The sequence below is a fragment of the Canis lupus genome, chromosome 1 (assembly GCF_003254725.2).
Source record: "Canis lupus dingo isolate Sandy chromosome 1, ASM325472v2, whole genome shotgun sequence".
NCBI lineage: Eukaryota > Metazoa > Chordata > Mammalia > Carnivora > Canidae > Canis > Canis lupus.
The window spans coordinates 9,042,446-9,330,803 of NC_064243.1; the positions used below are offsets into that span (position 1 = coordinate 9,042,446).

Genomic DNA, 288,358 nt, shown 5'->3' on the forward strand with positions numbered 1-288,358 from the left:
TTTAAAAGATAATCTATATTGTTATAGCCGTCATTATAACATCCAACATTCAAGAAGAAATCATGAAGTATTTGTATATTATCTTTCACGAAATGTTAGCCAAAGCCACCATACACCCATCTTTTCTTTTCTTTTTTTCTTTTCTTTTCTTTTCTTTCTTTTCTTTTCTTTTCTTTTCTTTCTTTTCTTTCTTTTTCTTTCTTTCTTTTCTTTTTCTTTCTTTTCTTTTCTTTTCTTTTTTTATCCAGTTTTAACAATATTTTGCTGTTATTATTCCTATCACAGGAAACTGTACAATTTATAAATGTAGTATCAACTAGAATATTTCCGTCTCAAATGGTTTAAAAAAAGCAAAGAAGTGTTATGTCAGTGACATAACATAGGGTTGCGTCTTCTCAGAGAAGCTATGCCCTGAGCAGAGGGGCAGGATCTCACTCTGAAGGCATTCACTGTGCCATCATTTAGGAAAACAACATCTCTGGATAGAGAATGTACAACCCAATGAAATGAGCCTCAGCTTGGGAAATTTGGAGGTGGGGGCCAATGTATCAGGAGGGGGCCAGGAGAGTGATGGGGGCCTGCAGACTTGGGCTCCCTTCTGTGCTTGCAGCATTATCACAACCTGGCTGCACATGAGAAGCGTTTCAGGTGAGGGTGAGTTAAAAAATATACCAGTGCAACAGGTCAGATGATTTGATGGTGTCTGAGTATCTCCTTTTCCTTTTTACTCCAGCATATTAATACACACTGTTACATTAGTTTCAAGTGTATAATATAGTGATTCAACAATTCTACACGTTTCTCAGTGTTCATCACAGTAAGTGAACTCTTAATCCCCTTCAGCTTTTTCACCCATCGCTTCCCTCTCTCCTCAGGTAACCATCAGTTTGTTCTCAGCAGTTAATGTTTCTTGGTTTGTCTCTTTTTTTCCTTTGTTCATTTGCTTTGCTTCTTACATTCTGCATATGAGCAAAAGCATATGGTATTTGTCTTTCTCTGATGACTTATTTCACTTAGTGTCATACTCTGTTGATCCATCCACATTGTTGCAAATGGCACAATTTCATTCTTTTATGGCTAAATAACACTCCATTGTATATATACATATATACGTAGACACACACACACATATATGTATATATATGCATATATACACCACATCTTTATCCATTCATCTATCGATAGACACTTGGGTTGCTTCCATAATTTGGGTATTATAACTAATTCTGCAATAAACATAGGGGTGTATATGTCTCTTCAAATTACTGTTTTCATTTTCTTTGGGTAAATAGCCAGTAGTGGAATTTCCGGATAATTCTACTTTTAATATTTGGAGGAACCTCTATACTGTTTTCCAGAGTGGCTGCACCAATTTGCATTCCCAGCAACAGTGCATGAAGATTTCTTTTTCTCCGGGTCCTCATCAACACTTGTTGTTTCTTGTGTTTTTGATTGTAGCCTTTCTGACAGGTGTGAGGTGGTATCTCATTGTGGTTTTGATTTGCATGTCCCTGATGATGAGTGGTGTTGAGCATCTTTTTGAGTATTTCTAATAAGCTGTCCAAGTAATTTATTTATTTATTTTTCTCTAAGCAATCTTAATATGAAGCTAGGATCAAGAACCAAAGGGTGGCATATAGTACTCTCAGAAGCTGTAGAAACAACTAGGTTGAGGGAACTTGGTAAAATGCTTGCCCACAGCAGGATTGGAGAACCACCATTGTGGGGAGCATCTATTGTTCCTGATTTTTCCATGCTTCTTGTCTGAGTACCTTAGTAGGCATTAGTGGTTTCTAACATGTGATCACCAGACCACCAGCAGCAGCAGGATTGCCTGGGAACTTGTTCCAAATGCAATACTTACTTAGGTCCCATCACAGAAATACTCAATTAGCAAATCTGGGGATGGGGACTGGTAATCTATGCTTTAACAAGCCTTCTGGGTGCTTCTGGCAGTTCATTAAAACTAAGAGAATCATTGGCATAAGTAAGGTGGTAATATAACTCGGCTAAGTGAAGTGGGATCAAGAGAATAATTTATGTCTTCAATACCTGACCAGGGCCTCATGCTGAGGACTGGCATGGGCTAGCATGTAGATGGCAGTGGGACTTAACGTAAGAGAACCATAGTGATAGTGAGCCAGGGGCAGACAGACAAGTCAACTGATCTACCTGCTTCCTGTCACATGGAAAGCTTTTCCTATTTGAAAAGCTGTGCATCCAGTATGTTTGGATGTTGCACTGTTGTTGATATCTCCCACCAGATCTGGTGTATGACGAAACACTGTGGAATGAGTCAGTAGAAATAGAAGGCTAAGTGTTGGAGGGAAGGAGGAGAGAGACGCAGAGAGGCAGACACTGGATCAGAGGTTAGAAGACTAATTTAAGTAAAATAGGCAGCTCAATTATTTCAATCCTAGGAGAGCTCCACAGTTGATAATGATGCTACTTATAGCAGTAAACATGGAAGAAACAAGCAATTGTGAAGGTAGCTCTGGGACAAACAGCAAGTTTTGTTGATGATGCCCAGAGATCCCTTGTCATAGTTGGTAAATTAAAAGCATTCCCTTGGGTTCCATATATTCATTACCATGAATCCATGCCTTGCAAATGCAGACAAATCCAGTCCCAGGATACCCTGTACTCTATGTTGGTGGCTACTCATGTGTGATATTATTTTCCAGGTGATATAAAGACAACAAGCTTAATGAGATTCTGTTACCAAGGTTGCCTCTAACTCCTTAATTTCTGGTTCATGGGAAGGCAACATGATTCCAATAACTATTTTCTTCACTCATTTTCTTTCACTTCAATGCAAACCTGTGTTTGAATACAGGTTCCTTTACTTATAGCCTTATTTAACCTCACAGGAGTTCAGTTTTCTCAGCTATAAAATGGGAATAACAACATACTATCATCTGAGGGCGTCTGGGTGGCTCAGTCCCTTAAGTGTCTGACTCTTGGCTTCTATTCTGGTCATGATTTCAAAGTCCTGAAATTGAGCTCTGAATTGGGCTCCAGGCTCAGTAGGGAGTCTGCTTGAGATTCTCTTTCTTCTTCTCTCTCTAAAATATATAAATAAATCTTTTAAAAAATACTGTCAGCAGATTTTATATGATGCCATGTTTGTGCTACACCCAGCACAAGGCATGAAACATACTATGTGCTCAATTAGTAGAAGCTGTTTTCTGTATATTATTTTAATATTCATCACTGCAGCCTGGTAAAACAATCACTGGTCCACCTATGTCAAGCAGGAACTGCAGCTAGCCATGTGACTCACCATAGAGTTTGTCTTTCCCATTCAGGCCCTCCAGAGAACAGAAAAACCCATGGGGGCATAGCCAGGTGGACTGGACTTTAGGCCTCCAGCGATCACTCATAAATGCAGACCACCCTCTTGCACTCACACGTACACAGAGTGGGATAACTTTGTTTCATTGGACTGATGCAAATTCAAATTTAAATGCTCCTCCTGGCCCTCAAGTGATTTTGAGTTTTGCTGTACATGGTTATGGAAGCTGCAAATATGACAATATCCTTGTGGCTTAACCAAACCCCTGTAATACTAACCCAAAGTAAGTTCAACAGCAAATCCTAAACTGGAGTAACCTGTGTCCCCAGTGAGATAACACAAACCCCAGATCAGTAATACTTGCATTATAGTGAAAACAAGGAGAGGTAGGGTTGCCAACACTTCTCACAGTCTCTGGATTAATGCTACTATTGGGGTGGAACATGCCATCAGAAAACAACGTTAAATAGTTTTCTGAAATAAGACCCACCACTCCCCTTTGGAGCTTACTCAGTAGGCTGAGTGAGGGGTCTGAGGTACATGCTGAGGTCAGTGGTGCTGGCTGTCCTCATCCTGCAGATTGGAATTCTGTTGTTAACACCACGAATCAACTGCTGTATGAAAACTGAGTGGATTTGGCCTCAGCCTTTATTAGAATATGAAATCCAAGTGGCAGAGTAGTAGCATGGTGGTGGTTCCCCACTGTTGTGTAAGAAATTGCAACAAAACTCGCTGTTTTATACAACACATACATTATCTTAGAATTCTGGAGGTCAGAAATCTGACATGGATCTCACTTAGCTGAAGCCAAGGTGTTAATAGAGCTGCATTGTTTTTTGTAGATTCTAGGGGAAATTTCTTTAATCATTGAGGGTGTTGCAGAAGTTAGTTCCTTGAGGTTGTGGGATGGAGGTCCCGGTTTCCTTATTGGTTGTCACCGAAGAGACTTTCTCAGCTTCTAGACACTGACTGCAATCCTCAGCCTGCTGTCCTGTGTATCCTCAGCCCATGGCCCCCTTCTTCCATCTTCAAAGATGGCAATGGTAGGTCAAGTCTCTCATATTCTACATCTCTCTGATGAACTCTCTTGTCTTACTCTTTCACATTTAAGGACCCTTGTGATGACATTGGCCCCATGCAGAAATTCCAGGATAATTCCCCCAATTAATGTCAGCTAATTACCAGTCTTAATTCCACATGCAAAGTTCCTTTGGCCATATAAAACAACACATTCCTGAATTCCAGAGGTAGAGTGTGGACATCTTTGGGGCCATTATTCCATCATCAGCATGCAGTTATACAAATGTAAACTTGGCTAAGAATATATAGGACCAAGGGATGAATTGTTGAAAGAGGCAGTTTACTATGACCCTGAATGTCCCTGCACCTCATTGCTGTATGCACTTCTAAAGTAGCTAGTCACATAGGTAGCTAAGTTGGTCAAGGTGACCACAACATGACTCCTTTACTGCTATTCAGTCTCTAGAAAAGGGCAGCTGGCTCAGTCCTCATGCTGCTGAGGGCATGTGGAGCCACCTCTGATCCATACATCACTCAGTGGAACTTGGAAACAAGGGAACTAGCCCTACCATGCTGGTACCTCTGCCCTTTGCTGTGTTGTAACACTCTTGACCTGATCCACTGGAATTTGGTTGTCTACTTGCCGCACATGTGGAGTACTGACAGATGAATCTGTTAATCATTTTAATGGATTGACTTGTGTCCCTAAAAAGATATGTCTAAGTCCTAACTGCAGGGACTATGAATGTGACCTTACTTGGAAATAGTCTTTAGAGATGTAATTAAGTTAAGGATTTCATGATGAGATCACCCTGGATTTAAGATGTGTTCTAAATGTGATGACTGATGCCCCTATAAGAAAAAGTTGGGAATATTTAAACTCACCTCCACAAATACTAAGAGAATCATGACTAGGGCTTCCACAGGAAAAGTTTCCTTTAGCACTAAATTTGCAACATAGTTTGACTTCACACTGTGTGTCTCTAGAAGAATAAAAGAACTTTGAGGGGAACACAGTTCTGTGTGTTGATTCTCTATGAGTCCCAGGATAATCAGTATGGTAACAAGGTGAATATTTTTTCTAGACACGAAAATGCTGCTTCTGAATTTCCAAATTTTTAATAATTAATTACTGAAATACACCTGGTAGAGTTTATGAAGAAGTCAATGTTTTTCAGCTCAGTATGGGTAAACACAGATGACAAAGCTATATTTATTTTTCTTAGGTGCTGCCATAAGGGGAACCAGCACATCTGCTTATAAGACTGTGGCCAATATAACAAAACTTTTCAATCCATCTTCTACTAGTGTGTATCTCTTCCAGATATTCACATATACTGAATAACCTAATCTCATTAGCACTTTATAAGTGTTGATAACTAATAGTTGGGGAAATTATTTAATATTATGACAGTTATAAGCAATAAAAATTATATCACAGAATATAACTCTTTAAATAGGAGATAAACCTACAAAATACATTAGGGAATAGTTTTCTCCAACATGGAAGTGAAAAAAAAAAAAAAAACATCTACTCACAGTTCACATGTGCAATTCACTGCACCTGTGTGTATAGATATGTTCACGCTATTCCCCTTTTATATTTATATATAATACATCCTTGATAGCTAAAAGCTGAATACCATTTGCCTATCCTAATAATGATTAGCAAACTTATTTGTTCTGTTTTTCCTTGAAATGAAGTTTATTTTTTTATTTAAACTAATTTTCCTTTAAAACCTGGCTTTTATTTTATTTTTAAAGATTTAACTTATTTATTCATATGAGACACACACACACACACACACACACACACACACAGAGAGAGGCAGAGACACAGGCAGAGGGAGAAGCAGGCTCCATGCAGGGAGCCTGATGTGGGACTTGATCCCGGGGCTCCAGGATCATGCCCTGGGCCAAAGGCAGCACTAAACTGCTGAGCCACCTGGGCTGCCCGAATATATTCACTATTATTACAATTGTTTTGATTTATCAGAAAACACATTTTTATTTATTGGAATTTACTGGAAACTCAGTTTCTTTAAAGGAGAAGAAAATTCACGGACACAAATAACTGAAAATCCCAGTGGTATCTTTTTCATTATTTTTATTTTAATTCCAGTATAGTTAACATACAGTGTTATATTTGTTTCAGGAGTACAAGATACTGATTCAACAATTCCATACAACACCCAGTGCTCATCACAAGTGCACTCCTTCATTCCCATCACCTGTTTCTCCCATCCCCCCACTCCCCTCCCCTCTGGTAACCATCATTTTGTTCTCTATAGTTAAGAATCTGTTTCTTGATTTGTCTCTCTTTTTTCCTTTGCTCTTTTATTTTGTTTCTTAAATTCTGCATATGAATGAGATCATATAGTATTTATCTTTCTCTAACTGGTTTATTTTCCTTACCATTATACTCTCCAGCTCCATCCACATTATTGGCAATGGCAAGATTTCATTCATTTTTATGGCTGAATAATATTATATATATGTGAATAATATTATATATATGTGTATACACACACACACCCCACATCTTCTTTATCCATTCATCAATCGATGGACCCTTGGGCTCCTCCCATAATCTGGCTATTGTATGAGACATCACCTCATAGCTGTCTGAATGGCTAACCACAAGAAACAAGTGTTAGTGAGGATGTGGAGAAAAAGGAACACTCATGCCCTGTTGCTGGGAATGCAAACTGGTTCAGCCACTGTGGAAAACAGTATGGAGATTCCCTAAAAGATTAAAAATAGAACCACCTTATGATGCAGAAATCTCACTCTGAATATCTACCCAAAGAATATAAACACACTAATAGAAAGGGATACATGCACTCCTATGTTTATAGCAGCATTATTTACAATTCCCTGGGTATCTTGATCCAGGCTATGTCTTAAGCCAGGGAAGCTCATTATGTCTCCTGGTCAGGTCCCTGTCTATGCCTAAGCTCTCTTCCCCATGCAGCTCCATGTGAAAGTATGATGCGTTTTTACTGCTCTAAATCTGTATATTCTCAGGTTTAACAGCAAGAAAGTGTGTCTCTTCAAAAAGTCTAAGCATCATTACATTTAATTGTCTCTGAGGTGGTTACTTGCCCATACTAGTATGGTACCCAGCAAACTTGATTTTGATTAGATAAACATGAATCACCCCACCTGAAGTTAGAGGTGATATTAACCTTAAGCAAAGGGTGTGGCCTGAAATTTGGGGGGTGGAGTTGATCCTAGAGGAAAAACAATGCATGTTAAGTAGAAGCCAGGTGAATAGATGTTATGGTTCTCTAAATAATGACCATCCACTAATAAGACAAAATTGATGTTGAATCTCCAAACACATTTACTTTTATGTTTTGCCAATAAAATAAATATTTAAGTATAGATTTTTTTTATCTTCTGGTCTCAGATGATCAGATCATTATCATAACAAAAAATTTAGGAACTTCCTAATTATCTTTATCATCTTGGATTTATCAATATTTGGCCTACCGCATTGTTATACTTTTCTCATGCATATGTAGCTCTGCATGTCTGTGTGTGTAATTAGGAGGGGGTGTTTTATATATATTACATATATATATATATATAATGGGTCTCTATGTAATATGTATTTTATATATATCTATCTATAGGGTCTATATGTAATATGTATTTTATATATCTATCTATATATATGAATTCTATACTGGGTAGATGGCAAATAAAATGGTGGGACATATTCTGATATAATAAGTGTCATCTTGTCCATTTTCTACCTGAAGATGAGATTTATTTTCAGATTGTATCCCAATAAAAATAACTATCTCTATGGTGAAGTGAACCTTGATTATAGTATACAATGTTTGGAATAAAAGTAGATAAAGGTACAGAGCAAAATGTAGCCTTTCTTAGGTAAATAAGTAGTCAAAACATGTTTAGCTGCAGATGCTAACAGAAAACTTCCAAAATAACAAGTCAGTACAGGCTTAATCATTAAAGAAACTAAACTATATCATTAGTGTACACCAAGAATAATCTGAATTGATGGATAAAGTCCCTAAACAACATAGAAGGTACTTTAATTTCAGTGCAAATACATTTGGACAGAGACAAACAACAGGATCTAAGGATAAAGCAACCAGGAAAGGTCATAACATGACAATTCCTTTAGCTACACAAGCTAAGTATAGCCACCAGATCCTTTGAGGGGAATACTTAAAAGTTAATTTAGGAGATCCCATGACTTCTTTTTCTGTACCTTCCCCACCACTTCTATAGCACATGGACTTTTGCTAGCACATCTCCTCCCTTTGCTCACCAGTGGTCTTCAGATCAGTCCTTGGAGCTCCATCACCAAGCCATGGACCTGAGAAGTAGTAGATATAGGTTTTAGAGCCTTAGAACTTCAGCTTTCTTCCAAATATCTCTCCCCAAGCCATTTCTCTCCTTGACTTCACATACTCAAGGATTTTGAAAATCAGTAGGCTTGGGGAACCTGAGGGCTCAGTGGTTGAACATTTGCCTTTAGCTCAGGTCGTGATCCTGGGGTCCTGGGGTTGAGTCTTGCATCAGGATCCCTGTGGGGAGCCTGCTTCTCCCTCTGCCTATGTCTCTGCCTCTCTGTGTCTCTTATGAATAATTAAAATCTTTAAAACAAAACAAAACAAAAATTCGTAGACTTCACTTGTTTTCCCCAAGCTTCAACCAAAGCAAATAAGCCCTTGCACTTATTCACTTGGTATGGAATGCTCTTATACGACACCTCTCCAGGTCATGACTTCCTTTCTTCTTTCTGACCAAAATCTGAATAGTCATTTCTCAGGGAGAAGCAATGCCATAAATCTTCTAATTTTCAGCATTTGACACAGTTGCCATTATAGACTGCTTCGTTGATGATTTGATTTGACTGTACTTTTCCTAAGGACAGCTGTTAAATTGTGTGTCTTGCCACCCTTATAACCCCTATCTACACTGTGTGTGTCTGAAATATAGATTGACTATCTCAACATTTGTTCCAGATTTCTTCTAGTTTTTCCTCTTGTATTGCTAAACATCTACATTTCTTTGAATCTCTTACAGCGGGAGCTCCAGATAGGCCTTAGAGGATGAAAAGAAATGTGCTCAAGCAAGGCCTGAAATTGGAGCTGATCTCAGAGTGGGAAGAGTGGCAGTAAGGGATCCCTGGGTGGCGCAGCGGTTTGGCGCCTGCCTTTGGCCCTGGGGCGCAATCCTGGAGACTCGGGATCGAATCCCACATCGGGCTCCCGGTGCATGGAGCCTGCTTCTCCCTCTGCCTTGTCTCTGCCTCTCTCTCTCTCTGTAACTATCATAAATAAATAAAAAAAATTTAAAAAAAAAAAAAAAAAAAGGAACTATAGAGTTGGCAGGCCCAGGCATAGGGTGTCTTCTATCCCCATCTTGTAGGTAAGGTAGAGTGATCATGGAGGCAAGGATGGAACTGTGTCACAGAAAGCTGTCCCTTCCTGATACCTTCTCCGAGGAACCCATTTAATTAGACCTGTTCTGCGGTGATCCAACAGGGGTCATTCCTATACATCAAGTGTGGAGTTTACTTCCAAGTCCTAAGTCATCGGATTCCTTGTATTACATACTTATGTTATTTATGTGTTTTTTGATACTTAAAACCAAACTCTGACTTCAGCAAATGTTTGTTGAATTAATCAACAAACACATTAAAGCATAAATGTTACCTGACTTTAAATGAATTTTTTAACATATAATAAATACCTTTCACCTTTTATAAAATTATGTCTTAATATTCTTCTTCTGATGGGATGAATTGTACCATTTGAACACTCATATTGCTTCATCACAGAAAACACTGAAAACCTTTTTATCTAGTTTTGAAAAAACAAAATGCTGATACTGCCTTTACAATCATTACAAATAAAAAAAACTGAAATAAACTTTTTCTTATAATGAATGACATGCTAATAAGCAAAAAGTGGATAAGACAAATCTAACATAAAGAATGAAAAAGGCATTCCTCATATGGTGCAAGTTAAGCTAATAAGCAGTGACTCATTCAAATATAAAATCAGAAAATATTAAAACCCAGAAAATTATCTGGAGGGTAGGACAGATTTGGGCTTTAAAATTTTGTGAATCTAAATTTTTTCTTTTTTTTTTCCTGTTTGTATACAGAGCCAAAGGACATAGTTCTAATTATGAAATGCTCATTAATGTGAGTAAAAAACATTCCAGCTACGTCCACCCAAATTGTGCCAAATAAACAGTTTCTTTGGGAGAAATTGAATTAATTCTATCTGGCTTAAGGTAGGATAATTAATTTTAACTGGCTTAAGGTAAAATTATTCTTGTAATACAGACTCAGCCAGCTAATTATTTCTCCATATGCTACACCTGCCTCACGTTGGCATAGCAGACCTCTCACATTTCCCTACTCTTTCCCCATGTTGTCAAGGACATGCCACCAAAATAACCATCAACTTGCCTCCAGCACAGAGAACCAGAGTTTCCAGCATTAGTGAAATAAACACTTGTGGTATTTATTTAAATTAACTATGAATTGAAAAAAAAGTTCTCAAAAGTAACTTGATATTATCATTAACAAAAAATATTTACCCTAATCACTAAAGTTACACACACACACACACACACTATTCAATAATGCAAAATCAGAAATAACCTAAAATCATTTAAAGGGGATTATAATATATTTTGAAAACACTGTGTGTTGACTTGTAGTTTTCCAAGTTTTAGTGGATATAAAAATCATTGTTTTTTTTTTTTTTGAGATTTTGGCTGAATCTATCAATATTTTATTTTTATTTATTGGCTGTTAAAATAATTTTTTAATTTTTATTCAAATTCCAGTTAACATACAGCATAATATTAGTTTCAAATGTACAATATGGTGATTCAACACTTCACTAGAACACCTGTCACTCATCACAAGTGCACTCCATAATCCCCATCCCCTATTTTACCCATCCCCTACAACCTCCCCTCTGTTAACCATCAGTTTGTTCCCTGTAGTTGAGTCTGTTTCTTGGTTTGCCTCTCTATATCCTTTTTTTCCCCTTTTGCTCATTTGTTTTGTTTCCTAAATTCCACATATAAGTGAAATCATATGGCATTTCTTTCCCTGACTGATTTATTCCACTTAGCATAATAGTCTCTAGCTCCTTCCATATCACTGCAAATGGCAAGATTTCATTTTTTATGCCTGAGTAATATTCTATTATATATATAATCATGATAAATATTATATATAAAATTATCATGTGTGTGTATATATATATATATACGTACACACTTATATATGTGTATATATATAGAGAGAAAAAACACATTTTCCTTATCCATTCATCAGTCTAATGGATACCTAGCTACTTTTTAAAAATATATACATTGCTACTTCCCAAGTTACATGTCTATTAACTTGGAATTTTCATTTTAGGAAAGCACCCTATTTGGTACAGTAGGACCATGATCCAACTTCAGGAAACATTGCTTTAAGAGGTAAGAACATCTAATCTATTTTTGAATTCCTTCTCTCTACCATGTGAATTCTACTGAACATACATGGAATAACAGAATGCTAGCAAAGGAACTGAACGTGAAATGTGAATGTGATTTGTAATTTAATTGACTTCCTATTCATGTTACACTAAAATAGGGCCACCTTCACACACACACACACACACACACACATACACATACACACACATACGTGGAACTATGAAAATTAAGTCAAAGTTGGTTAAAAAGCAAAGAGATGATTATTGTTAGTTACTGATGTATTGATGCTTCCTTTCCTCTGTTTTCCTAGAATTTAGAGAGAATTAGAAAGGCTGCCAAATGCTGTGGGGATTTAAATACCATTAAATTAAGCAAAATAAAATGATAGGGAAACAGAAAGTGATGGGCAGTAGCAGAGGAATATGAAATGAAAAATCTCTCAATTATGTCAACAACCGTATTAAATTTAACTGCATGAATTAAAAAGAAATAAATCCAGCAAGTGGAAAGAGTACGCTAAGCTGTATCAAGAGCCAACAGCTATTTTAGTGAAAATAAACTGAAACTCTAAAGAAACAGTACATTGTCCTCATGAACCCAAATTAGTGCTTTTATTTAAACCTAGTGGCTAAATTTTGGAAAACATAATAGGATAATGGCATTTTGGTGCTGGGAGAATCTCAGCTATTTATTCCAGACTCTTTTCTTAAAAATGAGGAAACTAAAGGACAAAGAGTATTATTTGGTCCGAAATATTGAGCACAGACCAGAATAGGAGTTTATTCTTTCATCCTCTAACTTCAGGCCCCATTTTCCTGTTACAGATGTGTTCGGTCACACATTTAGTGGTTACCACTTTCCCTGATTACTAATACAGATGCTCTTTGGAGTCTCTTTTGTAAAGGCACCAACCTATGGGTTTTTCCCTCATCTTATAATTTTATTTTTAATTTGAATTTTTGCTTTAGTCTTAAAGAAGTATTAAAACCATAGTGTTTTGTCATTTTAAGTAAGAAACTAAATATTATGTCTTTATCATTGCTTTAAATCAAGCTAATATAAATCAACCGATAACAGCTATGTGAACTGCCAATCATTTTGCAATAATATAGTGGATTATTAGTAGCATGCTAGACACATCAAACAGAAAATGATATAATTTCATATCTGAATGTCACAATTTATAATACAAAATTTCATGAAGTTTCTAAATCTGCAAAATATAAGTGACCTAAATGTCAAAATTTGCCTCTTGGTTTTAATTGGCTATCAGACAAAATATCATTGATCTGCTATACAGAAAAGAGATTTTGAAGGATATTATAAGCCTCCAACAGCCTTATAGACCTATTGCCCTCTAGCATAGAATTAATAGGAAAGTAGAAGAATTAAATATTTAATTAAATAATGAAATTTAAATAATGAAAATGGAACATAAATTCATTTATTTATATATCTAGCACATATTTATGAAGGTGTGCCAAACACTGTAGTAGTTGAGATTTACTATTCATAATTTTAATTTAATAAATTTAATTTTATTTAATAAGCTATGATTGCATTTGTGAAAAAGTGAAACCCCATCTCGTGATAATATATCCCTAGAAATAAGGATTCATATATACAAAATCTTACCTTCTCTCTGGTGGAGAATCACAAAACAGAAAAAATAAAATTCCTATTTTAGAGTTTATTTATAAAAAATCAACTCATTGTATGTATGTGCATGTACATTTGTGTGCATGCAAGCATATGTATATTTAAGGGTGAGTGAGGGCAGTCATATTATATTAGAGAAAGTGTCACCCTATTGTGTAGTATATTGATTTATTTCAATCCCACGGGAACTCTCAGTAGATACCTCTTTATGACATTCATAAACGGTACTTAAGAATCTATCTCTGGTAATTTCAGAAATTCTTGGGGAAAAGAACATTGTTCTGCTCAACCCATGCAATCCCATTCACTTTTGTTAAAATGTATACAAAATCAGGATGCATTTCTAATTTTCATGAAATAGCTAAATTATCAATTCATAATGACATCCACAGGTAGCTTAGTGTTTTGCCTCAAAGAAAAATGAATTATTTTCATTTTTATACACAAAATACATTTCACATATGAAAGGGTTAAAAATTTCCAGATATCCAAAATAATCACTATGTCAAAAATTAAAATTTCTGGTGTACCTTGGAAAGCAAAGCAACATAAGAATAGTTAAAAGAAAACTTGAAATGACCCTATCTAATTATGTTATTCTGTATTTAAATTATTACTATTTTATAACAGTATAAGAATAGGTATTATTTTTATTCTTAAATTATTCAAAAATGTTATGAGCAAAGAAGGTTTTGAAAGAGAAATAGTGAATGCAGAAAAGTTAATAAATCCATAGGTTTGCCTACTAAACATCTGAATGAAAATAAAATATTTCTAAGGGTAAAGTTACTAAACAAAATAAATGTGATGTCATTCCTATTCAAGGAATGGACACTATCAGAAAAGTAAATTCATTAGGAATTGACTTTGATGGCCTTTCCACTTTTAGATTAATTCATCATTTTCCTGAGACACATCAATTACCACTCTGTCACATTAACTTTCTGAAAATGACCAATTGTGTGACCTGAAGGAAGGAGTTCAGTTGCCAGAATGACTTAAGAAAACAAGCCTCCAAAAAACTTCATGAGAGGCATGTTGACTAGTTCATGGGGCTTTACCCAGTAGAACACTGACAGCTTTATCCAATAACTTTTCACTTGAAGAAGTCTTATTTGGAATGGAGAATACATACACTGCATAACAATAGAGTTAATTAAAGCTTTCTAAGTACAAAAATCTGTCACTTGATAAAGGAAATAAAGTAAATCATCATTGATAGGACAGGAATCATATCTAGGAAAATGGTTGGGAATTATGATTCTACTTTTCTCCATTACAGCAAAACAAGGACATATTGTGATAAATATTAGTTTATCTGTGTTTGTTCCCAGTTTATTTTGTTGTCTTCTCTATCATGGGCTCAAACTTCACTTTTCCCTTCCTTGTCCCTCATTTGTCTTCTTTTTTCCTCTCTTCTCTCCTCTTCTCTCTGTCCTCCTAAAAGTTCCTGGAAGTGAACAAAGGGAGGAAGGAAGGTGGAAGTAAAACCTCAGAAAGAGATCAGAATTCATGAAGTCCTTAAAGTTTTGTTTTCTTTTTCTTTTCACCACCCCTTTGTGAAGATGTCCTTTTCTTAATCACACAATTTACCAAGTTGTCTCAGAACTTCTTCTCCCTGTACCTCTCACAGGCATGGTCCCACCTCTCAAGTATTCTTACTGATTAGTAATTTTCTAACCTAGTAACTTTCTTAATTAAAAGTTCAGGTGCATGCTGCTGTATGTTTAATTGTAAAAGATTGATGCACACATAGCTTTAACATAGGACATAAAAGCAACAACAAGATGGAGATTCGTGTGATGCAATTATTCATGCTAAGGAGAATCTTTGTCCTTAAATTAATAGTGTACTTTACACTATTTTTTTAAGATTTAATTTTATTTTATTTATTTGAGAGAGAGAGAGAGAGAGTGTGTGTGTGTGTGTGTGTGTGTGTGTATGGGGAAGGGTTGTGAAACAGCAGGAGAATCAGACTCTGTAGGGAGCCTGGCACAGGGCTTGATCCCAGAACCCTGAGACAATGACCTGAGCAGAAGGCAGATGCTTAACTGACTGAGCCATCCAGGTGCCGCAATAGTGCCATTTAAAATGAAAATTTAAAAATTTATTCCCTATAATATGAAAGCCAAATATATGCAAAATATAGCACTATGTATTTCAAATATGTATGTGAAATTCTTCCCTTCCTGTATAAATAAGGATTTATTTTTAAAAAGTCATTGAACAATGAAAACATTAAAGTTCAAGAAATTAACACAATTTATTGATATGGAGATTTCTGTGAATAGCAGGCAATTCCGTGTCTGTCACAGATATTTGTTAAATGTGATTGGATATAAAGATAACACAGTAAGAGACTTTACACCTCTTTTAGAGACTGATAATTGAGTGGTTACTGTTTTGGCACTTCTATGTCAGCACCTATATATAAGTGTTACTCATATATAGAACTTATTTTCACATAAGTAAATGGTGCTTCTATATGGTAATTATATACCTATATACACAGAATACTCCTATATGATATTTATATGTGTAATTATATACATATAAATAGCTTTTATTTATTTATTTATTTATTTATTTATTTATTTATTTATTTATTTTTTAAATAGCTTTTATTTAAAAATATTAAAACTACAATTTGGCTTCATGTTATAATAAAATCTACAGTATTCTCTGGACTTAGGCATATTTTATTTGCAGCTTTGATTCATTTGGTGTTTGGGGACATTTGAATCTCAATCCCAGTGGGGGTCTCTGTGGAACGAAGGATTTTGACCTGTAGCTGCACTATGATAAGTAATTATTTTGGTTCAAGGGTAAGTCTGAATCCTAATGAAGAGCATTGGAATCACCAACACCTCTTCCTGGTCATCAAGATAATATATACTTAAGGGATAGTTTTCTGACTTATGAACACATCCACTGGTTTGGTCAGGCCTTCCAGAATCTTCTCAGTTTCCAACTTCTGTTTAGTTCTAAGCTGAAGAACTACACTTGTCCCAAAGAGACCAGGTGTGGCCCCTGTGCCCTGTTGACAGGACATGCCAATTGATGTATATGCCAGTTCCAAACAGTCCTCATTCAACCCTCATATTTCTTAACTGACATATTTTAAGTTATAATATTTTGATGTAACTAGATAGGAATCAAAATGAAATTGAATGAGTTATTCCATACATATTCTCATTCTATTTTATTAGCCTTATCATAATGTACTACTGATAATAATTTATGTGTTTATCTCCCCATATAGACTTTAAGCCCATTCTGGGCAGGGATAATGATTCATTAATCTTCACATCACCCAGCTTCTACCGCAGTAAGTGATACAGAGTGTAACAGAAAAACTTGTTCTGTTCCAGTGACTCAAATGCAAACAGGTATTTTGATGATCAAAACTTGTTTCATAATTGAAATAATTCTGTTCTCCCACAAGTAGAAATCTGTATAAAAACATCTCTACAGATTTATCAGTTGTATATGTTAGAATCAAATATACTATTATGGCTGGTTTCTGAATCCATATAATAGAAAATTAGGATTACTGACTATAATATTTCACTTTAGATATCTGTACTGACAAGTCACAGAACACCAATGCAATTGAATCTTGCATATGCAATTAATCCCTAGAATCACAAAGAATAAAGAAAAGTGATATGGAATTCAATTTTTTTTTTGGCCATTTAGCTTTTAGGACTCATATGAGTATGAACTACTTATATAATTTAAAAAATATGAGCTTATCAAACACACTTTTAATTCACTGTTAACAAGATAGAGTGAAATAATAGAATTGTGCACTAAGATATTATACATTATTTTTTAAAATATTTTATTTATTTATTCATGAGACACACACACACACAGAGAGAGAGAGAGAGAGAGAGAGGTAGAGACACAGGCAGAGGGAGCAGTAGATTCCATGCAAGGAGCTTGATCTGAACTCGATCCCGGGTCTCCAGGATCACACCCTGGACCGAAGGTGTTAAACCTGCTCATTAAACCGCTGAGCCACCCGGGCTGCCCACTATACATACTTTAATGGAAGAAATAGAAACAAGATGTAAATGTTTTTCAGCATGTTGACAATAAAACACACAAATTGCACCATTAAGAGATTATTTTTAAAATCTAAAAACTATTTATTTTTAAAAATCCCATCTATGCAGTAATTATGTCTATTGGCTTTAGGATAAAACAATTGCAATTTGAAGTTCTCAAAGTCAGATTCTGAATTTAATTCTAGTTTTAGTATTTGTTCTATAGGCTATAAAAGGTATTTGCAACATGAGGCATTGAAATGACTCAAAAATAATTTTTCTGAAAATTTTTCTGAAAAGAACCAGAGGAGTAAACTTCCACTGAATTGAATTGTTTATGCAGATACTATCGCTGCTGACAAATGCTTATTAGACAGTTGTTCAAACTAATCGAGAAATATACTTACTGAGAAATAAGATCAATTGCTTGAAAAATACTGAGACAAAACTATAAAAGGAAACAAAAACCACAAAGGTCCATCCCTTCACTTTTTTCTTCCTTTTGGAAAAGCTTGGAACTGTCAAGTTTGTCGTATTGTAACATTTTCATACAAAACTGGTTACACTCTGTTTTCATATTCATGAACAATGTTATTCTACCTCACAATGAGAAAGAGAGCAAGCTATCAGATGTTAAATAGAAAGGAAATGTTCAGATTTGGAGGTGGGTGGAAGTGAAGGCAGCATCTACTGAGCATCAGGGAAGCACGAATAGTGAGTGAGAACATTTGCTTCCAAGGAGCACCAGTACCTTGCTTTTCTCCTGCAGTTCAATTTGTGACGTCTTGAAATCAGGACCTTGAGAGTTTGAACTTAATCTAGTTTTCCTATCCAGGAGCTCTTCCATTTCTTTCACCTGGGCCTTTAGCCTTCTATTTTCTTTTTCCAGTCCTTGTTTTTCTGTTTCAAGCATTTCCCTCTTGTCCCACTCTGAGATATTTTCAGCCTGCAATCTCTCTAGCTAAACAAAGAAAACACAGAGAGGCAACATGTAGCATTGGTAATTGCTAAAAGGCAAGGCACCCTGCAAAACAAAAACAAAAACAAAAACAACCCACTATGGAAGGTTCACAGATACATACATTTATATAATTTTTAAAACGAAAACTGGATTTGTCTGAAAATTTGCAAACAACACAAAGGTCCTAAGACCAGGCCATGCCTTAGATAAACATACCTTTCCTCTTGGTTCATGAGACTATTTCTAAAACCATATAGCCCATATTTGTCAAATAAGTATGTCAAGTGAAAAACAATGGTACTCTGCCAACAATTTCCACTTAAATGATGAACATTTATCAATTGAGAAGGCACAAAATAATTTCTTGGGCAATTCTGGTTGCATGGATATACTTCATGTATTCATTCGCTGGTTTATGTATTTATTTACTATACCTTTCGAGTTCCACATATTATGTTAGTCACTGAGAACAAAGACAAGTGAATGTAACAGAATATTATACATTCCATAATTGGAATACCATAAAATATAGTCACACACACAGTGAGTGAGTGGTTAATTGGATTTCCAGGGAATAAAGGTTGGCCACCATGGCCAGCGGGCCAAATCTGACTCATCTATTTTAATAGATCCCATAATATTGGCGTTATTTTAATGGTTGAAAAAAAGAGAATACTCTTATAGATACATTAACATTATATAAAATTCAAATTTCAATGTCACAAATAAAGTTGTATTGGAATGCAGCTGCATTCATTTGTTTACATCTTGCTTATATGACTGTTCTTACACTAACAGTGACAGAGTTGAACTGCTGGGATAGAGACTGTTGGGATAGAGGCAGTATGACCAGCAAAGCCTCAATTACTATCTAGCCTCCTACAGACAAACTTTGTTTACCTCTACTTTCACCCCATGGTTCCTAACCAAGGTTACACATGAGATTCTCTTGGGGAGATGTTTATAATTACCAGTGACTAGAACCCACCTCTAGAAGTTTTGATTTAATGGATTTAGTTTAATTTTTATGTCCCCCTGGGTCAGTTTTTATTTCTAACATTTTTATATTTAGATTCTAAAGAGGCAATAGCAAATGGGTTTATATTATGCAGTTTTATTGTGTTTAAATGTTTGCTCATTATAGTGAGATTGAATTACATTGGTCTGTTATGATTATTTTTTCTTACTCAGGATATTGTAAGCAGAAATGATTAGTAGCTCTTTTAGCTCTAAATTCTAATCCTGAGCTCTGAATTCTAACCTTGACTTCACCATTGATTCGGTGGGTAAGCTCAGACTGGTAACTTCATCTCCCCAGTATGAACAATTTATTCTCCAATGTGACAGAGTTTGTGAAAAGTGAAGTTAATTAAATTGACAGGAAAACACTTTGCATAGCAATATTCTACTTAGAGAAGAAACACTGTGGTAATATAATTTGGGAAAAATAATTATATAGGTATTTCTCCGATATATTTAGGGCATACGTATATCCAAATGTCAAGGTAATTTTATGGCATAGATCTGTATGGTGAAGCCATTCTTTCCAGTAAATAAGCAAGTAGAACCTAGTCCTGTTTCTGTCACTTTCTCATTGGCTGATTCCGAACAAAATGTTTCCTCTTTCTGTTCCTGTTTTTAAATAAAATTGAGAACACCAGACCCACCAAATTTGTGGAATTATAGGGACCAAATAAAGTCAATTATTCAAAATGCCTTGCAAACTATGTAACATATTTAAAATATGAGACACGTTAAACAGTTAAGGATAAAAATTGGAAATTATCTATTTTTACATAGTTGTTTCAAATGGCCTGACTGCAAAGTGTTGATTAGTATTAGACCATTACAAAGTATTTTTCAATGACATTTTAAATTCTGAAAGAGAAATCAACTGAATCAAAAGCAACTTAAAATGTTAAGACTTAAAAAAAATGGAAAATATTAGATTTCAAAATATCTTTGGAAATGGATTTTGGCTAAAAAATTTCTAAAATCTGTTTTCTCATATACATGAAATTGTACCATTATTGTAGAAAATATTATGTTTCCAAACCAGAGAAGCTCTCGCTTCTAAAATGCAGGAAACAAAAATTACATTCTTGGAACTAGATCTTGTTTATCAATTAAATATAATAAACTAAGGTATGTTATTTTATTTTCAAAGATTTATTTTAGAGAGAGGGTGAGAGAGAGAGAGAGAGAGAGGGTGCATATGAGCAAGGGAGGAGGGGCAGGAGGAGAGAGAGAATCTCTGCTGAGCAAAGTGTCTGATGTGGGGCTTGCTCCTAGGACTCTCAGAGCATGACCTGAGTTGAAATCAAGTCAGACACTCAACTGACTGAGCCACCCAGGCACCTCAAAGTTCACATTTCAGATGATGTGGTTTAACATGTGGGGTATCTATTTGGGGATATGAGGTGAAAATAGTATTTCAAAATCCAATTACCAACATGTCATTTTTTTAATTATTAAGATTAATGCTTAAACATTTTGACTATCATCACATCACTTATCAGAATGAAAATAATAAAGCTATAACAAAAAGTCATTAACTTGGTGATAAAAAATTAATTTTAGGAAAATATATGTATTTCTGGCCAAGGACAAATATGCTATGTCAAGGCTTTGTAAAATTATAGGCATTTAAAAGAAATTGCTTAAGTCAATTTTATACCTGATAACAGATAACAGGTAGAACTAAGGTCTTAAATAAGTAACAGATAATTTTAATGAATAAACTCCAAATCTTTAAAAAAAATAATTTATAAAAAGTAATAATTATAACAGTTGTAACAGAAATCTTAAATAATGATGTCTTATTATTTTCTATTTGTAGTTTATTGACACAGCAATTATTTCATAAATTTATGTATACACGACACAGCAAAAAAGTAAAGGTTCTGTAGAAATTGGAACATCATAAATATAAAAGTTTTATTTCTTTTCTCATTTTATAAAATTTTTTATCAGGTTATTCTTTTCCAAGAATCATATGAAAATCTACTACATGAAAAGCCATTCAACTGAGGGGTATATGGGTGGCTCAGTCAGTAAGCGTCAGATTCTTGACTTCCACTCAGGTCATGATTTCAGGGTTGTGAAATCCATCAGGCTCACACTCAGTGGGAAATTTGATCAATATTCTCTCTCCCTCTGCCCCTCCCCCAGCTCATGTGTTCATGCTTTCTCTCTCCAAAATAAATAAATAAATCTTAAAAAAAAGAAAGGCATTCAACTGAATGCAAGTTAAAAATAAAATAAAAATCAGGTGCTACTTTAAGCTTCCAGAATTTATTGTAAGCAATTTTAATAGTAATATCAAATTGAAATGGAGTTCCATTAATTTGCTTTTAGTGATCAAGAGAAAATCCTAAAATGTTCTAATTCTAACTCTACTATACTATGAATTTTAACTAATAGTGGGTACTATTGTTAATTAAATTTCATGTAATATGGGAATTATTGAAAAAAAATGTTTTCTAAAATTTTTAATGTAAAAATATATTATCCTAAGAGTTCAGTAAAATATTTGTTGAGTTAATGATTTCTCATGTTATGCATATTAAATATTGTGAAAAATATGTAAACACCCAAATAACTATTCAGGTGTTTAACAAATATTATTACCTCTTACATAAGAAGCTTGGAATATTCTATTGACAAAATACAAATAAATATATAAGTATAGATTGGGCAGAGACTCATGAAGAATGAAACTCCCTGAGTGCGATGAGAAACATCTGCAATAAATTAAGCAATCAGAGGTTTCTTAGAGGAATAATATGTAAGCTGAAACCTGAAGTTTAAGAAGGAAGAAACAGAATCAAGGCAAGAATGTTCCAATAAAGGAAGCAGGAAATGGGTTTGAACATTATTAAGAGCCAAGAGTTCTATCATGAAATATTAGGTGTGGGATAGAGTACAATATGAAATCTAGACAAGCAGGCAGTGGTTCTTGAAAGTAAGTGTGAACCTAAGAATCATTTGAGTTGCTTGTGGAAAATGTAATATTGTGATTATTCCTAAAGATAGAATATGAGGCCATCTCTAAACATTTTAATCTACTCACCTGATGTTATTGCTGCTTGTTATTGAGAGAACATCAAAGATTCTAATCAGTATAATACTAGAATGCAAGTTTATGAAACCAGAGCTGTGCCATTTTGTTCATCGGCCTGGGACCTAACACATGCTATGGAAGTGATCTACAAATACTGTTGAAGGAAGAAGAAAGTGCACAATGGTAGTCTAGGAAACAGCCTTCCTATATTTCAATTAGACAAAAAGCAAAATTAAGAAAGCATCTTAGAAGGGCCAGTTATTTAGCTTACTATGCCTAACACCAGTAGGATTTCTCAGATTTACTCTTAACTCACTGATCTTGGCATAGCTCCACTGCATTTTGTGGCAGGTGAATGACCCTTTCAGTAAAATGACCTACAGTTGAATCCCAATTCCTTTATCCTGAAAGCCTCCATTTTTCATTTATAAAATATAGAAAATATTTCCTAGAGCCTAGTCTTATGAGGCAGAAATTATATTATTTGTATTTATTCTAAACTCAGTATTTCATGTGATGTTTGTTTTCTAAAGGAAAAAAAAACATATCAACAGCTGAATTAAATACTGACAGATGAAAATAGTATATTAATTTTTTATATTTTTATCAAGATGACAATCATTTGGTAAATGGACATTGTCAAGCCCCCCAACAAAACTTCCCCCCCAACAGAAAACCCCCAACAGAGTGTACTATGTGGCATTCTGCGGGTTAGTGAAGAGTCATCTAAAACCACAAGGTATTCCAATAATATATTTGCAAACATTCAGAATTTTCATTTTAGACAAGTCAGCCATAAAATCACATCACAAACTGAGATTTTGGAAGTAAGAGGTAAAAGGCAGGAAGCTTGCTATTTCCTAGCAGTATGAGATTATTACTCTTTTACTGAGGGTAATATATATTTCTGGTAAAGAGTTATATAGGTTATTTCTTATCCTTACAATAATCCTGTACATTTGTACTTGCTGCCGTGAAGAAAGTGGGGTCCTTAAGGGTAGAAGCAATTCTCAAGGTAGGCAAATAATCCAACCTATGGCTTACCTAAAGTTCCTCTCTGATTCCAATCCTGAGCTAATTATATCCACACCATGCTAACAGATACCTGCTAATATATGTATATCCCTTTGCAGTAGTACCCATCACATTCTGAGGGCATTGTACTATATATTTTCTTTTGATATATTTTGGAGTTTTGAATATTGTTCATCTTTCTCTAACAGCAAATTTACTCAAAAGAAAAGCAATTCTATTGACTCACAGTAAAAAGTTGATTCACATATTACTGGTGTCAACCCACCCCGGGGTCTTTTAACATTCTTTCTCTAAGTCTTAAAATCACAAATAAGACGGCACCTGGGTGGCTCAGTCGGCTAAGCATCTGCCTTTAGCTCAGGTCATGATCCCAGGGTCCTGGCATGGATCCCCACATTGGGCTCCCTGCTCAGCATGGAGTCTGCTTCTTCCTCTGCCCCTCACCCTGCTCTTGCTCTCTCTCTCTCTCTCTCTCTCTCAAATAAATAAATATTTTTTAAAAAATAACAAAAAAGAATTGGATAAACTCTTTCCTAAATTAAAGTCTACTTCTCACCTGTTCAGAGCTACATACAGCTCAGTGATAGCTCACACCATCTTTTACCAAAAGTCAAGAGAATAAATGATTTTAGTAATGGGCAATGTCACATGGATTTTCGTTACTTTAATTTTATTTTATTATTTTTTTAAGATTTTATTTATTTATTTATTCAGGAGAGACACAGAGAGAGAGACAGAGACATAGGCAGAGGGAGACACAGGTTCCATGTAGGGAGCTCAATGCAGGACTCGATCCCAGGACCCCGGGATCATGCCCTGACCCAAAGGCAAAAGCTGAACTGCTGAGCCATCTAGGCATCCCTTTAATTTCATTTCAAATCTATGAATAGTTTCTAAACATAAAGATCCCTAGAAATAATTTGAAATAAAACGTGTAACAAAGTTAAATAAAAGAAGAGGAATCCACATGCAAAAGAAATAATCTAGGCACAGACACTACACCCTTAAAAAATTAACTCAAAATGGATCACCAACCAGAATGTAAAACACAAAACTGTAAAACTTCATAGATGACATAAAATACAGGAGAAAATTTATTTATTTATTTTTTTTTAAAGTTTTTATTTATTTATGATAGTCACACACAGAGAGAGAGTGAGAGAGAGGCAGAGACACAGGCAGAGGGAGAAGCAGGCTCCATGCACCGGGAGCCCGACGTGGGATTCGATCCTAGGTCTCCAGGATCGCGCCCTGAGCCAAAGGCAGGCGCTAAACCGCTGCGCCACCCAGGGATCCCAACAGGAGAAAATTTAGATGATCATGGATTTGGTGATGGCTTTTTAGAAACATAACCAAAGGCATGATTCACGAAAGAAATAATTAGTAAAATAGACCATTAAAATTAAAAATTTCTGCTCTGTGAAAAACAATGTCAGGAGAATGGGAAGACAAGCCTAAGACTGAAAGAAAATATTTGCAAGAAACATATCTGATAAAGGACTGTTATCCAAAATACACAAAGAATTCTTTAAATTCAACAGTAGGAAACAAACAATGCATTTGAAAATGAGCCCAAGATCTATAGATAATAGATAATGAAAGCAATGGGATACCACTACACACCTATTAGAATGGTGAAAATCCAAATACTGACAACACCAAATGCTTGTGAGATTGTTGGAGCCACATGAACTCTCATGCATTCCTGGTGGGAATGTAAAAAATATGGTCACCTTGAAAGAGAGTTTGGCGGTTTGTTGCAAAATTAAACATGTTCTTATCATACTATCTAGTGATCATTATGCTCCTTGGTATTTAGTAAGAAAAGTTACAAACTTACATCCACATAAAAATCTGCACACACACACAAAAAAAACAAAATTAAAAACCCCAAACCTGCACTAGGATGTTCGCTGTGGCTTTATTCATAACTGCCAAAACTTGAGGCAACCAAGATGCCCTTTGGTAGCTGAAGGGATAAATTGAAGGGTGTCCAGACAATGGAATATTATAAAGCCCAAGAAAGAAAGGCACTATCAAGCCAAGAAAAGACATGAAGAAATCTTAATGCATATTACTACAAAGCCAATCTGAAAAGACTTCATCCTGTGTGATTCCAACGACAAGGCATTCTGGAAAAAAAAGCACCATAGAAAGACTGAAAAATATTAGTGTTTTTTAGAAGTTGCAGGAGGTAAAAGGACAGGTTGAAGATAGGGAAGAATAAGTAGGTAGAGGACGGAGGATTTTTATGGCAGTGAAAATACTGTATATGATACCATAATGATGGATACATTAAATATCTGTCCAAATCTTTATTATGTATAACACCAATACTGAACCTTAATGTCAACTACAGGCTTTGGGAGATAATTCTGTGTCAGTGTACGTTCATCAGTTGTTACACTGTGCTATTCTGTGAGAGATTTGATAATGGGGGGTGGCTACACATATGTGGAGTGGGAGATATAAATCTCTATACTTTAGATTTTGTGGTTACTAAAGCTTCTTCAAAAAATAAAGCGTAATAAAAATATTTTTTAAAAAGAGACTTTTTCATATTTTGGATATTCACTCTATATCAGATGTATGTTTTATAAATATTTCTTACTGATCTTTGGCTTGTGTTTCAATTATCTTAATAGTGTCTTTGTAGCAAAAGTTATAAATTTTAATAAAGTACAAATTAACAGTTCTTTTTCAAAAAAAAAAAAAAGAAAAAGGAACCCTCATACACAACTGAAGGGAATGCAAACTGGTGGAGACACTATGGAAAATAGTAAGGAGACTCCTCAAAAAATTAAAAATAGAATTATCATATCACCCAGTAATTCCACTAGTGGGTATTTACCCATGAGAAATTAAAACACTAATTTGAAAAGATAAAGCATCTCTACGTTTATTGGAGCATTATTTACAATAGCCAAGATATAAAAGCAACCCAAGTGCCCATCAATAGAGGAATTGATAAGGAGGTACATATACATATATATACACATATACAATGGAATATTAGCCACAAAAATGCATGAGATCTTCACATTTGCAACACCATGGATGGAGCTAGAGGGTCTCATGCTAAGTAAAATAAGTCATCCAAGAAAAGACAAATATCATACAATTTTACTAATTTGTGGAATTTAAGAAATAGAACAAATGAGTAACAAAAGAAAAAGAGACAAACAAAAAAAAATACAGACTCTTAAATATAGAGAACAAACTGATGGTTGCCATAGGGGAGGTTGGTGAGGGAAGAATGAAACAGATTAAGGGGATTAAGTATGTGCACTGTGATGAGCATCGAGTAATGTATAGAATACTTGATTTATTATATTGTACACCTGACCTTAATAAAACAATTTATGTTAGGTATACTTCAATTTTAAAAAAGGAGGCAAAAACACATGAATTAAAGACAATGCAAGTAAATTACAAAAGAACAATGCATCTATGTATAAATAAATCAATATATATTAGAATGACAAGAAAAATACTTTTATAAAGACTTTACTTATACTCTGGCAGAGAAAACTTAATAGGTTTCACAAGTAAAAATTGAGTATTTTGGATCCTTGTTTTTGCAAGAGCCAGGCAGTCTAAAAAGTCCTGACTAGTGTTACAAAATTTCACACGCAAATATCACTGAATCACTGAAAAATGATGTAGATGATGTAATAATTGTCTATGAATATCCTAGTAACTGTTAAGATTTAAAAATGTGAATGAACACACTGTTATGTTAAACATAGAAAATTGTTTTATGAGCATGTCCTTAGAACAGCCAGAGAAGAGCCATAGCTTAAAAACAAAGCAATGAAAAGATGCTTTTCTGCACCTCTCCTGCTGAGCTCTAATATGCTGCAGTGGATTTCTTATAAACTTGACCAGGCATGAACTTTACAGAAGCAGTACTTCTAGAACTTGAGAAGTGAAACACAATAGAGGGTTTAAATGTGGATCTTGTTCCAATAAGAATAGGAACCAGAGGTTTATATAAGATGTCTAATGGGACTTAATTTTGCCATGGATTTCCTACATCAACTGTGCTCTATCGTTAATAAAAGCTGTGTAAACACACAATCCATAGCAAGATCTGCATTAGGAAAATGAATACACTAGAAGAAAGATGAAATTAAGCAAGCTATGAAAGGTAGACCTTTTTTATTTTCAAAATCTCTGCTAAAAGTAAATTTAAAAGTAGACAAACAAGGACGCCTGGGTGGCTCAGTTGGTTAAGTGTCCAACTCTTGGTCTTGGCACAGGGCATGATCTTAGGGTCGTGAGACTGAGCCCTCCATCAGGCTCCATGCTCAGTTTGATATTTCCTCTCTCCCTCCCCCTCTGCCCCTCCATCCCTGCTTTTTTCCTCTCTCTCATTCTCTCTTAAAAAAAAAAAAAAAAAAAAAGACAAATTGACAAATCCTCTTGGCCCCAGAGTTGTCTTCTCAGAGATTTTGATAGTTCTCAGTATCATTTTACCTAGAAGGTGTCCTGATTAATTGCATGTACTCTGATAGTTCAGATAAAATAGAAAGTTAACTTTAATTATTAACACTGAGCTGTAAAGGAGGAAAAAGTGTTCATATAATTTACAGGAGAAAATCATAGAAAAGAACAATGATGTAAAAATGAAATAGTGTCAAGTATTTACAAGCATCCCCTAAATCACCACTTTACATCAAGAAGAACGTGGTATAACACGTTCATATTTTAAATATGCTTGCTGCTTTTTAATATCTGATTTTGGGGAAAACTTGACAAAGAGATACATTGATGGATTCTTTAAAAAAAAAACATAGTGAAGAATAAAAATTAGTTTGTCTTATTGATCAATCCAGAATAACACAATAATATTTTTACATTAAAATTAGATCATTCATTTAAAAGATTAATATTATAATGAGGCAAGTTAATCCCTTCCGTTCATCTTTAGTCTGAAGCCAGTACTTTGTACAGACTCCTCTATTCATTACTGGCACGTAGTGACAAATCTGTTGACAAATCAAATGTCCATTTGCGTATGGCTCTGATTCTGGTCTCCTATTTCTTTGGTCTACCAATCATTGCACAAACATTGCTCCATTTATTATATATACTATATATAACTTTTATGTATACAAATATAAATTTTTGCAATTAAATAAATACTTAATTGATATCAAGTAGTATCTCTAAACTTTCATGAATTATGTTTTATGGACTCTAAATAGATAATTATGTCATCTGTGATCATTATAATTTTGTATTTTTCCAATTCTTATAATTTTATTTATTTTGCTTCTTCTGTTGAACTGTTTGTCATCTGGAGTAGAATCTTAAAAAAGTGACAGCAGGGGTATGCCTGGGTGGCTCAGTGGGTTAAGCGTCAACTCTTGATTTTGGCTCAGGTCAAGATCTCAGGATCATGAGATTGAGCCCTGCATTGGCTCCGTGCTGGACGTGAAGCCTGCCTAAGATTCTCTTTCTCCCTCTCCCTATCCCTCTCCCTACCCAATCCTCCATGCACTTTTGAGCTCCCTCTCTCTCTCCCTAAAAGGAAATAAAAGTGATAGCATGTTTCTAATACTCCATCATTAAATAAAATATTTGCTCTAAAATTTTGCTACTCCATTAAGTTGTAAAAGTCCATTTTGATTCTACCATGCTAAGATGTTTTTCTGGAAAATCTTGAAATAAGTTGTAGCAACTATTTTTATGTAAATTTTGAGATAACCACATAATTAATTTTTTTCTTTTACTATGTGCTGATTTACATAATAAATGATCTAATAATATAATATACCTTTCTTTCCTGTGATAAATCATTTTTTTCACTGTAAGATTAAGACTACTTCAATTTGGTTAATATTTTTGCCACTACATCTATGTGTGAGAATGACTGTGATTTTCCTTTTTTATATTATCCATGTCTAGACGCAACATTAGCATTAAACTAATACAGTGGAGAAGTTTGGAAAATGTTTTTCTCTTTTTCTTCTCTGGAATATTGAAATTATTACTTTGCATGGTAGACCTTAACCACAGCATTTTGATACTGGAGTTTTATCACGGGTAGAGTTTTAATTTATTAATTTTTAGTTTACTTTATATAATGTTCTAAATCCATTCATGCTTTCTATTTCTACAAGAGTCATCCTGGATAAAGCTATATTTTTCTGGTCAATAATTTATTTCTTGTAAGATTTTTTTATTAGCATCATGCCTTCATAATATTTCCCTATCTTTGTGGAATTTCTGCTCTATCTAAAGCTGTGTCCCTTTTTTATTAGTAGTTTTTCCTAATTATAGTTCTTGGTTAATTTTACTTAAATTTCATTTCAGTTTCTTTCTTTCTTTCTTTCTTTCTTTCTTTCTTTCTTTCTTTCTTTCTTTCTTTCTTTCCTTTTTTTTAAGAATCAGCTTCTGGCTTTGTTGATGATCTCTATTATACTTTTTAAATATATTATTAATTACTAATACTATCTTTCCTTCTTTCTACACCTATTGTTATTTTTTCTGCTAGAATACTAGCTTGTTAATTTTTTGGTCATTGTTATTCTGTTATGCTGGGTATCCAACAAGCAGCTGTATAGTGTGATTAAAAAGGAAATAGTTTTATTAGGAAGAATGAGCATGAAAGAAAATGAGGAGGAGTCAGGAGAGGCAGGGGGCAGCTGGATGGCAAACAGGACTGACTTAGATTTAGGGGTGGAGAGAGGAAAGGAGAGAAGATTGAATGGAATCATCTTAGATGTCAGCGTGGTCCAAGGAGAGTTAGATGAGGCCATTCAGGAGCTCTTAAGTCAAAGTCACTAGTGAGGAGGTCCCATCTCCCAGAAGCAAGGAGGCCGCCCTCTGCTGAGAGTAGTCTGTGGGAAGCATGATCTTACTGCCTGGTTTTCAGAGTACAAGCAACTGGAGTTCTGGGTTAATTACGCTCCCTGTAATTGAGATCTGAGTGTCACCATCCCATGGTAGACATAACTGTTTCCTAATATAGTCATTGATATTATAACTATCCCTGAATTTTGCAGCATCCCTCAAGATTTCAGTGCTTTTATCTTTCAGTCTTATATTCCATTAAATTTCTTTCTTTGACCCATGAGTTACTTAGATGTCTGTTTTCCAATATCCAAATAAAGAAGTTTCTTAAAGTTATTTTCTGTAATCAATGCTATAATCAATGACCACCCATGGTCAAACAATAGCGCTTTTGGGGAATCACACAGTTTAGAACATGAACACAGACTAAATCCCTATCTCTCTACACAGCCTCCAAAAATCTACAATGAGAAAAAAAAAATCAGTCATTCTGCAAGTATAATTAAGAGACTACAAGAAAATCCTTTTTTTTTTTAAGATTTTATTTATTTAGTCATGAGAGACACAGGGAGGGTGGGGAGAGAGAGAGACAGAGACACAAGCAGAAGCAGGCTCCATGCAGGGAGCCCGATGTGGGACTTGATCCTAGGACTCCAGGATCATGCCCTGGGCCAAAGGCAGGCCAAACCACTGAGCCACCCAGGCGTCCCCAAGGAAATCTTAAAACTCCATTCAAGAGGATTATTATAGGTCATAGTATTTATGTGAGTTTGTAACAATTTTTGTATGTTGTAAGACAAAGCAAATAACTTTATATATTAGCATTATTAAAAAAGAAACAAAATTTTAAAAAGAAATAAGAAATTAAGAAAACAAGACATGCACTTTAGAAACTGATTTGGTAGTTTTCCAAAAAATAAGTTTTCCAACACTTTATTGGTATTATTTCCAAAAACCACCTACACTATGAATGAGCAATTCCACTCCTAGAGAAATAAATTCCACTCCCATGATTAATAAAAACAGCACCACAAAACATAAATAAATTAAAATATATTAAGAGTTGTATGCATTATAGTCAAAATCTGAAAGAAAGTAAGGGTTCAGCAACAGGAAAGGGATAAATAATTTTCAGACTATTAATACAAGGGAGTATTATTACCAAATAAAAGGGACAAACTATTGATACATGAAACACCACACATATGAAACAGAATATGATATGATGAGCAAAAGAAGGCTGGTACAATCAAGCATGTATATTTCTATTTATGTGAAGTTCTAGAATGGGAAAAATTTATGGTAGCTCTAAGCTAGGAAATTGGAAAGGGACATTAGTGAACTTGAGACCTTCTCAGGGTGATAGAAATATTCCATATCTTGCAGAGTGTGCTTTATAGAGATGCTTGCATATTCCATGATGCATTGATCAGTATCACTCAAAATCTTCTCTGTAAATTGTGTGTAAATTATACCTCAGCAGAAAAGGTCAGCAATAAATACTTAATGCTAAATTTAAATGAAAAATGTGAAATATGAATGTAAACGCGGTTTTCTATCTCTGTCTACTGAAAGGACACAGAAGCAATTATATTGCAAGGGAAATGACTATGTTCAGCACCCAAATCTTTCCAGTAAGATAAACCAGGGCTCTTTGAAAAATCCTTGATTCCAGTACTGGAGCTAGGAAAGTAAAAGATGAACCCAGAACATAATTGTGTCTGAAAACTGTTAACCACTCAGTGATTAATGGAAAAATATCATAAGAACACCAGTTTCAGCTTAAGAGGACTCCTAGTGGCTAAACCTGAGACAATATGAACATCAAAAACAAAGACAGTATTAATGTATAACTTGTTGAATAAAAATAAATTTGTAAGTCATTAATATAACCCAAAGAGAGAAAAACAAAGAGAAAATTTTTTTAAAAACTTTTTAAAAAATTTTTTGCAGAAAAATGCCAGCTAAAACATGTAGAGGGATAGTAGAATTAGAACGTTTGCAATTATGAATTATAATCATTATAACCATTGTAAATAAAGATCATCCATGGGTACCAAAATCATTAGATAAAAGTACCTAGAGAACAGGGTATTTTTAGGATATTAGAGAATTTTCTGAAAGATCATTTGCTAATTTCAAAGTGAGTATTATATTAGAGAAAGCTGGAAGTCCACACTCTAATCCAGCACTCATGTTCAGCATTGCTCAGAGTAGAACAACATGGCATCATGTTTTTCCATATGTGAATCATAAGAAATATATGTATAAAGTACATGCTATTCTTGCTAAAAAAAAACAAAAAACAAAAAAACAAAAAAAAAAAACACCTGTTTAACCTGACTGTAATGTAGCTTGTAACTTGGTGGTTCTCAACCAGGGTGGTTTTACTCAAAAGGTGACATTTAGCAAAGTCTGAAGACATTTTTGTTTGCTACGTCTGAAGAGGCACTACTGGCATTTGATAGAGAGAAGCCAGGGATACTGCTAAATGTCCTACAACACAAAGGAAAACACCCCACAGCATGTCAATAGTGGTAAGGTTGAGAAAAATCTTGCTCTACACCTACCTTCCTCTTTACAGGTAGTGCAGTACATAGAAGAATAACGAATACCATAATCAAAGAATTAGACAATCCCAGAATATGGCATATTCTCCCACAGGACTAATCTGATTTTTAAAAATAGTAATGTATGAAGAAATAATTGGAGAAGCACTTGTAGAATAAAAAGATGACTAAATAAGATAAGTCCTTATGCATTAATAAACTCAGTTGCATTAAGACAAGCAGAAAAGACATCCTTGGACAAATAGAGGGAATTTAAATATGAACCAGATATTGATTATATTATAATCATTTCGTAGGATGGATAATTGTGGTCATGTAGGAAAGTGCCCTTATTCTAAGGTGATACATGCTGAAGAATTTGAGAGAAGTATTATGATGAATACAACTTGTGTTCAAATAGTACACAAATGACAGAGATTAATCTTAAAAGAGAATTAATTTAGAAATTAACAATGAGATATATGATGATATCATTTATAAAAGTTTAAAGTGTACATTTTCCAAGAACATATATAAAGAATAGGTACATATTACAACAGTTGCCTATAGAGGGAATGGGTGTGGGAGGGGGATATACAGATAATAAAAAAATGAATGAATGAATGAATGAATCCAAAAAAGAGAGGGATTTTGCAGAGACCCATTGTGACAATGTGCCACGAACAAAGGCATATTGCACAAAAAAATTCTCTGCCTCTAAGTACAAAAATAGATCCAAACATCAAGATATAAATATTAGTGTATGAATGGGTGCCAAAACATAATTTAAAGAGCTAGTTATATTTTGTAAAAAGGAAACTGATAAATATGGTTGATACTGGTGAAGAAACTGAAAGGTAGAGAGGATAAAAATATATCTGTTTTCCTGAAAGACTCAGATAAAGACAGTTGTACTAATAGGGCCCTGAAACACAAACCTTCTAGATGTGATTCTGGTACTTGAATGGTGCAAGGACCCCATCGCTGGTGGTAGCAGGATACAAACTGTGAATCTCACCTGTGGACTAGGATAAAGTCGAGGGGAAGCACAGAGTTGAAGGGGAAGCATTGTATGTAGTCATTTAACAGTTAAATAATATAGAGGCAATGGTAATTATGTGGATTTTGAACTTGGCTAGATTTTATTAAATGACTTGGAAGCCATAAAGAAAATAACTGACAGGCTCAGGTCAGCCAACTTTCAAATCAGGGAATGTTATTAAAGCCAGAAGTTGTCCCTGACCGTGTTTAAGGAAGCTCTTATCTCCTGAATCCAGCAGTCAGACTGAGTGTCTCCAGGCCCAGGAATCAATCTTACATGGAAGAACTGCCCAGGACACAAAACACTTAGTCTTGGCAGTTCTCCTGTGCTAAATCAGGGCCCTGGGAGGGAAGCAGTGGGACCTTGGAACGTGGAAAGAGCTTATTTGAGTGGATGCACTTGAACACCTTGAAGCAATATCCCATCTCAGGGGGATTGCTGAAAGGAAAGCCTCAAAGACCATATTGATACAATAAATCTGCAGGCCCCTTAGAGACAGCAGTGAATGGTGATGATGGACAACTAAATGTAACAAGTGATAACCCAATCTCATATTCTCTTTCTGGATGTTGTATTTTTGCTGGACCTCAAATGACCTTGGTGTTCTTCAGAATATGTCATTGGTCCATTATATTGAACATATCATGCTAATTATATCTTGTGGACAAGAAGTGGGAAATACTCTGGGTGCTCTAGTAACTCACAGGTATGTCAGAGAGTAGGAAGTTCATCTACATAGATTAAGGACCCTACCACACCAATAAAATGTTTAGGGGCCTAGTTTTCTGGAGCATGCAGAATTATCACCTCTAAGGTAAGGGACAAGATACAGGGCTAAGAAAGAGGCAGAATGGGTGGCCTTGGAGCCTGGAAGGTATTGCACTTGGAAATAAGGTTATGACCCATTTAGGGGGTGATTTAAAGCACGGCATTTTTGAACGGGACCTAGAGCAAGAGAGGGAGCAGCAGTTCTAAGATGTTGTGCAGGCTCCCTTGCCATTCATTCCACCTGGCCCAGCAAATCCAATAGTATTAAAGTGTGTCATCAATAAGAATGTATTATGGAGACTTGACAGACCCCAAAAGAAGAGTCTTAGAACCAACCCTGAGGGTTCTCTAATAAGGCAATGCCATCTCCGGAAGTGAACTGCTTTTTATTTGAAAATAAAAATCATAAAACCAGTTCCTAGTAGAGAATGAGTCCTGTCCAGAAGCCAGTAAGTGACTATGCTTCTGGGGCTGCCCATCATGGTCTGGCTATCATCACACCCATTAGGCTATAAAATCAGGCAGCCTTAACAGCAACTCTTCCTATAATGGAAATAATCTATTGAGGATCAGGCCCAACAGATGCAGAGGACAACAGTAATTGACACAGACAGGTGGACCTCACCCTCAAGGTCCCTACGTGTATTACATGCATGTCTCTCTCTTAGCTCACACCTATGACTTTGGGGCAGTCTCTGTCAGTAAGCTAATGTAGAAGGACAAGAAATCAGCATGAGTAGGTCTTCTTGATAGGTTAGCATGAGATAAAAATGGAGCTACTTTACTACCTACTTACTCAGCAGTGGCCCTGAATGACAGTGATGAGAAAAATTCCTCCCAGTACTTGGAGAAATACACTTGTCATCAAGGTTGAATGGGAGTACAACTGACCAAAGGTAAAGATATCTACAACTGACTGGAAAGTGGTGAGTCATGTGGCCTCTGGGCCAGGGACCTTGAAAGACTAAAGACAGAGAGGTCTGTGCAAGAGGCACAGGGATGAATATATGGATGTGGACTTAAAAGTGTGATTTTTTTTGACTCCCATATCCTATCTGCCAGATTTTTGACCACAGAAGAGGCATTTTCCAACCAGGTGGGAAGAATGTTGGCATCCAGTCAACATAGGTCATTCTCAGTCCACCCCAGCCTGGTGCTTGAATAATGGGTGATAAATGGAGTTGTTGTAATATCAGGGTTCAAGATGACTCCTGAGTCTCAACAGAATGGGCTTCCTCTTAGCAGGGTGATCTAGTCATTCCTCTGCCAAATGTGTGATCTGTGAGCCTCAAAGAACAGCCACTTGGTGATACTATACTAGACCCCTTCTGTAAGGGGCAATGTACAGTTTTCACCTGAATTAAGAAGTACTTTAAGTTTGTCTTTTCTCTGGTCTCTGCAAGCACCATGATCTAAAGACTTACATGGAAAGTGGTTTACCAACATAGATTCCTGTCTCTGAAACATCACCTAAAAGCTTAGGTACATTTAACAGCAAAAGATATAAAAAATGGGTGTATTACCAAGGGATGCACCAGTCCTCAAATACCAAACACAAGTCAACAGCAAGCCTGAAAAGGTGAGAATGGTTTGTTAAATTACATCTATGTTTTCCAACTTGAGGGAGATACTCTATGAGGCAGGAGGACATCATCCCCTACTTGTAGAATATACAGTGGACTAATGGCCAGTGTATAAGGCTGTGTCCCAGTAGATTGAATATGTACGTCCAGAAACCAATGCATGAAAGTAGGATTGTTTTTCTCACCTTTATTCGTAGTGTGTCCCTGATATTCTCAATGTTTGCAGAATTGTATTTATTCTCTGGCAGGGATAGATTAAACATCTATGTAAAAAATGCTTTTCTACTGTGCACTATAAATATATTATGATTTTGAGATTTTTCAATGTTTTTAATCACTTGGGAATATTAAAAGTTTAAGAGTCTTAAGAAAATATTGTTTGAGTGTTGATAGCAACATTAGAGGTGCGCATGAGTTAGCTTTACATCTGTAGTTTAGGTTTTCTGTTTTAGAAGGGGAAAGATATTTCTCAAGTGTGAGTCAGTTAAAAAAAATCAATTACTCAAATATGTCAGTGAGCCAAAGCCCAACGCGAACATTTGTCCAAATTCAAAAACAAATGTCAATGGCTATGGATCGATTACATGAGAATCTTCAACTCACCTGACCTTTTTACTGAAAAATTCTTAGACATTTATGGTAGAGGAAAGATTTTCCCAACAGATTTGATAAAGGTCAAAGTATAGACTTGAGTATTATTTGAAATTTAGTTTCCAATAATTATTTTTGATCAGAATTCCAAATAACTTGTAAGGAAAATTTTAAATGGCTCTCATCTAGAATAAAGCAAATTCCTTTTGAATTTCTAAATGTATTTGCTTTTTTTTATCTCAGCTCCCACCTGACACTTCCACATCTCACCTCCGCGAAATAAAACAGAAGAAAGAAAGATCTTCCTCTCTTCAGGGATTAGTCAAAGTATCAAATTTATGGAGTTTTGAAAGACAATAGTTTCTAGTTAATTTGGATTAACTGATAAACCTTGGTGGAGGCCAGGATTTGATGCAGAAGAAGAAAAATTGTAGAACAAGTTCAGAAATTTTTAAAGATTCAGGAGCTAAAAACAAAACAGTGGTCAGAATTGTGGGATCACCTTACGAAAGTCAGTGATGGTCTAATGAATATTATTTCTCATTTTATTCTCTGTGCTATTGGGCATGAATTTCCAGTGTTTGATTAATAATCATTGTCTTGTTTGTTTACATTCTTACCCAAGTGGCTCAGATTCAAATTTTCTAGAGTGCAGCAATGCAAAGCCTGCTTTTGTATTGCACATAATCACTGCCTTTTTAAGGATGCTTGATGATTTTTTTTAAGATTGGTAGAATGATAATTATGGTTAAAATAATTTTTTAATATATTAAAAAATCAAGGGTTCCTATAATCATGTATCATTATTTAGCTAGTTTTGCTTGCTTTGTGTATTTATATTTGGTATTCTTTCATGGGAAATTTATGTTCCAAAAATATTTTTAAAAATAGGTTCAAAATAAGACGAAAAATATTTAAATATTAAGTTTACTTATGAAGGTAGGAGGTTTAATTCTAATTCTCCCATGTACTAACTGTGAAGCCTGGGGTACATTCCTTAAACTTTCTGAATCTTCTTTCTCATCTGTAAAAACAAAAACTATGTAAGTGCTTCTCTTATAGGGTCGATGTGTTGATGAAATGAAATCATATATGTAAAGGGATTATACAGTACATGGAACCTACAAAGCATTCATAAACATTAGCTGTAAATACCTAGTGACACTCAATCTGAAAGAAAACAGAAACATGTATTTTAATATGTGTATCTTCCATTAATTTTTAATATTTAAGACAAAAATGCAGAGATTAAGTGACTTTTCTTCTTCCTTTCTCCTTTGGTCTTTTCTAATCCTATCCATACTCATTTCCAGATGACATCCTCTACTTTTTATAAGACATACTTTCATTGATTGGTCTATAAAATACTTCATAAAGGGGTGTCTGGGTGGCTTAGTCGGTTAAGCCATCTGCTGTCATCTCAGGTCATGAGGTCAAGGTTCTGGGATGGAGCCTGGCATCTGGCTCCGTACTCAGCAAGGTGTCTGCTTCTCTCTCTGCCCCTCCCTCCCCCTGCTCATGCTTGCACGTGCTCTCTTTCTGAAATAAATAAATCAAATCTTTCAAAAACACTTTGTAAGAATAATTATCTTGATTTATCACTTGTTTAATTTATTTCTTTATTAGTACAATAATTATTATTGTGGTAATTACTAGAATGCCTAAAATCAGAGACTCAGATATGGACTTTGGAGAATTTTTCTTTTTCCAGGATACTTCAACCTTGCTGAAAACACACACAAAAAAGCCTCAGGCTGTAAGACTTATAATTCCAGAACAACTGCTTTGAACTTAAGCAGATTAGTACTGAAAATAAAAGCTAATATAATCGTGGGGATCCCTGGGTGGCTCAGCGGTTTAGTGCCTGCCTTCAGCCCAGGGCGTGATCCTGGAGTCCCACATCAAGTTCCCTGCATGGAGCCTGCTTCTCCCTCTGCCTGTGTCTCTGCCTCTCTCTCTCTCTCTCTCTCTCTCTCTCTCTCTCTCTGTGTCTCTCATGAATAAATAAATAAAATCTTAAAAAAAAGCTAATATAATCCGTTACGGTTAAAAATAATTATTCCAATAAAGGCCTACCTCAAGAAACAAGGTAAATCTCAAATAAATAGCCTAACTTTACACCTAAAGAAGCAGTAAAATAAAGAATAAACAAAACCCCAAATCAGCAGAAAAAGGGAAATAATAAAGATTAGAGCAGAAATAAATGACAGAGAAACTAAATCCCTCCTAAAACCCCAATAGAACAGATCAAACATATCAATAAAACCAAGAGCTGGTTCTTTGAAAAGATCAATAAAATTGATAAACCTCCAGCCAGACTCAAAGAAAGAAAGAAAGAAAGAAAGAAAGAAAGAAAGAAAGAAAGAAAGAAAGAAAAAAGAGAAAAGAGACAGAAAGAAGACCCAAACAAAATCAGAAATCAAAAAGGAGAAATAACAATCACACCACAGAAATACAAACAATGTAAGAGAATATCATGAAAAATGATATGGCAACAAATTGGACAACATAGAAAAAATAGATAAATTCTAAAAACATATAAACTACCAAAACTGAATCAGAAAGTAGAAAATTTGAATAAACCAATTATCAGCAATGAAATTGAATCAATAATCAAAGAACTTCCAATAAAGTTGAGGACCAGATAGATTCAAAGGTGAATTCTACCAAACAGTTGAAGAGGATTTAATACTTATTCTCAAAATTTTCCAAAAAATAAAGGGGAAAGAAAACTTCCAAATTCATTCTATGAGATGAGTGTTACCCTGATACCAAACCAGATAAAACACTACAAAAAAAGAGAACCACAAGCTAATATCTCTAATAAACATTGGTGCAAAAATCATCAACAAAACATTTGCAAACTGAACCTGAGAATACATCAAAAAAAAAAAAAAATCATTCACCACGATCAAGTGGGATTTATTCCTGGGACACAAAGATGGTTCAATGTTTGCAAATCAAATAATGTGATATATTACACCAATAAGAGAAAAGATAAAATTCATATGGTCATCTCAATAGGTGCAGAGAAAGCATTTGATAAAGTACAACATCCATTCTTGATTAAAAAAACCCTCAATAAAGTAGTTTAGAAGGAACATACTTCAACATAATAAAGGTCATATATGAAAAACCCAAAGCTAACATAATACTTATACTCAGTGAAAAATTTAGAGCTTTCCCCCTAATATCAAGATAAGACAAGGGTGTCCACTCTAACCACTTGTATTAAACTTAGTACAGGAAGTCCTAGCCACAGCAATCAGACAAGGAACAAAAGGTACCCAAATTGGTAAGGAAGAAGGAAAACTTTCATTATTTGCAGATGACATGACTCTATATATAGAACACCCTAAAGACTGTATCAAAAACCTACTAGAACTGACAAATGAATTCAGTAAATCTGCAGGATACAAAAACAAAACTGAAATCTTTTGCATACCTATATATCAATAATGAAGCAACAGAAAGAGAAATTAAGAAAGCAATCCCAGGGGCACCTGGGTAACACAGTCAGTTAAGTGTCTAACCCTTGACCTCAGCTCAGGTGTTGATCTCAGGGTCATGAGTTCAAGCCATGCACTGGACTCCACAGTGTGGAGCCTACTTAATAAAAATAAAAAATAAAAAAAAAAAGCAATCTCATTTACAATTGCACCAAAAATAATAAAATACCTAGGAATAAACTCAATCAAAGAGATGAAAGATTTGTACTCTAAAAACTATAAAACATGGGAATCCCTGGGTGGCTCAGTGGTTTGGCGCCTGCCTTCGGCCCCAGGTGTGATCCTAGAGACTCGGGATCGAGTCCCACGCCGGAATCCCTGCATGGGGCCTACTTCTCCCTCTGCCTGTGTCTCTGCCTCTCTCTCTCTCTCTGTGTGTTTCTCATGAATAAATAAATAAAATCTTAAAAAAAAATAAAAACTACAAAACAATGATGAAAGAAATTAAAGAAGACACAAACAAATAGAAAGATATTCCATTCAAGGATTGGAAGAACAAATATTGCTAAAATGTTCCCACTATCCAAAACAATCTACAGATTTAATGCAATCCCTATCAAAATACCAAAAGCATTCTTCACAGAACTGGAACAAATAATACTAAAATATGTGTGAAACCACAAAAGACCTGAAATAACCATAACAATTTTGAAAAATAAAAACTAAGCTGGAGATCAGTCTCACAATTCCAGATTTCAAGTTACACTACAGAGCCATACTAACCAAAATAATACAGGCTCTGGAACAAAAATAGATACATAGATGAATAGAACAAGACAGATAGCCCAGAAACAAACTCATGGTTATATGATCATTTAATCTTCAACAAAGCGGCATTGAGAATAATAATTGATCAGATGATGTGATGAAAATAAGCACGCTAATATGAGTTTGCCAAGTCCACTTATTGCCTCTATGGAAAGCAGTGAGCTGGATCTTGAAAGAAATGTGCAGAAATTATAGGCCAAAGGGCCAGGGAAGTCCCAAATATTTGTGAGTGCACCCAAAAGAGGACAAGACCTGGAGGGCATCAGAGTGGAAGCTGTAGTTAGATCATCAAGAAAACACGAGGTGACTGAGGTTGGCAGTTTTCATTAATGCAGTCTCTTCTCTTCCCACACACATGACAATCTTCAGTAGACTTTTTCTTTCTTCCTTTCTTTCTTTCTTTCTTTCTTTCTTTCTTTCTTTCTTTCTTTCTTTCTTTCTTTCTTTCTTTCCTCTTTCCTCTTTCTTTCTTTCCTTTCTTTCTTTCTTTTTTTCTTAGTAGACTGCTTTCTATCCAATAGAATACAGTAAGGAATTTATAGGAGAGAGAAAAAAATCTCAATTTGTAATTAAATCGTCAATCTAATTTAGCTAGAAACACCTGGCCACCAGGAAAAACTATTGTTGATGGGGTATCTGCACAAAGGAGTTTTAAATTCTTTAGCTCACCCTGCATAACTCTAAATTTTTTTTCGTAAAAATAACTATTATTCAAGGCACCCAATACTTCCTGGATAAATCATCATGGGCTTTCATCTGTTACTCAATTTTATATTTATCAGTTTTCTGTAAATGCAAGACAAGTGACAGTTTTGGTCTTGGATAATTGGACCATTTAGACTTATATTTGTCTAAATAACCAGAATGCATATCCATGTGTGACAGCTTAATTTTCAGTTTTCCCAGAATATTATTTTTCTCTAATGGCTTACTCATATAAAATATCTCTTTAGAGATTCTGTTTCCTGAGTTTTGTCAATATAAACCCCAAATGTGCCAGAACGCTTAAATCCATATCACTAACAGACTTCTAAATTAACTTGCTTGCAACCATCAATATCCTGTTTCAAAATTATGTAATTATTTCTGATATATTTATTAGAGTATTCTCAGTAACCTAACTCACTTTGCTACAATGTGTAAAGTCAGTCAGAGGTATGAAATACAAGAGATTTAAATCAATTTAGATTAACATCTATTGTGGCACTCTCAGAAAATTAAATTATGATGGCGCTGGATTTCTAATTATACAACTCCCTTCCAATCAAAGATAATACTATTTAACTCTGTCAGTAAATAAAATCCCAGGCATCTCTTCATTTAAAATTTATAACTAGCTCAACTCAGCATCATGCAGATCTGCTACATAGCTCCCATACAGTTGAAAACAGGCACTTAACTGTAATTTTTGATGAATCTTATGTCCCTCACTGAAGGCAGTTCTCTGAGGGCATGCCCATTTCGACATCACAGACTACTGAATTACTAGATCCTAGCACAGTAGGTGCCATACAATATACACAGAATTCAAATCTGAATTATAATTTAAGAAAACATTCTGAAAATGATATTTTTTTTTAACATAGACCAAAAACATTTTTCTGCCCTCTGTATTTTCTCGCACCTTAAAAAAAAAAATCTGGTGATGAATTGCTCCTATTGGACTATGCTAGTTACTCTTCTAGTGATCAAAATATTCTTTCAAATCAAGTAATTCCTGATATTTACTACTGTGAGAGAGGGAGAGGAGGAATTTTTGCTGCACTGTTAATCCAGCAATGTTTTAAAAAAACTTTAAAATATATTCCTCTACTCCAAAGCAATGGTCTAAATCTTCTATAGATCAGATCACCCTTTTTATCACACTATTTCTTGCTAATACTGCAGTCTTTCACTATTTCACCTGATACTCCCTTTTCCTGCGCTATTGGCTAGCTGTTGTTCATCTTGCGTATCTCATTCTGGACATCTTTTCTGGGTACCTACCCCAATCACTGCACTTCACCTACCAACATACAGAACACACCGTATTTAACTGTCTGGGTTTGTTGGTTCATTTCCCAACTGTGGCCATCACTATGTCCATCACTTTCTCAGACTCTTGGTGCTTAATCCCAGTGCCAAGCACACTGGAGATGGTTGGGAAATACTTGTTGGTAAATGAATAAGATAATGAATGAATGAGTATGTGAATTATTTATTTTCTTACCTTGTTTTGTTTCCTACTTTAGTATTACAGAGAAAACAGAAAGACTCTGCAGCATGTTCACATTGAGAACATTTTCCCTTTAAACCTCAATCAGGACAGCCTGGGTGGCAAAGCGGATTGGCGCCGCCTGCAGCCTGGGATGTGATCCTGGAGACCAGGGATCGAGTCCCACATCAGGCTCCCTACATGGAGCCTGCTTCTCCCTCTGCCTGCGTCTCTGCCTCTCTCTCTCTCTCTCTGTGTCTATAAATAAATAAATAAATAAATAAATAAATAAATAAATACCTCGATCAATAATTTAATGTCTGGGTATGAAAAATTATGGCACAAGATATTCATGTTTTATCTTGCATAAGCAAAATAAGGAGGCCTACTTATATAATCACTAGTTAAAGTTAACATGTTACCCATTTGGGCTTTTTTTTCTCAATTAGGAAGCAGTATTTTTAAAGTGAATAAATAAAGACATTCTAGAGGCACCTGGGTGGCTCAGTCTGTTAAGTATCCAACTCTTGGTTCTGGCTTAGGTCATAATCTCAGGGTCCCGAGATATGGCCTGCATGCGGCTCTGCACTCAGTGCAGAGTCTGCTTGACATTCTCTTTCTCCTTCTCCCTCTGCCTCTCCCCTGAAGTTCTCACACTCTCTCTCTCTCTCTCAAAATAAATAAATAAAATCTTAAAAAAAAAAAGACTTTCTAAAAAGGGAATGTGAAAAATAAATGAATATATTTGGTCCCTTCAATTTATATCATGCTGCATTCAATTAGGATTAGGAAGAAAAAGAAATTTTAAGAGCATTTTTTGGTACTATGTGGAAAGATGTTAGCCTTACTGAAGTATCAGAGACAATATGTGTCAATGGCAGAACAAAACTAGAGCTAGAAGAGCCTACTGTGGATAATTCACTGACATCAGAAAGGGAGATGTAAAATGAGGGGGCCTATTTCTTTAGGTTCTTTCCAGCTCAAGAATTCCATGGTCTTTGCTCATATACTCATCAAAGATCTGCCTAAACATCAATGTATGAGAAGATAGAAGCAAGAGTCTAGGTGAATCAGAAATGGGAAAAGATCTTCTACTTTCCTTGGAAGATCTCACCAGTCTAACTTTAGAGGCACATTATTCACATTAAAAGATGCATTGCCCTATCATTTATTGGAACCCTGCTTGACGTTGGGAACTGGCCAGTACACTTACTATCTTCGAATTTAAGAGTTCACAATGAAGAAGAGGTAGAACCTATGTACGCACATGGAAGTTACTAAATGAGATCTGGATGGCAAGGGAAAAAATATGTATTTACCAAATGCCTATTACCTGTAATGTACAGTTTTAGTACTTTACATATACAAATGAATTGATCCTTTATATAAGCTGTTATTTAAATGCTATTTTGCAGATAATCAAACAGACTCTATTAATAATTCCTAGAATGTTAGACAGCCTGGTATTGCCAGGATAAGAACTTTGATCCAGATTTCTTGCATACCAAAAATGGAATATATATATGTATACACACACACACATATATATGTATATAAAATCGACATATTAGAAATGTATATTTTTAGGAATGTATATTTTCAGAAGAGTATGTGGAAAAGGTCGAACTTAGTCATCCATATTGAAAGAGATTAGAATTTTTTAATTGAAGTGTGGAGATAGTTGTAGATACTTAAGCAGTTGTAAAAACTAATTAAAATAGATTCCATGGAGGGGAGGGGCACGATGGCGGAAGAGTAGGGTCCCCAAATCACCTGTCTCCACCAAATTACCTAGAAAACCTTCCAATCATCCTGGAAATCTATGAATTCAGCCTGAGAATTAAAGAGAGAACACCTGGAATGCAACAGTGAGAAGAGTTCGCGCATCTATCAAGGTAGGAAGACGGGGAAAAAGAAGTAAAGAAACAAAGGCCTCCAAGGGGGAGGGGCCCCGCGAGGAGCCGGGCTGAGGCCGGGGCGAGTGTCCCCAGGACAGGAGAGCCCCGTCCCGGAGACGCAGGAGCTGCACCGACCTTCCCGGGCGGAAAGAGGCTCGCAGGGAGGTGGAGCAGGACCCAGGAGGGCGGGGATGCCCTCGGGCTCCCGGGGACACTAACAGACACCTGCTGCCCCGGGAGAGTGCGTCGAGCTCCCTAAGGGCTGCAGCGCGCACGGCGGGACCGGAGCAGCTCGGGGGGCTCGGGGGCGGCTCCGCGGAGGGGGCTGCGGGGCGGGAGCAGCTCGGGGGGCTCGGGCAGAGGAAGAGGCTCCGTGCGGAGGGGCCTGCGCGGTTCCAGGAGCAGCTCGGAGGGGCTCGGGCGGCGGCTCCGCGGAGGGGGCTGCGCGGCCGGGAGCGCGAATCCACCAGCGCAGGCTCCGGAGCACAGGGCGCCGGGACACAGCCCAGGATCCGCCTCCCCCGGGACAGGCAGAGGCCGGGAGGGCCCAGGACAGCGAGGACGCTCCTGCCCGAGCTGAGCACATCAGCGGCCCCGCCCCGGAGCCTCCAGGCCCTGCAGACGGAGTTCCTGCCGGAGCTGAATCCAGGTTTCCAGAGCTGCCCCGCCACTGGGGCTGTTCCTCCTGCGGCCTCACGGGGTAAACAACCCCCACTGAGCCCTGCACCAGGCAGGGGGCACAGCAGCTCCCCCAAGTGCTAACACCTGAAAATCAGCACAACAGGCCCCTCCCCCAGAAGACCAGCTAGACATGACAAGTTCCAGGAGAAGCCAAGGGACTTAAAGAACACAGAATCAGAAGATACTCCCCCGTGGTTCTTTTTTTGTTTTGTTTTGTTTTGTTTTGTTTTGTTTTGCTTTTTGATTTGTTTCCTTCCCCCACCCCCTTTTTTTCTTTCTTTTTCTTTCTCTTTTTCTTCTTTTTTTTTTCCGTTTGTTTTCTTCCCTTTTTTTTCTCTTTCTCTTTTCCTTCCTTCTTTCTCTCCTCTCTTTTTCTCTTTTTCCCAATACAACTTGCTTTTGGCCACTCTGCACTGAGCAAAATGACTAGAAGGAAAACCTCACCTCAAAAGAAAGAATCAGAAACAGTCCTCTCTCCCACAGAGTTACAAAATCTGGATTACAATTCAATGTCAGAAAGCCAATTCAGAAGCACTATTATACAGCTACTGGTGGCTCTAGAAAAAAGTATAAAGGACTCAAGAGACTTCATGACTGCAGAATTTAGAGCTAATCAGGCAGAAATTAAAAATCAATTGAATGAGATGCAATCCAAACTAGAAGTCCTAACGACGAGGGTTAGCGAGATGGAAGAACGAGTGAGTGACATAGAAGACAAGTTGATAGCAAAGAGGGAAACTGAGGAAAAAAGAGACAAACAATTAAAAGACCATGAAGATAGATTAAGGGAAATAAACGACAGCCTGAGGAAGAAAAACCTACGTTTAATTGGGGTTCCCGAGGGCGCCGAAAGGGACAGAGGGCCAGAATATGTATTTGAACAAATTCTAGCTGAAAACTTTCCTAATCTGGGAAGGGAAACAGGCATTCAGATCCAGGAAATAGAGAGATCCCCCCCTAAAATCAATAAAAACCGTTCAACACCTCGACATTTAATTGTGAAGCTTGCAAATTCCAAAGATAAAGAGAAGATCCTTAAAGCAGCAAGAGACAAGAAATCCCTGACTTTTATGGGGAGGAGTATTAGGGTAACAGCAGACCTCTCCACAGAGACCTGGCAGGCCAGAAAGGGCTGGCAGGATATATTCAGGGTCCTAAATGAGAAGAACATGCAACCAAGAATACTTTATCCAGCAAGGCTCTCATTCAAAATTAAGGAGAGATAAAGAGCTTCCAAGACAGGCAGCAACTAAAAGAATATGTGACCTCCAAACCAGCTCTGCAAGAAATTTTAAGGGGGACTCTTAAAATTCCCCTTTAAGAAGAAGTTCAGTGGAACAGTCCACAAAAACAAGGACTGAATAGATATCATGATGACACTAAACTCATATCTCTCAATAGTAACTCTGAATGTGAACGGGCTTAATGACCCCATCAAAAGGCGCAGGGTTTCAGACTGGATAAAAAAGCAGGACCCATCTATTTGCTGTCTACAAGAGACTCATTTTAGACAGAAGGACACCTACAGCCTGAAAATAAAAGGTTGGAGAACCATTTACCATTCGAATGGTCCTCAAAAGAAAGCAGGGGTAGCCATCCTTATATCAGATAAACTAAAATTTACCCCGAAGACTGTAGTGAGAGATGAAGAGGGACACTATATCATACTTAGAGGATCTATTCAACAAGAGGACTTAACAATCCTCAATATATATGCCCCGAATATGGGAGCTGCCAAATATATCAATCAATTATTAACCAAAGTGAAGAAATACTTAGATAATAATACACTTATACTTGGTGACTTCAATCTAGCTCTTTCTATACTCGATAGGTCTTCTAAGCACAACATCTCCAAAGAAACGAGAGCTTTAAATGATACACTGGACCAGATGGATTTCACAGATATCTACAGAACTTTACATCCAAACTCAACTGAATACACATTCTTCTCAAGCGCACATGGAACTTTCTCCAGAATAGACCACATATTGGGTCACAAATCGGCTCTGAACCAATACCAAAAGATTGGGATCGTCCCCTGCATATTCTCAGACCATAATGCCTTGAAATTAGAACTAAATCACAACAAGAAGTTTGGAAGGACCTCAAACACGTGGAGGTTAAGGACCATCCTGCTAAAAGATAAAAGGGTCAACCAGGAAATTAAGGAAGAATTAAAAAGATTCATGGAAACTAATGAGAATGAAGATACAACCGTTCAAAATCTTTGGGATGTAGCAAAAGCAGTCCTAAGGGGGAAATACATCGCAATACAAGCATCCATTCAAAAACTGGAAAGAACTCAAATACAAAAGCTAACCTTACACATAAAGGAGCTAGAGAAAAAACAGCAAATAGATCCTACACCCAAGAGAAGAAGGGAGTTAATAAAGATTCGAGCAGAACTCAACGAAATCGAGACCAGAAGAACTGTGGAACAGATCAACAAAACCAGGAGTTGGTTCTTTGAAAGAATTAATAAGATAGATAAACCATTAGCCAGCCTTATTAAAAAGAAGAGAGAGAAGACTCAAATTAATAAAATCATGAATGAGAAAGGAGAGATCACTACCAACACCAAGGAAATACAAACGATTTTAAAAACATATTATGAACAGCTATACGCCAATAAATTAGGCAATCTAGAAGAAATGGACGCATTCCTGGAAAGCCACAAACTACCAAAACTGGAACAGGAAGAAATAGAAAACCTGAACAGGCCAATAACCAGGGAGGAAATTGAAGCAGTCATCAAAAACCTCCCAAGACACAAGAGTCCAGGGCCAGATGGCTTCCCAGGGGAATTTTATCAAACGTTTAAAGAAGAAACCATACCTATTCTCCTAAAGCTGTTTGGAAAGATAGAAAGAGATGGAGTACTTCCAAATTCGTTCTATGAGGCCAGCATCACCTTAATTCCAAAACCAGACAAAGACCCCACCAAAAAGGAGAATTACAGACCAATATCCCTGATGAACATGGATGCAAAAATTCTCAACAAGATACTGGCCAATAGGATCCAATAGTACATTAAAAAAATTATTCACCATGACCAGGTAGGATTTATCCCTGGGACACAAGGCTGGTTCAACACCCGTAAAACAATCAATGTGATTCATCATATCAGCAAGAGAAAAACCAAGAACCATATGATCCTCTCATTGGATGCAGAGAAAGCATTTGACAAAGTACAGCATCCATTCCTGATCAAAACTCTTCAGAGTGTAGGGATAGAGGGAACATTCCTCGACATCTTAAAAGCCATCTATGAAAAGCCCACAGCAAATATCATTCTCAATGGGGAAGCACTGGGAGCCTTTCCCCTAAGATCAGGAACAAGACAGGGATGTCCACTCTCACCACTGCTATTCAACATAGTACTGGAAGTCCTAGCCTCAGCAATCAGACAACAAAAAGACATTAAAGGCATTCAAATTGGCAAAGAAGAAGTCAAACTCTCCCTCTTCGCCGATGACATGATACTCTACATAGAAAACCCAAAAGTCTCCACCCCAAGATTGCTAGAACTCATACAGCAATTCGGTAGCGTGGCAGGATACAAAATCAATGCCCAGAAGTCAGTGGCATTTCTATACACTAACAATGAGACTGAAGAAAGAGAAATTAAGGAGTCAATCCCATTTACAATTGCACCCAAAAGCATAAGATACCTAGGAATAAACCTCACCAAAGATGTAAAGGATCTATACACTCAAAACTATAGAACACTTCTGAAAGAAATTGAGGAAGACACAAAGAGATGGAAAAATATTCCATGCTCATGGATTGGCAGAATTAATATTGTGAAAATGTCAATGTTACCCAGGGCAATATACACGTTTAATGCAATCCCTATCAAAATACCATGGACTTTCTTAGAGAGTTAGAACAAATTATTTTAAGATTTGTGTGGAATCAGAAAAGACCCCGAATAGCCAGGGGAATTTTAAAAAAGAAAACCATATCTGGGGGCATCACAATGCCAGATTTCAGGTTGTACTACAAAGCTGTGGTCATCAAGACAGTGTGGTACTGGCACAAAAACAGACACATAGATCAATGGAACAGAATAGAGAATCCAGAAGTGGACCCTGAACTTTATGGGCAACTAATATTCGATAAAGGAGGAAAGACTATCCATTGGAAGAAAGACAGTCTCTTCAATAAATGGTGCTGGGAAAATTGGACATCCACATGCAGAAGAATGAAACTAGACCACTCTCTTTCACCATACACAAAGATAAACTCAAAATGGATGAAAGATCTAAATGTGAGACAAGATTCCATCAAAATCCTAGAGGAGAACACAGGCAACACCCTTTTTGAACTCGGCCATAGTAACTTCTTGCAAGATACATCCACGAAGGCAAAAGAAACAAAAGCAAAAATGAACTATTGGGACTTCATCAAGATAAGAAGCTTTTGCACAGCAAAGGATACAGTCAACAAAACTCAAAGACAACCTACAGAATGGGAGAAGATATTTGCAAATGACATATCAGATAAAGGGCTAGTTTCCAAGATCTATAAAGAACTTATCAAACTCAACACCAAAGAAACAAACAATCCAATCATGAAATGGGCAAAAGACATGAACAAAAATCTCACAGAGGAAGACATAGACATGGCCAACATGCACATGAGAAAATGCTCTGCATCACTTGCCATCAGGGAAATACAAATCAAAACTACAATGAGATACCACCTCACACCAGTGAGAATGGGGCAAATTAACAAGGCAGGAAACAACAAATGTTGGAGAGGATGCGGAGAAAAGGGAACCCTCTTGCACTGTTGGTGGGAATGTGAACTGGTGCAGCCACTCTGGAAAACTGTGTGGAGGTTCCTCAAAGAGTTAAAAATAGACCTGCCCTATGACCCAGCAATTGCACTGTTGGGGATTTACCCCAAAGATACAAATGCAATGAAACGCCGGGACACCTGCACCCCGATGTTTATAGCAGCAATGGCCACGATAGCCAAACTGTGGAAGGAGCCTCGGTGTCCATCGAAAGATGAATGGATAAAGAAGATGTGGTTTATGTATACAATGGAATATTACTCAGCTATTAGAAATGACAAATACCCACCATTTGCTTCAACGTGGATGGAACTGGAGGGTATTATGCTGAGTGAAGTAAGCCAGTCGGAGAAGGACAAACATTATATGTTCTCATTCATTTGGGGAATATAAATAATAGTGAAAGGGAATATAAGGGAAGGGAGAAGAAATGTGTGGGAAATATCAGAAAGGGAGACAGAACGTAAAGACTGCTAACTCTGGGAAACGAACTAGGGGTGGTAGAAGGGGAGGAGGGCGGGGGGTGGGAGTGAATGGGTGACGGGCACTGGGGGTTATTCTGTATGTTAGTAAATTGAACACCAATAAAAAATAAATTAAAAAAATAAAATAAAATAAAATAAAATAGATTCCATGTGCCTTTTCCGCAATTTTCCCCAGTACTGTAATTTAGTAACTATATACCCAGATATCAACTATATAACCATATATAACTATATAACCAAATATCAACAATTATACAGTCGAAATATAAACCATTTCTATTAGAAGAATGCATTATGTTGCCATTTTATAGGCACATTTGTTCCATCTCATCACTCCTTAATCTCTGGCAACCACTAAGCTGCCCTTCATTTCTAAAATTTTGTTATTTCCATAATGTAATATAAATTGAATCATAGTTTATGTATTTAACAAGACTGGCATTTTTCACTTAACATACTTCTTTGGAAATTCATTCAGATTGTTACAAAGATTAAGAGTTAATTCCATTTTATTGCTGAGGAGTATTCCAAGGTATGAGTATAATGGCTTGTTTAGTTTTTTACCCATAGAAAGTCATCACCATAGTTTGCAAGTTTTGGCTTTGTCAAACAAAATTAAAGCTTCATGTGTAGCTCTTGAGTAAATATAAATTTTCATTTCTCTACAGAAATACTCAGGAATGCAACTGTTTGATGACATAGTAGTTGCTATTTGGAAATTTACCAAACTGTTTTCCAGCTTTATCATTTACATTGCCCCTAGCAATAGTGGGTGGTCCAGGAGCTCTGCAACCTCGCCAGCATTGCTATTGTCACTATTTCTTATTTTAGCCTTTCTGAAAGGTGGTGGTTATATCTCACTGTGGTTTTAATTTGCATTTCCCTAAAGGTTAATATGTTGAGCATTTTTTCATGTTCTTATTTGCTGGAGACAAATTCTTAGTTTTCCTTCACCTGAGAATGTCCTGAAGGATATTTACACTGAGTATATAGTATTTTGAGTTGACAGTTCTTTTAGAACTTGGATGATAGTGTACTACCTTCTTTTGGTTTCTGATGAGATATTCACTGTTTTTTGGGTTTTTTTTTTTTCTGTAGGTCAGATTCAATTTTCTTCTTGGTGCTGTGAAGATTATTTTTTCTTAATTTTCTGAAATTGACTCAAGTGTCTTGTTGTGGATATAGTTGAATTTAAGCCGTTTGGGGTTAACCATATTTATTAACTATAGATTTGAACTTTTTCCTAAATTTGGATATTTTTCACCCATTGTTTGAGTTCTATCAAGCCCCATACTATTTCTCCTCTTATATGGGCCTCCAAAGGCATATATGTGTTTGATCTTTTGTTACCACCCCACAGGTGGGACCTCAAACCACCTCAGCTGCTGTTAGCAAAGGCTCTATTTTTCTTTTCCAGGCTGCATAATGTCTAATGTTCTGTCTTCGAGATCACTGATTCTTTCCTCTGTCCCTTCCATTCATAATTTTAAAAATAGTTATTGTTTTTCAGTTCTAACTATTCCATTTGTTTCTTCTTTGTATTTTCTATTTCTCTGAGACTTTCTTTACTGAGAATTCCTATGGTTTTTCTTTGTTTCTAACACGTTCATAATTGCTCATTAAAGCACCTTTATGTTAGCCATTTTAAAATTCTTGCTGGTAATTAAAACAGCTCCACCATTTTGGTGTTAGTATCTACTGATTTTCTTCTTCCGTTCACTTTGAGATATTTTGTTCTTAATAGGAGTAATTTCCAACTCTAATCTGGATATTTTGAGTATTATGTAAAGAGACTCTAGATTTTATCTAAACATTATGTTTTAGATGGGTTCCTATTACACTATTCTGGAAGGTGAAAGAAGGAAGTAGCACTGCCTTGCTACTTCCAGGTGAATGGAGAAGTTCCATTTCTTCACTAGACCTCCTTGACACATGGTTGGAGGTACTCCTGTTAATTCTTTGTGAAGGTGAGAGTTCCAGGCACCCACCAGACCTCCCCAACTGCGAGAGGGTGGATGTGAAAGCATACGCTCCCTATGTTTTCCACTGGCACCACTGGGGTCTGCTGGCCTCATTACTATCTAACAGGAATACAAGTCCTGGCTTCAGCTCAACCCTCTCTGCCACCACTTCAGAAGGGAGGACTGAGGGGACACCTGGGTGGCTTAGTGGTTGAGCGTCTGCCTTTAGCTCAAGTCGTGATCCTGGGGTCCCTGTGGGGAACCTGCTTCTCCCACTGCCTATGTCTTTGCCTCTCTCTGTGTGTCTCTTATGAATAAATAAAATCTTAAAAAAAAGAGAGAAGACGAAGAAGAAGGGAGGACTGGGTACCTCTTTTGTAGTCTGGCAACGGTGGGAGTCCAGGCTCCCCATTCAATTTTGCTAACAGGGGTTGAGGTGGGACTACCTTATTTTTCTGTGGGTGAATTAGAATACTTATCTGAAAGTTTTCTGTCTTGAGAAGCTGACAGTTCCATAGTTGTTTGGCTACAGTAAGCACACTTTAGTTGCATTGTTTTATCTTTTTTAGAGAGAGAGAGAGAGAGCATGAGTGTGGAGGGGGAGGGGTGCAGAGGGAGAGAGAATCTTAAGCAGGCTTCACACCCAGTGCAGAGCCGGACACAGGCTTCCATCTCACCACCCTGAGATCATGACTTAAGCTGAAGTCAAGAGTCAGACACTTAACTGACTGAGCCACCCCGACACCCCTCCATTTTTGCTTTTATCTGTACTACTGGTGTTTCCAGGTTGCTGGCTTCTTTAGCTCCAGTTCTGGGATATACACAGCAAAAAGAAAATTCAGGAAATTCACTTCCATGTCATTTCTTAAGTTTTTTTTTTTAAGATTTTATTTATTTATTTTAGAGAAAGAGAGATAGCAAGTGGAGGAAGAGCAGGGGGAGAGGCAGAGAATCCCAAACAGACTTTATGTTGAGCACAGAGCCTAACGTGGGGCTCAACCTCATGATCTGTGAGATCATGACCTGAGCCAAAATCACAAGTCAAATGCTTAGGTGACTGAGCCACCCAGGCACCCCTCATTTCTTAAGTTCTAAGTTACATAGATGGTATGCCTCTTCTCTTCAACTTTGAGATACTTTTTGTTTAAGTACAATGTTCAGAGTTTTTAGTTGTACTTATTGGGCTAAATTGGGAAAAATATGTCTAATTCGTCTTTCTGAAGTGCAACAGAAATAGGATACATACATGTGGATAGATGGGAACAATCCACAAATAAGAAATAAAGTAAGGGATCAAAATTCCTAAAAGTTTGAAACTGAAAATGTTGGCAATATGTTTTTTAGAATAATAAAAGATAAACCAGTTATTTTCTCTCGAATGAATGTGTATCCCAAAAATGTTGGACTAAAAAAACTGTAAAAGGAGTTTTTCCTGATTATGAGCCTGCTTTCAAGTAACACCAGATTGTAGAAAGAAGTAATGATTTCTTGACTCAGAATGCCTGTTAATTTCCATTCTAAAAAAAAACTTTTCATTTCCAGTTTGAAGGGCCCTGATCTTAAATAAGGAGAACAGATGAAATGTATATGTTATACATATGCATATACTGAGAAATATCCATTTACCCAGCGACTTGGTGCTCAGAGAATTCACCTCATTACACATGGGCCAGAAGAGCCAATTATGTAAATACTCTGGGACCTTTTTGTCAGGGCTGCATTTCAGATTTCTTTAACCAAATTTCTACAATGAGAAGCTTACTTTTGAAAAAAAAAATAGGCAGATTTAAGAAATAGAACATACTGGTCAAGTGAAAACAATACTATTATCAAATTGGCAAGTATTAGTAACAGCTTAAAAATTGTCCATCATAAATGGGAATCATCAATGTTTAAAAATTGTGATGTCTGATATTAAAATACTGTTTTTTTCCAATTCAAACACTATTGTTTGAAAATCCATTGCATTTCTTCAGTAAACTCACAGGGTGATGGACAAGGTCAGCAGTGTCTAAGAATGACTGACTGTTGGCAACATTTGGCTTGTGGATTAAAACTCATTAGCTAGGGGGCCTTGGTAAGTGGCCTAACTTACCAACAATCTGAGTCTTGAGTGTGCACCTCCAGAAAACTGGAACTAAATGACAACATGGGTAAAAATTTATTTCGATAATGTTTGACGTTATTTTGTAATCGTGAGCAAGGTAAATTCTCTAAGGCTCTTTCCTTTAAAAGTAGACAAATATATATATATAGATAGATAGATAGATAGATAGATAGATAGATAGATAGATAGATAGATCATAGAACAAATAACATAATAAAATATGTTAACTATGCTGGAATTAAAATAAAAAACTTAATAAACATGAAAAAAAAATTAAAAAAAGAATATACAGATAAAGGTATTAAGATATTAAATGAAATCTTATGTGTCAATGGCCCAGCACTATAAATGTGACATATTTAAAGTTATCAGTAAGTGGTAGCTATTATAATAGACATTATATCAGTAAAGATGAGAAAACAGCTAGAATTCTATGTTTAGATAAGTAAAATACAAATTAAAATGACCTTTTTGTTTATCAGGGAAATATTACAAAAATAATATATACTGTTTACTGTTGGATATAGAATAATGAAATGAGAATGTTTATATATTGCAGATGAATGAGAATGTAAAATGATATAATTTTTCTTTCTTTTTTAAAAAATATTTTATTTATTTATTTATTTATTTATTTATTTATTTATTTATTTATGAGAGACATAGGGAGAGAGGCAGACATAGGCAGAGGGAGAAGCAGGCTCCCTGAGGGGAGCCCGATGCAGGATTTGATCCCAGGACCCCAGGATCATGACCTGAGCCAAAGGCAGGTGCCCAACCACTGAGCCACCCAGGTACCCCAATGATATAAATTTTTTAAAGGATAATTTGTTGGGATCCCTGGGTGGCTCAGCGGTTTGGCGCCTGCCTTTGGCCCAGGGCGCGATCCTGGAGACCAGGGATCGAATCCCACATCAGGCTCCCGGGGCATGGAGCCTGCTTCTCCCTCTGCCTATGTCTCTGCCTCTCTCTCTCTCTCTCTCTCTGTGACTATCATAAATAAATAAAAATTTTTAAAAAAAGGATAATTTGTCAATGTGTATAAAATATTTGAAAAAATAAACATTCTCTTAACCGAACCATACCATTTCTAGGAATTTACCCTAAGCCATTTTTAAATGTCCAAACATGTATGTGTACATACAAACTGCAATTTTGTTTATATATGTAAAAAACTTGATTTTTAAAAATAGTTTAATACTTTAATGGCACAATCACACAATGGCTTTTATGAAAACATATTACACAGTATGATATGATTTTAGAGACCTTAACATAGCCAGTGTAAAAAGTGAAATAATGCCAACAAAGGGTGGTTATCTGTCTTCTTTTCTAAGGAAAGAAAGTAGCTTTTATCCTAATTTAAAATTGAAATGAACACATGTATGCTCACATATATAACACACACATACATGCTCATTGTTTCTATTAAGAATCTGTCTCAATATTTGGTTTAATATTTAATTTTCTCTTGAACAAATCTGTCTTTCTGCAATTTAATTCAACTGAGTATACCAGTCAAGTGAACATAGTAAGACACAGCCAATTCATGTCTTTCATTTGCTTTCAGCTTTCAGTGCTCTATTAAGATAATATATCATAGTACTTGAATGTCTTGTGGAAAATTACTTTTAGGTGTTTAAAAGGTTTGTATCCTAATCTAAGAAACAGAGTTGAGCAGTATCGATATGAAACAGCTACACAAGACCACTTAATTAATAAGTGAGTCTCTGAACTTTTTACCGAATCAAACTAAAAAAGCTGTACATCAGAGATCCTATGTTGCTATGGTTCCCAGTGCATCTGAGAGTGATGATATAAGATCATGTACTTGGCTTTTGAGGAGAGTTATAATAAATAGCCAGATGTGCCTTTCTGTTTTTGTCTCTGTTAAGTAAGCTTTTATACATGTTGTGCAAAGCTTCATCTAAGATGTTCTCAGATCTCAGAGCCAAGAAAAAGTGGCGCCTCTCCTGATGGTTTGTTTGATTCCTTTTAGAAAACAGCCATCATAGAAACCAACAATTTTCCCATTTGACTTAACTGGTAGAAGAATTGTTTTCAACAGATCAGCCTTTCTCATCACAGATCTCTGCATATGCCTTTCCTCACCCCTCCACCCCTTTCCGTACGTGACTTGTGGTAGAGGTGGCAATGGCACTGATGCAATAAGGAAGAGCTCTATCTCTATCCTTAACAATTAGTGTAACTTCCCAAATTAAGGCATGCTGCCTCCGACAGGTTTTCCCTTGCAGTGTGTGACCTTTCCAAAAATCCTATGTGATGACTTTTATTATTCTTACTTCCATTATTTCAGTCTGTAAACTGAGACTTAGAGGCATAAGGACTTGATCAGAATAAAGTAATCAGTGATGGAGCTGCTTCTGGCTGCAAAAATCTATGACTTATGCATTTTCTACTGCACTACGTTCTTCTGATATAAAATATACTGTGGTGTGAGTTCAGTCTTTACAGACTTTTATAAAGAAGAAACCATCTAATACAAATCTCCTTCCTCCCAGCCTGTATTTCCTGAATTGTTCCTACACATTGGTATCCAAGACATTCTTCCAGAATTATGACACAAAATAAGTAATTTATGACTTTCCACTTTTAATGCACTATCATTATTTTCTATGTACTGCGAATAATTCAGTCCCCTATTTGCAAGAACAATAATTCCTCCTTTATTAACATGACAGAGAAAACAGAGATTACAATCTGTGAAAATTCTTTTGTTGGTGGTTTGCGGTAGAAGTGTTGAAAATAAATGTTCCCACCATTTTACTTGTTATACCTAAGAAATGAATTAACTAACAAAAGTGAGGTCACCCCACCTGTCTCTCACTGTTGCAAGCTGCCAACAGCCATGTTAATTCCACCAGAAACTACATGCAACACATTTTGTAAGTCATTGGTCCTGACAATAACTTAACACAGATCCAGCAGCTGACTGAACCTTGAATATGTATTTACTCACAGTTAGAATTGTATTGGCTATCGGGTGGTTTTTTTCATCAAATAATTTTTCTTTATAATAGTCAGATAATTCTGACCTAGTCATGAGTCAGTATCATCCTACAGCATTTTAAGTCATATATAAACTGATTATATTATTTTTGATATTTGGCAGCATCCTTCTTCATAAAGTAACCCACAATGCCTCAGCTATACTTCTTAAAATAGTATTTCATTTAACAATCTTCAAGTATGTTGTGGTATTGTGATCTTTATCCAATATCTTACCTCAGTTCTTAACTGGTAGATCAGTCTATCTTTGTTGTTTGGGGATTTTGATTCTTCTTTTATATCTCCTGATATTTCTTCCATTTCATTTTCATGTTGAATGGGAATAATGTTAAACTGAAAAGAGAGAGAGAGAGAGAGAAGTGAAAACTATAATCACATCATGCTCCAAAGGCTGGCTCCAGGATAATCCACATTAGTCTTTCATTTTGCTTTTAGTTTAGTTTTTTGTTTTCTATGTGGATTCTGAAAGGATTTACTGTTGCTGTGGTAATTAATGTAGTTAAACCATTTATTTCTTATATTTGAAAAATTCTAGGTTGTTTGAAAACAAATCAGCAAATCTCCATAAGCCCAAACTCATCAATTGAAAAAATTGAGCAAAACTTGGTTACCATACAGAGTCCTGGTAATTGACCAATTGGATTCTAAACAAATCCGATTATTTTATTTTTTAAAAGATTTATTATTTATTCATGAAAGACACAGAGGGGCAGACACATAGGCAGAGGGAGAACCAGACTCCCTGCAGAGAGCCTGATGCAGGACTTGATCCCAGGACCCCAGGATCATAGACACTCAACCACTGAGTCACCCAGGTGTCCCTAAACAAATCCAATTAATACTGATCTTACAGACTTGAATATTTGTAATACAGTACCCTGTGTAATTCTACTTAATAATGTGTATTTTCTATGAAGTCTAAAGTGTATGCAGATTATGACAAAGGCAAACTTGGGCAATAGGAAAAATACACCTATGCAATGCTGGAACTGGTAAAAATACATTTATAAATGACACCAATAAATTGTGATATGGAACTATAAGAAAACAAGATAAATAAACAGTGGCATATCCATTATTATATCTCCATAATAATGGAATATTGTTCAGCACTAAAACAAATCATGAAAAGACCTGGAGGAAACTTAAATATATGTTACTAAGTGAAAAAAGCCAATCTGAAAAGGCTGATCTGAAACGGCTGCTTATTGTATAATTCTAATTATGTGACATTCTGGAAAAGGCAAAACAATGGAGACAATATAAAGTCAATAGTTTTCAGGGTTGCAGGGAGGAAGGGATGAAAGGTGGAGCATAGAGATTTTTAGGGCAGCGAAACTATTTGGTATAATACTGGTGGATACATATCATTATACATTTGTCTAAACCCAGAGAATGTACAATACCAAGAGTACAATTTTAAGGTAAACTAGGGACTCCAGTGACAGCGATGTGTCAATGTAGGTTCATCATTTGTAACAAATGTACCAGTATGGTGGAGGACACCGACAATGGAGATGGGTGTGCTTAAGTGGAGGAGACAGGGAGCATATGGGAAATGTGTATCTTCCATTCAATTTTGCTGTGAACGTAAAACTGCTCTAAAAAATGGTCTATATAAAAAGAAATATAGAAACATGTGAAAAATCCTATACATGCACAGTAATTTTTCCCCCTAGCTGTCCTTATAGTCTTCAACAGAAACACAAAATTTGATAAACCTATAAAATGGGTAATACATACACATATAATATTTTGTTAACTTATATTTCCCCTAAAATATGTGGGTAAATAATTTCCAAATTTATATAATTTGTAAGTAAGCCCACAATAAATTAGAAAATAAAAACAAACATTATGCTACCTATTTAAAATTAGAAATTATTTGACTCAATATTATCATTGTTAATGGTACTATTAAGTATGTACTAGTCTCTAGGAACTGGACTTGCATGTATTTCCTTAGTTAAAGCTAGACTAGTCTTGTGTGTTAGGTATTACCATCTTTACCTTAAAGAAAAATAAGCCAGGACAGCCCGGGTGGCTCAGCAGGTTTAGTGCCACCTTTGGCCCAGGGTGTGATCCTGGAGACCCAGGATCGAGTCCCACTTCGGGTTCCCTGCATGGAGCCTGCTTCTTCTTCTGCCTGTGTCTCTGCCTCTCTGCCTCTGTCTCTCTCTCTCTCTCTCTCTCTCTCTTCTCTCTCTCTCCTCTCTGTGTATTCTCATGAATAAATAAATAAAATCTTTAAAAAATAAAATAAGCCATATTTTTACTAGCCTTAAGCAAATTTCCCGAATTCACAAAGCTAGTAACTTGAAGAAGCACATTTTAAGAATGTTCTTGCCAAATGCACTGAGTTCTTAATCATAAACCAGTAGCTACATCTATAATTATAAAGCTAAAAGCCATAGTATAGTTTACCGAAAGGCAAAAAGCTTATAGTCACATACTAGAAATGAACTACAATGGTGTTAGGGGGCTGATTTGCCAAGTAGAGAAGCTCCTTGTTCAGAGTTACCAACATGGAGAACACACCATGGAAGGCAAGTGTGGAATGGGACACAATGCCATGGAATTCAGTAAATGTCTGTCTATGCATGTTTCACCCTACTTTCATGCAAATAGACAAGAGTGGCCTTAATCACAGGGCTAAAATAAAATAAAAGTCACTTTGCTAAAGAAAATAATAAATTGCAACAGGTAAATCAAAGCATTTGGTTTTGGTTTGAATTCACCAGAGTAAAATCCAACTCATTCTGGTAATTGAATATCCTTTGTTTAACTTTCTGAAATCTTGACCAATAATTCCCAAGGAATTAAATCAATCAATAAGCTCTCTCGCTGTCAACAGAACTTCAATCAACATTACAACTCAAAGGAGAGAGGAGGCAGGAAAATAAATTTTCATGCATAACAGTATGGGAAATCCACACCAATTCCCTAAAATAATTCCATTTTCATTTTTCACTGACAGTTAAATATCAAGGATCTCTAGACATATGAATAAACCAAGAATATGAATAAAATAGCCAATATTTGAAAACACAATGGTGAAAAAGAAAGATAAATGGTATAATTTAAGATATGAAAGAAAATGTTATTAAAAATCTAATCACTATGTTTGGGAAAAATGAACATTGCACTCATAAATTAAGGACAGGACAATTTCAAAACTACAAAGAACAATAAAAGAAAAATTTAAAAATGTGTCTAATAATCCCTTCCTTTAGAAAAATGTACTAGGAAAGTTGGAAAATAGAGTCAGATGTTGAAATGTCTCAAAGCTCAACTCTTGGAACTGCTCACTTGATGCATGCACTCCTTTGGACAGCTGATGTGCACCCATAGCACTGCATACTAGTCAAAATTCTGACAGTCTCCCACTGTCTAGCTCAGTCCTGTAGGTCTCCTTTGAACTTCGGACCCACATGTTCCATTTCTACTTGTCACTTCTATAGGTACCCAAAACTTAACATGTTGCAAAGACAAATTAAGAACTCCTCTAAATCTGTTTCTCTGCCAGTCTTTGCCATTTCTGTAATTATCAACTCTATGCTTCCCTTTGATCAGGCCAAAGATATTGGATTTATTTTTAGCTTCTTTCTTTCTCTGACACATCATTTCCAAACTGAAATCAAAATAATTCAACTTTGGGATCCCTGGGTGGCGTAGCGGTTTAGCGCCTGCCTTTGGCCCAGGGCGCGATCCTGGAGACCCGGGATCGAGTCCCACGTCGGGCTCCTGGTGCATGGAGCCTGCTTCTCCCTCTGCCTGTGTCTCTGCCTCTCTCTCTCTCACTGTGTGCCTATCATAAGTAAATAAAAATTAAAAAAAAATAAAATCTTTAAAAAATAATAATAATAATAATTCAACTTTGCCTTTAAAATACGTAATAAATCTAACCCACTTGTCTACCGACACTACTACTGCCCTGATCACCACCAGGGTCTCTCCCAACAGTTATTTTAATAGCTGCCGCAATCTCTGTTCCTCCATGTAGTTCTGGAGCCCCTTTCCCAAAACAGCAATCAAACAAAGCATTTTAAAAGTAATTCAGATAATGTCACTCTACTGCTCAAATCTTTCCTGTGGCTTCCTAATCCATTCAGAGTATAAATCAAAGTCCTTATCATCTGCCGCGTCCTGGAACCCCTCAGTGTCCTTCTCCTACACCTGATTCTGTCAGTTACTCTTGCCTTCTCAAGGGCCCAACACTCCAGGCAGGAAACAGCAAAAGTAAAATAAAAACAGTAAGTGAAATATTGTACAGTGAAGGCTATTAAAACAATACAACAACAACAACAACAACAACAAAATAATACAACAGGAAAAAAATGATGGCTAGATTAATAAAACACCTATATTTCTCCCTATGAAAATTTGAGTTATTTTGATCATTTTAAAATTATATTTTAGACTCAAAATCACCTTAATTTTGCCACTTACCCTATTCAACTTCAGGTTCAGATTAATGGAGTTATAACTAAAATCTAATTAGCAGCTGAAAAGTTGAAAGCTGTGGATGTATAGATGTTAAAGATTATTCATTTAGCATAATTATGAACGTCATCCACAAGTGATATATCATATTACTTAAATCGAAAGTGACAGAAACAGAAGGTATCTGAGGAAGTGAATGAGTCAGCATTAGAAAGCATTTTCCAAGTTCAAGTCCTTTTATTTAATATTTATTTAAGTAAAATCTCTTATAAGACTTTTTCTGAAATTGCATCATAATATAATTCCAAAATTCCTCTTTAAAATTCCTCTTTTCATACTGCAGTATTTGCGAAAGGTTAAACCAGGCAACTTGTCATATCTCTGACTTCAGAAATACCTGCCATAATTTGCTTCTGGAAAATTAGCAACACTATATGCAAATATTTATTCCACTATATTTAAATTAGCATGGATTGTAAAGTCTTTTTGAAGATAATTCTGGAAAAAAATATTGTGTAACATAAATAAAAATATTTTATTACCTATTCAGATCAAATAGGAGAAGAAAATTTCATTTCAAAAAGGGCACAAAAGTATAATATAACACACCCTGTTATTTCAATTTCATCTCACATTTTCTCCTTCAAAATAATCTAAAACGATTAGGTAATTATTGCTTATCACAAAGATCAGGCCTTTGTGAAATACTGTGTTCAATATTTATGTCAATATTATTAATAATACAACATAATTCAATCTCCTCAAACATCAAACACACCATTTCTCCTCAACAATCTTCAAGCTTCATTCATGGAGAAGTAGAAAAGCTACACATAGGTAGGGTTCTCAACTTCTTGTTAACATCATCTACAAATTTACATGCATCTATACAAATCTTTTCTTCTTTCCTCTTGTTAAAGAATGTAAATATCCTTCCTAGAGTCAAAGACTAATCATTCCATTTGCAATCAGGATTTGGTACCTTTGAGGTACTTGGCAAACTCATTCTAAAAATTGTTCCTCTCTTGGATTTTCAAGATTTCCTGGTTTCTCCCTCATCAACATGTAATTGATTGATAGTTTCCCTTCAGGTTTGAGAACAGAGTATGAGAGATCAAGTGTAGAAGATCCTCTCCCTGTCTTTCTCTGTTTCTCTCTGCTCCTGCCTTCTTTTCCAGTTTTGTAGTTTCTATTCCAGCTCTTTGTTTCCTCTTACTTTCAAGTGCCTTGGAAGAGTTGCTGATGCTTATGTTTCCCCATGTTCCCCCCTCACTCATTCCTCCATGGCTTTTGCTACATCCATTCCCAATACTTTCCAACACACAATATTCAACCTTGTCCTTAATTTGAATCTTTGGCAGAATTTGATTATTGTTACCAATGCCTTTGTTCAAGCACTCTTTTCCTCTGGTTCATGGGAAGGATCCTTCCCAGCCATTCTGAATTACATGCAATTTCCTTTTCTCTGTCTGCCCTACGTGGTGCTAATCCTCCCAATGGTCTTTTGTTTCTTTCAATATACCAACACTGCAGGATCACATTTACTCCCATGGCTTCCATCACCATCTCACTGTTAGTTGTTCCCATTTCTTTCTTGCAGTCATACATCCAAAATCCCACAAACATTCCTACCTCAAACTCAATATATTCAGTATTGAATCCATTGTTGTTTCCTCTCAAGTTTCTCTTCCTCATGATATGCTTCCTTTGGTGGAAGACCACCCCATAGAGAAGGTCAGAAATCTGTAACTTCACCTTCTCTCTAACCTCCTAGCATCCCCAGGCATTTCCAACATTCATTGAATCACCAAGCATCACAATTTCTTTCACTTGCATTATTTCTCAACTCTTCACATACCCCAACCAAATTTAGGACACGTGATTATTTCTTTCTGGATTACCATGACAGACTCATAAAAGTTTCCCCATCACCTGGACCCTTGAAATCTCTCCTTCACACTGAAGGTTAAGTCTTTTTTTTTCCTATTGTAATCAAAACTGATGCTGGTCAACACACTGCAATGGCTCTTCCCATTACTTTCATGTTGATGCATACATTTATTTTATTTTTTTATAATAAATTTATTTTTATTGGTGTTCAATTTGCCAACATACAGAATAATACCCAGTGCTCATCCCGTCAAGTGTCCCCGCTCAATGCCCGTCACCCATTCACCCCCACCCCCCGCCCTCCTCCCTTTCCACCACCCCTAGTTCGTTTCCCAGAGTTAGGAGTCTTTATGTTCTGTCTCCCTTTCTGATATTTCCCACACATTTCTTCTCCCTTCCCTTATATTCCCTTTCACTATTATTTATATTCCCCAAATGAATGAGAACATACAATGTTTGTCCTTCTCTGATTGACTTATTTCACTCAGCATAATACCCTCCAGTTCCATCCACGTTGAAGCAAATGGTGGGTATTTGTTGTTTCTAATGGCTGAGTGATATTCCATTGTATACATAAACCACATCTTCCTTATCCATTCATCTTTCGATGGACATCGAGGCTGCTTCCACAGTTTGGCTATTGAGGCCATTGCTGCTAGAAACATCGGGGTGCAGGTGTCCTGGCATTTCATTGCATCTGTATCTTTGGGGTAAATCCCCGACAGTGCAATTGCTGGGTCGTAGGGCAGGTCTATTTTTAACTCTTTGAGGAACCTCCACACAGTTTTCCAGAGTGGCTGCACACATTTATAATTTGGCTCGTGGAATAAGTATTGAATATCAAATAATACAGTCTAAGACAAAGTGTTTATCAGTTAGGCAGGTTCTGGTGGCCATACTATATTCCTATAAGAGGTCAGGAAATTGAAGAGGAAATGTGTCCAAACAGGAGGTGACCCAAATGCAGTGGACCCAAGGATAACTAACAATGAAGTTAAGGTTCCAAGTAATATCTATTAGCTCTAAGTGCTTGGAGAAGCCTCCAAAATTTATCATAGCCGCAAAAATTTTAGCCAAAATTATTTAAAATAAACGTTGCTTAATTCCTTCCCTCCACCCTAACAAATGGTAATAAAGACACAAAATATGTTGAGCTACAATCAAAGGAAATTTTCTTGTATTTTTCAGGTCAAAATAAAAGTGCTAAATAACTAATCTTAGTGGTATTCAAACTGTTTTGCTCTCATGCTGGTGTATCCCTTACTTTTTTTTAAAGATTGATAGAGTATATTTATTTAAATTTAAAAAAACTTATATTTCTGCCAAATTTTAAATATTTTAAATAGTTGCATTAGGGAACCCTGGGTGGCTCAGTGGTTTAGCACCTGCCTTCAGCTTAGGGCGTGATCCTGGAGTTCCAGGATCCAGTCCCACATCAGGCTCCTGGCATGGAGCCTGCTTCTCCTCTGCCTGTGTCTCTGCCTCTCTTTCTCTCTCTCTCTCTCTGTCTTTCATGAATAAATAAATAAAATTTATTTTATTATAATAAAAATATATTTTTTAAAGATATAAAAAATCTTTATTTAAAGATAAATAATTTTTTTAAAAAATTAAAAAAATAGTTGCATTATATCTCAATGTTAACATCTGAAAACCACAGAAATATGGTACTATCACCTATTCAAAACATTGTATTTATTTTATTTCTTGAATTTTTATTTTTATTCCACCTTCCCCAGATCATCATACTGTAACATGCTTATATTTGAAAATGTTTTTACTCAATAAAAATACATACATAAAATATATATGTATATATTGTGACTATAAGGCTCCAAATGTTAAAAAGTTTCTTTGGATTGAATTATATCTGCAATTATTATGGGTACATGATTGCTTAAAAACAAGACAAGATAGCACATATTGTGATAAGTAATTATTAAATATAAACTAATCATTTACTGGAAATGCATCTCTTAATGAGACAGATAGATACATGTCTTCAATTAGTTTGTGTATCCATGGATGAAATTACTTATTGATAAAATGAAATAAATTATCATCAGTTTTCTGTATTCTTTTTTAAATGTAGGCACTGAGAAAGTTGATCACATGTTAATAGAAATGGAAGATGTTTTGTTATAGCAAAGGCATCGTTTTTGTTGTTTTTTAACATCTTTCTAAATAAGTGATGAAGCCACTTTTGATCTTATATACAAATTAATTTTTTATCATCTATAAACTGACCAATCCATTAGGTCCTATTCAAGTATTTTTATGAAAAAGTAAAGCATAAGCCATCTTTAACAACAAAGGTTTTGTGATCCATTGATTAGTTGGTTTCTCAACACCAATATTTCAAAATGTCTATAAGTTCGCATTTTCCCCACTCTGGCAAAATGTTCTAAAATAACACTTGGGTTGGGAGATAGTTGATTTTCATTTGAGAAGAGGATGGAAGATAATGTGGGAAAAGAGAACTCGCTTGAAAAGTACTTCTTTGGTGCAGTGGTGGTAGTTCTTTTAGGGTAGACAAATCTCTCCATGAAAACAAGCAGAGCAATGACAATAACAAAATCAAAAGCCTATGGAGGCCTACTGCAAAATCAGGTGACAAGTGTTCCTTACAAACTCTAAGATACAGGTGTGTTAAGACAATCTCAGCTTCAAGAGCTGCAGAAATCAGCATATGTTTGAGAAAATTAAATGGAAGCAACATGCCCTGAGAACAGGGGAACCCCAAATGACAGCACACATCCCTGAAAGTGTGTTTGGTCAATGTGAACCCAGCAGATGAAACTAAGGGAATTTTATACTTTCTAACTGGTAAGTGAGCATAAGAGGCCCACAGTGAAATCCAAAGAAGTGCAACAGTCTATATACTGTATACTCTCAAAAACAAAAGCAAAAACAGACAAAACTTCCTTTAAAATTATATCCTACAGGCACTAGGGTGGTTCAGTCAGTTAACTCTTGATTCAACTCTTGATTTTGGCTCAGGCCATGGTTTCAGGATCATAGGATCAAGCCCTATGTTGCATTCCATGCTCAGCGTGGATCCTGTTTGAGATTCTCCCTCTCCCTCTCTCTCTGCCCCTCCTGCTGTGTCTCTCTTGCTCATAAATAAATAAATAAATAAATAAATAAATAAATAAATAAATAAATAAAATCTTTAAAAAAACAACAACACACTGCATTAAAGTGGGAAATGCTGAGAATAGAATCCATATGAAAGGAACAAGACAATAAAGGCAGAGAGATCCAGATAAATCAGAGAACAGAGTCAGGGGTTTTGGAAAGGACCATTGCCATGGTTATGGCAATGAAAAATTAACAACCCAAAGGAAAATGAACAAAGGTTATGGCAGTACCACCCATTAAATAATGTATTCTTTTCTCAACAGTAGGAACTACTCATCTTATTATATCTTACACTCTCCTACTTAAACATAGCATTGGATTCTCTATTCTGTTCCACTGAACTACTTATGTTATCCTGTGTCAATACCGCATTGATTTGATCCAAAGACTTTCTCAGCACATTGTGATCAGTGGTTTTTTTCTGTATTTGTCTGAGCTCTTCTCAAGTATTATGCATTTACTCTTCACAATTATTCAGTTCAAAAAGTAAAAGGAAAAACCCACTGCGTTGGAAATTCTAAGTGGCACTGTAATAAATACATGAATTTGATGTGTTGCATGTTTCTATTTCAGAATCTCTAAAAAGGATACAAGTCCCATACTTGTTCAATGATTTCCTAGGTCATTTGCTGCTATTGAGAAGAGGAGTACTTGGATTTCCATTTCTGGGTGCTCATTTTCAAAACAGAAATGGATCACTTCTAGACTTATTTTTTTATCCAGTTACCTTGGCAATTTTTCCTATTGATTTTATATATACATACACACATACACATTTTTTAAAACTAGGGATTCTTAAGTTTTCTAGACATACAAACACTTCATTGTCTTATTACATTCAGTAGAACCTCTAAGACAATGATAAACAACTGTAAAAGCAGACATCATTGGAAAATTCTTAATTACAATTGAAACAGTTTTAGTGTTTCACCTTTTTAGGAAACATCTGTTATGGAGGTGTTTTTGTTAAATTGTAACATATAGCCTTTTTATGTTTAGGTAATTTGTTTTTATTCCTATTTTGCTTTTTTAGATTGTGTTATACTAGGAATGGAAAAAAAAAAAAACCTGCCGCAGGTTTATTTGTACAAATAGCACAGGAGGACACCAGGCCCATGCAGACAGAAGCCCAGGGGTCATACCAGCCCTTCCGTCCTCACACTGGCAGGCAGAAGCCTCTACACTGGAGCCTTTGTGGGGGCCTGGGCACCTTTGGGAGCCTGCGCTGCAGGAGTAGAAGCAGGAGTAGAAGCAGGAGCCAGAGTCAGAGCCGGGGTTGCAGCTGCAGCCTGGGCCTTGGTTTGAGCCTTGGCCTTGGCCTTTGGCCAGCAGAGCCTGAGACCTTTGGCAATGCGGGCACGAGCACATTTCCCGAGCTTGGGGTGAGCGATGTAGGCAAGTCGATTGAGCTTGCAGCTGCCGCCCTTTGGGATCTTGGGCTTAACCTCCTTGGGCTTGACAAGGGCCTTGATAGCCTCAGCACGCGCAGTCATGGCCTTGGCATTGTTGGCCTGCATCTTCTTCAGGCCCTGGTCCACTCTTATATATTATAAGTAAAAAAATATCCTAAGGGCAACTTGGTGGCTCAGTCAGTTAAGCGTCTGGTTTTGGCTGAGATCATAATCCCCAGGTCTTGGGATAAAGCCCCAAGCAAGCCTCTGTGCAGTGGGAGGCCTGCCTCTCCTTCTCCCAGAGGGAGCTTACTGCTCCCTGTGCCTATATTCTCTCCCTCTGTCAAACAGATAAAGTCTTTTTTTTAAAAAAAGGTACAAAAGCCCTAAATCTACATAAGAATGACTAACACAAAAGGATCGTAGTTGAATCATGTGGAATGCTATTATAAGGACAAAAGAATGAAGAACAGAGTAATGTTCTTACAGACAATGAAAATATGCTATAGATGAGAACATTTTAGAAATACATGCCCATGAGAGAAAAAGAAAACAAGAGTCATTTTTTTCACTGACCTAAACAAAAATAATAAAATTATATATAATACGAAAGAGCAACAAAACCAAGAATTAGAAAAACTCAGAAATATCATAGTACTAGGAAAGAATTAGAAATAAAAGAAAAAGCATTTCAGAATAAACTACAAGGAACATAAAAACAAGTAAATTCAATAGGTAATGTCTTAAGTGATAAGGTGAAAAGAAATAATATGCTAAAACTCCAAAAATATTCAAGATAAAATACTAAAAAGGATATCAGAAACTGTGACAGAGCAGAGTGACAAGGATTTAACATATTTATAAGTTTTCCATTTCTTTCCACAAAAATGACCTTAAATAGTGACCATCACTGCAGCAATGTATTCATCCATGCACAGATTGTGGTCTTAAGATATTTCCTCTTATGAGAATTTAGGACTCTTTGAAGACAAGTCATACCATTTAGTATATATCTTGTCATACCATAGAGTAAGGAAACTATAAAAGATTACTAGGATTGCATCAAATGTTCTAAGTTGCCAATATTAAAAAGATTTTCCTCTCTAAATATAGTAGCTTTGAATATCATTTAAGGATGATTAAGTATAGTTATTATAAAAAACAGCAATAAGTTTAAATTCATGAATTTATATAATGCTTTAAAAAACTAATTTGATTAATACTTGGGAATGCTAGTAATCCAACTCATTATTTTGTAAATTGGTAAGGAAAGGGAAAATAATCTATCTTGTATCCCAACTATGTCTAAATGAGCAAATATTGTATAAGAGGAAGTTTTTAAAACATATATATTATTTTTTGAATATTTAAGTAATCTCCACACCCCATGTGGGGCTTGAACTCACAACCCCACGATCAAGAGTTGCATACTCTACCAACTGAGCCAGCCAGATGCCCCAGAGAGGAAGTTCTATTTAAATGTTCCAAATGATAACTTAAGCAGAAATAATATAATTAGAAATCACAATTCTGCAACTCCTAATTAATGCAATGAGCATCAGTCTATCAGCACTACAAAGAAGCACATACAATATGCTTTCTAATGGAAGAACACATTATCTAGGAGAGAGTCTTGAAACTGAGTCAAGTCGTACCTCTTGATCCAACTAACAGTTAATAGGAAATTTAGAAGATGAAGTAATATATTAAGCATTAAATATATAAATGCAATCTATAATATCCAGAATAGAACCCTAAAGGATAAATAACCTGTTTTTAGAAAAAATAAACAAACTATAATAAGGAAAAAAGGGAAAAAGTTGCCTAAAGGAAAAAAACCTACATATTAAAATGAACTTAGAAAAAGCATTTAATTAAAATGCCTACACTTTATTTGATTTTTTATTCAAATAAGTAAACTATGAAAATAAAAGATATTTATTAGAAAACTAGAAATTTGAATACCAAATATTTGATATTAGCAAATTATTGGGAATCTTTTAGGTTTCAAAATAGTATTGCTATTTTTAACAAAAGTCCTTATGTTTTGAGATACATACAGAAACAGGTCCAGATATAATAATACAAAGTTATAATGTGGATGGATGGTATGGGTAAAAATGACTGGCCAAAGACAATCATTATTAAATATAGATGATGGAAAAATTAGATTCATGATAGTATTATATCTGCTTTTGCATATAGTTGAGATTTTCTATAGTAAAAAGCTTAAATATAACAGACTCCCTGCCTGTAAATCTATCTCTTATCCATGTAGATGAGCATACTTGGAAAGTCGCCCAACTCTGGCTTATCTTAAAGTATAGAATCTATTAATCTACAGGCTTTGTTCTGTTAGTAATTCAGTTCCAGAAACTTTATAAAGACACTTACTGTTCAGGGCTGTTACAGTAAGTTTATACACACCCACGTCAGGTCTAGAGCCGCAGGGGGCTCCAACTCTTTTACAAGCATTTCATCACAGCACCTGCTTGGGGGCCAGCAGGCGCAACCGGGCTGTCCCCATACAGGTCCTCACATCACAATAATGCTTTATTAAAAGGAAGATTAATATGCAGCTTGGGGGGGGGATTTTTACAAGTATGAAAAGGATATTAAAGTTTCAGATAGAAACCATTTATTAGCAGCACCTGGGTGGCTCAGTCAGTTAAGCATCTGCCTTCGGCTCAGGTCATGATCTCAGAGTCTTGGGAATTGAGCTCCAAATTGGGCTATCTGCCCAGTGAGGAGTCTGCTTCTCCCTTTTGCTCTCCCTCTGTGCTCTCCTTTTCCCTCTCTCTCTCTTAAATAAATAAATAAAACCTTAAAAAATAATAATAATAAATAAATAAATAAATAAATAAATAAATAAAATCTTTAAAAAAAAAGAAACCATGTAATTTACATGTTATAGGAGGTGATGTTTTTCTTCTATATGTGGTTGTGGGGGTGCAGATGGAAACAAATGGTAGTCTATTCAAGAGTTAAATGTCCTAAGATTATAAATCAAGAGTATGAAAAATAACACATCTCTGTTGTGCCTATTGGAAAGTACCAACAATCTATAATACTTTCTGGCTCTTCCAAATGCATAAAATGCAAGCCCAGTACTTGCTTCAATAATCCAAGGTTATACTTTTTATTGATAGCTGACTTCTGTCCACAGAGCCACTCAAAGGCCAGGGGAAAGCCAGTTAGAATCCCAAAGAATAATTTATTATTCTTAACAGATTTATCCACAAGGTTATAAAAGAGTATCAAAGTGGTCAATAGAGGATTAATCATGATTTGCAGAGAATGTTCATCTAAGAAATTTAATTTGTATTTCATCAAGAAGTTAACTAGTATATATTTTAGATAAAACATCGATTAAGAGAATACAATGAGGTGCAGTTGTTTGTGTGGATATTTGTCAACAGATGTTTCTACAAACGTGTTTTACCAATAGAAAGAAGTTATTTTGTATAATGATCGATGAACAGAGAAATCAATAACTTTCCTTTATTCCATGTTGAATCTAGAACTAGTGCTTTTTTCCCTCTTAACTTTTGATTTATCCATTTCTAACAATCTCAGGTGTTAAATCATGACAATGACAACAAAAATTGTATTTCTTAGTCACAGACTCCCAATAAACTTTCTAGCATTTTTATAAAAGAGTACAGCAGAGTGATCCAAAGCATACTAGGAAAACATCAGGAAGGATGTGTTCTAGATATGATTCTGCTAAAGCTCTTCTCTCACCTTGGACAATCAGACCTTTAGGCCTCAAATTACTCTGCTTAGTAGGATAAGCTAGATTTTATTTTACATAAATTTTCAGCATGAATATTATGTGAATGTGAGAGACTGAAATTACATATCTCTTGATAAATTAACAAAAGGAGGAATGGTTAACAGCTTGGAAATTATGTAAAAAATAAAATGTTATCTAAAAGAAGGTAATGACTCATATTTTTTAATCTAAAAAGGAATAAAATATATTTAATACAAAGAGTATTATTTTAAAACAAGTTATCATGACTAACCAAAACATTCACAAAATATATGAAAAACATGTTCTAAATAAAAACTAACTGCTTTTTTTTCAAATGGCATATGTAAGGGAAACAGGATGGAAAGCCATATTTCTAATATATGGTCAAAACAATAGTGACTGTGGATAGGATGGAGTAATAGAAGCCAAATCTGCCAACCGGAAACCATGAAAATAGCAAGAAAAATAGAGCAAACAACTGTTGTAAAAATCCTGATTATCAGGCAATTCCTGAGAAATGGAAAACTAAGAAAAATAGCCCTAAACTGTTATTTACTGCTTGGAGTGAATTTTCACTTCATAGAATATGAAGGAAAAGCAAGGTGGTCTCCCTGAGTTGAGGTGAAGCTGAGAATGAAGTAGGCTGAGGTGGTCAAGAGTTCCAGAAATTCCTGAGCAGAGGGAGAACCCTAGAGCTCTACAGAGCGCTCACCAGGGTGGTGACCAGAGCATAATTTTGAGGAAATTTACTCCTAAAAGGATTAAAAGAAACAATCCCTATGACTGAAATAAGGCCAGTAATAGTAATTCCTATTCCCATCTGACAGAGAAAAACCTCACAATTCACAGTGCATTAGGTGAAGAAATCAGAATGGTTTTGCCTCTGGATTCAGTAGAAAAAATAACTGTAGACTAAAAGCTGCTGTGGTCTCGCCTAACCAGGCTTAAAAGCTTCAAGACAAAAAAAAAAAAAAAAAAATCTCTCCAAGTAATGGAACCAGGTCACAGAACAAAGCTTAAGAATATTTATTTAATTTTTTAAAAGATTTATTTAATTATTTATTCATGAGAGACACACAGAGAGAGAGGCAGAGACATAAGCAGAAGGAGAAACAGGCTCCTCAAGGGGAGCTGATGTGGGACTCAATCCCGGAACTCTGGGACCATGCCCTGAGCTGAAGACAAACTCAATCGTTGAGTTACCCAGGTGTCCCAAGAATATTTTTTTATTTTTTATTTTTTTATTTTATTATTATTTTTTAAAGATTTTATTTATTTATTCATGAGAGACACAGAGAGAGGCAGAGACACTGGCAGAGGGAGAAGCAGGCTCCACGCAGGGAACCCAATGTGGGACTTGATCCCGGGTCTCCAGGATCACACCCTGGGCCAAAGGCAGATGCTTTAACCGCTGAGCCACCCAGGCGTCCCAAATATTTTTTTTAAATATGAAAACATTCAGCACCTACTCAACGATGTAAAATTCCTAACGACAGGAGTCCAATAAAAAATCACATGTCATGCAAACAAATAGGAACACATGACCCACAATGAGGAGCAAGATCAATCAATTGAAACTTGCTCAGAAATAATAAAAATGATAGAATTAAAAATGACCAAGAGGGCCTTAATGTTCCCCTGAGCTTGATTAAACTTTAGGCAGGTTTATTTGTGACTACAGGCTCTTTACTTTTCATTTTTTTAGTGTTTCTTTTGAAAACAATGCCCTGTAATTGTAAATTCTTTCTCTATCTCTCTGGGGTATAAATCTTCTCCCAGCCTTTTGCCAGCTTTATAACCCAGGCATGGCTTTAGGAGCTGGAAACCATTTCTTTGAAATGTAATGGTGAGGAAAATAGCATTCTTTTGCCCAGTCTATGGGAGGGCAGAAGCCTAACTTCTGTTGTGCTATTTAGCAAACACTGATAACCTAGTCCTAGAGAAGACCATCTGCAAACAAAGCAATGATCAAAGTGCTGGATATAGCCCACTAACCAAACTTCCTCTCTCAGACCCCTCTGGCATATTTCCATTATCTCACCACAATGGGACTACAATGGGTGCTAATTACAAGCTCCAGGACAACTTCAAGTGTCCTGATGTACTTGTAATTGGAGTCTCTAAGAAACGGTTGGGGATAAGTACTTTAAAAAATAATGATAAAAAATGTTCCAAATTTAATTAAAGAGCATAGATACACAGATTCAAGAAATTCCACAAACTCAGGCACAAAGATATAGTTCATATCAACACATATCAAAATCAAATTGCTCAAAGTCAGTAATGAAGAAAAAGTTTTCTCTCCCCCATCATTTATAATTGCCTAATGTGCTTTAAAGGTCTTGTTTTTAAGATTTATTTATTTATTTTAGAGAGACAAACAGAGAGAATGGGGGAGGGTGGGCAGAGGGAGAGGAAGAGACAAACTTAAGCAGACTCCACACTGAACATTAGCCCCATGCAAGACTTGATCTCAGGACCCTGAGATCACAACCTGAGACTAAACCAAGAGTTAGATACTTAATCAACTATGCCACCCAGACAACCCTGAAGGTCTTTAAAAAAAAATTCAGCTTGTTTAGACACAATTGACATACACACTGTGTAAAGTTTAAAGGGTCCAATGTGATGATGATTTGACCCTCATACATTGTGAAACATTTACTACAATGAGTAAGTAAAAACATCCTTCACCTCGTACAATCATCACTTTGCTGTTATTGTTGTGAAAATATTAAAGCTCTACTCTTATGGCAACTTTTAAGTATACAGTACAGTATTGCTAACGAGAGTCCCCCTGCTGTCTTCCACAGTGGCTGCACTATTCTGCTTTCCTACCAGCAATGAATGAGAGTCCTCTTGCTCCATATCCTTGGCATCATTTGGTGTTGTCAGTGTTCTGGATTTTGGCCATTCTCATAGGTATGCAGTGGTATCTCACTGTTGTTTTAATTTTCATTTTCCTCATGATATAGGATGTGGAGCATCTGTCCATGTGTTTACTTGCCATCCATATATCTTCTTTAGTGAGGTGTCTAAGTTCTTGGCCTATTTTTAAATCAGGTTGCTTATGATCTTACTGTTGAGTTTTAAGAGTTTTTGTATATTTTGGATATACAGTCATTTCTCAGATGTGTCCTTTGGAGACAGTCTCTCGTAGTCTGTGGCTTGTCTCCTCATTCTCTTCACATTGTCTTTGTAGAGAGAAGTTTTTTATTTTACTGAATCCAACTTACCAATCATTTCACTCATAGATTGTGCTTTTGTTGTTGTGTCTAAAGGTGACATCGCCATAGCCAAGACCATCTAGGGTTTTCTCCTAGAAGATTCTAGGAGTTTGATTATAAGTTTTACATTTAGGTCCATGATCTATTCTGAGTTAAATTTTGTGAAAGGTATAAAATCTGTGTCTTTGGGTATTTTTGCACATGATCGTCCAATTGTTTCAGCACAACTTGTTGAAAAGACTATCTTTTATCCACTGTATTACCTCTACACCTTTGTCAAAAATGAGTTGACTATATTTATATGGACCTATTTCTAGGTTCTCTATCTTTTTCCACTGATCTGTTCTTTTGCTAATACCACATCTCTTGATTTCTGTAGCTTTATAGTATGTCTTGAAGTCAGGTAATGTCAGCTCTCTACCTTAGTCCTGTCCTTCAATATCATATTGGCTGCCTCTCCAAATAAAGTTTAGAATCAGTTTGTCAAAATCTACAACATAACTTACTGGAAATTTGACTGGGATTGCACTGAATCTATGGACTGAACTGAGAACTGATATCTTAGCAATATTGAGTCTCTGTCTCCACAAACAGAAGCATCTTCAAGATATATTTTTTTAATGTGATACCACTCTAGGTATTGATTATAAGGCCTTGAAACTTCACAGAATATTGTTCTTTAACTTCACACACACACATACATGAGAGAGAGAGAGAGAGGTCATGCAAGAGAGAAAATGAGTAAGCTGAATCCTTAACGCCCAAAAACAGAACAAAACAAAAACAAGAAATTATAGAACATCAAAGTTCTTGGGGGAAAAGTATTTTAGATTTTTACTTTTAGGTAAATGGATTTTTTTTTAAGAAAAACTTTAAAAGGATTAGCATGGCTTAATTCTTAATTAAATATTGCCTGAAGTAACGCATAATTACTACAGTAAGAAACTAAGAAAAACCAAATACTCATGTTTGAATATATTTTCTTGCTGTTAAAGTATGTGTTTTAACTTCGCCAACTAAAAAATTAGTGCCAAGTTTGGTTATAGTGAAAGAAGGTCTTACGTTTCTGTAAAGCCTTAGAAATTGAAAAAATTGTTTTTTGCTTTCTGATTTAGTCCTTTTCTATTAAACATGAACTAGTAGCCTATACATCTGTCAAAACCTAAGTGTTCATTTATGGAAAATACTTTAAAATGTTTATCTCTTGCTTCAGGCATGAACAAAACAGCTAAATATTAATATTTTTGTTGTAGGGAATAGAAAATTACACCTCTTAATATTTTTTTTCTAAATGAGGCTTCCATAAAAAATATCAGCATAATGTTTATGTCTTTATTGAGTTATGGCAGGAAGAGTGGCTGAGATAGCAGATTACAGAAACTGTATTCAAAAAACAACATAAAGTGGAGAATCCAGTCAAAATTCCATTTATATGAAATGTCCAGAATCGGCAAATCTATTCAATTGGATTAGTGATCACTTAAAGCTATGGTGGTTGGAGGGCAATTCTAATGGGTATGACGTTTCTTTTTGGACTGATGAAATGTTTTAATGTTGATTGTGGTGATGGTTGTACAACTCTGTAAATACACTGCTACTGAACTGTGCTCTTTAAATGGACGAGTTGTACAGTATGTGAATTATATCTCAATAAAGCTGTTAAAATATGTAAAGAGCAAAGATTACTTCGTCGAAAGAATTATAGCAATTATGCCTTCTACTTTAATTTTAAATCTCAAAGAGCATCTGTTAGGAGCATTCCTAATGAAATGACCTGAAGCACAAAATAAGTTTTCACCTCTTAATTTGTCTCATGGCATCCCTATCTGAGGAAAAATTAAAAAGCCTACTCACTCATTTCTCTGTCTCTTTCATTATTTAACACTGAGATGGTGGTTCAAAGTGAATTTGATACTTCCCAAACTCATTCTCCATCAATATTAAAATTGAATTAAACCTAGGATTTAAGTCTAAAATGCATACAATGCTGTTTACTTTTTATGTACATAAGTCACTCTTGGAAACATTCCATCTTATATAATTTTTCACTAATTTAAGTTTGTTAATGCATTTCTCCTCTCCCCTAACATATGGCATTTTTGAAATCTTTGGAGATAAGAGCCTGACCTGTGCAAATCTTTCCCATGACCAAATAGCTGACAATACACTTTTCTTCTTTGGGATTTGGTGTCTTTTTATGTAAACAATGCAATATGTAGAATCAGCAAAAGTCATCTATGTAGTGGTGGTTGGGGGGGGGGGGGGCGGTGGAAAAAGCCAGAACAATGGAAAATAGGCCAAAAGCAAGGAGTTAGAAACCTCCAGCAACTCTCCTTCCCTTGCCCTAAAACATTTACCCCATCCTCATTAAGCACTTCTCACTGAGTCAGATTCAGGTAGTGGAAGATGAGTATTGTCTAGGTGAAGAAATAAAAAGCAAGCAGGCACTTGTAATAAGTGCTAAAATAACAGAGTGAACACCAGGAATCACACTATGCAGAAGAAAGCCATCTCCTGGAGTTTGGGAGGTTGAGTTAAGGGAAAGCAAAGGAACATGAGGAAATTCAAGTTTTACAGAAGCTGATTATTTTTTTTTACAATTGGGGACAAAGCAAAATTAGGAATGAAAGTAAATATTTATTTAGAATTAGGAAACAACATTACAGATTTTGGAATATCTGACAAATACCATAATATATCACAAAATCCTGATAAATAATATAAAGGTCTAGTAACAACTATTAAATAAAACTAAAAATTTTCCCCAGAATTTTGACTATATACATTTCATTAGCTTTTATTATGACAGTGACTGTGTAATGTCATTTTTAATAAAGAGGTTTGTCTTTCTGCCAGAATAGTTGGTCAGGTTTTTGTGAATTGAACTTAGATAAATAAGCTCACAGGATAACACACAAGCCTAGCTGCTTTTTGGAATATTCCTTTTTTGAAACTTGTACCCCACAAATATTGGTATCCTAGGAATATCTTTTATATGATTTTCTTTTTTGTAATCTAAAGCTTTTACTTACTTATTCATGAGAGACACAGAGAGAGGCAGAGACACAGGCAGAGGGAGAAGCAGGCTCTCCGCAGGGAGCATGAAGTGGGACTCGATCCCAGGACCCCAGGACCATGAACTGAGCCAAAGGCAGATGCTCGACCACTGAATTACCCAGGTGCCCCTCTTTTATATGATTTTCATTTAAAAGTATCAAGTTTGTTTCTGAGAGGAAAGAACTTCCATAATGACTAGGAACATATAACAAACACGTCTAAAAATATGTCTCTCTATATGCATACTGTATGTAACTTCAGTTCAATTTCAACTTGGTAAGACCCCAAATATTTCCACAGCTACTTTATGTCCAACATAGAAGAGGATAAGCATGTTAGGGGCAAATTCAGAGTGGACAGATACAGAGATTTAAACAAGTATGTCTTAATTATCTTATTTTTGAAAATTACACAAAAATATATGATCATATTTACAACTTGCTAGGATGCCAAGGTCCTAGAAGGGTCCATGTCAGGGGCATGGAGCTGAAACTTCATCTTGTTTGTACAGTGGCCTTTGCAGAGGAGGAACCATGCTCCTTCTCCTTTGTAGAACAGAAAGTAGTGTGGTTCAAAACGCTAAATCACCAAGTAACAAGTGTCTTTCTTTTAACACAGTTTTTTTTTCCATAATACATAAAGAAATTACTTTCAAGTTAATCTACCAGTCAATATGAAAAATAAGTAAAATAAAGTATACATTCCATTTCACAATTTATGTTGCTAACTAGGAACACATGTAACTCTTTCAGTGCCAATAATACAGCTGGCCAAAAAGGAACAAATCATTAGATGGGAAGAAACCAGGACTTCAGCAAGTAGATCTGGGTAACCTATGGGTTTTTTAATAAGGTTGGTGCATTAGTCAGGGTTCTTCAGAGAAACAGACAAATAGAAGATATATATCATTCTTATTTTATCTTATATACATTATAATCTTTCCAAATATTTTTATTTTTTATTTATTTATTTTTTATTTATTTATTTATTTTTAATTTTTATTTATTTATGACAGTCACAAAGAGAGAGAGAGAGAGAGGCAGAGACATAGGCAGAGGGAGAAGCAGGCTCCAGCACCGGGAGCCCGACGTGGGACTCGATCCCGGGCCTCCAGGATCGTGCCCAGGGCCAAAGGCATGCACTAAACCGCTGCGCCACCCAGGGATCCCTCCAAATATTTTTAAATTTTAATTTTCCTTAAAGATACTTATCATGAGGAATTGGCTCACACGATTTATGGAGGCTGACAATTCCCAATACTGCAGTTGGCATGCTGAAGAAACCAAGGAGAGCCAGTGGTGAAAGTTCTAGTTAAATTAAAGACCTGAGAACCAGAAGAGCCCGTGATAAGCCCGTGGTAAGGTAGAGTCTGAGTCCAAGAGGCTTGAGACCCGGGAAGGGCTGATGTTTCAGTTCAAGTCTAAAAGTAAGAAAAAAACCTGATGTCCCAGTTGGAAGACAGTCAGGCAGGTGGAGTTCCCTCTTCCTAGCAGGAGGGTCAGCCTTTTTGTTCTATTCAGGCCTTCGGCTGATTAGATAAGACCCACTCACATTAGGAAGAGCAATCAGCTACTGATTCAAATGTTAATGTCATCCAAAAACATCCTCACAGACACACCCAGAATAATGTCTGACTAAATATCAGGGGACTCACTGGCTGAGTGAAGTTAATCTGCAACATAAAATGAATGATCACAATTGGTTTTGAGGATCTTAATGGTCCCCCCCAATCCTGCCCTGAGATCTGTTGTTTTACAGAAGCAGATCTCAATTTTGGGTATTTATCAGAATGATGAGCTTCTAAAAATACAGATACATGATAAGCACTCCTATCTAATTAGATCAAAATGTCCAAAGAGTGACCTGGAGATAGATAGATATAGATACAGATATTATCTATATGTATCTATTTGCATTTAAAAATTCCTCTTCATGGATTCTGCTAATTCATTACTAAATGATTCATTCAGTATTAAATGATTATTTATATTTTTTTATAAGATTCAGATTCTAGATGGGAGAACCCTCATGAGATTCCACTGGCACTTCATTTCACTTACATTAGAAGAAGTTTTAATGTGAATATATAATTACATTTTTCACTGTTTTTTATCACAATTTCAGAACTATGTTACAAAGGAAAATTGCCTCATGTGACAACTGCGCATTCTAAAGTGCATCCCAAAGAGTACTCTCTGTTCCAGTTTGTCATCTGTGCTTCTTCAGTCCTCCCATATGATCCCTGTAAAAATACCAGCTAACAGAGCCTTCTGTCTCTATGATTTCTTAACTCTCGTTAAAACTACTGATACTAATTAGAATGCACTACAGCCCTGCAGAGGAGTCAGTGATGCTCTGAGTCTCCACCACATGCACAGTCCCTTCTTATCAGAGCAGCCAACCTGAGTTCCTTCCACGTAACTCGCCATGCTCTGAGCTGCTACCCTGGACACAATCCTGCCTGTGCCTCCTTCAGATGCTGCTATCTAGAGGGTGGCCAGTGATCTATGAAATAATCTAAGTCAAGAACTCATTTCAGCAGAGGTAATGATTAAATGAAAAGAAACTGAAAACCACACAAAAACCTACACACAGATGCTCATAGCAGACTTATTCGTAACTGCTAAAACTTGCAACCAAAGATGTCCTTTGGCAAGTTGACGGATAAACAAACTTTGATGCATCCAGACAATGGAATATTATTCAGCACTAAAGAGAAATGAGCTATCAGGGTGTGAAAAGACATGGAGGAAACTTAATTGCATATTACTAGGTAGAAGAAGCCAAACTGAAAAGATTATATAATGTATAATTCCAACTATATACATTCTGGAAAAGGTAAATCTATGAAGACTTAAAAAGATCAGTGGTTGTCAAGGATTAAGGGAGCAAGGAAGGATAAGCAGACAGAGCACAGATTTTTAGGACAGTGACAGTAAAAATACTCTGATACCATAATGATCGATATACATTATTATACATTTGTCTGAACCCACATAAATGTACAACACCACGAATGAACCCTAAGGTAAATGATGAACTTTGGGTGAATATCATATGTCAATGAATGTTCATCCTTGATAAAAAGTGTACCATTCTTGTAAGTGATGTTGATGGTGGGAAGCTAGTATGTGTGGGGGCAGGAGGTATATGGGCAATCTCTACTATGGAGAACAGCATAAAGATCCCTCAAAAAATTAAAAATATTATCATGTGATCCAGCAATCCTACTTATGGGAAAATATCCAAAATAACTGAAATCAGAATCTCTAAGAGATATTTGCATTCTCATGTTCAGTGCAGCATTATTTACAATAGCCAAGATATGTATTTACAAAGATATATTTACAAATGAATTGATAAAGAAAATGTGGAATATACATGTGGTGTAATATCATCTAGCCTTAAAAGGAAGGAAATCCTGCCATTTGCTACAACAGAGATGAACCTACAGGAAACCAGGGTAAGGGAAATAAGTCAGTGACAGAAAGACAGATATTGCATGATTCCTCTTATATGAGGTATCTAAAATGGTCAAACTCATACAAACAAATAATAAAATGGTAGTTGTCAGGGGTTAAGATGGAGAGGGAAAAAAGGCATTGTTTTTTAAAGGGGTATCAAGTTTCTGTTACATGAGATGAATAAGTTCTAGAGATCTGATATGCAGTATAGTACTTACAGTTAATATGGTATCATGCACTTTAAAATACATTAACAGGATATATATCATATTAAGTGTTCTTACCACAACACAGACATACACAGGCACACACATGGACAGACACACACATACACACGAAGAATACAAGATAATTTTAGGAGGTGATGGATATGTTTAGTACTTTGGTTGTGCTAATGATATCACAGACATGCATATGTCCAGACTCATCAAAACGTATACATTAAATATATTTTTTTGCATATCAGTTATGCACCAATAAACCAAAAAATTTTATTAGAACTACTTGGAATTCCAAGAAAAATGCATCTTCCAAACCCCCCAAATCATAAACTCCTAACTCTAGAATCCTTACCCTTAAATTATATATTTGAAAAAAATTTTAAAGTATGTTTCTAAATTTAAAAATGATATGTAATGCATATGAAAAGAATTGGGCAATTTAAAATTCATCATTCCAATATTTTATATCATACAGATTTTTTATTTTTTATTTTTGTAAAGACTTTATTTATTTGACAAAGAGAGAGAGAAACAGAGGACACACAAACAGGGGGAGCAGCAGAGGGAGAGAGAGAAGCAGCTTCCCCACTGAGCAGGGAGCCTGATGTGGGGCTTGATCCCAGGGTCCTGGGATCATAACCTCAGATGAAGGCAGACGTTTAACTGATTGAGCACCCCCATATTTAAAATGGTATACCATATACTCTTGTTTTAGATCAGGTTTTTTCATTCAGTTGTATATAATCAAATACGTTTGATGTCAGTACATGGTAGGGGTGAAATGGGCATACATGTAGGGAAGAGGAAAGATGGCAGGTGTCTCTGTTCAATCTTCTTTGCAACATGAACTGCTCTTAAGGGTAAGAATATTAATGTTCTTTAGTAAAAGGAGCATTCTCATCTCTAGAATGGTCTTAACTGAATATCCTTGTATAGAGCTATCTTATAGGAAGAGGTAAAACAAGAATCTTTAGATTTATGAGTCATACATTTCTGGAAAATGTCCTGTCAACTGGCATAGAAAATAAAGATGTTTCATAGACCAACTGTCCCCACTCTGTGCAGCCATTATGTAACTAAGAGAACTTAGTTGTTTCTTTTTCTTTTTGACCTACTTTTATTATTAGTCTCAAACTAGTAATTTCTATAATTTGATATCAACTAATTCCTTTGTGTTATGTTTTAATTTTTAAAATAGTTTTGCTTACTTAAATGATGTTGAAACATCTGATTTCAACCTTTTTCTTTTTATATTTAACTGTCAGTATATCTATACCTATCTACATCTTTATATCCACAAGCAAAGTGGGTTCTGAATAACCTAATTTTCTTTCACAATTCTTATAATAGCCTTCGAGTTAAGTAACTCATCACAGTGTTCTGGGTGTTACCTTGGCAATGTCTATAAATTATCCACTAGTAGTTCAATTAATTCTGACTTATGTAATTTAGTGCTTATATTATTTTTAATTAGGTTTGTTTAAAAGGGTCTTGAAGGCACTTATATCAGCAAACTGGTGTCCCATATGCTTCACTGTTCTTAAACATTTACAGAATTCTAATACGGTATTTTATCAGCCTCACTCTTTGGCCTGATAAGCTAATTTATGTCTTGCAAAGAACAAATTGAACAGATTTTCATGATGGGTAGGATGTTAGGGGTGAAGGTTCACTCCAGCACTCTGGAAATTCTAAAATCCTCAGGGATGCAGAGCAGTAGCCTCATCAGGCTAACAAGAGAAGTCTAGGATTTCCACTACCCTCCTTACCCGATAACAACAGTGATCATTCAGGGCATAGGCATATAGAGCTAGAGACAAAACAAGCTGATCACCACAAATTATAACACCATTTATTCATCACTGGCTAGAGGGAGATGAATAAGGCAGATGTGATATATATTATAATGAAGCTGACAGTTCACAGGGAAAGGCATATAGTAAACAAACATAAAAATAACTACACATTTTGACAAAGCCTTTTAAAATCTTGCACATTTCTTTGAAGGAATATAGTGAAGGAAGCATTTTTATACTGAAATCTTTCCTTTTTATAAAGTGATATATAAACTGAAGTTAATGGCAAGAAGTGACTGGCCAGTAGGAGGTGAAAGCATTTTGTGTGACTGTTCTAGACAGAGAAAATAGCATGGAGCAAAAGGTACTAGTGAAGATTGTCCAAAGAAAAAGAAAAAGGAAATATAAATACAAATATGAATGTATACACACGTGCACATATATAGATGAGAGAGAGAGAGGTTTATTATAGGAATTGGCTCATGTGGTTATGGAGGCCAAGAGGTCCCAGGATCTGCAGTCTGCATGCTGGAGAACCAGGAGTCAGTGGAGTAAATTCTAGTCCAAGCCCAAAGACTTGAGAATTGGGAGCCAAAGGTATAATTCCCAGTCCAAGTCTGAAAGCCCAGTGTTGGCTGTTTGGGACAGGAGGAAATGAATGTCCCAGTTCAAGCAAGAAGCAATTTTACCCCTTCCTCTGCCTTTATGTTCTATTCAAACCCTCAGCAGATTGGCCTGCCTGCATTGGGGAGGAAGATCTTCTTTACTCAGTATACCATTCAACTGTTAATCTCTGCCAAATATACACACACTCTCTTTTTAAAGATTTTATTTATTTATTTGAGAGAGAGAGAGAGAGAATATAAGCAGGGAGGAGGCTCAGAGGGCAAGGGAGAAGCAAACCCCCCTACACACCCACTGAGCAGGGTCCCAATGCAGGGCTCGATCTCAGGACCCTGGGACCATGACCTGAACTGAAGGTAGATGCTTAACCAACTAAGCCACCCAGGTGTCCCCCAAAGACATTCTCAAAGACACACCAGAAATATTTACCAGAGATCTGAGCACCCCTTAGCCCAGTTGAGTTGACACATAGAATTAATCATCACATGGGACACCTGGGTGGCTCAGCAGGTAGCGCCTGCCTTCAGCCCAGGGCATGATCCTGGAGTCTCAGGATGGAGTCCCACGTCAGGCTCCCTGCATGGAGCCTGCTTCTCCCTCTGCTTGTGTCCCCAACCCCCCCCATGAATAAATAAATAAAATTTTTTTTAATAAATAAAATCTTAAAGAAAAAGAATTAACCATCACAAATCTGACCTTCATCAACACAGCATCCATATGTATCTCTTAAAACTACACTTAATCTTCACATAAAGACCAAAACAATCCATCTAACATGATACATCTCTGTATAGAACTGAAAATGCACTAATCCCTTCTCCAAAAGAGGAAGGGAAGTCCCTGAGTAATGTTTACTCTTCTGATATCCCATAATTTAAACTCTGAAATAAAATTAATAATTCTTAAATACTGATATAAAAGTAATACATCTTATGTTAATGATAGGGAATCAGAGAGGAAAGAAAACAAATATATAAAGAGATAGGGCACAGTGTTGGTTTCTGCTGCTGGCAGACAGAAGAATAGGGAGAAAGACATATTCATAGCAAAATAAGGAAAAACTACTGATGACTTCATTTCTATAACTGGTCATCTGGTTGTAGCTACTTTCTTCAACCATTCATTCTGTATTCCCTTTGTCTTCAGCAAGCACCTAGATGGTCATGGTTCTTTACCTGATGGGATGACCCAAACCTTCATTCCCAAAGGCACAGGGCCTTTATTAATCCTGCCTGCATTGAATTGTTACAGTTTTCCATCAACCGTAATCACAGAACATGGTAATGCTGACTCCTTAAGGGATTTCCTACACTCCTGATATACTCTTCCTCAGTTCCATGGTGTAGCACCAATCCAAATTCCCCTGGTAGTCAGGAGCAATCACTCCACCTGGCACAGGAACAAGTATCATCAGTTGATAAGAAGAAGAAGAAGAAGAAAAAGAAGAAGAAGAGGAAGAAGAAGAAGAAGAAGAAGAAGAAGAAGAGGAAGAAGAAGAAGAAGAAGAAGAGAGGAAGAGGGAGAAGGAGAAGAAGAAGTGAAATCATGTAGATGACAGTAAATAGTAAAGGGAGGGGAGCTTTTTTCTCTCTACTTAAAGTATGCATTCCTCTGGATGGTCAACTATTTGCCTACAAATTCAGGTGTCCCTCCATCTGTTACTTCTTCTTTCCCAGGAGAAGGAGGAGGAGGAGGAGTTATCTCACTGGTGAGTTTAAATGAGAAATCAGGCACCTAGAGCTCTACTCCTTCCCTCCCATTTTTAGGGTAAAAGAGATCTGCAAGAAGCACACCTTGCATAATCTTTCTCAAACACAAAAGATGAAAAGTGAAAGGGACTCACATGAAAAACAGGTCTCAACCTGTTTAGCCCATTTGTGGGGATGTAAGTCAAGCTCTTTAATATGGATTTTAGGATTAGGAAGCTCACTTTCCCTTAAATATAAGTCTTATCAGTAATAATGAAGGTAATACATTAATTAATATATTTATTAATAGGAGCACCTAGATAGCTCAGTTGGGTAAGCATCTGCCTTTGGCTCAGGTCCTGATTCCACAGTCCTGGAATGGAGCTCCATGTCTCTTGGGCTCCCTACTCAGTGGGCAATCTGCTTCTCCCTCTCCCCCTACCCTTCCTCCCACTTGTGTTCTGTCTCACATGCACTCTCTCTCTTTCTCAAATAAATAAGTCTTTAACTATATGTGTGTGTATACATATATATTTATATTTATCAATAAGATAACATATTAATCAGTAAATGTTACTAATTATGTAATATATTGTTTCCTGCATTAGGAACTGGTTTGATGGTTACAAAATTCACTTTGTCTTTTTTTTTTTTTAAGTATATAGCTTGAAGACATTTCCTAACATTCCTTACAATTAGGTATCACTATGCAAATGAGTACTTGCCTGTGGGTTATAAGGTACACCAGACCCAAGCCTAGAGCACAAAGCATCTCCATATGATTCCCATTCTCTTTTTTCTAATCTTGCTTGGATGCAGAGTATTCAGTTGCATGACCTCTGAGAGCCCAGGGGACAGAGAGTCACTGTATAGAAGGAGAAGGCTACCCTCCAAAGGGAGTATATGTGAGTCAAAAATAATCATTCATTGGGTCCTACCTGCTGAAATTCGGGACACTGCTTGTTAAAGCAGCTAGGGTTGAAAAGAGTGGTATCATTATCAGAAGACATCCTTTGAATTGTCAACATCTGGTGGTTTAACCAGGTGGATTCAGATTTCCTTAGACTTCCGATTACTTGGAGGGACGCATACTTTAAGTACAAGGGAATTCACTGAAGAATTTGAAGCAAGGGTGTAATATGATCCAATTTATGTTTTTAAAAATATCACGCTAGTTGCTGGATGGAAAAATAAAAAGTCAACAGTGATGGATAAGAGACGACAGGAGGGGGCAAAGTAGGAGATCTGAAGGTTATGATGAGGAAAGCAACAGAGAGGGAACGTAGTGGTAGGAGCTACCATTTAGGGTTAGAACTGAGAAGACATTAAGAATTTTTATCATTTCTATGGAGTAATTTAAGCCACAAAATAGCAAAATGACAGTTTTTGAAAAAGTTTTGCACTCGCAGCTGTACTAACACTTCACCATACACCTATTTCAAGTAAGTATCTTCGAGGACCCTTTCCTTATGTATGCAGAACAGTTCCCATAATGGCAAGGAAAGAAAAGCAAAAATAAACTATTGGGACTATATCACAGTAAAAAAAAAGTTTCTGCACAGCAAAGGAAATAGTCAACAAAACTAAAAGACAACCTATTGAAAGGGAGAAGATATTTGTGAATGACATATCTGAGAAAGCGTTACTATCAAAAATAAAGAACTCATACAAGTCAACACCCAAAAACGAATAATCCAATTAAAAATGGTCAGAAGACATGAACAGATATTTCTACAAAGAAGACATACAGATGGCCAAAAGACACAGGAAATGAGGCTCAATACCACTCATTATCCGGGAAATGCAAATCAAAACCACAATGAGTTATCACCTCACACCTGTCAGAATGGCTAAAATAAAAAACAAGTGTTGGCAAGGATGTGGAGAAAAAGGAACCTTCGTGCACCAAGGAATGTAATTTGGTACAGCCACTGTGGAAAAAAGTACGGAGGTTCCCCAAAAAATTAAAGATAAAAATACTGTGTATACAACAATTACACTGATGGTATTTACCCAAAAAAATGAAATACTAATCCACAAAGGTATATACACCCTTGCATCTATTGCGTTATTTACAATTGCCAAGAGAGGGAAGCAACCTGTGTCAGCTGACATAATCTTTTAAAAAGTGAAGGTATCTTTGATGAAACTTCAGTAAAAAATAAAGAAAGAAAAAAAATCTTATTTCTGAAAAAAAATAAAAGTGTAGAATTTTAGCTACATATAATGCTAATTCTAACCTTCTATTACCCTCAAATCAGAAAGGTGTTTTGAGATATTTGAGATTATACTTTAATGGCAGCTCTTAGTGTCATATACAGTCCCACAAAGCCTATCTCTATCAGTATTTAATATAAATCTTTATAAAACAACATTGTAAATTATAAACTACTGGAAACATTGTTATTATCATTGTTTATCAAATTCCTTGATAAAATCCTATAGAATATACTGGTGAAAGCACAAAATTTTCAAAGACAGATTACATTTTTAAAGTTACATTTAATTTTTCAGTTTGAGACCAGTTTTAAAATGTTAGCAGTATTCTACACATATGGTAAGATATCTTTCATTAAGGAGAGAATCAGTCATTTATTGTTAAAGCAAAAGTAGCATAATTATTTGTAATCAATATTACTTCCATGAATATTTGATTCTCTAAATGATAAGATTTCATGAAAATGACCATTTAAAAAAATTGGAATTCATGATGTAATTCCAAATCAATACTTACAGATGTGCAAAGGAAAAGCTGAATAAGTATTAAATTCAGCATGGGAGTAGCATTTGGAACATAATCATCTCTACCACTCATTGTCTTGGTTGCATTTTAAATACTTATTAGATTTTACAATTGCATTCTTATATTTACTCTTCTCTAAATGTCAGTGATTTAAGAATGATTTCTCTCTACAGATGCCAGATTTTCAAATACATTTTTAAAAACCTTGGTCTATTAAGCACATCTGTTTCCAACTCCAAAAATTGCCAATCTTTCTATCACCAGTTCCTAGCCAGGCATGTATTTGCTTGTAACAGTTTCAGGCATCTAAAACAGAATTACACTTGTGTTCAAAATTTTTTTATAGATGAAGAGCTACAGTGAAAGTGAAGGTCATTTATCATAATTTTTGAAGAATGGAGTAAGAAGAGAGAATTCATATGAAGCTCCAAAGGCTGCATCATGACATGTTTCCGGATTGTCAATCAACTGAATAGAAACTTTCAATATTTTACACTTATACTCTACAATCCCATTTCTAAATGTACCAAAAAATTCTTCTTGTTCTAATCTATTATAAAGCAATTAGACAAAGTACATACAAAAATTGCATATGACAGTGTTTTTGTTTATTCAGTTTTTAAATACTTTCAAATATTCCACAATATTTTATAAGATAATTTAAACATATGTTCATACCACATCTCTTCAAAAAAGCTTTAAAGAATATCACAAATTCCATTTCTAGGGAGTGGAGAGAGCTATTAAAAAATAATCTCATATAAATAATTCAATGTTTTTTCTTTATTTCTATAAAATTAACTTTCCATCATCTACAGTAAACTTTTTTTATTCATTGTCACTTCCACTCAGTGTTCAAATTTGTAGTTCACTGAACTGAAACTTGCACTCAAAGTTTAAATAGTTGAACAAATCTCACAACAATGTTGAGGTTTTCCTGTTCCAAACACCCTATAATTTTATCTAGTAAAAGGATCAGATTTGTACTAATACATATTTCTGTATGGGTTTCAAATTGTAGACCCATTTTACACTGTAAAATGCTACATTGGTTTTATCTTTTCTCATCTATAAAGCTTTGTTAAAGTAGACATGTTCCGACTTAACGTCCAAAATATCATCTTTGAATATAAAACATTAAACATCTTAAAATATACATATGCCTTTGTAAACCAACTCAACATTACGACTTTTTTCCAAACCAGTTACTATACAAATGTTAAATTACTTGAAAAAAAAGCCTTAAAAAACGAACTTTATCAGGTCTGCACTGTCCACTAGTGGCAAGAGATAGTAACTGCACATTTCTTTTAAAATTCCATTTAAAACCCATTCTACCTTCAATATTATCTTTCTCAATCAAATTTAGAGACCACTATATTATAAGGGCAAATACATAGAAACTCTAAACATAATATTTTTGTGTTGTGAACTATTTTCCCTGTATAACATTAATTTACTGTCTTAGGTCAGACTCAGAGACATCATGTTCAGTTAGGTACCTGGGAATATAAATACTAGGATCCATATATAAATGTATGTGTATGTGTACACACACATACATTGTGTGTGTGTATATTATATATATGATTTATATATGTGATGTACATATTATATATGATTATATATATATACATATATATCATATATATATATATATATATATATATATATATAAACCTAAAGTTTGAGCTAGAAACAAAACAACTCTGACAATCTAACATGAACATATAAAGAAGAGGTAAACTTTATGTAGCAAAGCCTTAATTATTTAACTTACCCCTCATTGAGAAATATTCTCAAACAGTCTGTAGCTCTCGCTGAAATTGCCTTTTGTTAATAAATGATTTTTAAGCAGGAAATATTTGCTCTAAAATATTAGGAAAAGCTCTCCCTCCTTTTAAATCTCAGTGGTCCAATGTGTTAACATCTGACTATTTCTGAACCAGTGCATGATAATTACGACACTCGACATCAGAATGCTTGCATATGACTCAGAAGTCAGGCATATGCTTCAAACAAGGTTCCTCATGGGATTTCAGCAAACTTAAGTTAATGACTCTAGGGCACCTGGGTGGCTCAGTGGCTGAGCATCTGCTTTTGGCCCAAGTGGTGATCTTGGGGTCCTGGAATCGAGTCCCACATCAGGCCCCCTTCCCTCATCAGGGAGCCTGCTTCTCCCTCTGCCTGTGTCTCTGCCTCTCTTTCTGTGTCTCTCATGAATAAATAAATAAAATATTTTTTAAAAAGTTAATGACTCTAAACTTTACCACCTGCTGGAAACAAACCTGAAGCATCATTAATGTGGATTTCATAAACAAAGAGATGTATTACTTACCAATTTTTTTTTAAATGGACGTAATAGTGTTTTTGATTAAAGCACAGTTACATAACTGATTACTTACCTTCTTTAGACAGCTGGTCAAGGTACATATGATCTGTAGGCATGTGTGTGTGTCTGTGTGTGTGTATATGTACAGATATAATGTATAACATATAGTATATAATTAATGTAATACACATATAAATACACATACATATATATACACCCCAACTAAATGTTGACTCATTTGAAGCTTTTGGCTTATTATTTTGTTAGGATTTTTCTTTTCTTTGCTCATTATTCTATCCCACATGCTTACCTGGAACAATGCTTTGGTGCACACAAAACGTACAATTAATATTGTTTAAACAATGAATATTAATAAATCATTGAAATGGGAAAGGTTCGTGACAGCATTTTATTGATGAAAATGCAAAGGGAAAGTATAAAGGCAAGTAGCTGATCCTGAATAGCCATACAGTCAATATTAAAAGAACTTAGGTGCACTTGAGATATATTGATATTTTCAGACTGCTACCTAAACGAGTAAAGTAAAATTGTTTATTATAAGTGCTAGGATATAATGACTCTTTAGCAGTCCCCTCACATGAGCCTGACATAGAAAGTTAATTGTGTCACGTTCATTAAAAACATACATTATTTAGAACAAGATTTCTTATGAGTTGAGTTTGACTAAGTTCACATGGATATGTCAGCTAAAATATCCCTCTGATGGAGGAAATTCAATTTTTTTAACCTTTCCTCTTGTTTATAGAGCTTTCTGCCCATGAGGTTACATATCTGAACAGAGAAAACTGTCAGTTTCATTTCTTCCTCTACATTGTATGCCTTCATACCTCTTTCAGATTTTTTGGCTTTGATTCTTTCAGTTCTTCATACTTCCATTTCCACACAGACAAAGCTGACTCCAGTCGTTCTATTTCTTTTTCCAAAGATGAACGCATTCTAAATAAAGAATTAAGAGCAAAAGAGTCTTACAATTTAAAAATAATTTTAGGAACACATTCAATTTTTGATTACCTATTTTCCTTATCTTTATATTCGTATATGACCATTATAATCACAAAAAAAACTTTTCTAGCTAAAAAATTATAAATGATGAGTAAAACTTGGTTTAGTTTTTTATTCTGTTAATTAGTATTAGAGTAAGTTAAGCATTTTTAATTTTCCTTTGCCAGTATCAAAATATTTGAGTTTCTGCCAGCTTTCTCCTCTATTATTCATGCCTTTCTCTCATTCTCTTATTCATATTGTTTCCTTATTTAGGAGGATATATATATATATTTCTAATTTTAACATGGCTTTTATCAACTTCATATTGTGACTATATATAAATAAAGAAATCATCCTTTGATATGAAAGAGAATGCTAAGGAGTCCACATAAGAATTTAAGAAATCAATCATTTACTGGAGATATAAAAATACTTTTTAAAAATATTTGCAATTTTGTTTTAATGAAAAAATTTCACTTGGATCTTTATTTTAAATAATTGGATTAATTTATCCATTTCTACAACAAATGACAGAATTAGAATTGAAATCTGGTCTTTTAATATCTTCAATTATTGATTTTTTTTTGTATGCCCATATGTCTATCAGAGTGATTCACTGAAAATAATTGTTTACTTCTGGTTGTAATTAGCATATATTGACCTTTGCAGATGGCCAATCTTCATCTGTGTGGTGCATCAGATTACTGTTAAAAAATGTAGTGTTTTTTCTACTTCCACGGACAGAGTTGCTTTATTCAATCCTTGCTTCTAGGTTTTGACAATAGGATATTAGCAGATATGACAGACCCAGATGTTTGAAAAGAATCTGTGTGGTTGGGCTTCTTGTCTCATGTCTCAGCCATCACTGTGAAAAGAGTTTCCCCGAGGAATTGCTGTCCCCAAATAAAAACATAAAGCAGATCTGAGCCCAACCTTACCATGGAGACAAACCCAGCTGGCCCACCTTTTTTGTCCATATGGGCAAAATAAATAATTGTTTTAGGCCACTGAATTTTATGGTGTGTGTGTGTGTGTGTGTGTGTGTGTGCACGCTCAGGTTGTTTTATTGTATTTTTTTCTGCAGCAAATATAACTGATATAGAAAATGATACTTAAAAGGGGGATGCTAGAGGAAAAATGGTGATAAAGCATAAGCAGCTGGAAAAAAAATGGTGATATGTGTTATTTGGTGGTGAAAGACATGATGAAATCATCACTTGCAGTGATTTGGAAAATGGAAAATGTGCCTGACACCATCAATGGAATGCTAGTGGGCACCATGTGGCTGAGCCTTCAAAAATGTTTATGCAACTGGTTTTACCTTCTTGTATTTTGGCCACAGCAATGGGAAGTACATAGCAATGTGGACTCACTGCTCCCAGTGGGAGTATGAGAGACAGGGATCATAACCAGCCTCCCCTGCAGAGCCTCGTCTGGATCAAGCAGCCTTTAGTTGGCTCACAGACTCCAGCTGAATAAAGTCTGATTGTTGTATACCACTGAGATTTTGTGGTTGTTAGTTACAACCTTATTGTAATTAACCAGTATACACACTTGGGTCTATTTCAGTGATAATATCAGTAGAAGTTTCTTAGAAACATGTTCATAGACCTAGAAGATGCATCCAGAATCAAAATTGAATGAAGTTTACATATTTATGAGAAATATGAATCTTCCATAGCAATACTGTGAAAATAATTCAAAATAGAATTAGGTCATAAATATATTAGTTTAATCCAATCAGTGGATAAGTAGCTTATTAAAAAGTTATATAATTATATTTGCATGAACCTTTGAGAATGTGAGCATTAGCTAAGTTTTGACCTCAGAAGACTCAGGTTGCAAAAACACCGACACCATTTATTAGACTATAATTTTGAATCTCCTATTAACAGCAAATACATTAAAATTAACAAACAAAAGGGCTTGATATGAAAGTCTAGGTCCTATGAACACTGTCTATGAATGTCTACAGCTCCAGATAACAACTTCAGCCCAAAATCCTTATAGATAAGCAGACCCAGCCAGTTAATGACATCCAAGTTACTTTCCAAGATATTATTTTTATCTTAGTGACTATGGTTAGGATTTCAAGAATGAGATTAAGTATAGAAATAATGAACAAACTGCCAAATACTAATGTTTGGTGTCACACTTAAACAGAACATGAAAAAAATCACTGTACATTAAAATATGTTATATATTTGGCATTTGGATAATTTTAAGGTTTTCAAATGATAAGTCATATTTGAATATTTAAGAGAAATTGAGTATTGACTTAGACTTGTAATTTCAGTTGCAAAAATAAGAAAATTTCACTAAATTTGTAACTTCACTGGAATGTTTAAGAATCACTGTACTCTTAATTTACTAGAGTTGCATGAGTAGAACATGGGAATCTCTATTTTTGTCAGGGATTGAAAATTTTAAAAAGGAAAAGGAATATAGTAAATAAAGTGATTTTATTAAAGGATACTAATTAACTACATTTGTGTAATAAGCATACATTGATAAATTATCTCAAAATTTATTAGTAGAATAATATAAAATTTACTTGAAAAATTGAGAAAAGTCTACACTTTAAAATTTAGGATCATACATGTTCAGAAATCACCATCAGTTCTTAACATTGCAGTTTAAAAGATCAAATGATAATGTTAGCAAAAAGGCTCACATTACAGTAAAAATGATTTATTATTATTGTAGAATAAATGTTGATTCTTAAAAATGTCATAAAAAGTATTGGGGTAAATATTCTTTCAGAATTTTATAAGAGGTTCAAGAAGAGTACTGCAAACTATATATTAATTAAGCTTTTAATCTTAATTATACAGAAACATAGAAATATTCTAAAGATAGAATTATATCTAGATTACACCTAGACCTAGAATTAGTCAAAACCAGTTCATAAAATAAAAATAATATAATTTTGCCCAAATGTGTTATAAGGAAATAGATTCTTATGCCTTATTTAAGACATATTAGTAATATTTATAATATAGTATTATTTATCTCTTCATGTATGCATCTTAAATATAATAACTAATATTTATTAGTTTACTGAAATAAAATTATGTGTTTTTATTACATAAGATGGTATAATTTAGTCTAAGAAGTGAAAGGAAAGGCAATTCATAAACATGTATTTAATGATATAGCGATGCTTGGATATTTTTAGCAAATTTATACAACTAAAATATTTTTAGTTGACTCTATGCAAGCAAACATTGAGGACATAAGGACCCTGCACACTTAAATTTATGCAGCAGAGGGCACTCTTTAAATTCTTAATTTCTGGCCTAATCAATTTATTCTATATTTTAGAGGAATTTCCAAAATTACTAACTATGCAGTTAAATTTATAATTGAAATTTAAATTATCATCAGATCATTTGAACTATTAAGGCAAAGAAAAAAACTTATTTTACTCTATAAAGAATATTGCATATTTAAAAAATAGTAAGATAAAGTTCAGCCAAAATGTAGTATTTTTAATATGATGATATAAACTTTTAAAGATCTCATTGCTGAAATATATAAAATTTGAAGAACTAAAAGATAAAGTGTAAACCAAAATGATTTTTCTGGAAAGGTATTATTATATTTCTATACAATCCTTTGATAGTTATGATGATCCCACAATAATTGAACATAAAACTTGGACATATATATATAGACAAAAATTTAGCCAAAATATTTTTCAGGGATGAAAGTTCCTGAAACACTAATATTTGGGGATAAAAGTAATCACTTTTGAACTGTGCGAAATTTTATTGTAAAATAACAAGTACTTTCTTAAAGTTCTATCAATATTTGTTTTTGCCAGACAAAAACAAATTAACTTATAATAACATCTAAATATTAATTTTTCTATTAGTCTAAACTGTAGTTAGTATCAAACTATAAATAATAAAAAAGTTTTAAATATGTTTTTAATCAGCAACATATTTGTCATTTTGTGACTCTACTCTCAAGTATTAACAATTATATCCTTAGCATTTTTAGCATCTTTCAGCAAATAGCCAAGCCATATATAGTTAATTTAATTAGAAAAGAGATGAATTTTTAAAATACTATGAAACTCAGAAATATCCAAAATGATCAGAGACCAAGACTCTGAGATGATCCAGCCAGGAACAAAGGATTTGCTCTCATGCCACAGAGCTGATCCTATGAAGACCCCACTGCCTGTTGCCTGTCCACTTTCTTGGTATCAAATATGTGTCTAATGAGTAAATATTTCGAATTAGCCAATATAAGTAAAGTAGTAAAGGATATTATTAGCTCAAAGAGTCTTTTTGAGGAAACTCTGGGAAGATCCAGAGAAGCAAATGGGGAACCTGCACAGCAAGAAATACCAAAGATGATGCCATAGCAATCTTCCCATCAGTATTTCATTGCAGCCACCATTTAGGTACGGGCATCACAGCATGACCTCAATACCACCAACTCCAGACATGGCGATATTTTCCCTGGAAACCACTGCTGCCTCTTGGATCAAGATGTAGCTACTACCACAGGCTTCCTCCTCACCAGGATAGGTGCTCTCTTTTTCTTGGGGCATTAGCTTTTGCTAAAAAGGCTAGGTGGCTACATCTCAAGAGCTGTTCCTATGTCAAGTGCCTGCACCTTAACCACAAGGGAGACTCAAGTTGAGACTTACTAACAATTTTGTAGTCTATGCAGAAAAACAGACTCCATCTCCTTAAGTAGGGTATTACTCAAACATAAAAGACACTATACAATAAAAACCAATTGCAAAAGTGCACAAAAAGTGGCTTGAAATGGATTAAATATAAGACTGAAACTGTAAAAGTCCTCAAAGAAAACTTAAGGAAAAAGCTCCTGGATATTGGTATTGGCAATATTCTTTTGGACTCAACACCAAAAGCAGAGGCAGCAAAAGCAAAAATAAGCAGAAATAAATCAAACTAAAATGCTTCTGCACAGGAAAAGAAACAACAAAATGAAAAGGCAACCTATAGAAAATATTTGGAAACCATATATCTGATAAGGAAGCCAAAATATATAAGGAACCCACACAACTCAATAGCAAAAATCAAAACCAAAAACACCCCCAAACAAACAAAAATTAAGGAATGAATAAGGTAAACAGTTTTCCAGGAAGACATACAAAAGGCCAAGTATATGAATAGATGCTTAACATTAGTAATCATCAGGGAAAAGCAAACCCAAACTTCAGTGAGATATTACCTCATTATTTTAGAATGGTCATTACCAAAAACACAAGTGATAACAAGTGTTGGTAAGAGTGTAGTTGAAACGACATTGTTGAGGGGAATGTAAGTTGGTGCAGCCACTGTGGAAAAAGATATGCAGGCTCCTCAAAAAATTAAAAACAACTGTTGGATGATCTAGCAATCCCACTTCTAGGTATACAGCCTAAGGAAAGGAAACAAATATCTCAAAGAGACCTTCATGTTCACTGCAGCATTATTTGCAAAAGCTGAGATACAGAAGCAATCTAACTGTCCATCTACAAATAAACAGATGCAGAAAATATGAGGGGTGTGTGTGTGTATGTGTGTGTGTGTGTGTACACAGTGTAGGACATTACGGGAAGTGAAATAAACCAGATGCAGAAAGACAAATACTACATCATTTCACTTATATGTAGAATCTTAAAAATCTCATAGTAACAGAGAGTAGAATGGTAAATGCCAGGGGCTGGGAAGTGGGGACAGTTCGTAGACATCAGTCAAAGCGTACAAACTCTCAGTTATAAATCCTTCTGGAAACTAAGGTACAGCATGATGATTATAGCTAACAATACCAGACTGTACACTTGAAATTTTCTAAGTGGGTAGATCATAAGAGGTCTCACCACATGCAAAAATTAATAATGGTGTTAAGCGATGGATGTGTTAATTAGCTTGATTGTGGTAATCATTTCACACATATACCAAAACATCACGTGTGCTTGTGGGGATGTGCACAGGGTGACATATGGAACTGCTAAATCACTGTACTGTACTACTGCAAATTAACTAACTGGAATTAAAATAAAAACTTTAGAACACCTGAGTGGCTCAGTTGGTTAAGTATCTGCCTTTGGTTCAGGTCATGATCCCACAGGGTCCTGGAAGCAGCCCCATGTCAGGCTCCCTGCTTCTCCCTCTCCCTCTGCCTGCCTGTCTGCCTGCTTGTGCTCTCTCTCTGTCAAATAAATAAATAAAATCTTTTTAAAAATATAAAATAAATAAAATAAAATAAAATAAAATAAAATAAAATCTTAAACCAAATTCATCACATTGCTCAACTTAAATACACACAAATTTTATTTCTCATGTATACTTCAATAAAGCTAGAAAAATAAATACATATGTATAAAGGAATACAAATCATAAATTACTTTTTTAAAAAGGCAAAGGTTTACCACATATCCCATTAGTAATAGTGAATAAATAAGTAGGCCTGACTGTGTAATTTATAATAATATTACATTAAATAATATTAACTAGATTTGCATGCCATTTTGTTCATTGGGCTCATTGAAGAATATATATATATATATATATATATGTCTCATTTTATCAAGAAAAAACACACCATTTATGAAGCAAAGCAAAATAATATATATATATGTCTCATTTTATCAAGAAAAAACACACCATTTATGAAGCAAAGCAAAATAATTGAAGCATACTACTTTTCTTCCATAGAAAATAGACTAAGAAATAAAATAGTGAGGCGAGGATTAAGGCTCTGCTTAAATGCATGGTGCAAACATTTTCTAAGGGATACAGGTGCCATCTGCAGTTTACTTTGAGAACTGGTTCTAAATGAAAATATTTTTACTTCATCATCTCCTTTACATAAGATCTGACATTGCCAAAATTCCTCTCCCTAAACGTCTAGGTACACCTAGCTCTGTAAGTGGATGAGGTTCCCATCCTCACTTCACATTTTCCACATGGGAAGTCTTTATCTGAGAGATCAAAAATACACAAATTCTCAATACATGAGGAGCTTCTAGATCCCGGAAAATTATTTTCATAAAACTGAATAGTACTCAGAATACAAACAATATAATAAAGTTTATTGTTTTTGATAAGGAGGTTGTCATCAGTGACAATGGTGAAAAGCATCCCCTGAGTTCTCTTGGCTGATTCCTAGACAAGAGAATTTTCCCATTAGCTGGGAACATAGAAAAAATTATATTCACATGTTCTCAACTCCGGCCATCAACTTGCTGATTCCAGGAGGAAGAATTTAAAAGGTTAGACAGATTTATAGCAACAGCATATACTATATCCTTGGGAAACAGTCTCTTGTGATAGAGAAAAGGCTTTTTGATTGCCTCACGTGGACTGCATGCTCATGTTGATTCATGGACACATAACACCCACGGGACTGTTTATTAGAGAGAAGAGTGAAGAGACAAAGTGGAATCAGAGGTCCCTTTCCCCCTTTTTCTCTGGCCCAATTATGGTTTATATATTGAAGTCCCAGAGAGTTGAAGAATTTACTTACTATAGGGATTGGTAATTTATTCCATGGGAGTCAAATATATAAGTGTGCGTCTGTGTGTCTGAGTGGGAGTGTAGAGAGATACACATGCGTGTCATTAAAACTGGCACCGCAGGGAGTTTATACGTAGGAGGGAGCAGCTTCATATGGTCCGTACTACATTATGTCAGTGAAGTAACAGTGTGAGTGGGTGTGAGAGAAGTCTGTAACTACTAAGAAGTTAAACCCTTCAAGAAATAAAACACAGATTTAGAACTTGACTGAGATCTACAGTTCCAGATAAAATTAATTTTTAATATGGGTACAGGCCTAAAAATTAATTCAAATTTTTTCTCCTTTCTACTAATATTGATTGCCTCTATTAGGAATTTGTACTCGATGACAGAATAATAAATATTTATTATATAGACAGGTACATTATTACAATGTATTGTGATTGTATTATCACAATCTACTCATATGGCGAGGTATAGATAAAGCCTCTGAAAAAGGGAATTAGTAGGGCAATACATTTAGAGAGACTAAAGAGAAATTTCTGGTTAACAGATAAAGAATGGCATATCAAGGGCTTATACTATCCATGAAAGGTCTGTGTGCATGTTATCATTATTCCAATCTATTTAAACTAGGAAAATTGAAACCATTATATAACATATAATAATATTTATACCTATTTTTCCCCAAATTTTCCTGCCCATTAAAAGTCTTATAACTAGGTGGAAAAATAATGATTTTCAGATTTGGGGGCCATACTGTAACATGTTTTAAATATTCCGCACAATGCTAATCATTGTCTAAGGTGATTATGAAGGAATAACAAATAAATCATACTGAGTAATTCACACCACTAGCCACTTTCCCAGACAATATTTGTGTTTGATCCTCATAATAATTTGGTGAATAAGGCTGAAGTGATGCTATGTGACTTTTCAGACAAGGTAATTAAAACAGCATATTTTTTTTTTCTGTGCTTTTAAGATGTTTGCTTTCAATCAAGCCACGGCACTGTGAGGAATCCATGTGGCCAAACGGATAGGACACCTGCAGGTGTTCCGACTAAGACCCCAGGGGGAGAATCAAGATCAAGTGCCAGATATGAGAGTAAGTGAGGAGGCTTCAGATGATTTTGGCCCCCAGCCCTTAAGTCATCTCCAGCCTTGAGCCATCTCAGCTGAAGCCACATGTAGTGAGAGATGAGCTGTCTACACAAAGCATGCTCAAGTTTCAAGAACAGATTATATGGTGACTGTTGTTTCAACACAAACCATCGTGTGGGCAGTGTTGCTATAAACCAAAAGATAACTGGAACATAGGCACCACTATCCATATTTTTACAAAGGAAATAATAGCACAATCTTGGCTAACCCAAAATCATGTAGCTGGATATGTGAGAACCAAGGTAAATATCCAGGTCATCTAATCTCAAGTCTAGCTTTCTTTGCTCTATACCACAAATGATCAATGAATAAAGCACAATTTTCTGCAATCAGTAACTCACAAACTGAGTTGTCCCTTATAAATATTAACATATTTTTCATTTGTAATGATTCACTGATGTCTGCTAATGCTGTAGAAATTTGAAAACCACTGGCTATTCTAGCCATTTACATTAATGATTCAAATATAATTAAGGTGAATTTGCCAGAGACAAGAACAAAGTTATATCAAAAGAATGATAAAAACTAAAAACTAACAAGTTTTAAATTACTTTTCAAAATTCAGAACTTGACTTGTTTTGTCATTGTTTCTGGAGATTTCCTCTGATCCTTTCTTGTCTTTGTCATTTTTGGTCTCTCCTTTGCACTCAAGAGTTCCCTTTAATATTTCTTGCAGGGCTGGTTTAGTGGTCATGAACTCTTTTAGTTTTTGTCTGGAAACTCTTTATCTCTCCTCATATTCTGAATGATAGCCTTGCTGGATATTCTTGGCTGCAGATTCTTATCACTCAGCACTCTGAATATATCGTGCCACTCCCTTCTGGCTTGCCAAGTTTGTTGAGGAATCTCCAGCTAGCCTTATAGGTTTTCCCTAGTAAGTTCAGGACTTCTTATACGTAAGATTTTGATTAACTTGTCATTAATTATTTTTGTAAATAATTGGTAGAATTCACCAATGAAACCATATAGTCTTTGGCTTTTTTGTTTGGGGAGATTTTTGATTTTTAATTCAACTTTCATTCTTGCTACTGGTCAAAAAAGATTTCCTACTTGGAAATCAAGATCAAGATTGGAATCAAGATGCATGATTCAATCTTGGTAACTTGTGCATTTTTAGGAATTATCTGTTTTTTTTTATTTTCTAAGTCTGTTTATGATAATATGTTATCCCACTCTGTATTTCTGTGGTTATCTCTTGTATTATTTTCTCTTCCATTTCTCATATTGGTTTTTGACTTTCTCTCTCTTTTACTTAGTATATTTAGTTAAAGCATTGTCAATTTTATTTATATTTTTTTTAAAAAACTGGTCATTACTTTCGATGTTATGTTATTATTTGTTCTAGACTCTATTTTATTTCTGATTTTTCTTTGTTATTTTCTTCCTCTACTAAATTTCAGCTAAGTTCATTCTTTTTCTAGTTTCTTGTGGTGTAGTGTGATTTATTAAACTTTTTTTAAAAGATTGCATTTGTTAATTCACGAGAGACACAGAGAGAGTGGCAGAGACATAGGCAGAGGGAGAAGCCAGCTCCCTGTGGGGAGCCTGTCCGGACACCCCAGGATCACACCAGAGCTGAAGGCAGACACTCAACCGCTGAGCCACCTAGGCGTCTTGAACTTTTTTTCTTAATACAAGCATTTATAACATAAATTTCACTCTAACATCTGCTTTTGCTACATTTCACAGGTTTTACAATATTGTGTTTTCTTTCTCCTGTGTTTTGAGACATATTTTGACTTGCTGTTGGATTTCTCATTTGGCCCACAGCCTGTGCAGTAGTGTGTGTATTTAATACTTACATATTAAATATTTAATATTTTAAACATTAAAAAATGAATACATATCAAATGTTTTTTTAAAATATTAGTACTTAATGACTAAGCATAGGTAAAATACATTATCAAATGGCCAGTTTGCTAGACTTAATTCAGTAAGTTTGAAAAATCAGACTTGGTTAAGGGAGACAATGATTCGCACTTACTCTCTTTCTTTCCATAAAATTTTTTGGAAGTCATCCAGATGCACTTGCAAAGCTGAAATTTCAGACACTTCATTCTCCAAAGGTAGGTTTATTGCTTGCAGTCTTAATGCAGATTTCAGTGTACAGTTTTCAGTACCACCATTCTTGAATGAATCAGGGCTGTTAAGATTCAGTTTCATCTCCTCATTTAACCTTAACTGGTCAATAATCAAATCTTCCTGAAAAGAAAAAAATATAAAACAACTATTGTTAATTTTTTAAATCTAGTGCAGAAAACACATGAAGAAAACATATTTTGGAGAGGAAATAAATATTATGATTCACCATCCAATTACTATTTTCATTTATCAGTCTGTAATTGAGACATATGACTGAACTTTAACTTGCATTCCTTAAGCCTTTTTTTTTTCCTTCTATGTTCTACATTATAGTGAAATACATTTCAGTCTATGAAAACTTTTTTATTTACAATGGAATCTAGGTTATATCTACCATAAATCCCATACATAATAGAAAGGTTTAAATTTTTAGATTGAATCATAGAAGAGCAAGATATCATGCTCTATATTTTTAGAGGTGGAATTAGAAAGGAGTAACAATATAAACTGATATTATTTAAAGAAATAAAATGAATTCCTAAGGTTTCTGAAAGTATGTTCCATGGGTTGTTAATAGTATTTACCAGGTTAAAGAAAATGGATAAATAAGGTTACAAACTGCTATATTAGATAAAGCTTCTAAAAAGTTTATTTTGTGCAGAATTCTTAAAAACTTCAAGACTCTAAGAATATCAAGAAATTCCACGAGTGGATAATGTGAAGCATTTCCTAAAGGTATTTGCCTATAGTACCCATTTTACAGGAATTAATCATGAAGCCAAAGTCCCAAACCTTTGTATGAAACCTACTGTATGAACAATTTATTATTATTGTCATAATGAGGGTAAATGGAGAGAAATCTCTCTAAATATTTTCTTTTCACATAAAAATGCTAATTTTTGCTAAAAATATTACTAAGATCAGTAATATGGGCTGTTGAACTCTGTCTCTTCCCAAAAACTGGTATGTTGAAGTCTTAGCCTGCCCCCAGTACCTTAGAATGATACTGAATTGGGTACAGTGTCTTTAAAGAAGTCATTAAGTTAAAATGAGGTTAATATGGTAGGCCTAGAGATAGTGTCTTTACAAGGAAATTTGAAGATAACCACACACAAAGAAAAGACCATGTGAAGACACAAGGAAAAGGTGGCCATCTGTAAGCCAAGAAGAGGCCTCAGAAGAAACCAAACCTGCTGACACCTTGATCTCACATTCCTAAACCTCTAGAACTATCAGAAAATAGATTTCTGTTGCTGAAGCCACCCAGATCTGTGGTACCTAGGTATGGCAGCCCAAGCAAGCAAATGCAGTCACCACTGGGTTTGTCATTTTCTCTTTCCTCCCCATTACTGTATACTGCATTCAAACCCACACATAATCTCTGGATTCCTCTGTGGAGCTTTTTTCTTACCTTACTGTATGTGTTGTCTTTTGTAGGAAATTCTCTTTTCACCAGATACTCTCTGATAGACTTACATGTTTGTGAAGCAATTTGAAATTGGTCTCCTTGTGCAGAGGACACTTCCATGAAGCTGGGATGCTTCAGGTCCTGGGTAGTTTCTAACACCTTTTGGTGTGGCAAACTCTGTTTCTTTTTCAATTCGCTCAATTCTTTCATTGTCATCTCTAATTTTATTCTGAGCTGTCTTCCTTCCTCCCTGGCACTGTTCCTTTCAGCCCGAACTTTGCTCCACTTTTCTCTCCAATTAGCAGTGCAGTCTGACCACCACCGCATGGTCTTCTCCATCTGGGCAGCTCTGGCCTTGACTTCTTCAAGCTCCCGCAGGCGAAGCTCTTCACAAATATTCCATTCATTGGTATTGCACGAGTGTGCACAGAAGTTGTGAGCAGCATGTGATTGCAGCCCCTGAAGTGGCAAACAGGAATGACAAGTGTCCCTAGGGGAGGAATCAGGGGCTACGATGTCACAAGGTGGTTTTACTGATGACTGCTGCATCTGGAAGATTTGTGTTTCTTCAATTAACCGATGGATGGAATCTAAATTCATATTTACCTTTTTGGGTCTAAAAAAAGAGAACATAATTAACATTTTAGTTTCCATTGCAATGGAATGAGCAAGACCTATATTACAAAAAGAAGGTGGATGAAAACAATATATCTTTCAATATTACATATTTTCTTTTCCACTATAACTAAAAATACAGAAGAACTTATGTATTTGTAATTATCCTCAAAGAAACAGAAATTGCTCATATTAAATTTGGCCAAATGAATACAAATAAAAATATAAAGATACAATCGGGAATAGCATATGACATGAATAATTCATTTTAGCAAATCCAATTCTTTTTAGGTAATATTTACTGTAATCTGTATTGTCCCTTAACTACTCAGGGATCCTCTTTTCCCTGCTAATTCAAGCACAACCCATTTAAGTGGAAGGCGGAATCTATTGATCTCCAGGTCCCTTTTCTAATCCCAGGGGCTAAATCCTAATTGGTCTAACTCTTTCATGGTGGCCTACATGTCATTGACCATGCATTAGCATAGGATCAGGTTCCGGCTGAGATTTGAGGGAAAATTTGTTGGGAAAGTTTCCCAACTATAAAACAAAAAAATCACAAAGTGAGAAACTCTTTCCCTCTGCTTTCTTCCTGCCTAAACAAAGACATGATTCTGGAAGAAGGCAAGTGTAACAGCCACCTGATAATACTTAAAATAATGGAACAGAAAGAGGAAAAGGGCTTGATTTAATGATTGAACTGTGGCATGAAATCTCTGGTTATCGTACCATGTGAGAATGGTTACCTAACTTTATTTAAGGTGTGATTGTTGAAGTTTCTGTCACTCCCAGTTCAAAGTGACATTAGATTGATACATGAATTACTTTCATCCCATGGTTAATATTATGATAAATTCTAAAAAAAAAAAATATTGTGAATAAGACATGGTTTTTGTCTTAAAGATTTTGGAGTTCAGTGGGAGACAAGCACATGAAAATTAAAAGTACATATTCACACTATAAAAGTATAGTTATTTACTCAATCAATCTTTTTTTAGTATATATTATGTGTCAAATCAGTGCTAGGTTGCTACGGTATGTAGGAAGCTCTGTAAGAAGCACTGCTCAAGGAGCGATGAACTGTCTCCTAGAAATGAAAAGACTTCCCAGCATAGATAACAATGTTATCAAAGTTTCATAGCTTTCATGTTATCATAGTTTCAAAGCTTTATAAAGGAATTACAAGCAGCTTCCCATATATATAACACAGACAAATTAATTGGTCAAAGCAGACCTACTTATCAGTATGTACACCCATTACTTTATTCAATATTGCAACATAGCCATATTGATGACAGCAAGTAGAATTTTTTTAATAAATGCTTAAAACATGCAGGTTAATCTATAAATTAATAAAGTTCTGAGGTCGTATAATATTACCCATTTTTATTATCAAATAAGATTTATTGGTATAAATAATATTTAATGTACATGACATTAATTCCTCTCATTGTTTTATTTGCTTTTATATAACTATATAAAACAGATCATAAACTGTCTCCTTATGAGCCATCCATTTAATCAACTGAAGGGGTGTCATTAAACTAACAACTTACAAAATAAGTCTTTTTTTTTGTTTTTTTTATTATTTTAGAGAGAAAGTATGAGCTGGGGGAGGGGCAGAGTAAGAAGGAGTGAGATAATTCTCAGACTCCCCACTGAGTGTGGAGCCCAGCATAGGGCTTGATCCCAGGACCCTGAGATCATGACCTGAGTCAAAATCAAGAGTCAGCTGCTTAACAAGCTGAGTCATCCAGGAACCCCCAGCATAAGTCTTTATATGGTAAGAAAAAAAGTATATAATATTAAATGTATATCACTTTCAAGTTGTAAGTAAAAAACACATTTTAACACGTGTTCTGTAGAGGTGCCAAACCAATTCACTTTCTATTATAATACTTATAATAATATAGATTCATGGTTGTAATTATTTTTGTTAGCATTGGTATATGTCCAAGCACATTTGAATTACTGCTGATTTGGAGCAATTGTTCCCTACATTTACTGCAATTCAGAGGGCAATGATAATATAGCTGACCAAATTTCTTGGACCATTACTAAACCAAGATCAATATTAAAAAAGAAAATAAAGAACTCTTAGAAGCAATATTTTATGTATATGTTCACATATCATATATATACATATATATATACACATATATATGTATTTGTTATTCACTATTTAAAGATATTTCTGATATTTTTTGGCTGGAATTCCAAAATAAAGACAGGAAAGTTATTTCAGCATATTAAATTTAAATTTATCCTTGCCATTTTTCAAAATAAATCAGTACCATAAAATTGTAATGTCTTTAAAAATGTCTCATTAATTTTTATTTCACTAGTGTTTTGAAGAGTCTATAATTGGATTCTGGTACATGGAGACCTTGCTTACCAATTAACTATGTATTTTTTCACATCTGACTAAACAAAATTGAGTTGGGTTTAATCATTCAGTCCTTGAACTTGAATAGTTTTTCCTGTTCTAAAGTGTTTCTCAAGCAAGTGTAAATGGGGATATTGAATCCTTATGTGTATCTACTGAGGCACTCATTTTCCCTATACATATGTGCATGCTCCTCATGTTTTATTTCAATAACTGTGAAAGTATTTGTCAGTGGTTGTAGTACAAAGCCTTTGATGCATGAGGAAATATCTTAATGGTATGGACTCTTTGGTCTCTTACACGCAATTTTGCATTGTCCTTACTACAAAAAGGAGTGAGGGAGCACAAGGAAACTTTTGAAGGTGGTGGATATGTTTATTACTTTGATCATGGTAATGGGCTCACAGGTGCATGCCTATGTTCTAACTCATCAAATGATATACATTAAATATGTGCAATAATTTGTATTAATCACATCTCAATAAAGCTATTAAAAATGTTCATACAACCCGGTTACCCTGATGACTACAAGTATTTTTAATGTTGTACATTACCAAATAAATGAAAAATGATGGGTCTACTCTGTATAAATAATATTGCTAAGCATTATTTTTCACTAAAGATAAGTTTAATGTATAAGACATTGAGTTCCAGATTCTATTGATTCAAACTCTGATTCTGCTTCCCACATAGATGATCTTGGACAAATTATATAAATTTGTCAAAATACCTTTGACTCATTATCCTTATCTGTAAGAGAAGACAGAAATATTGTACTTCAGTTAGTTCTTCTGACCAGAAAGTGGAAAAAATGCCTGCAAACTGGCTGGCCCAGGTTGTCTCTTAGGCAGAGTGACAGTTTTCCTCAGTGCTATACAAGTCACCAATATGTAAAAAAAAAAAAAAAAAGTCACCAATATGTCACTTTGGACTACTGCATAATTTTTTTTCAGTTTCTTTTCTCTCTTTGGAAAGAGAGGTGGTATATTTAAAAAACAGAGATAGCAACAGATAAATGAAATTTACCAAAAAAGCTCTTAATTTCATGTAATAAAGGTTATAATCAATTTATATATCATATTCACATTATTCAGTGAAATATTCAGTGCTACTATTATCTCCATCCTAGAGATGAAGAAATCAGGGCTTAGGGATCTAATGTAAACAGCCCAAGTCATACATGTAAAAGGGGTCAGCAGAGCTTGGGAATTAAGGAAATTTGAACCCAGAGCCACTCCCCCCCCCCCATATCAACAGCCTACAACTTCGAAACACCTATGTTCGCTACAGTAACATCATCTTTTAGGTTATTGCAGAAACATATTTGGCAGATTTCCATTTTGGTTATGTTTATGATCCAATATCTCCCATTAAATCACATCCCAATTAGTCAAGTGATCCTGATATTGTGCTTTGAGTTTAATCTCATTATAGATTAAAGAAACTGCAAGTTTGGGGCTTGTAAATCCCTGCAGCCTCCTCTCTGTCATCCTGCTTCCGTGATCCACGCTTCAGTAATGCTGATGTCCATTCCCTGCACAAACCTCCCCTAATTTTCTCCTTGGAGCAATCACATTGCTACTCAAGAGACTCTTGCCTCTCTCCACATGCTCACCTCTGCTCGGTTTCTCAACCTTTGGGTATCAGTTAGTGAGACCTATGCTTGATTGACTCTCCTCCATCCCTAACCGGCCTGACATCAGAGCAGGAAGTTTACATTTGGCTTCCTCTGTTGATAGTGAACAATATACACACAGATTCTGCGATCCTGGGACCTTGTTAACACCCAAAAGTAATACATAAAACTAACATCCACAAATTTTAACTCGCTTTGAAAGAAATAAACAGTGTATTGTGATTCCACACATAATATATGCTTAAAGAAGTCTCTCTGGGAGAACCTGGGTGGCTCAGTGGTTGAGCGTCTGCCTTTGGCTCAAGTCATGATCCCAGGGTCCTGGGATCGAGTTTCCCACCAGGCTCCCAATGGGGAGCCTGCTTCTCCTTCTGCCTATGTCTCTGCCTCTCTCTGTGTGTCTCTAGTGAGTAAGTAAATAAAATCTTTAAAAAAAGTCTCTCTGAAGTGACAGACGTCTCATGTATTATCTGAAGAATGAGGTGGACCAGAAATAAAAGCATTTTTGGCAGAAGTTGTACTATCAGGGCAGAATAAAAAAGGGTCCAGAGGGATTTTTGTTTTATTGTTTATACTTATTTATTTCCATTAATCTATAGGAAAAGAATTCTAAATGAAATCCTTCTTGGATTTTTTTCCCCCTAAGAAGCACAGGACCACTAACGCATGCACAGTAATGTTAATAAAAGCCATAAGCAAAAAGTAAATAGATTAATATAGATTCAAAACATAAAGCTAAGGAACAGTTATTCCTTCATATATGATGCCATATACTCTGATAAAAATCAAAAAAGAAAAATCAGATTTTAATACTTAAGAAAGTAAAACACCACATTGTATTTTAAAATGTGGCCTGTCACACATGCACAAGTGATTATATAACAAAAATATGTATACTGTATGGGTCTAAAGCAGAAAAAAAATAATTTTAGAAAGTTTTGCAAGAGAACACTAAACATGAACTGTGAGACAGCAGTTGTAACAGAAAAAGGAGAGTGAACAATTACAGCAAAAGGCAAGATCACACCATTGCAGTCAAGCTCAGGTTCTGTCCATGGGTAAGTATTTTAGAAATCCATACACTGTGGCAGTTATTTGTCTATATTTGTTGACATAAATGCAAAATTTTGGAACCAGATAGAGGCAGGAAATACTTGCACAAAAAGGCAGCTAAATATTATAAAATAAATTTGTATGTTATTTAAAGCTTGGATACTTTTCTTTCCCCCCAAATCCTCATAGTATAAGCATAATTGAAAACATTTAAGACACAAATATTTGTTTGCTAACAGTCTTTATCAAATTATAAACTGCATTATCTGATCAATTAGAAATTGATTTTAAAGAATTGGCATGGAATTCATATGATAAGCCCCATCCTGCTCTTAGAGACTCTTCCCTGCTTCCTAAGTCTTTAGCCTCCTACTCTTCACCCTGTTGCTGAAGCCATGTGTGATGCCTTATCTTTACTCTAGGTTTTCAGTAAAAAATGATTTGAGGAAAGTAATATATTTCTTAGATAATGCTCAATGATAAAAAAAATTAACTCCATTTCTTTTTTAAAAAATCTATTTCAGAATAATCTCTCCATATCATATCTTTTTTTTCCTCCAAATTCCTGGTTTAATAAGGACTTGTTTATTTGAGAAAAAAGGGTCCCAAACATCAGGCTGTTCACAAAAATCACCCACAGTATCAACTTTAGAATACAAATCTTAAGACTATTACACTAATTATTTTTCTAGAGGATGCATTTGACATGCCAACTCTCATTCACAAAAATACATTGTTACATTTGTGTTGAACAGCCCCACATAGCATTCTTATGTGGGGTATAACACACATACCTCTAACTCAAAGCTGCTCTCAGGTGCTACTCAACTAATGCGATTGCCTTTGCAGTTAGGGAAGCAACTACTGAGCTCATGTATGAATGGAAAGAACTGTACTCCCTACATAACAAGAGATTATTTTGGAGACAGTTGATAAAAACCACACATCCTTTTTATTGTTAAGTCACAAAGAGGTATCAAAATTAAAAGTAAAAATTACAGGGTAAGACTTACCATAACTACTAGGAACGTCAAAGGAAGTGAAAACGGGACTAGGCGCAGGGCGATATGAATTAATGAACATGGGAAGGATAAGGATGGGGAGAACAGTGAGCATGTGCTGAAGGGGAGAGGATCTGGTGAAAATTTTGATATTAAACAAGTGCCTAGGTAAAGAAATAATGGGACAAGATTTCTAAACCCCGCTATGTGCTTAAGAGTCATCATTCTCGCCATTGGCACTGTCTCTGTCATCCTCTCCTTCCTCAGCCTCTTTTTCATCATCCTTGATCAACTCCAGCTGGTCATCCCCCCGATCTTCATTGTCACCATCATCCAGTAGGTCCCCCTCCTCAGCAGAATCATCTGCACCCCCCTCAGACTCCATCGTCACATTAGTCTCATCTTTCTTCAGGGAGCTGTTGTTCTGCTCCTCTTCTGACTTACCATTCATACATTCATACTCCTTGTTTGCTCTGTTCTTTCTCATTTTTTTCCAGGCTTTCCAGTAGAGAATCCACTTTTTGTTTTATCTGGGTCAACTCCTTCTTAATGGTTTGAAGGTCATCTCCTTTCAACTTTCCAGACTTGGAAGAAGATCCTCGCTGTCCACTCTTAGAATTGAAGCCACTTTTGCCCCTTTGTGAGATGTTTCCTGATACACGCTGGCGTTTTGAGGAGGAGGGTGTACACATGCTGGGTAACTGTACATCCTGACATAATAATCTCGAAGAAAGTCATAGTCCAAATCAAAAGAGGAGCAGTACATCTCCGCTGCAGATCGTTTCACACCTGCTTTTCCTCGGTTCACTTTTGGCTCTGCAGCCAGATTATTATCTAAAACCTGGCCAGCAATCATTCTGCCATCCTCTCCTGCCACAGCAGCCTGGACACTTCTCTCATTAACATACTGAACAAAGGCAAAGCCTTCATGAACAGAGCAACCCACAATTTTGCCGTATTCTGAGAAGATTGCCTCCACATCAGATTTCTTGACCACAAGAGTATTGAGATTCCCGATGAATACATGGGAGATCATGGAGCAAGGATCTGTCTTGTTGGCAACATTGTTGGCCATTGTCTTTGATGGTAAGGTTCCTCACAAAGCCGAAAATGTAGCTGAAGATCAAAAAAATCTCACAGGAGTGAGGAGAGAGAAGGGATTTGATTCTGAATCTCCCACTCCCGGGTTCTACTGGAGAAGCCAACTGCTGCTCGAGGGCAACAATGCGGCCGTCACCTCCACATCATACCTTGATGTCTTTATTACCATTCCCAGACAATTGCCATGTTTTCTACATGGCTTTAAGAAGAAAACAAAAACAAATAAAAACCATTAAGAAAACACTACATTTAAAACAAAAACCTTATTGGTTTGACATAGAAAGTGATCAGTTTTACTTCTTCAGAATATGAATAGAGGAATAAAGAAAGATCCAAAATCCACAATCCATTTCCGTTTTATAAAGTGCCAATGTATCATCTGTAATGAAGCTTAGAAAATTTCTTTTTTCTGGCAGGCTGATCATGTTGAAGCTCTTATAATGCTTTGCCTGCCAATTACCAATTTAGGTTTAGATCATTTAGAATTTCTTGGACGATATAATATAATTTAACTACTCTTATGTAGAGCTTAAGGTATCAATCAGGTTCAAGTAAGTTCTGTTTTAAAATATTCCTGAAATGTCTCACCAGTTGAACAAATATTGCAACATAAAGATATTTTCCCTAAGATTTGAGTTTACAGCTTAAATATATTTCTTCTAACAATATATACAAAACCTATGTTACTTATTACCTATTTGCATGGGAGCCTGACACTCGTTGAATTCCTTGGCATTTCCTAATATTTATGTTTAAATTTCAAGGTTTCAGTGAACAAAACCACAAATGATCCCAATTTTCTCATGCAATCTAATCCAACTTAATAGTGCCAAATAAATAAACCAAAATATCTGTTGAGACCTTACGCCAAAAATGAAATTAGTATTAGCTGTGGAACTAGAAAGCCCTGTTGAATCTAATTTTCATATGAGGATAATCTTGCTACTATTTCCAGGTGGCTAACAGTCAGAGTGCACATTTTGTTGGAAAGAGCACTGAAAAAATGTGGTTAAGTCAAAGATCCTATCACTTTCCAAAGTTAGACAGGTGACCCTGAATCTGGAATATGTATCACTATGTAAATATCATTTTGTATAATTTCATGAAAATTAAAGAATGTAGAGGGCAATGTAACTATGTCCATAAATATTAGTTTAAAAGAAATCAAAATAAAATCCCAAAGAACAAATAGCCAATAACTCAAAATTATGCTTATTATTAATTTATAATGTGAAGGTGAATTACCCTATAAAATATAGGGTATATATTTTAGGATATAAATATAGGGTATATATAATATATATATATATATTCCTATACCATATATATATATAAAAAATATATAATTCCTATAACGGTTCCACAACAAACCAGGTAGTGCTGAAACAGAGCAGTTATGCTTTCCATTTTTTGTTATTGAAAATCTATTTCTTTGTTAAAATTACACATTTTTTGAAATATTGGATCTATCAACTATTTTCCAATATTTATGTCCACTTCAGAGTTTGAAACCACCAACTATTCCAGTTTCCCTATGCATTTCCTAAGCAAAATTCCTTCATCATTTACCCCATTCACACTTGCTCCTAAAGAATGTATGAGGTTAAGTCAGAAATTCTTCATAGGTCTGGTTACACTTTGCATTGAACAAGAGAAAGCCCTTTCCTGTCAGTATGATTCAGTAATATTTTCTCACACCCATTTGATGGAATGTGCATCGCTGCCAACTACTTTGTGTTAGCTGACTGGAAAGTTTTCACAGGCTTAATAATGAAGTTTGGAGAATACAGTCCAAATGATTGTCATGTTTACTTTTGAAATGCAGCTATAAAACTTTTTAATAAAAAAAACCTATTCTTAAAGTCTGTTTCATTTCCCCAATTGTACATTCTTTACATTAATAATCCAAATTGGTTAAAATCTATCCCACATCAAACAGCAATACAAAAATCTGGAATCAGAAGCAGAAATGTCATAATGTATGTAGACTTTTGTAAGCCCTACCTATGTATAATATTTCTAAATACTTTACTTCATGTACTCTACTTCTTACTAAAGCAAAGCAATACTCCTATAAAATCATGCAAGATATTATTTGTTAAGCTTTATCTCTTATGTATGATCTGGCATTTAATTTTCAGAGTAAAGAGCTATGACCATATTGGTGACAGAGATTAAAATGTATCCTTTGAATTATAAATCAGATTTTTAAAAGTCTTTAAAAAGCTCAACTCCCCCAAATCACAAGATTACTGGTTCATTAGAAGTTATAGAGAACATCTAGAAGAGATGGGGCAAGGTAGTTGTTTTTCTGGACAAGAACAGATTTGAGAAACCCACATTCCAGAGTTTAAGAGGCAACTTGGAAGCCCTCATATTTATAGCTACTCCCTGTCAGTGGCTACTGAGGGCCTGTTTCCAAAATATTTGCCAGAGTAATCTTCAGAAGTTTCAAATACATCCCCAAGAGGTTGTGTAAGATTGTCATCTTTGGTTTAAGATTTTATTATTTAATTGAGAGAGAGCATGTGCCTATGTAGGAGCAGGGGGGAGGGATAAAGGGTGAAGCAGACTCCCCGCTGAGGAGGGAGCCAGACATGGGGCTCGATCCCAGGATCCCAAGATCACAACCTGAGCTGAAGGCAGATACTTAATAGACTAAGTCACCCAGGTGCCTTGTCATCCCTGCCTTGATGGTCAAATAAAGCAATGTTCTAAACATAGAAGTTAGTATTTGTTTATTCAGTATAATCATTAGACAGTGCCATGATAAAACACATTTAACATGAATTTAGGAGCAATAGACAATTCTGCAAATAGTTAACTAACATTGTAAAGGTGGTGGATTAGTTTCCTATTGCTGCTATAGCAAATTACCACAAACTTCAACGGCCTAAAGCAACACAGATTTATTATCTTACACTTCTGAAATTCAGATGCCCGTGATAAATCTCACTTGGCCAAAATCAAAGTGTGTGCAGGGCTGGTTTCTTCTAGAGGCTCTAAGGGGAGGATGTTTCTTTGCCCCTTTCAGCTTCTAGAGGTCCCTTACATTCCATGGCCCATGGCCATCATCAGACCACCCCAACTATTTGTCCCCATCATCACAACTCCTACTGCCAGTACTGATTTTCTGCTCTTCTATCAGGACCTTTGCAGTTACATTAAGCCCACCTAGATAATCCAGGATAATCTCCCCAACTCGGAGTGCTTGACCTAACCACACCTGTAAAATCTATTTTACCATATGAGGTAACTATTACAGTTTCCAGATACTAAGATGTGACATATCTGGGCAGGGAGGGGCATTGTTCAACCTATACCAGGTGATATAGTGAAAAAGAGATTGGATTTTGAAACCACATAAATGTGACTTCAAATTCTTTCCATAATTGGGCTATTTCTTGCTTTGTCCTTTACTGTCTTGTGACCTTAGAAAATTGCTTCATCTATAAAATGGAGTTATTAATAGCTTGTCGTGGTTGTTTCAAGGGTATCACATGAATTTTCCCTCTGTGTGGGTCATTTCCCTCAGTATACCCTCAGCAACTGACTGCAGCATCACCGCCTTCTCCATGAAGTAATGCCCCCTTTCTCTGCTCCTATGACAAAAGAGACAGTTTATTTCATCTGTTGGTTTATTTTCACTGTTTTCATTTCCTCACATTCTTTCCTTTCATCATTCCACTCCAACTGGAAATCTGTACCCTCCATTCCACAGAAATCCCACTTGTCAAGATCACAGAGGACCTTAATATTGTCAAATCACATATTCAGTTTTTACCCTTGCCTAATGTGACTGCAACAATGTTCACAACAATTGAAAATTCCTTGCTCTTTAAACACATTTATCACATTTTTTTCCTTATCACCACATGATTTTCACCATTCTCTTACCTCCTTCTCCTTGGCCTCCTTTGTTTCTCCCTGATGCTCATCTCTAAATATTGGAGAGTCCAAAGCTTGGTATTATGAAATAGAATGTCTTTGCCAATGAATGCCAAGTTCTTATCTCCAGTCCTTTAATGTCTCCTGAGCTCCAGACACACAGTGCCTCTGTGCCTCATCTGGATGTCCAAAGAAACCTCCACCTCAACCTAATGTTACAAAATTGAATTCTTATCCCCAGCCTGCTGCAAAGTTACAATGGAAGTTTTTCTTCCATTATTAACTTCCCAGTAAATGGTACCACTGTCCATCCAACAGTTCAAGTCAAAAGCCTAGTTTCTCTCTAACCCACATTTTGTCAGCAAATTCTCCTACCTCATTTCTTCAGATGACTTCCTAAATCCATGTATTTCTTTCCACCTTTGCTGCCTCTATCCTGTGGAAACCACCACGACTTCTTTCAGCATTACTACTTCTGAGATGCCTACTAATACTTCTGTCTAGTTGGTATTCAGCAGTTAAAAAATGTTTTTAAAAAATTTAATAAACTTATATAACTCTCTAATTACCACTTGCCCATGCCTCTATTACAATTAGAATAAAATGAAAATATTTAATCACAGTCTGTTTCATATGACCTGCCACCAGCCTTACTCCCTGGCCTTGATTCCTGTCTCCCGTTTTCTCTCACCTTCCCTTTTGGCTCCAATCATGTTGACTTTCTTTCTATTCTTTGAAGAGGCCATGTTCATACCTGTCTTAGGATCTTGTGCGTGGAATGCTGTTTCCTCAGATCTTTGGATTCAGATATGTTCCCCTGTTCTGAGTATTTAAATTTTAAGAGGCACTGAAAGTTCAAACCAAGAGAATAAAATGCTACTAGTATAATTTAAGCACAACCTCCAGATGTTATAACTCTTTACATTTGTATAATGTTATCTGTTTTAAAAACACTTTTAGTGTATACTTTGCATGATGCTTATGGAAATTCTATTAGGAAGCTATGGGTGCCCGGACCAATGTCAGAATACCTGACTGATAAGTGGCAGAGACAGGACATGATTCAGATCTCTCATCTCAAAATTCAGAGTTATTGCCACTGCACCAGATTTTTTCTTTTACAAATCTTCAGGAAAAACATCGGCATCCTGACCCAAATACCATAGCAAAGTGTGTGATCTCCTTGCCCGTTAACTTACAGAGAGTGAGGGTCAAGAAGAAGAATTTAGTTTCAAACTATCAAACTACCCAGAAGGCAGAATTTAGTAGCCAATACCACGTTCTTGTGTTTCTTATAAAAGAAAAATCCAAAGGCCATGAAGACTGTACCCAGAGGAAAGTAGTGGTACCAACACACTATGTTGGTTCTCACGCTTTTAGCCTCCGAACAAGAGACTCTGTTGGAGTCCAGCTTTCTTCTCTGAACAAACATTAAATTCCTTGTTCAAAAAAGGGAAATTAAAAAAAATTCAATATCCTTAAAGTGCCTTCCCAAATCACCTCAAAAAAATATACACCGCACACCCTATGTGTGTGTGTGTATATACATGAACATATAAATATATATACACACAGTACACACACATATATTTTTGAGTTGCATATGATTTTAATATTATTATTTAGTAGACTGAGCTAAACTTCTGTGTATATTTAGGAGTGTCAGTAATATTTGCAGAAAATAATTTCTGTTTAACCCATTTTCACTACAATGATATGCAGCAAAGACTTCAGAAAAAAATCAGTTACTCTCCAAGTATTTTTAATACAAATTTCTGTGTTTCATTATTGTTTCCAAGGTTATGTCACATGCTTCTAAAGTCTTTTTTAGATTAAAAAAATAAGTAGTGTCTGCATAGATTATCAAGTTCTCAGTAAATGTTTGCTCCACTGCAGATCATAAATCAATAATCAGTAACATATATGAAGATTATATTTCTGCATCCAAATCATGCATGTTTACTAAGCCTGGTTTTATGCCAGGATAGAAAAAAAAAGGCACTGCCTATATTTAAAGAGTAGACATTTAGAAATTGACAGATTTGGTTGAGTAGATGAAGATGCACAGTTAAAATAGTTCATTGAACATTCATTCTTTTTAAATAGTAAATAGTAAGATAAGGAAATTATAAAGAATTACTGAGAATACTGACATTTCTCCAAAATAAAGTACAAGTAAAGGATGAGAAAAAATGATTGACTCTGAGTTAATATTAATTAGAATTATTTGGGGGATCCCTGGGTGGCGCAGCGGTTTGGCGCCTGCCTTTGGCCCAGGGCGCGATCCTGGAGACCCAGGATCGAATCCCACGTCAGGCTCCCAGTGCATGGAGCCTGCTTCTCCCTCTGCTTGTGTCTCTGCCCCTCTCTCTCTCTCTCTCTGTGACTATCATAAATAAATAAAATTTAAAAAAAAATTAGAATTATTTGCAATGTCCTTTTAGTGCCACAGAGTAATCTTCAACTGTGTATTTTTGACATGTAGGATCAAAATGAGAAAATGTCTTGGTATTGTTCAGAATCTACATTATGGATGTATGCTGAATTCCAAACTGAAATATTTGGTTTGTGACTTAGTCTAATCTTGCCAAAAGATCCCTGAAAGAAGTAGCTCAAGAGTATTCTTGGACACCAAATATAAAAAAGAAAAGAAAAAAAAAAACAGCCTAACATATTAAATTATAAACATATGGATGGAATTTCCTTTAAATTACACTTGAGTCTAAACCTTAGGGGTAAAGAATTTAACAAAATACATTTGAGGTTTCCGTAACACAAAACACTTGAGAAGTTAGACAGGGAATTCGACTACCCCAAAGACAGATGAGATTTTCACTCTAATATTGAGTAAATGGAACCTTCTCTCCTGTTTTGGAATATCTTTACTCTAAAATTAATATATAAATCTTTACTAAGCATCTTTGTAATAAACAGTTATGTGTGTGTATATATATATATTATAGTTAAAAGGTTATTATTTTATTTGTTTTTATATTCTGGAGCTAGAACAACTGAGAAATCAAGAGAAAAGCAAAATAAGAAAGGTATACGTTTAAAAACAAACAAAAAATACATACATTAATTTTCCCATACTTTGTCCTATCCTTTCTCACCTAACCCACAGCAATCTTTTTCAAATGATTATGCTTTTGACTACTAAGTACTTCATGGTACGCGAGTACCTAGAAGCAGTGGAGAATGAAATATTACACAGGAAATCAGGTACGTTTATACTCGAGTCCATTGTCTTCTCAATGATGAATTCTTGTTTTTTTTTTATTATCCTCAAACAAGCATATTTTTAAAAACACTGCCTACCAATGTATATAAAATAGTGAACATTGTCAACGTTGAAAATATAGATAAAATATTAAGGTAGCAAAAGTTTGCATAGAAAGTATATGTTTACCGAAATTTTAAAGATTTATTTATTTATTCATGAGAGACATAGAAAGAAAGAGAGAGAGAGGCAGAGACACAGGCAGAGGGAGAAGCAGGCTCCATGTAGGGAGCATGACATGGGACTCAATTCCAGGTCTCCAGGATCACACCCTGGGCTGAAGGTGGCGCTACACCGCTGAGCCCCCCCGGGCCACCCCTTGTTTACTGAAATTTTAAAGCAATTATGATTGTAGTAAAAATATGTAAACTTTTAAGAGTGATTTTATCTACATTATGTGGTTCTATTTTTCTTCTATATAAGGCTTTCTAATATATACAGCAAAATTTTTCATATATATAAATATGCATGTGTATATATAAATAATCACTCAAATAACAATCCAAATATACGAAATAGAGATTTTGAATTAAATTCTAAATTTAAATATATTTGCATCCAAATTACTCAACAAATGGCAGAGTTGGAGCACACCGGAAAGACCATAAATAATAGTGATACTGTGTAGATTGTAGATACTGTAAGGTAATGATACATCTTAGGTATATTTGGTGACAAGAAAACATATCACAATGTATGGAATGAGTACTGCAGAAATTTAAGGAGGCTAAATCAAATGCCAATCTGCTCTAATCCCTAAATTCTCTTTTGGATTAGAACATTCTACTAGAATACTTACCATGAACCCAAACACTGAGGTTGAGGCAACATATCTACAGTTATGTGTGTATGTGTCAGTATTTCAGACATTCACAGCATATGTGGATTTGCAACCTTACCACTGAGAACTTCAAGTAGACCACACTTTAATTTTTGTTGATTAATAGTAATAATTTTACTTCCTGATTATGGCTAGGTTATTCTCATTCTCTCTCCCTCCTTCTCGATCTCTAAATCTCTCTCTCTCTCTCTCTCTCCTCTCTCTCTTCATACAATTACATTGGGAGGCTTTAATGCATTTCAATAACAAGACTAACACTTGTTAGAATCTAAGTTTTTGTTGCTGGTTTATAACTGAATTCTTTATTGAGAAAATTGTAGATTCACATGCAGTTGTAGGAGAGAATGCCAAGATATCCCATGTACTCTTTAGCCAGTTTCCCCTTATACTAACATCTTCCAAAACTATAGTACAATGTCCCAAACAGGATATTGAAATCAATACAATCCACTGACCTTTCAGGTTTTCCCATTTTAACTTGAACTTGTTTGGCTTGTCTATTTTGTTCTATACAATTTTATCACATGCACAGGCTTGTGTATCCACCTCCACAGTCAAGACCAAACCCATATTCTTCATGTTCCTCCTCCTTGTCCTGAGTCCCTGGAAACCATAATTGTCTCCATGTCGAAAACTTTCTCATTTCTAAAATATTATAGAAATTGAATAATTCACCATGTAATCTTTGGAGATTGGCTCTTTCATTCACTCAGCATAGTACTCTGGAAATCATCCAAGGCGCTGCATATATGAATAGTCTGCTTTTCAGTTTTTGTTTTTATTGTTGGGGAGAATCCCATGGTATATATGCAGCACACAGGCTATTTCACCTGCTAGCCTGTGGAAGTACATCCGAGCTATTTTCAGCTTTTGGCTATTATAAATAAACAGTTATAAACATTGGTATACATGTTTTTGTGTGAACATAAATTTTCACTTCTCTAGAATAAATGTCCGTGAGTTCTCCTAGAGTAATTGCATATGTAGTGTTATAAGAAACTGAAACTGTACCATTTTACTTTCTCATCTTCTCCAGCATCTACCATTGTCAATTTTTTTAAAATTTCAGATGTTCTGATAAATATGTAGCTCATTGTGCTTCTAAATTGCATTTCCTTGATAGCTAAGAATACCTTTGTAATGTGTTTACATATTTTGAATATTACTTTCGGTGAAATGACTTTTCATATCTTTCTGCCATTTTCTTTTTTTCTTTCTTTCTTTTTTTTTTTTTTTCTTTCGGCCATTTTCTAAATGTACTTTTGGTTTTATTGTCTGGTTTTCAGAGACACAGTCTTTGGTCAGAAATGTGAATTCCAAATCTTTTCTTTCAATATGTATTTTTTCTTTCCATTCCCTTCATGTGATCTTTCACAGAGCAACAGTTTCTTTATTTAGAAACCATTTATCATTATTTCTTTGTGGATTTTGCTTTTGGTATACAACATAAGAAACCATTTAATTTTTTTTTTAAGAAACCATTTAATTTATCATTATTTCTTTGTGGATTTTGCTTTTAGTATACAATCTAAGAATTCCTCACCTAGACCTAGATCCGGAAGATTTTCTCCTTTATTTTTTTTCAAAAGTTGTATAGTGTAATGTTTTATAGTTAAGTCAATGACCCATTTGAGTTTCTTTTTTGTGCCACATGTTTAGGACATGATTTTTCTCTGTTTATAGAGATCCAATTGCTCTAACACTTTTGTTAATAAGCTATCCTTCCTTTGCTGAATTTCTTTTATATCTTTGTCAAAAATTACATAAGCATATTATCTTGGCTTATTTCTGGACTGTCTTCTCTGTTCCATTAATCTATGTGCTACGACAACCCTTCTGCAAGTACCACAGTATCTTGATTACTGTGCTATATAGTAAGACTTATTATCTGGTGAGGCAATTCCTCCATTTTATTCTTTGTCAAGATTGCTTTAGCTATTCTAGAGCTTGTGCATTTCTCCACAAATTTTAGAATAAGTTTGTCTATGTGCAAACATAAAAAAAATACTGTGGTTTAATAGGAATTGATTTTTACCCGTATGTCAATTTGGGGGAGATACAGTGTATTTACATGAACACAGTATGTCTGCTTTATTTAGATCTTCCTTGAATTCTTCCATCAGCATTTTGCAATTATCAGCATACAGGGCCTGTATGGGTTTTGTTAATCTGCATTTTCTTTGGAGTGAATATAAAGAATACTTGGATTTTTTTTCTTTTCTACATGCTTATGTTAGTGTATAGAAATACAATTGATTTTTTGTGTGTGGTGCTTTTATATCCTGCATCCTTGCTGAACTCATTAATTCTAGGAGTTTTATTTTATTGGAAGATTCCTTGAGACTTTTATGTAGACATTCACGTCATCTCTAAGTGGAGATAGTTGTATAACTTCCTTTTTGATCTAAAGTGCTCATTTATTTATTTCTCTTGAATTATTGCGGTGGTTAGTGAACACTTCTAGTAATGTTAAACAATGGTGAAAATAGATATTCTTGTTATGTTCCCAATCTTAGGGGAACAGCACAGTCTTTACATATTAAGTTTGGTGATAATAGTACATTTTTTTAGATGCTTTATTGTAAGTTGAGGCATTTCTCTCCATTTCTAGCTTGCTGAGAGTTTTTATCATGAGTATTGAATTGTACCAAATGCTTTTTCTTTGTCAATTCATATGATTAAATGACTTTTATTCTTTCATTAGTTGAGAGAGATTACATTGGCTGATTTTCAAATGCTGAACCAACCTTGCCTACCTGAAATAAGTTCCTCTTGGTCATGCTGTATAGTTGTTTGTTTACATTGTCTGTTTCATCCTGGTTGGGTTTTGATAACTATGGTTTCAAGGAATTGGTCCATTTCTCCTAAGCTGTTCACTTATGATCATAAAGATCATTAATAATATTCACCTGCTTTCCCTTAAGTAGCTGCAGGTTTTGTAGTGATATTCTCTATTATAATCTTGATATCATCATTGTTGATATAGATCTACTCTTTTTTTTCTTTTTGTTAGTATTGATAGATATTAACTATTCTTGTTTGAAGAACCAGCTTTGTTTTCATAGATTTTCTCTATTATTTTCCTGTTTTCAATTTCATTGATCTCTCCTCTAACTTTTATTATTTCCTTCTTTCTTCCTTTTTTGGGTATATTTTGTCTTCTTTTCCTAATTTCTTGTAGTGTATATTATTGTTTTCAGACTGTTTGCTATTTCTTTTTTTTTCTGTTTGCTATTTCTAATATAGGAATCTAGTGCTACAAATTTTGTTCTCTGCATTCCTTTGGTTGTCTCCTAAATATTTGATATATTTTCATTTCATTCAGTTATGTACAATTTTTATTTCCTTTCAGAATTCCTCATTGACCCAAGGATTATTTAGACATGTGCTATTTAATTTCTACTTCTTTAGAAATATTTCTATTGTTGACTTCTGGTTGATTCCATTATGGTAAGAGAACATACCCTGCATAATTTCAATAGTTCAAGTATTAAAAGTTGTTTTGGCCTAGGACATGGTTTATCTTGGTGCATATTCCATGGCACTTGAAAATATGTATATTCTACAGTTTGGGAGTGGAATGTTCTATATTACAACACTTAGATCATTTTTCATTGATTGTGTTATTCAGATCTCCTATATTGTCACTGATGTTTGGTCTTGTTTCCTAGACTCATTAGTTACCTTTTCCGTTGCTGAGAGGAATTGTTGAAGTCCCCCTCTTTGAGCTGAGAGGAGTTGTTGAAGTCCCCCTCTATGATTTCCCCTTTCAGCTCTATCAGGTTTTCCTTCATGCATTTAAAAACTGTGTTGCTTTGCTGTGTACTCATTAGGATCATTGTGGATTGATCCTTTTATCGTTATGAAATTTCCCTCTTTGTTTGTAGATCTGTGGTGTTTTTGTTCTGTTTTACTCAAAGTAACTTCTCTGAGATTAATATAGCCATGTTAGCTTTTATTTTAACAGATGCTGGCATGGTGTTATTTTTTTCATTTTTAAATTCCGACTTACGTATGTTATGGAGTTTGAAATGAGTTTTTTGTTAAGAGCACATAGTTTGATCTTTTTTTAATGTTTTGAGTTTTACTTAAATTCTAGTTAGTTAACATACAGCGTAATATTAGTTTCATGAGTAGAATTCAGTGATTCAACACTCACATACAACACCTGGTGCTCATCACAAGTGCCCTCCTTAATATCTATCACCCATTTTCTTAAGCATTTAACATATATGAGTCTTTTATTTTTCACGATAACTCAAGTAGTATATTTGATTGTATATATCTCTCTATGCTTTCCATTTTCTACTTATTCTGAGTGCAGATGTAGATGTGTGAGAATGTGTGTATGTATAATAGACAAATTCTTCAGCAAAAATCTGTTTCATTTTTATTACTATAAATAATTTTTATTAATTGTAATTGCAAAGACTCTCTGACCTAAAAGATTTCCAAATATTTATAATACCACTTTAGTCTGGCTCTTTAGTGTTATTCAAATGACAATTGTGCACATGTCAATATTTTCAATTTTCCAGTTAAATCTATTTCAGGAATGTAATTAAAAATAATAGTTTTAAAATACCCTATTTCAAACTAACATACCAATTTGATATGTTAAGCATTAATTCATTTGCATCTGTAAAATTTGTGTTTTAAACAATAAAAAATTCCATTGTTGTTGGAAAACTGCCAAAGTAAATCCTGTGGTAGTTAGAATGCGCTCTGATTTCATAGTTTTACAAGTTACTAGTTTAAAGTGAGACTTGACAGCATATTTAGCAAAACCTCCAAATCCATTTATGTTCCAAAAAGAAGAATGCAAATCTTACAACTCGTTGACAGTTGTCTCCTAAGAGAATTTTGACATTATTTTTAGGTATTTTATTTTATTTTTACTTAGAATTACTTTAGATGATATTTTCATGCTTTATTCAAAATGATACACTGGGTACTTTTAAATTTTAAATAACTTGTTTTACTTACTAATTAAATACTACTGATTTTTTTTTTCTAGAAAATATTTTTTTTTTAAAAAGAACTTTGTGGGATGTCTGGGTGACCCAGTCAGTTAAGCAGCCAACTCTTGATTTCAGCTCACATCATGATCTCAGGGTCCTGGGATTGGGCCCCATGATGAGCTCTGCTCTGTATGGAGCCTGCTTCAGAATTCTCCTTCTCTCTCTCTGCCCCCCACTTCATTGTCTCTAAAATAAATAAATAAATCTTTTTTTTTAGAAAAAAGAACTTTGAACAAATTGTGCATATTATCTTGTTGCCTGTTTGGCAGGGCTTTGTATTACATTAGATAGCTTCCAATGTAATCATAGTTAATATAAAATATAAAATCATATTTATGAAATTTAAGACAGAAACAAGTATATAAAACACAACAACCTAGAAAATGCAAATTTTGATATATTTGCAAACAAAAAATAATGGTAAGAAAAATGACTGCACAGAATTTAAGAAAAGCAGCAAGTATTTATTTTAGTCATTGCTATTAAGAGCCCAGTGAGGCTCATTTATTGTCAGTGTTTTCCTTTCCTGACTTAAATATGCGGTTTTTTGTGCCAGATTTTCATTTAGAATGAAGGACTTGAATTTGCTTCTGGATTACCAAACTTCTTTACGTTGGGAAATCAGCTACAAAACATGGGAAACAAACCACACTGAACAACCAGTAATTCTCATTAGCAGCATTCAAACTATATGAATTAAATGTCAGTCCAAATAAGAGAGGGTGAATTAATTGATCTATTTATTTCTGTTAGCTTACTCAGGAAGCCTCCATAGCCTCCACCTACTGTGAACTCAACTAGATATCCTTTCTTCATATATGTTTAACAGAGTTTGGTTCATGTTTTAAAGCTATTTGATTACTCTTTATATTTCCCGCTGACTAGGCTGTGAGTTCAGTGTGGGTAAGAACCATGTTTGTTTTTATTCATCATTCCATTCCCAGGAGCGAGGACAGTGTGTGAGTTAAAGTAAACATTAAGTCAATATTTATAGTTGAATGAAAGATTAAATGAATGAGAGATATTGAAGAGGAAAGTGTCTCTAGAATCCAGCAAAGGTTATTTATAAAGAGTTTATAAACATAATATTTTCATATCTGGAAACGGATACCAATTTTTCACACTTCTAGATAAGATGATGAGTGAACACATCCCAATTAATTTTAAGAAGTCAAAACAACCCTGATACCAAGACCTGACAAGAACTTCATGACAAATATCTCTCACTAACATAAGTGTAAAAACATGAAGAGAAACATTAGCAAGAAAAAGCTAGTGATTAAAAAGATTAATATATCACAAAGAAGTTGAATATATTTCAGGGACATAACTTTGGTTTAGCATTTGGTTATTAATTATTGAATTTTTTTAATAAACCACACTAATAAAGAAGATCTCAATAGATAAATAAGATGCATTTGATAAAATTCAACACCAGTTTATGATTTAAAAACATAGCAAACCAAATATAGAAGGGAAAATGTGTCACATGAGAACAGTTCTACCTGCAGAAAACCTAAAGCATTAATCCTTAATAGTGAATTATTGAAAGCTTTTATTCCTAAATGAAAAATAAGAAAGGAGTACCTGTTAATACTATTTCTGTTCAGTATTATATAGCAAGTGAGAAGAAAACTAGACAGGAATAGAAAGGAAATAAAACTACACTGTAACATGATTTTATAAGTAAAAATTCAAATCAATTCACCAACTATTAGAATAAGTGAAATGAGTAACATTACTTGATATAAAGTCAATATACACAATCATGTGTATTTCTATGTTCTAGAAACAAATACATATCAAATATAAATTTTTTTAAGATTTTATTTATTTATTCATTAGAGACACAGAGAGAGAGAGAGAGAGAGAGAGAGGCAGAGACACAGGCAGAGGGAGAAGCAGGCTCCATGCAGGGAGCCCCCACACGGGACTTGATCCTTGGTCCCCTGGATCATGCCCTGGGCCGAAGGCAGGCGCCAAAACGCTGAGCCACCCAGGGATCCCCCAAACATAATTTTTTAAAAAACAATACCATTTTATAATCACATTAAATATATCAAAATGGCTAAGGATATCACAGAGGTAGGGTAAACATATGTTCTATAAACTACAATATGTTATTGAAAGAAGCTAACAAATATCTAAATAAATGAAGGACTATGTCATGTTATGGGTTAGAAAGCTCAAGATCATAAAGATGACACTTTTACCCAAATCGACCTATAAACTTAATGTAATCCCAGTTAAAACTTGAGAAGGCTGATTTTGTGGAAACTGACAAGATGATTCTAACATTCATTTGTAAATGTCAAGAGTGAAAAATGTGAAGAAAATGTTAAAGAAGAACACAGCAATTATATGACTTGATATGAAAACAATATAAAGCTGCAATAATTAAAATAATGAGGTTTTGGCACAAGGAGAGACAAACAGACTAACATAAGAGAACACGGTCCATATACAGACCTGCTCCTCAGTGGTACCTGATTTACAACAGCTCAGTATGAGATATTATTTTTCCTTTTTTCAACAAAAGGTGCTAGTCAACCATATATCCATATGGCATTAACTGCTATGTCACACCGTAGAAAAAGATCATTTCCACTAGAGAACTGACCTAAAAGTGTAGGACAAGAAAAAAGCTCCTAGTAAAATCAACGAAAAAAAAAAATACATCTTGTTACCTTGAGCAAGCAAACAGGATAACAAGCATTAGAGTAAATGTTTATACACTGAACTTTATTAAAATTTAGAATTTCTGTTCACAAGAAGATGAATGAAAATGCAAACAACTGAATGGGAGAAGATCTTAGCCATGTGTATACCCACTGAAGCTTCATATCTAGAATGTATAAAGAATTATTCAAAATTTTCAAGAAAAATTTAACACAATTTTTAAAAAACATGCCAGAAATTCTTAAATATACTTCATGAAGGATGATATTCATATAGTTACTAAACATATGAAATGTTCTTACATGGTTAGTTATCAAGGGAAGGCAAATTAAAACTACAGTGGAAAACCATTACCCGTAAGAATATTCATAATAGCCTTATTCCTAATAGCTCAAAACCAAATCTGTCCATTTTCCATAAACTAAAAATGCATACATAAAGTTCATTATCATCATGGTGAGAATACTATATAACAGTAAAAATGGATGCTCTGGTGCTACAGAGAGATATAGCTAGTAAACAGAATGGCACATGAAAGAAGCTGGTACAAAATAATACCTTTTGGGTGATCCCATTTATAACAAATTCAAAAGGAGGCAAAGCTACTCCTCAAGATAGAGATTGCGGGTGTTTACCTTTCCTTAGAATGGTAATAACAGGGAGAAGGCCTGAGGGAGGCTTCTAGAATGCTAACAAGGTTCTATTATTTGATCTGGGTGGTGGCTACATGGGTGGGTTCTTTTTAAAAGTTCATTGAGTGCATGTGTTTACAGTTTGTTCACTTTACATGAAGCCATTGATGTTGAGCCTCATCATTTGGATAATAAGAAAACAGCCAGTTGCCAAGTTATCTTTACAAATACTCAGACTTCTAGCCATTAAGCAGCTTTCAAATTAGGTGCATGAAAGGAAATATTAGGCAGAGGGGAAAGATCCCTCTGCTTGTGGCCTGGGAAAGAGTATTAACATCTTTGGTCACATGACAGGGAGAACATGATAACATGACTAGTCCATCAGCAAACTGTAGATCAATCAGCTCGGCTAGAAAGGAAGCATGTTCCCTCAAAAGGACAATACCTTGCTTAAACTAAATGATTCCTAATTGGTTGTACTGAAATAGTTTGTTTTCTTATGCATATTTTGAATGAGAATAAAATGCAAAAATTCCCAGTAAATTCACTGTTTAATTCAATAAAGAGCTTATGAAATTTGTACATAGAGTATGCAATTAAAATTTTAGGTATTTTTTCTCTAATAATGTCTCTTTAATGCAAGGAAACATAATATACTAGTTGATTCATGCTTTAGTTAATGCAATCACTCAGAATTAAATTCTCCAGATGTTTCCTTGTTAGATGAAATTAATGCTTATTAAAACAGTAATGTTCAGATTATCAGAATTTCATTATCAAATATACCTCCTCTTAATGAAAATAAAGGCAGGAGTCTCAGCAAACAAATGGTTTATAAGGCCCTTAAGAAGTCTCATGACAAAACAGCCAATTGTCCTGTTTCCCTTAAACATACACACACATAATGATCACATGCTTGATAATGTCTCCACCATTATCTTTCTTGCATTCATAAATTTTTAAAATCTAAATATATAACCAGCAAGATTATCTGGGTTTGCTTCAAAATAATGAGCATTAAGGCAAATTGTAGTGGGGGTGGGAATGGTAGGAGACAAATCCAACCACTTCTGTCTTCTTTTTTTTTTTTTTTTTTTATGATAGTCACACACACAGAGAGAGAGAGAGAGACGCAGAGACACAGGCAGAGGGAGAAGCAGGCTCCATGCACCGGGAGCCCGACGTGGGACTCGATTCTGGGTCTCCAGGATCGCGCCCTGGGCCAAAGGCAGGCTCCAAACCGCGGCGCCACCCAGGGATCCCCACTTCTGTCTTCTTTGCACATATTCACATTTTCAAAAATTTAGGAAGCATAAAAAAAGGAATCAATTATTTTGCTGCTCAAATGCTTAAATTAAAATAGAAAACAACAAAAAAAGAGAAAGTAACTTGATATTTTGGAAGAAGACTAGATTCAAATGTTGAATTCTGCTTTTTCATTATGTTTGTGAAAGCCAGATCTACTTTTAAATTTCTAAAAATCTTTGGCAGCCTAAAAGACCTGACCTCAGAGTCCCAAGTCTCCCACTAAGTTCTGTTGCATAAAATCTAAAAAACAAACCCATGTTCAAATTCCTACTATGCTTTAAAATAATCTGCACAAGTCAGAAGAATTCTCAAATATAAGACAAACATTTCATCCAAGTAATAAAAAACCTGAAATTTAAAAAAAAATGTAACATTTTATTATTTTTTTAAATGTAACATTTTAAAACAGCAGATTGTCCCTACACATTAAAAAAAAAAAAAAGAAATGAAGATAGTTTTTTTTTTCCCCCTAAACAATGAACAAGTAAGTATTCTGGTTACCTTGGGACTGTTCTGGCTTAAATACACTATCATAATGTAAAATAACAGAGCAGGCAAGCACAGCTTCTTAATCATAACAGAAGTTAAGTTGAATACAAAAACATTTTCTTTCCCATTTTGTCATCCCTTAAAGTTAGCCAAACATCTCTTTATTATTTACTGCAGCTTTTAGGCATTATTCCTGATTTTATAACAGCTAATAGCTTTTCAAGGAAAACTTCTGTAATTTTTTTTTGTTACTCCAAAAAGTGAAAAGGACATAGGAAGAAAGGTATACTGCAAAGGGATTTGATATAACCTCTGGCCAGGTGTGAGACCTTGGAGAAGTCAACTTTTCCCAGACTAGTTTTAACAATAAACATGGAGTGATAAACCTACCTCATCAGTTTGCTTTGAGAATACAATGCTGTAATACATAAAAAGATCCAGGTACGATGTTGACATGCAATAAATGGTAACCATTATTTTATGATTCTTTTTACTACAGAAGATTCCCTTTCTGCATATCATGAATTTGTGGCTAAAATTAAAATACAGCATATAAAACCAATGTTCACACATTTCTTATTACTAGTACCAAGTTTTCAATGAAAATAGAAGCTATGATCCTGACAATCAGCTCTTTAAACACTTTATTCTATTTTCTATTTCTCCTTTGGGCGATAAAATATCTGCTAAAATGAAATCAAGAAAAAATGAGATTAATAAAAATTAGGAAGCAAAGCACTTAAGGAAAAATCAAAGAAGACGATATAGGAATGTAAACAATCCCACTTTCAAATTATCTGAAGCTATGGGAACGATGGGAATGATAAACTGAAATAAACAACTCAAACTGATTTTTCCTTGATATCTGTCCAAACAGGATGCACAATTCACATGTAAAGGGCTCATAAACATTAAAAGCAAGCTGTTCTGTGATTTTACTCTGGTCCTGTCATCAACTCTTAGCTTATGCTTATATGAACTACGCAGTCTTTAAGAAAAGAAAAGATTTTGTGCCTATAAAAAAAGGTTGGTGTAGAAACTCTTTGAAAACCCAAATACTGTTCAGTTTGGTAATTTGTGTGTGCACCTGTGTGTGTGTGTATGCGTGTGTATATTGTGTTTGTGCACGTTATGGGGGTGAGGGGGAATGATGGCTAATAACGAGAAAAATGAGGGATCTAAACTAAGTTTACTGGTCATTTTGTTCCTTTTTTTTTTTTTTTTATCTGTGGCCCCATGCTCTGGTTTATTATTTTGTTCTGGATTTGTGACATCACATCATAATTTTAATATACCTGCTTCTACCACCAGTCTATGAGCGTCTATGAGCTTCTGCAACTTGCTTTTTATTTATTTTTCTGTTCATAGTGACTAGAATGTAGAAGATATTCAATTAATGAACCTAGAGGAAACTAATTGAACCATTCAATTAAAAAAGTTTACAACTGCCAAAATACATATGTATGCAATTATGTTTATGCATGTCTATTGGGCCTTAACAGATTAAGTTTATTTTATTCATGTGAAATCCTCAGGCCTGTTGGAAATGAAAAGAGTTATTTGCTGTTTGTGTTTATGTGGAAATAGAAAGCATGAATTTTGCTGCTTCAGGGAGTTTAGGGAGGCTCTTCCATTTTTTGGTCTACTGAAGGTTAACTGGCTTTCTTCCATTTTTTCCCCCCATTAATCAAAGTCACCTCCATCCCCTCAGTTTGTGTAAGCCAAAAATTTACACTTCCCTTACTGATCATTGTTCATGATCCCCTATTTCCAATCAATTACCAGGTCCTGTTCATTTCACTGTCTAGGAAGTTTCTAATCTCTGTTTACTTTTCTCCTTCTCACTCATCTGAGTGCAAGCACACCCCGCCTCACTCAGGTTCCCAGAGGAGAATACCAGTGGTTCTCAGGAACCTTCCACCAATTGCAGAGATATTTTTATATTTTTGATTGGATGATTTCATCTTTGCTGAAACCCCTTCCATTTGCTTTCCTGTTATTCTCAGGATTAGTTCAGAATTCTTACTGCCTCAAAACCAATTTCACCTGCTGGTCGCCCTTCCTCACTTTTCCACTCCAGCAGCTCCATGCTTCCTGTACTTGCACGCCTGGAGATCTCACTCCTTATTCTAGCCAAGCCTTTAGTCTTGGATTACCAAAATAATTCAGCTTCCTTTGGGTGTCAATGGTCTATTCCTATACTAATTTGCCAGAGGGAATATTTCACAAAAAATGTAGAAGTTCCAATTTGAACTAAAATATGTATATTTTCTATTGTAAAAGTAGGTGATTCTTAAACATTCATTAAATTCTTGATTTATTTTTCTTCCTCATGATTTATTCAGAATATCAACCTACTCAAATAATACTCAATATGCAAAAGCTTTAATTTGTGCTATACAGATATTTAATGCTAACATACAGAGAAACTACTCAAATTCCTTACCGTTTTTAAAATGCTTTACTATCACTTAAAATGAGCCTCCACAGACAGTTGTTTTCTACTACTTAATAACTTCCATCATCAGGTGATCACATAGAGCCATAATTTCTACATGATTATAAAATTTAGAAGACCTAAATGGGAAATTTCTTCTGAAATAATTGCTTTGGTTAACACTTAAGTTTTTGTTACAAAATGCATTTTTAAAAACTCAACACTTTTCATAAAGTACAACAAAAACTACTTGACATATTAATATAATGTGGATTTTGAATCTTTTTAAATAAAATTATTCAAATGTATTTTCCCATTAAAATATTGAAATGTCCTGAAACTTCCTCGGGTGGCTCAGTCAGTGGGGTGGCCAACTCTTTATTTCATCTCAGGTCATGAGATCATTGTGGGGCTCTGCACTCAGCAGGAAGTCTGAGGATTCTCTCCCTCTCCCTCTGCCCCTCTGCTCACACATTTGTTCTAAATAAATAAATAAAAATAATAATAATAAATAAATAAATAATTCTTAAAAATAAATAAGATATGGAAACTTCCTAATAACATATGAAAAGCTGATTTTCCTTTCTGTAAACTCAACTATGGACTTGTAGTTTTTGCAATCTCCTTATTTGCAACAATAAAATGTTTAACAATAAAAGATTAAGCATCGATTATGCAACAGTGAAAATCTAATGATCTACGTATATTTATGCTTATACCTCATGGGAGTTCTATTTCATTCTGTAAGAAAATCTTATATATTTCCAACATGGATAACAAAAGATGCCCACATTTGGTGACTGAATCATTTTCCCATTTAAGTAAACACACTCAGTGCATTAAATCCAAAGTCAGTCTAACATTTGTCTCCTCTAGCTCCAGACACTCACTCTCTTAACTCAGCTTTTTTCCTTACCTATGAGAGGCAGACTGCTGTCCTTCATGCTTCACGAAACACCAGGATCATCACATGTCATCCCTGCTACCTCTCCTATTCCAACCTTCCAGAAAGACTACTGCCTTTCAATCACTTAATCACCTTGGTTATTCCTTTCAAAACTCCTGTGCCTGTCTAAATCACTCACTTTCTTTTTTTTTTTTTTTAATCAGTCACTTTCTTAAAGTTCGCATTGTATCAATACAGCAAGAAAACTGTTTCTCTCTCTCTCTCAAAGAAAAAAAAATCACTAAATTTATCAATACCAAGAGAATATCCTGCATTCAGGAAGCATTCAAAAGCAATGCAGACTAAGCAACTAAAAAAAAGACTTTATTTTCTAGATTGTTAAAGCAGATTGGGAGAAATATTTTTCTAATGACATTATAGAACTGTGAAAGAAATCCTTTGGGTTTTTTGTTGTCAAATTTTTATTTTAATCAGATGGAAGTCATATGCATGATGCACAGTGACATCTGAACAGGGATTTACCACCTGCTGAGTGTGTTTATGCAAATGACTGTCCATTTATGAAAGTTCTTCACTGAGGTTTACAAATAACTTCCTTGGTTGATAAAACAAAGACCTAAGAAATTCATGTGAAAACACTGCTTACCATCTGTTTACAAATACTTGGTCCTATTAGGTTTTTGTTTGTTTATTTTTTTAAACCAGCTTCCCTTTACATAATACGCCCTATTCAAAGATGAATACTCCTTCAAACCTCTCTGTCACTCTAAATCTAACTGAAAAATTGTTATACAAACTCGAATTCACATAATCAAAAGCAAGTAGTGGTAATTACATAACTTTAAAAGATAAACTGGGGTCTATTCAACATTTTAAAATTTTGAAAAAAAACTTGATTTTAAATCGAGGGAGCTCCAAACTAGAAGTGGATAGTAGCTTTCTACCTGTAGGAGCTCAGGGAGAGGCTTTTGTAGAGAAAAGGCAGAAGCAAAGTGAGGAAATTAATGTTTGGCTATAGCTTAAAGCCTAGTTGGCCATTTCTGATTGGCTGTCCTTTGGCTTCAATCTTTTAATCTTAAGGCTATTGTAGATTTTGGTTTGCTTATGCAGGTCACCACAGCATCGTGTGACATCAGTCTAATGGCCTCTTTGTTCAATTTAACAATAGTAGTTTTAATCATTTAAAAGTACCTATGTATATGTCCATCTCCATTTTACTCCAATTTTCAACAACTTTAGGGTTTTAAAATCATTTCAACAACTTGTGTGAAAGAAGGCAAAATAAAAGACAAAAGCAGCAAATGCATATAAAACAGTGTATTTTGATGATCATGTACTTAAAACTATACACATGTGTATATAATAATATCATTTCTGCATGTTTCTGACATAGAATAAGGATAAACATTTCTCAGCTTTTGAGCTTTGAATATTCACATATTCTTTTGACAGATATTTACTGAATTTCTCCTATGTGCCAGGCACACTGTTCCAGAGCTTTGAAAAAGCATTAGGAAATAAATGGATTTAAATGTCTGTTCTCAGTGTACCTGGTTGGCTCTACTGGTTAAGCATCCAACCCCTGATTTTGTCTGAGGTCATAATCTCAAAGTTGTGAGATGTAGCCCCATATTGGGCGTTATGCTGAGTGTGGAGCCTGCTTAAGATTCTCCTCCTCCCTCTGCCTCTCTCTGCTACCACTCTCTCTTTAAACAAATACATAAATAAATACATGTCTGTTCTCATGGAACTTAACATTGTGATTACTTGTGAAATCTGACTCACAGAAATTCAAGCGTATATTAGTTTTTTTTCCTCCAAAGATTCACTTGCAGCAAATTATCACGATGTTTTCACATCTTAAAATGGAACCAAAATTTTGTTATATAAGAATCAAAACAAATTATTTTGAACATGTTGGAAGAACTGGCTATAACAGAATTGCATAAACTATAACACAAACAAACTAACCCAATTTTTGGAGTTTAATCACATATTCCTGATTAATCTTACAAATATAAATATTTATAAACGTTCAACTCTTCTTTTATGAAGGAACTGTGAGCTGAGAATGAACTGAACTTTCTAAAAGTTCTCAAAAATATTTTAAACAGGAAACCAGCTGCTTCCACCCACCCATGGCAATGTGTTCAAAGCGTAATACCACAGGAGCTCATTTAAGTCCTTGAAACATGCAAATTTCTGCAGGTCAGGTTTAGACCTTGAATTATAAGTCTTTATGAATGTGATTGCAGAGGAAGTTGAGAAAATAAAATTATTAGTGAATATGGATCTACCCAAGGTTCATAACTATGTTTTCTATTAAAATACATGACTAATCTACTTTGAAATCACAAGGCTATCTACCTCTGAATAGGAGAAACATAAGTTCCAGAAAGTACATTGTATCTCTTGTGACATAAATGGTAAAAATATAAAAGGGATATGTAAAATTGATTTCATATATAGTTAAAACATAGTCACTTATAGTACTACATTCCCTTAAAGTACTATGAAGATATTAAATCAATTCTTTTGTCTTGGTAAGGAAGATTCTAATACTCAGAAACACTGAAATAAAATAATATTAAAAAAAAGTGAAGGTGAAACAATGACATATTTTAAAACTGAATGTTCTTATATCATGTAACAAAAAGAGAAATAGTAATATATACATATATATCACCAAAAATTATCAGAACAGCAGTTGATGATATGTTGATTTTTAGAGAAAATGTAGATTTTTTATCTTAGTTACTGGCATTAGATTTATAGCCTCATTACATTTCTATGGACTCTCCTAAGAGTAAATTGATATAAATCATATATTTTGTTCCAATTCTATCAATTTTAATGTAATAAAACAAGTAATCCTCTTTCAGATACATTATTTGGAGGAAAATACTTTGTCCAGAAATACAAAGCTTGTGGTTGTATAATACTTGTTACCTCTTGTAATAATGAGATCTAAAATCTTGACTTCACTGGGAAAATGTAATTTATAATCTTAAGACATGAAATATTAAAAAGTGTAATGTTAGATTTTGATTTCAAGATTAGTTACTATACATGCTAATGAAACTTTTTTCCTGTCCATACATTTTCCATTTAGCCAAAATGTCTTTGTACTCTGTTTAGAAAGAGTCTCCAATCATCTATCATCTTTTTAAGTGTTGATATTTTGGGGGTTTGCCCTTTGGCATCAGAGAAGTTAACACTAAAGAGTAAAGCAATTTAACTAAAAAGCAGAGTTCCCAGCAAATTGCTAATTGATCTGAAATCAGTTTTTATCTGTTTGTATTGTAGGCATAGTGTTTTAATCCCCTGGTAAAGACCAGGAATTGGATTAAAAATGTCAAAACAACAGGAAGTCAACAGCTAGTGTTTACAATTCTCAAGAGATCTTGCTTTCCAGCCCCTAAAATAGAAAATGTAAGACATGTGCAAAGAACTGCAAAAAGCTGAAGACCAGATTAAACCCTTATATTTCTGAAAACTTGCTATGTTTTTATTTGCCCTCCCAGCCATATAAATATTTCCTTTCAACTTTTTCTCAAATAATCCCTATAATGCCACAGTTTTAAATCTTCCTCCAAACCTCTATTTTTACTTTTTCTATCTCTCTGTTCTACCAGATTTGATTCTTTCACTTAATTTATTTAAAAAAAAGAAAAGAAAAGAAAAACTGAGAAATGTGTGGAATCCTAAAATTGGGTTGATCTTTTTTTTTTTTTTTTTAAGATTTTACTTATTTATTTATTCATGAGAGACACACAGAGAGAGATGCAGAAACATAGGCAGAGGGAGAAGCAGGCTCCATGCAGGGAGCCCAATGTGGGACTCGTTCATGCCCTGGGATCATGCCCTAAGCCAAAGGCAGACACTCAACCACTGAGTCACCCAAGTGTCCTGAGTTGATCATTTTTATTACTGCTTACTTTGCACGCCAATTAGATTTTTTTAAATTACAGCAAGGGGAGAACATATTAGTACCAGTTATTTCCAGAGGCCACCATATTGTACACACTTCTCAGAATCAGTATAACATAAATACAGCAACATAACCACCATCAGAATGGAGAGTGGCACTCAGAGAGCACTGGATTCAGAATCAGAAAACCTGGGGTAAATTTGTTCCTTAGAAAGGTCGCTCAAACACTTATCTCCATTTACAACAAGGAGATAAATGTAATGCCCTACACATGACCTACACCTGCTAAGAGAGTACTGTGTAATTATTTATATTCCGGAGTATAATAGTCTGTGCTGTCCAACTGGATAGTCACAAGCCTGATGGTGCTAGAAAACCACTGAAATGAAGGCAGTCCGAACTGAGATGTACTCTAAGTCTAAATTAGGCACAGTGTGGAAAATAAAAATGTAGACTATTTCATTAATTTTATATTGGTTACATTTTAGAATGGTAATATTTTAAAGATATTGGGTTAAGTACAATATGTTATTAAAATCTATGTCACATTTTTAAATTTTTATTTTATTTATTTTTAAACATTTTATTTATTCATAAGAGACAGAGAGAGAGAGAGAGAGAGAGAGAGAGGCAGAGACACAGAGGGAAAGCAGGCTCTATTCAGGGAGCCTGACATGGGACTCGATCCCGGGTCTCCAGCATGGCCCTGGGCTGAAGGTGGTGCTAAACCACTGAGGTGCCCCACATTTATTTTTTAAATGTAACTTCAGATTGTAAAGGTTGCTTGAACACTACTTCTGTTGCATAGCTCTACTCTAGAGCAACCCAAAAATTTAAGGATTTTTCTTTTTCATAGAGAATTTTCCAGAAATAGAAAACTTTGTTTTGAATTTTCAAACTTATGTTCAGTGTGTTCTCACAAAATTTCTATCTCTGTCTTACAGAGGCTTCTCACTTATGCATCAAACTAAGATGATTGCTAATAATATTATTTTCAAATATATGTTTGAAAATGCATTCTATTGATAATGTAAATACACATCAGCATCATAGCTATCATTCAAATATAAATGAACAGAACATTTTCATTCTCTGCCACATGGTCACATAATGTAGAAGAGGAGATGCTACAATAGTCACATCAAAATAAAATGGCCATGATTCAAAACACTGGATATGACTGTTCCACGTTCTCATCTGAGAAGTTTAAAAGAAATCCCATTTATTTTAAGCTATTTAGACAGCCTGGCTTTTAGAAAAAAAAAATTAAATATTAAAATAAAGGTAGTTCATGGTTTCTGACCATCATTTGCAAATATAATTTAATCTTTATCCAAAACTTTGGCAATATAATGAACATCGAGAAAAATTATGGGCTTACAATTCGTTAGATGTGAAAAATTCTATGTCTATATCTTATTGTTCCCTGAAGATCCTTCTCTAATACAGTCTGTAAGACCAAGCAAAACATCATTAAAAATAGAGGACAGCAGAGGGGATACAGTCAATAATATCATAATACACTTATCCTGGTGAGCATTTCATTAGGTATAGAATCGCTGAATCACTACGTTGTATACCTGAAACTAGTTTAATATTATATGTCAACTACACTTCAGTTAAACATTTTTAAATAGGTAACTATAGGGGATCCCTGGGTGGTGCAGCAGTTTGGCACCTGCCTTTGGCCCAGGGCGCGATCCTGGAGACCCGGAATCGAATCCCACGTCGGGCTCCCGGTGCATGGAGCCTGCTTCTCCCTCTGCCTATGTCTCTGCCTCTCTCTCTCTCTCTCTCTCTCACTATCATAAATAAATAAAAATTTTTTAAAAAGTTAAAAAAAATAAATAAATAGGTAACTATATGAGGCAATGGATGCATTAAAAAAATAAGAAGGTAAGTGGAGGAAATTCTGAACAAAATTAGTCTCAGCATGGGAATGGGTACTAAAATTAGTGTCCACTTGTGGATATTTATCTTCTTACCATAATATAATCCACATATAAAACACCATGTTTTTCCATGTATTTTTATAACAGGACTGTTTTCCCATTTAAGTAAATTCAAAGACATTTACTAATAAGAAATAAAATGTATCTAGTAAAACCAAGGGTGGTACTAATTGGTTGTAATGGAACTAAACTTAATTTCATGTCCAAAATATTTTCACATGCAGTATCCTTACAATATTCTCATCTTTCCAGTTCCTATCAATTCCAATAGTTCTACCTCATGCACCCACTGGCTGGTATATACCCTAGATACTATTACCATACAGCATTTCTTCCATTTCCATGTTAAGCACCCTTTTGATTACCTTCTGTGGTCCACAAAATTCTCTTCTTTGACCTAACTTGGACCTCCTATTAACTGATCCCATTATCTTTTAACCATTTATTACCTACTTCATATTGATACTCCTTCCCTTTTCCAAGCCCCATTAATTAACAATTTATGCTCAGCTAGATTGGCATTCTCTTAACCTTATTGCCTAGAAAACTCCAATTCTGGTTGGCATTCAACTATCTGCCTGTTCCACATAGGCACCTACCTGAGCATCTGCTAATACTTAGAGAAAACATGGTTTACTTTCAGGTCTCACTTCAATTCTTGATTCTGAATATCACATCAGCCCTTAGCACTGCACAGCCAACCCTACTCCATTTCCCTTATCATTTCACTTTCCCATTCTCCAAAACTCCACCCATCTTCTTCCTTAACTCTTCCATCTTTCTTGATGAAGTTATTCTTTTTTTCCCTCTGTTTCACTTTAAAAAAAAAAAAAGTTATCAAAAGACAACTACCATTCTCTGGCTCTACCACACTTATCAGCCCTGTGGTAACCCTGATCTCAGCCTCTTTCTACATCATCCTTGCCCCTAAAGTCAAACTTCCCATTTGCAGGTTCCATCTGAATCCCCACTAGCTGACTTAAAGACTTAACTCCTACAAATAGAGTTCTCTCTCTCCTTTCTAATAAAATTAAATCTCCCTCCTAAGTCATTCTTATCGGCAAAGGGACATGCTATAATATCTTCAACCTGAAAAACAAAAATCATCTTGATCTCCATCCAGGGACCATCACATTTCTCTGATATTTTTTATAGTAAAAACCATTAGAAGATATTTTCACTCATCTCACTCTCTCTTGAACTCACTCTACCAGTTTTTAAGCCTAGATCTCTGCAAAAACAGAAAATCAATAACTTCTGTATTGCAAAATCTAATTAACAGTTAACTCCTATTTTCCTTGACCACTCAGTAGCATTTTATATAACTTGGCCATTTCATCTTTCAGCAATGACTCATTTACTTAGCTTCTGAAAGACTCCTCTTTCATGGGTCTCCTCCTACCTCTCTGAATGGTGCTCTTCATTCTGCTCTGGTGGGTCTGCCTCTGATATGGTAGTACTCCAGCACATCTATTTTTTGGGGGGAAGAGGGCTTTAATTCTACAAATTAAAGACAAGGATTATAGGATACCATTTAAAAGCTCTGCAATGAATATGTTTTTTATTCAAAAGGGTACTTCTGTATTCAGCTACCAAAAAAAGTCCTTCTATCAGTTTTTAACAGCAAATATTCTTTTATCTTTTCTACATATAACAGCAACTCATAGTAAATATCATCATATGCAAGTCACTCAGGTATTTAAATATATAAAAATATTAGTAATCTGCAAAGCTATGACCTTAATAGAATGGTATTGAGCACAACCCATCTTCTCTTTGATAGGCTGCTTTCCTCCTATAAGATAACCAGTTTTCTATTTTATAATACTTGATAACAATTGTGCATCAACAGTTGATCAGGGCATTGAGGACCAAACACTGAGGACCAGGTATTGAACATGTAAAAGACTCTCTATAAAATAGAATCTTGGAAAACAGCCTAGATCTGTTTAATTAAAATGAAATGTCCTAACCTAAGGTCAGTGATGAAAGTATTTGAGCTGACAAGTATACTTATTGTTTTCTTAATGATATATTTAAAGGAATGAATCTTTACATTACAACTATCTTCAGCTGTTTGGGCATATGGCAAAAAGGCATTACTCCAGTAAAGTCTATTTAAATGACAATAAACTTCTAAAACAGTAGATCGTACATTTCTAAAATGAGAGCACAGACACTATTATATATATATAGTTATAATATATATTTATAAAATATTCTATTTAGAGAAAAGTTAAATATATTTAAAGTTTAGATATACGAGGAAAAATGTTAAATGGGGCTTATTCTTTTTACTACTGATGTACTGTACTCTGCATTGTCTATTAGCAACATAAATTTTATATATGCTCTTCACCCATTCAAATAAAACTTACATGATAATCATGGGGTCTTTCCATTCATATCACTCATCAAAAACAAACAAAAGAACGCCAGTGTGTTCCCAATATCATTTCCAATAACCACATGCGTTTCTCTTATGAATATGTGATATTTGATGAAAATCAGTGATTAAACTTCCTCTGAGAAATCAAAAGACATCTTCTTTGAATACAATGTTCAAGAAAATAAAAGAGAGGAAAGCCTAAGTGTTGAATATGAGAATAGCCAATTTAAGTATAAAAACTGCTTATTTTCAGTATCAATTTCTTCTGTCTATTCCCTAAAGTAAGAGTGGACCACCTGAGAGAATTGTGATTAGCTTGGATTTACGGATGTCGTCTCACTGTCTCTTCCCTGCACGCTATTACCCCAACGCCATCCCAAACCATTCTGCTCAACTTCTGCCAGACTCACATTCCTAAAATACCAGTGGAGCAGAGTGGAAAAGCTTTGGAGCCAGAAAGACATTATTTGGAAACCTAGCTCCAGAACGTACTATATCTGTGGCTTTAGAGAAATCATTTACATTTCGGAACATCAAATTTCCTCGTGTAAAATGAAGATATGTGATATGAATTTCATTCTATTAAGCAACTATCAAAGTTGTAGATACGTATGTAAATTACCTTACACATAGGAAATGCTATTATTTGCTGGTAGTGTGATGATGATGATGATGATGATGATGATGATGATGATGATGATGGAGATGACAAAGCAAAGAAGAATAAATACTCCCCATCTCTTCAGAAATTTGCAATCACCCTCACTGTACAATATATAGGGTCAAAATTACTCTGTATATTCAGAGTATACAGTGCTCTGTGTTTCACAACTTTGTCTCACTCTTGAGCCCAATGTCTGCTACTCACAATGGTGAGTTTTTCTTCTTCTCCAATGAGGTTCATAGCCTCATAGCTCATGCCTCAAAACTCTTTGCTCCAACTACTACTACAAAGTAGAACGGTCTTTTTGTTTTTCAACAACTATCTACATTCCACTGATTTTTAAGACTCAGCTCGGGAAGCAGGACTTTTCTTTCAAGGCTTCTTTAAAATCTTGCTAAGAAGAAGATTTTTGAAGGTTTTACCATTATAGAAAAATTCAATTAACCTTGCAGTATCAGCCCAGGAGAAATGGTACTTCTTCAAATAGAAGCTGTCCTTATATCATTTTTAATTTTAAAGAATTATCATCATTATATTTGTGGCTCTAATAATTAGAGGAAAACCTCATAAATTTCAAGACCACAACTGTATCAAGGCACCAGGAAGCTTTATGCTAGTGATCATGCAATTACTGAACCCAATAAAAACATGAAGAATGCAAAATTATATCATCTGTCATTTTACAAGAAAACTAAATTTTTAAAGTTTTCCAAAAAAGCAATCCACATATAGCATTTTTCTAAATGTCATTCATATAGATTTATTGATCCCTTAAGTCAATACTACAAAATCACAGGAAAATTACACAGATACTGTATTTCTAGCATTTTAAGATTGCTTTTTCATCTAATGCTTATTTAAAAATGTGCATAAAAGTCAGAATTCAGAAATGTTTAATGTATATGCAAGGATATTCAACAAAAATGACTAAAAACAAGGCATTCAGTCAAAAGTTGTAACAGTACCCTATTCCACAAAGCTATTAGCAAAAGTGTATTTGCATGATTTCAAAAAATAAAAAACTAGTGTTGATATAAATGAGAATATTAAGAATTATCATTGTGTATTTCAATTGCATATGTTACTTGTTTCTATTTTTAAATAATATCTTCATTATATTTCTATTTAATAGACTTAACCACTCAATATTCAGTTTATAATTTATCTTTGTGGAAAACATGAACAAGTATTTCCCAATGGTTTCCATAGATCTTTTTTTCCCTTCAGTTCTACTATTACTTCCCATATAAAGATCCATTTCTTTTTTATCATGTACAGGATTTTTATTATTTCATTCTATGTCCCTATCTCCTCCATACTGCCCAGGTAACTTCTATAAAGAAATCAATATTAGTTCCAAGTTTGAGGTATATTTTTCTGTTAACAATAACAGAAATTCAGCATGAGGACTATCCATCAAAATAAAAATAACTCTGAATGCATGAAGCATAAATATGAGGGTTTGCATAACAGTTTTGCATTTTTTTTAAAACTCTAAGAATATAGATTACTCCAAACACATTGACTAACTCATATTCATTTGGAACTACAAAACAAAGTCTTAATATCAACATAATCTATGACTGTCTACATTTAGAGTTGAAATTCTTACCTGAGTTGTGCTTAGTATAGTTATTTTTTAAAAAACAGGAAAAGTATGGCAAGCTGTCAGGATAAATAATATCAACAGTGGAAAATGGAAGAAAGAGGGAAGGAATCAAGTCCACTTTAAGAAGAAACTTCAAATCCCTCTGTTTCCCAGACCTACAGTAGTTTTGTTCTGCATCTTATAAGTAACTGTCTTTTTCTTTGCTCCGAGAATACCACATGCTCTGCTCCAGCAGGAAAATATAATAATTAAATAGAAAACCACAAGGTTATTAGGCATCTTACCCTCTGGGCTTGCTGGGCTGCTCTAGCGGCTCAGTGTTACAGACACATGTGTAAACAACAGAATTTCCTGCATCCTTTTCTCATCTGTATAGCTCTGGGGTCCTGGCCAACAGGATTATTTCCAGCATTAAGGCCACTCCACACTAACTCAAAAAAGATTCCCATTGGTTGTGAAGTTTTATCAAAACCAATACCACAACACCCTCTTTGGATCACAAGTGAGTGAACCAAAATGAAATCACTTTAATGTTCCCTAACTAAGTTTGGTTGTACAAAGCTTTCCATCCAACCCATTTGAAACCATGTACTGTGAGTGAAAAAGGAAGAAAATACCCACCCCTCATCCACATGCATTTAATGTTTAATAACAATAGGTATAACTTGTAATAGTAATAGAAAAAAACTAAAACCCGAATAAAGTAGTTATCTGCAAGATCTAAAGAGAGATTATATGACAGATCAGAGGAACAATAGGAAATATCATTGGTCCGATATGATTTTTATTCGATTGCCAAGAAAAGAAAGAATATTTAATTAAATATTTGAGTAAACAAATCATGATACAAAAACTCTATGTCAAAACTCTGGATCTCAGTCATGTGGCAGGAACTGTGAGTTGCATCTCCAGAGCCCCCCAGGGAGAGTTCATTGGCCACTAGTGTGGTGGAGGGAGGGAGTGACTTTCCGGTGACAGGACAAGGCTGTCAGGAAGTGTTCTGATGAAGGGGTGATGGCAGACCACGTAAAAGAGAGCTTCTCTGGTTGACACTACCAGCATTGGCTGCCCAAAGAAACAGACAAGGGCAGAAAATACATAATCAACATGTTCCTTATAAATAGCATGAGAATAGCATTTAAAAGTTAGATTTAACATTTCCAAATCATTTCACTCTTCCTCCCTCCTTAATTTGGATGATCATTCTTCACTGTTTTTTTGTTTTTTTTTTTTTTTTAAGTTTATAGACTCCTCTTAGCTCTCATTCCACTTGTCATCTCCCACGGCAGTTTACGCTGCGGTCTTTGATGCTGCTCCCCATGGACATGGAGACTTTCTCCTCTATCTTAACACAATGCTCCCCTAGTCTTCCCCTTGACCTCTCTCTCTGGATCTCCCCATCTCTTTGGTGGTGCTTCTTTTCTCTCCTATCCCTCCAGGTACATCAAGTATATTCCCATGTAAATCTATTATCTCTCTGGACAATGTCACCCATTCTCATGGTATGAATTATCATCTTTCTTTTCAGATGACTTTCAAATATCTACAATTGGATTTAATCCTCTTTTTGTCTCTGACACTTACATGCACCAGCATATTAGACCCTGCCACTGGAAAATATGACAGATACGTCATCAACATACTTGAAACTGAAATCATCTTCTCTCCATGGACTCGCTGCACTGTTTATCTCAATAGTGCCAACCCAGCCTTACAGTTTGCTAAAGAAAGACCTTGGAAGTCATCCCTGACCCCTGTTCTATATCCAATCCAGCACCAGCTTCTTTTGGCTTTATGTCACTGATATGTCCAGTACTCTCCTTCCCACTGCTACATCTTGTTTTGGGCAGCTATCAAAATCTGTCTGGAATGCTGTGGTATCCTAAATTATTAACCTGTCCCCACACTGGTCCCTCTCCATATTTGGCAATAGTTACAGTGGTCTATTCCCTGTATTCATGCTACTTGAAATCTTTAAAGATTTTTAACCTTCTTATCAAATCTCTTCTCTATAATGCATTTGCCAGAATGAAGCTATTCTGGATTACTTTTTCTACCCTGTTGACCACATCATGTTTTTATATCCCCCCCACTCCTTTATTAGCTTACACCCCTTTCAAGGTGCAGTACTTCCAAGAGATTATTACTGGTCCTATTCTCAATCCACATCTTGTCTGGGTGATCACATTCGTTTTTGTGTCTTCCTTGCCACACATGTCATTTTGGGGTGAATTATGTCCTCTGAAAAGATATGTTGAAGTCCTCTCCCCCAACCCCTGTGAATGTGACCTTATTTGGAAATAGGGTCTTTGCAGATTTGTAATCAACCTAAAATGAAGTCAAGTGAATCAGGATGGGCCCTAGTCCCATGAATGACTGGTATCCTTACAAAGAACAGGAAATTTAGATACAGGCACACAGGACCAAATTCCATGAGAAGACATTGGCAGAGATTGGAATGATACATCTACAAGCTAAGGATTGCTGGCAACCACCAGAATCTAGGAAGAGGCAAGGAAGGATCCTCTCCCAGAGCCTTTAGAGAAAGTATGGCTGTGCTGACACCTTGATTTTGGACTTTTATCATCCAGAACTATGAAATAATAAATATCTGTTTAAGCCACCAAGTTTGTACTACTTTGTTATGGTATCCCTAGCAAATATACTAATATACGTATAATTTTCAAATACATATGGTCAGCTCATAACAGTTTATCAAGCTTGAGACCTGGATGTCTAACAGTCTAATGAGAAAAGGCACTAGGAACCATTTAAATCCCTCAGTAATTCCCAAACAGCAAATATCTTACATTTCTTCCCGAACCTCTTCTGTATCTTGTTTTTTTTCTAAATCTTAAATAATGATGCTGCTATCCATGCAGTCCGTCAAGCTAGAAACCTTTTTATTATTCCCAAGACCTTACACCACTCCACCCTGACACACAGCAACTACCCTTATAGTAAAACATGAAATAACTGTCCTTTGTTGTCTCCATTTCATCTGCTTCCCTCTCTTTTGGACTCACACCAATCAAATTTTTGTTTCACACATCGGGTTTTACTCTCAAGTTTATAAACTAGTAGTAGATCAATAAAATATAACTACATATGTAAAGTGACTTCCCATTTGAAGCTCTGTCAAGTGAAGTTTCAATTTCCTGTACAACCTCTCTTCTCTTGGGTTAAGAAAGTGGAGAAGGATCCTGCTTTGTGCTTATTACCAAGTTTGTCTCACAAATGCTTTGTTGACTGAGGGGACCTACCAGCGTGTTGGAAACAAAGTTATCCAATGTCTCCATCTTAGTTCACATGGTATTGCCATCATAGCTTACACACAACACACACACACAGTACACACACACGTGAGTGCACAAGCATCTTCATTATCTTAATACACCATATCTCATAATAAAAAAGAGGAGCATAAGAAAAAGGGAGGAGAAAATTCAGCCTTAGAGTTTTCATAATCTCTTGGTGAGTTCACAGTATCTTAAGGCACTCAACACACAACAATGAAGGCTGATATTCTGTATGTGTGGATTCCAATTTTATTCTATATATTAAGTCCTCCCTGTGAAGTCTGCTATTTAGCTACCTAGCATCATTTCTCTGTTTCCTCCCTACAATTAAAAAAAAAAAAAAAAAAGGTAATGTTACCAAGACTCTCATTACAGATACAATTAGCTATGTGGTATAGTTTTCACAGTAAAACATAAGTGGAAGCCTCATAAGTATTCTTGAAAAGTTTTGTCTTCCTTATATGGATGCCTCTCCATTTCAGTTCTTTCTTTATCCTTCCTTGAACAAGGATAGGAAGCTGGAGATGGAGAAGCATGAACTGATCTCGAGGTCTATAGCCCATAGAAAGTTCTAACACTATCTAACTGGAGAAACAGTGGGAAATATATTAATCAAAACTGATTTTACTCCAGATCTCTATCAGCTAATTGGGGGAGTTCAGAAGAAACAGTAGGCTTGAAAACTCCCACAGCAACTTTTACCTAATTTCACAGCTATTTCTCACGATCTCTGTGAGGCTTCTCCTGATTCCCACAGAAAGTTAATGTTACAATCCAAGGCAATATTCATGGTCTTATTTCCCTGTCTGTTTCCTCTGAGAACTGTAAATTCTTTAAGGCCATAATATTGCATTTGTCTTTGAATTTGAGGCAGATAAGCAAATAAATGGATAAGTGAATAAAAGTAAAAATGCATAAATGATGGGTGAATGGATGTTCTGCGAAAGCAATGAAGGAACAAAAATAAATCTGAAAGATACACCATTAAAACAGTAAGTATACAGTGATTTTTAAATTTCTACTATGATTGGAGGTTTTTCCCTACTTTTATATGTTGAAACAATTAATAACAGCAACATCACACATATGTGCCTCTCACTGACAAAGTAGGATAGAGAAATACTGACAAAGACAAACAGAAAAAATTTTCTGTGGATTTTCACTACCTGAACTCAGTTGTACTATTAAATCTTAATTGCTGCAATTTTAACAGTTTTAACAATACTTGTAAGAATTATCAAAAGCATCATAACTGTCAAAGTAGCTGAAAATGTCTTGCAAGGAAATCAGTTTGGTGAAAGGCACTAGGTGATTTGAAACCATAGATTAGAAACACATATACACGAAATCACAGTTTGTTGTGATTTTCCAAGTACATCCTTCACTAATCAAGACACACCAGGTGGAAGTCACCATCTTTTATTAAACTAACTGTGTCTACCCACACACATCAGCAACTAAATTGGAGTGTCTGTATATGAATCTCATTGCAGCATTACAGAAAACGTTTTCTTCCCTCTCACTGTTTTAATAAACTACTGTCACACAATATCCAGAATTTCTTTACAAACACGATGTCTATTTTCTATGACAATGTCTGAGTTGTACCACAGAGCCAAATTTATTGGTTTTTTTTGTCAGTTAAGGAAAAGGTTAGGAAAAAATTGTAAGAAAAATAAATTTGAGGGGCGCCTGGGGGTGCTCAGTCAGTTAAGCAACAACTCTTGATTTGGGCTCAGGTCCTAATCTCAGCTTCCTGGGACTGAGCTCCACATCAGGCACTGAACTCAGCAGGGAGTCTGCTTCCCTCTCTCCTGTCCCCAACTCTTGCACACTCTCTCACTCTTTCTTTCTAAAGCAAATAAAAATAATTTTTTAAAAAGAAAAATAAATATGATCTACAACAAATATAACTTTAAAGAGGAGAGATCCTAATCACAGATGGATGTGGGTTTGAGCATCAGTTGAGTGAGTTCCCTCTCTGAGTCTCAGTTCCATCATTGTAAAATGGATAGTAAAACCTATAGGTGGATTCTAAGGGTAAGGACATAATGGAAATAGAGTACTACTACTCTTTTAAGTAGTCAACACTAAATAAACTAAAGTTATCATTAGTACTAATTATTTTAAAAAGTAGTTATGTTAGCCCAACCACAACATCTAGAAAACAGACTTAAAGCAAATTTTTATATTCTAAATACAAACACTAAGCAAATGTTGACATGGCCCAGTCTGGTGACTTGACTTATTTGGCTGCCTCTCTCAGTATTCACTTTGCACTTGTGATCTTGTTCTGGCACCAACACTTAGGTTCTGACAAAACCAACTAGACATATTCCTTAGGCTTATAATAAGTATAAAAAAATTATCTTTGTGAGACTTTGTGAAATTATAATGAATTTATCTTTGCAACCGATATTCCAGGAACTTTCCTTGGGGGAAAGTAGGGAATACCTACTTATGAGAAAATGGCCCAGAGATAAATACTTTCTTCCTAAATAAGAAATATATATGTAAATATATGTATTTATTTATATATGTTATATATTTATGTATGTTATGTAATATATAAATATATATTTTATATTTTTACCATACATATACATTTGTATGTATATCTTATATATTTATATATATGTAAACATACATATTTATATGTTACATAACAAGGATTAAAAATTTAGTCATTGGATTTTGATCAAGCTCATAGCAGAAGTACAAGTTAACTGTTCTTTCCTTGGTTAATAATGGTTTGTGATATACTTCATGTTTTATTTATTTATTTATTTATTTATTTACTTATTTATTTAAAAGATTTTATTTATTTATTCATCAGAGAGACAGAGAGACAGAGAGGCAGAGACACAGGCAGAGGGAGAAGCAGGCTCCATGCAGGGAGCCCGACGTGAGACTTGATCCCAGGACTCCAGGAGTACACCCCGGGCAGAAGGCAGACACACAACTGCTGAGCCGCCCACATGTCCTAACCCTTAATCTTTTTGTATCACAACATTAACCAGGCTTGAAATCTCTCTTTATTTTTAATTTAATTTTATTTTATTTAAATTCAATGAACATATAATGTATTATTCGTTTCAGAGGCAGAGTTCAATGATTCCATTTGTATACAACACCCAGGACACATTACATCTCTGCCCTCCTTGATGCCCTTCACACAGTTACCCCATCCCCTCACCCACCTCCCCCCTAGCAACCCTCAGTTTGTTTCCTATTAGTATTAAGAGTCTCTTACAGTTTGTTTCCCTCTCTGATTTTGTCATTTTATTTTTTCCTCCCCTCCCCTATGATCCTCTATTTTGTTTCTTAAATTCCACTCTTAATAAATATTTAAAAAAGAATATATTTGAGGTAAATCAAACCTATGAGACAGTAGAAAAAAATACAATTATCAAAGCACCATTAGTATAGTTATAACATTTCTTTTCAAGAAAGAGAAAAACATGAAGCTTAGTCTTGAGTATCAGCTTTTAAGCCTGAGATGAGATAGCTCACAAAACTCATTTATGGCAGGCTTTAATCTAATGGACTACAAATACGTGTTTTCTTCTCCTCATACCCTGTATCCCACTGACACGACAAAAATGTGGCTGTTGTTAAATTAGAAACAAATCCATAACAGTACTGAAATCAAGAAACAGTGCTTACATCAGACAAAGCATTTTTGGAAATTTCTAAACATCAAAAGCATATTGTATTTGATGACAGGGAAACCAATACGGGGGAAACTATAAAATACAACATCCAAAAGAGAAGGCTGCCACAAGGTAAAAGTCAATTTTGCCAGAGTGTCTGGGGAAGAATCCAAGAGCATCATAAACCCAAACTGATGGGGTATTTATCCCCAAGATTATCACTGTGCTAGCTGTGGCACTGGGACCTCGTTTTTCCTTCTCACACACATACACAACAGCTGCCCAAAGACAGAAAATAATGCCTGAGGAAATGCTTTTTAAAAATTATTTTTATTAAGTATAATTAACATACAGTGTTATATTAGTTTCAAGTATACAATATAATGATTCAAAAATTCTATACATTTCTCAGTGCTCATCAAGGTAAGTGTACTCTTAATCTCCTTTATCTATTTCTCCCATCTTCTACTCCCCTTCCCTCTGACAACCATCTGTTGGTTTTCTATAGTTTAAGAATCTATTTTGTTTGTTTTTCTCAGTTTTTTTTCATTTGTTCGTTTGTTTGGTCTCTTAAATTCTACCTAAGAGTGAAATCATATGTTATTTGTCTTTCTCTGACTGACTTAATTCACTGAGCTCATTCCTTCTAGGTGCATCCTTGTTGTTGAAGAAATGCTATTAAAGTAGATAATCTCCCTGAGGAGCATTCCTAGCTCCCAGGACAGAGAGAGAAGTATAATAAAGTTTCAGGAAAATTTCAAGACTACAAAAGCCACTAAAGAATAAAGAAAAGAGACCCCACTGCTAGTGAAATATACTAAAGAAGTCCACTGAAAAATAAAATACATTTTTTACAGATTGTAGGTATCTAGAGTTTGCTCACCTGCTCTCCACCTACACACCAGATAAAGCCTGAAAACAGGCCTTATCCTCCCTCACAAATCCCTCCTCAGGGGTTCTTTCAGGGCCAGGTCCCTAGGTAAACAAATGTACTCACTTCACCAACTTCCCCTGAGCATCTGTCACTTTATCTGCAAAAGCTGGCCAATATGTTGTTATAAGGATTATTCTGAATTTGCAAAATAAAATTCAGAGTCTGGCATATTGTAAGCACTAAATCAATGGCAGGTATAATAATAATAGTAACAACAATAGTAATATACAGATCCAATTATATAATATGAAAAAAATTAATGATATTCTCTTTATTATAGGCACTTAAAAGGAGTAAATGTCCCTCAGGATTTTCTTTAATTCTGGTTAATTGATATTGATGAATTCAAATCTCTTTTATGTCCAACCATTGAAAATAAGAGAGTTAAAATTTTGCAAAAGCAAAAGACATACAAAACATTCATTTACATAAAAATAAAATATACATTATCATTAGCTAATTAATGGCCCTAATGTTTTCATTTTATATCTGACATTACCCAGGCATAATGTCTTTTGGCTTCAAAAAACTATGGGAAAGAAGAAAGAAAAGGAATTGAGGTTCGTATTTTTTAAAAAATATATTTTTTAGGGCACCTGGATGGCTCAGTGGTTGAGCATCTGCCTTTGGCTCAGGTCATGATCCTAGGGACCTGGGATGAGTCCTGTATCAGACTCCCTACAGGGTGCCTGCTTCTCCCTCTGCCTGTCTCTGCCTCTTTCTGTTTCTCATGAATAAATAAACAAAATCTTTAAAAAATATATATGTATATATATTTTTGAAGGCAATCTTATTTTGGTCTATTCCTCTACAATAAGGTCATAAAAATGTGTACGTTGATTTTTTTCATGAATTTTAAAATGTCTCAAATCAATAAAAATAGAAACCTTTTTGGTAATGATCCAAAGAGAAAAGTATAATTTTACCTAAATCCTAGCTATATGAAAAGTAAGTTAAAATTAGGCCTATATTATTAAACATATTTCTGAAAGAATTCAATGACAATCATGTGTTTGGTAGTAATACAACAGGACTACATATTTTTTTCTGAAGATATAAATTGCATTCTTCACTTGTTATGATGAGCACTGGGTGTCATATGTAAGTGATAAGTCACTAAATCTACTAAATAAATCACTAAATAAATCACTGAATTCTACTCCTGAAGCCAATATTACACTATATGTTAATGAATTAGAATTAAAAAAAAATTGGAGAAAAGAATTGCATGCTTATTGGTTAAAACTAGTGAAAAATTACATTTCTGGTTAAATGATAGAAATTAACACAAGACAATTACAATAAGATAGCTTTTGTATTTACAATTTCCTTATCTATTGATTTCTAGAAACCTTGAAAATTACCTGTGACAATTATCTTATTTATAAATACCCTATTTATAATATTTCTGAGATAGTAAAACTTGAAACTAATGCAATTTATCACTTTAATTAAATTAATCAAGGGCTCAGCAATATTTGTTATTATTAAAACTTTCAAAATACCCAAAACCTAATGCTTTTGTCTTCTATTTATTCCCCAAATCGTTGTTTAGGCCAAACTCAGATGATGTTCTAGGTAATTTGAAAAATAACAAAATAATAATTACATTTTAATATTCGGACAGTATATAGTCAGAAAAAAAACTTTAGAGATTATTTTTCACATTACATTTCATAATGTTTTTTTTTTAATTTTTATTTATTTATGATAGTCACAGAGAGAGAGAGAGAGAGAGGCAGAGACACAGGCAGAGGGAGAAGCAGGCTCCATGCACCGGGAGCCCGACGTGGGATTCGATCCCGGGTCTCCAGGATCGCGCCCTGGGCCAAAGGCAGGCGCCAAACCGCTGCGCCACCCAGGGATCCTCATTTCATAATGTTTTTAAAGTACTGGAGTCTTTTCTTTTAAAAATAAAATACTCATATATATTATACAGAAGTCATGTATATCAAAAGTGGAATTTTTTCCATTAATTCTTGGAGAAGGACTTGGAAAACTGCCTGCTTGGAAACTCTCTTCCCATCTAATTTCCTCCAACAACAGCCCTTGGAGGTCATCCACAGAGTCCCCAGACTCTAAGGAGCACTTTGGAAAACAACGAATATAATCAAATCATTATTTTACAGATAAAGGATCTTGACTTCAGCGAGGAAAAATTATGTCCAAATTTTTATGTCTACCCACTCATTCTTATTAATTTTATGAGAATTTAAATTTTTTGTTGAAAAATAATATTTCAAACAAAAGTACTTATTCTAAGAGATCAGAAAATATAAATAAGCATAAATAAGACTATTGTCCACAATTCTCATGAACAAATAAGTAATCTTGTCATGTATCATTTGCAACATTGCTAGTTAATTACTACAAATGACAAAGAGATCAGTTATGCTTCCTTTATCATGGTGGGAGATGCAAGATATGCTAATCTGAACGTTTATCCTGTATGCATAAAATTTTACTAATGTGGTAGGGTTTTTCCTTCACCCTTGTAGGGCATGTATCTTAGCAAAGCCATCAACATAATAGTCACTTCCTCACCTAGTGTGATCAGCATTATGTCATTATTCTAACAGTGGTCCAGGTCTTTTTAGATCTTATCGTGACAGAGCGTGGAAAAGTTAACATAGCTTTATGATAAGACTGTCCATTCTAAATGAATGAAAAATGTTTCTGAACCAACTAAACATCAGCAAAAATGGTGGGACAGGCAACTCTGAAGCTCAAAAACTGAAAACTTGTTAAAACTATCAGAATCTATCTACTGGAAATCTGCAAGATAAGCATAGGTTTAGAATCACCAGATACTTTACCAGGAGAAAGCAGGAGGTCTTTGTGGCTCAAATCAATAAATTAATCTTATTCCTTAAGAAATTATATTTAAAAAACTAAACTTAAAACTAGCAGAAAGAAGAAACTAAGATATGAGCAAAGATAAACAATATAAAGAACGAAAAAACTAGAGCATCAACAAAACCAAAAGTTGTTTTCCTTTTTCTTTAAAATATCAACTGTAAGCCTTTAATAGAATGAGAGGGGGAAAGACAAGAATTGTATTGATAAGATAGAAATGAAAGGGACATTTCTACCAACCTTAGAGAAATAAAAAAGATTTTAACATAATACTATAACAACTGTATGCCAGAAATTAGATAACTTAGATGAAATGGACAGATTCCTAGAAATGTAGAAACTACCAAAACTGACCCGGGAATCAACAGAAAATCTCATAGACATATTATCAAGTAAAGAAAAAATGAGTAATCCCAACATGTAAAACCCATAACCAGAAATAGATTAACTAGTGAATTCTTTAGAAATAAATAATTAAAAGAATTATTAATACCAATCCTTCTCAAACTGCTCCAAAGATAGAATAGGAGGTAACAGTTGCTACCAAAACCAAAGACATCACAAGAAAACTACAGACAAACATCCCTTATTAATATTGCTATAAAAACTCTCAAAAAATTATAGAACAAAGAATATAATAGCATATTAATAGGATTATATACCATGAAAAAATGGGATATATTCCAGGAATGAAAAGGTGTTTCAACATATGAAAATCAATCAGTGTAATAGAACACTGTAATAGAAGGGAGGGAGAAAAACACAGGTGATCATGTCAACAGATAAAAAAAGAAGCAGTTTGCAAAATCTGACAATCTTCTGATAGAAACATTCAGTAAAACAGAAGTAGAAAGGAATTTCCTCACCATTATAAAAAGTACATATGAAAAAGCCACAGCTAATATAAAAATCAATTATGAAACGCTGAAAGCTTTCTCTATTAACTCTCTAATATATCAACAAGAAAGGATGCCCACTTTCACATCACTTCTATCTGACATTTTACTAGAAGTCCTATCCAGAATAATTAGGCAAGAAAAATATGCAAAGGTATCTAATATAAACTATCTCTATTTACAGGTGGAATGATCTTATATGTAGAAAACCCTAAAAGATTCCATATAAAATCTGTTAGAGCACATAAATTCTGCAAAATTGTAGATTACAAGAACAACACAAGAATCAGTCATATATTGGAGCACCTGGGTGGCTCAATGGTTGAGCATCTACTTTTAGCTCAGGTCATGATCCTGGGCTCCTGGGAGCCTGCTTTTGCCTAAGTATCTCTGCCTTTCTTTGTGTCTCTCATGAATAAATAAATAAAATCTTAAAAAGAAAAGAATCAGTTGTATTTCTGTACAGTAGCAATAAACAATATGAAAGGATATTAAGAAAACAATTCACTTACAGTGCTACCCAAAAGAATAACATACCTAGTAATAAATTTACACAAGAAAGTGCAAGTGTTGTACATTGAAAACTGAAAAGCACTATTGAAGGATATGACAAATATCTAAGTAAATAAAGGCATGTTATGTTCAAAGATTAGAAGACTTAATATTATTAAATGGCAGTACTTGCCAAAACTATTGATTCAATGTAGGGACTGTCAAAATCACAAAGCTCTTTTATCGTGGATATGGAAAATCCGATTTTAAAATTCATTTTATTTGCAAAGTACCCAAATAGCCAAATAATCTTGAAAAAAGAAGAACAGATTGGAGAATGTACACTTCCCCACTTTATTTTTTTTAAGATTTTATTTATTTATTCATGAGAGACACAGAGACAGAGAGAGGTAGAGACACAGGCAGAGGGAGAAGGCTCTGCAGGGAGCCCGACGTGGGACTCGATCCCAGGTCTCCAGGATCATGCCCTGGGCTGAAGGCAGCACTAAACCACTGAGCCACCCAGGCTGCCCTTCCCACTTTAAAATTTACTACAAAACCACCCCTATCAAAACAGTATGGTATAAGAATAAACTTATAGATCAGTGGAATGGAATTGAGTCCAGAAATAACCCCATCCTGTGGCCACCTTATTTTCAACAAGATTGCTAAGACAATTAAATGGAGAAAGAGCCATCTGTTCAACCAATGGTGCTAGGATAACTAGGTTCTACATGCAAAGGAATGATACTGAACCATACACACACACATGCACATGCACACACACAACTTACAATAGATCAAAGGTCTAAATTTGAGAGTTAAAACTATAAAATCTTACAAGTAAACATAAGGACAAATCTTCATTACCTGGATCTTGGCAGTGGTTTCTTTTTTTAATTTTTAATTAATAAATTTTTATTATTAATTTTTAAAGATTTTATTTATTTGAGAGAGAGATTATGGTCACACAGCTCTGTGAACACACTACATGGAGGTCATGTGAATTGTATCTGAATAAAGCTGTTTTATAACAAAACAAAACAATAGCCTTTGTGAGACGTAGCAAGTTTGCCTAAGTTATCAGATCTCCCTTTAATTCTTATAAACTCTGTAGAATTACTAATATAACTCATCTCTGTAGTTGGCTATTTTTTTACTGCCTTTTTCCCTACCTCACTGCATGATTTTTCTGCTTCTCTACTTAATAGTCTCCAAGCATTTTTGATTATGTAATCATCAGCAAGTTATATTCCGCATGAAGCCTTAATATAAAAAAGTACATGTATTCATTAATAAAATATGTTCATGTACTATTGTGCCACCATGTGATATGTTATTAAAGTACTATGAAAATACACATTTAAAAATACAATTTTTAAACGTAAATAACTTATTATTATTCTTTTTATACTCTTAAATTGTGTTATGCAATCCACCCACATAGTACGTAAAAATGATAGAATTCCCAGCATGCCCTGCTACCTCATATTTCCTTGTAATTCATTTTGGAAGAGAACTATACTTTTCATAATGTCCTGTTACACTAGCAGCTCACACACACACCTGTATAAAGATGCAAACATATGTGTGTGCACAAGAATTTCCTGCCAGAGTAAATCTTTGGCATTTGCATTCTTTGTTTACCAGGGTACTGGGCGATGAGAGCAAGGTATTTAAGAACATCTGTCAACCTCATGGAAATACATATGAGAGTAAAAGTCCAGTCCTCTAGGTGGTTGCTATATGTCATTTAAAAAGGAACACGTAAGGCATCTTTGTGCTATTATTCAGAATAACCTCTATCAAAATTTAGGATAAGTCAGATGTTGATGATTGCCTTTTCACATACCACCCTGTCTGCCTTATAATTGTCTACAATTCTTCAAAATTCTGGCAGTTCTTGTTTTGTTCTGGTGATTGAGTTTTCCCCTTTCTCATCTTTGCAGTGATAAATTTGGAAAGGATGTGTTGAAAGCTACTATAAGAAGTTATTTTGACCAAAAGTCATAACTATTTCTTTATAGTTAAACATCTCCAACTCTGTGAATTCCTTCAGAGCAGTTCCCATGCCTTATTCACCTTTTATCCTCAGTTTCCAGCACACTGGCTTGATAAGTACCAGGTTTCCAGTAAATGCTATGATTTGCTCAATCAGTTCTACATCAAGGATTTGGCCAGTTTGTGTTTTTTTTTTAACATAAACATATTGTAATTGAATGACTTTGGGGAAAGTTTCACATATCACTGTGCATTGGTCTTCTTTTGTTTTTTCATACTAAAAAAAAGTTTTTGGCCTGATGATATCCAAAATACTGTTCATCTCTGAGCTGGTCACATCTGGTGAGACAGCAAACTAAAATGGTACATCTCACACCAAATGGTTGCAGCTACTCAACTGTAAATACAAGACTGCCACAGATTAAGGAAGGCACTTTTGGCAATCAGATTCATATAGAATGGTAGATATGCAACATGAACTCATCAAGAATAAATCTGTTGATGAAAATGAAATGACAAAACTTAGACAAAACTAGATGATGTTTTATTTGTCATATTGATCAATAAAATCCTTCTTCTGGCAAATAATGACTTTGGATCCAGTAACCAGTAATGTTTGTCATTAATTAAAAGAAATATGCTAAGACAGGCATATGGGGAGTGAAAAAAAAATGTCAATTATCTCAAGATCCCCAGTACACTAAACTACCATAAAGTTGTTTTTCTACTATTAGATTGAAGGTGAAAACATCTTGAATTATATCTCTCAATTCCTTGCCAGAAAGAGCTATCTCACTGGTTAAACTTTTGGATCAGTGGTTTAATTTGTACCCTCATACAAGCCCTATAATTTCTAGTTTCTAATCTACTACATCCAACATGCCAGCAAATGTGATTTGGTAACCAGAATTTTCCTTTAAAAGATCAAAGAAACACTTCCATCTAACTCATTGCAATACACTTGTCAACTTTGAATCTTTATTTTGGCCCTTGATAATCAAACAATTGTAATAAACTGTGATTGATGCATTTAGGAAACTGTTCATATTTTGTTTGTTTGTTTTTACTTCCAGGCAAGGAACTCTTAGAGTGACTCTTAAATCTGTTTAATTTGAGGCATATGACATTGAGTCCTTTGGTTTGGATAGTTTGTCACTTCTATTAACTTAAAATTTCTACCATGAAACAGTTTCCTCTTTCTAGCAGCATAATGATCTAAATATTCCCTTAAGGGATCCCTGGGTGGCGCAGCGGTTTGGCGCCTGCCTTTGGCCCAGGGCGTGATCCTGGAGACCCGGGATCGAATCCCACGTCGGACTCCCGGTGCATGGAGCCTGCTTCTCCCTCTGCCTATGTCTCTGCCTCTCTCTCTCTCTCTCTGTGTGACTATCATAAATAAAAAATAAAAAATTTAAAAAATAAATAAATAAATATTCCCTTAAAACTCTACTAAAGATAAGATTTTGAATAGCTGGTATGAAAAAGAAACAATGTTTTGCTGAATTGTAAAGAAATTAAGAAATATCAGGCCAAGTGTAAAGTGAAATTAAGAAATCAAGGAGAGGGACGCCTGGGTGGCTCAGTCGGTTAAGTATCTACCTTCGGTTAAGCATCTGCCTTCAGTTCAGGTCATTATCCCAGGGTCCTGGAATCAAGCTGCACATTGGGCTCCCCTGCTCAACAGGGAGTCTGCTTCTGTCTCCCTCTGCCCATTCCCCAACTTGTGCGCGCTCTCTCTGTCAAATAAATAAAATCTTTAAAAAAAAAGAAAAAAAGAAATAAAGGAGGAAGAGTGCTAAAGTCAGCTTTCATTGTGAAGTATTTTCCTAAGTTCAGGGAACTTGCACCTCCATTTTGAGGACATTTCGGGGCACAGAAAAAGGGAAAGCCTAGAACCCAATACCATAGACCCTTATGTTGAACTAGAACTCCAAATAGTTATCACCCAGCATGAAGTAAATAATCAATTAGTCTGCCGTGTGGAATGTAAATGATTAGTTAGTATCTCCTTGTCCCTGTCTTCAGCTTGTATAAATGTTAAAGGGAGAAATATTCCCTGAAAATGTGGAAATATAAGCAGGACCCATCTGTATGAGTTTGCAGAACAACAACATGACCTGCTTAATCTTAAAATTCTCAGAAAATTTATTTTAAAATAATTCTGAGTTGAAGGTACTCCCAAGACCTCAAAAATTCTCCTGGATAAAGTCCTCCCACAAATTATCTGCACATACACATACACACACACACGCACACAACACAGTATATGAGTACACATCACATGATAAGTGAAACCAGGAAGAAAAAATAAAGTATAATAAAAACTAGAGAGACTTCATGTATTGGAATTGAGACAGACCAAAAACAAGTAAGTTCAATGTATGTCAATGTCTTAAAAGTATACGCAAAATCAAGAGGTTATGGAAGTTGCCCAAGTAGTTCTTAAATAAAGTGACACTCTAAATATAAAAATTAAATGATTAAAAATTTTAAAATTCACTGGAAGTGGCTAACCAGTACATGACCAAGCTGAGGTGGTTAATCAGCAGTCAGATCAAGCTAAAGTGACAATTAGCGATCTTGAAAATACAAGCAAAAGAAAAATCTAGTATGCACTCCAGAAATAAAAGATTTGGAGAATATGAAATAGAGATATGGAACATGGACTATGATGTGGAGACAGAAAAATATGTCTAATCATAGTTCCAGAAAGAGAACAAAGAAAGGATGAGAGGAAAGAAATAATCAGCTATATTATAATAGAATTAAGAGTATCATCATTCTGTGCATCACTAATTAATAAGGAGTCCAGGATATAGTCATTAATGGCTATATCACAACATCACACAAAGAGAGCCATCCAGTTATTAGATGTCTCCTGATGAAAGTATCCAACACTTCTTGTATAGAAGTTGCCAAACTTAAATCAAAACTCAAAATATAGCATTTAGTTTATAAGAAATACAGGGAAGAGAAGATAATTAAATTCTACATGCTGTTACACCAATAAATAAATGTCAAGGAAGAAAGACATAATGGGGATTTATAGATGAAGAGCAAATTTAGATCTAAAATCAACCAAATGGGGATCCCTGGGTGGCGCAGTGGTTTGGCGCCTGCCTTTGGCCCAGGGCGCGATCCTGGAGACCTGGGATCGAATCCCACGTCGGGCTCCCAGTGCATGGAGCCTGCTTCTCCCTCTGCCTGTGTCTCTGCCTCTCTCTCTCTCTCTCTCTGTGACTATCATAAATAAATAAAAATTTAAAAAATAAAAAAATAAAAAAATAAAAAATAAAAAAATAAAATCAACCAAATGCAATGTATGGAGCATATTTAAGATCTAATTATAAAGAAAAATACAAAAAAGTTCATATATCATTTTAAAATGGCTCTATTTAGCAAAATTATATATACCTCTCACCATTCTATGCAATAGCAATACCCCTTGTAGAAACATATACTGAAGGTAAACTGGTGAATATACAAAAGGACTTATACAGAATACCATTAATTGGAAGAATAACTGAAAAAGCATAGATTGGAAATACCACAAATATTTGTCAATATTAGAATGGATGAATAAGTAGTAGCATATTAACAGAACAAAATGCTTTCCAATTATAAAAAAGAATGAAGATATTTCTGTACATGACTGTAAAGTGATGTCTAGAATATAGTATTAAAAAACAAAAGGATAAAAGGTACAGCATAGAGATTATCATCAATGATATTATAATAGCTTATGGTGAGAGATGGTGGCTACACTCATAGTGAGCAACAACATAACATTCAGACTTGTCAAACATGTGGACTTGTACACCTGAAATTAATATAACACTATGTGTCAACTATACTTTTAAAAAAAGTATGATATGCTACAATTTACCAAGGAAAGGCAAAACATGACTATGTACATGTATTTTAATATATCATATACATAGAATACATTTCATATATGATATATTAAAAATAAATGGATAAACTATAAACCTAAGTGACAACAATTGGGGTTATTGGGTGGAGAGAATAGGACAGTAGTTAAACTTTTTCAGGGTATCTTGTTTAGTATATTCAACTTTGGGATCACGTAGAATTAAATTAAAAGCAAGCAATTTCTTTTTTTTAAGATTTATTTATTTATTTATTTATTTATTTATTTATTTATTCATGATAGACAGAGAGAGAGAGAGAGGCAGAGACACAGGCAGAGGGAGAAGCAGGCTCCATGCTGGGAGCCGGACGCAGGACTCGATCCCAGGACTCCAGGATCACGCCCCCGGCCAAAGGCAGGCGCTAAACCGCTGAGCCACCCAGGAATCCCCAAAAGCAATCAATTTCTAAAACTCCAAAATAAAAGGAAACAAATGAACTTACATGTATATCCAGTTAGTGGCATAACCACACAGTGATTAAAGATTTCAAGTTATTTAAATCATGATAATTTGACCAAAAAAAAAAAAAAAAAAAAAACTCTGCAAACAAATTTAAGCTATTTTCAGTAACCATTTTCTTGGTGGAGGTGTTGGTTTTGTTATTCTGAGACTGTTGTGTGTCTGTTGTGGATAAAACAAATGAAAGACTATGTGAGCTGTGACATGCTAATGTTATGATTCCTGGTGTCTTCAGGAACCAGTATTTGCAACACAGAAGAAAAGAAACATGGATGGAAGATGGAAGAGGTTAATAAAAATCCTGGTTCTAGTTGTTAAAGAAAGTATCAGTGAGAACTCATTCTGTATTTCATATATATATATATATATATATATATATATATATATATAGTATATATATGATAATATAAAAGGAATATATAAAACTATGTACTTTATAAAATTATATATGGTTTATATGCATATGTAAGATATAGGTATTTATTTGTTGATTAATATATCCATTATTATATGAACTATACATTATAACATATCGACTAATGCATGTTAAATAAAAGAGCCTAGGAAGAATGGCAAGAAATTCTCATTCAAAGGAACTAGAAAGAACAAAAAAGAACAATTTAAACATCAGTAAAAATAACTTCAATATTGCCCATTGGAGGATACTAGTGAATCACCTGACTAATTTTAAATTGTATTTTGTCTTAGTGTTCCCCTTTTTATCAGTTTTTTTAAAAAAGATTTTATTTATTTATTAATGAGAGACAGAGAGAGGTAGAGACATAGGCATAGGGAGAAGCAGGCTCCACACAGGGAGCCGGGTGTGGGACTTGATCCCTGGACCCCAGAATCACGACCTGAGCGAAAGGCAGATGCTCAACCACTGAGCCACCCAGACACCCCTTTATCAGGTTTTCAAATTAATAATGTTATAGTCACTTCTGCTTGCCCATTTAACAATAATAAGTACCATTTAAAGAAAAAGTGCTCATTTTTGCAAACATGTTTTTTCTCTTAAACACAACTCATGGGCAAAATTCATGCCTAAATTGATAGATATGGTATTTGACTATAATAATTGTGGTATTATTACTGTTTTCATTGTTCAAAGAAGGGAATGGATGTTTGGAGAAGATAATACTTAGTCAAAACTAAGTATGTGCTAATGTGAAAATCAGTCATGCCATCTTAGTTTTCCACTCAAACACCTTAATACCACTCAACAACAAACATGTTTATATTTCTGACAGCTATCTTTAAAGTAAGAAAAACTTTTTACATCTCTCAAAATCTTCATCCTTAATTACAGCCAATAAATAATATGCTTAGCATTTTTATATACTAGAAAAATATAGTTTTATTGATGACAATTATATTCAATCTTATAAATAAAATTATTTTAAGCAAAGCTGCTGAAAAGTAATCATGCTTTTATATGAATTTATTATTAAGAGAAATTTATACTAGGATATAGCAAAAGTTTCTAGTCCATTTTTTTACAAATTCCAATAGATACATTTATATAAAAATAGTATGGAAAAAAATAGAATACAGAAGATTAATTTTGAAAACTTATTTTGGATACATTTTTTCTGCTCTTTACCACATATGAAGTGAACTAACTTCTTGGATACTATAGGACATATCAAATTAACCTTCCCTTTCTCCCTGGCTCCCCTCCAGTATTACTAGTATTTCACTCAACCTCATTCTTGTAACTCTTGGAGTGTAAATTATTTACAGCTGTAGACATCTTCTAACACTAAAGCAATGACCAGGTTCAAAATTTAAGAGAGAAACTCAGCCCGATTCCTTTGTCTTGATACGTTTTTCTAGTTGTGAAGAGATCATTTCCAGAAACAAAAAAAAGAAAACTTCCATTCTTCTAAAAGAACTTCTTTTACTCTGGAAGAAGTTCTTTTAGAAAATGATATAGTTTTTGAGTGCATGCTAATACTGATTCAGTCCTTTCCTTTGCTTTGTAATTTTTCTTCTAGATTCCATGTTTCATGGTCCATGTCCCAGGAATCAGAACTCTGACATTCAATTGCCCCTTTTCCACTTACCAAAAAGCTTTAACTCCTTTTTCCAGACTCATACCAGTGTGGTCTCTCAAAAAATTTTGGTGATGTATTTTGCATCTCTTTTGTATTCCTTCTTTCAGAAATTTTTCTGTTAAACTATCGAGTTCTCTGGGAATGTGTACCAACTAGTTCTCCCAAAGAAAATAGCAAACCTATTCTTTTAATTAATCTGTATAGAATGACCAAGAAAAATCTGGCTACACTCCAGTATTAACATTCCTTCTTTCCTTGGACTGGACAAATTAGTTCTAAATCTCAATTTCCAAATAAACACAAATTTAATATTTTGATTATTTAAGCCATTTTTCAAGAGATAGTACATATCAACAAATAATAAATGACTTGCTAAATAGTTTTGCTTTATTCTACCAAATTAAGAACAAAATTACTCAGTTTCTTAGCTGTCCAGATTTTGCCCAAGCCTGTATAAAGTACAAAGCAAAATGGAAAGTTGGCCATAATGCCTATGGAGAGAGGCCAAACCAGACAGTTCAGGTCAAAAAGTAAAATTTTTACCCATTGCTTAAATATTAGAAGTTATTCACAGCTGCAGATAATTTGTACTCTACAAATTCTAAGAATATGGTGCTGAGTATGGTTCTGTTCTAATTATCTGGTTTGGCTGCTGATCATGACCAGCTTTTCAGGCATATTTCAAATTTTCCATTTCACCTTGTGCTGGCAACAGCAACAAAAAAATAGTAAAATAAATCTATTTAAACAAATCTTCATTCTGTTAAATGGTATTAGATTGTGTACAAGGCTCTGGTGAACTATGACTTTGATAGTCAAGCCAATGTAGTCAAATTTGCAGTCAAGAAATCTCAGATCTTTGGCTGAAACCATGGGAGAAGAATTTAATTCTCCTCATTACGTTCTATTGTATTTTGTTACATTAATCTGTAACCTTCCAAATCAAAACAACTGCATGGCAAAACAATAATTCTACAACATTATAAAACGTAACAGACCTATTTACGATAAGAGACTCTGACAAGATGTTTAAGAACTAAGCATCTTGAAAATTCTTATTTCAAAATGGTGTGTGTGTGTGTGTGTGTGTGTGTGTTTATATTTCAGACTAAAAACTCATGTGCAGAAACATAAATTTCCCTCTTTTTTATGACTCAGTTTGACTTCCAGGTGACCTCAATTTTGACCCCTAATTCCACTGATGGTAGAAGTCTCTGATTTTTCCTAATTCAAGGTAATAGTCACTTTTAGGTTGAAAATTTATTCTGTTGGTAGATATCCAGATTTATTCACAGCCACACTGTCTGCTTAGCTCCAAAGCCCATGCTTCCCTAACATCACTAATGTTCTGCAGAGAAAGAGCTCCCATCACCCCTGTTTTACAAGTTTGCCCCATATGACACAAGCATTAAAAAATGTATTCAAGATTTTTCTAAGTCTCCTCTCCTTTTCATTTTTTTTTTTATTTATTTATGATAGTCACAGAGAGAGAGAGAGAGGCAGAGACACAGGCAGAGGGAGAAGCAGGCTCCATGCATTGGGAGCCTGATGTGGGATTCGATCCGGGGTCTCCAGGATCGCGCCCTGGGCCAAAGGCAGGCTCCAAACCGCTGAGCCACCCAGGGATCCCTCCTTTTCATTTTTATATGAGTTAGCTCTCAGGGAGCAAGGGGTAAAGAGGTGGTCATAAAGGCATGTGGCTTGCATTCATCTCAATGGAGAGGTGAACACCTAACCCCTGAGCTATCTTCAATCATTGCTATCTTGTACCCTGACATACTACATCCCTGATAACTTTGGGTGTTTAGAAGTGGCACCTGTCATAGGTATCATTAGACCCATCCTGACTTTCCATACATCTTACCTTTTCTCATTCTGACACAAGGTGTCTTCTAAAGACTTCTTCCCTTTACAAGGCTTGGGAACACTTGGCTATTTTGACCACATCACCTTGGAGTATATAAAATTCTATAAAACTAACTTCAGGTACATTTGCCAAAACACCCATCCCTCAGCCATTGATTATTTGAACAGATTTTATGTTTTGCCTCTTGTTATCTGGAAGGCCAGGCACAAAATCCCTAATCTGTGAATCCCTCAAATCTATCACTTTCCTAGTTAGCTTTCTTCACCTACCAGCAATAATACCAATTAGGTCCCTTTGGAACCATCCCTTCTAAGCTACTGATTAAACTTTTCTTTAATTCATAATAAAACAATAAGTATTTTACAATATTAAATATTTTTCCTTTGGTAGTGTAAAACTATGCTCAGTACTCTGGGTTAGGCTCTTAATTTTTAAAATAGGGCTTTTTAAAATCACAGAGAATCCTTTCCACGTTTTACAAAGCCTGGATCTTATGAATCAAAATATATTTGGTTTCCTGAATGTGATTACAACTTTTCACTTGACAAAAACCTTACGAAATTACCTAGACTTTCTTACAAAAAAAAAAAAAAAAAGTATTAGCCAACCCTTTAAGAGCAATGTACACAGAAAGGAACTATTTCTGACTAAGTAATAGGGTAAGTACTGGGTTAAAAGGAATTGTCAACAAGCTTCCAAGTTTCGTTTGGGTAGAATATGATCTGGTTTGATTTTTACAACAGGCTGAATTATTAGCCACAATTCTCCCCTTCTCTAAAGTAGGAGTATGCATCTCCAGCTCTGTGCTGGCCTCACAGAGGCAGAGCACACTTCTCCAATCCCCTGTATTGGTCTTCACCAGGCATCTTGCTTTATCCAGTAGAATACGGGAAGAAGTAGCATTCTGCCAGTTTTAAGCTTCAGAAGCATGAGTTATTTTTCTTGAGCTTCTGTCACTGCCATGGAAAGGGCTCTCCCTAGGTAATTGCTGGAACCAGAGATAAGATCTCAGAATTACTCCCGGATCATACCTGAGCCCAGCCCCAGAGTGGGTCCAAGCACAGTTAGACTTGCACCCAGGAGCAGAAAAGACAGCACAGATTGGCTGACCCCTGGCTGAGTTAGTGTTGAACGCCACTGAAATGTCCTGCCATCGGTTAGGCAGATAGCTACTGTTTGGAATGGGGAAATAGGGGAATTGCTTTCCTTGTACTGTATCAAATAGATTTAAAAGTAAAGGAAATTGAGGAAATTATGATTTTTAACATGCTTTCCCCCCCTCCTTTTGGTAAAATAATCAGACAGCCATTCAAAAGAGTATTCAGAGGAACCATTATTCAACTGGTCAAATCTTCCATTAAATGCAGAAATACTCTTGTTAAAAGTCCAAGCAAGTTCCTATGGTCTTTGCTTTCAACCTCCTAGTCCAAAATCTCACCTGTTCAACTGGACTAATGCGATAGCCTCTAAATCATCTTCTGACACTCACTTTTATCACCATCTACCCCTTTCTAGTCTTTATGCTAATATTTTCAATGCAAATATAACCATATTGCTCCACAGCTTAAAATATGTCAATGCTTTCCCATTTGCTTTAGGAGAAATACCAAACTGTTTCACATGTTCTACAGGGACCAGCATAATCTAGCCCCATTTTATTTCTTCAGTCTCAATCCTTGACCTCAGCCATGTTCAATAAACTGTAGCCACAACTCCTTTCAGTTCCTAGGACAGAACTTGCTTCTTTATGACTCAGAGACTTCACTTACCATTAGCCACAATCTTTTTGCCTATTGGCCAGTGAGTTCCTTGATCCCATCCTCAGTGCCTCCATTCCAAAGCCAACTCCTTAGTTTGGGTTCTTATTGAAATTAAAATCTGAGGGGATCCCTGGGTGGTTCAGCGGTTTGGCACCTGGCTTCAGCCCAGGGCGCGATCCTGGAGTCCCGGGATCGAGTCCCTCGTTGGGGTCAGGGTATGGAGCCTGCTTCTCTCTCTGCCTGTGTCTCTGCCTCTGTGTATGTGTGTCTATCATGAATAAATAATAAATATTTTAAAAAATAAAATCTGAGACAAAAGTTTGGAGGCAGTTAGGTTGTCTAGGGGATGATTCTAGGAGCAAGCATAGGGGCAGAGAGAGTGAGAGGTGAAAAATAAGATATGCTATGGACTAAATTTATCCCCCCAAAAATCATATGTGGAAGCCCTAACCCCCAGTGTAATAATATATTTAGAAATGGAGCCATTGAGAGGTAACTGGATTTAGATGATATCATGAACGTGGGGCCCTTATGATGGGATTAGCGCCTTTATAAGAAAGACACCAGCAACTTGCTTCCTCTTAATCTCTCTCTTTCTCTAACTTGTAAGGACATGACAAGAAGGGGGCCATCTGCAAGCCAGAAAGAGGGCCCTCACTGGGGACCTGAATAAGCTTGCACCTTTATTTATGCACTTTCCAGCCTCCAAGAACTGTGAAAACTAAATGCTTGATTAAATCACTACTGAGTTGACTAATACAGGGTGCTGTCAAATTAAATTTTAATTACTGAAAATCTGGTAGGTTTTTAATAAGAATACACTTACCACTATTTTATTTTTGATTGGAGATTTAATTTTTCAGTTTTTTTAAGATTGATTTATTTATTTGTTTTTTTTTTAATTTTTATTTATTTACTTATGATAGTCACAGAGAGAGAGAGAGGCAGAGACACAGGCAGAGGGAGAAGCAGGCTCCATATCGGGAGCCTGATATGGGATTCGATCCCGGGTCTCCAGGATCGCGCCCTGGGCCAAAGGCAGGCGCCAAACCGCTGCGCCACCCAGGGATCCCTGATTTATTTATTTGAAATAAAAAAGAAATAATAAGAAAGAGAGGGAAAGAGTGCATACATATGCATGAGCAATGGGAGGGGAAGATGAACAGAATATCAAGGAGACTCCTTGCTCAGCGTGGAGCCTGATGCAGGGTGATCCTACATCCTGAGATCATGACCTGAGCCAAAACCAAGAGTCAGATACTTAATGGACTGAGCCACCCAGGTACCCCTTGATTGGAGATTTTAATGTCTTGTTTAAGAAATCCCTGTACTGCAGATATGTTATCTATCTACTAAAAGTTTTTTAATTTGTCTTTTATTGTTGTTGTTTTTTTATGAATGCCTGTAATCTACCTGGAGGTTTTTTAAAAATGTGAGATAAGAGTCCAATTTCATTTTCCCCCTTAGTGGTTATTTAACTCACTCTGGTAACAACTCCGACAAATTCATTTACATGCTGCTCCACAGTAATTTAGTTGTAATGTAAACCTTACCAGGTTGTTTTCTTAATTAAGAACCTTCAATGGTTTTCCATTATTTATGAAGTAAAGCCTGAGCTCCTTGACATCTCGTGTAAAGTTGATTTTGGTGACAGCTCCCATCATATTTTCCCAACTATTTATGCTCTAAGGATAATTAATTACTTAACTTCTCAAATGGAACAGATATTCTTTTCTCAAGAACTTACCCTTCACTCATCTTCATGTCTAACTTATAGTTTGTCTCATGTATATTATTCTGCGTAATATTAATATCCACAAACTTTGTATACCCTTTGCCTTTGATTATTCTCTCTCCACTCTACCATACTTCTCATCCATTTCTGTGTGTATGGAAAACATACTTATCAAGTCCATCTTTAAATTTTTTAAAGATTATTTATTTATTCATGAGAGACACACAGAGAGAGGCCGAGACACAGGCAGAGGGAGAAGCAGGCTCTCTGTGGGGAATCCAATGTGGGACTTGATCTCAGGACTCCGGGATCATGCCCTGAGTCAAAGATAGATGCTCAAACACTGAACCACCCAGGCATCCCCCATCTTTAAATTTTATCTAAATTCTCTTTATCCCAATTAAAATCATGCCTTTTAATCACCTCTATTGTATAGTACGGTGTTATGTTGAATTCTTTATGCACATATCCCTCTTAAGTTTGAAAGCTACTTGAGAATAATAACACCTTATCTCATATGCTCATCACATATCAATACAATGAATATTAATTAAATTAAGCCAGAAATGAACATTGATATACATAATTCTATTCACTGACCCTAAGAATACAGATAATATGACATTTTTAGGCAGGAAAAATAAATTGTTTAAATATATTTACCTTGCATTTAATAAAAACACTAAGCCTCCCTTCATTGAACATTTATGTTTTTACTTTTTGTTAGCTAAGTTCTTTCACTCATACTTTTATTTAGCAGCTACCTACCAAGTAATTTATGAAAACTTACAGTGTCCAAAGGAGAGTAATCAGTAATGAAAGAATATAAGACCAATAAGGCATTCAGTTTCCTGCCTCTGGATAAGAGACAAAGAATAATGCCATGACTGTATATATTTAGGTACGGGAAGACTATCTTAAGTTATATTTACTAGCTGTTCTTCCCTTCTGGAAAAGGAAGCATGCGTTTGGCAAGACCAAAAGTGAACTCTCTAGCTGAATAACCTCTGCAAAAAGCTGTCATCAGGGAAGCAACTACTGTCCCTGTGATAATAAAACCCATCTTTGCTGATCTAAGAGTAATACTTGAAGCAGGAAATTGGACCCATTGCCCTATCATACAATGGAAAATCACCAACTTTATTCTTAAGGTCTTTGTTCTCAGATTATGAAACACTGTAGAAGCCCAATAAGGTATGGATTTGTAATGCTATCAATGTGATTATCAGTTGTAAAACAAAATTAGCCTGATAGTTTGAATTATATATTGATAATTAGCAAATTACAAAAAATTCAGGAAGATGTCACTCTCCCAAAATAAGTAATTATGTAATTACTACCATTTTAATTTTTGTTTCTTCTTAAAATCATAGACTAGTATAATAATGACAACTTGAAATCTCAAATGTAATTCTTAATTTAATATACTGGAATAAATAATGATTTTAAAGACACTTCCACATCTTATATTATAATTAATTTCTCTTTACTGAAATGTATTATGTGAAAGAGTAAACCTGAATACATTTAATATTAATTTTTCTCATTTTGTTAAAAAACTTAAATGGCTGTAAACAACTATTACTATTCCATTACTCTTTGTAAGTCTTATACAAAGATTATAATGACTTTTCAGAGCCTTACTATAATCTTTCAATACACTAATACAACATTGTGAACATATCCACTGTCACTGAGTTGTACACTGAGTTGAAATGGTTAAAATGGTGAGTTTAATGATATGTGTATTTTCCCATGATAAAAAAAATTATATTCTGCTCGTTGGATGATGGATTACTCATTTTAATTCTTCTGTAAATTCTACTGTAATGGTTTAATAGTTCTCTTTCTCTCTTCTTCTAGCACTCCAATTAGCCATTACCCCATGCTTCATACCTCTTTGCCTCTCTCTCAGGTTTTTCCAACCTTCCTAGGATTACATGTACATGGTTCTGAGTTCTGAGTTCACTAATTCTTTTTTCAACTGTGTCTAATCGGCTATTCAACTTGTTCATTGAGTTGTTATTTCAACAGGTATTTAGTATTCATTTTTTAAAGTTCCATTTGAATGTTCTTTTTCAAATTTATCTCTTCAAATCCTTTGCTGTATAAGTGCACTTTTAAATACACCCTTTATTACTTTAAATACTTTATATTTTTCTCATATTCTGTGTATGACAGTCCCAACATCTAGAGTTCTCGTGTGATTAAATCTGTTATTTCTTGTTACTGTTGAATGCATGACTTATCTCACTAATTTTTCAGAGCCTACCTCCTGTTAATTATCTTGGCTTACATCAAGGACCCACTTAGCTGAAAGTAAATCTTGGAGGTGAGTGTGTATATGTGTGTATGTACACATATGTGTGTGTGTGTGTGTATGTGTGTGTTCCCAGCACATAGTGCCCTCTGACAACAATAAAAAAGAAATTCTGTTAATAAGGAAAAAAAGAATGGTCTCTGCCACAATGTTCCTAAAAAAGTGCACTCTACTTAAGGTTTCTGAGTACCTGGATATGTTCTTCAAATTCGTGGCATGTCATTCTCTACATTCTTCATATGGATAAGTCCCACTATTACCTCCCAGGTCCATCACAGGCATATCCTCCAGAAAGCCTTTCCTGATACTCCATCCACTCCTCCAAAGTACTGCTGAGCACCTTGTACCTACTGTCATACAAAGGTTTATTTGGGGGTTTATTTCCTTGTATTATAATTTTGCTTTTTGTATTTTAATTCCCTTATTAAACCACAGAATCCCTGAACACATACACTGTCTCTTCCTTCTGATTCACTGCCCCTATCTCAGTGTTAAGCACTCAGTAAATGTTCACTGAGTAAAAGACTAAATACAATGAAAATTTGGAAAGTTGAAAAATGAATTTTTCTACTGGGATCTTTGATTATTTTGCTAGATATTTCCTCCTCTCTCTTCCTCTGTCTCCATCCAATCTGCTCTGTGCCCCAGGAAGCTGAAATTTATGGACTACATCAAATTCACTTGCTCTCTGGCTTGCTGTTGGGTTCATTCAATGGCAAGCATGAGTTGAAGTTGGGAAGCCAGACACCACTCATGTCCCCAGTTTCCACTGGTGGAGTTACCACATGCTGGCTATGTGCCCTTCCACCCCATGACACAGCTCCTTTCATGAAGTCTTCTCCACTTTTTCTTTAGTTTGTATGTAAGCCCTCCCTTTCCTCCATCTGAACTATAAGCGGGAATGCTACTCAATTGTAGCTTATTCCAGAATCTCACATTATCTCTTCTTGGGGATAATATACCTTGCCAAAGCCTTTGCAATACTCCCTTTCAATTCTTCAAATGACACAATGTGAAGACTCTTGGCATTTGATTGATAACAACAAGGTGACACTGCAGAATTGATAGTGATTTGGGAAGAAAAAGAAAAAAGCTAGCATAGCTTATGAAAGACAGTATAATCCAGGGCAAATTTTTAGAATGTAGTCCATAAAATTTAAAATGTTCAAAACAACAAGGATGAACCTGGAGGACACTATGCTAAGTGACATAAGCCAGTCACAGAAGGACAAGTACTGCATGATCCTACTTAGATGAAGTTTCTAAAATAGTCAAACTCAGAGAAGCAAAGAATAGAATGGAATTTTCCAGGGGTGGAGGCTAGGAGAAGTGGGGAGTTGCTGTTCAATGGATACAGTTTCAGTAATGCAAGATGAATGAGCTCTAAAGATCTACTGTACAACATGGTGCCTGTAGTTGGCAATACAGTATTATGCACTCCAAAATTTGTTAAGAGATCAGATCTCATGTTGTGTTTACCATCAAATGAACAAACAAACAAACACACAAACAAATGGTGGTGGGGTGGGGGGGAGAAACACACAAGGAAACTGAAAGATAAGGATATATCTATTACTTTGATCGTGGTGAGGGTACCATGGGCATTGGCATATGTCCATACTCATCAAGAATGAGCAGCTAATTTCAGGGCTAATATTCATGGAACTGGAGTATAAAACCAAAAACTCAGAAAAAGAATTTCAAAAGTAAATTTTTGCCTAGAGAAGTATAAGTTTCAAGATTGTATTTTTTCTTAAAATCAAAGAAGATACAGAGCCATTTGCTCTTTCTAAATCCATACTGTCATTGTTCCTCAGTAGTTCTATGACTGGGGACTTTGTCATTCCTTTGTGCAATCCCAGTATGGTTTGAATTAGAAAAGAAGCATATCACATTGTATAAGATTCTTTTCTGAGAAAAAAGTTAATAAATCTTCCAACAGCCCTTTGAAATTTCTCTTTGATGCAATAGGATTCCCAGATGAAAACACTTAAAGTATCTTTTTAGTCACTTCTAAATGTCTTATCACCTCTTCAGATGGTGAGTTATATTCAGAAATAGTTAAAGTAAGGGTAAGCTAAGGGCCCAGAAATTATGTAAAGTTCAGTTCTTTTGAAAGAAGCTCTTAGTATGGTAGTAATATATTGAGACAGACTGGTTTCCAGGCACACATCTGGACTCCATTTCTAAGGATTAGGACAAGATGTCATACAGTGTATATGTTTTTTTAATTTGCTCTAAGTTAGTGAAAACATTAAAGGTCTATGCTGCCCTGTGTTAGTTCACATGACAGTATAAATAATATGACTGAGTATATGATATAAACACAGAGGAATTGTCCTAGCATTTTAAGAAAGCCCAATAGGTGGCACTCCTCATCCTTACCTGAGTACTGAATATAATACAAATTAAGCTAGGAATAAGGCCTTTGGGGACAAAGCATCATCTTTATTATTCATAAAAGTAAGTGGTAGAAGATAGCCGACAGTAGGGGGTGAAATAAGCTATGTGACCTTCACACTTAGTCCTAGTCACAAAAGAAGCTAGAACACTACATGCTTTCCTTACAAGAGCTGGCCCCCAATGTGTATGACATGGTCAGAGAAGCAGAGAATGTGTGCTGCCTGTGGTCAGGCTAGCTCCCAAAGAGGAAAGCCAAGGATCTGAGCTGAACCAAACATAGCCCATTTCTTCTCAAATTTCCAACAAGAACACCACTCCTTCCCACCTCTGGGAGAGTGAATGAAAAAATAGAAGAACGAGAAGTATAGATAGTGTCTCTCCTCCTGGCTCCAGAAGTGGAGAAGAATAGGTCTGCCCCAACTTTGCTTAGCTTTTGTCCCCTTTGCCCACTGGGCCCACCCTAGGGTCAATTAGGTTTTGACTATTCTTCTTGAGGAAAAGAACCAAATGTCAATCTGAGTCCTGCTTCAGTTTTAATTAGATTGTATCCTCAATGCCAATGGCTGCCCCATAGTTAGACTTCTGATTCAATGCACTGGTTGTAGTTGCTACACAGCTAACCTCTCAAAATTCAGTGGTATACACCAATAGTTTTTCTATGTTTACAGAATAATGCAGAGTGAGTGTCCTGCTCCAGTTTCTCTGGGGCCTTGACTAGAGCCACTTGACAGCTGAGGGTAATTGGATAGGTGGAGAATCATCTGAAGTCATCTTTGCATACATGTCTAATAATTGATACTAGATGGTTGAAGCTATTAGATGGGGCCTCAGCTGGTATCGTTGGCTGGAGCATTATATACTGCCAATCCATATGGTCTGGGCTTCTTCACATCTTGGAGACTTCATTATGGATGAACTTCTTTTTTTTTAATTCTCAAAGTCTTTGTTTTTTAAAGATTATTTATTTATTTATTCATGAGAAACACAGGCAAGAGAGAAAGAGAGAGGCAGAGACACAAGCAGAGGTAGAAGCAGGCTCCATGCAGGGAGCCTGATGTGGGACTCGATCCCGGGACTCCAGGATCACACCCTGGGCCGAAGGCAGACACTAAATCCACTGAGCCACCCAGGGATCCCCAGTGTGGATGAACTTCTTACATCTTTGGAGCTCAGGGCTCCAAAGTGAGTGTCCTGAGAGAGCCAGATGTAAGCTATATGGCTTTTTCTGACCTAGACCCAAAATCCAGGCACTTTACTTCTGTGTTCTACTCTTTACATGCTCTAGAACTTTCCTCTGGCATCAGTCTAGTCTTTAGATTTAAAAGGAGGGACACACACACACACAAAAAAAATAATAATAAAAGGAGGGACATAAACCCCCTCATGAGAGGAATATCAAAATATTTCCATACATGTTACAAAACCCTCACAGTCTAACAGATGTTAGCACCGATTTTGTCTCAGAAGGATCTGAAATTAGGCAGAAAATATTAACTCTAAGATGAGTCTGCCACCAAAACTGAAAATCACCTCTCCATTCCATTTCCTATACAAATTGCGTCCAATTCAGTAATTCAAAAGAGCATATCAGAAGACCTTCAAGGAGACTAAAAGGCATCAACAAGATATTTCAAAAAATTAGTTGCATGCAGATACTCTAATAATAAAATCCCAACAATATAGTAATGTTCCAAATATTGAATACAGTTTCTCATTAATAAATCCCAGAAGAAATCAAATGCAATTACTAAAAGTTTTCAAGTTCAAAGACTTCAAATCCAAAAGCATTAAAATCCAAAATAAAAATTTCTTATACTTGTAAGTTAAAAGTTCAAAGAAATTATTTCTTCCCCAATTTCATTTTCTGCTCAGTCTCAGCTTTAAAAAAAAAAAAAAAAAAGATTCTTACTAACTAGAAAACTTTGAAGTTCTTTCAGCCACAGCAGGCTGGAGAATCACTTCCTGAAATGACTGAAGTTCCTTCAGCCCTCAAAAGCTGTGTTAATTCCATCTCAAGTCTTCCATTAGCCTCTGCAAAGATTTCAAAAGTTCAGATATCTGAAAAGAAGGACAAGACTTCACACTGCTTACTTACATAAGGCTGGATGGCCAAAAATGGAACATACCTACCTGTCTTCCTGCAAAGTTGAAACATTTGCAACTCGGGCCATCCTATTCCTAGTCTCATTTGTAGCACAATTCTATTCTGTTCACCATCTTCAAAACCTCTTCATTCGTACTTCCACTGAGAGCCCCGTGTTTATGCTACCCCAGGATGGCGTTGCACATAGATAAATGTGATGGAGACCTTAGGTTCTCTGGTGAAGAAGGAATGTTAATTCCTGCCTCATTCATGCCCATTCAATGGTCTCATTGAGTCATCCAGGGATGTTTGCTAAAGTTGGCTTGACCCTCCCAGGTGTAAGTTACAGCGCTGAGACCAACTCTGCATCAGGGGCTGTCATTGTTCCCCTGCCCTCCTCTTATGGTTATCCCAGAAAATGAAAACAACTAGAATCCTGGAGAATCAGAGCCTGCATTGAAAGAACCTAATATGAAAAGCAAATGGATGTGAGCAGTGCTAGGGATTATGGTGAATACTTTGTTGGATGCCTAGATCCTCTTCATGGCAGGCACACCCATCCCCCAGATGGCAAAACCGTCTGGTTTTTCACCTTCTCCCGAGAATCACTTCCACTCAAAAGGAGCCATTGCACCTTCCAGGCTACTCTTTCCAATTCTCTAAGGACATATAGCCAATAACTGACTGAAATGGAGGTATAAAACTTGACTCCTTTGGCACAAGATAGGGCCAACTTTTGTGTAATTGATGCTCTAGAGCTGTGCTGTTGAATACATGTTGTGACTGACTACAGAAAAGCTGAAATGAGATATGCTGTTTACATATTGGATTTCGAAGATTTAGTATGAAAAAAGAATGTAAGATACTTCATCAATGTTTAATATTGATATATGCTGAAATGACAATATTTTGGATGTATTGGTTTAAACAGAATGTGTGGAGACCTCTGTTTCTTTTTATCTTTTTTAATGTGGCTACTAGACAGTTTAAAATTATTTATGTGGCATGCAATGTATTTAATATATTCCTTTTGGATGGTGTTGCTTTAGAGCTATCCTCTGGGATTAGTCCAGTCTTCAGCTAAAACCACAGGCTTATTGATTTGGATTCTTCTCTTCTGTCCTGATTCCCCCAGTGTCCTCCAGAGGAGAAATCTCTCACTAAATATCCAAAATAGAATCCCACCTCAGACTTTGCTAGGAACCAAACCCAAAACACTTGATGTTTCCAAAAGTTTGGTCTTCAATGTTCTATAAACAACTAGAGATATAGTTTAAATCAAAATAAAAACATATGGAGAAAACAGTACAAATATAACTAGCTCTACACCATCAAGAAGAAATTTATATTTGAACAACGTGCTTGGCTCATCGCCTTAGGACACAAAGCTAAGTGATATGCCCAGTACAATAACATTAAGAATCGTTTTGATCCAAATGCTAAAAAAAAAAAAAAACAAAAAACCCACAATTTAAATTATACAGGTCTTATGTTAGCTCTTATTCAGTTAATGTTAACTCAGTTAACTCACCCTAAGTGGGGAGAGACCTTTGTGTTCTACATATACTATTATGTGGCTCAATATTTAAGGTTATCATCACCGCTTTTGATGAACAAATAAAAATTCATAGTTTTTTTTTAAGTTTTTTATTTATTTATTTATGATAGTCACAGAGAGAGAGAGAGAGGCAGAGACACAGGCAGAGGGAGATGCACGCTCCATGCACCAGGAGCCCGACGTGGGACTCGATCCCGGGTCTCCAGGATCATGTCCTGGGCCAAAGGCAGGTGCCAAACCGTTGCACCACCCAGGGATCCCAGTTTTTTTAAAAATGTAGGAACCTACAAGATAAGATGTGATTTGATTTCAAAATTTAAATAAACTTAAAGTTCAGACCTTCTAAAAAATGACATCCACTGGGGAGTTTGTTCTTGCTAGATCAGCCCTTCCCTCATATGTGGAATTTAAGAAATAAAAAGAAATTATCAAAGGAGAGAGAGAGAGAGAGAGAGAGAGAGAGAGAAACCAAGAAACAGACTCTTAACTATACAGAACAACCAGAGCGGAGATGATGGGGAGATGGGTGAAATAGGTGATGGGATTAGGAAGTGCACTACCTGTGATGAACACCAGGTGTTGTGCACTAAACTGTACACCTGAAACAAATACTACTGTTAACTAACTGGAGTTTAAATAAAAATCTTTTTTTAAAAAAGGAAAAAAAATAATAGAATTGTTACTCTGAATACTTATTTCAAAAACCTATCTCTAAAAATCCTAAAAATTCTCATTCAATTCAACAATATTATAAAGTGATAAAATACTGTTTTAGTATAAAAGAGTATGGTATTTTGCATAAAATAATTGTTAGGTTAAATATACCCCTCGCTGAAGAGTTGACCTCATTTATTAAACAAGCAATCCTAACAAGCCTTGACTGCATAACCTCACACAACCACATGATGTCACTGTAACACAAGGTTTTAAACAATAAAATTGTTGCAAGACAAACTTTGCAGATAAAGTGTTCAGTTAGAATTACTGTGAGCAACACAAATCTTACAACACTAGATATTTCTAGTTAGTGAGTTTATACTGAATCTCATATCTCACTTATCAAAAAAAGAGTCCTAGACATACAGCAATCTGCTGCGTGGTTGGGACACTTGGTAAGAAGTGTGAGCAGTTCAGGAAAGCCCAGGGGTGTGTATACTTCATCAGATCCCTTTTCAGGCCATATAGGGTATGTCAAAAATAAAAACCAAAATAAACAAAAACCCTATACCTGCTACTGTGAAATTTAAAGACATCAAAGACATAGAGAAATGGATAAAACTTAGAGTTACAGCAGATCACCTGCAAAGGAACAAGGATGAGAACACTGCAGCTCACAACAAAAACAGATGCAAGAAAACAGGTAGTATGGTTTTCAGTCTTCAAGGAAAAGAATTTCAGATATAAAATCATATTCACAAGCAAATATCCTTTTAAATACGTTGTTGCAGAATGTTTCAACAATACCAAACTTCAGACATTTTCCTATGTAGAGAAAACATCATAAACATTCACAAAAGGAAATATTCAAATAAATTCTTGCAAGGGATATGGGAAGAATGATCTCATGACACCATGAAGTACTGTGTGGTCTAAAACACCAAGTTTCAACAAAATGTAAAGGAAAGAACGTCCATAAACACTCAGTTCTCAAGTCTAGAAAATTCAGTAGGTTGAGGACAAAGCAGGGAGAGTAACTACTCATACATTTCACACACTCTTTGTCCTGTCAACTCGTAGAAAGTAAAGTGGAAAATGTCTAGAGAATGGTTAAAATAATCAAGTATTTCTTTCAGGAAAGGGACTTACGTGATTGTGATCTATGGCCTGAAAAAAATCCGAAAAGATTGACATTTATAAAAGTCTGAAAGGAATGGGGGGGGGGGGGCTCGTTTTCAGAATAGTTGAATTAGGAGGCATTGCTTTAAATCTAAAATAGACTTAAACTTGTGACATTTGAGTCACGACACATAAAACCCTTGGTATTTATGGATTCCTATTTATGGCTGAAATATCTGTGATGCATTAAAATTTCTCCCTAAGCAAGGTGATGACAGTAATCTCTTGCTATTGTCAGCCTGTGGCATTGAAACCATACTGCATCATGCTGACTACAAAATCCAGCTTGGGCTTTAATGCATGCCCAGGTACCCTGCTGTTTTGGCAAATTTCTATACCTCTGATGGCAACAGACTCACATAATAAACACACTTATAGACAGGTACTTCTTCGGCTGTTGGTCTCTTCATAGCTTGGTATCTCTTGTCACCCTGAGCCTCTTAATAAGCCCCGAGACCAACTTCCCTGGGGGCGGCTATTTTTCTGTTCTTCCCAGAGGACAGGCTTACTTTTGCTACTATGGCAACTGCTGCGAAGTGCTTTCTCTCTGACTTTTTCAGCTTCCTTAGTACTGTGGGTTTCTTTGCAAAGATATTCTAGAAGCTTCTGGGTCTTTCAAATTCTTGTCTCAAAGAACTTGTCTTTGAAATAAATCTTTATTATACATAGAACACATGGACTCCATTATTTCTCCACTTGTATGTGTACCTGTAACCTCTACTAGGAAACAAACGGAGGAAGGCAGGACTTGGGTCACATTAATCAGTTACTAGTTCTTTGATGCTGAAGCACATGGTTCCAGCAGATGTCGCCATTCTTATTACTACAGCAAAAAATTCAAACCCAAACATCCTTTCAGGCTGTTGGAAACAATTTTAGCTCTCACGAGGGAAATATCACAAAGTGGAAGGAGTAAACATACCATCAAGTGTAAATTTATTTTCTTTTTCTTTCTCTTTTTCTTTCTTTCTTTTTCTTTTTTTTACAGAGAGAGTGGGAAGAGAGGGGCAGAGGGGGAGGGAGAGAGAGATTCCTAATCTGGCTCCACGCTCAGTATGACCTCAATCTCAAAACCCTGAGATTATGACCTGAGCCTTCCAAGCGTCCCAAATTTCATTTTTCAATAACTGAACTTTTAGAAGCAATTGCTTGGAAGATCTCTTAGATAAGTTCTTAATTTAGGCAAGATATTGATAGTTTATTTCCTAAATCTCAAATTGACTATAAAGGGTGACCAATTCATAGCAGTTGAAGTTGACATGAGAGTTATATAGTTACATATGTGACGTGTCTGGCACTCAGTATGTCCTCACAAATGCAAAATTACTTTGCTTCAAGGATCCAAGAATTTACTCGGGAAAGCCAAATTATAAAGAACTCAGCCCCTTAGGTAATCAGTAGTTTAAAGAAGACAGAATCTCACAAAATGATAGATCCTTAAAGTTTTCTTAGGAAAAAAAAAACAAAACATTATAACTTCATTGACTATGTGTTTTCAGTGCCTCTTTCAAAGATCTTCTTGAAATCTCCTAACTTATGACTGGAACCTCAGCCTTCCTCTCCCTTGCTTAGGATCACAATACTTCTCTTCTCTGTCTTTTCCCATTAACCACAGGTAATTCTCAAAGAGACTTAAACAACAGGATTCGTAATTTTGATGTATTAAGGAACCAATATGTATTGTATATCTCTCCCCTTTCCTTTATTCCCTTTTTCGTGTGTTTCTTAGCAAACACCACTTATGTTTAATTCTGAGTCTGTGTTCGTATCTTCTAAGACCAAGGATATGTAAGAGGCAGGTCGCTGAGTCTTCTTTCCAACCTGTCTCCCCTTTGCTACCTGGGGAGGACCTGGGTGGCTTTGGCACTACTTCTGAGCTGTTTAAGCTCAGAAAAACTTGTGAATTCACATAAGGATGGTAAACTGTTTAATCTCTGCATAAATAACTGTTTCTCCAATTCATGAACATCTCCATGAAGTTCTCCTTATGAACTGGATGTCTTCCTCTTGTTCCTTGGCTGGATCACTCTATGTGAGGTTCGCAGTCCAAGGATCTGGAAGGGCCCTCCCCCTATGACCTTGTTTGACTCATGTTAAACCATGAGTTTAACAACTTATGGTCCCTGGCCTGTAAATTGTAATTGGCATGGCAGGGATGACTCAAAGCTAGTTTTCTATCAATAGTTCTGGGAACCATGATACGCTGAGAAAACTGGAAAACTTCAACCTTGAATAGAGGTTATCTGTGGGCAGGTGAGAGTTATGACAGATAAGCAGGAGACATTCCTATGAAAGGCCCTCAGGAAAATTCCAAACAGGGGTGCCTGGGTGGCTCAGTTGGTTAAGTGTCCCACTCTTGATTTTAGTTCAGGTTGTGATCTCAGGGTCATGAGATCAAGCTCCGCATCAGGCTCTGCATTCAGTAGGGAGTCTGCTTGAGATTCTCTCTCCCTCTGCCCCTCCCTCTAATGTGCATGCATTCTCTCTCTCTCTAATAAAAAATATAGAAATCTTAAAAAAAAAAGACAAGAAAAGAAAGAAGAAAGAAAGAAAGAAAGAAAGAAAGAAAGAAAGAAAGAAAGAAAGAAAGAAAGAAAGAAAGAAAGAAAGAGAAAGAAATAGAAGGAAGGAAGGAAGGAAGGAAGGAAGGAAGGAAGGAAGGAAGGAAGGAAGGAAGGAAGGAAGGAAAGAAAGGGCCAAACACCCATTTGAAGGAATATGACCTTTGATTCCTTCAGGTTTGATTACTATTTCCTGAGAACTCTTTGGGTCCATCCCAGAAAGACTTAAGACTTAAAATCCACAGGATACTCACACAGAAGATTGTAGTTCAGTAAATATCTGGCCCACATAAAGATGATTCAAGATTCCTCCCCTGAAACAGTATATTTTATTGAAATCAACTCTTCCACTCTCTGAACTTTAACTTTAAATGAATATATATCAAAATGGAGAAAGTTTCTAGAGTAATAAATACGAAAGTCAGAGGATTGAGAAATTATTTTTATTTGAAAAAAATAGAAAATATTTAGTAGAGACTAAAATTTAAACCTGGAAAACAATAAATTCTTCTCCATGGATATGAGATATAATCACAGATTCACATTTTAAAAAATTGTTTCCTCCAAAAAGACAATGGACTTCACTGACTCATGTAATTTTCTAAATTTCTACTGATGTGGAAATGGTGTTAAGAGATTTCAGAATTTTAAGAATAATTGTTTGAAGAGCTTCTCTCCAAATGAATTTGACAACTGATATATACCTGAACTGACCTTAGTATGGAGCATATTACATAACAGATACATATTTCCACCGACAATTGACCTTTGAACAATTCAGGAGGTAGGGGCACCAACCCCCATCCAGTCAAAAATCTGTATATGATTTGTGATTACCCAAAAATGTAACTATTAATAACCTGTTGACAAGAAGTCTTACTCCCATATATAAACAGTTGGTTAATACACATTTTGTGTGTTATATTAAATACTATATTTTTACAATAAAGTAATCTAGAAAAAAAATATTAAGAAAAGTACATAAAAAAATAAAAAAAAAGAAAAGTACATTTACTGTACTATACTGATTCACTAAAAAAAAAAAAAAAAAAAAAAAAAAATCCATGTGTAAGTGAACCTGTGCAGTTCAAAGCCATGCTGTTCAAAGGTCAACTGTACATATATAATATATAAGTAATTATTAGCAAGATTGTTTTTCCCTCTGCCCACTGAAATGGTCTAGAGTTAATGAAATCTCAGGTGGAAACAAAGTAATACATAAATGGGAAGCCCAGACTATAGTTTCTAAAATTGATTTTCTATGAAAAGGAACCAGAGTTTTTTGAAGGATAACTGATTCTATGACTGGGGAAGGAAGGTGTAAGAGAATATAGAACTTCTTTATCAGAAGACAAGGCTTCATTCCAGGTTTGGTGAAATCAGATCAAAAAGACACAGGAACTAAATTATAGAGGTCTGATTGTGCCATCAAAAATAAAATAATGATTAGAGTTAGTTAAAATACATTAAATCTATTAAAGTCATGAGTCCATTATACCCAAAGATAAACTTTAACCTGAATACACCAAAGAGGAGCAGGAGATCAGAATATATTCCTCCTGGATCTTATTAGTTCGTCATTTGGTATTGTTGACACATTTACATATTGATGAATGACACAGATTCTAGTTAAGTATTAAATAAATCATTTAGAAGACATTATCTGACTCAGGAATGGCCTCATATGTGTAACATCAAGTCAAATGAAGATATATGACATCCATAATCAATCTGCTATCATTAAAATCAGTAAGATTTGCATGTTCTTAAGAATACAAATGAGCAGATTACATTAATGTCTTCATCTTTAAAATTCATTGGAAAAGATAGTTACAGATATAAAAGTTCTAATTAGTTGCTTAACCTAGGTGGAGCTGCAGACTTCTATAAGAAGACAATTATCACTTGAGTAACTCCTATGCTAAAAATTATGAAAAAAATTGGCATAATAATTAAAAATAAGATTCAAAGTGTTTCTTCAGGGTCATAGACAAGAATCTAAGTTATTCCCGTGGGCTAATTCTCTAGAAGTGAGTAACCTAATTAACTGGAGTATTAACTGACTTCCATAATTAGGTTAGCACCTTTTAACCATAGGGAGACTTAGAAGTAAATATACTTTTTATGAAAAGGAAAACAAAGCATTAATATTTTTTGTATTTCTATACTTATAATGGGTAAGAGAATCTGACCTATTACAATGGTAGCTTGGAACTTAATCTGGTATGTAATGCAAGGAATTAATTTAGATGAAATCTCACATGTATATTTAGTATTAAAACATCCAAGAGAAATTTAGCTGGATGGCATTCATAAATATAAATTTTACTCACATCAACATATTGCGAATTCCCAATGTTCCACAACCACATACAAAATGAAAGTCAAATGGTGTATCAATGAGGCCTTATTTTGAGTTTAACACATTTCAATTAAGTACAGCATCTTTGTATATTGTTTGACATTTTTGTTTCCTCTTCCTTAAAATGTCTGTTCATTATGTTTTGCTCATTGTTATGTGCTTTATATTTTTTCTGGTTTTTAAAAATTTAATTCTTTTTTAGTGATACATATTGTATATAACAGTTCCAGCTCTCTATGTTATTTTTCAACAAATATATCAATCTTTTCCTTTTGACCAGCAATTTTTGTGTTAAGAAATTTTTTCTATACCAAAGTATTAAAGGTATTCCCATATACTTATTTATGGAGATTTTAATATTTTGCTTATTCATTTGTCTTCTTTCTCACTGGAGCTGATTTTGGTCAATGGTGTAAGGTTTGGATCAAAATCAATTGCTTCATCTTTATGGATATTACATTGTCTGAGTGCAATATGTTGTTTTCTCCAATGTGACCTCGGTCACAGGTCAAGTTTTCATCTATGCAGGACTCTGCCGCTGAGTTGCCTATGTCCATTGATCAATATACTTACCCCTGAGCCAATACTATATCATCCTCATTATTACGGCTTTAAGTTTTGACGTCTAGCAGAATGAGTTTCTCATCTTACTCTTTTTCTGTAGGAATGTTTGGATATACTTGGATATTTGCTCTTTTATATGAATTTTTATCATGTCAAACTTCTTAGGATTTTCAATGAGATGCCATCGAGTCTATAAGTAATCTAGGAGATAAGAGATATCTGTGTGATACTGAGTTTTCTATCCATGAAAAGTGTTTTCTCTCTCGATTTATTGGTGTCTTTTTCAGTTGAATTAAGTAATGTTTACAATTCATAGAGTTGTCACATCCTTAGTTTATTAGAAGGGAACATTTTTTGTTAATAACATTAAGGACATGTTTTTAAAGTATACTTTTTTTTTTTTTTTTTTTTTCTGGAACACATAGGTGGCTCAGTAAGTTAAGCATCCAACTCTCGGTTTCAGCTCAGGTTGTGATCTCAAGGTGGTGAGATCGAGCCCCACATCTGGCTCAGCATGGAGACAGCTTGAGGGTCTCTCTCCCTCTGCCCCTCCCCTCATATGCTCTGTCTCTTTCTGTCTCTCTCATGAATAAACAAATCTTTAAAAAAATAATGTTTGATCTAAGTTATGAAATTCATTATGTATCCTAGTATTTCCCAACTCTTTAAACATAGTAAAGCCCATAGAAGCTGATAATTTTTTAGAGCACTTTGATGTAAGTGAATGACGCTGCTTAAGGCAGGAGACAAGAGACTAGGTTGGTCTATCTACTCCAGGCCACACCGGCTGCACCTAAGGCTGAAGGGATAATACAACAGCATAGCTGCAACATACTGTTGATGCAACAGGTTTAAAGCTTTATCTTGATCTGAGGACTTGACCAGGTGGACCAAACTGGCCCAATATTTTGGCTTCTGTTGTTCAATCCTCAGACAGTATTAGCAGCAGTGGCTTCAGTTACTGACGTTACAGAGCCAAGTCAAGGATATGTATCCTGCCTGCACATTCAAGTCCTCTTGGAGGAACAGGGCAAGAGTCGGTTTGATCTGGCTTGCATGCTATGTGCTCACCCTTCTCTCCAAGGAATCCTTCCCAGAAAAAGCTACAAATGTTGCCTTTCCTATTGCCAGCAGCACAATTTTATTAAAGACTGGAGCTTCAGCAGAGCCAGGTGGCATGTGTCACCACCATCCAGCCTATCACATCATGGCTGGACTTCCAGCATGTCCCCACTTCGCCACTTCAAGAGATAGAACTGAAGCATCAATTTGATACCAGTCATGTACAGAAACTAGGAGTTCCTTGATGAGCCTGAGTAGGTTCTACTTCAATTTGCACTCAGAATTGCCACAGCGATTTCCACAGAGTGGTACCTGACACAGGGGGCTTGTCATCATCCAGTTACCTACGGCACACTAGCCAGACCAAATTGCAAGTCCAAGTGTCAGTATGCGCCCAATTGTAAGAATTCTATTTGTTCCTGGAAGTTTCCTTACTGTGAGGAACAGGGTCTGTAACTCAGCCCACTGGGCTGCTCACTTGCTTTTGCTTCCTTCCAGGAAGAGTTTACTATCTGTTGGGCACAGGATAGGGCTTTCCCCATTGAGCCATGACACTCCATTCTGTAACTGCTATCTGTGAACCAGATCAGTTCCTTTACATCCTTGGGAAAATTGGTGGAAAGGTAAGACACATCAGTAATAACAACAGGCAAGTCTTCAGATAGCTTCTATGAGGCCCTAGTAGAAAATAAGCTACTTACCGGACGCCTGGGTGGCTCAGTGGTTGAACCTCTGCCTTTGGCTCAGGGCGTGATCTCAGAGTCCTGGGAATGTGTCCCACATCCCTGGGATCGCTCCCTGCAGGGAGCCTGCTTCTCCCTCTATGTCTCTGCCTCTCTTTCTCTTTCTCACAAATAAATAAGTAAAATCTTAAAAAAAAAAAAAAAAAAAAAAGGAAAATAGGCTACTTGCTCATGAATACAATGAGTCCCACTGTGCTCCATCACAGAATGCTTCTAGAATATCATTTTCATTTTATGATGGAACTTCTTTGGACATTTCTCTCCTTGTTGGGATACTTTTTTTGCCATTACCCATCACATGAGGGGTAATTCAGGAGTTAATACAATGTTATGTCCTTCAGTTAATGGTGATCATGGGACCCAGGAAATTTAACTAAAATTCCCTACCCCTGGACAAGCAGAGCAGGACTGACTCCATTTTGTGCTTTACCCGCCTTGTGCTGACCTGCTTATTGCTTAGGGCACTGCCCCACCCTAGTCAAGCCCAGGGCACACCCTAATAGGAAACGGCTCAGTGATAGACCAGTTCAAATGGATACTTCAGGGTAAAATGTAACTCACTCGGCCACCTAAGAGTGTCTGGACCAGCATGACTGTGCAACTTTCTGCGTATCCCATTGGCTACTGGCCCCTATAAAGTTGCTAAGCCTCTTAGTCTCGGGGTCCAAGTCCCTGCTCCGCTGTGTCGGTATACTTGGACCCAAGCTCGAGCTTGTAAATAAATAAACCCTCGTGTGTTTGCATCGGTGTCGGCTCCTCGGTGGTTTCTCGGATTCGCGATCTTGGGCACAACAGGGATGTCTTAGTAAATGCCCAACAAGTAACCAATAACTATCTTTCAAAGAAATATACCAGAGAGCAGGATCAGATACCTACTCAAAAATCCCAGAGATCACTGTTAATTATGATTATGGGCTTTTGCCAAAGACGCGAGTCTGCATGAAGGCAGTGGCTGACATTTCGAGTATCATTTCAGCATTAGCACTTATACGGGTCAGTGCAAGCTGTTATAACAAAATACCATAGATTGGGTGGCTTAAACAATAGACATTGATTTCTCACAGTTCTGGAGGCTTAGAAATCTGAGATCTGGGTGACAGCATGATTGGGTTCAGTGAGAGCACTCTTTCTGGCCTGCAGACAGCTGCCTTCTTGCTGGTTTTTACACGGGGAGGGGGGGGGGGGGGAGGAAGAGACAGTTCTAACTGTCTCTCTAGTTTGATATTAGTAGTTTGTGAGGAATCCTGTAGTTTTCATTTGAATGACTTCAGTTCCTGTAGTTTGCATTTGAATGGTGTCAGTTTATGTCCACTTTTCAATTTGACCTAAGGAAGCACTACTAGATTTTAGAGTGTGCCTAAGTGTTTGAGAAGCCTAAAATCATTAAGATAAAACCTAACATCAAAACATCGGAAGCCAAGTAACTTGTGCTGAAGGAATACACAGAAAACTTGGGGTGGTTTGGTTAGAGTATAATTAGGGGAGGGTGTGCATAAGGTAGATTTTTCTGGTTTTCAGAAATTGTAATTTTTTTGATGTGCTATTTCAATTTTTAGTAGCAAATGTGTATGTAGAGGATCTTATTAAAATTGAGACTTATTTGAAAAAAAAAAGGGTACTTCTTATATGGGTACTAATCCCATCATGGGAGCCCCACCCCCCATAATCTCATTTAAACCCAATTATAGCCCAAAGACCTCATCTCCAAACAGCATCACATTAGGAGTTAGGGCTTCAACATTTGAATTTGGCGGGGGTAGGGATAGTGGTGAGTGTGGCAGCGCACAAATGAGTTCATAGCAGTAACATAAGGAGCAAATGGGATAGCCTGGGCTACAGCATCTCCAGTTCGAAGAAGGTTTTCAGGCTTCCAATCAAATACGAGCTTTTCCCAGGTGATTTAAGTGAATTGAGCCCAAAAGGATCCTTAAATGGGGGATAGGATTTCTCCAAAAGCCAAATAAGCCTATTAGGTATTAGGACTCTTGTTTAGTCTATGGGGCAAGGAACAAGAACATTTATTCTTAGTGGTCTGCGGTGTAACACAAGACACCCAGCCCAACCAAGCCTCCAAAATTTATAGTCTATACAAGGTCTTGGAATTTATTCAGAGTTCATTAACCATCCTCCACCAGTCATAGGACTTAGGATCATAATAAAGTTGCTAAGCTTGATTCTCAGTTTCATAAAATAATCATAATATAATCAATTCAGTGCAATGGAACCTTGTACAGCTGTATTATACTAGATCTGCCTCAGCAGATTGTGACAGCACATAGGGGAGTTCAAATACCCTCGAAGCAAACATATACTGGAAACCATTCCACACAAACACACATTGCTGCGGAGATTCCTTAGCAAGTAATATCAAAAGAAAGGCATTAGCCATGTCAATTACAGAGAACTGCTCACCTTCAGTTTAGTGAAATAATCCGTTCAGCGTTTGAATAATTTGGACCATATCAGGGACCACCGAAGTGACTAGGGTTACCTTTTATTGGAGTCCCCTCCAGGAGCCATAAAACTTCCCCACTGGCAACCTCAGATCATTGCAGAGTGAGTGTATGAGCACTAACTAGCTGCATCTAATACGTCCCTAATTAAGGCAGTAAATTTTTGTTGCCCTTAGCAAATGATAAGGTTTCGAAGTAACTATTTGACTAGGCTTAGATCACTCTAACAGCTCCCATTTTTCATATCCAATTAGTACTGGATTTAGGGCAGATCTACAAGTTATTTATTTTTCTATTTTATGCAGTAGAGGGAAAAATTTTTATCCAATCTTTATATCCATAACAATTATACATTCAGGTGAGGGAGACTTCCCCACAGTATACTCTTTAAAATCATGTATTCCAACTTTTAATGAGAATTTAATTTTTATTCCTTTTACGGTAGCATCTCCCTGTTCCCCTAAATTAATTCTATCACCCCTGAGGACCTCATTAGTAGGCCTAGATAGTGCTCCTATAACCAAGCGACCTAAAAGAATTTCTCTATCTGCAGGCCATTTCACCCACACATTTGTCAAAGGCCTTGGTTCTCCCATAGGGATTTGGTCAAGAGACCCTGTCCTTCATATAATGTGCTTCCTCCATTAAAACCTATAGTAGAAAATATTTTAAAAATTGTTTTCAAGACTCACATACTGCCATTTTTCAGGCAAAAACTAATCCAGGCAATGCTCTGAAAGGACTTTGCAGATAGAATGAAGTTACTAACAGGTGATTTTAAGGTAGGGAGATCATCCTGGATTATCCAGGTGGACCCAAAGTAGCCACACGAGCACTTAGAAGAAGAAGGAAGAAGAGTCAGAAAGTTACAGCAGAAGGGGAAGTTAGAAAAATTTAAAGCCCCGTGGGGCAATGATGCACTGATGCTGGCTCTGAAAGGGGCCACAGTCAAAGAAAGTAGGTGATCTCCAGCAGCAGAGAACTCCCAGCCACCAGCCAGCAAGGAAACAGGGGTGGCCAACCTATAGCCAATGGAAGTGAATTATACTAGCAACTTGAATGAGCCCAGAAGTGGGTTCCTTTCCAGAGCCTTCTGATACCCTGCCTTTTGGCTTTGTGGAACCTAGAGTAAATAAACTGATTCAGCCTACTGAACTTCTAATCTGCAGAACTGTGAGATAAATTTCTGCTGTTTTACGTTTCTGTAATAGAAAACAGATATCTTGCTTTAGTATTAAAAATTGGTATTTTAGAACTTGATGCTGTAGGCTTGTGAGAACCTTTCTCTACCTGGAATTCTTCTAAACTCAGGCAAGATAAGCATGCAGGCTTTTATATCTTTGAGAAGTTTGAGGAGAGGCAGTTGTGTTTTATTGGCTTCTTATAAAAGTCGACCAAGGTTTTAGTAGGCACTCTACCAATTTCCCCCTTTTTAATGCCATTTTAGATTAACCATCTATTCAGTCCTGAATTCTTTGTCTTTGCCTTTTTTGGAAGGGAGTGGCTTTTTTTTTTTTAATTTTCTAACTTTTAATTTTATTCCAGTACAATTAATATATAGTGTTATTTTGGTTTCAAGTGTACAATATAGTGATTCAACAATTCTATGAATTGCTCAGTGCTCGTTAAGATAAATGTACTATTAATCCCTATCACCTACTTCACCCATTCCCCCACTTCCTCTCTAGAAACCACCGCTGTGTTCTCTATATTTAAGAATCTGGTTGGGTTTTTTTTTCTTTTCCTTTTTTCTTGTGTTCATTTGTTTTGTTTCTTAAATTGCACATACGAGTGAAATCATATGGTATCTATCTTCCTCTGACTGACTTATTTCACTTAGCATTATGCCCTCTAGATCCAACCATGTTGTTAAAAATGGCAAGATCTAAAAAAAAAAAAAAAAAAAAAAAAAAAAAAAAAAAAAAAATGGCAAGATCTCATTCTTTTTATGGCTGAGTAATATTCCATTCTACATCATCGCTATGCATTCATCTATTAATGGACACTTGGGCTGTTTCCATAACTTGGCTATTGTAAATAATGCTGCAATAAACATAGGGGTGCGTATCTTTTTGAATCAGTGTTTTTGTATTCTTTAGGTAAATACCCAGTAGTGTAATTCCTATCTTTAATTTTTTGAAGAACCTCCAGGCTATTTACCAGTGGTTACACCAGTTTGCATTCCCATCAACAGTGCGCAGGAGTTACTTTTTCTTCATAAATCCTCACCTATACTTGGTTCCTGTGTTTTTGATTTTATACATTCTTACAGATGTGAGGTGAGGTCTTGAGGTTTTGATTTGCAAAATGCATCTTTTCATGTGTCTGTTGGCCATCTGTACGTCTTCTTTGTAGAGATATCTGTTTATGTCTTCTGCCTGTTTTTTAACTGGATTATTTTGGGGTTTTGGTGTTCAGTCGTAGAAGTTCTTTGTGTCCTTTCCTTGTCTTTACTTCCTTTTCTTTTTAAAACTTTAACATTTGTATCAACCTGAAGTCTCATCAGAGGTAGCTGAGACAGGAGATGCAAAAACTATCTCTTTTACATTCTCTGAGGTCTAAGAGCAATATCACATATGGTGTCCACAGTGGTAGGGGTTCCTTTTATCATAATCTGAGTAAGGGGCATCCCACGCAGGTCTGATTTTCATCGTCCCATGACCTGTCCAGTACAGTCCAGGTTTGCAGCATTTCCGCAGCTAGAGTAGACACGGACATTTAAATGACAAGGAAGGAGCAGAGGACCTACCTACCAGTCTCTAGTAGCTCCCCGTCTGAATCTATTCTAATCAGCAAAGACTTCTCCTTGAACTATCCCTAGGGAAGACAGCAGTCAAAGGAGGATCCAGGATAAGTGCAATCATCTCCACTGAACAGTATTCAAAACCAGAGACACTGCTACTTGATCTAAAACTCTCAGGAACCATTTTAACAAAGGTCATCAGGACAATGCTTATGACAGTCTATAAAAGGCCTCTATTTTGTTAGTGAATAATCTCTTACTTCATTGCTTTCTTCCATCACCAATCATCCTACTTGAATTACCTTCGTAGTTGTAGTGGGCCTCATAGGCTTAGCCAACCCATCAGACTTTATAGTGCCCACGTTCCTTTGGCTGGAGCTCCATTTGCTAGTGAGAGAGGATGATGAAGCTCAATTGAGGGAGAATCTGGACTCTCATTTCAGCTCATGCTGAAAACAGCAACTAGGAACTGATTTAGCTGACTTGCTATCCATTTGCTCGTCCTCTACTTTTGCTAGCTCCTGGCATTCAGGCTGTCCTTTCTATCACAGAAAGTCTACCTATCAGTAAGTAACTGATTTCAAAACTTGTGCTACTTTGAACCAAGAGTAGCTGGAACACCACCTCTGCATCAATGAATGCTTCCTTTCCATCCCCTTTGTCAGGATTCTCCTTTTTCTTTCTAAATAGTGCCTATGTCATATTTTTAGCAAAAAAAATGAGTCAAAAATCTTCTAAGCTATCCCACCTCTAACACCAATTGCAACTGAAACAGGGTTCAACTAAGAAGACTGTTTGACCCCAAAAAACACCACTTATAAATCTATTACTCACTAGGGGAAAAGGATGCAAAACAATGTGGAAGCAAGAATTTGGACCACTGTTAAAGACTGTCTCACAGCAAGGGTCTGTGGAGACCTGGTACAAGCTTGTTTTCTACCTTCTACAATAATTATGGTTGTAAGCACTTTCTCTCTTAGATAAGGAACCCCCTACACGTGCATAAGACACCTTGGAACAAGGGAACCTAGGAGTCTCACTGGGATTCCTAATATTTTGCTGGTTACACATGCATATTCCTGGTACAAAACCAGCCTCAACAGCAGAGCTGTTGCAAGTCAGCAATCACACTCTTACCAATAAATAATGCTGACAGGCTGTTAAAAACCACCACAAAGCTCCTTGGGTCCATGGTTAACAAAAAGCAACATTCCTAATCTGTATGTTTCATGGATGGCAAACAGAGAGGTTACTGCCAGATGGAAACTTTTAGAGCAAAAACATCTCAGGCTAATTCCAGGACTGCTAGAGATTAACCTGAACAGAACATTATGCTGAGGAATTGTTCCTCTAGTCCCGGTTTACTATTATGATTAAAGGTTAATATGTGTCAAATTCAAGTAATTTTATTGTATTTATTTAAATGTTACATAAATTTCATCTTCTATCTGGGAGTGTAGAAAATTTACACAAAGTTTGCATCCCAATATTAATCCACACTTGGTTTTTCTGGGGGTGGGGAGGCTAATTTAACCTTTTTGGTGCACTGCTAGATCTGGTTTGATAACATTTTCTTTGGAATTTTTTGCATTTTTGTTCATAAATGAATTGATCTGTATAATTCCTTTCTAATAAATGCTTCCTCTGGGTTTGAAACCAAGCGTACCCTAGCCTTTGAACAAACTGAGGAGTGTTTCCTTTTTTTTTTTTTTTTTTATTCTCTGCAAGAGTTTGTAACAGATCTTTTTTTTTTTATAAAAGTTAGCACTTTTTCTAAGACACTTTCAAACTTTTGATTCAATTTTCTCATGGTTATCCTATTATTCTTCTAGTTGTTGAACTGATACTGGTAAATTATATACATATTCTTTTTATTTTTTTAAGATTTTATTTATTCATGAGAGAGAGACACAGAGAGAGAGGCAGAGACACAGGCAGAGGGAGAAGCAGGCTCCACGCAGGGAGCCTGACACGGGACTCGATTCTGGAAGGTAAATTATATTTTTATAACTTTTTATTTTTTTTGTCTACTCTTTAATTTTTTCTATACTGTAGACAAAATTTGCTTATCTCTTTAACCTCTTCTGTCTATATCTATGTCCTTGTTTTGGTCCTAATATTAATATAATTACACTGAATATGCAACAAATGGCAACATAATCAAAATAACTGTCTTCCTATCATCCCTTTAAAGATTTCTCAGTATGGGTATTCTTCCCCTGTCTCTGGATGAAAATTCTAACAAGTCCATCTAGATAAAAGATCTAATTAAGCTGAAAAACCAGTTCAATTATTTTCATACTGAGTCCTAATATTAACAAAATTCTGAAACAGATTTATCATCAAAAAAATTCCTCTCTTCTCCTGAGACTTAGGCTGGAAACTTGCTGTGGGACTGGAGGGGGGGGGGGGGGGGGCCTTGAATCACCTCTGTTTTGCCTTTCCCAGTTAGTGAACTGGGCTTAGTGAATCATTCAAGGGTGGTATGTTGAGAGAGAACATGAGATAGGTGCAGGTGTTCTCTTCCCTGAACTGAGTCCCCTTGAATTGGCTTCCCTTCTCTGGGAGTAAAGGATGATTTAGCCGGCCTCTTGGAAAGGGGCCATGATTTCTGGATGCTTTGGTATTTTCTCATTTTTTTCATTCTTTCTTGTATGTTATTTCTGGATTCACTAAAACATGAAATTTGTCCATTTTATTACTTCAAAAAGCACGTTGGGACTTCTTTTGAGTCTACTGTATCTTTTTTCCCTCTCTGAAAGAGTTAACATATAAAGCCTTTAAGACACTGACTAATATATAAGCCTTATACGTGATCACTCTTATAACCCACTAGGAAGTGAACTGTAAAAAAAAAGGAAATGAACCATATCAGGGTCCATTTTGCTCAATGCTATGCTCTCAGTACAGAGTTTCTGGCAAATAAAATCGAACATCCCTGTGTATCTTTTATGTCATCCTTCCCTTTTTTTTTTTTGAAATTTACGATTTTTATTTATTTGAGAGAGAGTGAACATAGAGTGGGGGAGGAACAGAGGGAAAGGGAGAAGCAGACTCCCTCCTGAGCAGTGAGTCAGACGTGAGGCCCCATCCTGGAATTCTGGAATCCTGACCTGAGCAGAAGGCAGGTACTTCAGCAACTGAGCCATCCAGGAGCCCATCCTTCCTTTTTCTAAAGTCTTTTCATCTACTTCTTAAGGAGAATATCCAGTTAACTAATTTTCATTTCTTGCATTCTAAAATATAAAAGATATTTACACCTATAAATTTGCACAGATTTTGCTGCAACCTACAATTTTAATAGGCATGTTTTTTACTTCTAAGTATATTTTAATTCTTTTTTTTTTTTTTTACAAAGACATTATTTAAAAGTGTTTTTAAATTTCCAGATTTAGGAGGTTTTATCTTATATAGATTTATAATCTTACTGTGTTGTCAGAAAACACACTGATAATACATTTTTTCAATCTATTGAAAATAATATGATAGGTTTGTAATTTCCCTTAATGTATGTTATAGTATGCATTCGCTGCTTATTTAATGGTTTGTTTTCAAACTTTTGTTCCCAAAACCTCTGTCCATTCTTAAAAATACATGAAGATCTCCAAAGACCTTTCTTTAATGTGGGTTATGTCTAATTATGTTTACCAAATTTTAAATTAAAATAGACATTTAAAGGGATCCCTGGGTGGCGCAGCAGTTTGGCGCCTGCCTTTGGCCCAGGGCGTGATCCTGGAGACCCGGGATCGAATCCCACGTCGGACTCCCGGTGCATGGAGCCTGCTTCTCCCTCTGCCTGTGTCTCTGTGTCTCTCTCTCTCTGTGACTATCATAAATAAATAAAAATTAAAAAAAATAGACATTTAAAAAAGTATCATTTAACACTAACAATAAAACCATTTCACGCCATCAAGAAAAAAACTACAAAGAACTTGATTTTATTTATAGATTTTTTTTTTTACTTAATATATTTTATACAGAACAATCTAAAAACGAATGGCATTTTCTGGATTTATTTTCCTTCAGGGCTAAATGAGATCTGAAGGCCAGAACAACAGCATCACCTGGGAACTTGTAAGAAATGCAAATCCAGACCCACTGGTTCAGATTCTGTAAGGAGTATTCAGAAACTGTTTTAATCAAAGTAAATGATGCTTAGTACAATTTGAGAAGCACTATTTAACACCATATAATGATCACTTTTCCATTAAAAAAAAAGCCATAGATTTATTTCTCTTAAACTTTCATTGCTAGAGTTATATATACAGAAAAGTACACAAACTGTAAGGGTAAATAAAGCTCAATGCATGTTCACAAAATGAACAGATCTGGGTAGCAGGGTTCAGATCAAGAAAGAAAACATTCAGAATCCCTGGGCGGCGCAGCTGTTTGGCACCTGCCTTTGGCCCAGGGCGTGATCCTGGGGGCCCGGGATCGAGTCCCACGTCGGGCTCCCGGTGCATGGAGCCTGCTTCTCCCTCTGCCTGTGTCTCTGCCTCTCTCTCTCTCTCTCTCTCTCTGTGACTATCATAAATAAAAAAGAAAAAAAAAAGAGAAAACATTCCTTGTACCTCTGCCTTCTAACACTATTAATTTCCCTGATTTTAAGCTTATGTGCATAAAATCATACAAGCAGTACCTTTCTTAGGCTGGGAAAAACCCAACCTAACTCCCAGGGAAACTGATCAAACATTTGTACCATTAGTGAAAACAGGATGACTGAAAGGGGAAGGGGAGGGAGGGAGAGAATCCTGGAGCAGAGAGAGGTCTGGGAGGCAGCGTGGTGCTAGAATAAGACCAGCTCCGGAGTCTGAAACTTTGTTTCAAATGGCAACTCCACCCTCAAAGCCATTAAGCAAACTACCTCTTCTGTGCCCCAGGATCTATAAAATTCCTACTTTGAGAACCTGTAGGAGATTTAAACACTTTTGTATGTTAAAATCAAAGTAAACTAGACAACCAAAAAATGTTTGAATCTGCTGAAGGTCTGCAATGGATCCTGCGCTGTATTCATAAAGCAGGTGAAATCTCGGGCTTGCTCTCAATCAGATCACAATGTAACCTTTCAGTCATTAGGAGTAGAATTTTCTGAGATCTCTGCCTGTTGGAATTTTGAACCTCAGGTGACCTGCCTGACATCATAATTTATTTCTATTCCCAATAACGCATGTTCAATGACTGACTTAATCTAAATCCTCTGGAATTTTAGGTCCTATAAAAATGTCATTTACACTGGATGTAGTGATTGCAGAGCCGCCATATGAAAAAATACCTCGTTTTTACACTTTTGTCGTGTAGGAGGAGATAGCAAATATTTCACAGTATTTCAGTCTTATCAAAAAGAACCAGAAAACAGGAACAAATCATCAAAAAAAAAAAAACTGTATCTTAAGATCAACTTCATTGTTTCAGGTTCCGAGAGAAGTCTTTAAGATGGGGCTCTTTTAGTTGGCAAAATCGCATTAGTGGAGCTTCCTACTAGTTTCGCAAACAGGTTCAGGGAAGATGCCAAACTTATTTGGAGACACGCGGAAGCTCACACACGAATCCACGGCCTTCCATCTTTCCACGCGCTGCTAACACCCACCTCTTTCCACGAATTTGATCGCTGCTGCACAGGAGCAGCAAGTGAAAACAAATCTGGCAGCATCAAGCCCCCAGGGCGGCGGCGTTTCTCTCCCGTTCCCCTCCAAACTTAGCGGGCATCTCGCCTCCCGGAAGCGCCCCCAACTCCGCACCGGCTCCGGCCCCACAGGAAGGCGCCCGCGCGCTCGGTTCCCACGCTCCCGGGGGCAGCGGGGAGCGCACAGATTTACGTCGCGACTGCGCAGGCGCCGCAGTTCCGCGCAGGCGCCGCAGTTCCGCGCATGCCCAGAGGCGGAGGCCGGCGGGGTCCTGGGAGGGTAGCGGCGGCCGCCTGCCCTGCCCCGCCCCCGCCCTCCGCGCCAGGCTTCCCTTCCGCGCGCCCGCGGCCAGCTTCCCTTTCCGGCGGTGCCAACTGCGGCCGCCCGCGTCTCTGCTCCGGGGCCTCTGCAGCTCTCCCTGCGGCGAGCATGGCGGCTGGGACGCTCGGGGCCGGCCTGCGGCTCTGCGCCACAGGTAAGGCCGCGCGGGGGCGGGCGCGCGCGGGGACCTCTCCGGGGGGCGGGCCGGGGTCCCCCGCCAGGGTGCCGACGGCTGTGGCGTCCGCCGGGAGACCCCCGGCCGCTGTGGTCCTTCCCCCAGCGCGGCCGCGCGGGGACCCGCGCCAGGAAAAGATGCTCCTGCCTCCCGTTCGGTCCTTGGCTTCGTGGGGCAGGAAGTTTCCGTCGCGCCGCCTGCACGGAGAGGCGTGGGGGCCGCGCCACCCCAGCCTGCGGCCACGCCTGGCTTTGGCTGCGGGCTCCGAGGCCTGTCACGTCCGGAGGATTTTTACCCACCTGGGGGCTGAGAGAGATGGCCGAGGACAGGCCGCGGTGGGGTCGCCGGACCGCGCGGCGTGAGAAGCGACGGCAGAGTCGGGGCTGGCCTTTCCGGCGTCGCACGCCCGGTCCTCGCCGCCGCCGCCGCCGCCGCCGCCGTGTGTTCGCTTAGAATCCCCGTGACGCCCCCTGCGTGCCAGGCTGTGAGGACGCCGAGCGCTGCAGGTGTAGCTCGGGCGTGACACGCCGGTGAAGTCGAAAAAAGCTAAAACGGCATTTTGAATGGCCGCTGGAGTTTATACAGACGAGGAGGTAATTACTACTGGAGAAAGAGAGAAGAACGAGTTCTCTGCTAAAAAAAAAAAAAAAAAAAAAAGGTGGAATGGCAACAAGGAAAAATAAGGGAATAAAAACATGTTGAAAGAGAACCTCTGTGCCTCAGATTTATTAGCCTATATAAACCTTGCGGGTCACGGTATAGTTGCTGACAGAGCGAATATTTCCTGAAGGGATCAACTACTTAGGCTTATGCATTGTTTGTGCCTTGGGATGGATCAGTGATGGGTTTTATGGTAGATTGTAAAAAATCAAAAACATTTTACAGATGACTAAGCATGTAGTATGAAACAAGTAATAAGTCAGTGTTTATTGTAAACGTTTTGTCCTCTTATCCTCTTTTTCCAGTTTTTTTACTGGATATGGCTTTCAGTAAAGGATTTGTACAAGATTTGGATGAATCGTAAGTATATTTGTATTTTAAATAGTATTTCGACTTTTTAAAATTCTGGTATTATCTAAATATTTCCATGGATCTGTTCTTTTTTTTTTTTTTTTAAATGTTTATTTATTTATGATAGTCACAGAGAGAGAGGCAGAGACACAGGCAGAGGGAGAAGCAGGCTCCATGCACCGGAAGCCCGATGTGGGATTCGATCCAGGGTCTCCAGGATCGCGCCCTGGGCCAAAGGCAGGCGCCAAACCCCTGCGCCACCCAGGGATCCCTGGATCTGGTCTTTTAACAGTTAACAGTAATGAGCGATGTTTATATGGCACTAACGTTTTCAGAAGTTGTCCCGAGTTCTATTACATACATATGTATGGGGTTGTGCTCTATGGAGTTTACTAACTGTTCCATATTCTGTTTTATCATTTTTTGTTGTATTTGGGAGCCGGTGCTGGAATTTAGTAACTACCGTATATTTGTTTTCATAGAACCATAGCATTAATCATGATGCATTGCTTAGAGTAGGTGAGGAGTACAGCTCCAGACAGACCAAATATCCTATGTGTGGTCTTTCAGGCCTGACCATAGGCAATTTCAAGGCTTTTCCTGGCAGGCCTTAGGAGGGAAGCTGTTCTCCCCACACCAGACTTGGTGCACAGCCAGCGTGTTGCAGTCTCTGGAGGGAGTTGTAGTCAGAGACTCAGGGCCCGAGGCTAGTTCACGTGCATATTTGAATCTCTAGCCCCAGGTTGCCTCTTCCAGAGGCCTCCTTAATTGGGGGCGTCACCTGGGGCACTTCCTGGGCATCTCTGCTGAGATCTTATCTGGGGGCTTGGCTGAGCCACTCATCTTCGCTTGGAGTCAGTACTTTTCCACTACTATCCCTCTTCCTCTTTCATTCTCCTGCCCATGGGTTCATAAAAAGGCAGAAACCTTTGGTTCAATGCTCCTCTGCAGTGAAGTAAATTCTTTGGTCTACGCTGCATCCACCTGACCCTTGCCTGGTACTGTTCCACTCAGAAAAATGGAACATTGAGGAGCTGGCACCTTTTTTATTTTTTTGGCCTGTTGGCTTATGTTGTCACAGTGAGTGAATAAAGGCTTATTACTTTCAGTTTTGCGTGTTGTCCTAATTAACTACCTGTACACAATAAAATTGGTAAAGTAGCAAGTGGTCATATGAACACAGTGCTGTTCTAGAAGAGCAGAAATCCTGAGGATCCCAGGGAGCACTTTATTAGCTGTGCTGAGTGATAGTAGGTTCTGAAGGGAACCGTTGTAGTTTTTTTATTTTGTTTTTTTTAAGATTTTATTCATTCATGAGAGAGACAGAGCATGCATAGCAAAGAGCATGAATGGGGGCGGGGGGGGGGGGAGAGGTAGTGGGAGAGGGAGAAGCAGACTCCTCGCCAAACTGGGCACAATCTCAGGACCCTAAGATCAAGACCTGAGGCAAAGGCAGATGCTCAACCATCTGAGCCACCCAGGTGCCCCTGAAGGGAAAAGCATTGTTAACATGAAGGTAATCTTGTTAAACTTGAGGTCTTGAGGGCTGTGTCACTATAGACTCCTCTTTTAGAATGCCCTCACGGTGGAGAGTATGAGGAAGCATATGAGCAGGCACAGACATCTTTCTCAGCTGGGTGCTCTTTGAACTTGACAGGTTTGGCCCTCTGTGACAGGTTTCCTGTTACCGAAAACCATGGCTGGCCTGCTCTCACAGAGGTGGTAGTGGTCCTGTGAGCCATCTTGGTGATCCCTTGGGTCTGCATGGAGGGATTAGGAAACTGCAGATAATGAGACAGTTACACAGACTCCGATTTCTAGGTTTCTCTCTAATGTTCCTGCTTGTTACCAAGTCCATGTAAGCCTCAACACCTAATCCATTCAGTCTGTGACACAGTCCACGTCTTAACTGAGAAATATCCAGACACGGAAGAAGCAGCCACCCCTAAGACTGCAAAGATTGACAAGCACAGAGACTGACATAAGCGTGGGAACTGAGCACCCTTTCTTGGGCAAACCAGGTGTGAGCCTTTCTGAAAAAAAATCTCTAGGTCTGTTTGTTCAATAATGGGGTCTCAAAGGAGGATATTAATCGACTCCTCACTAGACCCCTGATGGCCAGATATTAAGTCATGAAGAGTCTGATGGGCAGTACCACTGGGGTCTGTATGATGACAGCCCTTCTGTCACTAGTAGTATCCCCGCCAGATGAGTGGAGGAACACTGAAATATTTACTCAGGCCTTGAGTAGGTATTAGGTTGAAGTTTCTCTGTCCTAGTGGTAGACTGGACATCCTGTGCCAAGGTCAGAGTTCATGGGAGAATTATACTTCTTGGGCCTTTTGGATATCAGTGCACAAGTGAGTGTGATCTCTACTTGCCCCTGCTACCAGGATGAGGAGGATACATATGCCTCCCAGGTTTGAGTCTGTGATGACCTATATAGGCACGTTTGCCCAGCTGGACTCAGGATGAGTGCTTTCAAGCCCATCCTACTAAATGTGGTATTGTTTCTGTGTACTCCCATTCGTCTTTGTCCCTGAGCCCCAATGGGAGTTGCCATTATTAGGACCATTTTAGTAGAACATGGGGAAGACTACAAACCTACTCAATTACTAGCTCCAAAATAATATTGTCTGCCTGGTCAGTCAAAAGGAAACAGTCATCTTGGCTGCTAAGCTGAAGAGAGACAAAGTGCTCTGTGAGACTTAATTTCTCCACTCAGTAGTGCCGTCTGGCCTTTGTACAAGGCCTTGGGTACCAGGTGACTGGCTGCTGGTTATAGGTCTCTCAATACCAAAGTATTGCTCTTGCCAACTGGTGGTAACTGTCATCATGAAGAGGCTGCTACTGGAGGTAGCTTGGTCTGTAGCAGTTAACATTGAAAATGTCTTTTCCAGCACTCCACTCTTGTGGGTTGATCAGGGCAGTTTCCTTCATGTGGGATGAATTTCAGCATACCTTTAATATCCTGCAAGGCAGGTTAATTCCCCATCTGTCTGCTGTCAGTGGGTAGACCATGATCTGGAAAAAGTTGTGCTTCTGGAGGGAGTATAGGCTTTCTGTTATGTTGATGACAACCTCCTAGAGGACCTAGACAGGGCACTGCCCAGCAAGGACTGGATGCCATGATGACTCAAAAGCAGCAGTTGTGGTTGGGCATTAACACTAGATGAGGTACAAGGACCTAGTTTCTGAGCCTGATCTGGGAAGCGGTACATCATATATTCCAGAGGAGATCATTATTAAACTTTTGACTTTTTTTGACCCAAGAAATAAAAATAAAGAGGCCCAGGGATTGGTGAGCCTATTTGGCTACTGATGCTGTCATATAGCCCTGTGAGGATTTTAATGGCTACCAGAAGGCCTGCTGCTCTTGAGAGGGGCCCCAACCAACAGGATAGGCCCTCTAACAGGCTACCAACCCTGCTCCTCTCCTGAGCCTCACTGATCCCACATCTGCTGTTTGAATTACACATGTCAGCAAACTCTCAGTTCACTGATCAGAGCCTATGGCAGGAGGACAACACTGTAGGTCAGCATGGACCAATTCAAGTTGGCTGAAAGGTACATGCCCTTTGAGAGACAATTCTTGGTCTTGGATGAGTGCAGTACTGGGTTCACAGATAGAAATTCCCATTCATGTTGCTAAGTAGGGCCAGCTATTGGTCTCTAGTGAAGTGGAAATGGAACTTATAGGAGCCCAACTGGAATCTTTCAAATCCATGAAAAAGTCTCATGAGTGCCCCTCCACCACCCAGGAATAACATCGAAGGAGGTGTTGCCTACTCTGGCCCACTGGGGACCCAGACAGACCTCCCAGACCACCCGTGGGCCTGGGCACTAATGTCTTCTCTGGGTTAACTTGTAGGAATTTGGTGTGGCTACCATCCAACCTGAAAGAAACCTGTCTTCACCAAAGCAAGCAGGTGCACAATCAGTTATCTCCTGGATCCACCAGAGGATAGCCCATGGAAATTCACACGTCATCCTAGATGAGGCTGGCAGTACAGGGGCTGCCACTGTGGTGAGAAGACACGAAAATGGCATGAAAAAGCCAATCCACTTGTCAGACCTAGTCAAGGCTAAAAATACTGCCCCAGAACAGTTTCCTGCAAGTGAGTGGACTAGGGCATCCTTAGCAGATAGAGCAGATGGGGCCCCTTATGTCGTCAATCATATTCCAGTAGATCTTGATATTGTTTGACACTTTGGGTTTGGCCCAGCCATTTCCATACATCCCAGTGACTCCAGCCACAGTCTCTAGGCCCTGCAAGACAACATTTGTTTCCTCTCCAGGTTCCCCAAAACACTGCATCTGATAACAGTCCTGGAATTTATGCTCAGGCTACGCATCAGTTGCCTAGTCATGGGCATACAGCAGATCTCTGTGCTCCATGTCACCCCTGATCCATAGGGGTACTTGAGCATTTTAATGAACACTTGAAGTACAGGCTTAATCAGCTGATGGGAGGGGACAAGATTACCCCAGTTTGGATGTCCTATGCACTAGTGTTGGCTGGTTGGCCTGGTTGTCTGTTCCCCTTCCTTCAATGTGACAATCACTGACTCTGTAGCCTCAGCATGGGGGATGGGGGTGGCTATAAATTACCTCCATAGACTTCAGCTCCTTCCCAAAGATTCAGATCATTGAAAGATGAAAATGGCTACTAAACACCAAGGACTGGGAGACAGTAACTTTTTGCATTTACCACTGGGTGCAAAGTATGGGTCCTCCCCTCAAGCGTAGTAACCATTAACTACAGGTTTGTAGCTCAGAAGTTTACTTAAGGTGGCGATGCTGCTTGGCCTGGATAGCTCCATGGATCCATACCAGTATATAAAATAGAACCTTTTACTAAACCTAAGAGGAGCAAAGGCTCCAAATCTTAGAAGATTTGGCTTTACCAACCTGGAAGGTTGATTAAGGGTGCTATCCCTGCCCATGTCACAGGAAAGACTGTGTCACAGCTGGATAAGATAGGAGTGCCCCGTTGGACTGAAGAGCTCAGATACTGGCCAGGTATTCTCTAAGTCTTAACCGTAAGTTCAAGAATCTTACTAAATATTCTCATTAAGAATTTTTGTCATTCATTCAGTATAGGTTAAACATAGGTCACTTTGCAAGGTACTAAGAGATGAAACAAGCGTATTTATGGTTGGGTAATATGTGAGTACAACATGTGAAAATTGATAAGAATCCTAAAGAAGATAAAGATGATGTGGAGAGATTGTTTCTAGTGGTGAAGAATTTAGGAAGGCATTAGGGAGTAAGAAATGCATTTAGCTGGATAGGGTGTGAACATGAAAGAATGTAGAAAGTCAAATAAACATTGTGAATTCAGCTGTGATAAATACCATGGGTTGATTGGAAATCATAGGATGCTTACATTTGAGTAGAAAGATAATTGGAGCCAGCACATAAGTACATAAAGCAATTTATACTTCTTTTTGCAGGTGGTGGAAGGGGACCTAGAAGGTGTCAGATAAGAGTAACATTATCAGATGATCAGAACTATGTATAGGAAAATTCTTTAAATGTAGGCTGTTGTGACAGGGGGTCCCCAGACTTGGTTATTGGCCATGAAACACTCAGAGGACTTGGCCTGTTGTGGAAGTCACAGCTATGATTTATTATAGTGAAAGGGCCCAAAGGAAAACCAACAAAGGGAAAAACCAGTGTGGGGTGAATTCTAGAGGAAACCAGGAACAAGTTCCAAGAGTCCCCTGCTGGTAGAGTCACATAGGATGCACTTAATTCCTCCATCAGGAGTTGTGACCATATGTGTGAAATGTTCTCTTCCAACAAAGCTCATTAGAGACTCAGTGCTTAGGGATTCTTATTGGAGGGTGGTCATGTCAGGACCTTCCTGCCTAGTCTGGACCAAGATTTCAGACTCCTAGAAGAAAAGCAGGTGTTCATCATAAAAGCACATTGCATAGCATTGGAACAGTGAACCATCTTATCGGGTAATGGTGGAAACCCTCCTGGAATTCAAGTTCCCGGATGCCAACCAAGGGCCAGTCTTACAAGCTGACCTTTCTAAGGGTAGTAGCCTCAGATTAGCCTAGTTAACTGGAATGCATGGGGGTTGGTGGGATAGAGGGGCCCAGAACTGAGGTCTATATCTGTGTCTACCAAGTCCCACTTCTTTTTCTTCTTTACTCCTGATTCTTAGTTCTCTACTTTTTTTTAAAGATGTTTAATGGATAAGATTTAGAAGTCGTGTAGTAAAAATTCTATGTAAAAATTTGTTGAAAGAATTTGTTTCATTCTCCGATATTTACTGATTATCCTCACATATTTTAAGGTAGAAATAAACATGCAAAGATTTGTTTTCTCATTTTTGTGTTTTAGGTTTAAAGATAATCGGAAAGATGACATTTGGCTTGTAGATGTGAGTATGTAAATTTTTAAATTTTTGTACTCATTAACTACCCATGCCATTTTAAGTATTTCCTATTCTCCTCCACACAGATCTAGTTATGTATGATTAGTGTTTATGTATATTATTCAGTTTTTGTCACATAGTATTATATAGGTTATTAAATTAAAATGAATCTCAGGGCCTTAAGGTTCCTACAAGGGAACCTGTTTTTGCCGAAATTCTGAAGAAGTCAAAATATGGATTATGTCTGAGGGAGATTGTGATATGATAAAGAATTCACTCTTCTTGTTTCATATTATCCAAGAAATTACTAAATAGCACTTGACAGTAAAGTCCTATTTTCATCTTAATAGGGAACAAAGTCAGATTTTCATCTTCCTTCCTTTCCTTACTTTCAAGTTTGGAATGTATTTAAACCTCGTGTTGTTTGGGATTCCTTTTAACGTGTTGCAGTAAAAAAGTAGAGTGGCAGCAGAGGAGATGAAATGAGAAGAGCAGAGTTGACAGTTGCTGAAGGCAAGCTATGGGGCAAGAGTCCATTGTTTAATTCTTGCTCTCTCCTTTTGTGCATGTTTGAACATTTCTATAGTATAATGTTAAAAAGTAGATAAATCTGGGGCAGCCCCGGTGGCGCAGCGGTTTAGCGCCGCCTGTAACCCGGGGAGTGATCCTGGAGACCCAGGATCAAGTCCCATGTCAGGCTCCCTGCGTGGAGCCTGCTTCTCCCTCTGCCTATGACTCTGCCCCCCCCTCCCCCCGTCTCTCCCTGAATAAATAAATAAATCTTAAATAAATCTTTAAAAAAAAAGTAGATAAATCTTACCCATGAAAGTACAACGATCAGTTTGTTACACCATTTAACTAGAGGAACCTATATCCACCCCAGTGCCCTGGTGGCCCTGAAGAAAAAAGGAACTGTAGTTTTAGTTTAAGTAACCTGACTTGTCCCTATGCCAAACCAGTCATTTTACTGACCCCCATGCCTTACCAGTGGTTATGCTTAAAGCAGCAAAGGTACCTACTGTGTTGGGGTTTTTGTAATAGAAATAGACTGAGGTACATCATGAACTATTTTGGGATGTGGGGGGGATTTATGTGTATTTGGTGATTTCATACACTGACTTTAAAGCAAAGCTGTTTTTGTTGTAAATTATATCTGTTTTAAATAGGAATCAGTAATTTTAAATGAATATAAGGTAATAGCAGTGTTGAGGTATGTGCTAGGAGTTAAACTAAGCAGTGTTGGGATCCCTGGGTGGCGCAGCGGTTTAGCGCCTGCCTTTGGCCCAGGGCGTGAACCTGGAGACCCGGGATCGAATCCCACATCGGGCTCCCGGTGCATGGAGCCTGCTTCTCCCTCTGCCTGTGTCTCTGCCTCTCTCTCTCTCTCTCTCTCTCTCTCTCTCTCTCTCTATGTGACTATCATAAATAAATAAAAATTAAAAAATAAAATAAAATAAAATAAGCAGTGTTGAGGTATGTGCTAGGAGTTAAAATAATTAGATTCATGTTTTGTGTTTTACCTTTTATTATGAAACTGCTTTGGAAATTATATTTAGACTTTGTATCTAAAACGACTGTTCATCAGATCATTAATCAAAGAGATTTCTTTAAAAATTAAGATTGCTATACACAATAGCGCAACATTTTAGTGGCTGTCTTTTCTTTTTCCCCCAACAAGTTTTATGCACCATGGTGTGGCCATTGTAAAAAACTGGAACCGATTTGGAATGAAGTTGGTCTTGAGATGAAAAGCATTGGTTCTCCAGTTAAAGTTGGAAAGATGGATGCTACTTCCTATTCTAGTAAGCATTTTCTCAGTTTATTGTTTTTTTTTACTGTTCTCATACTGAAAGTGGTTTAATTACGTGAAGGAGTATTCAAGGTAGGAGGAAGAAACACTTATTTTTTGCTCAGATGAATTAAGGTTATCTTAATAATTGAAGATTGTATACTTTATGAGTTAAGTGAATTAGCCACCAAATGTGTAATATGCAGTATATGTTAATCTTGTGCCTAACGGTGTATAAGCCATTGTTCCTATTGAGCCTGCTTGAGATACTCTGTTTACCTGAGGCAACTTCTGAAATTTGGGTGTTAAACTGTTGACGTTGCTGTGTTGACTTCAGAATGAGAGTTGTCTGAGTAGCCAGAGATGACCTATTAGAGGAATAAACGGGGACCTACAAGGTGAGGTAGAATAAATACAGTGGAGGATCAGGAAAGTTATTCACATTCGAGAGAAAACCTTAGAGTTGAAAATGAGCTTAATAAGTATGTTGCAGAGGATAGAATGTCTTAAAGCAGAGATTGACAAACCACAGCCCGTGGACAGGATCTGGCCCACTGCCCACGTTTGTAAAGGGAGCTGTATTGGAACCCGGCCACACTCATTTGTTTACTGCTGTCTGTGCCTATCTTCAAGCATCAGTGAGTAAGTTGAGTTGTAACAGATTGTTTTCCCTCAGTGCCTAAGCTACTTGTTATCTGACCTTTTTCAGAAAAGTTTACCAATGCCTATATTAAAGGATTTGAGAAAAGAAGAATTTAAGTTTAGAGAAGTATGAAGTATAGAAATTTGGAAAGAGCATGGCTTCAGAAAGCAGACCTGAATTCAAATCCTGCTTCTGCCTGCTACTTTTGCCATGTAACATGGGGAAAGTTTCTTAACATCTCTAAGCTTTGATGTCCACATTGGTAAATATTTAATTATCGTGTGTCTTTCATTGGTTTTTTTGAGATTTGAATGATGTAGCACCTGTAAAGTCCCTTGTAGTATTCAATACATATAGGTTCCCTTTTCCTTGAATTGATGAAGAAAGTAGAATTATATAATGTACATTTCTTTTTAGGAAATCAGGATTGTGTTCAGGATACAGCTTTGGAAAAGGACAGGCCTATGCTTTAATCCCAGATCTGGCATATGCTACTTCTGGGGCTTTGGAGAAGGCCTTAACCTCTCAATTTTAGTTTCTGTCTATAAATGGAGGAGTAATAATCTTGAAGGTTGTGTGGATTGTATTAACACTTCATATTCAAAACCCCTCACACAATGGCTAGTGCATATAACATGAAGTATAAGACCAGATTTTAGGGGTCCCTTGTGTCATAAAGTTTTGGATTTTACAGTTGCCAATTAGGAGATATTGTACATTTTTGAGAAGATAGTTGACTTGATAAAATTGTTTTTGGCAGCAACATGTAGGATAGAAAAGAAAAGCAGTTAGAGACAAGAAGATCATGTAACTCAACTTTTGTATGCATGTTGGTGTAGGAGCCCAGACTTCGTAGTGACAGTGAAGAGGAAACTGATCCTTACAGACATCTTCAAGGATGAAATCACAGATGTGATAGACTGGCTCTGTAATACAAAGAATAATCAGAAGTAACAGTGTAAGATTCTTAGTGTAGTTACTGAACTACACTACTCCTGGCTATATAAAAAGAGTAATTAATTTTCTGTGTGTTTCCATGTTAGTAGCTCTTGTGAGTTTATGGCATTTTTGGTTTACTGAAGTTTGGGAACAGGGAACTAGAGAACAGTTAGATATGAGGGCTGGAATCACAGTCAAACAAATGAGTCATTGAAAGTTTGAGAGACCAGAGTAATGGCAAGAATTACTGCAGACAGAGAATAATGCTTGGGTTGATTTCTTGAAATAAGCTTTTAGGAATGTTTGAGAAATTATTGCTTTGAACTGTTGCTCCTGAAAATAAGTTCTGTGTCTAGGCAATCTTGTGTCAGTCTTGTTGATTCTACCTGCGTGTACATACATTCATTCGCATAGTCAGTTGTATTTACTCAGCGTGTTTACTCACTTCTCTGTTAGTCTCTAGAGATCAAAGGAAGACCAAAACAAATCCTTCTTGTCCAGGAAGTGCTTAGTCTAATAGAAGGAAAAACATGAATAAACCAACAAGTACAATAAAGTCTCAAACGTGACAAATTCTTGTGATTATTTGAATCATTTAGTGGAGTCATAAAGTAAAATAATGTGTAAAGGGGTGTGGGTACATGATGACAAATAATCAATGAAAAAATTAGTACCAATAAATCAGTAAAAACCTTAATGATGAACTACTCATGTGATGCTACAATGACAATAACTATTTACAGTAAGTCAGTTATTTTTATAGTATCTAATTTATTAGCTTACTATTCAGTATGTAGTAAGTACCCATGTATGTCACTATTAAGTGACACTATGTTTAGGGAAAAAATATCTAAGACTTCTTTCTGAGTAGCTTAGAAAAGAAAATGTTTTAAATGCTCAGATTAAAATACAACGTTCTTATAGGCATTAAGACTTCATATATGGTTTGTAGTTTTTTAGATACTTCATGATGGGACTATTTTTCATCCCATTATTCATAATCTATTAAAAGGTTTAATTTTTGCCTCCCATATGTGGTTGTTATAGATTTGTTCTCTCAGCATTGTGTTATATATTATATTGTATTAAGAGGAGGAAGAAACCTGTATAGCCCACACAGAGCACATTTTCTCAAGCAAACCATCTAGCTTTGGGAAAAGGGAAAGGGGAGCTGGTATATATGAGAATGATCCTCTCCCAAGTATTGTGATGGGTGTTCTATACTTTATATCCTTTATGCGTTGGATGTGCAGCACTAAACCCGCCACCCCTTTTCCCAAGCCACCTGGTAATGCTTGCTTGTAAATCTTTTGGACTACTTGCATCATACAGACATAGCCTATTGAAAAGTCATTCTTTTGTCAAAAATTTGTACAGTCAGTATTCACTCAATGGGTATTTAATGAGCCCTTACTATATGCCAGAATGAACCAGGCACATTCTAGGCAGCTATGATACATCAGTCACCAATACAGACAACAATTTCTACTCTCATGGAAATTATATTCTAGAAGAGAGAGACAACAATAACCAATAGACATAAGTCAATTGTTATGTTACTTAGTGTTTGATGTCTGCCATAGATGCATTTTCTATTTTAATTATAGAATCAAGGAGATATTTTATGTGTTATGGAGAAAAAGAGTATTATCTTACTAGTATTTAAAAAAAAAGGTGTATTTGAAAACTACTGTCTAGAGATGACACATAGATTTTAGACATATAATTCTGTAAGTGTACTTAAATACCTCAAGGAAGCTCCATTACAGGAATTTTAGTAGAAACAGGTAAAGAAATTGATTTTTTTTTAAACTCACTGTCAACATTTTTCTGTGTCTGTTTCATATGTATTTCATCCATCTCCATAGGTCACTTTTCAGGCATTTACAGCATTAGTGTATCTCAGCATTTAGTCTGCAGACCACCTGCATTAGGATTACCTGGGCTGTTCAATGTAAATTTAGACTCTGAAGACGCACACCAGCCCTATCCAATGAAAGTCTTTGAGACTGGGTCATGAGAATCTATATTTTTAGCGTGGACTTCAGGTAATTCTGCTGCACATCTAAATTGGAGAACCATAGAGTGAAGTATTATTCTGATGAATAGTTACTGATAGGACTGGGCTTGAGGTGGGTTAGGATTATTCAGTGATCAAGTATAGAAAATCTCTGAGAGTAGCTTATTTCTCAATCATGTAAGTGCAGAGATTGGAAGCACGTGCCATCATATTCAGTCCAGCAAATCTCTGGGTATAGAATTCTTGAACTAGAGAAATTTGAACTATCATGGATTACCCTGGCCTGTGTGTTTGGAATTATATCAAAATTTTCTTGATGCATGGTTTTAACTAATAATGCTATAATTAACATTAAAAAAAAAACTGTAAAGATACGTATTTTAGCTTCTCGTTCTGTACATATCCCTTCCAAAATCAAGTACCAGAATTGTTTCTCTTTTGCAAGTTAAAATATGGTGTGATACCACCTGTAATGGTGTACTGATTTCTATATGGAACCACTAAAATTCTGTTTATTCCTCAACATAAGTGTGATAATCATTTTTTATGTTAAAGGTCATAATTTACTTCTCAGTGATGTGTGAACTTGGAATGACATTTGGCCAATAATATTCTGATTTCTTGCTCACAGATTATATTGGCAAGTTAGTTTTACCTTTTTTCTAAATTAGAAGCCCTTTTTGGTCAGTGACTATGTTTCAGAGTTGCTCAGTCTGAGCACGAAGGATACTTTGGCCAGATAATTCTGTTTAGGGGAAGGGTTGCTGTGCATTTTAGAATATTTGGCAACATCTCTGATCATCTTCTCATCCCCCTAGTGTCCTCCTAAGTGATGGCAACGAGAAGTGTCTCTAGACATCACCCAGAGTCTCCTGGAGACATAATCTCCCCCAGTTGAGGACAACTGCTGTATTTTTTCTCCTTTTTGTGTTAGACACATAGTAACACTCCAGAAATACTAAGAAAGGTAGAATCTTGAGCTGAAAAAGGACTTGACATAATGTCAAGTCCAGCTGCTCCCTTCTTCCCCCAGCCTGTTGTGTAGATGAAATAATAGCAGGTAGTTAAATGACAGTGATTTCAAACACCAAACTTAGAGGCAGAATTAGGACCAGAATTTGAGATCACCACAATTCATATCCAAGCCTAGCTTTAACATCAGGTTGTTATCATTTCAAAGAGAAAACAGGAAGGAAGTAGGGAGCTTCATGTTTAAGTTCATTTTTTGAGCATTTAAAATTACAGAATTTCAGAGAAGTTATTCATGTTACAAATGGATTCTTGAATTTATGAAGGAATTGATCTCAGGTTTCTATGCAAACCGTTGTTGTTTAATATGAAAAAATAAAGAACAAAAAGTTAAACTCAGACTTGAGCTTCATTCGTAGTCCTGCTACCTCAAACACATTACCAGATCTTCTGAAGTATTAGTGTCTTTACCTGAAAAGTAACATCAGCACCTTTCTCCTGCTCACAAAATTGTCTCAAGGTGTAGTTGAAGGTCTGCTAAAGTCAGTTATATTTTACATGTGATAGTTCTTATTATCTGCACACTGATGTGTCAGCAGATAATTACCTAACAGTGAGATTTGGAACAGAAATAGGAAACGGACTTTGCATTTGAGGATCTCTGTGTGCCAGGCTTTCTCTTAGATTCTTTTCCACATGTTTTCTCATTTAAATCCCACCCATAAACTGAGCAAGGTGAGTACTGTCCTCAGAAGGGAAAGAACTGCTTGCATGGTAAATGAGATGTTAGAATCCTAGCCTACATCATTTTAAGTCTATAACCCGTGCTTTGCTTGTGTGCTTTTTATATTATTATTACTGTTATTATTATTATTATTATTATTATTATTATTATACAGGGTTTTCTTTTAAGATTTTATTTATTGATGAGACGGGCAGAGGGACAGGCAAAGGGAGAAACAGGCTCCTTGTGGGGAGCCTGATGCAGGACTCGATTCCAGGACCCTTGGATCACATCCTGAGCCAAAGGCAGATTTTCAGCCACTGAACCACCCAGGCATCCCTTTACAATTGTTTTCATGGGGAAACCTAAGTTTAAGGTTTTAGGAGTGACCATCAATTGAAATTCTATCAGAAATTAAATTTAATGCTCAAAGAGTCAAGGTACTAGAGAGTGGGTTAGTTATACATTTCCATCTTACAAATAAGTTGAGGCCAGGGAAATGAAGTGTGATGGTATTAAACGTGGAGCTGGGATTTTCTCTCTAAAACTTGTTTTGAGAATCACAAAACAAGTTTTGTATTTTCTCATTGCGTATTTTATTTGGTTTGTTTATAAATAAGCTTTACAATAAACAAAGAATTGATAGCGGGATACCCTCCCCCCCATCAATTATATTAGTCTTAATTGAAAGTAATTAAGGGCTAATATTTTCCTGCCTTCTTCATTTGGGAAGGGGGGGCATTAACATATTTTACTCACATAATCCTCCCCCAAATCATTCTTATTTTTTTACTTAGAAGTCAGTCTCAATAACCAGTCTTTAGTTAGACTCTGACAGAATTAAATCCTACATTAGAGATGGGCAAAATAAATTCTGTAATTGGTTTAAGTTCACATACCTATTCAGAAGCAAGACCTATGTCTTCAGGGACGCCTGAGTGGCTCATGGTTGAGCATCTGCCTGTGACTCAGGTCATGATCCTGGGGTCCTAGGATCAAATCTCGCATCGGGGGTCCCCACAGGGAACCTGCTTCTCCCTCTATGTCTCTGCCTCTGTGTCTCTCATAAACAAAATCTATTTTTTTTAAAAGACCTATATCTTCAGGACTGAGTTATTTTTGTTACCTCTACTGTTTGTGTTGCTTCTAATAAAAACCAGTGTTGATCACTGCAACCTTCTAGTCACCTTTCTCCATATGTTTAAGGTAGAAACTGTTGGGGACGAAGGAAGGCTGAGAGATTTTGACTATTATTTTGCCACAAATTTACTTAGTCATTATTCTTGTGTATTGGGCAGTGCTAAGAAACCAGAGTAATGTTTACTAAAGTGATTGGTGAACCAGATCCCACATATAGTAGTGTCCTTATACCCAACCATGGTAAAATGTCCTTGAAATAAGTAAAATTAACAAAGAGAGATCATATGAATAAAGATATTATATTTTACTTAAACTGGTATATGTATAAGTATACTTGTATATCACCTCTTACCTGATGCAGTTCATTTCTTTGCTGTCCTGGTTGCTTTGAATCTGTAGTTACAGATACTAATTTGCAGTAGTGATTTCTATACCTCTTAAAGTTCTAATTCTCTATTTGATTATTTTTGTTTCTTTTTCCCTCAAAAAAGATGCCATATCTCATTTTAATTAATGTGAGGACTTCAGAATAATCTTCAAAAATAACTAGAATTATTCTAGGTTATTACAAAAGCAGAAACTTCTAAAACAAATAAGGTTGCTTTTAGATCATGTGTTGATGGCAGAAATTAAGTAATTTTGCAAATACAGTTTATCTTTTTAAAATTAAAATACAGTGCAGTTCTTTCAAGACTCAGAAAACACTAAAGAAAAGGATGATGAGCTTTGATTTTTGTTGTTTTTTTATGTTATTTATTTTTGCAAGGAACCAGTGAGACCTAGAAAAATTTGTTCTGGAAAATGAAATCAAATGACAAGTGAGACTTTGTGTGTGTTTGTGTATGTATATATATATATACATTAAATATATATACACACATTAAATATATATATACACACATCTATATATATTTATCTTTTAAAATAAAGACTTTAGAGATAAAATATAACTATTCTTTTGGCATTAATTTCTTAATTTGTCATAGTGTTTTGTGCTAGACATAAGTTGTATTATTAAGTAATTGTTTTTTATGAGAATGTCATGTTTTTTCCTTTTTTGGGTGTGAATTTATATTCTTCTTTAAGACTTAAAAGCAAGACGTTTTTATGAGTTTGTATAAATCTATATATTTTTTTAAGTAAAAGGCTCGTTTACTACCTAGTTTCTCATTTAAAAAAAATTTAGAATTATTTATTCTTTTTCTTATCAAGGCATTGCTTCAGAGTTTGGAGTTCGAGGTTATCCAACAATTAAGCTGTAAGTTGAGTGTTGTATGTTTATATGTGTATTTTTATTAGTTCACTCTACTTACGTTTTATTACATTAATTTCTGGTAGCTTCCTTGAAGGATTGAAAATTTGGGTTTAGCAATTCTTTCTAGGTACAGCATGTGATCAAAGAGAGAGGGACTGCATCTTCCTGCTTTTCTGTGTATTTAAGTGAGTGTGTTGTTTACGACTAATTCACCGAATGCGCTCTGAGTGCTTACCGTGGCAGGCATCGTGCACACAAGATGTACAGCTGTAAAGTATGGAAGCCCTTTTACCCTTGAGGAGCTCAAGAGTGTATTCTGCTGTATCACCTGAATCCTGTTTCCTAGCAAAGTTTTAGTTTTCTATAATTGAAATAGACTTAATTCATTAGAGAGGAAAGAAAGAGAATCAAATTGATGGATTTAATTCTAATCTGTAAGTGTTGACAAAGTCTAATATAAAGTGTATGTAAATTGGGAGAAATGGTATGCTAATTCTAAATGATTTATCTTATAATCATTGAGTTTATTTCTTGAGTTTCATTCTTATTTTGGTAATGTGCAAGTTGAATTATTTTAAAACTTATTTTTATAATAAAGTAAGCTTTATTTCGGTGTTTTAAAATCTCAAATCTCAAAATTTGACTATTCTTAATTTTTAATTTCTTGGGTTTTGTGTTGACTTCCCCCTTCCCCTAGCTTTAAAAAATGTTGCTCAGCCTCTTTTACTTGTGTTAAGTAGAATATCCTTTCTGTTCTTTTTGTTTAATCATAGATGGTCTATTGTACTTTCACATTTTTTAAAAATCTCATTTAGACACATCATTGACAGACTTTTGAAAAATTATCTTAATTTTCTAGAATAAGTGTTTTATGCATTGTTCTACTGTGTAATCTTGGAGCATATTTCAAGTTCCTATGATGTTGTGTTGCTTAAAATTTGTTTTCTTAATGCCAAAATACTATTAATTCTCTATCATTTTTTTTTACTAGAGAAGATAGTAAGAAATACAATGCTTTGACAAGCTCTTGACCATGAATGCGTACACTTTTCAGGAGGTATAGACACAATGCAGCTATCAGATACACAATAAACTATTTTCATGTAGTTTTAATAAAATACAACCTTTTTCTTTATATTCTAAGTTGTTGGTCCCCTGAAGCCAGTTGCCTACTATATTTTACATGGTTATGCTACTTCTCAACTCTGCATTTACTATTTTACATACTATAATTTATGTAACAATAGTGATTAGCATTAACTATTAAGACTATTTCAACTATTAAGTTGAAATAATCTAAGCTTTTATCCTTTTTTTTCTTTTTAAGATTAAAGGGGGACTTGGCATATAATTATAGAGGACCACGAACTAAAGATGATATTATTGAGTTTGCTCACAGAGTGTCTGGGTAAGTTTTTATTAGGAAAGGCTTTTTTGCTATATGGTTACATTTCACAGAAGCAATGTCCACAATAGCCACAATATGGAAGCAGCCCAAATGTCCATTAACAGGTGAATGTATAAAGAAGAGATGGGATATATATATATATTCTATTGCATACATATATACAGATATATATATGAGCAATATTCTATTGCATAGCCATCAAAAAAGAATGAAATCTTGTATTTGGAATAATGTGGATGGTACTATGTTAAGTGAAAGAAATCAATCAGAGAAAGACAAATATCATATGATTTCACTGATATGTGGAATATAAGAAACAAAACATGAACATAAGGGTAGGGAAGAAAAAATAAAATGAGATGAAATCAGAGAGAGAGACAAACCATAATAGATTTTTAACTCTAGGAAACAAACTGAGGGTCTCTGGAGGGAAGAGGGGTTGGGGGGAATGGAGTAACTGGGGGATGGGCATTAAGGAGGGCACGTGAAGTAATGAGCACTGGGTGTGATATACAACTGATGAATCTCTAAATACTACCCCTGAAATTAATAATACACTATATATTAACTAAATTGAATGTAAATAAAAATATTTTTTTAAAAAGATACTAGTACTTTAAAATTAAATGCAGTTTTGGAGCACCTGGGTGGCACAGTCGGTTAAGCATCCAACTCTTGATTTTGGCTCAGGTCATGATCTTGGGATCCTGAAATTGAGCCCCATGGTGGTTGCTGTGCTGAGCATGGAGCTTGTTTAAGATTATTTCTCCCTCCCTAAGCCCCTCCCCACCATGTGTGCACTCTTTCTCTCTCTTTAAAAAGTTACTTAATTAAATAAAAATAAAGCTAAAAGTATTTTAAAAGACCATATTGAACCCGTATGTTTTTAGGTGTAACGTAAATGACATTTGTTCATTTATGACAAAAGGTAGGCATATGTAGCATACCGAAAGAGGAAACAAAAGGAACTGTGACTTGTATTATATATTTGTTAATCTCACATTAAATTCATTTCATACGTAGAAAAAAAATTTTCCCCAGTTTTCTTATTTATTTTTTATTTTTTGAAAGATTTTATTTTTTTATTTGACAGAGAAAGTGAGAGATCACAAGCGGGGGGGATGCAGCAGAGGGAGAGGGAGAAGCAGACTCCCTTTGGAACAAAGAGCCCGTGCCAGGCTCAATCCCAGGACCCTGGGATCATGACCTGAGCCCATAGCAGACAATCAACTGAGCCAACCAGGTGCTCCTCCCAGTGGATTTTTTAAAAAATATTTTATTCATTTATTCCTGAAAGACCGAGAGAAAGAGAGGCAGAGGGAGAAGCAGGCTCCACACAGGGAGCCTGACACGTGACCCGATCCTGGGAACCCAGGACCTCGCCCTAGGCCAAAGGCAGGTGCCAAACCACTAAGCCACCCAGGGATCCCCCCTAGTGGATTTTTTAATGCATTTTCAGAATTTGATTACTTCTAACAACCTTTTATGAATTGTAATTTTTATTTTACTACAAATTTGTTTTTATACCGCTTCATTTATATCAACTTATTTTTCTTGTTACTTAATTTCGGAGTTTTTAAAAGAAACCCCACAATATTATTGTTCTGAATAGACTTGGGCTTTAATCCCTGGCCTGTGATATTGGAAAATTCTTTTTGGATACACCTAAAGTACTTTCCCTGATCTGTCACATGCTGCTTTATGCCATCTGTGAGATATTACTACACATTTTGCTTAAAATGTGACATAATTAGAACCCACATACTTATTTGAGTTACTGATCTCTTGAGTTTTTACTGCTAAGAAATCTATAAGCATTTCCTGTTGGTTTGAATGTGATGATTTTGTATTTTAATCTACATCTATCTTGCGGGGCTCTAAAGAAAGTTGGTGCTTATAATTTATTTAGTGCGATTATGTGGAACTTATTAAAGAGAACATTCGGGCACCTGGGTGGTTTAGTGGTTGAGTGTCTGCCTTTGGCTCAGGTCATGATCCCGGGTCCTGGGATCGAGTCTTGCATCAAGCTCCCTGGAGGGAGCCTGGCTTCTCCCTCTGCCTGTGTCTCTGCTTCTCTCCATGTCTCTCATGAATAAATAAATAAAATCTTTAAATAGATAAATAGATAGACCATTCATCAAAGTAGGTTAAACTATATTAACTTTGAAAGTATAAGTACTTTCTTCTGAGTTTGAATGGGATACATTGATACTTTAAATAGCTTTAAAGTGAATTGAAATATCAGGATGGATTTGTTGAGTGGCCTGACATTGTATGGCTTAAATTATTTGAGAAAAGGCACAGAATTAGGAAAGATCTTTATTCAAGTTTGCAAAACTTACTATATAATTATCACTGTATTTTCTCATCAATTACATATTTCATTTTATTTGCTTTCTGAATATAAATTTTGAGATGACTTATATTATATGAGGGAATTGCTGGTGGGATGTACTTTATTCCCTGTGATTAGATTAGTCTTCATTTTTGGAAATTTTTAATGAGTTTTATTTTAAGCTTATGATGGCCTTCTCCTGATGTAACTAGGGAAGACTCTGTTGCAAATGAAATTTCATGACTCCGTTCTGGGGTTGCATCACTTAGTAGTTAATTACTGAAGTATGAAAATAGAGGCCAGAGTGGAGTGATGCAATGCGTCTAAGGAATTGTGCATTTTGAAAATGTGTTTGCCTTTGCAAACTCTGTGTTTACTCTTTTGCAAATTTAGTGGAATAAAAAATCTGATCATATGGACCATGCCTCTTTTTTAGTTTTTTAATAATATTTTGCAAGTGATGTTTTGTAAAAACCTTGATGTATTTATTTCTTCCTTGTACTTGGCTTTGAAATATCTTGTATAGTAAAACTATAGAGTTTTGAGGTGCTTATGTGCTATTATGATTATCATTTTCAATTTTATTTTTTCTGAAAAGAATAATATACTTGTGAAACATTTAGATTTTAACCTCTATAGGGTATTATAAAACTAGTATTTAAATGGCCATAAATCTTAACATAGTATAATTATAATTTTCTGAGATAGGACTCCAGTGTGTTACTGTACATGATCTTATGAAAGGGAAAAAAGAATTCTCTTGTGGATCATTTTGTTTTTAGCTAAGGACTCTAAATGGATTATAGGTCTGTCTTGCCTGTCAAAATATTGACTAAGATGGTATTCTTTAAAGGGTTGTATTTTAAACTTAATTTGTTTTTAATTGATAGCTTAAATTGGTACTTTATTTTCATTATGTGAGTACAGTAGTGGTCATGGGCTAAAGTTTTTATTAGATATATGTAGATTGGGTGATGACTTAAAATGCAGTTAATACAACATTAAAACTTTGTAACTTCAGATGTAAATTATATACTGTCTTATGTTCAAGTGCAGATTTGTTTTTTGTTTGTTTTGTTTTCAAACAGGGCTCTAATTCGGCCGCTTCCAAGTCAGCAAATGTTTGAACATGTGCAAAAGAGACATCGTGTATTTTTTGTTTACATTGGTGGAGAGTCACCGTTGAAGGTATCAAATGAGTTTATTTTTTAAATTCACAAATACAAATGTATTGTAATTTAGTTTTCTCTATTCCCAAAACTTGATCCAAACTCAATTATTTCACTCTTATTGGAAATATTTTAGTTCAATCTAAGCATTTTTCTAACAAAAACACTTTCTTATTTGCCCTCTATTGTGTTTGCCTTCATAAAACAGATGATGCTTGCTTTAGTATTTCTTTTGTTACTGACAGGGTTATTCAGATTGTGCTTACTTTTTAGCATTTTTGGCTCTTTGTGACTATGGAGTGCAGTCTGAATGTAAACTTTTTGAAGATCATTTTGCATGCGTGTGTTTATATATGTGCATCTTCCCGTAACTATCAACTTAAATTAATATGAATTGAGCTTCTATTATACTTTATTTAGAGGACTGTCAAAATATTAAGTATCAGTAGTCTTTTTGCTTTAGAAACCATATATTTCATTTGCTGCTTATATTCCATCATCTTTTCACGTTAAAAATGCTTATGGCATCAAATTGGTATGATATTGCTGAGGATGATACTACTTTCTCTGAATGTTTAATGAGGAATGAATTCTGATTTTAATGTTTAAAAGTCACCTCTTTTCTATTTGTAACTTCACAGGAGAAATACATAGATGCTGCTTCAGAATTAATTGTATATACATACTTCTTTTCTGCCTCAGAAGAAGTGGTTCCTGAGGTAATGTTTAAAATTGGATTTTAATGACTTAATTCCACTTTTTAAGTTATTACTTGATTATATTTATCAGATTTATTTACTGTCATATGTGTAGAAACAGTAAACATGTTATCTCTACTTCTGGCACCCAGATTGCTTATTGTTAATAAGCAAATACCACTGGATTCATAGCATTTAGTAATTACGTTTATTATGTTGATTTTTATTCTTTTTAAAATAACAGTGGTAGTAAGTGCGAACTCAAACTATTAAATTGGTTTATAAGTAATGGAATGGTTAATGTATTTATATCTCTTAATTTATAGATGCTGCTTATCTCATCATGTGCCATGCCCTGTATTAAGTCCTGAATAGTTGATGACAAGTAGGATCTTTCAGGGTCCTGATAGGGTGGAGCTTACATTCTCATGGGTAGAGGAAGTGTACTAAATGTTAGTGTTGCAGGTTACATCTTTTGGGTCCTTGGACTGGGATAGTATTTTTCAGTAAACAGATATGTAAACAGGATATAACTGCCATGAAAAAAGAAGTAAAGGAGCATTGTGATAGCAGGGGCATGAGAGTAGGTGACTTCTTTGGATTGGTTGATCAGGAAATGTCTGTCTGGGAAGAAAATATTTGATTTGGGATATATATGATGTGAAGGAGGCCATGCAAAGATCTGTGCCCAGAATAAACTAGAAACAGGGAACAGATAAGAACACTGCTGGCATATTTGAGAAATAGGATAGTAGGCCGATGTGGCTTGAGAAAGGAGATAGATAGGAAGTAGGCAGAGACCAGTGAAGACCTTGCAGGTCATGACCATGCATGTGATGGGTTGAAGTTAGTGAAGGGTTTGATCCGACATTCATCTTAAGGACATTTCTCTGCTGAGAACAGAATGAATTGGTTAGGGAGAAGAATAGATCCAGAGAGATCAGTTGAACTCTTGAAGTAATCTGCAGAGTTTGAGCTTGGAGGTTTGTAAAGGGATGGGGGGAAAAGTGAAAGCATTGTTGTTTTTTAGAGATGGAATTGTTTGAGCTTGCTGACCCGGAGGAGCAGGGAAGAACCAAGGGTGACTCTTTGGTGTAACAACTGGGTAATTGGTAATGTTAATCTATGAGCTTGGGAATACTGCAGAAGAAACGAGTTTGGGAATGTGGGAATGATCAAGAGCTTTGAATTGGTCATTTTAGCCTGTTCAGCATATTAGTTAGACATCCAGATACAAGCATCAAATTCACAGCTGGATATAGTGGTCTGGCGTTAAGGCTCTATAAACTTCTAAGACATGGGATGCAAATTTTTAAGCAAATAAATGGGCCCACGACCTAAAGATTGCAAAGGAAAGTAAGAGGAAAATAGCTGGAGAGGAGGAAAACAAGATAGGTGGAAAGCCAAGATAAATACTTTTAAAAAGAGGATCAGTTGTACAAGATACTTGGAAAGTGATCGAGATGAGTTGAAGAAAGTAACTATGATACTTGTACACATGGAGGTTATTGGTGGTTTTACAAGAAGTACAGGTGCCTCATTGGTGTCATTTGAGAGAATGCAGGTAAGAAATTGTAAGTTACAGGTATAGACTTCTCTTTGGAAAAGTTTTCCTGAGAAAGGAACCTGAGAAATTGCAATAGCTGACAGGAAACATGAAATTAATTGTCAAGGGAAGCTTTTTCTTTTTAATCAGTATAGGTTACAAAAAATCAAAACAGTGTTTTCCCACAAAGTTATTTCATATTACACATTTGATTAATTTTTGACATTTTTTAATATTTAAATATTTTTAAGAAGATTGCAGAATCACCTAGAATATATATGTGTAGTGCTTCTTGCAATGTGTACATAAATGTTTATCTTTTTTTTTTCATAAATGTTTATCTTATAAATGTATTCTAAAATGATTTTCAGTTCCTTGGGAAAACTTCAGACAGATCTGGTCAGCTTAAACTCATTTTTAGGTTTACTTAGTTTGGTCTCATAAGTTATTTGCAGTATTTTATGTGTATGCATTTCTTTTGAAGGGGAAGAGAAGATAGGGTGGGAGGAGAGCTATATTTGCCATTAGATTCTCAAATAGATGCCTCAAAAGGTTATGAAGCTCTATTCTAAAATGTCTTAAGATCTCTCAGTGTGATGTGAAGGTCTAGAATGGATGGAATCTAGTTCTAGGCCCAGGCCGTTTAGTCCATTCTCTTCTCCAAAACCCAATGTTAGTATGAGAGGTGAGAATGTACACTGTACCCTCTCCTGTGAAGCTGTCCCAGCAGTTTACTGGGAGTGCACCAGAGGGCACCTGCGTCCTGGACCCTGACACCATCTGACACTCACCCCAGTCCTCGAGTAGTGACACATGTCTTAGATCAGAATTCTAGGGCCTGGAACATCTGTGTGGAAGAGCATAAACAGTATCTGCTATGTGGGCACACTTTTGCTTATTATGTGTTGTTTTTTATTATTGACCTCTCTACTAGTTTCCTCAAACGTTCCTTAGTTATTCTTGCAAATCTCAATATTTGTCATCTCTTTTATAGTTCTGTGTATATGGTTGTAAAAGTCTGCTAAGGGGGAGTCCGTGTTCTTTCAGGGTAATATGAGGATTTTTACTCCCATAGAGAATTTTCAAATAAGGACAAAACCCATGATTTTATATCCCCCCCCCACCCATATTTTTAATTTTAATGTTTGGTCATGCAAAGCTTCCTTAGCTTTACAGCTAGTGTTTATGAAAGCCCTTGTAAGTATGTTAAGGAGATATAAAGATGAATTGACATAATTTCTGACTTCAGGATATTTAGAGGTGAATGGAGAAAAACAGCCTGCAAACAACTGTAATATAAGATAGTAAGTTTAAGGAACAGAAAGCAAGAGAAAGAGGGATTCAGAATATGTGGAAATTAATAGCTGCAAGATTCCATCTCTGTAGTAATGTTATGATGTGGCCAACTCCAGCATTGAAAGAGAGGCATGCTGGATGCTCTAAAATACTTCCAGGGCACCTTTGTGAATGAGTTGCCAAGAGCAGATGAGGAGAGACTTACTTGATGATAGAACCTTACCTAAAAGCTTTACTGCTGACTTTCAAATAGTTATTTTTGTGATGCTGTACCATTTTTTAGTAGTCATGTAAGAGATCATTGTATATTAATTACCTGAAGTATGCCTCCCGTCTTCTCCATACTTCAAGGACAGCCATCTTTATTTTTATCCTGTTGGCAGTTATTTTTATTTTATTAGCTATCAGTTGGTTATTTGTTGTTACTTTTCATTTATTACCACATCATGTAATAATTCTATATGGCTCACCCAATTATATCTCTTCTGTATGGAAACTGATTTCTTTATAATTTTAGTATTTTTAAATAATTACAGCACAGGTATAAGAAGCAGGTACCTTCTGAAATAATATATTATTAATTGCCATTACAAATTCCCATTTTAAAGCCAATTTACATTTTAAACTTGCTCTCACGTATGTTAGTGGATCTAACTTCCCTAACTCTGTGGTGAGGTGGAGACTCCGTTTCCTTGATTCACAGAGAATGAAGCCCACTCCCCAGGATAGCAATGGAGTCCATGCCACAGAGCCCAGGAATGTTGAGGAAGGACTCAAACCTACCCAGTGCTGATTGTTACCTTAGCCACTGCTCCTTAGCCACCTCAAAGTGTGTCTCCTACTAAACTTCTTTGATATCTTTGGGTCTGTTACCAACTCTAAGAATATTCTGTGGTTTTCACACTAACAAACAGCACTGGGCCAGGAGATGTATAAAGAGATAAACCTGTCCTTGGATGAGGTTGGATCGCCTGTGCTCTTTTTAACTATAATGGTTTCGTTCTCGTGGTTTTTTTTCTGGCATCTTTCAATACTTTTGAAATCATAGTACCAATTAAAATTTTTTCAATGATACAAAGTATTTACATATCTGATTTTTGCAGTATGTGACACTGAAGGAGATGCCAGCTGTGCTTGTTTTCAAAGATGAAACTTACTTTATTTATGATGGTAAGTTCCAAAGTTGTAACTCATGTAAAACATGTTAAAATTAAAACACTGTGGCTATTATAGGACTTAGGTATTGATGAAAGATTTGGTAGATGCAACTACTTTTTGCCTTTCCCATTAGTTGAATGACAGATTTTTTTTCCCCTTCAACTTTAGTTTTAACATCTAATGTGTTTTCTGGGTTCTGCCTACAATGATTTTTTTGGAGAGGGTTGGTCAGGTCATTTGACTTTTGAGACATGAACTCTATGCAATTGCTGTTATTTTAAAACATTCAAAACTATTCGTATAAAAAAAGGGATCTAACATCTTAGACTCACAAAAAGGTAAAGAAATAAAACTCCTTCAGTAGTGGCAAGGCCCCTTGGGGGTTATATTCTTTCCTAGCCTCATCTCTCCCTCTTTCTTCCTTCCCTCTCCCCCTAACCACTCACCAGCTAGTCAGCATTTCTTCAATGAAGTTAAATATTAAATACTTGGTCTACATTTGTTATGCCAAACATACATCATAATAAGGAGACTGCTGGGACACCTGGGTGGCTTAGTGAGTTAAAGTATCTGCCTTGAGCTCAGGTCATGATCTCTGGGTCCTGGATTGAAGTCTGGAATTGTCAGCTCCCTGCTCAGTGGGGAGTCTGTTTCTCCCTCTGCCTCTCCCCCTGCTCATGCTCTCTCTCTGTAGCTCTCTGTCTCAACTAAATAAATAAAATCTTTTAAAAAAATAAAAATAAAGAGATGGCTAGAATAGTAAAATCCTATGTATGTACCCATCATCCGGGTTTAGACAATTACCAAGATCTTATCATATTTTCTTCAACAATTTTTTTGTTTGTTGAAGTATGTTAAAGCAAACCCCAGAGGTTTTTCATCACCAGGTGCTTCATTATGCATCTTTTAAAAGATGTCTTTTTTTTTTCAATAAAATAACTACCTGCTATTATAATACTTAATAAAATTCACAAAAATTTCTTGGCATCATCAAATACCTACTTCCACAATCCCCAAACTGTGCAATGAGGTACCTCAGGCCAGTGTAGCAAAGTCACAGGGGCTCGAAGAGAAATTTTAAATACAAAGGGAAACAGTGAAACTCAACATCTATTAGATACCATATAGCCACCCAAAAGCAAAAGTGAATGCAAAGTTATGCCTAATAACCTTCTTTGTAACTTTCTAAGTTATGGTTTAATAAACTAGACACTTCAGTTTATTTCTGCTAGTTGCCTTTGAAATACTCAATGCCCTTGTGTGGCTTTTTGTTACTATGTTGGAGAGTACAGATATGGAATATTGTATTCATTACAGAAAAATTGTAGAATGTTATTTTATAACAGAAAAGAAACTAGAACTACTTGAGAGCTGTAAACTTTGGATTACATAAATAATTCCAATGAATAGAATATCTAATAAAAGGAATATTCTGATTTTTTTTTAGTAAAATGAATATTTTAATTATTTTAACAGTCATGAAGACAGCATTTCTAAAATCTCCTCTTTTCATTATTTTTAAATAAATGTGAATTTAATTTTTGCTGTAGTGGAACAACTACTATTTGTTATATTTTATGCAGCAGATACTAATTATGTACGTGATATTTTCATTTTATCCTTGCCATAATCTGGAAGGGTAGATAGGCAGATGAGTGTCCTGAGATTATGAAAGAGATAATTAAGAGTGTTAGATAAGATGATGTATAATTAAATCACAGGTTCATTCATTTGCTCACTGGATACTTATTGATTGTATTAGATATTGGGCTTGAAAAGGAAGTGAAGAGGAACTTGGATATATGAAAATAGGAGAAAGAAAATAGTGCATATCTGCACCGATTCTATCCATTTGCTCTTTGATTACTACACTGCTTGAATGATAAGCACTTAGTTTATATTGTCTTATTTTGTCATTAAAACCATGCTTTTGAGATCAGTATTCTTACTATTTTACAAGTGAAAGGATTAAAGAGGTTTTTTTCTCTCCCCCAAGTTAAAATAATTGATAGTATAATCAAGTGTCTGCTTTCAGATCTCCTCTTCTAGTTCTCCTATGAGTTTATTAACACTTCAGAAAGCCACTTTATTTTTGGAACAAGCCTGATCATATCTGTTTAGATTAAATATGTTCTTTAATCATGGCTAAGAAAGTGCACCTCCTCTTCTCTCCACATTTCAGATATGCCCTCCCTCGAGTGCACAAGAAGATGGGTGAAGTATCTGTAGCTCTTGTGAGGGACCATCATTCTTTAACATGCAGCAGTTAGTATTTAGAACCTGCCCAAAGTCTTCAGATAACACACAGAATTTATCTTGAATGTTTATTCTAATGTTTAATTGTTGTCATGAAGTTTAGAAGCTTTGGGGTCGGGACTTAGAAGGATAGTTTCTTTTCTGTATTTCAGATATATCACTTGGTGCAATCTTAAAACATTTGCTTTTGACCTGGAATAGAGATTGTGGCCCCGTACTCAACTCCTAGTTTTATGCTTATTTTTCTAATTTGTAAGTCCAAATCCATAAATACTTTCAGATTTGTATTATGTCACTTATTTTATAGGTTTGGTAACTTGAAAATGTTTTGTTTAGCAATGCAAGTGACAGAAAAAGCACATTTTCCAAGAAATCATTAAAATCCAGTCTTCCACCAAACATATTGGTAGCCTTTTACATTAGCTTCTTTTTTATGCAGTTATAATAATTGTTCACAGTTACTTCAGAATTATATTTCTAATCAGGACATAATATTTCTCTTGATATTACACATGTTTTTTATCTGCTTAGCAGGAGAATTATTTGATGTTGGAAAAAGGCTAAAATACAATGGCTTTAAATGTGTTAGTTTTACATATGAGAAAGGGTTCTAAGCTGAGGAAGAAATGTCATAAGATAGAGAAGAGCAAAAAAAATGTAATAAGTTACGATACTGCCACCATTCAAGGATAAATGTCAACCCAGGATAGCCATTTGGTAGGAATGTTCTCCTTCATTTGATCATTCTGTCAGTTTTTGTTTTTTTTTCATACTTTGTGTTTTCAAAGCTACAGTCATGCTGTAGTATTGTTTTGCAACCTGCTTTACCACTTAATTATTAATTAAAAAGAATCTATAAATGAGTCTTCCTCATTATGTACCAAAATTGTTTAAATTTTTTCTTATCTAGGGTCTTTCACTTATTTCCTATATTTTTATTTATCTGTCTTGTGCTGTTTTTAATGATGTTCTAGTAAAGAATTGCTTTGTGTATTAATCCTTTTGTACGTCTCATTGTTTCCTTAGAATAGATCTCTAAAATTAATTTTATGAATTTAAGACTATGATTGTGTCAAGGCATTTTATACATATTGCTAGATTAGAACATTATAAACATTTTAAACTCTTATTTGCATATAACTTATTAGCTTTGTTTAATTTTTAAGAATACGAGGATGGTGATCTGTCATCTTGGATCAACAGGGAGAGGTTTCAGAACTACCTGACTGTGGATGGCTTCCTCTTATATGAACTGGGAGATACCGGTAACAAGCGTATATATACAACTCTCCATCACTCTGCATGATTTTTCCTTAATTGATTTCTTAAATCTGATTCTGTGGGAAATCTTAAGCTCTCTTTCATAATTTTATTGCTTTTTAAGACCTGAATGCCAGTTCTTTTTCATAAGAATAGACATTAATATTAACAAAGAGCAAATATTTGTATGGGAAACAAAGATGAGTTAGAAAAGATTTCCTAGTTAGAACTGAAGTGACAAGAAGAGCAGAGCCTAGATAATAAGGAAATGAGAAGAAATAACCAAGAAGCTATATTAGGAGCTGAATTTGTAATAGGAGTTGGGATACAACTCCTTACCACGTTTGAGGCTGCTTTTACTTGTGACAAAAACATGGGCACCACACCACTGGCATATGATCAAAAATGATGAGCAAAGTAAGTGTATTTATAGATGCAAAAACAAAAGCTAACTATAGGGTCTCAGATGCAAACTACCAAAATTCTAAGAGGCCTAACCATGTAAGTTTTAAGAGGAGGTGTTTTGTAAATTTATAATGATTTCAGTGGAGAAATCATAGGTATTGTCACATTTGTTTTCATTCATAACTTCATGATAAGTGGGATGGAGATACGGTTTTAGATTTTAAAAATGGGAAAATTTTGCTCAAGTTTCATTTTCTTTGTATGAGAAGTAGTGTGCATAGAGTTCCGTCTTTGTGATTTCTTGCTTTTGAATCTGATTAAGAATACAAATTAGAAATGCTCTAATAGGTTCCCATGTTATTTTCAAACTTAGGATATTTGTTCTGGCTCCTGAGCCTGCTTTTTCATGTTCTGTGTCCGGTGACATTTCTATCTTTGCTTATTGCTATAGAGAGAGGTGTGTGGTAGTTCAGTATTAGTCGGTGTGAACACTGTCGTCAAAGATTGTGAGTTTATTTTTGGATTTTTACAGACTGATGCAAAGGGAAAAGGGGAACAGAGGAGGAATACAGTAGTTTCAGTAGTTTTGCTTTCGGTTTGGTAATCATAGGAGACAGCATTACCTTGAAGTAATTAAAGTAGACAGCTCTGGCTCTACTCGAATAGTTTCTTCTCCCAGATTAATTTGGAAAGAAGTTGGCTATGGAATGCTCCCTTTTTGTACAACATAATTGCCCTTGTTCCATTGTGCTGCTGTGGCTCTGATTCTGCTCATTGTCTCATCCGGCTGCTTACCTCATAAGCACAAGAGATCCTGGCTCTGGGTGGCTTCAGACATGTCATGTTCTTTCTCAGAAGTGCTGGTGATGGAGGGTCCCTGCGTCTTCTGACCCCCACTTGAATCTCCCATCTCCTCACTCTACCATCTTCAGCCATACTGACTTCTCCGTTTTCTTAAAAAGGCTGTGCACTTTGCGCCAGTGCACCTTTATACCTGGAATGTATAGTTTATTTTCATTCATCAAAGTCGGACCAAATACTACTTCTTAGGACAATCTTTTACTGATCCCCTCAAGCTACTTATGTTTACTCTACAGTACTCTCTCATAGCGCCCTGTTACTTTCCTTTGGAACTCTTCTCATTGTTAACCGTACATCTGTTTGTGTGTCATAAATGATCTCTATTTGTCTGTTGTTTTCCCTACTAGACTGTGGTTCCCACTCTTTCAGAGATGTGTGTGTGTGTGTGTGTGTGTGTGTGTGTGTGTTCATCACTCTGCAGCTAAGTCCCATAGCTAATAAATGTGCCTCACAGCTCTTCCCCCTGGCCTAGACCAGAACATGCATACTGAAATGCAGCATCTGGTCTTCTGACTCCCAGGAGCAGTGCTCTGGTTATTACGTCATGCTGTCTCCTAGAGGATATTAGAAATGGATGTGATTTATGTGGTATTTAGGGTTCAGTAAATTTTGAATCAGTTTTGTTCTGTGTATTATTACTAGCAAGTAGTAACCCATGGTACTGCAGGGATAGCATGTAAAAATCTTTCTCTTGTTAGAGGTCATTCTTTTAGAGCTACAGTAATTAATAAATTTCTTTTATTAATTAATAATAAATGTATTTCTTAATATCCTAGCTTTTGACAAAGTATGTAATTTAGTCAGTTTGTCAGTAGTGTGAAAACAGTACGATTTGAATATATAAATTATTAAATATTTAGCTTTTGACAAAGTATGTAATTTAGTCAGTTTGTCAGTAGTGTGAAAACAGTACGATTTGAATATATAAATTATTAAATATTTACTATTATTTACATTTGTGGGATGGGAGGTGGGAGGGAACATCTCACTTTGAATTGACTAATTCATTGATTCATTCTACTGTGCGTAACATGTAGGATAATTGGAATTAAATTCTAGAAATTATTTACTAATTCTGATTCACAGCTACAGTAATAATTGAAAAGTTTGTATAATGAGGGCTATTGAATTTAGATATGTCATTCTTAATTTCAGGAAAGCTTGTGGCTATTGCAGTTATTGATGAGAAAAATACATCAATTGAACACACCAGGTATAGTGTTTTGAAATAGTTTTAAGCTTCAAATACCATCTAATTCAGACTTTACATGGCTTCAGATAAACTTGATATGGCATCTTCCTTTTCCCCACAGTATTAGATAAGGCAGCAGATATTATAGTTGGAAAATGATAATATATTTTTGAAGCAAAGAGATGAAACATTCATGTGTTCTTTCACAGATTAAAGTCAATTATTCAGGAAGTTGCTAGAGATTACAGAGACCAGTTCCACAGGTAGGTGCTTACATTCAGGAAGATTCCTTTATCTTTCTTTAATTATGTAATATAATAAAACAAAAGTAGTACTATTTTATACTTTTAAAGGTGAATCAAGATACGTGAATTATTGTATGTTACATTTCCATATGAATTATCTGGACTTGGTATTTGTTTTTTTGTTTTTTGTTTTTTTTTTTTAATTCACATGGATATATTTAATTTATTTTTTTTAATTTATTTTTTATTGGTGTTCAATTTACTAACATACAGAATAACCCCCAGTGCCCGTCACCCATTCACTCCCACCACCCGCCCTCCTCCCCTTCTACCACCCCTAGTTCGTTTCCCAGAGTTAGCAGTCTTTACGTTCTGTCTCCCTTTCTGATATTTCCCACACATTTCTTCTCCCTTCCCTTATATTCCCTTTCACTATTATTTATATTCCCCAAATGAATGAGAACATATAATGTTTGTCCTTCTCCGACTGGCTTACTTCACTCAGCTGGACTTGGTATTTGTTGACGTATGTCATGCAAATAAGATTTCCTTTATAATTTGTATCATACTTGCTGTACGATGGGATTTGGGATACATTTGTGGTAAGGAAATATGGACATGTACTCATAAATTTGAGATTTAAGTTAAATTGAGTAGTCACAAGTTATAGACCGATGATTATAACAGGAATTCAGAGAATAACTTTTTGTTTTATGCCAAGTCATTCTTTTTTTTACTGCCATAAGAGACTGTCAATATAAATTTGTTACAATACCTTTTTATTCTGAGTCTTCTAGTGATACAACAGTGATATATGTTTATATTTCTCCTGTTCCATAGTATGAACATCTTCTTATTTGTCCTTTTTTAAACAGAGTGGATTTAATTTTCTTAAATATATATTACTTAGAAAAGCATATGTTGCCCTACATTTTAAATACATGGAAAGTAGAAATGTCTTAGAATTTGTTTAATTTTACTCACGTGTATTTGTATCTCAGAAGCCAGTAGAATTCATACTCTTTTCTACATTTATTTCATGTAACTTATATGTTGAACATTTACAGTGTTTACATGCTAACCATACCCTGAAGTTCAGTTCTTGGTTCATATTTACCTTGTTTTGTATCTAATGTCACACTCTCTCTCTCTCTCTTTCTCTTGATTGTTGTTGTTGGTTAGAGATTTTCAGTTTGGCCATATGGATGGAAATGACTATATAAATACCCTGCTGATGGAGTAAGTAAAATTCTAAATGTTTAAATGACTGCTACCAAATCTGTCAATTTTTAAGTTTCTGTTTTTGAGAGATAAAAGCATTACTAGGTGGGAAGCAAAAAAGGAAGTCTACATATATACAAAGCAGATATCCTCCCATCAAATATCTCACTTTAGTTTTTAAGTCTAAATTTGAAACACATTAAACTTTAATATTGTTCTATATTAAAAAATACCTATCTCTAAATTTCATATATTTTGGAAAGAAGATAGCATTCAAAACTTTTAAATCTTGTAGTTTCTGTTTAACACACATCTTCCCTTAAGGTCAGTTTCAGTGAGTAAATGTAATTTAAGTGGAAAATTTTTACATTTAAGTATTAACTGCTATATGAGAAGAATTAAGAAAGTATAAATAACTTTATAGGGAAAATATACAATTTTAAAATAATTCCATCAGTTGTGTTTATGACATAAAAATCTGATTTGTCACTTCAAAAAGTTGTTAGAAAACATTTAGCATATTTATACTAAATTAATTTCAAATAAGAATCTACTTGATGCAGTAGACCCTTAGTAAGGGTTTACTGTATATCACACACTGTGTTTAGTACTGTTGACACAGAAAAAGAGTAGAGTTCCTCCTGTCTTCAAAATGCCTGTAGTCTGCTGGGTAGGACAACATAGTAATTGCAAAACTGTATGAAAAATTCATTGCAGTAGAGGGTTCTGGAAACAGAGTGGCTCCCACCACACCCCAAGGCACATAAAAGTGGAAGGGATAAAAAAAAAAAAAAAAGTGGAAGGGATCAGAAAATGCTTGCCAGAGGAGGCAGTCATTAAGAGAAGTTATTTTAGGCAGAGCACTATAGCACACAAGAGGTGATAAGGAAATGGGGCTTTGGAGAGAATGGGGCTGTAAAATAGCCCCTGAAATGAAGATGGGGAAAGCTCACTAGAGACAAGTGACCTTGTCCAGCGGTGTTGAGGTTCCATTTTGAGTTCACAGCATTGTGCTCTGTTTTGGTGTTCTCTAGCTTTGCTTAGCAGCAAAGGTGTGGCAGTTGCCTTCATTCACATTTTAGGGTATTATTCCATTTTCCAAGTAAGAGCACTGAGGAAATACAAACCAAACTTACAACCCCAAGTAACATTCATAATTTCCAGTTAAAAGCCTAAAATTATAAAGTATTTTTATCTCTATTCATTTATATTTATTATCTTCTTAGTCCAGTAAGAATTTGAGAGTGTTTACCAGTGATACAAAGTAATATGATATAATATATAACCAAGGAATCAAGACAAAGGAAAATAAAATAAAGGATCTGTATTATTTTAGGTATTTATCATTTACAGGTCATTACTGAAGGTACTTGAAAATTTTGATCCTGAATATTTAATATTCAAGAGTAGAAAAACATTATTCACATATTTCCTGTAGCCTGTAAAATAATTTGGTCATAAGGAGTATGGCAGACCTTATATAATCTCATAAAGAGGGGGACATTATAATAGAAATATATTTTTGATAGGATTTTTACAGTATATATAGTAGGGAATTCGACAGAACCGTTTCTTACAATGTCCTTCAAGGCAAGCCAGCATTCAGTAAAACACTGTAAAAGGCTGAAAGAATTTGGGTCCAAGAGACAACTCCTTGATCCAGGATGATATTCGGAATATATACAGATGGATGGATATTCCTTCATAAGTATGATTGTTAATGTGAGTTGTGAGATAGAAATTTTGAGCTTCAGTTGTGGTCCAAGAACAACAGTAATCTCTACCACCAACACCTTGTTGTGTTGTTTTGTTTGTTTTTTATTCATATTTTGCTTTTTTTTTCTTTTTCAAAAGAAGAGAAAGCATATGATGATGGTTACGTGATTATATTTGAAAGTCCTTATTGAGCACTTAATTCTGTGACCGACACTGGACTGAGTGGTCAATAGGTATTTTTTAACTTTTACAATAACTCAGTAAGGTGTAAGTACTATTATTATTTCCATTTTATATAGATGAGGAAATTGAAATTTCTTAGAAGAAACTCAAGGAAGTTAAATAATATGCCAAAGGATGCCCAACAAGTAAGTTAAAGAGATCCAGTTCTCAAATCCAGATCTCTCTTACTCCAAAGCTCTTCTGTGACATTAATATTGTCAGATAAATAGTAGCATTTAATAGGTATTGATGCTGAAAGGGGTTTTAACGTAGGGCAAATACATGATATTTTGTAAGATAGTTATACGGCAGCACTATGTTTTTTACGTTGTCTCAAAATAAATAGGGTACTATCAGACCCTAGATTTGTTAAATATTTTTTGGGGGGGTGGTTCTTGTGAATGTAATTAAGAGGGAATAGGATGAAATGATATTTTCCCTTTCCATCATTACTCGAATTATTGAATTCTAGTTCCACTGTGTATTTAACTTTTTTATAATATGTATTTTTATAGGCAGGCCAAGTTCTGATCTATTCTGTAAAAATGGAATTTTTTGCTATGTATGCATTATAACTAATAACTAAACTGCTATAAATCAAAAAGTTGTCTATTCTTATGAACAAGAATGAAGCTAAGTTTTTTTTTCTTTTTTAATTATATAATCAACTAACTATTGCCAAATAATAATTCTGGATAATCAACGACTCTAATACCCAGTGACTTCCAGCTGTAATATTTACTTTCTCTCACTTACCTGGGCTTGGCTGATACTGCCTGGGCACAGATAGATATGGCTCCAGACTGCCACTGAGGTTCAGGTCTGCAGTCTTTGCATGCCTTGATCCTGGAAGGATATTTTCCTGGGAGGTTATCATGTGGCAGTCACAGAAACACAGGCAAGCAAGCCTACCCATGCACTCACATTTCAAGCCTCTGCTTGAGTCACATCTGTTACCTTGCCCTTGGCTATACGTCACATGGCTGAACCCAACATATGAGGAGTCACATGAGTATGTTTTGCCTCCCTGGGAAAAGAGCATTGCATGGGGAGAGTAGAGAATTAGGAGCAAGAAAGCCATCTGCTGAACTCACTCATGTGGTGATAATACAGTGGTGTGAATTGCTGCTACTCTAGAGTTTTGTACTTTTACATAATATTTTCATATAGACATACAAATAACCTTAAACCCATGTGTAGGTGACATACAGAATTAAGTACTTCCCTTCCTTTTATGACTGTGCAACAACCTATCTTTGGAAGGAAAAAATAATTAGTTCAATTAAATGGCCCCTAATAGTAATGTTTTGTGTTTGCAAACTGAATTGATGTCTAGTACATCAGTGAGCACTTCCTGAGGATGTGTTGGGATGTGTAGTGGGATAGTGGGAGTTCAGAGAATTTGGAAGAGTGTCTATTGAACACAAGGTAGTGTGCTAAATGTTTAAATTGGAGTTTTCTCACTTAATTTTTACAATATAGATACCCTCCTACTACTCCCTTTTATTCACTTATAAATGACAAGCATGAGGCCTAGAAACCTGACTTATGGGAAAGCTCCGGGCTCAAGCCATGTGGCTGCAGAGATGGTGCTCTACCCTGTCTTGTTTCCCTAGTACCACTTACCCGGAACGGGCTGTGTGTGACCAACACTGGTGGTATGTGGATGGCAGAGAATAAGATTGCCCAGAAATTGGTACTTCATACATAATTTTTAGCCTTCAGTTTAAGCAAATACTCAGATCTCTGATATTATATATTAGAATATATTCTTTCACTTTTTTTTTCCTTAATAAAGAAGGAGAAGGGGAGAGGGAGAGACTTCCAGCCATTTCCCTTCTGAGTGCAGAGCCCAACGTGGGGCTCAGTGTCATGACCTTGAGATCAGGACCTGAGCTGAAATCAAGAGTCAGATGCTCATCAGCCTGAGCCACCCAGCGCCCTAGAGTGTTTTTGGTATAATCTAAATTTAGCTATTTTGTAAACTGATGGACAATTTGAAATTTTCTTCATGTGAGCATAGGGAGGCAAAGCCATTAATGCAGCTTCTCCCTTTTGTAATTATAGTTACTTAGATACAGTATAAATGAATATCAAAATACTTGGCATCTCAGTGTTTAATGTGTATTTTGATTCTTTATTTTTCTGTTTCAGTGAACTCAAAGTCCCAACGGTGGTTGTACTAAATACTTCCAACCAACAGTACTTTTTACTAGACAGACAGATCAAGAATGCCGAGGACATGGTGCAGTTCATTAATAACATCTTGGATGGCACAGTGGAGGTGAGTTGATGACTCCATTTCAAAGGGATGGTGGGAGAAGGAGGTCGGGGAGAAACAAACTTTCTTCTCCTCCTCTGATTCTGGAAAGAAGAGCAATCACCTGGGTGTGAGGGGCAGTCCTCCCCACCTTGCTTGTCTCCTGTCACAGAGCCACATTCTGAGAGACATAAAAGGTTCTCTGTGAAAGATGCTGCTCATAGCTGGAGAGGTCTCCTTTAGGGTTATTTGGAAGATATTTTTGATTGTCATAGTGAGTGGGAGGTGCTATTGCCATTTGGAGTCAGGCTATGGCTGCTAAGAGGTCTTCAGTGTGCAGAGCTATCCCAGGAGTGAAATTTCCTGGCCCTTAACCTTTCTGGGTTCAAGAGTATAATTGGATTAAGTTATTCAGATTGCTTTTCTAAGAAAACCTGTGTATAAGATTACAGTTTCTTAAGGAAATGTGCTGAGAATCAGAGCTTCAGGGGAGAGTTCCAAATTCATTCATATAAAATATTTCTCAGAAATAATAGTCTTAGCTTTCCATTTTTTTCTATAAATCTTACTGTAGTATTATTCAAACTGTGGATTGCAGTCCATATTATAGGGCCATGAAGTTGCCTCAGGACATTGTGACCAGCATGCATCTTAATTCAACAGACAAGAATGAAATAGAAAAAAGTATGAGACTTCTAGGCTTTTATGAAGTTAAACTACTATTTTGTGAGCGTTTTGTTTCAGCTTTTACAAACTTTGTTTGAAAGTTAGCTCACAGAATAACAAGCATTTCTTTTTAGAAACAATCACATAGTAGAAATTTTTTAGTTGAGAAAATAATACTACTTGAAATAAAACTCACCTCTATGAGTGAGAATTCTTCTATGTGTGAGCTAGTGAGACCCAATTCAAACTGTTTGACAAGGAGAGGCTCATATAGTTTGGGAATTCAAGCACTGAGCCAGATTTCAGGGATGGCCAAATGCAGAGATTTGATATATTTGCATCAGAAGTTTTTCTCTCTGCCTTTCAGCACTTTTGAGGTGAGGGGAGGGCCATTCTTGGGGAGACTCTCCTTACACAATCACAAAGATGTCCTATAGCAGTTATTGTTTTCCAGAATTCCAGAATCGCGCAGGCTTGAGATTGAATTCTTCAGAAGAGGATCAGAGTGTGTTCACACAAGAAAGCAGGGGACCAAAAAAAAAAAAATTGTGACTATATACAGCATGGCTCTTTCAGGTGCTTTTCGTAATCTCCTGGGGTCAACCCTTGACCTGCAGTTGTAAGGTTATATAACAAAAATAAAGTCTTGATACTTAAATAATAATTTAATTGTGGGTTTTTTTCCCCTGTTAATTTCAAGGCCCAAGGAGGTGATAGCATATTGCAGAGATTGAAGAGGATAGTATTTGATGCCAAATCTACTATTGTGGTAAGTTGTGATGGTCTGCTTAGTGTCATGGATTATTGAGAATATACATATATATAGTTGCTTTATGTCTAATTGAGGGTAAATCTGAAATTTCAAAGGATTAGGTAAAGATACATCTTCAATTTGAAAGCTAGAAACTAGTCCATATTTACATTAAAAAGATCTTTTTCAGGTGGAAATTAAGTTTCTCTAAGTACTCATTTCTGCTGATGGGTGAGTTACCTGGGATTCAGAATCTGTTACCTCACTGGCATGACTTTAAAAATGTTTTCCAGAGTCTCTTTCCAACTCCTGCCCTTTTTAGTCATTGGATCTGAACCTGCTTCACCTCTAGGTCAGCTTGACAGCAGAGGCATGTCCTAAGTTTGTTTGGGCCTTAAACTTAGTTCTAGTTGTTTAGCTACTTACTCCATGGGCGTTTTCATTAAGGCCAAAAGCAGTCATCAAAGTAGAAATCCTCAAAATAAGCCCTTAGGACATTGTGTCTGCTGCTGCTCTAACTTCACTTGCTGTCACTCCAGCTCCCATCCATTCTGTACACTACCACACAATGAATGTTACCAGAATGGTCTATTATCACTTTCCTTCCCTTTTCCATCAACACATATGGGAATATCTGTCATCTCAAATGGCCTCTCTAGTTTTCGAATAATTGCAGAAGCTTCTCTGTAGCTTCCTGCTGCTTCTCACAGTGCCTTATTCTTACTCATGCTTAAATTTCTGCCTCAAAACACCTTTATTCTGGGAAGCCATCTTCCGTTACCTCCACCCAAAGTCACTTTGCCCTCTTCTGACTTGTCTGCACAGTTCTGAGTTACAGTCGTAACCCACAGAGGATAGTATAGTTGAAAAACCTATTCAATAAAATTGCTTTTACTTTTCTGAGAACTAAGCGGATTGTGTATACACTGAGGGAAATAATTAAGTTAATGTGCTTTATCATTAACCAGTACGTAAAAAATATCTTAAATGCCATGTGAAGAGGAATGTGTATGTACCTTTTTTATGGTAGATAAGCAGCCTTCGCAGTGAGCACATTGCTGTAGTCCAGGATCCGACTACATAGCTGTTGGGCACGCAGTTGCCATCTCCAAAGAGACATTTATGGTTATGTGAGGAAGATAAATGTCTTAGAAAAGGATATAAAATATTTGGTGCTTTTTTCTGCTGCTGGTAGCTGGTCTCTCTCTCACACACACATACATGTAAAAGTTCTATCTTACAGTGTCTCTAACATGGTAGCTGCTGCAGAGATCCTGACATTGATTCATTGGAACTAAAAGCAAGTTGACTGGTTAGCAAGTGGAAGAAATTTGCCGTAGTTTGAAATTCATTCATGTATCTTATACCAGAGTACATATAAGGAGAACTGAATTGTGATTCTCTTCCCACAGTCTATATTCAAGAGCTCTCCACTGATGGGCTGCTTTCTCTTTGGCCTTCCACTGGGGGTCGTCAGTATCATGTGCTATGGCATCTACACAGCAGACACAGATGGAGGTTACATAGAAGAACGATATGAAGTATCCAAAAGTGAAATTGAAAGCCAAGAACCAACAGAAGAAAGCAAAGAACAGGAGCCAAGGAGTGGAGATGCCCTAGTGCCTACGGTGCAAGGACCCAAAGATGTATTAGAAAAGAAGAAAGATTGAAATTTTGCTAATGTAGAATATTTCATAGGATTTCAAATTATTAAAGAGTCTATTTATTGAATTTAGACATTTAATCATGATCTTTACAAAAAAGAATACGTTATTTGTATTTTGCTAATATCTACTTGCATGGATTAAAGTAGTCCTTCCTAAATGGGGGCATATTTGGAGCAAAGAGATGAAATGTTTGTCTAAAAAAAAAAAAAAATCCAGACACTCCATCAAAGTTGACCTTATAGATACTGTTACAGCAGATCAGTTCTTTTGCATGTTTCTCTATCTGAGTATTCTGTGACACAATTAAGATTCCTGAACAGAATATTTAAATTGGTCAGTCAGGTAGAAGATACATGTTTGACAAAGAAAAACAATACCTTCACCTCCTACCATTCATTCTCCTCATATATTTTAGGTAAGGTTTACGTGGACAAAATTAAGTCTTTAAAATTTAGGCACTTTAAAGGAGAACTAACAACTTTTTCCATGGATCAACTTAAGATTGACTTAAAAATAATTTGGTTTTATATAGCTTAGCGATTTTATTTTGTTATTGTTTTTAAAGGAGAAGAAAAGTTCCTTTTTAACTTTATACTCAGTTGCATTATAAAAATTTCCTATGCGTCTATAGAGTGGGGAAAAATAGTCTTGTGTTTAATCTTTGCAAAATAAATGGATTTATTTGGGACATTGATTTCAAACCACACCCTGGGACATGCTTAGCAGTTGTCTCAGTGGTCACTGTAGGAAGGGGAGGGTCTCTGTTACTCCTACTCTGCTTTAGCCAGAATGGCCTCCTATTTTTTCTCTATTTTATATATTGGAATCTCTTCTAAAAATTTGCTTTGATAAAAAGCTCCTGCTGCTTTTTAAAAAGTAATATATATCATATTTTTTATGTTTATGATATGGTAACTTATGACATAGTATATGTGTATCTGTGTATATACACACATGCACAATATATTTACATACACATATATAAAATTTATTGACATATGTCTGTTACATAACATGGGCATGTTTATATTCATAATGAGTGACATTATCAGCCTGTCAACAAATTTATGATAATCCAGTGAGTAAGAGATCTGCCAGTTACCTTCTCCATCCTCTCATTTCTGACGCCTATTTCAGCCAGTGACCTCTCCTCTTCTCCCTATAATGAAATAAGAACTCTATCCCGAGTAATGGATAAAAATTGGCATTATTTTAAGTATAATTATGGTGTGCTTATTGTAGATTATTTTTGAGTCCTTCATTTTAGCTAAGTTTATAGGATTTTTATTAGATGACCATTGTGTGGGTGATTATTCACTGAATGAGTTAAACAATATAATAGTTTTTATTAAACACTGAAAAATGAGTGTTAATCACTTTAAAAATATGCAACTCATGGTCCTGATATTGAAGTTGTTTAGGGCTTTGGTCCTCAAGCCAGCTGTTGGTTACTTCTGATGCCATGCTGATCCCAGCTAAACTGAAACTCTTGTATCTACTAAGAAGTTTCTAGCAATTGTTTTATTGTATCCATGTGTTCTTTTAGCATATCATAGTTAAATGCTACCAATTTAACAATTGGATTCCTCTCCAAAGAGTAATGAGGGGTTCTTTTGGAGGATAAATATTAATGTTCCCAGAGGTCGAGCTTGTTTTGCAGCAGTGACAAAAGCTTAGGTGACTATCATGCTTCGAGTCTAACCTAATAAGGAATGTAAAGCATAGCCTCCACCAGTGACAGTAGGAAATTGTAGAAAATGCCATGGCTTTTCTTCATGTTTATCATTATCAGATGTCCATCATCTGCACATTTTTGGCCTTTGTCAGGCATCACTTATAAAAATGAAAGACTTCAGTAGAGAAAGAAAAAATAGTAAAAACTCAGTATGTATCAACAAACAAGACATCCAGTGATCTTTGTATTCTGAGACTTGCTTGTCAGTAAGTTAATGCCTTAATTTTCTGTTACCTTTTTCACAACTCTCTACTGTTGTCCTATATTCTATTTGTGTTTTTCAAGAGTGTCTGTTAGGAAAACAAAACGTGTAGATGGTTTATAAGGAATAATTTTCTTTCTTTTGTATTAAAATTTTGCTTTTTATTTTGTTTCTACTTTAGGATACTATCAGATTTCTCACAAAACAAATTTAAAAATTTTGTTCAGTAGTATGCTGTTCCCTTTAATGTGGTATCAGCATTTAAGTAGAAATGCTATTTTCATTTTAGGAAAAACTACACCCAAGTTAATTTCTTAATGAATCTAGTAGTATAATAGAGATATCCTCATTCACTGGTGAATCTTATTATGATTACATATTAATAAGAGTATCCTTTTGTCTTTTCTTTTGGTTGCAATAAAATTCTCTTTCTAAATCTTAAAATTCAGAATTCTAGGTGACTTGCTATTGCTAAATCTAGTGTTCAGACAATATTTAATTACATTTCAGAGGAAGAAAATATATATTTTTATCAAGCTATGCACCCCATTATAGCTTGTAGTCCTTTCTATTTGCTTCATCATACACATTAATATTTCTCTAGCTACTTTATCTGAAACTTGATTATCTGAAACGTGTATTAGGCCTGAATTTTTATTTTCTTCTCACACCTAGTGTTTTCCTGGTATCTGACTTAGAAATAGCATTAACAGCCAAATGTCTAGAGGTTGAAGGAAGGGCCTATGTGAGTAGTTAGACAACTGTATTTTTGTTTAGTGGATTTTTGTTGATGTTTCTTGTGTTTTGTTTCAGGGGCTTTTGTGGTTTTGGTTTTCTAAAATAATTTACATTTTTTCATCATTGCTTCATATGATACAGAGGTATCATACAGAGGACAGGTAAAAAAAAAAAAACTTAGCTATTCTCTTTATGCAGACATTGTTCAAGTAAACCAGTGTGAGATATTAAGACTATCAATTATTTGGTGGGATTAGGTTTGCCATTTTATTTTTATAAATATATATTTTTTCTGAATGTGTCTGAGTCCAAGAGTGGGCAAAAAATAATTTTCTACTTTGGACTAAATCTATAAAGGTTTTTGGAAGTCTGTATTACTACTAACTTGTTGAATTCATGATATCTTGCCTTATGGCACCAATTGTAAACCTTTGATTTTCTAAAATAAATTAATTGAAAAATGTTATTACTTTTACTATTTGTATATTTTCAATACTAATAGTTCCTTGTGCAAGCAAGAGGACTGATCTTCCACAAATTATTTTTCCTTTCATTAAATTGTAAGTTATTTGTCATTATAGAAACATAAAATGAGTTTAAACAGACTTGGGAGAGATCAAGTTGTTATCTAATCCTCTTATAGATAACCTGAGATTCATAGGTTTTATATTTCTGTATTTGTAACACTTGATTATTTTTAAACATTCATTGCAGGGTTTAGAGTTGGAATAATTGGACTTGAGTCTGTGATCTACAGCTTCATTGTGATCGTGGACACAACACAACCTCCCCTCCTTTTTGTTGTCAGTAAAACGGAAGTCTAACGCTTCGATGTTCTTTTTGAAAACAGCATCAAATGGAGAAAGTGTATTAGAAAAAACAGAAGTCTGTAGAAACACTAATTTTTTAGTAATTTATTTTTCACATGTTATACCTTCGGCACATTTTTTAATGAGAATTGTCCTGGCACAGGAATAACAGCCAAAAGTGGGCCCCACCCAACGTGGGACTCAAACAGATGAGCTGGTTAGAATGGACCTTCGCAGATAAGAGCAACCAAACCATGTCCTCTGTATAAATTTCGTGGGTGATGAACTGGCTCCCAGGTCATTGCTGAGAGGGGACTGCATCGTGGATGTGGAGGCCCAGTGTCCTACTGCCTGAAGTCCAGTCCTTATTCCATCACATGTTGTGCAAAGTTGGGAAGTGTCTAATTCCGGGTTGATGGAACCCATCTCCCTGGATTGAGATTGACTGAGTTACATATAAGACACATGACTGGCACATGAAAACAGCTCAGAAATATATGTATATATTCGATTTATTTTTTTAGAATTTATATCATTGTTGATCACAGAGAAAAGCCAAGACTTCAGGAATATGAAATAGTAGTATGTTTAAATTTGCTTGGCCACTTTGCAACTCAAGCTCTAACATTTTTGGATGGAAATGGGAGTTGTTAGTTCTTTAACAAATATTTAGGTTCACAAACATCTCCAAAAACCCCATTGGGGGGGAAAAAAAAAACATTGGGTTTTATGCTTTCAGTGAAAATGCATGTAAGAGGATATGAGTATCCAGTAGGGTTATTGATGGTGTGTGTAAATAGATACCAGTGTTATTTGGATACAGATTTAGAATATTAATAGATACTGAATATAGATGATTTGATTTTCCTACAAGCCTTCCTGACAACAGTCCTCAACCCTTAACTTTCTCTAAAACCGAGAAGAGATTTCCAACAACTAGTAAAAAAAGTGGCAATTGTTTTCTTGACAATGTATTCTTTCAACACATGTTTTTTGCACATCTTCTGTGTCCTACTGAGGATACAGCAGTAAAGGATGGCCATAACCTGCCTTCACTAAAAGTGCTGTTTTCTGTTTGCCTTTTCCTGTAATCTGTTGTTCAATATAAAATCCTTGCTGTTACGTCTTTAGGATCTTTGGGACTTCGGGAACGAGACCAGGACAGTGCAGGCCAGGGCAGCTTGCTTCAGATAGATGAAGGCTATCTTCACCCATTCAGCATGTCTACAACAGAGCCAGTGCTGTGGGCGGAGAGGAGGGGCTGTGGACTGCGGTGCTGGGTGGGGATCCCCACGGGAGGAATCTCCAGAGAGAACCCGCCCTGACAAGATCACATGGGAGCTGGATGGCCCCTTTTTCCTGCAATGCCTTCTGAGACTGAGATTCGGTGAGTAAGTAAATGTAAGCGCTAATTGCTGTGTATTTAGAAATTCTTAGGTAATTTCTGTGGATGTTACAAATCTGTGTGGACATCTTGCAAATTTGTGTCTCCAGCTTGAACTCCATACTTGATATTCAACTCAGCCTCTCCACTTGGGTGTTTAGTAGGGAACTCAAGCAACGTATCCAAAGTACTGGCTGTCCACCAAGCACCTGCTTATGCTCAGTCCCCCTGATCTCAGTAGATGGTAACATCATTGTTATAATTACTTGGGCCAAATATCCTGGATTAATCTGAGACTTCTTTCCTTCAACACTTCTAATCTGTGAGAAATTTTTGTTAGTTATATCTTTAAAATACACTTAGAAGCCAGGTTCAGGGATGCCTGGGTGGCTCAGCGGTTGAGCATCTGCCTTCGGCCCAGGGCGTGATCCTGGGGTCCTGGGATCGAGTCCCACATCGGGCTCCCTGCATGGAGCCTGCTTCTCCCTCTGCCCCTGTCTCTGCCTCTCTCTGTGTGTCTTATGAATAAATAAATCTTAAAAAAAAAAAAAAAAAGAAGAAGCCAGAGATCACACCACCATACAGGTCAGCAGCCTGGTGTAGGTGCCACATCCCATAGCCAGGCTTCACTGCTTGCACCCTTGCCTGACTGCAGGCTACTCTCCAAGAGCAGCTAAAGGGATCTTTTTTTTATGATGTAAGGCAGATCGTGGCATTTTTCTGCTCAAAACAACATTCCAGTGACTTCCTACCTTAGTGTAACAAAGAAGGGCCTCACCATGAACTATGTTACTGATTGAAACGTGCCCCCCCCCCCCCGCCCAGATTCCTACGCTGAAGTCCTGACCCCCTAGTACCTTAGAAGGTGACCTTATTTGGAAATAAGGTCATTGTGGATATAACTAGTTAAAATGAGATCATACTGGAATAGAGTGGGTCCTAATCCAAAATGACTGGTGTCCTAAGAGAAAGGGGAAATCTGGAACAATCACATATACAGGGAGAATGGGAAGGTAAAGGCACGATTTGGGGTGATGCTTCTACAAAGTGAGGAACGCCAAATATGGCCAAGGAGCCACGGGAAGCCAGGAGAAAGGTGCGCTGCAGGTTCTCCCCCACAGCCTCAGGAGGCCCCAGCCCTGCAGACCCTTTAGTCTTGGACTTCTGACCTCCAGAAATGTGAGACAATAACTTTTTGTGGTTTAAACCACAGGGTTTGTGGTACTTTGTTACAGAGACCCTGACAAACTGATACACCTCATGATTATTTTTTACAGCCTCTCTGCCCTGACCACATTTCTCTCCCGCCCGCCTCCACGCCCTTCCTGCTCGTTCCATTCCATCACCTGCTGTCTTGTTCTGGACCATGTCTTGTGCACATGCTGTTTCCTGTGACTAGAATGACATCCTCCTGGATATGTACCTGGCTCCCTCCTTCCTCTAGCTCACCTCATTATTCATGCCTTTATTAACCATCCTGCATGAATTAGCCCACCCGGCCTCCAGCTCCCCCCAACCCCTTTGCTGCTTTATTTTTTTACAAACACTTCTCTATAATATTATATATTTTTGTTTACTGCCTGCTTCCCCCCTGAAATACACACTAATGTAAGCCCTGAATGGTCAGATACATTTTCTGGGTTTTTTTCAAGGCTACAGTCTCAGTTCCTGAAACATGGTTGGCATGAAGTATGATTCAATAAATATTTATAAAATAAATGAATGAATAAATGAATGGATGAATAAATATTTGAATATATTGTATTTATATGACAATGTATTTATTATGAGTATGTTAGTGTTGAAGGTTTCTGATTTTTAAAAATATCAGAAAGACTTAATTGAAAATTTTAAGTGCATGTTCTGAAAGTATCTGAGTGCTTACTGATTGAGCAATACAAAAGATGAGTAATTAACATGAAAGAGTCATAAGCTTTGGAAATATTTTATGTTTTAGTATGGAAGATTTGTATTATTTAGCTTAGGATCCAGAACCTTAAAATCTATACAGTCATTGAAAATAAAAATAGATTTGCGGTCAAGAACTATGAAAACTTTTGGATAACCAGATATTCAACATCCCTCAAATATTATTGAAAAATAAACAATTAGCCCTTTTGCAAATGTCAATCTAAAATTGTTAGCCTTGAAAAAATAAATAAAAATTAAAAAAAAATTGTTAGCCTTGGCACCTGGGTGATACATTCAGTTAAGCGTCTGACTCTTGGTTCTAGCTCAGGTCATGATCTCAGGGATGTGGGATCCAGCCCAGTATAGTAGGGCTCATGCTCAGCATGGAGTTGGCTTGAGATTCTCTTTCCCTCGCCTTCAGTCTTTCCCCCTACTTATGTGCTCTATCTCAAATAAGTCTTTTAAATTTTTTTTTAAAAAAACCATAACATTGTTAGCCTTGTGGTGGTAATTACTATATTTTAAGTTATGGATTCTTAACCAATTGTGCTTCTCAGAATTCTGTGAGCATCCATTGCCTCAGATGCTTTATAAAAATACACAAAAGTCCTAGAAAATCCATTTGGTTGGTTTTGGATGAGCTTCTGCTTGAAGCCAAAACAGAGGGAAAAAAGCCTCCCCTAGTTGATCTTGATGTGTACTCCCAGTTGGGAAGCAGTGTTTTAAATGATCATTAGGAAAGGTAAAAGTGTCAGCGCCTTTAAAAGAAGCTGTGTTTTCTGGGAATTCCTTGTGAGCATCCAGAGGTCAAATATGATACAAGAGCATGATGTGCTTCATTTCCCCTTCACGACCCCGCAGCCTCCGCCAACCGTGAGTAAACTTGCTTGCACAACAGCAGCAGCTTCAGGAAAGTGGTTTTTATTCTTGCAAACAAGAGAGTAGGTTATGTCCAGCTGGGATGATTTATTTCCCTTTGCATCCTACCATCCTTCTCTAGAGATGAGCAGGGTGGCTCAGGACTAAAGTGAGCCTTTGCTGTTGGAGATGAGGGCGGTGGCAGGGTGATGGCAGAGTGGTGGCAAGGGGTGGCAGCCACGAGCCTCAGAGTGTCATTGTCATACTTTCTGCTTTCATTCATCCTCATGAGTCATTTGTGTAGAAAGTGAAACATAAAACACAAAAGTGGTCACAATTTTACTTCTTTCTTCTACACTATCTAGCGGAAAACAAGTTTTCATGTGACCAGGAACAGGTTCCAAATAGAAAATGTGTCCCAAGATACCCATTTGACAGTGTAAGGCAAAACTCAAACACCGAAGCACATCTCTGCAAGAGGGCATTTCTGCTGAACCGCCTGTGGTCGTCGGGTGCAGCTCATTCCTAGCTCGTCAAACTCTTGTGATCAAAAGCAGTTTCTTCCCTAAGAAGTTGGATTGTAGAACTTCACATTGTCAAAGAATAATAACGAGAGAAGAACTAAAATTCGCAGTCTTCAGTGGCGTGATGCTGTCCTTACAAAGGAAGAAGGGACAGCACCATGGCTTGGACCCCAGTTGTTCTGCTTTTAGTCAATTTTACATATTCTAGTTAAAAAAAAAACCACATAGATACTTTTTATTGTATATATTTAGGGAGGCAAACAGGTAAAGCAAATATAGCTACATGTTTACAACTTGTGGTTCTAAATACAGGGCAGGAGGGTGTCCTGTACTCCTCACCTGGAATCAACAATTATACTCTTCATGCAACTTCCATTTGGTTTCAAAAGTTTCAAAATAAATGTTGGGGAGAAAATGGAGCAAGTATTACTGTAAATTCTTGTTTCATTGTGATAATCTTGAATATGCATCCAAAGGTGCTTTTAATATTAAATATGATGGAAATATACATTGTGGCTCTGAAAAATATGTGCTATGGCAGCGCTTACCTGCATTTTTAGAAGTACTGTCTCTCAAATAATTTAGATGGAAATGGCCTTATGTAAAATGAAACCTTGATAACATATCGAAGATGCACAGGAAAGGTTTGAACAAATTGGTTCATGGAATCTTAAAGGCTCTTGCTATTAAAAAATAAAGGAATAAATCACATTCAAAAGCCATGAGCATAGGTTGAAAGTTTCATCCCTTTCAATCAACGTGGACAATAATAAATATATTAGCAGACATTTGATCATAATTTTTTTGGAAAGTATTTTTTTAAATTTAATACTATTTATTTATTTATTTATTATTTATTTATACATTTATTTTTTTATTGGTGTTCAGTTTGCCAACATATAGAATAACGCCCAGTGCTCATCCCATCAAGTGCCCCCCTCAGTGCCCATCACCTAGTCACCCCCACCCCCCACCCACCTCCCCTTCTCCAACCCTTAGTTCATTTCCCAGAGTTAGGAGTCTCTCATGTTCTGTCTCCCATTCTAATACTTCCCACTCATTTTTTCTCCTTTCCCCTTTATTCCCTTTCGCTATTTTTTATATTCCCCAAATGAATGAGACCATGTAATGTTTGTCCTTCTCCGAGTGACTACTGTCACTTATATCAGAGTATTACTAATCCTAATAAAAGGAAAAAAAATCCAACCTAATTTATTAAAAAAATACCAACCTAATTTATAAATCACTTCTTTGAAGCTTTTAACAACCATTTTAAGGGATATTGATTCCTTCTTCCCACCATCTTGGCTACACAGGACATTATATATACATATATGGTGTTTAATGTATAGCATTGCACTATTAATGAATTAAATCAACATATTTGTTTATTGCAAAGCTAATACTATTTTTAAGAATTGACATCATGTGGCCTGGACTGAATGTTCAATAAGAGTTTGAATGAACAATGACTGAATCGATCAATGGTTAGATAGACAAGATGGCATTTTCAAAGATTCAGAATGGCTATAAATACCGAAATCACGCTGCTTCCCACACACTATTCAAATAAAAGCTACTATCTTCATTCTCTGTTGCTTGGGAATGACTGCACACACACAGACATAAATTCCAAAAATCATACCTTTCATATGACACTACCACAAGGCAACATTTCTATTACATATTTCCATAAAACAAGGAAACAAAAATGCCCTCTGTGCAGAGACAGCTAAATCAGTAAGTATAGTGTATCTGGAGCAGAACCACTAGGTGATCTGTACCACGTGTGTGCACACATACACACTCATAAAAGGATTCACTACAGGAATCTGGATGTGGGCCGTGGTAGGAATGGGTTGAAGCTTCTCTGTCAGGCTGTGGTCTTTGCATGTGGAGCTTGAGTGTGTGCTACACAGAGGTGGCTACCTGACAGGGAGACGGGTGGAAGAGGGTGGATGGCAGGAAGCCAACTGAAGCCCATGTCGGTTCTTGTTGCCTCTGACCTTGGCGGTATGAGGATCCTTCTGAAGTCTGCACAGTGCTAAACACAAATACCTGGCTTGGGAGTGGAAAAGCAGGCGGACCCAAGGGAAAGTGGAGCATCTGCAGTCCCCACCACTTCCTGCTTCATAGCCAAAGACTGAAAGCCTCCTTGTTGGGTCCTCCCATGGGTCAAGGGGCAAAAGAGCTCTGGGGTGTCTAGTGTAACAACACTGACCTCAGCATCCTGATCTGATTGGATGATTACCCCCAGTTGTCCAACCTACTACCATCACGTTGGGAGTAAGGATTTGAGCATATGAATTTATAGCGGGGCACAGACCTTCAGGCCATAATGGTGCCGTGGGTGAAAAATCCTGCAACAATGAGGTGCTGCATACACCACTAGGTGCTTATACACATGCCCAGTTTCCCTCCTGAAAGAAGGGAAAAAGAATCTGCTCCTTCCTTCCTTCCTGTTCTGCTTACTGTAACCCTTTGGAAAGTCAGTACACTTCTCCAGGGGAAGAACACCACCATTAGATGTCGCAAAGCAGGGATGTGTCCACATCTCAGGTCTCAGGCCCCCTTGAAATGAAAATAATACCTCCAGAAGGCAAACTCTCTGACGTTCCATGCAAACAGTCATAAATTACCTGGTAAGGCCTGCCTTCAGCCCATAGCCCACGTTTCGGGAAAATGTGCTCAGAAAGCTCTCATTAGGCAGAAATAGAAATATTCTTCTTTAAAGTCCCACAAGGGGTCAGCAAACAGTTTTCTGTAAAGGGCCAGATAATAAATAATTTAGGCTTTGAAGACCCCATATGGATTCTGTCACGTATTCTTTTGCTTATTTATTTTTAAAGATTTTATTTATTTATTTGCAAAAGCAAGGAAGAAAGGCAGAGGGAGAGGGAGAAGCAGACTCCCCACTGAGCAGGGAGCTGACAACTCGGGGCTCGACCCCAGGACCCTGAGATCATGACTTGAGCTGAAGGCAGATGCTTACCCGGCTGAGACATCCAGGTGCCCCTCTTTTATTTTTTTTTTTAAACTCTTTAAAAATGTAAAAACCTTTAACTCAAGGCCTCTTCAAAAACAGGCTCCCAGCTGGATTTGGTCAGCAAGCCACAGTTTTTCTGCTAGAGAGAGAAAAAGTACTCACCAGACGGACAGCTACATATCAGACACCAGGCCGGGGACGGGGTATGTGTTCAATTTGCTTCAAGCAAAGAAATCACATCTGGAACAGCAGCTGCAATTAGAGTCAGGGCCTGATTAAATAGTCAATAATCTCCTTCCATTCTTGAACACTCATCTGTTTTCCACGCAGGCACAACAGGGGAGCTGGATGAAATCACCAGCCGTGTCACTTTTTAAGTCCTTGACAGTGGTGATAATTCCTGCAGTGTCTTCAGGAATGTGGTACGGCCTTTGCTTTGCCATTTTCAAAGCTAGAGTCAGTTCCAGTGGTTTCCGTTTGACTCTCTCATAGCCCTCGGTGTGTCTTCGGGAACCATGTGGAAGTTCTGCAAGCTGTTCTACATGTATTCTAATTACGCTTTCTAGAACTAGGAAAATAATCAGTGAGCTCACTATGAGATGAACTCAAGCCAAAAGTCCACTGATTATCTGACCTCCTTACCTTCCTACTCGGATAGGTCTCAGGAAGTACTGCCAGTTTGGGGCCAATGTCTATAAATCATCAATATCTGATTATTTTTCCTTCCCCCAAACTGTCACCTGGTCAATGGCTGACGGTACTCTTTAAGGGAAGGGAAGAGAAGATGATGTACGATAACTATGTATATATATTTCTGAGTAGTAGCATCCTTTCCATAGTGGAATCTGGCCTTCCCTTCATTTGAGAGACCCTGGATGTGGGAATCAGAAATAAATCAAGGGGCATTGGCTGTCCTTTTCAATGATTCAATTCAGACTTGAGTTCATCAGACCTACAGATTTTCTATTTATACAGCTCAACTTTACTGGCCTGACCATTGGTTTCAGTTCTAGTTTGACTCAGTTGAAATCAAACTATGTGCTATCACAGTGACCACACTCACCTTGCCTTTGGTGGTTAAGTCCTTCCCTCAGCACCTGCTACCCTGGGTCCTCTTACCCCCATCTGTCTGGGAGCACACACCCATGTAGCAGTTCTCTTGTAACTGGTGACATGGAAGAGGCCACATAGCTCTTCAGAAGTGCCGGAGCTCCCCTCATGAATTATTTCTCACGGCTGTGGTCAAAGCTGTGTCTTCTGGGCCTTCCCAGCCTAGATCTTACATTATAAATCCACTGGAACATCCTCTAGTCCTGAAACCTTTTTATTGGACAGCTTTATTGAGCTATGATTCATTAAGATTTTCAAACCATTGTATCATCTCTAATTTCATTTGGCCTTAGCAAAGTGAAGAAGTGCAGAATTACTTTCACGTTTTTGAAATGAGAGTGGTAAAGCTCCAGAAAGTTTAGTGATGTGGGTCAGTAAATTAAGACACTTTTTTGACTTGCCAACTTTGTTAAGTTCAACTTTTATAATAATTTCATCTGCCATGTTATTATATTATCAGATATGAAGATAACAACCCCACATAGAAATATTATTACAGAGATTATTTATTACTTATCTGATAATACCTTTATTTTAGATGCCACAAAACCATCCCTATTACTAATTTTTTTACAGTAAAAAAGTACCTGTCTGTTTATTAATCTCTACTCATAAGTACTCTTAAGTAGTATGCTGTTAGTGTGAGATCATTAGGTATAACTATTTTACATTACAAAATTCTTTTCTCTTTTTTAAAGTAGCACCTTTTTAATTTCTTTTTAAAGATTTTATTTCTTTATTCATGAGAGACTCACAGAGAGAGGTAGAGACACAGGCAGAGGGAGAATCAGGCTCCATGTCTGATGTGGGACTCAATCCCAGGACCCCACGATCACTCCCTGAACCGAAGGTGGATGTTTAACCACTGAGTTACCCAGGCATCCCAAAGTAGCACCTTTAATGGCATCCTTGAAGAGCAAACACCTTCAGTATGTAGCTGAAAAAGTCTATCCTATGTCTACTATTTTATGGACTGTAGAATATGGGATTTAATGAATGTATGATGACATGTATCCACCATTATAGTATTATAGAGTCTTTTTGCAGCTCTAAAAATCTTCAGGGCTCTATCTATGCATCCCCTAACCAACCCCAACCCAACCATTTACTTTCTCCATAATTTTGACTCTTCTGAATACCATACAGTTGAAATCATACAGCATGTAACCTTTTCACATTGGATGCTTTCCCTCAGTAACATGCATTTAAGGTTCCTTTTCATGGCCTGATAGCCCATTTCTTTCTAGCACTGAACACTATTCCATTGTCTGGATGTGCTGCAGTGTCCTTTCACCCACTAAAGGACATCATAGTTGCTTCCAAGTTTTGACAACTATGAATAAAGCTGCTGTAAAGCTTCATGTGCAGGTTTTTGTGTGCACACAAGTCTTCACCTCTTTTGGGTAAACACCAAAGAGTGTGGTTGCTGGATGACATGGAAAGAGTAAGTTCAATTTTGTACAAAACTGTCAAACTGTTTCCCAATGATATCTCCTTATAATTAATACTGTCTTTGTGCATTTTGAAGTATAACAGTGCTATTCGGTATAGTATTTCAATTCTTATGTGTGTTACATATCTACCAAATGAAAAAATCTATAATTTTTAATAATTAATAAATTGAGGTCCCATTTAAAACTGGAAAAAATCTAGTTGTTACAGGAATAGAAAAAAAATGCATTTTAGAACACCTCTGGCCCTTAAAGCTGTAATGAAAGAATTGTATCTAGTGATTCCTACTGGAAAGTCAGATCTCATGGTGGGAATCTTTGTTTAGTTACTTCCTAGATTTGTTATCTTGAAGGGGTTACCTATCTGTTAAGTGGAGGCAATTCACGTTATGGACCTGAGAAATAAATGATACAATGCATCATTTAGCATTTAGTTGGTATATATTATTTTTTAAAAGATTCGTTTATTTTTGAGAGAGAGAGTGTGTGTGTGTGGACAGGGGAAAGGGCAGAGGCAGAAGGAGAGAATCTCAAGCAGGCTTCCCACTGAGCATGGAGCCTGACACAGGGCTCAGTCTCAGGACCCTGAGCCAAAATCAAGAGCCAGACACTTAACTGATGGAGGCATTTAGGTGTCCCTTTTAGAACACAGTACATATTAGCTGTTAGTATCATCATTATAATCTTAAGCTTCCCACAACTACCATTTCCTCCACCTAGTCAGCTTCAATTTAAAATAATACATTATTTCTATTTTTCTAGAGAATTTAACAGAAGATGTAAAAATGGTAATTTAATATGCTGTATTTTGCATTGCTTGTCTTTGATATTTAATTTGAACATGTAATGTGATAAGTGTTTTTAAATAATTATTTTGTTCTTTTTGTTAAGCTTAGCTTCCTTTCTGGCCTTTCACCAGTTTACTTCATTTGATTTGACTTGTTTTATAATTAAATTGTGCCTAAAAATAGAATGAACACAGCAGAAATAAAATTTTTGTGTGTGTCAACTTCTAATCTTTATATTCATTACCCTTTGTCAAGGAGGAACTCGCAACTAAAAATACTTTGCTTTCCTAAATGACACGGAATTGCAATGTGGTAAATAATACTGTATATGCATTCAAGTTGAATTTCATACCTAAAAGCAGTGTTTTGATAGTTTCATCTTGGGGAATGGTCTGTTGATCACCTGTTCTATACCTCGTAGGAAGTAGACGGTAGCTTCTGTGTATTTATGTGTGTGAATGAACTAAATTTAAAGTTCATCTCTCTGATGCTTAGTACAGTAGTTATGTTTGAAGAGACTTAAAAAATGTTTTGTAAATTGAAATGCATATGACCAATGGACACACGGAGCCAAGGATCAGATTACTCTAAAATCTAACTTAAAGTATGATTTTACTTAATTTATACATATATCTTAATTGACTTTCACTTGTTCAAACATGGGAGACATAACAAGAAGTATATTTCTAACCAATTGCTCAGTCATAAACAAGTGTGTTTAGAATCAGATGAATTGCAGGCTCATTGGTGGGGTTACCCGATTTGGGAAAACTCAGAACAGGAAAGAATGCCCAGTTCAATTTGAATTCCAGATAATCTACAAATGTTTTAGTGTTAATGTATCCCATGCAATATTTATTTGAACACATAAACTATGTAACATAGATATATATCCCACTGGGCTAAAATAGGTCAATAAAATGGACATCACTGGACTAAAGTGAGAGACACATACTAGGAACATTTTATACTAAGATATTATTTATTGCTCACCTGAAGTTCAAATGTCATTGGGCACTTTTTTTTTTTCTAAACCTTCTCAGTTGGGATGCTTGGGTGGCTCAGTGGTTGAGCGTCTGCTGTTGGCTCAGGGTGTGATCCTAGAGTCTCGGGATCGAGTCCTGCATCAGGCTTCCTGCATAGAGCCTGCTTCTCTCTCTGCCTATGTCTCTGCCTCTGTTTGTGTCTCTCATGAATAAATAAATAAAATATTAAAAAAATAGAAAATAAAATAAACTTCAGTTGAGCCATTCTGGTTGTTTCCAATGTGGCGACTCGCTCCTTGAAAAGTATTCATTTAAAAACATAAATTGAAGATGTAGCTTAGAGGTCCTTAAATCCCCCCATTGGTTTTTAAGGATTTAAGCTGATACCTACTTTATTTATTTCTTTTATGTCCTTTTCTTAATATATTCACTTTAAAATCATCCATTATTTCATACACATGAATAAGTGTGTGCTAATCCACTTGCAAGTTATGAATCATCATAATAAATAAACACAATATACTTTCCATATACAAAAGAGCCAGGCTGTTGGAGGTGACACCAACACCCACTTGCTCCCAGAGGGATCTCTCCACATGCTCTTCTGCAGGACACCACACTCCTGAATTCTGTGTTTTATCATTCTTTCCTTTTAGGAATGATTTATTGTATATGTGTATGCCCCTACACAGTAAGTTATTTATTTCTACATATGTCTCTGTGTAATAATAGGATAGTCTATGAATTCTTCTGCAACTTTTTTTCCTTCAAATTTCTGTTCCTGAGATTCACTGTCCCAGTTTTGGTTCTCCCAGAAGCAGACCCTAAAACAGGTTTGAATAAAAGTAGTTTCTGTGGAAAGTTTTGGGAACACCAGTGGGCAGGAGTGAGAATGACACAGGAAGGCAGAGGCAGGCATTAAGCATTCAAGCACAGTAGGTCCTGACACTTACTTCTGCAGGAGGCATCAGATATTGGCAGCTGGAATTTGGGTCAAGCAAAGCACACGGAATGATTGAGAGAATGTTGAGAGTACAAATGGCCAGTTTACTCTACCTCAGAGAACCAAATATTATAACATAAAAAAGATAAAACTTGGAAATTTTGACTCCAGCCTCTACTACTTACTGTAAAATACTTGATTAACCTATTTGAATGTGTCTGTTTTCTCATAAGCAATATGGGGGTATTAATCATATTTATATCATGGGGTCGTTATAAGAACTAGACGTGGTCATCGATGTAGAGCATGCTATGTGTACATCAAATAGTTCATCTGTCTGGATTCTCTTCTTGCTGGAACAGACCCAGCCTCCTCTCCCAGCCTCGCCCCATAGTTGGCTGGGATCCTACAATGAAGTTTTGGCCAGTGAATGAAAATGACTTGTAACATTTCCAAGCTGGGTCCATGAGGTCCTCTCATGCTATGTGACCATCCCAGCAGGCTGAAAGAGAGATAATCCCTAGGGAAAGCTTTAAAAATTAAATATAGAATGGACACCTGGGAGGCTCAGTGCTTGAGCCTCTGCTTTGGCTCAGGATGTGATCCCGGGTTCCCGGGATCGAGTCCCATGTTGGGCTCCCTGCATGGAGCCTGCTTCTCTCTCTGCCTGAGTCTCTGCCTCTCTGTGTGTGTGTCTCATCAATGAATAAATAAAATCTTAAAAAAATTAAAGATGGAAGAACTTTTCTTATCCTGGGTCCAGAAATAACTGCATGAACGTGGGCCACACACTACCAACAATATCTGACAAGTACTGGTGGGCAAGAAATAAGCTATTTGTTTCTTTAACTTTATATATTTGAGGACTAATTATTACAGAGCTTGCACTAACCTAAATAAAACGCTATTTATTATCTTGCAGTTCATGACTGAAGGCAGGGTTCTTATGCCAAACTTCAGAGTATTTTATTTATGAGTTTTTAAATCACAACATAATGAACAAAAAAAATCTTTCCTGCATATCTACTTTGTGGACACTAAACATCCATAGAGGTGCAAATAGATCATCTTCCAAAGAAAGGATTTTGAAATTTAGTATGGGAAGCCAATCATAAAAAGAGTTCATACGGGGATCCCTGGGTGGCGCAGCGGTTTGGCGCCTGCCTTTGGCCCAGGGCGCGATCCTGGAGACCCGGGATCGAATCCCACGTCGGGCTCCTGGTGCATGGAGCCTGCTTCTCCCTCTGCCTATGTCTCTGCCTCCCTCTCTCTCTCTGTGTGACTATCATAAATAAATAAAATAAAAAAAAAAAAAAAAAGAGTTCATACAAGTGATATGTCCTCATGGTCAATGAAATTTGCTTCTTAAAGTCCTGAATGCTCACTATTACACCATGGAACTGCCAAAGGATTTTGGCCTTTGGAGCTGCCCAGGGATAGATAAATCTAGGACAAGTTCTGTGTGATCCCATTTATGTGTGGAATCTAAAAAATAGAATGGTGGTTGTCGGGGGTGGGGGGTAAAGGAAATGGGGAGACGTTGGTCAAAGGCTATCAAGTTTTGGTTACGCAGGATGAATAAGTTCTGGGGATCCAATGTACTGCATGGTGGCTATAATCAGTAATACTGTGTTGTATTCTTGCATTTTGCTAAGAGATAATAGGTCTTTAGTGCTCTCAGCACTCACACACACACAAAGGTAACTGTAAGGTGACGTGTATGTTAACTGATTATGGAATCTATTTCAAAATATCACTTTCTCCATAAATATACAATGTTTGTCAATTCTATTTCCATAAAGCGGGGGTGGGGGGGATTTTGCTTCTCAGGATTCATTCCTAGAAAAAGATGTTGATATATTTCTATATCTATAGTCTTCACTTGTGTTTATTCCAAAATCAGTTATAACAATCCAATTTCCCTTGCCGGTAACTGATTTACAAATGGGCATGGGACACGTTTTGTCAGTTTTCCCGTCAGAATGCTTACCTTCAGAACAAAAGACACACAGGGAGATAGTCCATCTCTTTCTGCTAACTGTTGTGAAGTTAACATGAGACGACCGGACCTCTGGCACCCATCTTGTAACAGTGAGACACTAAACTGAGAGCCAAGCAGACACACTTCCACACTTGGAAGGATGAAGAGAAACCTCGGTTTAAGCGTAAGCAAGTCTCCTACTGAGTCCTGGAACTGTTCTCCTTAGGATTTCCTGCCCTGTGAGATAATGCATTTTCTCATGGCTTAAACTAGCTTGTGATGTGGTTTTCTGTCACTGTCAGCTGTGTGCATCTTAAATCTTCTACTATCTTCAAAATTTATGAAGAACATGTGGGAACAAATAAAATCCAAGCTTGAAATTTTCCAAACTGCTTCTCACTTAATCTCTATTTTCTAGTATTTAAATATGGGGAAGAAATCCTTGAAGCATGGCATGCTTGAGAAAATAAAACTTTCATATTCTTCCTCCTAATTTAGTGTGATAGAGATGGGAGGCAAAGAAATTGCTTCACAGGATGATTGTATAAGCAATCACTGTCCTATTGATCAGGAAAGACACCAAGTATGTATTCATGGATAAATCTCTGCTTTAGGATTCTCCACAATAAACTGGCAGGCTTGGAATTCTTGACAACTGAATCAAACTGAGCAATCTTCCTAATTTGTATATGAATCAAACCAGTCACTTTTCTGAACGAAAAGCCCAAGACCTAACATACATATGAATACCTTACATTTTTTCCCCCAGCGGATCTTTTCAAAGTTAGCTTTTAAAGAAATCAGCTCTTGCTTAGGTGCCAACAGAAGGCAGAAACTAAAACCCTAATGCCTGTGTCTATGAATGTGTGTATTTCTCATTGCTGCTGCTGTTGTTTCTACTGGTTGGTCATAATTATCTTACATATATAGAGATATATAATGTAAATTATACAATATCTAATCTTCAAAATTTTGCAGTCTACTTTAGCATTGTAAAGTATCATTTTATATTTTAATTACACTCGAAAAGTGTTATTTTTGAAAATGAAACTTAACCTGGGAGTTTATAGAAGTGGCTTAAATTTAACCGTTTTGAGAAACATAGATGAGCACCTTCTCCATAACATCTTTGCCATACTCTGGTTTATGCGAAGGGAAGGGGTCAGGATTAAACTTCTGAGTTCCTTTGAGTGAAACAGGGACAAGATACAGCCAGGAACCAAAACCAGATAAATAAGAAATGGAGTTACACAAACTGGAATCAGGTTGGGATAGGTATGGATGTAAGGAACTTGAAAACCAATTTATAGAAAGCCTGCAAACAGGAACAAGGTTGGGTGTGAAGAAGATTGGATGAAAGAAGGTGAAAAAAATAAAAGTTTCATGTTCGTGGACGGACCGGCAGGGCCGTGTGGAACCTGCATGACCTCCCTGGTTTTGTCTCTTTCACATGACTCAAGCTCAAATGGTACCTTTCAGCAAAACCAGGCTGGCAATTGTCATAAAAGCCATTAATAATACTTCTTTGTACCTCTCTAGATATCTTAATAAACTCTTTTTAAATAAAATTTAAATTGATTTTCTAGAGCACCTGTAGAGTCACAGCAAAATTGGGTGGTAAGCATGGAGAGTTCCCATATACCCTCTTCCTCCACACATTATCCACAATGCCCACCAGTGTGGATGGGAATGTACAAAGGATGAACCCATGCTGACACAACAGAATCACCCCAAATCCACAGTTTACCTTAGGGTTCACTCTTGGTATTGTATAGTTTATAGGTTTGGACAAATGTATCACAACCTGTAAACATTATTATAGTACCATGCCCAGTGGTTTAACTGCCCAAGGATCCTCTTTGCTCAGCCTATTCCTCCCTCCTTCCCCCGTAACCCCTGACATCCACTCATCTTTCTACTGTCTCCATAGTTTTGTCTTCTCCAGAATGTCACATTGTTGGAATCATATAGTCTGTACCCTTTCCAAAAAATTTTTTTTCCACTTAGTGTAATATGCATTCAAGTCTCCTCCATGTCTTTTCATGGCCTCCTAGTTCATTTCCTTTAAGCTTTGAATATTCCACTGTCTGGATGGACCAAAGTTTATATATCCATTCACTTACTGAAGGACATCTTGATTGCTTCCAGGTTTTGTCAATTATGAATAAACCTTCATGTGTTGGACCAAGTGTTTTGTGTATATGTAAGATTTCAACTCCTTTGAGTAAATTGGAGGGCAATTGCTGGATTGTATGGGAAGAGTAGGTTAAGTTTTATAAGGGGATCCCTGGGTGGCGCAGCGGTTTGGCGCCTGCCTTTGGCCCAGGGCACGATCCTGGAGACCCGGAATTGAATCCCACGTCAGGCTCCCGGTGCATGGAGCCTGCTTCTCCCTCTGCCTCTCTCTCTCTCTCTCTCTCTCTCTCTCTGTGACTATCATAAATAAATTAAAAAAAAAAGTTTTATAAGAAATCACTAAATCGTCTTCCAAAGTATCTGTACCATTTTACATTCCCACCAGCAATGAATGAGAGTCCCTGCCCCACATCCTCACCAGCATTTAGTTATCAGTGTTTTTTTGTATTTCACATCCTAATAGGCATGTTGTTTTAATTTTTAATTGTTTCAAAGGGCATTTCCCTGAAGCTCAATGGTAAACTTCTTTTTATGTTCTTATTTGCTATCTGAGGTGTCTGTTCAAATTCTTTGTTCATTTTTAAATTGATTTTTCTTTTGTTTTCTTACTGCTCAGTTTTAAGAGTTCTTTGTATATGATGGATAACAGTCTTTTATCAGATATGTCTTTGCAACTATTTTCTCTCAGTCTGTAGCTTGTCTCCTCATTCTATTGACAGTATTTTTAATGACGCAGAAGTTTTTAACTTCTAGTGAAGTCTAACATCAATTCTTTCTATCATCACGCCTTTGAGTTGTATTTAAAAAGTCATCGCCATTCTCAAGGTCATCTAGGTGTTCTCCTACGTGATCTTTTAGAAATTTTTTTTTTTTTTATCTTTTAGAAATTTTATAGTTTTGCATTTTACATGTAGGTCTATGATTTTGAGTTAATTTGGGGCAATGATGTAATCCAATAAAGCTTCAACAGAGATTTTTGTACTTTATTACATGGAATTGTTATAACTTATTACGTATTTGATAATAGGAAACTTTTTTTTTTTTTAGGAAACTTTTTTTTAGAAAACATGCTACATAAGTAACAGATTAAGGATTAGCTTTCCTTTAATCACAAAGAAAAATCAAGACCCTGTGTATCTCTTGAATTATGTTAATGACCTATTCAGATGTGATCATTCTAGTACATTCCTCCTAAGGTTAATGTTTTAGAGAAAATTCTCCAAAGTTAGAGAACCAGAGAGCTTGCTTTTTGGTAAAATTAATAATTGACAAAAATCTTTCACTACTTTTATGAACCAGGTGGTATCATGCGCTAATTTTATCGATGACAAATTTTGTAATCCTAGTCTAACCTACTTCTGCAAGACCTCAGAACTAGAAGGGTCACCAAAACTCAGAGTTTCCTCCAGCTGGCGAATAGCTCCCATTGTAGTAGGAACTTGGGATTGATTGCCCTGGTCAGACCATTTTTCAAATTCCTCTATTTCCTTTCTTGGCTAACTCTTACCAGTTTTAGTTTTCGTCAGTGCATATAATCTTTTCTTCAATGATATTTATTGCTGCTTTATCCTAAGACACTGTTTCATTCCCATCACAAAAGAGTATGGCTGTTTTATTTATTTCTCTCTTCCAATGTTCTGTTTCAGAAAGAAACTCTCTTAAATGGCACAAATGCCTTCCTCACTTTTGAAGAAAGGAGGTAGTGAAACCAGATAAGTTCCATCAAGCTAAAATCATTTGTTAATCTAGTCATCTAAACTAGATAACTGGTTATCTAGTAAATAAGAGAAAGAATCTATCTATAATCAAATTTTACTGAATCAAGTATACGACTAGCTGTGCAGAACATAATAAAATCACTGTACATATTATTTAGCCTCACAAAGCTTTAATCTATATTGAGAGGTAAGATAAAGAGGAAACAATGTGTTACTCAACCTGCTAGGAGATATGCACAGACTCCAAGTGTAATAATGAAAAAAAATTGTGGAAATTTAAAAACAATTTATGTGTTATAACTTTTTTTTTAAGATTCTATTTATTTGAGAGACAGAGAGAGAGACAGAGAGAGTGACTGAGATAGCACAAGTGAGGAGGAGAGGGAGAAGCAGACTCAGACTCAGCTGAGCAGGGAGCCTGATGTGGGGCTCAATATCATGACCCCAGGATCATGACCTGAGCTGAAGGCAGATGCTTAACCTACTGAGCCACCTCAGGTGCCCTTATGTGTCATAGCTTTTAATGATTTATTTTGAATTATTTCATTTCAGAGTACTTGTACACTCAAGAAACAGGTATAATCAGCATCCACTTCTACAAATCAGGAACTCGAGTCATATGGCAGGAAACACTTAAGCCAGGATTCAAACCTGGTCTTTCCACTATTTTTTCATTACCTGCTCCTGGAGACATCTGTGGATTACAAAGCTAGGGTAAGTTCTTGAAGTGGTTGTTGGATATGAAATGATTGTTGAAATTTAAATGAGCAATGAAGTCCAAGATCAGGAACACCTGGGTGGCTCAGCAGTTGAGTGTCTGCCTTCGGCTCAGATCGTGATCCTGGGGTCCTGGGATCAAGTCCCACATCGGGCTCCTCACGGGGAGCCTGCCTCTCCCTTTGCCTGTGTCTCTGCCTCTCTCTGTGTCTCTCATGAATAAATAAATAAAATCTTTAAAAAAAAAGAAATCCAAGATCATAGAATAGAATTAAGGCAGGTGATGAATCAACATACCGCTAATAATAAGTGAATTAGTGTGCACAGTCTGAAGGGTTTATGATGGAGAGTCATGGTGAATAAGACTGTATTGTACAAACAGCAATCAATATTGGTTGTTGATTTGCAGCTTCAGCTTTATAATAAGGTGTCATTTGCTACTTCTGAATTTCTGATGTATATTGATATATAATCTGACTATATGCAAGCAAAGGATACTGGAAAATGCTGAAGGCATCATGACTCATAACTGACTATATTTCTGAAACAGTGTACTTATTGAAAGCCCAGAAAAATCTAAATGTACACTCTATATACCCAGGTTATTCTTTCTTTAGCTGAAAATGAAATATGACTATCTTAAGGGACCCAGAGTCCATAATATGATATAAAAGAAGAAAAAAACTGTCATTGAACCTGAAAAATTATCAGTGAATCAGTGATTTACTGACAAGTGTGATTCAGCAGAAAGTTGGCCTTAGAAAGTTGAGTACCCTGGAGAAGGCTCAGCAGTTTTACATGAATAGTAATAAATCTAAATTATAGGAAAGTAATAGTGATTTAATTCACATTATACTATTTATTCCAAAGTTTTCCACTTGGTTAAAATATTAATACTCTGAATAAAACTCTCAAACTAATATTGTGCAAGGACATCCCACTAGATCTTATTTCTCCTCCTTAGTGATGTATAGAAGCAACCAGAATGTAATAAAGTACATTTGAAATATTGTTACTCATCAAAAGTGTAATAGTCAAGAGAATAAAAATTATTACAAAGCACTTAGCAAATCCAAAATGCTATAGGAATGCTAAATGATGGGAGAAGGCATGCCAGGTGGGTGACAGTAATCTGTTAAGCAGTTCAAAATGTATTTCTTTCTTTAGGAGAGAATCAAATGGGTATAAGTAGTGAATCCAAAGTGTATCAGAGTTCTATAAAAAGTGGATGTCGAGTGTGTGTTTGCATGTGTGCTTGGGCTTATGCCTATAAAGAGGCACAGAAATGAAATAGAGGAGCAGTTTCAGTTATTTTATTTAAGAAGTTTGTATGTAGGGGCACCTGGGTGGCTCAGTCAAGTTAAGTGTCCAACCTGACTTCTGCTCAGGTCATGATCTCAGGGTCACGATATTGAGCCCCACCTTGGACTCTATGCTCAGTGCAGAGTCTGCTAGAGATTGTCTCTCTCCCTCTTCCCCTCCATCCCACCCACTCTCTCTAAATAAATAATAGATAAATAAATAATGTCTTTAAAAAAAAGTCCGTATCCTATAAGGTGGGTAATTTGAATTCACGTAGGCTGTATTAGTCATCCACTATACACCAAATGCTGCTTGTTAACCAAAATTAAAAAAATAAATAAATAAATTTAGACATTCGGAAACCCTTTCAGCTTGAGCGGGCCAGTGGGGGGGGGGGTGGTGGTTGTGGAGAGGAATACATAAATGAGAAAACTGTAATAATTTTATTAAGAGTAAGGTTAGGACTCAAGCAAGGTTATTAGCGTTAAGGTGATTCTTCAGCTGTGGAAGCACAGAAACCAGTACAGCTACCCTAACCTACACCTGTGTCCTCCTCTCCGGGAGCACTGACTGAGGCTGGATAATGCCTTGGTGGTGTTGTGTTTGTTGGAGTTCTCTTTTCATTGTCTTTTTAAAGCATCGCTGGTTGAGATTGCTAAAAGGTTACCTTAGTGATAATTTTGAGGGCAGGAAATACCTGTCACAAATATTAGAGTAAATTGTGAGAACCTTACATTGACACACTACAGACCTAGCTCCAGGATAACCTGGCATTATAAATTGTTAATATTCTGCATCTTTGTGTGACTTAGACAGCTTTTCAAAACCAATCATTTTATTTGAAAGGAAGGAAAGACTCCCTTACTACTCCCTTTGTATATAGCACAGAGCATATTTTTTGATATATGACATGAGTGCTTTTTTCCTAGTTACTCCTTCTGCAGGTTGGTACATTGACATATTGCATAGCTTGTTACTAACCTGCCTATTGAAATTGAATAAATGGAATTTTCTCAGCCTTCTGATGGAGAAAACTCTTCAAAGTAATTACTTAATATTTAACTAAAAATCACCTAGTTGCTAATAAATGATAAATAGTTTTTATAGCTTGCCATGTCATATTTTTCTTTCTATGTCCAGAGCCTGAGTGTATAATAAAACAAATTGTTATCTTATAGTCCAATTAATAAATATATCATTTAATTTTAGTCTTTTGTCAGTAAAATGATCAATATTTGATTACTCTGGCATTGGCCTTAAATCATAAAGAGACTCATTCTAATAACTTTCTTCTCTTACTCTATTCAATTATTTCAGGCTTATCATTTGCCACTCATTTTGATCCTATTTGAAATTTTAGGATCAACTCTTGGTATCTGATTAATTAAAAACCAGAGATGCAGCTTATGTTATTTTCAAGAGGAAAGGAACTCTCTGGCATGCTAAAAATTTCCTCTCACTGTTGATACTTATTTTTAAAAATGCAATCCTGGCAGCAAATAATACCACAATCTGTAAGTAATAACCTGTTGGGATGGATGGAGGGGGAGCAAATTGACAATGGCGATTATAAATCAATAGTGTGGGAGTCAGTAATGTTACATGAATAATTTAGTTTTATGTTTCTTCCTTAGGAAAAAAAAATCTAGTGGTTGAGCAAACAAACATTCTCATTACAACCTGTCACTCATCTCTAACCTCACATTATTGGGTAGTTATTTAGAGCAAGATTTTATCTGGAGGAACAAGCACCAACTCTGTGACTCTAATAAAACACGGCAAAACTTTGAAAGAGCAGATTTCCAGGGACAAATCAAGCCCCTCAGCTCCCCAGTAAAGTTTATTATATCTAAGCCACGCTGAGCAATATTTCTTAAATAAAATGATAGCTCTGCACAGATCCTCCTGAAAGAGTGGGCAAAGTCAGTGGAATGACATTAAGCCACAGTGCGCCATCCTAGAGGTGACAAACTGTGTTTAACGTTATGAATTCATTATGCATGAACAAACCCAAGGGAGCCCCTCTTCCACCATTCCTCCCAGCTCTCCAACCAGCTCAGGACATTCCAATGAGAACCAAAAAAGCCCATAAATAAAACAATTAAGAAAGACAACTCCTGATATCATTTATATGTGGAATCTGAAAATATTGAACTCGTAAGAAGAGAGTAGAAGGTTGGTTCCTCAGGACTGGGGGGTGGGAGGAGAACTGAGGGGGATGTTGTTCAGAACTGGTAAATAAGTCCTAGAGATCTAATGCAGAGCACGGTGATTACAGATAATAATACTGCCTGGTAAACTCCAAAGTTGGCGAGACACCGGATCTGAATTGTTCCTACTACAAAAAAGAAATGATAATTATGTGACCCGATCGAGGTGTTAGCTGCTGCTCCTGAGATAAGCATAGTACAATATATAAATGTATCAAATCAATGGGTTATATGCCTTACACTTACACAGTGTTATATGTCAATTATATCTCTATTACAAAATAAAAAGGGCAACTCCTCTTTCTCCTTCCTTTTGACAACTCCACATTGTCACCTACCCGGTCCAGGGATTGAAAATCCAGACAAGTAAACAAATGTGGAAGGATGATAGTATCTTCAGGGTCTGACAGGTACACGTTTTTACATTTTTCTCTGCATCTTTACAAAAGAACCAAAAGAAATACAACAGGAGAGGGTGTTGAGAACACAAGCAGCCTCGGATTTAGCTGGACCTAGCCTCAACTTTGCAGAACTCCACAACGACCACCTCGCAAAATAGAATTACAGGTACTCAACAACAAACTGAACCTCAAGTCAAAAAAGCAAGCAGTGCAAGGAAAACTGCAGAAGAGAGGCAGTTTCCTTTTTAATGCTAATTAGTACACAAAAAAAGGCTACTGATATCTTTACTCCTTGGGGATCTCCATGTGTCGTTATGGGAAAAAAATATAGATAAATTCCTTAGCTATTCCATCTTGCCTGCCCCATCCCTCCCAACCACATTATGACCCCCTAGTTTCCTCCACAAAAAAATTTCTGGAGCCACTGCTGCTCCAAATTCAGTATCATGCTTAAAATTGAAAAGATTCCATGTAGCACTGGGAATAGGGGATAGTGAATGAAATGTATCCTATTTTAGAATTGTCAGATCATGCAGTCACCCAACTGATTCAAACGAGGGTACAGGGTACATGCAGCTATCTCTAGGGCTACAGATTCTGGCACAAACCCCACTCTGTGCTACCTTCATTCACCCAGCCTCATATGTTAGTTAAGTGAAAATTGGTAAAATAAAAATCACCGTGCTACTATCAGGAAAAAGATCGCCAAAAAGCCTGCTGGAGGATGTCCATGAAAGGGAGGATGGGCAGCCTCTTTATTTTGTGTTGTGTTCCTGGTGTTGCAGAGAGCTCTGTGTAACAACATACCACCAACTGGGTACCTTATAAACAACAGAAATTTCTTTCCCACAGTTCTGAAGGATGGATGTTGGAGCTCAGGGTGCCAGCATGGTCAGGTGAAAGCCCTCTGCCTGGTTCATAGCTGGCACCTTCTACATGATGAAAGGGGCAAAGGAGCTCTCTGGAGCTCTTTTCTTAGACCCTAATCCCATTCATGAAGGCTCCAGCCTTGTGACCTCCTCCTGAGGGACAACTCCACCTGATACCATCTCATCAAGCATTAGGATTTCAACATATCAATTTGGGAGGGGGGAACATAGCATTCAGACCATAGACGGAGCATCCAAAGGGGAGGAAAGGGCAACCTGGCCTACTGAGTCAATGTCAGCTCTGTCTGAGGAATGGAAACACATTGATAGATTTCTGGAAATAGACTAGGTATAGAAGGAGGGTTTTTGCATTTAGATGAGATCAGCTCTCTGTAACAGTAAAGTTTACATATTATCATATTTGTGACAACAAGATCAAAATCACATTGTTTTTAGCAAGGAATGGCCTTTTCCAACTCACCTCTGTTGACATACCTTGTAATAGCATATTTATTCTGTGGTCAAACTAGTAAATAATTCTAAATTTGTTTCATCTAAAAAAATCTCTATTATAAATTCTTATTAAAAGTATATTTTTTATATTCTAACATAATGTGGTTGATGTTGATAGTACACGGACAGAAGCTTTTTTTCATGACAATTGGCTGACAACTGCGAACACCTTAACTAAAATATTAAGAAAAATATTTCCACTAATTTCCTGTAAAAGCAGCAAATATCACCAGGCAAATCATTTCCATATTGGGAAATTAAGAAACAACATTTTTAAAAGAAAGTGAAGACTTGGGCAGCCCCGGTAGCTCAGCGAGTTAGCACCACCTTTGGTCTGGGGCCTGGAGACCTGGGATTGAGTCCCATGTCAGGCTCCCTGCATGGAGCCGGCTTCTCCCTCTGCCTGTGTCTCTGCCTCTCTCATTCTCTGTGTGTGTGTGTGTGTGTCTCTCATGAATAAATAAATAAAATCTTTAAAAAAAAAGTGAAGACTGAATATGCATTAATTCTGTTTATCCCATGTCACAGCATTTCTTAATTTGTTATTTGTTGAATATAAATGCTGAGTTTTGACAAGTGGGAATAGCGAAAAGACATGCACAGTCTGTATTCTGAGTTATGAATCTTAATATAAAAACCTTTCACTCTCTCTCTAGTGACTTGGTTGTTTTTATTATTCCTTTTAAATGGACACTTGTTCTCAGGTAGGTGGATCTGTGAAACCACATTCCTTAACTAATCCATTGACCAAGGCAGCATGTATTAATCACTTTCCAGGATGTTAACCTATCTTACTTAGCAAAAGGGCCTGTGGTCAAACAAATGTGGGAAAAAGTTTAAATACATTACAAACATTTTTTTAACTACAAATTTCACATGCTTTTATATGTTAACATGAAATATAAGTCTGTAAGATATGCTCACACATTCTTTAGGTTTTATTTCATAGCGATATATTAGACAGCTAGATACCTTTCTCTATATTGAATAGTATTTTTTAAATTTTAAATTAATGTGAAAAAAACAAACCTTATTAATTTAGCAGGTGGGGTTAAATAACATTTATGATGTTTACTAGCCATTTTTATTTCTTCTTTAGTAAACTCTATTTTTCTATTTGCTTCTTTCTTTCAAATTTTCTGTTTCAGTTCCATTTTTCTCAACTGTATTCTAGCCTTCTGATTTGATGGAACACTTGTAAAAGGAATGTAACTGATTATTTTAACCTTGTTTAGTAATCTGTTACTTTATATGGTAATTTGATACTTCCACATTTATTAATTAGTGATAATCATTTGTCCTCTTGATATTTACTTGATATTCTCCATTTTTACACTTTGTTTAATATTCTTCCTTTCATTTCAGATTTCTGCTTAATTGTTAGAATTTTCTATTCTTTTTGATTCTTTTGACAATCTTGATAAAGATTATTTCAGTTATTTTAGAAGATGATCTAAAAACTTTACAAAGCTAATCTAATCATACTTATCTATCAAAAAAGAACCATCTTAATCTAATCTAACCATTTTAACCTAATACCTTTATCTTTAAGGAATATTTTTCTAACACTATAATAATTTTCATCATAATTGCTATTGTGTTACACTTTGTATATTATTCATCATATCTCATGCTTTCTTTTCTTGGAGTCCTTTCTCATTTTGCAAAAAGAGGTCTTTAAGTTATTGTTGTCTCTTTTTTTTTCCAGAATAGACTAATGAATGATAATTTTTCTTAGCCTTTTTGAAAATATTATTTTGTCCTCAATTTCAGTGTGAATTCAAATAATAAATTCTATATTCAAGATTATTTTCCTTCAGAATCTCAAAACTATTGCTTCTTTTTCCCTAGCTTTCTATACTAGAGATAAAAAATATCATTCTTATGCTGTTGAGTAACATCTTTTATTTTTTTATTTTTTATTTATTTTTTTTACATCTTTTAATTAAACTTTTAATTTTGAGATTATTGCAGAGTTGCATACAGTTGTCGGAAATTACAGAGTTTATGTACCTTTACTCAGTTTCCTCTAAAGATAACATCTTGAAAAACTATAGTAAAATATTGCAACCAAGATATTGACAAGCGATACAATCCACTCTTCTTTAGATATCCTGTTTTAGTTTTTCTCATGTACGTGTGTGTGTGTGTGTGTGTGTGCATGTAGTTCTATGACATTTTTATCACATTTGTAGTTTTGTGTATAAACCACCACTGTCATGTACGGACCAATTCCAACACCAAAATGATCCTTTATACCATGTCTCACACTCTTCCCACATCCTCCAATTCTTAATGACCATTAAGTGACCATTCTTAATCACTGACAACCACTAATCTTAATATTGTCATTCAAAAGAATTTTAGATAAAGAATAATACAGTGTAAAACCTTTTGAAATTAGCATTTTTTTTTTTTTTTGCTCAGCATAATTTTAAGAGATTCCTCTAGGCTGCTATCTGTATCAGTAGTTCATTCCATATTATTACTAACATTGTATGGTGTAGCTACAGCAGAGTTTAACTCCTTACTGATTTTTTTTTTTTGAAGGAGGTTGAGTTGTTTCCAGTTTTGAGCTATTACAAATCAAGTTGCTATAACAATTGTCAAAGAGTAAAATTTGTGGGTCATATGGCAATTACATATTTACTGTTATAAGAGATAGTCACACTGGGGCACTTAGGTAGCTCAGTGGTTGGGAGTCTGCCTTTGGCTCAAGTCTGATCCCAGGGTCCTGGGATGGAGTCCCACATCAGGCTCCCTGCAGGAAGCCTGTTTCTCCCTCTGCCTATGTCTCTGCCTCTCTCTGTGTGTCTCTCATGAATAAATAAATAAATAAATTCTTAAAAAAGAAAATCTTAAAGAAAAAAAGAAAAAAACTATTTTCCAGAGTGGCTGTGCCATTTTGCCTTTGTACCATAATGTATAAGGGATCCAGTTCCTCTGCATCCTTATCAGCATTTGGTATTGTCACTAATTCAGAAGTGCTCTAGGCTACCTCCTTATGACTTTAACTTGCATTTCTCAGATGGCTAAAGAAATTGAATACCTTTCTACTTGCTCATTTGTCATCCATATATCCTTTTCAGTAAAAAGTATGTTCAATTTCTTTTGCCCATTTTCAAATTAGATTTTGTTGTTATTTTTTACTATTGAGTTTTGAGAGTTTTTATGTATTCTGGATACTTGTTAGTCTTTTGTCAGATATGTGGTTTGCAAATATTTTATCCAGTCTATCACTTGTCATTTATCCTCTTAAGAGAGGGCCTTTCAGGAGACAGGAAGATAGCTGCAGAGTAGAAGGACCCTAGGCTTACTTCATCTCACAAATTCAACTAAATAATTACCAAATCATCCTAAATACACAAGATGTTGACCTGAAGACTTACAGAGCAAATTCCACAACTAAAGAGAGAGAAGATGTTATATTAAAGAAGGTAGGAAGTACAGAAACATGGTTTGAGGGAAAAGGAATCCTGGCTGCTGTGGAATAGCAGGAGCCACAGTTATGGAGAAAGATGAGAGAGGAGCACACAGGAGAATGCACAAGGAACATTTCCTCATAGCCAATGGCTTCAAGAGGGGCTGAATTTTGTGAGTTCTTGCAACTAGCAGAGCTTACAGCCTGGCTGGAGTTTTAAAGGGTAGCACGTTTGGCTGGGATAGAACCTGGAGGGTACTGCACTTCTCTTGGACAGAAGGCAAGCAGCCCAAGTGTATATGATGTGAAACAGAAGAGACCCCGAGGCACACACAAGGAGATTATTTGCTCTTCTCAGAATGTGTGCTTGAGAGGCAACCTTCATAGAGACACCTCTCTGAGTACAAAGGAGCTTCCCTTCCCATTTCCCTTCCTCACCCCTAGAGCCACTGCTGGAAGTAGTGCCTTTGGCTCTCTAACTTGCTTACACTAAGCCTGATTCCCTTGCACTTGTGGAACTGTTCTTCTCAGTCCCAGAGTGGCAAGCCCCTCCTAGAAGACCAGGACAATCATCTGTCTACACCATGTGTCTAGATCAGAGTCCTGAAGAGCCTCAGTTCCTGTGGAGGTGGTAACAGGTCTCATTTCACAAGCAATCCAGAGCACATCTATTTAAAACTCACCACATTCAAACCAGGAACCAAACATGGCCCAAAGCAGTCAAGGAAAGCCTCTGCAGATGACTGGCATGAAGAAGCCAGAACACAACAGCAGAGTGTATGCAGCACACACTGGAGACACTCCCTGAAGCACCAGACCCTGGGCACTATATGACCTCTTCTTCATAAGGCCGTTACTTTCAGAAGCAGGAGATATAACTGGCTTTTCTAACACAGAGAAGCAGGCAGAGACTTAGACAAAATGAGAAGACAGGAATCTATCCCAAAGGAAAGAACAAGATAAGGCCACACCTAGAGGTCTAAGTGAAACAGATATAGGTATCATGCCTGATGGAGAATTTAAAGCAATGATCATAGGATACTCACTGAACTTGAGAAAAGAATGGAAGACATCAGTGAGACCCTTACCTCTTATTATCTGAACAGAAAATCAATAAAAATAAAAAAGAATCAATAAAAGATTAAAAGGACAATAAATGGGAATAGAAACACTCGATGCAATGAACAGCAGCTGGAAGAAACAGGGGAACTAATTAATGACTTAGAAGACAGAGTAATGGAAAATGATCAAGCTGAACAAGAGAAAGAAAACTTATGCAAAATGAGAAAAGACTTTGGGAACTCACTGACTCCATCAAATGTAATAAGATTAATAATATGGAAGTCCCAGAAAAAGAAGAGAGAGAAAAGGGGGCAGAAAATTTATTTGAGGAAATATTTGCTAAAAATTCCTCTAATTTGGGAAAGGAAAAAGATATTGAGATCCAGGAATCATGGGGAACTCCCATCAAAATCAACAAAAACATACCTATACAAAGACATATTGTAATTAAATTAGCAAAATATAGTGATAACAGAAAAAATCTTAAAAGCAGCAAGACAAAATAAGTCAGTAATTTATGAAGGGAAACTCATAAGGCCAGGAGGAGATTTTCAACAAGAATTCTTCAAGCCAGAAAGCAGTGGCATGATATATTCGAACGGTTGAATGGGAAAAAATATGCAGTCAAGAATCCTCTATCCAGCAAGGTTATTATTCAGAATAGAAGGAGAGATAGAGTTCCTCAAACAAAAACTAAAGTATTTCATGACCACTAAACCAGCCCTGCAAGAAATATTAAAGGGGACTCTTTGAACAGAAAGGAGAGATCAAAAGTGACATAAAGATAAGAAATACAAAAGTAGTGAAAATGAATATTTCCATAAAAAGTTCAGTCAAGGAATTCACAAAAAGGGATAATAAATATAATAACACATATCTAAAATGTAGGAGAAGAGGAGAAAAGAATGGGTTCAAACTTAGCCATCAACTTAATAATAGCAGTCTGTATTATAGACAGAAAAGGTTATATACAAAACCCAGTGATAACTATATATCAAAAACGACTAAGAAATATGCAAAGAATAAAGAGAATGAAATCCAAATATATCACTAAAGAAAGTCAGCAAAGCATGAAAGAGAAAACCAGAAAGGATCAGAGAAAATCTCCAGAAACAACGACAAAGCAAGAAACAAAATGGCAATGAATACATACTTATCAATGATTGCTTGAATGTAAATGGACTATATACTCCAATCAAAAGACATCAGGTGTCAGAATAGACAAAAACACAAAACCATCTATATAATACCTACAAGAGATTTATTTTAGACCTAAAGACACCTGTAAGTTGAAAGTTAGGGAAAATCAATGAATGTCAAAAAAGCTTGAGTAGCAATAATTATATTGGACAAACTAGACTCTAAAACACTGCAACAAGAGATAAAGAAGGGCACTATATATTAATAAAGGAGACAATCCAACAAGAAGATATAACTGTAAATATTTATGCACCCAACATTGGAGCACCCAAATACACACAAAAAAAGTGAATAACAAACATGAAGGAACTAATGATAATAATACAATAGTAGGGGACTTAAACAATTGATCCACTTACATCAATGGATAGATCATCTAAATAGAAAACCCACAAGGAAACAATGGCTTTGGGTCACACACTGAACCAGATCGACTGAATACATATATTCAGAACATTCTATTCTAAAGCAGCAGAAAACACATTCTTTTCAAATGCACATGGGACATTATCCAGAATAGATCATATATTAGGCCACAAAAATGGCCTCAAAAATTCAGGAAGATCAAATTCATATCATGTACCACCTGCTATAAAACTAGAAGTCAACCACAAGAAAAAAATCTGGAAAGACCACAAACACATACAGGTTAAAAGACAGGTACTAAACAATGAACAAGACAATCAGGAAATCAAAGAAGAATTTTTAAAAACCCCATGGAAAGGAAAACTCAATGATCCAAAACATTTGGGATGAAGCAAAGGCAGTCCTAAGAGAGAAGTATATATAGGCCTATCTCAAGAAGTCAGAAAAATCTCAAATAACTTAAGCTTATATCTAAAGGAGCTAGAAAAAGAACAACAAATGAATTCTAAAGCCGGCTGAGGGAAGTAAATAATAAAAATTAAAGCAGAGGGGTGTTTGCTTGGTTAAGCAGCCTATTCTTGATTTCAGCTCAGGTCATGATCTTAGGCTCCTGGGCTGGAGCCCCACATGAGGTTCCACTCTCAGCAGACAGTCTGGTTCTCTTCCTCTCTCTCTCTCTCTCTCTCTCTCCCCATCCTTTCACTCACATGTGCTCTCTTTCCAATAAATAAATAAATCTTAAAAAAAAAAAAACAAGAGCATAAATAAATAATATAGAAGCTGAAAAAGACAATAGAACAGATCAATGAAACCAGTAGCTGGTTCTTTGAAAAAAAAATGAGTAAATTGATGAACCTTTAGGCAATCTTAACAACAAGAAAAGAGAAAAGATCCAAACAAAATCACAAATGAGAGAGGAGAGATAACCAATACTACGAAAAAACATAAACAATTATAAGAGAACATTATGAAAAACTATATGCCAACAAATTACACATTTGTCCAATGGATAAATTCCTGGAAACATACAAATTACCAAATGGATTATTTCCTAGAAACAAACAAAACTACCAAAATTGAAACAGGAATAAAAAATTTGAACAGACTGATAAGCAGCAAAAAAACTGAATCAGTAATCAAATCACTCCCAAAAAACAAAAGTCCAGGACCAAATCATTTCACAGGCAAATTCTGCCAAACATTTAAAGAAGAGTTAGTACCTATTCTTCTCAAACAATTCCAAAAAACAAAAAAGGAAGGAAAACTTCCAAATTTATTTTATGAGTATCACCCTGATACAAAACCAGATAAAGACACTACAAACAAAGAGAGCTGCAGGCCAGTGTGTCTGATGAACATAAAGGTAAAAATTTTCAATAAAATGCTAGCAAACTGAATCCAACAATACATTAAAAAAAAAAAAACATTGACAAAGATAAGAGGGATTTATTCCTAGGTTGCAAGGGTGGTTCAATACTGGCAAATTGGCCAAAGTGATACATCACATTAATAAGAGAAAGGATATGAACAAGAGAAAGTTCATAGAACAGAAAGCGCATTTTGCAATGTACAATGTCCATTCACTCCTGATAAAAACCAGTAGGTTTAGAGGGAACAGACTTCAACATAATAAAGCCATATATAAAAAACCCACGGCTAATATCATCCTAAATGAGGAAAAACTGAGAGCTTTTCCTTACAGTGAGGAACAAGACAGGATGTCTACTCTCATCAATATTTTAAATATTTGTTTATTTATTTACTTATTTATTTGAGAGACAATAGGAGGGAGAGAGAGACAGACAGACAGAGAGCATGAGCAAACAGGGGAAGGGTTAGAGGGAGAGAATCTCTATAAGATTCCCAAGTGAATGTAGAGCCTAACACAGGGCTCCATCTCACAACTCTAAGAGCATGACCTGAGCCAAAATCAAGAGTTGGAGCTTAACTGACCAAGTAATCCAGCTGCTCCTACTCTGACCAGATTTATTCAATATAGTACTGAAAGTCCTAGCCATAGCAATCAGACAACAAAAAGAAATAAAAGGCATTCAAATCGGTGAGGAAGAAATAAAACTTTCACTATTTGCAGATGACATGATAGTCTACGTAGAAAACCTGAAAGACTCCACCGAAAACTGCTAGGACTGGTAAATTCAGTAAAGTTGCAGATACAAAATCAACATACAGGAACCTGTTGTGTTTCTATACACCAAAAATTAAGCAGCAGAAAGATAAATTAAGGAATAAATTCCATTTACAATTATACCAAAACCAAAAGATACCTAGAAATAAGCCCAACCAAAGAGGTGAAAGATCTGTACTCTGAAAACTACAAAAAGCTGATGAAAGAAATTGAAGACAAAACAAAGAAATGGAAAGACATTCTAAGCTCATGAATTGGAAGAAAAAATATTGTTAAAATGTTTATACTATTGCAAAGCAATCTTCACATTTAATGCAATCCCTAACCAAGAGCATTTTTCACAGAACTAGAACAAAAAATCTTAAAATGTGTATGGAACCACAAAGGACCCCAAATAGCCAAAGCAATCTTGAAAAGCAAAGCAAAGCTGGAAGCATCACAATTCTGGACTTGAGGTATATTACAAAGCCGTCATGATCAGAACAGTATAGTCTTGGCATAAAAATAGACACATAAATCCATGAACAGAATAGAAAACTCAGAAATGATCCCATGAGTATATGGTCAATTAATCTTCAACAAAGCAGGAAAGAATATCCAATGGGAAAAAGACAGTGTCTTCAACAAAGATGTTGGGAAAACTAGACAGCAACATGCAAAAGTGTGAAACTGACTGTTATATTTCACCAGAACAAAAATAAACTCAAAACTTAAAGACCTAAATGTGACACCTGAAGCCATAAAAAAGTCTCTCAAGAAAGCACAGGTAGTAATTTCTCTGAAATCAGCTGGTAGCAACTCTTTTCTAGATAGATCTCCTAAGTCAAGGGAAACAAAAGCAAAAAAAATCAACTATTGGGACTACATCAAAATGAAAAACTACAGTGAAAGCAACAATCAACAAAACTAAAAGGCAACCTACAAAATGGGATCATTGCAGATGACATATCTGATAAAGGGTTAGTTTCCAAAGTATAAACAACTTATAAAACCCAAGACCCCCCAAATAAATAATCCAATTAAAAATGGGTAGAAGGGATCCCTGGGTGGCGCAGCAGTTTGGCGCCTGCCTTTGGCCCAGGGCGCGATCCTGGAGACCCGGGATCGAATCCCACGTCGGGCTCCCGGTGCATGGAGCCTGCTTCTCCCTCTGCCTGTGCCTCTGCCTCTCTCTCTCTCTCTCTGTGACTATCATAAATAAATTTAAAAAAAAATGGGTAGAAGACATGAGTAGATGTTTTTCACAAAGAAGACATACAGGTGACCAATAGACACATGATAAGATGTTCATCATCATTTATCATCAGGGAAGTGCAAATCAAAACTACAATGAGATTATCACTTCAGACCTGTAGAATGGCTAAAATCAACAACACAAGAAACAACAAGAGTTGGTGAGTATGGGGAGAAAGGGAAACACGCTTGCACACTTGGTAGAAATATAAACTGGTCAGCCACTCAGGTTCCTGAAAAAGCTAAAAATAGTCTCTCTTACGGTCTAGCAATTGCACTACTAGGTATTTGCCCAAAGAATATAAAAATATGAATTCAAAGGGATACATGAACCCCAATGTTTATAGCAGCATTGTCTAAATAGCCAAATTATGGAATATATATATCATATATATATGTTATACATATATACACATACACACAATGGAATATTACTTAGTCATATGAAGAATGAAATCTTGCCATTTGCAAAGACATGGAAGGAGCTAGAGAGTATTACGGTGAGTGAAATAAGTCAGTCAAAGAAAGACAAATACCATATGATTTTGCTCAGAGTGGAATTGAAGAATCAAAACAAAAGAGCAAAGGGGAGAAAGAAAGAGAGGCAAACCCAGAAACAGACTCATAACCTCAGAGGACAATAAACCAATGATCAACCAGAGGGGAGGTCGGTGGGAGGATGGGTAAATAGGTGATGGGGATGAAGGAGTGCCCTTGCGATGAGCACCGGGCGATGTAAGGAAGTGTTGAGTCACTATATTGTACATCTGAAACTAATATTACACTGTATGTTAACAAAATGGAATTTATTTTTTTACTTTTATTTTTTAAGGATTTTATTTTAATTTATTTACTCATGAGACTCAGAGAGAAAGAGAGAGAGAGAGAGAGAGAGAGAGGCAGAGACACAGGCAGAGGGAGAAGCAGGCTCCATGCAGGGAGTCTGATGTGGGACTCGATCTAGAGACTCCAGGATCATGCCGGGGGCCAAAGGTGGCGCTAAACCGCTGAGCCACCCAGGGATCCCCAACAAAATGGAATTTAAAAGAAAACTTCATAAGACCAGGCCTTTCACGGAGCAAATTTTAAAATTTGACTAGGTACAATTTTATGGTTTGTTTGTTTTTTTTTTCTTTCTTACCATGTTTTTGATGTCGGAACCCAGATCTTTTTGCCTAGTCCTAGATCATGAAGTTTTTCTGCATGTTTTTTTTTTTTTTTAATACTTACAGTGTTACATTCTAAAGTCCACAATTCATTTTGAATTAATTTTTAGAAAAAATGTGAGATTTAGGTTAGTTAACTATTTAATTTAGCCTTCAATGTTCAATTGGATCAGCATCATTTATTGAAAAGACTCTTCTTTCTCTGTTGAATTGCTTTTGCATTTATGTCAAAAATCATCTGGGCAGTTTGTCTAGTCTTATTTTTGCATTCTGTTTCTGTTTCATTGATCTTTGAATGCACCCCTTTTCTGATACTATACCATTTTGACTAATGTGGTCATACTGTAAACAATAGTATTGAGTACAGTGGTCCCTGTCACTTCATTCTTCCATTTTAAGATGGTATTCATATATTCTAGAGCTTTCCATATAGATTTTAGAATAAGCTTGTCTATTTCCACAAAATCGAATAACAAATTTTTTATTTCTAACCTCTATTCTATGTGTTAGTGAGGGCAAGGTGTAGGTTTCTTCATTTCCATGTTGCTGCTTTAACTAAAGCTGATAAATTGAGTTTTTCTTTGGATTATTGTCATATGTTGTTTGTTTCTACTTCTTATGATTCACCTTTTCTTGAAGCCTTGTCTAATGTAATGAAATTTAAGCTAATATTGTAGATGCAGCAGTTAACTTCTGTATATCATCTTTGTCATTATGAATGATATGTCCAGTTTAAGTTTCATGTTCTGCTTTTTATTTTATTTTAAAGATTTTATTTTATTCATGAGAGACACAGAGAGAGAGAGAGAGGCAGAGACACAGGCAGAGAGAGAAGCAGGCTCCATGCAGGGAGCCCGATGTGGGACTTGATCACATCCTGGGCCAAAGGCAGGTGCTAAACCACTGAGTCACCCAGAGATCCCTGCATGTTCTGCTTTTTAAAGTTTCTTTTACACATTTAATTTCATTTGTTCCCTCATCCTATATCTTCTTGAGATTACTTTAACATGATCAAATGAATAAAAAGGAAATAACATAATAATGATAATATAAATCATAAACTTTTAAAAGAGTTGTGCCAGCACCATGTCTATTGTTTAAATGTATTACTTAGTAATCTTATAAGGTAAATATCATTCTCATAGATTATTCATGATTTTATTATGTCTCAATAACAGATTAAATCCAACTCCCACTGGCTTACTATAGATTTTTATCTCTTGCTTATGGTACATATTCAGCATGAGTTAGTGGGTAAAAAGTTCTGCTATACATCACTCAGAGGCCCTGACTGTGGGAGGCTTTGTGATCTCCGTGCTACTCTATTTAAACAGGGTTTGGTTGTCAAAGCAACTTGTGTTCATAACCAATTGGTTAGGACTAGCTATACAGTCCTGCTCTATTTTAGGGGTGGAAAAAAATAATCTAATACCAAAATGAAAGAAAAATTGGCATGGATAAACACTAGATGTCTCTACACACTCTATTTTGCAATTTAGAAATGAGTTTTAGTAAGATCAGGTAATTCTCCAAAGCCTACATATCCAGTATGTAATCTAGAGAGCCAGGACATTTACGATTTTAGTAAATTGAGCTACTGGGATTTGAACATGAGTCTGTTTGCACTTAAGATGTGACTACTTAATAGGATTAGGGACAATTATACCAATATCAGATTTAATTAAAGGCGGCAGATTTAATTTTTAACAAGTGCTTTCATGCAAAAATTTAAGGATATTCTTCACGTAATGTGGCTAAAGTGATGACTCCCTGGAAATGACAGCTTCCTTCTAAAATATATTTTTATGGCAGATAACTTATGGTTACAGCTTGTAGATTCATGCATTCAATTTTTTATTCAACAAATAGCTAGTGAACTCCAAGTATGTCTCAAATTTCAAGGATCTGGGAGCATAGCAGTGAGCAAACATAAAGTCCTTCCATCGTTGAATATATGTACTAGTGGAAGAGACAGAAAATAAATAGGATAAATGAGTAGAAGATAGAATATTAGGGAAAGCTAAAGAAATCAGGAAAGATGGATGAGAAATTTCGGGGCGAATGTGTCCAGGGGTAGTTCGCATTTCTCAGGTAGCTGCATGCCAAGCTGCTGAGTAAAGCAACCAGCGTTTCATGTTGCTGGCAGGAGTGTGGTCCTCCAGAGCCAATGTCAGGGCACAGTCATGCATACACACCTTCCCCTAGTAAAGAAAATTCCTAAAGATGCTTGTGTCCATCAAAATTATATTCATATCATCACAGAATTATTTATTAAAGTCCTAGTCTCCAGCAGGAACAGATTAGAAAAAAAGAGTATGTCAGTTTGATGTTCTACTACAAAATTTTATTGTTGAGTAGTAAACTGTTGATACTAGTGTCACTTAGGATTGTGCAGCAAAACGTGAGAGAGACAATGATTAATGTTTATCCTGTTAGGCTTACATATTAATAACAGCTGCACACACCATTATACATAGGGGTTAATGACACAGATTGCATTTCTTTCCTAAAAGGTGATGATTGCCTTTTGATGAAACTGAACTTTATAACAAATTGGATGGTTTCCAAAAGTCCTGAGAGTCTTCCTTTTCTCTTTTGTGCTTTTCTTTGGAATGAATAATAATGTTATTTTTCTTTCTGGAATGGATGTTTAACTTCTCCCTTTTCTAGATTTTATTGTGGTATGAACTTCCTCTATACAATTTTAAACTATAACATTTTTCTTGACTCTTTACATAATTCTGTAGGAATAGGTGAAATTCAGGAAAATGTGTTCATGATAAGAGATATTATTTCTTGAAGTGTTCGTCTCAAGAACAAAGACTATGAATAACATTGCAGGAGGTTAGAGTCCATTAACGACTATTAAAATAAGAGATGTCTACTGAATACTTATTATGAAAAATGAGGAAATCAATCTACTTATACTTCCTCCTACATGCATTCTCCCAAACTATTGATTTTGTCATATTTTTATTTTTAATAAGGTTTATAATTTCCACATTCTGCTTCGTAACCATAGTTCCCAGAGTTGTTTAGTTACAGTTTTACATGTAAATCAATTTAACGTTCATCCCCAATCCGTTTACTACAGATTCCCTTCCTGAGTTCTTTGTTCTATATTTGCTCTGCGTTGACTGGGTTTCACCTTGAAATATATTTTTCTTTTCAAGAAAATCTCATGGGTCCTATGTACCTGAGTTATATGTGCTTGAAAATGAGTATCTATTTCCTTAATACTTTTAGAAAAAAAAAAAAAGAAAGAAAACGAGTAGGAATAAAATTTTCTTTCTGCACTTTCTTTTACTTAAAACTTTGCTGACATTGGAAATTCAGTGGAACACTCTAAGATACCTGATTTTTCTTTTTTGTAAAAATTTTATTTTTCTGACTCCATCTCAATACGTATGTGTTCTGGAATTAGTAATTCTTTACCACTTTTTCCTCTTTTAATATGAAAATTCAACACCGTATTTCAGCAAGTTTATTTTTCTTATTATATATTGAAGATGCTTTTTCTCTTCCATTAAAGAATTTATTCTCAGGATGCCTGAGTGGCTCAGTGGTTGAGCATCTGCCTTTGGCTCAGGGCATGATCCTGGGGTCCTGAGATCGAGTCCTGCATCGGGCTCCCCATAGGGAGCCTGCTTCTCCTTCTGCCTATGTCTCTGCCTCTCTCTGTGTGTCTCTCATGAATAAACAAATACAATCTTTAAAAATCTTTATTCTCTAAAACACCAATTTTGTGTATACGTAGGAACCATTCTGTTCCATAAGTACAATCTTTCTAATTCTTTCTTTTTTTCTTCTTTCTTTTGTTTTTGAATCTCAGGAGCACAGAATTAAAATAAACATAATCCTAAAAAGGTCCTCATCTTGATCATTACTTAACCTACTTTTATTATTTATTAAAGACTTAGACATTTTTTCAAAGACATACAAATGGCCAACAAGCATATAAAAACATGGCTAACATCACTAATCATCTGGAAAATACACATCAAAACCACAATGAGATATCACCTCACACTGCTATTATTAAAAAGAAAAGAGATTAAATGTTAGCAAAGAATGAAAAAGGACCCTTGTTCGCTGTGATGGGAATGCAAATTTGTACAGCCATTATGGAAAACACTGTGGAATTTCCACAGAAATTTAAAAACAGAACCACCACCACATGATGTAGTAATTCCACTTCTGGGTATCTATCTTAAGGAAATGAAATCAGTATTTTGAAGAGGTATCTATACTCTCATGTTCACTGAAGCATTATTGACTATAGCCAATATATGAAAATAACCCAAATGTCCACTGACAGATGAATGGATAAAGAAAATATGATTTATCTCTGTGTGTTATTGGTGTGCATACACACGTTTATGTGTAAGCGGAATATTACTCTACCATAAAAAAGAAGGAAATTCTCCCATTTGTGACAACATGGATGAACTTGGAGAACATTATGCTAATTGAAATAAGCCAGACATAGAAAGACAGATCTGATGCATAAAATCTAAAACAGTCAAACTCATAGAAACAGGGAGTAGGATGGTGATTGCTGGGGGTTAGTGGTAGAGGAAAATGCAGAGATGTTGGGTAGAAGGTACAAACTTTCAGTTATAAGATGAATAATTTCTGGGGATATAATGTACAGCAACATAACTGTACTTAACAAATTGTATTATACGCTTCAAATTTGCTGAATACGTCCTAAGTGTTCTCCTCACACACACAAAATAGGTAATGATGTGAATGATTAATGTGTTCATTAAATTGATTATGGTTATCACTTCAGAATGTACATATGTATTAAATCATCACATTCTATCCCTTAAATATACATAATTCTTAGCAATTATACTTCAATAAACAGGAAAACAGTAAAAAATGAAATTTGAAAAAAATAGCTTGCCTCAATTGTAGAATTCTATGTTGTAAGAATTAAAAATGGAAAAATGGGGCCAGATCTTCTTTCATTATCATATTTAGGGACATACCACATACACTAAATACTAAGACTTATATAGGTCTAAATTAGCTTATATAAAATGATGCCTTTCATTTCACATGGAAGGAAAGAAATATACTTAAACCACCTTAGGTAAGATGGGTTTGTCGTAAGGATAAATTGGGGAGTATATATGTATAGAGAATGATCTCAAACAGGATTCATGTTGTCCTAGGATTCCTTTCAGGATGTAACAATAGCCTTAGCTGGGTATCTGTTGCTCATTCTACATATGAACTCTTGTAGTGAGCTCTTTTTTAAAATTTTGTTTTCTCTAGGCTGTTCTTATGTCTTTTTGTGTCAACTTTTGCTTTTTCCATCAACTTCAACTTTTACCTGCTGTTTCTCTTATTTCCCATAGTGTTCTTTGTATGTCTATAAAGTTGTTTAATCATCTTTCAACCTGAAGTACATTTCCTGTGCAGTTTTGTGTGGAGTTTATATCATACGGTCTAGTTTGTGCAGACTGTATAGATGGTTGTCATCATTAGGGAGACCTATCAGTGGGTGCTATCAGATAACATAAAGATGACAGCTCACATGGTGGGATGTTTAATGCTTGCTTTTTCCAAAGGGACAGGGCATAAAGCAGCTTTAGAATCTCCTGGATCTCTCTTACAAAGGTTATTTTATACACCACATAAACTGTCCTTTGAAATATTTGAGACCCTTATAGTTTTGCCTCTTTTTTTTAAACAATCACTTAAGACCTTTATTAACAGGTGCTTGCCATTTGTTGACTTTTTTGAAAAATTAGTTTTGCCTTTTTAATGCCTTTTTTTTTTTGGCATCCTATTTCTGCAAAGACCGAAAGGGGGCAGCAAACCCTCTTGAAAGTAGCAACCTGTAGCAGCAGCATGTGAGTGTGTTAGCAGGTTAAGGGCCTTCCCCATTGTCTGACATTTTTCCTTCTCTCTTATTTTTAAATATAAAGCTTGAATCTTTAAAATGATCAACTTTCTGCCTTTCAATACATACTACTTTCAAATATGTAATGTTAAAAATGAAATGCCTGTTTTCTATAGAGGAGAGTTGAGAATTGACAAATTTGGATTTTATAATTTGATTAGAATAGAAAAAGATAACTTAGATAATTTTCTGTTAAATGATCTTTGTTTTAGAAGAAGGCTTTGAATCATAGCTTCAACTTTTCTAAATCAAAAAGTTTATCCAAGCACCAAATCAAAGTGCTTGGATAAAATATGATATAGATTTATGACCCAGGTTTCCAGAGGAATATCTTAAGTAAATTTAAGATAGAAAAGACACTTTGGTTAATTTGAAGAAAAAGGAAACTAGTTAATATTTCATTTTCCCTTTAGAATAATTTGGCTTCTGCCACAGGTTTTATTATTTTATGAAAAGGAAAAAAGAGAGTGAGAGAGCAAGAATGAGAAAAAGAGAAGAAAAAAACTAGTTTCTGGTAAATACTTAAAAATCACGGGTTTGCTAATATTATTTCACAACATAGACTTTGGCATTTAAAAGAAATCCAGAGAGATATTTCATATTGATGGAGTATAAAATCCAACCAAGAAGTACAAGTCATGAATGTTTATACACATTAGAAGTTTGAAATATCTGAAATAGAAATTGGTGAAAATACTAGAATATGAAAACAAAATGATCACAGTGAGCAACTTTAAATATTCTCTGGTCATTGGATAGACCAAGTAGAGAAGACTTAAGTAAGGATACTGTGGATTTGAATCCTTCAGTTAAGAAGCTTAAGCATTCATGAGAACAACCAAGAGAGATTGCATAATATCAAAAAAAAAAAAAAAAAAAAGAAAGAAAGAAAGAAAGAAAGAAAGAAAGAAAGAAAGAAAGAAAGAAAGAAAGAAAGAAAGATAAACGATCACAGAATTTGGCCCGGTGGTAAGTTATAAAGACCACTTCATTAAGGTCTCAAGGAAAAAATTACACACTCACTATTCTCTGACTGCTATAAAATTAATTTATAATCAACAAATAAGTAAAAAAGCATATGCATTATATTTTAAATACATTTTTTTTTAAATGAAGTTTTATAGATTTCTTCAAATTCACCACTCCGAGCTGTTGAATTATGGACAATAGTGATAGGACCACCAGTTAAAAACTGTATCAGAATGTGATAAAACTGATACTGAGAAGAAATTATAGAGTCTTAAATAATTTTTTTGAAAAGAAAAAGGGGTGAAAGTAGATAAGAATCCCATTTAACAAATAAAAGCACAAAAATAAATCCTAAGAAAGTAAAATGTCTAAATTAATATGGAAAAAAGCAAAAATAAATGAAATAGAAAATAAATAATTACCAAAATACAAATAGTAAACTTACCTAATTAAAGCAAGAGCTAGCTCCAGAAACAAAAAAATCTTGTAAAAAATAATTGAAGTGGAAGGAAGAAACGCAAGAAATGAAAAGTTTAGAAAGGGAAATATATTCTATTAAATACATGACTATTTGAAAAAGGATTAGGCACTCTTCTCTTGAATTTTTACCAATTTATTTGAATATCAGATATTTAGATGACAAGGATAACTTCTAAAAAATACAAAGTATCAAACAATGAAAAAGTCAAAAGCCTATGGAGGCAAGCATCAATAGAAGATACTTAGAAAGTATTACAAGTTTGATGTATAATTATGAAAATTGGCTCAGTAAACCTAAAGGGAAGTTTCTACCAAACTTTCAAGTAAAATTAATTCCAATGTTATTTATTCCTCTAGATGACAGAAAATGGTAGAATTTTCTCAGACTTATATTTGATGCTGGCATTCCCTAACCCCCAACTGAGCCAAGAACAAAATTAATAATAAAAAATATATAGTCCTTGCTTAATTCTAAGCAAAGATGTACATTTACACATGCATTTAATTTCTTACACGATAGCAAAATAAGGTTTGTCCTATTAGTCATTTCCTTCTCACTCCCTGAAATAGCCTAACCTTTAGTAACTATTTTATTAAAACATTTTGCCCAGTCTCTATGCCATCTGTTCAGCTATTCCTTCTCACTCTTCTGTACTGTAATCCATGCACATGTTTGCTATCCTATCACTTTGTTTTACTTCTAAATGGCAAGTGGGGGAACTTACCATTACTTACTATGTTTTAGATGATATATATATTTGTCTTCCAACAAACTTGCATTCTACTTGAGGATAAAGATACATTTGTATGCTTTTGTATCACCTACAATGGCCAGGGCAGAGTCTTGTATATAGCAGATGCTTAAGTAGTGCTTGTTCAGTTTAAATGAATGCAAATTTTGCTAAGGAAAATTAAAACAAACAAACAAACAAAAGTCACAGGATAACAGTGAATAACGGTAAATTTCCTAAGGACATGGGACATAAATGTGCATCATTAGTGCCTAAAACTTCAACAACGTCCAAGTGAATAAGTAAAACATTATGTAGGAGTTAATGTAAAATTATTTTTTCCTTTAGT

The 288,358-nt window shown here is 35.9% G+C and overlaps 3 protein-coding genes, 1 long non-coding RNA gene and 1 pseudogene across 12 annotated transcripts; 1 reads left to right on the top strand and 4 right to left on the bottom strand.

Annotated features, from left to right (window-relative positions):
* Window positions 1-6,416: 6,416 nt before the first annotated feature.
* On the bottom strand, window positions 6,417-145,499 carry CCDC102B (coiled-coil domain containing 102B). 6 transcript variants are annotated; one of them, XM_025422056.2, is made up of 8 exons: window positions 129,324-129,406; window positions 117,699-117,791; window positions 105,268-105,880; window positions 103,759-103,976; window positions 92,970-93,078; window positions 58,564-58,680; window positions 18,269-18,478; window positions 14,559-14,915 (listed from the first exon to the last, which is right to left on the bottom strand). In XM_025422056.2, exons 3-8 carry the CDS (start codon window positions 105,862-105,864, stop codon window positions 14,829-14,831), a joined length of 1,338 nt encoding a protein of 445 aa, XP_025277841.1. In that variant the 5' UTR covers window positions 105,865-105,880; window positions 117,699-117,791; window positions 129,324-129,406; the 3' UTR covers window positions 14,559-14,828. The 6 variants fall into 6 exon arrangements, with proteins under 6 accessions (XP_035565354.1, XP_048967976.1, XP_025277841.1 ...); XM_025422055.2 differs by having other exon boundaries at window positions 117,636-117,791; XM_035709461.2 differs by lacking the exons at window positions 14,559-14,915; window positions 117,699-117,791; window positions 129,324-129,406 and adding exons at window positions 6,417-8,666; window positions 145,368-145,499.
* Window positions 68,889-69,346, bottom strand: LOC125755387 (60S ribosomal protein L29-like). Its single transcript, XM_049112031.1, has one exon. The coding sequence runs from the start codon at window positions 69,336-69,338 to the stop codon at window positions 69,000-69,002; it is 339 nt and encodes a 112-aa protein (XP_048967988.1). The 5' UTR covers window positions 69,339-69,346; the 3' UTR covers window positions 68,889-68,999.
* On the bottom strand, window positions 112,149-113,143 carry LOC112643998 (heterogeneous nuclear ribonucleoprotein C-like; annotated as a pseudogene).
* A 54,075-nt stretch (window positions 145,500-199,574) lies between the features above and the next one.
* On the top strand, window positions 199,575-244,187 carry TMX3 (thioredoxin related transmembrane protein 3). 4 transcript variants are annotated; one of them, XM_025422058.3, is made up of 16 exons: window positions 199,575-199,811; window positions 200,798-200,852; window positions 207,202-207,241; window positions 208,914-209,037; window positions 216,672-216,717; window positions 218,042-218,122; window positions 221,546-221,645; window positions 222,268-222,345; window positions 226,270-226,336; window positions 229,747-229,845; window positions 232,262-232,319; window positions 232,508-232,561; window positions 233,726-233,782; window positions 237,857-237,986; window positions 239,329-239,397; window positions 240,792-244,187. In XM_025422058.3, the coding sequence occupies exons 1-16, from the start codon at window positions 199,580-199,582 to the stop codon at window positions 241,047-241,049; spliced, it is 1,548 nt and encodes a 515-aa protein (XP_025277843.1). In that variant the 5' UTR covers window positions 199,575-199,579; the 3' UTR covers window positions 241,050-244,187. The 4 variants fall into 4 exon arrangements, 3 of the variants coding, with proteins under 3 accessions (XP_025277843.1, XP_025277844.3, XP_048967992.1); XM_049112035.1 differs by lacking the exon at window positions 199,575-199,811 and adding an exon at window positions 200,275-200,425; XR_003126045.3 differs by lacking the exons at window positions 239,329-239,397; window positions 240,792-244,187 and adding an exon at window positions 235,780-235,848 and having other exon boundaries at window positions 237,857-237,928.
* LOC112644000 (uncharacterized) lies at window positions 209,031-231,025 on the bottom strand. Its single transcript, XR_003126046.3, has 4 exons — window positions 230,869-231,025; window positions 225,483-225,539; window positions 211,052-211,119; window positions 209,031-210,593 (listed from the first exon to the last, which is right to left on the bottom strand). It is a non-coding gene; the product is annotated as an uncharacterized LOC112644000 (long non-coding RNA).
* Window positions 244,188-288,358: the final 44,171 nt, after the last annotated feature.

Coding starts and splice junctions, on each gene's coding strand:
- LOC125755387 (XM_049112031.1), bottom strand. CDS start 69,338: ATGCAGGCCAACAATGCCAAGGCCATGACTGCGCGTGCTGAGGCTATC.
- CCDC102B (XM_025422053.3), bottom strand. Junction 93,079..103,758: donor ATTTTATGGAAAGAAAGAGA/GTAAGTGCGAAT, acceptor TTCTTTATTTAG/AATGCGTTCATCTTTGGAAA. Junction 18,479..58,563: donor TCTACCAGTTAAGAACTGAG/GTAAGATATTGG, acceptor TTCTTTGTTTAG/CTAGAGAGATTGCAGGCTGA.
- TMX3 (XM_025422058.3), top strand. CDS start 199,580: ATGCCCAGAGGCGGAGGCCGGCGGGGTCCTGGGAGGGTAGCGGCGGCC. Junction 207,242..208,913: donor ATGACATTTGGCTTGTAGAT/GTGAGTATGTAA, acceptor TCCCCCAACAAG/TTTTATGCACCATGGTGTGG. Junction 232,320..232,507: donor ACATCAATTGAACACACCAG/GTATAGTGTTTT, acceptor GTTCTTTCACAG/ATTAAAGTCAATTATTCAGG.